The 252,888-nt window shown below is 57.2% G+C and overlaps 3 protein-coding genes across 10 annotated transcripts; 1 reads left to right on the top strand and 2 right to left on the bottom strand.

The window, feature by feature from the left end:
* Positions 1–12,224: 12,224 nt before the first annotated feature.
* Positions 12,225–15,514, top strand: CHRAC1 (chromatin accessibility complex subunit 1). The gene is made up of 3 exons (XM_037166728.2): positions 12,225–12,448; positions 14,023–14,149; positions 14,724–15,514. Exons 1-3 carry the CDS (start codon positions 12,302–12,304, stop codon positions 14,846–14,848), a joined length of 399 nt encoding a protein of 132 aa, XP_037022623.1. The 5' UTR covers positions 12,225–12,301; the 3' UTR covers positions 14,849–15,514.
* A 1,782-nt stretch (positions 15,515–17,296) lies between these two features.
* On the bottom strand, positions 17,297–88,429 carry AGO2 (argonaute RISC catalytic component 2). 3 transcript variants are annotated; one of them, XM_053660839.1, is made up of 19 exons: positions 88,218–88,429; positions 59,130–59,325; positions 50,240–50,360; positions 46,242–46,423; positions 45,481–45,617; positions 44,853–44,987; positions 44,091–44,178; positions 43,102–43,249; positions 42,454–42,573; positions 42,144–42,266; positions 40,689–40,822; positions 38,762–38,946; positions 37,442–37,601; positions 35,138–35,228; positions 33,886–34,080; positions 33,264–33,398; positions 30,111–30,212; positions 28,280–28,479; positions 17,297–28,051 (listed from the first exon to the last, which is right to left on the bottom strand). In XM_053660839.1, the coding sequence occupies exons 1-19, from the start codon at positions 88,237–88,239 to the stop codon at positions 27,943–27,945; spliced, it is 2,583 nt and encodes an 860-aa protein (XP_053516814.1). In that variant the 5' UTR covers positions 88,240–88,429; the 3' UTR covers positions 17,297–27,942. The 3 variants fall into 3 exon arrangements, with proteins under 3 accessions (XP_053516814.1, XP_053516816.1, XP_053516815.1); XM_053660841.1 differs by having other exon boundaries at positions 28,280–28,410; XM_053660840.1 differs by lacking the exon at positions 88,218–88,429 and adding an exon at positions 86,093–86,178.
* A 7,621-nt stretch (positions 88,430–96,050) lies between these two features.
* Positions 96,051–244,602, bottom strand: PTK2 (protein tyrosine kinase 2). Of its 6 annotated transcripts, XM_053661087.1 has the most exons (34): positions 212,328–212,627; positions 197,053–197,279; positions 192,963–193,129; positions 185,220–185,307; positions 177,959–178,038; positions 177,297–177,359; positions 172,072–172,126; positions 169,544–169,684; positions 168,990–169,067; positions 167,796–167,903; positions 166,504–166,621; positions 163,383–163,413; positions 160,255–160,307; positions 156,128–156,208; positions 155,175–155,192; positions 149,522–149,578; positions 148,194–148,214; positions 147,050–147,147; positions 142,635–142,719; positions 141,522–141,622; positions 139,782–139,897; positions 138,760–138,860; positions 135,920–136,009; positions 133,309–133,513; positions 122,380–122,491; positions 116,668–116,754; positions 114,593–114,730; positions 111,472–111,603; positions 104,019–104,081; positions 102,113–102,152; positions 101,640–101,746; positions 98,081–98,236; positions 97,321–97,401; positions 96,051–97,175 (listed from the first exon to the last, which is right to left on the bottom strand). In XM_053661087.1, exons 1-34 carry the CDS (start codon positions 212,422–212,424, stop codon positions 96,963–96,965), a joined length of 3,408 nt encoding a protein of 1,135 aa, XP_053517062.1. In that variant the 5' UTR covers positions 212,425–212,627; the 3' UTR covers positions 96,051–96,962. The 6 variants fall into 6 exon arrangements, with proteins under 6 accessions (XP_053517062.1, XP_053517061.1, XP_053517060.1 ...); XM_053661086.1 differs by lacking the exons at positions 148,194–148,214; positions 155,175–155,192; positions 156,128–156,208; positions 212,328–212,627 and adding exons at positions 221,791–221,887; positions 244,442–244,602; XM_053661085.1 differs by lacking the exons at positions 148,194–148,214; positions 155,175–155,192; positions 156,128–156,208; positions 212,328–212,627 and adding exons at positions 221,791–221,887; positions 221,994–222,177.
* Between the last annotated feature and the right edge of the window lie 8,286 nt (positions 244,603–252,888).

Below are 252,888 nucleotides of genomic sequence, written 5' to 3'. Positions count from 1 at the left end.
ACCCTGCTTTCTGTCTTTATGGATTCGACTGCTTGAAGTCCCCCACCCACCTCTGAAGACCTGTGACTGTACTGGGCAGAACCGATTATGTGGGAGAGGCTCCCTGTGTTCCTGTGAGTCGGTCAGCAGCCCTCACGTAATCCGCAGCCTTGCCTCCCCTTCCCCGAGTGACCTAGCGTATTCACGGGCTCCTGGGACTAGGCCATAGCTCAGCCCATGCCCCGGTGAGAGGTACAACTTGTCTGCACCTAGGAGGCACCTCCAGGTACCTAGGTGATGGGGCATGCGCTCTGGCCCAGCGGAGTGGGCTGCTTCCCCAGCCTGGGGCCAGGTGAACTGACCTCCTTTATTTCACTCCTGAAATAAATCGATTTTAGTCGATGTCTTCGATGCAGATTCAGGAGCAAACACACAAAAAAGGGTATTTCCCTGGAAAATCCATCTCGGAGCCAGAGCCCTTCTGCTCAGTGATAAAGGGGTTCTCGTTCAAAGGCTCGCACTTCGCCTTCCAAGATGGGAGCAGATGGTTTCTGAAGGCAGACTCAGAGAAGAATGTAGTGCGCACTGTGGCCCGGCGTTTTTCACTGACTGGTGACTGGAAAAAATTTTTTCACCCACTGTGAAGCCTTATTTTTCTGATCTCTGCTTCGATCCCTTGAAATGTATTGACTCTGGAGAGAAGCACCTACAAAGGAGTTCCCATCAGACCACCAACTGGTTTCTTAAAAGAGACCTTGCAGGCAGGAGGGGGCTGGAAAGAAGTATTCCAAGTCGTGAAAGGCAAGGATTTACGTCCAAGATGACTCTATCCAGGAAAGCTTTCATTTAGAATGGAAGGGCAAATAAAGTGCTTCCCAGGTAAGGTCAAGTTAATGACCAAGCCCTTAATATATGAAATGTTAAAGGAATTTATCTTAAAAAAAAAAAGATCAAATATATGAACAGTAAAATAATAACAAACTCACAACTATCTACTAAATCTTAAAAAAACAAAAACAAAAACAAACTAAGTCAACAGCTAGAATAGGAACAGAATCACAGAAATGGAGATCACGTGGAGGGTTATCAGCAGGGAGGGGGAGCAAGGAGAGAGGGAGAAAAGGTACAGGGAATAAGCAGCACAGATGGTAGGTACATAGCGGTAGGTACAGACAGAGGGAGGTTAAGAATAGTATGGAAAATGGAGAAGCCAAAGAATTTATATGTGTGGCCCATGGGCATGAACCAAGGGAGGGAATGCTGGTGGGAGGGGGAGGGCAGGGGGAAAGAGGGGGGTGGGTAGAAGCGTACCCCCAACTGGTGTGCACTCAAGGCAAACCCCTCCAACCTGAGACGTGCCGGGACTTGGGAGGGCCCCAGCGGGGGTCCCACGGGGCCAGGTCTGCGGCACCGCCCACGCCTGGCTGTGGGCCCCGGGCTGTGAATCGACCTGAGCGAGCACACTCACCCTCTTCCCTCCTGGGAGAGGAAGGATCGGATAGCAGTGGCTGGTTCCTTGGACAGTGCCACACGTTGTCCAAGCCGGGAGACCTTGGAAAAGGAAAGGGCCTGGCCAGGTGGGTCAGTGGTTGGAGCCTCCACCCACACGCCATAGGGCTGTGGGTTTGATCTCCGGTCAGGGCACAGACAAGGGGCAAGCAGTCGATCTTCCTCTCCCTCTCCCTCAAATCAATAAAAACTGTCTTCAGATGAGGATGAAATGAAAGTGAAGGGGGATCTGGTAATAATCACTGATACAGAAGGTGTGAACCAGGGCTCGTGCAGACCTGAGACGCTTAACCACAGGGAAATGCGAGTGGCTGGATGAACAGATGGACAGATGGTCCCTCACTGTGAGCCCTGGGCCAGGGGCTGGGCAGCATCGCTTCACGGGGGCTGGCTGGTCCTCCTCTGCATCTGGGCCAGAACAGCTGGCCTGATGCCACACAGACCGGCAACCCCCAAAATGCGCAACAGAGACCAAAGGGCTCCAGAGGTCACCGGTGGGGTCAGCAAAGGCAGGGCCAGACAGGTCTGGAGGAGTCCCCGGGGGCCTGGGAGCTGGTCCCTGGGCCGGAGGGTGAGGGCTTTGCAAACACCTCCCACCTGGGCTGAGGCCGGTTCCATGGGCTGGGCAGCTGGGGCCGGCGGTCCTCAGAGGAGGCCGACAGGAGTGGGAACTGGGGGTGCCCACAACCTCTCCTGCAGGGGAGCGTGGGTGTGAGAGTGGCAGCAGCCCTCGGGGCTCCCAGCAGGACGGACCCCAGGTCCCTGCCCTGTGCTGCCCCCCGGGGCCAGCCCACACACCAGGCTGCTCTGGGCGACTAGCCTGCCACTGACCCAGACTCAGGAGGTGCCGGGTTCTGGTTAGGGACACAGTGAGGTCACTGGAACAGCCACCGTCACAGGGAGCGACTGGAGGGCCGTGCATGACACTGCCAGCGGAGGAGTCTGGCCATGTGGGCCACACGCGACTGCCTGGGGACCCGAGGCCCCGCTTATTTCTGCGCCTAATCACCCATGGGCGGAACAAAGAGTTCTGCGTCTGTGACTCAAAAGCTAATTCTGTGTGCCTGAGGGCCGGGTGCGTGGGGTCATCGGTGCCGGTCCTGCATCACAGCTGCATCCTGAAGCCCTTCCCAGCAGGCACTGGGCCCTGGCCATGTCCCCTTCGAGGCCCCCCCACAGCTGTGACTGTGGCCGCCCTTCTCTCCTAGGCCACCGCTAACTCGGAGGGTGCTGGGTGGCAGGGGCCCAGTGCGATCGCCCGCCTGGGGCTCCCAGGGCGGCTCCTTGCGCCCAGAGCGCCCTCCCCTCTGCCCCCGCTGGTCCGCTAGGGCCAAGCGCGGCAGGAGAGTTCGGAGTCCAGGGCTGTGGGTGTGCGCAGGAGGTTTTTTCCTCGTCTGCCTTCTACACATCTGCTTTTTCTCGTTTTTTTTAGATACTCAAAAAGTGTTGCTTTGTAAAAAAGAAAAAATGGTTGCGATGATGATAATGATGTCAAGCTGGGTCCCCGTGAAACACACTCCCCCCGCCCTCACCATCTTGGTCTCTTCCTCTGCGGGGCCTCCAGGCCCCAACAGCAGAACTTTTCCTCCCCTATTGCGTGAATTGCACCTCCCACCCCCGCTGGCTCCGTGCTGGAGACCCAGGACCCTTTCTTCTTCTGTTTTAACCGCCTTCATTATGTAATTTCACACAACGAAAGGCATCCATCGTGAGTGCACAGTTTAACTGGTTTTGACAAACACACACACACCCTGTAACCAACCACGGCCCCAGATCCCGCGGAAATGCTGCCCGCGCTCTGCTGTGTCTGGCTTCTCCCTGGAACGGGCTTTGACATTCATCCCGGGCGCTGTGGGCATCAGCGGCCCCTTTTTTTATTGTGTGGACCGGCCACCCTTTGCTGACCAGGCCCCCTGACCCTGGGCGTTCGGCCAGCCTCTGTCTTCAGCCCCCAGGAGCCAAGTCGGGCTGCAGGTCTGCGGACCAGCGGCCCTGTTTCTCTGGGTCCCGCGCCGGGCGTGCGGCTGCTGGGCTGCTCCGAAGCACAGACCGAAGTTTCTGAGAACTGCCAGCCTATCTTCCAAGTGTCTGCCCCCTGGAACTTGGTCAGCGCAGTTGCTGCACACGCGAAAGCTGGCACCCCTGGCAGGGCCTCTGGCCTGGGCCCCTCCCCAGCCCCTGCCCGGTGCCCTGGTGCCGCCCCCAACGGGCCCAGGCCACCCTGGTGAGTGGGGAGATGAGCACAGGCCTCTTCCACTATGCCGTTATCACGTCCGAATTGGTGCCGTTTCACTTCCCTTCTCTGGGTTTTTTTAAAAGACTCCTCTGTGATGTGGTGTTGGGGAGGGGAGTGGGTGGAGGTGGAGGAGGCTATGGGGGAGTAAATGATAACGGAAAAATACAATAAAACGTTTAAAAAACAAAAGAGAAACGAACGGTGTTGGGAAACCGAATCTCCCCTGCAAAACAATAAACCGGGATTCGCCTTCCACCGTCTACAGAAGTGAACTCAGGGGCCTCAGATGAAGCAGCGAACCTCCCAGCAGGAAACCCGGAAAAGCTCCCTGGTCGTGTGTTTGGCAGCGGTTTCTCGGACATAATCTGGAGCACAGGGGACAGAAAAAGCAGACCTGCAGGGGAAGGAAGGGTTGTCAAGGAACATGTGTAAAGGTCCCATGAACAAAGACAAGGGGGGGAGACAGGACTGAATGTGGGAGGTGGGGTGGGTCGGCTGGAGGAGGGTCATGGGGGGTAATGGGGACACGTGTAACCAAACAACAACAAAGAAGAGAGAAAGCAGACATATCGGACGACCGCAAACCTAAGACCGCGTGTGCACGGAAGGACACGGCGGCAGAGAGAGACAGGCCGGGACGGAGGAAGGACTCCCAGACCACGGGTCTGAGAGTCAGCATCTAGAATAAAGCGCTCCCACAGGTCAGCTACAGAGAAGCAAACAGCTGGTTCAAACCTGTGCAAAGGACTCCAAGAGCATTTCTCTCAAGAAGACCTACAAATGGCCAATGAGCCCGTGAAACTACGTTCGAGTTAGCTGATCATTGCGGAAACCGAATCCAAAACACAAGGAAATGTCCCTTCACACCCATCAGGACAGATGTTAACAAAACCCAGAGAATGAGTGTGGCCCAGGACGGGGAGGAGTCGGAACCCTCTCCCAGTGCGGGCGGGGACACTAAGGAGCTACAGCCGCTGTGGAGAAGTCTGGCAGTTCCCCCCCAAGTGAAACACAATTGTCATATGACCCGACAATATCACTTCTGGGTGTGTGCTCACAAGATGTGAAGGCAGACCCAGATTCACACCAGCATCGTCCACACCCGTCTGAAGGCAGAAGGATGGAGGGACACCTCGCGGCCCGCCCACACACTGAAGTGTTATACAGCCTTAAAAAGTAAATTCCGACGGAGGCTAGAACATGGACGAGCCTGAGGACACTGTGACGAAAAATGAGTCCGGCGCAACAGGACAGGCACCGTCACGATGGCACTCGCAGGGGGGACCTTAAGCGGCCAAACTCGCAGAGGCAGAAGGCAGAGCCGCGGCTGCATGGAGCTGGTGTGAGCGGAGGCAGAGCAAGGAGTCGGTGGTTAGTGGGGCCCGGGCTTCCGTCTGGAAAGACGAAGAAGTGCTGGTGACGGATGGCGGCGACGGGTGCAGGGCAGGGTGAGTGCACTTACTGCCACGGAGCCGTACACTTACGACTGGTGTAAAAGGTACGCTCTATAGTACCTTTTACATTATAAAAACATTTCGAAATCATCCATCAGGCCCTGGCCAGGTAGCTAAGTTGCTCAGAACATCGTCCCGACATACAAGGTAGTGGCTGCGATCCCCGGTCAGGGCACATGCAGAATTAACTGACGAGTGCATCAGTTAGTGGACATCAGACTGATGTTGCTCTCTAGTGCTCTCCCTTCCTCTCTCTAACGTCAATAAATTAAAAGAAAGTCAAACCATCTATCAGCTCTTCTCACTTTCCTGCCGACACCTCTGCAAGGGTGTCCCGCTGCCCTATCCCAGAGCAGAGACTGTACGGCCCACCCCCACTTCTCTGCCCCAGACGCCAGCCGGGGACCCCCAGCAGCACCACCAGCTGCCTGCTGCCTGCAGCCATCGCGAGGGTGGGCTCGGGGTCACCCCTCATTATCCTTGAACTCAGGCCATCGTCTGTAACGACAGCCTGGCGTGACTATGTTTTTACAATTTGTACAATCACGCTCTGTGGAGCTAACTGATCATTATATATTTATTTAGCACTTCCAGCTACGCAAAGCTAACAAGATGCAGCTTCAGCTCTTGAAAGTCTTCCTTCCTCATCCCGTCCCAAACTCATTTCAGCTGAAAGTATTCCTCCTTTGTGGCTGCCCGGGGTTCACTCAGCCGGGCTTCTCGGCGACCGGGGGTCAGGTGTTCGCCTTGTTGGGCAGGCACAGAGACCCAGGAGCGGCCTCGGGAAGCCAGGAGGAAGTCAAGCAATGGCCGCGCTCAGGCCGTTCTCGTGGCCAGGCTGCCTCTCCTCTCAGGCAATAGGGCTTCTCTGATTTTTTTTTAAGATTTGATTTATTTACTTTTAGAGAGAGGGGAAGGGAGGGAGAAAGAGAGAGACAGAAACATCAGTATGTGGTTGCCTCTCGAGTGCCCCCAACTGGAGACCAGCCCGAGACCCCAGAATGTGCCCTGACTGGGAATCAAACCCGCGACCTTTTGGTTTGCAGGCCGGCACTCAGTCTGCTGAGCCACACCAGCCAGGGCTAGCTGCTTCTTCTTTTTTTTTTCTTTTCTTGTTTATACTTTAAGTGCCAAGCACTGTGCTACGTGCTAGTCCAGTGGGAGAAACTTGTGAGCAAGTGGAACGCCATGTCCCAAGTCAAAGGCCCTCAGGGGCCCAGGGGCAGGGGAAATGGACGAACAGACAGGTAGGTGACAAGCTCCAAGGGGCCCTGGCAGGCCCGAGAGCACGGGGCTGCCCTCGAGGGAGCAGACTGAGCCATGAGGCCCTGTGGGGTCCACGATGTCCCCCTGTCCCACTCTGTGAGTCAGATTTAGAAGGGGAATCTCCGCAGTTTCCAATGTGGGGAGCTGTGTTCGTTGCTAGTTATTACCCAACCCCCACCACTCTGCCTAAATCTCCCCTCCTCCCCACTCAGTCACACACTCGGCTGAGATCTCGGGACCTGGCACTGGGTCTCCACCAGCGTCCGGCGGCAAATGTGGGGCTGCAGTTCCAACGGACACTCGTTACTGCAGAAGAAAACAGGTCTTCCCTCCAGACCCCCCGGTGTCTGCACTGTGCCCTGCCAGCACCCCTTACTGGAGCACGGTCGCCCCAGAGAGCCTGCCCTCGATCTGCGGGCCATCTGGTGACGGGGTCAGACCCCCAGGCAGTTCACAGGGTCTCCAACGGTCAGAGGGCCTCCGGTGCGAGGCCCTCCAATCGTCTCCCGGCCGGCTCGGCCGAGCAGACTGGGTCCCAGCCGCTGGAGCTAACACAACTCTACAAGGTCAGCTGTGTTGGTCAAGTCCGCCTGGCCTGGGGATACGCTCCGACAGGAACCGGCTCCCCCAGTCCCTGCCTGCTGATAAGAGGCAGGAATGTTCCACAGTTCTGAGCGGACAGCAGCAGGACAGGACTCTGCAGCTGGGAGATGCGGACCCACTGCTCTTTCGGTGAGCAAACGTCTCCCATGCCGTTTCTGCAGCTGTTCCCAGGGCATGCTGGGGTCTGACTCCACTTAGGACGGACTCTGGAGCCAGTCTTGAGAAGGCTCAGCATCCCCTTCCTGGCCGGGTAAGCTCCTCAAGTGAGTGCAAAACAGGACTTCAAGCAGGTGAGGAGCGATGGCCTTAGGCAGGCACCAGGGCTATTTCCACTGACGGAGGCTCAGATGGGTGGGGCAGGTCAGGTTCTCAACCTGCAGGTATCCCCCCCACTACCCTGTTCTAACCCCAGCTCCTCCCTAGCAAGAGCCTGACTTCACGGAAAAGACCTGAAGGCAGGACTTCAGCTTATCTTGCAATCAGGCATCAGGTAGGATCCAGGTAGGTCTGACCCTGAGCCCTGTCAGCCCTGAGGCTACACAAGATAAAGAGTCACTCAGGCCGGTGCAGGACCTGGTTGACCTGAGATTTTAAAGCCCCAAGCTTTCCATTTTGTCTGAAACCTTTCCGGTGCCACCAGAAGCCAGCCCATCCTGCGGGCTCCATCCCCGCCCTGACAGTCCCTCAGCAGCCTGCCCTTCAGCGAGCACTCAGTCCAGGCCAGGACAGGTGAGGGTCTCGGTGGCCACTCTGCCAGGGTGTGCAGCCAGTGAGGCCGGCTCTGCGTGCCCCACGACGGAGGTCCGCGGTCCCACTTTTCTGGGCCTGTTTCCCAGGACCATGTCTGTATGTTTCTCGGTTCAATCCCCGAAAGCAGAAACTGCTCTAGGTATCTCATGCAGAAAGGGATTTAGTGCCAGGGACCGACTGCAAGGTGTTGGGAGCACCGCAGGAGCAGGAGGGAAAAGGTGTTCTGAAGGAAACAGGTGGGAGATGCTACCTTGAGCTCAGGAGGCCACTCCCACCCCCCAGCTGGGAGCCCAGGAGCCCACACTGGCCACTGAGGGAGAGGCTGCTTCTGAGCAGAAACCTGGGGAGGTGGAGCCGCTCAAACCACCACTGTCCCCGCCCCCAAACCGCACTCCCCAGCCTGCCATCAAAGCCTTCACACAGCACACAGACAAGACCCTTCCTGCCTTCCCAAGGCAGCGTCTCACCACTTCCCCGCGGTCAGGACTGAACCGGAGGTCAGCTGGCAGGGGTCCTGGGAAGTGTGGTTCACTCAAGACACAGACACGGGAGGGAGCAAGGATGAGCCATGCAGAAGCACCAGGAATCACGGGCACACCTTCCGGGGGCCCTGGAGATGACGTGGGCGAACAGGGCACGCTAACAGAAGTGCGCAGGCGTGCACTGTGCCTTTCCAGTGCAGCCAAGCTGCCAGGCGGCATAGATACTCCTCCTGTCTCAGGTCTGAAGCTGGTTTCTTTTTTTTTTAAGGTTAGTTATTCATCTATTTTTAGAGAGAGGAAGAGAGAGAGAGAAGGAGAGAAACATCAGGGTCTGGTTGCCTCTCTTGTGCCCCCAACAGGGGACCTGGCCAGCAACCCAGGCCTGTGGCCTGACTGGGAATCAAGCTGGCGGCCCTTTGGTTCATAGGCCGGCACCTAATCCACTGAGCTACACCAGCCAGGGCTGGTTTCTTTCTTTCTTTTTTTTTTAATGGTGAGGGCCTTCCCTCTTCTCTGAAGATTTCCTTCTTTGCCCCTCTCAGTACTTCCCAAATCAACTGCCAGTCAACACCCCTGCCAAGCCTGGAACCTGAGCTCCTCAGGCTCTCTCACTCCCCAGATGCCTCCTGCCCCCCCCCCCCCGCCTGCCCCCCAGACCTGCTGAAAGAGAAGGGCAGGGTTCACAAAACCCATAACCAGCTAGAGAAACAAAATAGCCAACGGCTTTACCGTATGTCAGCCACACAGCTTGTTTCTCACGGGGACTTAAGGGCCCTCTGCGAACTTGGTTTTGTTGAGCAGCTTCTTGCTCTTGCCTTTAGTGAACGGTAGGACCTTTTCCACGGGGACGAGGCGGGGAACCCGTGAGTCGTCAGCACAGGGCAGCAGGTGGGTTTTTAAGTGGGATCCACTACCTCACTTCAAGACTCCCTGGCTCCCTCCACTGCTCTCAGAACAAAGGCTGAACCTCTCGCCTGCCTGCCCCAGCCGGTCCCACCGACCTTGCTCCCAGCTTCTCCCTGGGCCTCCGCCTCACTGGCCTGTAATTTGCGAAGGCATCTTCCTCTGCAGACGCCCATCTCACAGGCTGTTCCGTTCTGGGCGCTCACCTCGCCCAGGCTTTCTGTGTGGTTGGTGCCTTTCCCATTTCAGATCCGAGCTTAAATATCACTTCTCGGAGAGGCTGCCCCATTGCTCGCAGTGTGGGTTCTTCATAGCATTTACTGTAGGAGAGTTTCTTTTTCTGTCACCCTTGAACTTGAAAGCAAGCTCTGGGAGAACAGGGACCATGGCCATTTTGCTCACGGAGGTATCTTTGTGCCCATCAGTGCCTGACCTGCATCTGGTGCTATTATTTGGGCCAAGACCTGGGGTCACAGTGGTGAGGATGCACTGTCCTTGCGCTCTTGGCCCTTACTTTCCCGTGGTGGAGCACTCAGCAGGTGCTGAGGTTGCTAGGTCCTTATGGCTGCAGGGAGACGTGGGAAGGCTTGTCTACTGCGATCTCGGTGATCTGGAACGTTTGGAACCGGACCTACGGCCCCGCCCCGAGGAAGACTGGAGAGAGCCGTGCTTCTCAGAACCCACTGCACTTGCAGAAGCAGGGGTGTCCGACCTGTGGCCCACGGGCCACATGCAGCCCGACACAAAATTGTAAAATTACTGAAAACATTAAGATTTGTTCTTTGTTCTGTTAGTGTATTCGGCGTGTGGCCCAGGACAACTCTTCTTCTTCCCAGAGACGTGGGGAAGGGTGGATGCCCTGCAGCCCACCAGGCGCGCGGAATGCACTTTGTAGTCCCTGCCCAAGTGACGGACAGAACTGAGATCAGAAGGGTTAAAACAGGGTGAAGTCTGGGTTTTCCAAACTCGCTTCACGTGGACTCTGAGGTCACAGTTGGTTTGGGGTGACAAGACCCTGCAGCGGGAACACTGAGACCTCATGCAGAATTCACGCAGTTGCAGGATGCTCTACAGCTTACAGTGGCTTCCTTTCCCGTTGCCTCTGTGGCCCGGCTCGGAGCCGTGAGGGCGGCTGTGCAGGGTGCAGCGTCACAGACAGGGCGGGCACTGTCGTGTCTCATCACCCAGACGCCCGGCGACTGCCTGTGTCTGCAAAGGAGGGGCAGCGGCGCGGAGAGCACTGGCCTTGCCTTCGGCTGCACTGTGAGTGAAAGGCAGTCTCCTCACTGACCTCTGCAGCGTTCCATCCCATTCATCAGTCCCTCCTTCCAGGAAAACTCTTCTGTTGGCTCGATGGACGCCCGCTGTCCTCTCGGTGGCCACCTCTGCCCAGTCTCCTTCGCTGGATTTCCCTCCTCCATCTTGAGATGCTGGAGGGCCTCAGAACATGGCCCCCGGGTCTTTCTACTCTCTCTACACCCTCCTCCTAGATACACTCACCCAGGTCCACGTTTTGTTGTTGTTTTTAAACATTTTTATTTATTTTTAGAGAGAGAGGAAGGGGAGGGAGAGAAACATTAGTGTGTGGTTGGCTCTCACACAGCCCCTATTGGGAACCTGGCCTGCAACCCAGACATGTGCCCTGACTGGGAATTGAACCAGCAACCCTTTGTTTCACAGTCCAGCACTCAATCCCCTGAGCCACACCAGCCAGGGCCGGGTCCATGGTTTTAACTACCATCTAGACAACGCTGGCTTCTAAATTCACTGCTCCAGCGGAACCCCAGGTGGGAAGAGCCACCTGTCCACTCAACACTGCTGCTCGTGTTTGAGAGGCAGATGGAAGTTAACTTGCTCCAAACCAAAGCTCCGGCCGACGACCTCGAGGCGGGTTCTCCGTCTCAATAAACAGCACCACCATTCACTCGTTTCCATCTTTCTCTCCCAAGAGCCACCCAACTGCTTCAGCAAGAATTCCACAGCCCACCCGGCCCTCCCTGACCTGACCTTGGATAAATCCTACCATTGTCCCCTAGCATTTCACCTTAGGCACACTCGTAATCACCCTCCTGGCCTCTGCACTCCCAAGGTAGACCTCTCTACCTTTACCACTCCCTCCTCGACTCTTCACCATCTGCAGCCAGAGGGTTCCTCTGAAAATTTAAAACAAATGCTATCATCCCTCAGCCTCTTCCTTCAGCCCTCACACACCTGGGCAGGGCCCCTGATTCCACTGTCTGCTCATACTGAGTCTCTCTGGAAAGCTCCTGCCCCAGGGCCTTTGCACCTGCTGTTCCTTCTCCCAGTAAGTGCTTTCTCAGACACTACTGCCAGTCTTCCTCCCTACTCCTGTGTTCTTCCATTGCTTTCTTTTCCTTCATGGTATTTTTGACAAAGATTTTATTTATCTTTAGAGGTAACAAAAGAGAGGAAGGGAGAAAAAGAGGAGGAGAAACATCAATGTGAGAATGATACATGGGGTCAGCTGCCTGTCGCAGGCCCCTAACCGGGGACCTGGCCAGTGACCCAGGCGTTCGACCAGACTGGGAAACGACTCTGCGGCTCTCTGGTTCACAGGCAGCCGTTCAACTCACTGAGTCACGCCAGCCAGGGCTCCTTCATAGTACTTATCAGCACTAATTTGCTCGCCAGTTTCTTCCCTGTCTTCCCTCTGGAATGCGGCTTAGGAAAGCGTTCCTTTGCTCACTACCACGTCCCCAAACCCAGCACAGAGAAGACACCCCATTCTCATTCACTGAAGGGCAAGACCCGCCTCCTGGAAGAACTTTTAACCACCGTTCACCTCCTCCGAAACAGGGCCCGCCCTCCCTCGGGTTCCTGTCACCACCCCTGCCAGGTGACAGCGAACCCCACCCCTACGTTCGGGCCGCCTGCGCCTTCTCCGGATTTTCCCCGGCTCCATCTGCGCAGCCGCGGGGGGCGCGCGGCATTTTGGGTCTTGTAGTCCACCCTCAGAAGGACGGATCCCCGCCTCCGTCGCCGCGCCTCCACGGCACTACAACTCCCACGAGGCAGCGGAACGGCGCTCCCGTACCGACAGTGCCCGGCCGGCCACCCGGCTGCGGATCGAGCTGCCGCAGCGGGGGAGGGACATAAAGATGGCGGACGTGGTCATGGGCAGAGACAAGTGCGGGGAGCAGCGCATCGTGTCGCTGCCCCTGTCCCGCATCCGGGTCATCATGAAGAGCTCCCCCGAGGTGTCCAGCATCAACCAGGAGGCGCTCATGCTCACGGCTAAGGCTACGGTGAGGCGGAAGCAGTGCAGGGAGAAGTGAGCGGGGCGCTAGGGTGGGGACCACCGGCACCAGTCGCGCTGCGCAGTCCCCTTGGGTCCGCGCGCCGCCGGCTCCTCTTCATGGGCTCGCGCCTGCGTGCCCTTGCGCAATTCGCCTCACTTCCCTTCCACGCCACGCGTGCCCTAGCTGCCCAGCTCCCTACTTTATTTAGCCCCACCCTGCCCGCGCCGCTCTCGTCCTTTCTGGCGCACGCCCCGCCCACGCCGCGCTGCTCCCGCGTTCCTCCGCGCGCCGTCCCGTCCTCCCTCGCGCGGGGGTCACCTGGGCAAAAGCACGGACTGGCGCGCGGCTGTTGTGCCTGCTGCCGCGTCACCAGTCTTTGGACCCAGGCCTCCCGACGAGCCAGCCCCCTTTTCTCGCGTTCAGGCTGCTTTGTGGTTTCGGTACTCGACTCCCCTCCCCTCCAGTGAGGGTTTCCTCGGGAGGTCCGGCCCGTGATGCTGTCGGTTCGCCCCACCTCTCCCCGATATCTTAGCGGGGTATCCCGGGCTGGAAGTAATTCCGGGGGCCCAAGCTGTGCAGCTTGCAAGATAATGTGGCTGTTCCGATTTGGGCTCAAAGGTGGCTGAACAGACCCTCCCTGTTCTTGCACCGGGCCGTGGTGAAGCTGCCGCCTCGGCTGCTGGAACCTTTCCCTAGATGTGCTTTCCAGCTCCTCGTTCGGCACACGATGTTCCCACAGCGGTTTGGACTAGAGCAGGGGGAGTGGGCAGCCTCAGATTTTGTGCCAGAGCCGTCCTTTCTGAGTCCAGGAAAGTAACTGCCGTTTAGCACGTGATGCTGGGTCTGTGTGTGTGCCGGTAGTTTTGGCTGCAAGTGTTCGGGAGCTAAGGTTTGTGCCTGGGACACTAGATGGAGTTCAAGAAAGAGGCCCAGCCCAGGTTGCTGTTTTAGGGAAGGTGTTTGGGCAAAATAGGAAATGGGGTACAGTCGACTTCTTGATGTTGACTATTTATTTGTAGGGAACGACCCAAGACAGAGTCTTCAGGAGCCAAACAATTTTTGAATGGTCTCTTGCCTTCACCCCCCTTTTTTTAACTGTACAGACTGGTCATTAAACATTTATGACTCATTGTTCAGTTTTCAATATTTTAAGTTAAAAATAAAAAAATAAACTTTAGGGAAATGCCTGCTTCCTGCCAATTTTGATACTCTTGGTTTCTTTCTGACCTCAGTTTCTCCTTTCTCCAACGATTTCCTGTAATTTGAGACACCAAGATAATCTGCAGTCATCCAAACTTAATGTAGTTTAAAAATTTCAGTTCTGCTCTGGCTGGTGTAGCTCAGTGGATTGAGCATGGGCCTGCGAACCAGAGGATTGCAGTTCGATTCCCAGTCAGGGCACATGCCTGGGTTGCAGGCCAGTTCCCAGCAGCGGGTGCACGAGAGGCAACCATACATTGATATTTCTCTCTCTCCTTCCCTTCCCCTCTGAAGATAGATAAATAAAATCTTTAAAAAAATTCAGTTCTACGATAAGTTTTCTAAGCACACCTTTCACTTCATCTTTTCATTTGTTTTAGGAGCTCTTTGTTCAGTATCTAGCCACCTATTCCTACAGACATGGCCGTGGGAAAGAAGAGAGAGCACTCACTTACAATGATTTGTCAAATACCGCAGAGGAATCAGAAACTTTCCAGTTTCTTGCAGGTACTTAGTTTTTGAAACATTCTGGTTAAAAAATGCTAAGTAATTTCCAGCTTTTCTCCCCTGCTTTCACTGAAATAAACATTTAGCTGCTTTCCCTAGGTGCCAGAGTTAAGCATGACCTGGCACAGTTTTGCCTGCTGAGTACGATAATGTGGCCGACATCCAGCACGAGGGTGTTTGGCTGGCGGGTGGGCCTGGCAGACCCACCCCTCAGACACGTCCTACACTGAAGGGAAACTCTCGGCTGGTGTACTTGTCCCCCAGAAACTACTTGTGGAACGAGCCGTGTGGCCGGGGCTAAACAGCTGCCGCCCCTGGGGCTGGCCGGCCTGTCTCAGTTTGGGCGGGCTGCTCACAGGCCAAGCAGCACATAGAAGCAGCGAACGGTTTGCAGTGACGTGGAAACAGGTCTTCCTCGTCCAGCAGGAGGCCGCCCAGAGGAACGGGAGTCCGACTTGGTGTCGTCCCGGAGCCTGTTCCGGAGGTCAGAGCGGAACTAGGACATCTTTGAACGGTGTTGCTATGTTCGTGGCCTGCCACAGGCAATCGCTAATGCCAGCTTTATGTTTTTAAGATATATTACCAAAGAAGATACTAGCTAGTAAATACCTGAAAATGCTTAAGGAGAAGAGGGAAGCCGACGAGGAGGAGGAGAATGAGACCAGTGATGAAAGTGATGATGAAGATGCAGAGTCCTAACCTCAAATGAAAGCTTTAAAAACTCAGCCTGGTGAGGACCATCCTGGATCAGCACCACGGTTGTTGTTTCTTCATTGATTTTTTAGAGAGAGAGGCAAGGAGCGGGGAGAGAAGGAGAGGGCGAGACGTGGGTTTGTCGTTGCACTCGTTCGCGCGTTCATTGGCTGCTGCCCATCTGTGCCCTGCCCGGACTGGCCCCTGCTTCTTAGCGCCCACAGCACCCACAGCGCTGTGCGGTTGAGCCTTCACTTTTTAGACTCTGAACACACTGTCCTCTTTCCCGGCTGGGACAGAGCGTCTCCTGCACCTGCACCCACACGGCAGGCCAAAGGAAAGTGGTCAGGCCGTGCTGTGGTTGGAGGGCACCCAGGAGGAGCCGCCTGCACCATCGGCCATGCAGCCCACGTGCAGCTGCGCACTGTAGCGGCAGGGACCGCTGGGCTCAGCTTCTCACTCGGGCAGATTTTGAACAGCTTCTGAATGTCAGTTATGTGAAAACAAGTAGGTCCAGTTTTAGCTAAAAATGTAGTGTGTGTTGTATTTTGTTACTTTGTATGTAGTGTCTTACACTTAAAATTTTGTATTTCAAGAAAATTTACTAGGATATTTGTCCAAATACTGCATTTTTAACTGTAAAGACATTCTCATTAAAACTTGTGCAGTGAAGTGCGCTGTAGCTCTAATTTTGTTGTGATCCGTCTGGTGCAATGCCTTGCTTAGTATCTCAGACCTTTGCGAAATTAAAAATAGGCATTTCTAGCACTTTTATTTCCAGAGAACAATTTCAAGTCAGATCATAAATCCGAAAAGAAGTATTACCTCGAATGAGCATATTTTTCTTAAAAAAAAATTTTAGAACATTTTGCATCTCATTTGCTGTTCCTTTCTTCATACCTATAGTAATGGCTTTTACTCTGCACAAGAGAAAACTGTAAATCCTGTATTTTTTCTTTTAAGATTTTCTTATTTATTTATTTATTTATTTATTTTTAGAGAGGGCAAGGGAGGGAGAGAAACATCAGTGTGTGGTTGCCTCTCACACACCCCCACTGGGGACCTGGCCTGCAACCCAGGCAGGTGCCCTGACTGGGAACCCAACCAACAACCCTTTGGTTCACAGGCTGTACTCAGTCCACCGAGCCGCAGTAGCCAGGGTTCCTTTTTTCACATTGGGTGAATTTTCAGGCTGTTGGTCGTGCAAACAGCTCCATTACCCCAAATATCCCCCTGTACCCCTGGGAGTCAGTCCTTTCCCTGTTCTCAGGTACCCACTGACATTTTCTGTCTCTCATTTTAAAAATATTTTAAATAAAAATTTAAAATCCACTTTTTGGCGTACACTGCTGAGTTTTGAGAAATGCAGAGTCATGGAATTGCCACAATTAAGACAGAACAGCCGTATCACCTCCCCCCAGATTTCCCAGCGGTCGGACGCGTTCCCGCCCTGCACCTTGGAAGCCACCCAGCCGTACGGGGGGCCGCAGCAAACACCTTCAGGCCCGTGAGCCTCGCAGTCCGCAGCCACTCGGCCCTGCCCCACGTGGGAGCCCCGCGTGGGAGCCCCGCAGATGCACCGACAGGAGTGAGCGTGGCCATGTGGGGAGAAGGCCCTGGACACCAGACTTTGAATTCTGCGTCTCCATGGGTGTAAAGTACTCTAAGTTTTCAGCCACTCAAGAATTTAATAACCATCCTCATCTCATAGGCCACACAGAAACGGCAGGCCGGCTCTGCGAACCCGTCCCTCCAGTGTCACTGGAGTGGCAGCGGAACAGGCAGCCTGAGGTGGCTTTCCCACTCGGTGTGGGGACTCTGAGCATCCTGCCGCCCAGGGTGTCGCCGCCCGGCCCTTTCCACTGCTGAGCGGGGGTGCATCGCGGGGATGTGCTGGTGTTTACCCAGCCCCCAGGGGAACAGACCGTTCCCAGTGTGGGTGGTTTCTGATTCTGATGGCTACAAGTACAGCCCCGTGAACACGCACCCACAGAAAACAAGACGGCGGCCTGCTTCAGCTGCTGTGTCCACTGGGGGCGTTTCCAGCCCTTTCTTGCTTTTCTTGATCCAACCCGCATTTCCCTTCCCAACAACAGGCCTCGAACCGGGCACCGCAGCTCTGACTCCCACATCACGTAGAGCTCGGGGCTTTGTGCTGCCCCGGGGCTCAGCTGGGCGGTTTTTGGCCTCGTCTGGTCTCACGGCTGCTCCAGCAGGAGCACCCGGCTCACCTGGAGATGTCTGCTCCGCGGTTCTCCCCAAACCCCAGATGCTGCAGGGCGGTGCCTGGCCCTGCTGAGCACATTGTTCAGGGGCGGGCCCAGTGCTTGTAGGGGGGGGGCCCTAGACCTTCGTCGTGGGCAGGGCGCTGCCGCCTGGGAAGCCTGGAGTCAATCTGTGCAGAAGGAGGTGCCCAAACCCACACGTGAGTAACTGAAGACACTGGGGAGAGGCAGCTGTAAATACGAGGAATTTTATTTCATTTTTGCTGACATACTATGAGGCAAAACAAAATTGACACCATACAAAATAACTTTATAAAATATCATTCACATCATATTTTATCAGATTTACAGCATTCTGTGCATGTTAAGGGTTATGTAAGGAGGTGAAAAACACTATGCCAAACTTTTAGTATTAGTTTATGTACACACAGTAAGAAACAAAACAAATAACTGTTAGGGTTTCCATGAATTTATTGCAAAAATAGTGCAAACTACTCAACCTAGTAAGCTGTAAAACAAACTCGAAAGGACCCAGCTAAGCTCAAACACGATAGATGCTCAGTGTCTCAGCCCTCGGCTTTCTGCACCAGTTCACCTTCTGCGGGTAAGACCACTCCCACCTGCTCGTGCGGGCGAGTCCCGGGGAGCAAGAGACTGGACGGCTGGCTCTCAGGGGAGCAGCCCCATCCGCTGCCTGATGCCTGCATTGCCTTTAGGGTCAGGCTACTCACTCGGTGGCAACTGTGTGAGGTGTGTTGAAAACTCAGATGCCACGGTGCTGGAGTTTGACTTTAGAAACGAGCTGCCCAACCTCTTGGCAGCACGGAGAAAGGAGTTGAGAAAGCAGCATGAACAGAAGGACTGGGGACATCTGTCGTCTGCTGATACACACAGTGCCTTGTCCTGGGTGTGTCTGGGCAGAGTGTTCTCCTGGTGGGCACCCTTTGAACCAGATAGCGGAGTGGAAATAGAAAGAAAGGGTATTGTACCCCTACACGGGTAATTTAAAAACTTCTTTCAACAGTCTATTGGGGTCCAAAAAGCATATATCTAAACAAAATAATAAGAGCAAAACAAAATGCCCCATATCAAAGCGAACGAAACAAAATGCAGCATGTTCAGGCTCTTTTTCTTGAGGTACCTACAGAGATTTAATGACCTGCCCCAAAGGACTCTCGTTAGGTAAGAAACCAAATGCTTCTGGGGAGCCGACGGAGGCATTTATTATTACCGAGAAAGTGCGGCAAGGCCGACTTCGGCCGCGGCACACCAAAGGGTGCCGCGCTCTTCACAACGGCCTGAGGACCGACCCGGAGGGGTGTCAAACGGAAAACTGCCACCAGAACCGTCCCATTGCTTTGAGATCCTGCCACTAAAAGCCTCCCCAATCAACTTTCGAAGTTTTGCCACTAAGGAATGTTGGTTCTCTTGTAAAATTCAGAAATCTCTTTAAAATAGTAAAACTATATACTACAGGAAAGATCCTTAAGTTTTATTTCTTATTGGTATAAAATCAAATTCTTAAGACTCCAAAATATTGCGTTACCTCCAAAGAATTGAGATAAAAAAGACCGCCAGAGTAGGAAATGTCTAGAATTGTAAACTGCCAAATAGAAAGGCCCGGAAAACCACCCATCACCTTCCTCCCGCCTCTCCCTGCCTTCTCGCTGCCGGAAGCTCTCCTACCACTCGGGACGAGGCCACTGGGGAGCACGGCCCCGCCCTCTGCCTGTGGTCCTGTGGGCGCCTCCACGGGGGCCAGAGGGGTGGGCCCGCGACTGCCCGCTTGCTGCGTATGAAATAAACTTAACGTGCCAGAGGGAGGGGGGGCCGAATGGCGACAGAAGCAGTGACGAGAGGACACAGTTGTTTCTGGCCACCCCTTCGTTGGCACCGGAAATGAAGCGACGGCTACAAATACATGCATAGAAGAGTTTGGAGTCGGCTCATCAAATGCTGAATTCTCTCTGGAACACAGTGTGTCCCTTTTCACAAGAAGGCAGCTGGGGTTCCAACGCACGGTCGGGGTGGGCTGGGGTACGCTAGCGAATGCCGCGGCCAACTGGGCTTTTCTCCCCGCCTGCAATCTACAATGTTTAATTGTATACTGATTTTTTTTCAATGTGTTAGGATTCAACATAAAAGGCACAAAATAAATAAAAATATTATTAAATAAACAAATTATGAATTCAAGCATCACGTGGAGTTATAGCTCACTGTTTGGTTACTTTTTCAAATTTAATTTGACAGACTTCGTAAATAGCACCCAACTGTTGAACTGAGGTAGATCCACATTGTAAAGAAAGCTGGGTCCCCTCCATTGTGTGTCTAAACTTAAGATGCTTTTACAGAAACAAAAACTCACTCAGTCGTATGCAGAAGGGACGGCAGGAGGCACCGCCTGCAGAAAGCGTAGAACACGAGCGGGTTTGAAAATAAGATTTGCGCCCCAGTCATCCTCGCCATCAGCCATAAACAAATCTCAGACTGGAGGGAAAAAATTCAAACACTTAAAAATAACCCTGAAAAAGTCTCAAGACTTTCAGAACAGGTCCTGTTGACGGACTGGCTGCCACAGAAATGCACAGCGGTCCTCTCCATCACGCGTGGGCGACAGGCAGTGAGGGGGGATGGGTTGCGGGGGAGAGGGAGGGGAGGGGAGAGACAGAGATGTATCACCAAAAGTTTCCCTTTGTAACTCCAGAGAAAAGAGTTCTCGCTGAGAACTCGCCGAGTTAGGGTGCAGCATCCTGACCCGGACAGTTCACACTCACTCTGCCTAACGTTTTTGCATACTCTGAAACTTACAAATTGAACATCTGATTAAGGCTCGGTTGAAAGTGGCATGGCCACCTAGCGTCATGCAAGCGCTGGACAGCCTCCACACACACAGGATGGCAGGAAACCAAGACAAGGACGCGAAGCCTCAGAGTCGAATGTAGCAGGTGCTGTAGTTTTAAAATTCAGTTTACAATTCACGTAGCAAATGAAGAGTTACACAGAGAGGCCAACGGATACAAATGCTAGTTTCTTCAGGAACTGTCAATTTACAGAACAGCACTGCATGGTTTCTAGTGCAAGCACAAGACTCGGAGGCGTGGGCCCACCACCGCCGCGCAGGGAGAAGCTCGCGCCCGAGTCCAGGAGGTGGAGAACCACCCAGGACGGGGCGGGGCCCTCGCAGCTGCTCAGCTTCTTAGAAAAGAGTAAACTTGAAATGGTTTTGATACATTTTGATTCAAAATGTCTTCTAAAATGTTTCATTGTAGGGGGAAATTAACAAGGGGCAAGATCTACCTAGGTAACTTTTGAATTCATTTTTGGTTCTTTTTCAATTATTTTATAAAAATAAAATAAAACTAGAAAAGTTGATAAAACTCAGGGGGCAAACCCCTCAATACATATTAGGTAAGTAATATGAAGTGTACCAGAGGTAAGAAAATTCTGGATTTAGACGCTACATTCTTTTCTTGTATTTGATGAGTAATTAGCCACTTCGTTACACAGAAACTTACAATTATTCTCTTAAAACTTTAAAAAGTAAAAACTCACTTGCCTCTACAGTTATAAAACATGAGTCCACATCTTCAACAACCACATTAAAATCCACTATCAAACTCAGGATTCGAATTTCGATTTAGTGCTAAACTATGTACTTTCAGGGCTTCAGGTGCATGATTGGCTCTGGAAAGGAACCCAGACTGCGAATGCGTTGCGTCCCTGGCAGTGGGCACCTCCAAGGGAGGGCGGGGGACTCTGGGGGGGGGGGGGCTGGAGGAGCCGTCCAGGGGCTTCTCTACACATCTGTAAAATAAATAACACTGGGTCATCTCTCCAACTTCAAGACAATAAAACCATCCCGTGACAGGAAAAGGTGCTTTGGAATGAGCCCCTCGGCCGTGAAAAGCGCTCGCTACCTGGCCTGAAAACCGAAGAGTACAAACTGCATTTCAGAGACTGCAACTGGGGTGCTCTGCACAGCCCGAGGCGCCACCAGGCCCGAGAGTGCCGTTGCCACGTGTCCCACGAGAGCAGCACCGCCGAGAGCTTCCCCACACACGGACAGCAGGGGCGGGCAGCCCCCGACCGCCGAGGGCTTCGCACGCACAAAGACATGATGCCAGCCCCTTCGAAAGACTCCAGTTCCATAACACAAGACACTTGTGTTGCGTGACTCCAGACAAAGCCACCAGGTTCTGCTTATGGTCACGGCCAGTACCTGTCTATGGGGTCGGTCTTCCTGGGCATGGGAGGGGCCCCGTGGCCAGCACCTCGAATTTCTGACATGGGGCAGGCACACGGTCACAGCCCACAGCGTCGGAGGCTGAGGAGCAGAAGCCGAGTCAACGGTGGGAGGTGGGCGACTGCCTCGTGGGACGTGCGGGGTCACTCGCCAGCGAAGAGGCCGCCTGGCGTGGCTCTGAGGGGGCCGAGGACCGGGCCGCAAAGGCACGGAGGCCGAGGCCGGTCTTCCAGAGCAGCTCCGCCTGGCCCCTGGGGCTGTTCCCACAGCCCCTGCCCCACGAGCCGCCCCACAAGCCAAGCACTGCACCCCCTGGCCCGGTGGCAGGGGCTGCTCTTGCGATCAACTCACGGTGTCAGGGCCTTGAAGATTCAGAAGGTGCTGCATGAGGTCGGCCTCAACGCCCAGCTCCCAGGGTCACTTGGGGGAGACTGTGTGTGGTGTTTTAGCTTCAACTCTGAGCTGCCTAAATCCAAGGCGGTTGGAAACAAGCTGATTCAGGCCCCTGGAAAGGGGGTGGGGCGAGATAAGGGCTCACCCTTGGGTCACATCACCCGGGAGCGGTCAAGGATCTCACACGGCTGAGTTTTCACAGCGACCAGTACAAGAGATTCGCTAGGAGAAGCACCAGCAACCTTCAGTTCTGCAGGTCCTCCCCTGCCTCTCACGAGCACAAGCGCGGCGGTGGAGGCCTGCCCTGACCCCAGGAACATGCCACAGAAGGCATCTGAGCTCCTCAGCCCACCACCAAGCCGAGCAGGGGCCACTGTGTGCTGTCCTCGAAACACCCTGGGTGGGACCCTGGCTGAGAACGCAGCCGCGCTCCGTGGGGCAGGCAGCCGAGGGCAGAGGCTCAGCCCTCTGAGAACGGCCACTGAGGACACTGAGCCCTTTCGAAAGCACAGTGCGCAGCGGGGAGGAGAAGCATCCCAGCTTGGACCGCAGGGCTAATGGTGGCGACGCCCACTGGTGTCCGGCAGGGGAGCAGGGCCCCCAGCCAGACGCCTGTCACTGTGAGACCCCCCACCTGCCCCGCTGCAACTTAAGAGCAAACCAAGGGAGGTATCTGCTCTTCTGAGGACGTGAGAACTGAAGGACCCAGAGAAAAGACACAGGGGCTGCAAAGGGGGGCCCGCAACAGCGGTGTGTGGGTGGGGTGCGTTCCTGGTGACCAAGTGGCACGCAGGGCCTTGCCCTGGAGGGCACGTTCTGCTGGTGGGCCCAGGTCAGTGTTACGCAGGAGCGATGGGGACGCAAGGCCTGAGTCAAAGGTCAGCTGTGCCCGCACTGCTGTTTGACCCTGGTGGCTGCTTTAGGTGGATGCTCTGCGGGAGGGTCGGTGTTCAAGCGCCCGGGGGGCGTTCACGGAGGGCACACAGGGAGCCACTTCCAACCCATCAAAAGGACAGCAGAGGACCAGCTGGGCCCCGCCACAGACAGGGCCTGAGAGCCTGGACAGCAGGCTGGCTCCCGCCCGCCTGCCGCGTCCCTGCTGACCGCTGAGGCCCTAAATCGGAGCTGGGCAGCCCCGAGGAGGGGACTGTCTGTGGTCACAGTATGGCACGCAAATTTTCAAGCCAGCACGGAACGGAGAGATGTTCACAATTCGGTTTATTCGGGCAGCATTTTGGCTAGCTTCAGTGTGGACAGCTACATTTGGGAACAAATCTACTGGGAACTCAGAGGTAGCCTCGGTCTGCATCTACTTTTTTGAACTAAAAGGTATTAGAAACCACCTTCTGTAGCGATTTGGCTGAGCCAATACATTCACTGGAGACAGTAACATGGAAAAGCACACCCAGAGAAGCACTGAGGGCCCGGCACGGCATCGGCACGGCATCGGCACAGCACCGCCAGGCACCCAGGTGGCGGAGCAGGTGTCAGAAACCTGCGTGTGGCTGACCCCAGGCATCCTGGCCACAGACAGGACCACGCACTGGGGTGGGGCAGACACTGCTGAGCTAGCGAACGCCGCAGGCATAAGGGAACCACACTGGACCGCATGTCTCTCCACACCGGCGACAGTCGGACACGACAGTGACCTCGTGGCCTCAAAATGACAGCTCTGAGCACGGGCCACACAGGCCCTCGCTCTGCACACGGTCAGGTGCTGGATGGAGCTGAAGGAAATGCTCTTGGAAGTCGCAGCAAGTGATCAGGCATCGAACGCACCAAAGGGAGGCTCCGGGGCTCACGACTAGTCCTCTTAACAGTGCAGACCGCAGGGGGTGCACGCCGTTCCCGGGGCCCCACCGCCTTTCGGAAGAAGGAGTGGAGAGGCTGGTTGGTGCTTCGAGAGCAGGCTGACAGACACAGGCCAAGGTGCAGAGCCACGCCCACGGCACTGCCACGGGGCACTGAGAGACGAGGCAGAGGCCGGAGCGAAGCAGCGGGTGCCCACGTGGCCACTGCCCCTCACCCTGTGTACAGTCACCCAAACAAGTACAGCAGGTGCAAGGTCGGACATGATTTAAAGGGGCCGCCAGAATCAGTGCGAGTATCTGGAGTGGGAAATTTTTGCACACACAGTGTGTCAGGAGCACATGTGACGCCAACAGTTGGTGACAAGGCCACGCCCACGGTGGCTACACTGGCGATCGCCGCAGCAGCTGTGGCAGGTGGAAGGGGTAATCGGGTTACTTTGGGGAAGGCTTTAAAATCGAACTAGAACAGCTGCATTCTGAAAGTGAGGCGTACGAACACCGAGGAAGCTTCTCCATCGTACATTCCTTTTCTCACGAGCAGGTGTGGGGACGAGTCAGGGAGAGGTCCCAGGGGAATGGCTATGGCTTGTCTGGGCCACCGGGATTGTCCACTGTCTGAATCCGGTCAGCCTCCACGGCCCTGCCGATGGAGCCGCCGCCGCAGGGGTGGGAAAATGCCCATGAAAATCCTTTTAACTGCCCCACAGCTCAGAGTCCCACTGAAGAACTGCCCCGGAACCCGAGAGACTGCCCCTAGGCTCCGGAGACAAGCCAAGTGCTTCCGCGCCGGGGGGCAGAGAAGCCGTCCCAGCCCCGCAGGGCTCTTGGGGACTGCCTGGTGTCCCAACTGCTTGACGCGTGGCTGGTCCACCCTTCACATAGTGTATCAAATATAGAATCTGACTGAAAAACTGCCTTGAAAAAATAAAATTTAAGTCACCCCACAATCAATGTAAAATTACATTGCTGCATATATTAAGAAAAACAATTCACCCAGAAAAACTACATTTTGTGGCTTTCAAAAATAAATCATCCGGCAAGCCTGAAGGCAAACGATCGGCGGTTTACAAAAGCTGAGAGAACGGTTTCGAGTGCCCACCGAGCACCACGGGCCCGTCCGCACCGCACCAGAGCAGAAAGGCAGAGACCCGCAGCCGTACCGGCATCGTCCACAGCAGCACCCACGCGGCCCCCCCCCCCGCTGGAGGGACAGACCTCAACCCTATTTTCCAGCCAGCACACAGCAACACAGCAACTGGGGTCAACGCCGGAATGCCGGGTGGGGGGTGTCTCCCGGACTCCGACGGCTCCCTCCGGATGCTACCGTGGTTCTCGAGTGCGCCCACTCGAGGGGGCGAGAGCAACGCCCAGGGGCGCCGACCGCGACGACGGAGGGCCACCCTGCCGTGTGCAAGCGTTTGTGTGAGGACTTCTTGTAACAGAAAACCCGGACCCAAACCAGAACGGCCCCACCCCCTTCTGGAAGTGCAGGTGTGCCCGCGTCACCGGGCCATCTGAACCAAGAACCCGAGCCGGCGGTGCAAGGCCCTCGCGTCACCAAGGGGCTCCCCCACCAAATGGTGACCTGGATGGTCCCCCTGGGACTTGGGGCACGGGAGCTTGTCTAATGCAATAGAGAGTGGGAAGGGATGCAAATACACTGGTTTTTCTCAAAGCGAGTAATTCAAAATATATAACAAAGAGTACCAATGGAAGAATCTAACGGGGAGAGCTCTTTTTTAAGAGATGAGATAAATCCCGGTTTTCCTGTTACATGAACCCCAATTTCTACATTATTTCATGTTCACATTCAGTTTGCTTCAAGGAAGGCACACCTTACTAACTGGGGGCGAGTGGGGTGGGGAGCACAGCCAGCCAGAAGCCAGGGCCCTCTCGGCCTGGGCCTGAGGTCGCCCTGGGTGGAGGACGGCAAGGGACCCCTCCCGGCTTCCACACGCGCGCGGCCAGGACGGCTCTGCCACGTGGGCAGACCGGGGGGTGGGGGGGCCTCACACCATCTCGGAACTCAGAGTTCACCCTCGTAACGGGAGACTGGTAGGAATCTGGGGCAACGGCGAGTCACCTGAGAGCGCACCTGCAGCCTCCGAATTCCGAGTCACCTGATGCGCAGAGGCGTGTGGCCAACCTGCGGAGACGCATGGTCTGTTCGTGCCTTTAGTGTGAAAAGCTTTACAAAACAAGCATAGGGCCACAAAAAGTACCCTTCTCCAAGTAGTTTGGCCCATGGGAAAGAAAACTTAGCCTTCAAAATAATTTTTTAAAAATTTAGGTCTCATTTTCTACCAGCCTGCGACCTTTTCTAGGTTTTAGCTTAGGAAGGGCCTCCCTCGCTGCCGAGGACCGAGGAGCTGCCCCTGGTGGCCCGCCCTGCGCGAGGCAGCCGACTCCAGAGGGCCCCGGATGAGGAGGTGCGCGGCAGGGCCTGGGAACCTGCGTTTCACCAGCCCCGCTCTGCCCCCACCACGATCCTGTCACACGTGCTACAAACACTCGTTTGAGACGGTTTCAGAGGGGCTGACACACCGACCTAATTCATGTGTGTTAGTGACGGGCCCCTCCTCACCTTGAAGGCTTCTAGGGACTGAAGCCGGGAGTGTACTGGTGTCCTTCTGAACGCGGGAGAAAGTGCCACTTGCTAATGAAACCACGGAACTGCGACATTTCTCAGAGCAAAGGCTTCTGTCATTTAAAATAGACAAAAAAAAAAAAAAAAGATACAGCAAGAAGAGACTAATGCCATTACGAAGACGCATACACGACCACTCTGGGCAGAGAGCATCACAAACAACAGCCACCCTCTGTCACCACTGCCAAGCTGGGCCATGTGTCCATGAGTGCCCCCCACCCCTCAGAGCGCAGACAAGGAGACAGGTGGGTGCCCCCCTCTTGCAGAGGCACGCCCGCCAGGACCCTCGTCCACTGCAGCGCCAGAGGTAAGTGTTGGGCCGGTGGGGACAGCAGAAGCAGCAGGGGAAGGTGCAGCCCGTCCTCGAGTCTCCACAATAAACACAGACCAGACTCTTCACGGGACTGCCCGCGAGGACAAAACGCCCGCTTGGTGCAGACGGCGCTGCCTGCTGCGGCCCCGTCATGCGGCCCGCAGCACCTCACTCTTAGTGCAACGGTTCCTCGCCGGCCGGAAGGCAGATCCCAGCGGGGGTTGGGCCCTGACGCTGGCTTCCGCCCGCCATCCTCCGGGCCACCCCCTGCGGCTCTCTCTGTGTCCGGTGCACCGCCCGACGCCCCGCCACGGAGAAGGAAACACGGAGGAGTGCGCTCAGGCGCTCGGCTCGTTCCCAGGGGGAAGAACGCGTACATTCCATTTGTGCTTAATCGGCTGAGCGAGGCGCAGGACTGGGAGGCAAACGGGGCGGCGAGAGGCTGCTGGCGACAGTCCACAGGGGGCGCCGGCCGAGGTCACGGCGAGTCAGCAGCACGTGCCCGCACGAGGCCCTCCGGTCTCCGGACGCTGCTGATGCGCTACACAGACCACGAGAAGCACCCCACAGCCAATAAAACGGACAACAGCGTCTAGCTACCACGTGAATACTGCAAACCAGATAATATATTTCTTCTCTGATGTCACAGACGTAACAGTGAAAAAGGATTGTACTGTATGTGTCACCACAGACCCGTATTCCTCAAAACTTTGGAAAATAAACATCACAGTCCTCAAGGACAAATCTTATGACTAGACTGGCGGCATATTGTCTTTTTTCTCTTTTTTAATAAATTTTTATTAAAATGGCACTTGTCTGCCAATCTCTCTGGACCTAGAAATGTTGTAAACGCACGTGACCGCCGCCACCCCCGTGCTGTCCCTGGAGCCCAGGGAGAGGCGGGCGGGCGGGATGGGACCAGACGCCGCGGCCCCCGCCCTCGGGTCCGGAGGAGCTTGCGTGTGCCACGCTGGGGGCACTAGCGTCCCCGTGAAAGAGGCTTTCGTGACGACATCACACCTGGTCAAGGCTTTAAAACCACAATTGCGTTTGCGCTGCTTTCCCTCTCAGAGAACGTTCACAGCTAGTTTGAGACCATCAATTTCATAGAGAATCGTGTTAAAAACAAGTAAATCGAATGACCAAATAAATTAAAAATGTTTTAAAGCCCTGAGTTCATAGACTGCTTTTAGGAGATTTTTAGGGAACGTGGGGTCCTACGTGAAGGAGCAGCTCACAGATTTTGGCAAACCACACTTCCCACGACAAGGGGCCTCATACAGGTCTGCAGCTCAAATCCAAGTGTGGAGTCCGGGGCAGAAGGCATTCTGGGAGATGGAGGGTCTATGCAAGTCAATGACGTCTCGTGTTGGATGCTGGCTGTCACGGAAGGGCTGGGCGTTGGTTGGTCTGAGTGTAGCTGGTCTCGTGTGAATCCGACTGGGCACACGATCGTAAACACGGCACGTCAGGCAAAGTACATGGTGCGCAGCGTGTCCTGATGGACCTGGACCGCCTTGGCCAGCGCCTGGTGGTCTCGCCCGTTACTCTGCCCAGAGGTATGGCTTCCTTCAGCACTGTGGGGACAGGGACACGGAGAGCACAGCCTCGCGTGCGGCACGAGGCAGCACCCCGGTGACGGGTCAGGGCCGCGCACCAGGCACCTGCTCACAGGCGGCAGCGGAGCTCCGCTGGCCTGCCGGCGTCCGCGGTGCGGCCGGCTCCAGCCGCCATGACCCCACTGCTCCCGCTCTGGAAACGCCGCTGCCGAGACCGCCCGCCGGAGAGGCCTGCTGCCCACTCACCTGTCGTGTTCTTTGTCCACCAGGTGGTACCTGGCCCGGAAGGCCACCAGGTGCGCGTAGTAGGCTGGCGCCGGGATGGACACGGAGCGTGTGCAGCGCACGTAGGTGTGACACAGCTGGTAGGTGAGGATCTGCAGCTCATCGGAAGAGAAACGATTGTCATCCCAAAGCACGTGATAGTGGGAAGGCCTGCTTGTTCCCTAAAAGCAGACGAGAGGGTCAGAGAGGCGTGCGGAACTCACCTGCAGGCAGGCACACCGACGCGCCCGCCCAGCCGCGGCCGCACCCTGGGCACGCGGCCGTGGTCAGTGACAGACAGACATCCACGTCAGGACGTGTTGTTGTCGGAAGGCACTGGACCACGCCTTCCGCCGCCCCACGCGCAAACACAACAGACCACACCCCCATGGATGCAGAGAAGAGCCCCGGGGAGAGCCGCAGCAGGAGAACGCAGCCGCTGGAGGAGAGCGTGGCCGGGGAGAGTCAGGTCCCCCACAGGGCTCTGCTCACAGGAGAGAGAAGCTCTCTTGGTGGAAGTCCCACGCCAACAACTAACACTAACAACACCCGCTAAGGGGAAGCCGGCACACGCGTGCCGTCTTAGGCAGTCCGGGGCCTCTCCGGCCTCTCGCTACCAGTCCCGCTGGGCACCTCTGGCCTGGCTACTGCTGCCCACTCCGTGCCTGTGCTGTGACGGACGCTTCCGTCCTCTGCTTCTCGGGTGCACCATTGGGCGTCCTACTTTGCCACTTCATTGGTGGCTGTCACAGGCAGGTGGGCAGCAGGGAACGCTGTATGAGGGGCTGCTGGGGTCACAGGGCTGATGGCACAACAGGCCCTTCTGAGGCCTGCGCCCCAGCACTTCGCCATGTCTGAAGAGAAGGTCCCCCTGAGAAAGGGCCTGGGCAGAGAACACGGGGCCAGAGGCTCAGCCATTCTCCAAGCCAGAGGGGCCCTGCACGTGAGGGCTGCACCCAAGGAGGGCGGCCAGGGAAGAACCAGCTGCAGGGAGCACAGAACCCAAGCCTCCACCACGAGCCCATCCGGGAGAGGGGCCCGGGCACGGGGGACGGGAGCCTGGGCCGATGGCTGCACCAGAGATGACAGGAAAGCCTCCAGGCTCGGGGGTGTCACCCCAGAGCGGAAGTGCCAAGTTCACAGTGAATGCTCATCTTCTAGGCTCACATGCTCCAAGGAGGCACACGGGAGTCCTTACATGCCCTCTGAGACCAAAGCCCCGTGTGAGGAAGCTCTGGGGCAGGACGGGCACCCAGCACTGAGCTCTCCCGTCCCACGGGCTGTGGCCACGTTGGAGGTCCCTTCGCCGAGAGAGACCGGAAGAGCCCCGAAGAGCTGATGAGCCAGGGCAGCTGTCCCAGGGCACCACGCCCAGCACGGTGCAAACGGGGCAGTGGGAGCTCATGCAGTCGACCCCTCTGCCCCTCACTGCCCCCCGCACGTCTCTGGAGACCTCTGTCACCTGCTACGAGGCTGACTTTCGTCTAGCTCCCTGAGCACCGGGCACACCGGATGCCCCTGCCCCACCCGTACCTGGACTCTGCACCTGCTGCTCCTTCTGCCCAGACCTCATCATGTCCAAAACGTGTTCCCCAGCATCCCTGTGGGGCCTCTGCCCCCCCCACCGGGCCCTTCCAAGCCTCTGGCCCCATTAGCCACCTGCCCACAGGCTGCAAACCCTCGCAGGGGCTCCCCATGGAGACCCAAGCCCCCAGGAGCACCAGGCCCAAGGCTCACGCTCCCTGTGGGTCTGCCATAGGCGCCGTCACAGGGACGCCGAGACACCCGCAGGCCGCCCCCGCCCCCGCCTTACCTGGATGCCAGCGTGACTGCACAGGTAGAAGTCGAACTCGGTCGGGTGGGTGATCTTCGTGTCCACAGTGGTGCCCGCCGGGATGTTCCCGCTCTTCCCGACCTGCAGTAACACGGGAGCCATCAGGAGACAAAGTGAAGGAGCGGCACCCCCCGTACCCGTGCCGCTGGGCCCGAGACCCCAGGCCGCCAGGTCTGAGGCCTGCGGATCCACCGATGCTGAGACAAAGCTTACCCACCACCATCCACCGAAACGACCTAAGTTTACACTGCAGCTGAGGACGCAGCTGCTGTGACGGTGGCGGGCCCGCACTCCAGCCTTGCCCCAACCTGCCGCCACCCCGACTGGGCCGCGCACCCCTGCAAACACACGTGACAGGGGCCGCATGGAGCCCTCTGCGCCTCGCCAGCCTTCGCTACACCTTCAGGTTTTTAAAAGTGAAGCATCCAAAGATACCGGCCCTCACTTCCCTTCCACGTCGCCAAGTTCCAGCCAAGGTTCAGACATCACTCCCACACACACGCCTGCGTCTTTGCTGCACTTGAGCCTCCGTCGGCGACACATCTTTGGCTTCTCCAGAGTGACAAGTGCACCTGGGGGCTGGGCCGGCCGGTCTTTCACGTCCACCAACAGCTTTAAGGATTTGGATGTTCTGAGTATGTCCGCTGTCTCCCGCATGTTATAACAGGAACTGTTCTCAATTAACTTCTCGGCTTGATCCCCGCCACCGCCGAGTACCGTCCAGCGAGGAACCGGAACCTCCCGAGTGAAGCTTCTTCCGCAAGCACCTCTGACACATTTGGTCGGTCACAGCGCCTCCTCCCCACACGGCACGGATCCTGTTCTGCATTTCGGCTGCATTTGTACTTTTCTTGAAATAATGAAGCATAATATGCCAAAAACGTGGTGTATTTTCTTTCATCTTCGATATTAAAATGGCTGCACAAAAATTCACCAATTTTTGTTTTTTAATGCTCACTGGTAGGACGGCTGTCCCCAAACAGTCTAAGAAACTGTCTCGAGTGAAGTCAAAGACAACCAAGTGCTACTAGGAGCCACCTTGTGGGAGAAACCATCGGATTTTCAGCCGGCCCAGTATCGGAGACACTGGGCCTGCGGGTCCCGCTCAGCTGAGGCACCACCGCTCCGAGGGGGAGCCTCGTCCGGACGCAGTCGGTGCGCTTCCACCACCAGACGGAATGCCGACGCGGGGCGCGCCCACCGTTGCAGACCCTCAGAGTGGCCAGGCCTCGGTCCGTGTGACCCTCAGACCACCCGAGCCAGTCACCAGTCTGTACTTCTGTCAAAGGCACGAGGGTCCTCCTTGCAGCCACGCCCTACCCCGTGGCCAAGCACTACGCTCGATGCCCCATGGGGGGGCTCTCTCATGCCCCCACCCCCAGCACCCTCAAGGGGGGTCGCCACGTGGCTGGTAGAACCTGCCTCCAGAACTCTCCAGATTCCCTCCTAACGCAAGCTAAGCCGTCCCCCTGCCCCGCACTCTCCACCACGCTGGGTGAGGCTCTAAGCGCGAGAGTCCGGCGAAGCTTGCCTGTGCAAATCTGGGCCTGATGCCTTTTAGCGCGATGACGGGATCACCCTCCTGTGTGTTCTGGGTAATGGTTATAACCCTGCAAACAACTGTATCCATTCCTTTTAAGTTTTCCAAGGTATGCGTAAAGTTGGTAACATCCCACGATGATTTAAACAACATGTAAAACTCCTTTGGTTATAGTTTTATTTTTGATCCTAACATTGTTATGACGTTTTTCCAGTTGAGCCTTGCTGGGTTTATCTTCGGAGGTGTTTGCCCCATTCCTGCTGTATCACTCCCTGTCCTGTCCCGGGAGGGGGCTGCAGAGGTCGGCTGGGGGAGCTCTCTGGGCTCCTGGCCCCTGGAGGCCTGCGGCGGCGGGGGGTGGTCGGGGGGGGGGATGAAGGGCAGGGCCTGGTGTGCGGCAGCTCCTCTGCTCTGCTCTCCGGGGCCGGGGCAGCATCGTGTCCTTGCATCCTGCCGGTGCCTGCAGGCTTACCCCCCACGCCAGCATCTCTATGCTGATCTGCAGGCGCTGCTTTCTGTACCGCCGAAAGCTTGATCCAAAATCCTCCTTTTTGTTCCGTTCTGACTATTTTGTAATGTTTATTCTTTACATGTTTAATGCGTGCACTACCGAGAGCGTGGGTCAGAACACGCCTCTGGGGCCGGGACCTTCCGGTGCTCCTCAGAAAGCCGTTTCCACCCCCATGCTTGCCCATGCTTGCCCTTCACATGCTTTCAGGTCATGGTGTAGGTCACGCCCACACCCATGGCCGTGGCATCTGCCCGGTGAACCACGCCCGAGACCGTGGCTGAGCCTCTTTCTCACCAGAACCTGCCCCCCACACTGTGTCTTCCACCTGGACGGCCACCCGGCCCCGCGCTGTGCCCCCAGTGTGGTGCCGGCATCTGTCGTGACAGCTGCCTTCAGCACTGTGTGGACGGGAACCCACTGGCGTCTGGCCCTGCGGGGCCGGTCCAAGGGCCGCCTTCTGCCCGTCCACGTGCCTTCCTCTGAGAGCCCCCCTCCCTGAGGCAGACTGCTTGAGGCCCCACGGCGCTGGGTGGCGAGGACTGGTTCGTGTGCACCCCGCTGGGAGCGAGGAAGGCTCTCCCACCTGAGGGTCCCACGTTCCTCACCTGGGAGGCCTCCTGCAGTGTCACGGCCGCTGCCTCGCGTCTGCTCTGTGCCCTTCCCACTCTGCGAGGCCGGACGGCCCACCTCTCGCCCCAGCCTCCCTGAGGTCCCCAGGTTCTCTCCACGCTCTCTTTACGAGCGTGGGCGCCCACTGACTGGTTCTTTCTCACGGCTGCCTCCCCGGTCATATCTTTATCAGACCAGTGACATCTCTGCCTGGTCTTGTCCCCCAGATCCAGACCTCTGGGGTTTCCAGGTCCAGATTCGCACTGGATGGAGGACACCCCTTCCCCAAGGCCCAAGAGGCCAGGTCCCCACACAGCCCTCCAACCACAGGGCTTGGGGTGGAGGAGTCCCCAGCCTGGCAGAGGACACCCCTTCCCCAAGGCCCAAGAAACCAGGTCCCCACACAGCCCTCCCAGGACAGGGCTCCCCAGGGCCCGGGGCAGAGAGGCCCCCACCCCGGCCGCAGACGCACCCGCTCGTTCTTGTCTGTGCAGAAGAGCCGCGTGTGGTGCCGCTTCTGAACCACGATGAACGTGATCCCTGGCTGGTAGTCCTTCTCCAGCTTGATGCACGCCTCGCGGATGGCCAGCAGCTCGTGGTGCAGCACCTGGGGGAGGGGGACACGCTCAGGGCACTGCCACCCTGATGGTGCAAGTCCCTTAAAGACACACGGCACTGGACACAGACATTTGGGCCTCTGCCGTCCCAAGCCCATTGCTTCCCTTGCAGAACGGCGTGAACAGCGCCCAGGCTTCATGCTTAAGAGTTGAAACGAGGTGACGTGTAAGAACACCTTGCGTGGTGCAGAGGGTCCCCACGGCCTCCACACAGCGGTCACAAGGTGCCACAGGGACGTACCCGGGAGCATGTCGCTCCAGCGGGCAGCCCTCCAGGCCTCAGACCGGCCCTGCCTGTGTCCCCCACCACGTCACTGTCCCGCCCCCCCCCCCCCCCCCCACTGGGCCCAGACAGACACTGAGGCCGAACAGAAACCACGCCACCCTCTTCTGCAGAGAACCCGGGAAGCCCTTCTGCCGGGGGAAAGGCGGGTCTCAGACTCTCTGAGGACGGAGAAGGAGCCAGGAGGTGCCCACCTGCTGAAACTGCCCTTCGGACACGCCGTCGCGGTAGAAGATGATACGAGTGGGCTTGAAGCGCGTGGACTTGTAGAACTGGATGAGCAGCTCGCGCACCATGGCGGCCAGGTCCTGGATGATCTCCTGGCGATGCTGCTGCACCCGCACCGTGGCGCAGTAGCGGTTGGGGTGGGCGTCCATGCTGCCCACAACCTGTTGGACAAGGGGCGTGCTCGTAGGGGTCCGGGAGGGCCGGAGCTGGGGGGGGCGGTGTGCGCTTTCTGCTGCCTCTCTAGCAGAAGGGTGCGCAGCCACCCCAACTTCCTCGGGGGAGGGGCGGGGAGGAGGAAACTGGCAGCGTCCTCGCCAGGTTAGGAGCCGATGCGGTGGCGCATGCAGCCCAGGGACTGGCAGAGGAGGTGCTCAGAAAATGCCAGTGTTATTTGATGCATCTGGAGGGAGTGAGGGACAGGACACACAAGCTGCCCTGGGCTAAAAAAGTAAAAAAACAACCCCAAATGTTGGTTTCCGCAAATGACGAATAAATACACAATTCCCCAAACGTCGCACAGGCAGGGAGTGCCCCCCGGGGAAGCCGGGGTCTCCCGCAGTGGGGCTCCGAGGGAGCAGCCGTGCCCTCGGCCCTCCACGGTGGTGCCCACACTGCCCCGCACACACACCCTCCCAGTCCCGCCGCAGCTCCCGGCGCCTTCAGCTCCGAGGGCGGGGTGGACGGCCAGCTGACTGTCACCTGTGAATCAAGGCTGCCCCACCCCCTCCCCAATGACAATCACAAAGGAAGGAGGCAGGAAGGACTTCTGTTCAAGCCCGTGAACACCCCTGTCACAAAGACAGTCAGTCAGTCACCTCAAGGAGTCTGGAAAGGGGCCGGGACAAGAGAGAGGGCCTTGAGCTCCCGCCCGTGTCCTTGTCTCACCCTCAGCCTTTTGTGATGGAGACGGGGGCGGTGAGGCCCCCAGGCCCCCTGGGAGCCTGTCGTAGGGACAGTGTGGTTTGGTCCGGGGTTTTGGGGACAGCGCCAACTCACACATCTCTTACTTCTCTCCGACGCATGTACCACCTGCTGTGTCCCCGAAACACCTATTTTCCAGGGGACTCTGATCCCACCAGCTGCTAGTTCTCAAACCTCACTGCTCTTCGGAAGAGAAAGCTCCAGCCACACAGCTGCAGTGGGCCGTGGCCCCTCCCATGGGCAGCTCAGGGAGGGACGTCACCCACACAGGACCCAGTGGAAGGTGTGGACACTCACAGCAGCGATGGAAGGCTTCTTCCCGTCCCCAGCTGGGGGGTGTGTGACATCGGCCCCCAGAAAGATGACGGGCTGCTGGAACACAGGCGGCCTGCGGGGGGAGCACAGGGGCCCAGGTCAGGATGCTCCCGGAGAGCCCCTCAGGTAACGCCCCCCCCCCCGAGACCCGCTCCAGGGGCACCCGGTGGGGGGGGTGCGGGGGCCGTGGGCCAGGCCCGGGCGCCCGGGCACATGTTTACAAGTTCCCGAAATGGTTACATAAAAGAGGCTGAGTGGCCGCCGTCTGCTCCTCCCTCTTGAACTGGCAGCCTCCCTCCTCCAGGGCAGCGGCCCCTCTGCTCTCCACCCAGAGGCACAGCGACACCCCAAGTCCGGACACCAGAAATGTCAAATGCCCCAGCGGGGAAGCACTGCTGGTCTCCACGCAGCTGACGGTCCCCCGCAGCCGTGGCCTCGTGGAGGCGCCGTGCGTAGCAGCCCGGCCGGGGCTCTCCGGCCAGCTGCAGGGACCCCAGGTGCCCACAGCCCCCCCCGCACCTGGTTCCCTTACCCTCAGGGCCACAGGGGAGCTCTCGGAGGTCAGCTGCATTCGAAAGGCCTGCCCCGCCCCTGCCCTGCGCTGGGAGCCAGAGTCAGTGCCAGGGTTGCTGTCCTCCTGGCCCCAACCAGAAGCACGGGGTGCTTCCAGCCCCCGGGGGAACGTGCCAACAGGAGCCTCATCTCCTCAAGACTCCTGCCGGCAGTGCTCACAAGGAGCCGCCCAACACCCCTGACACACTGTTGGGAACCCCCTGAGCTGAGGCTGTCCCCGTGGCATGGGGGGGAAGGGGTGTCTTAGGCGTGCACCCCGAGTCAGTGCCCACAAACGTGGGCAGGCTCCCCGCTCCCACCCCCAGCGTGGCTCCAGCAACCCTGGCAGCTCTGGGTGTCCCCGGGGGACATCCGAAAGCTGCGTTCTTCCGAAGCGCGAGACTCGCAGCTGTGGGGCACACCCTGAGCCACTGCCGCCCGCCCCACCTGCACAGAGGAGACAGCGGGGCACGGCCCACGGCCGCACTGCCTGCCTGGCCTGCCATGCTGGGGGCTGTGGGGGCCCTCAGAGGCCATGCCACAGCCTCTCTAAGCCGTGAACGTCCACACAGCCCTTGCTCTCCACCAGTGATGGTGGGTACCTGCGGCAGTGAGGGGGGTGCAGGTGCCCGGGGTCCCGCCTCCCACCTGCTGTTCAGCCCCCCCTGCTGCATTACTCTGAGCGGCATCCGCAGCTGCCCTCACTCACACCCTCCCAGGCAAACCTGCAGCAGAGCTCCCGGAGTGGGCGGAGCCACTCACAGCTCCCCCCCCCTCGCTCTGGCACTCGCCCCCTACTGTGCATGCTGCCATGGCAACCAGACTCTGCTCTGCAAGGTCACCACAACCTGTGTGTCCTTGCCCAGCCACTGGTCCAGCCCCAGGACAAACCTGCCTTGGGGTCCAGGCCCCTCCCTCCCTTTCAGCGAGCTCCACTGCCAGCTCCTCACCTCTGTGACCTTTGCCCCCAGCCGTCCCCATCCTTCCTGTCTACACCCTCCCAGGTCCCCCACCCTCTATGCCAGGATGCCTAAACCTGCATCCCTGACACCAGACTGCCTCCCCTCATGCCCACTGTCTCCCCTCGGAGACCAACAGAGACCCCGCAGGCTCACTCCCCCACGAACACTGCTTTCTCTCTCCACAGGCTGGGTGGGGCACAGGACTCACCCCAGTCTCCTCTTTCCCTCATAGCCCACACCCAGCTGGTCTCTCGGCCCTGCCCCCACCCCCAGGGCTCTCCTGGGAGAATTCCTGGTCCCTGCTGGGCCTGGGGCCAGGTCCCTCAGGGAGCAAAGTCGGAGGAGCACATCCTCACCCACCACAGCCAAAGGCCGCATCCTGCCCGAGGGCACCCTCTGGCCCTCTCCCCCCCCACGGGCTCCCCCAGGGGAGACCCTGCTCCCAGTGCCCACAGCACAGGAACTCCGGCCCCACCCCCACCCCCAGCGCAGCTGCTCGCCTGGGTCCCTGTGCTCGCTGCCACGGCTGACACTCAGCCGACACGGAACTGCGGGGGGGTGGGGTGGGGAATGTCCGGCCCACCGCCTGTGTCCCCTGGGGCCTGCTTCACTCCCGGGAACCGTGTGAGCCGGACCACCCCGGTCCCAGAGCCCAGGGTCCTTCTGCTTGACCGCACCACCTCCGAGCACACCCTGTGGCCTCTCCGTGGGCGACAGCGTCACTGGGGGCCTGCACTGTGGGTGCCCACCCGGGGCGGCGGGCCGGCCTCACCTGCCCTGGGGCAGCAGGATGTTGTTCACGCCGCCCAGCTTGACGTTGATCTTCAGGCAGAGGTTGGACAGCGTCTGTGGCGTGGTCCGCTGCACGTTCTTCATCTGCACGCACTGCGTGGCCATGCCCAGCACGGTGTCCCCCACGCGCTTCACCTCGGCTGCGGGCACAGAAGGCACAGGCAACAGCTAGTGCCCCACCTGGCTGCCCGGATGCTGCGGAGGGCTATGTGGTGTACGCCCACCGCCGAGTTTCTGCCCGCCCCTTCCGTGGCTGAGCCTGGGAGCGTAGGGGCCTGGCAGAGGTGGTGGGGTGCTAATAACCTACGGGTTCAAGCTCTGGCCCCAGCACGGCCCGTCTGCCCTGCCTGCGGAAGCCTCACCCCCCTCAGCCAGGGAGGCAAGGTCAGCGTGGCTCACTCCCGGTGTAGGGCTGACAGCCTTCCACCACTGCACCCAGGGGGACAAGGAGGTGCTTGGAGTTAAAACCAAATGCACCAGAAGCCCCCTCACCCTTGGCCTGGGCCAGCCCGACACCAAAGACCAGGCCCGGCCCAGGGCCTCCGCCTCTGGGCTCTTTCTCAAAGCAGCCGGGCTGCTCCTGGGCTGTCCCAGAGACCCACGGGGTGGGGCACGGACAGGGCCCTCTTTCCTGCTTTACTCGGACCGTGACCGGGAGGAGAAGCAGGGCCTCTCAGTGGCCACGCCCTGTGCAGTCGACACGGGGGCTGGCTGGCGGCGCCTCTGCCCCACTGTGCCCACCTGCAGGGCACGGCCCTAATGCCACTCGACTGGGAGCCCACGTTTCCAACGGGCCTCAGTGACCACCGTCCCTCCCTGTCATCGCCTGCCTCCCCTTCTCCTGGGAGCAGCCGAGACGGAGGACCTGGGCTCTCACCCTCACCCAGGCCGGTCAGTTTGGGCTGAATGAGTGCACCCTGCCTTCCTGGTACAAAGCACTCGGGAACTTCCGGAGAAGTCTGAGCAGGGCACGGTGACCGCAAACACAGGACCAGGCCACGGAGCCGGCGCTGACCACAGGGGCCCCCCTTGTGTGCAGGGCGTGACTGTGCCTGCCCAGCCAGCACCCGTATCGGGCGGTGGACGGGACAACCGCACCCTGTCCACCCTGGACATGCTGGTGTTCAGGAGCTGTGGCCTCGGACAAGACTGGCGAGGCGGCCCCCATCTCTCTCAGCACGCAAATGCATCCAAAAGGAGCACCTCCTCCACGTGGCACGGACACGAGGGCTCAGGTGGCCAGGAGTGTCGAGGAGGACACGGCCACCCCCCAGGGCTGGCCGCACGGCCGGAGGCCTACCGTAGACGGGGGTTTTGCCAGGCAGGATGACCACCACCAGCTGCAGGCCGGTGTAGGTGTTCTTCAGGTGCCGGAACATGGGCTCCACACTGTCCGCGCCCTGTGCGTACTTGCAGAAGCACGGCTGGCCCTGGATCGGCATCCCGGCGTCTCTTGAGATCTTTCTGAGCTGCTCCGTGAAGGACCTGAGGAGGAGGTTTGCCGCACTAAGAGCACGCCACGGACCCGAGGCCAGGGCCCCAAGCAAGGCCAGGGCACCACGCTTGTAGACCGAAACCCACTCCGCTTTGACGGCGGAGTGGAATCTCAGTGGAAAAGCCACACCAACACTCCAACTTGTGGAAACCCAGGCTGCAGGCGGAGCCTGTGTGCGGGTTACTGGGAAGGCCCTGTGGCCATTCTGCCACCAGACAACAGGACTTCAGTGTCTGCGCTGCCTCCCAGTGGTGACCTTCCTGGCGCTCGGTGACCACATGCCACCTCCTGCGGGCCTGCCCAGGCTACTCCATCCACACACCCAGCACTCACGCCACCGATGCCGAGCAGCCGGAGGGATGCCATTACTCCCGTGAGTACAACTGGGACACGTGGGTGACACCATCGTGGAGAAAACAGGACAGGAGAGCGGGAGCGGCACCAGCAGCGGCTGCCAGCAGGCCCGCGAAGCCAGGGCAAGTTGGGGGACGGCTCAGCGGCCTCTATTTTAGGCTCCAGAGTAAAAATAACCATCGCCTGCCGCAGTGGTGGTGAGGACACTCCGGCCCAGCCTAGCCAGGTGGTGTTCAGCCTGCTACACGTCAGTGCCTCAAAGAAACGCATGGGTGTGCACCCCCACTCACATCTCCTCGTTTCGTTTCACTGAGGGACGACCACCTGGCTCCAGGCAAAAGCTAATGCAGAGCTGGGGGCAGGTGCAGGAGTTGGGGGGTGGCCCAGGGTCCAGAGGTGGAGCCTGGACGTGGCTTCCTGAGTCCTCTCTGTGCTGCCCGCTGGCCCTGGGCAGCAGGACCAGGGAGTGCCTGCTGGGGACAGCCTCCTGCCCTCGATGTCGGCTCTCAAGAGCGTCCCGGGAGCCGAGGCCCCGCAGAACCACCTCTGCTTAAGTGCTCACGAGCCACGCTTCCTGGGCTTTGCCTTTTCCCTCCTGGCTCCACCCAAGAAAGGTGGGAGCCAAAGCTCCCCTTCCCGCTGGTCTGCCTGGCACAGAAGCACGTGAATCGGCCCTGTGGTTTGTGTGGCGCTGCTTTCCAAGGGCCCTCCACTGGCCAGGCCCCTCCCTGGGCTCCTGGGCTTGGAGGGGACACGCTATTCCAGGAGAGCTGGCCAGGGCCGCGCTCACCGGCTGGTCTCTTGCTGCTTCCCTCGTCCAAGAAGTGAGGTGCCGCTGCCCGCCCCCACCTGTGTCTGAACGTCTTTCCCACTGGGACTCCAACTGCTCCTTCTCACTGACCCACGGGAATATGTGGCTCCAATGGCTCTTTTTTTAAAAAAGATTTTATTTATTTATTTTTAGAGAAAGAGGAAGGGAAGGAGAAAGAGAGGGAGAGAAACATCAGTGTGTGGTTGCTTCTCATGCACCCCCTACTGGGGACCTGACCCGCAACCCAGGCGTGTGCCCTGACTGGGAATCAAACTAGCGACCCTTTGGTTTGCGGGCCAGTGCTCAATCCACTGAGCCAGACCAGCCAGGGCTCCAGTATTTTTAAAAATTAGCTTTGTTCCCTGAACCCGACTTTTCTTTTGTCTTTAATTTTTATTCATTATCATTTGCTGTTTTGTTTCTTTCCTCCCCGACAACAGCTCCAAGGAGAAGTGCCGTGGAGGGGCCCCTGCTGCCTGGCCGCTGCTCCATGCCCGGGAAAGGGGCCCCCCAGCCCAGGCTGCCCCTGCAGCCCACGCACAACCGGCCCGCCCGCGGCGGCCTTACTTCAGGTGCACCTCCGTGCACTGGCGCTGGGGTGCGAAGCAGGCGATGGCCCACACTTTGATCTCGATGCCCGTGTGAAACTGCTTGTTCCTCATGTCCCAGACGCCCTGGACCGGGGTGGCGATCGCTTTGTTCTGCAAACGGCACAGCACGCAGAGTGAGCCGACATGGGGCCAGGCCTCCACCCTTGGACTCTGTCGCTGTCCAAACTGCTCTTGGCCCTGCGACCAGACAGTGGCTCCGCAGCCTAGGACCCGAGTCTTTGTGTTGTCCCCACCCGACTGCCCAGTGCGGCAGGGGGCCCACAGGCAGCTGTAGGGCGGGCAGGTGGGTGGACGGAGAGTGGACGGACGGACGGGTGGCTGTAGGGCGGGCAGGCGGAAGGACGGGCGATGCAGAGGTGCGTGGGGACGGGAGTGGGGTGGGCACAACCCCACCCAGAGACGAGGAGGGAGACGCCCGGACAAAGCAGCACCGCGGTGAGAAGGGGTCGCTCCACACCGCACACTAAACCATCTCCGGGTTTCCGGGGGCTCCAGGAGAAAGTACTAAGTGACAAAGTGAGGCACAGAGCACCCTAAAGATGCTGTCTGCAGAGGAAGAGGGGAAAAATGTGACTCATCCCCGGGGAATTTTACAAAGGAGAAAAATAACACCGATCGCTTCCTGGGGAGCAACTGAGAGCTGAGAAAAAATAAGACTTATTCCTATAATCCCTTTGTACCTTCTGAGCTTTAAAACATTTTTAAAAACCTTACATTTTAAAACATGAAAGGAAACAAGCCCACAGACATGACGAGACCTTGCCAGAGGTCCTGAGGACTGATGCTCCCGAGTGAACGCCCCCCAATAAGAAGGTGCGTGTCAGGGTTCCTCCGTGTTCACAGGGGCGCCAGGCAGTGAGTGGCCTTGGAAGCCGAGGCTGCCCACCCACGATGCTGTGCCCTGCACCTAGGGGATCAGCCAGGAGGCGGCAGGGAGGCCCCTCACAGTGTGCGGGGGCGTGGGGGTCAGGACACCTTTGATTACACATTGAAGAAGGTTCGAGGGTCAATGGGCACAACCACACAGACCCGCAAACGGCTCTGCTCACTTGTCCCCAGACACCTCCAAAGCCAAGCCAGGCCCCAGGAGAGCGGGGCCTCCGGAAAGCAGCGCCTCCCTGGCAGGGTGCCTACCATACAAAGAACAGCATCCTTGACACTCTCACTGGTTAGTAAGAAGGACCTTTGGAGAGATGAAGGCTAATTCTGGAAACCTCCTGAAGGGACCCGGGACATTCGGGAAGGCCCCTGAAGGCTCGGGCTTGGGCAGAAGCAGCTCTCCGCCTGGGACACAGTCCAAAGCTCTGCGGGCAGTTCCGACCTGAAAGGGGTCGCCAGTGCTGCTCTGCAGTCAGCACCCAGACACCCCCCAAATGCCCACAGCACCCTCGCTTGGCCGGCAGGCACGCACCCGGCCCCCGTAGAGGATGGAGGGTGGCTGCAGGACCCGCCCGGTCACGTCTGTCATCTCGTCTTTGACCATGATTCCAAACTCCCGGACGTATGGGTCTGTGTTGAAACTTGCGCTCCTCATCTGCAAAAGGAGAGGGAGGAAGGGCGGGCTCAGAGGCGTCTGGGCGTCCTCGCAGAAGCCAGCACTTTTAGAAATAAGCTCTGTTCCCCGTCCGAGCGTCCGCTGCCCTTGGCCCTGGGCGCCCTGTGCCGATGGGCTCCCCGAGGGAGTCCTGCCCCACGACTGGCCTCAGCGACGCAACACTCACCAGTTTGCTAATCTCTTCTTGCCGGTCGGGCGCCGACCGGGCGGTCGCTCGGATCATGGTTGAGGTCTGATTGTCGGTCAGCTTTTTTATGCATCTCTGTCCGGCCACGATGTTGCAGACCTACAGGGAAGGCCGCCGGCCCGGTGTCAGGGCCAGGGGTGTGGGCGGGGTGCCTGCTCTGTCCGGGGCCCAGGCGGACGCCAGCGGTGCCCGGGACGCTCGCAAACGGCACACCTGCACACGCCGCTCAATGGCCAGGTGGCCGGCAGCAGCACCCCCATGTAACTCATGACCCCACTGGCAGCTGCCCAGGTAGAGAGTGCAGCCTCCAAGACCACCAGTGTGGGCGCTGTGTCCTCAGAAAGTGGGGACACAGAGCTGCCCGCCAGGGGGAAGGAAGTCCACCTGCGGACCACCGCAGGGGGTCCCACCTGGCCCTTGATCAGGAGTGAAAGGCAACCACCAAGGACCTGTGGGCCCTCTTCCTAGGCAAGGAATTTTCTAGTGAGCGAACGAGTTTATTTTCCGAGCACCTTCTATCCTGCGCCAGGGACCCAGCGCACGCCCTGTCTTCACACGCCAGAGGCCCTGACCGAAGAGCCCCCCCCCCACCGTGGCGGGGGCGGGGCCGAGCGGGAGAGGACTTGCCTCCAGGGGAAGGTAGGTGTGTTTCTGCTCCTGTCCGACCTGTAAACACGGGAGGTGGGGGTAGCGCAGCACCAGCTTGTGCCTGTCCTTGAAGTACTGGGCCACCGTGCACTCCACCGTCTGCCCGCTCTCCTGCTGCAGCGGGAACCTGGGGGCAGAGAGGCACTGGCCTGTGGGCAGGTGGCAGGCGGCAGGGCCCCGCCCCCTGCCCGAGCTGCATACCCAGGCCCCAAAGGTGGACCTGCTCTCTCAGGCCGGGGGACAAATGCAACATGCCCTCTGGGTCACCTGGAATATTCCTGAGCCCTCGCCTCCCGTACTCCCTTTACAGCTGGGGCACAAAAGGACACCCCCCTGCCTGTGGTGTGCTACAGGCGACACCCGACAGCTGCCGCGGACACGGGAGTTCAGGGCAAATGGGGGCGTGTCCAGAAAGGGAGGCTGTGGGCTTTCCGGCTGCTCCCACCCTGAGGGCCATGCGATCCCACCCTGTAGGCCCTGCAGCCTCCCAGGATGGGCCCAGGAGAGGGCCGGGCAAGTCTGCCAGGGCACCCACAGCCATGCCCTGTGGGCAGGTGGAGGCATGAGGGGCCATGCTCCCAGGGACAGTCCTTGTGGCCAGGCCAGTTACTACCCAGTTTTGGAGACCAAAGCGGCAAGTGAGGTCAGGGCAGAAGCACAGCCTAGGATGGGTGGGGGTCGTGCCCGGGGACCTCCCCCAGCAGTGTGTGCTGGAGGCTCCGAGCAAGGAAGAGCTTCCCCCTCACCTGCAACAGTTGGCTGGTGGGGGGCCCTCACCCAACCCCATCCTACCCTGGGGGCGCCCAGTGTTCTGTTAGGTGGTTTGGGGTCCCCTGAGCTGAAGGTGTGGCTCTGAAATCACTTTCCTAGAAGAGCCATTGCTCCTGAGCTGGGGCCTCAGGCTGATAGTGAGGGTCAGGGGTCAAGACTGGGGTCAGGGGTCCCGAGCACGTGGGGGAGGCGGTTACGTTTGGTGGCTGGCGGGCCGCCGGGTCACGTTGCAGACGCGGTACTTCCTCTTCATCTGCCCACAGTGCGTGATCTCCACCTTCAGACCTGGTGGCACAGAGCAGCCGGCCGCAGGGTCAGGACCCGCCCGGCCCGCAGAGCCAGTCCCGAGGCCTGCCCCTCTGCTTCCGGTGGGAGCCGCCGCCAGGCCCACGCTGGGCACTCTGGAGCGCCAGGGAAGGGTGACACGGGGCTGGAAGAGGCTTGCTCTCGGGGATGCCCTCTGCCCCGGCAATGCCAAGGCCACAGCTGGGACACTGCTCTGGGGGAGGAGGGGCCGTGTCTGGCTCAGTCTGGAGGCTGAGCTGGCCACCAGGGCTTTCGGCACCTCCTTTCGTGCTATTTTTAGCAACCAGTGCTGCCCCAGGCCTCGGACAGGGACAGGTGCAGGGGGCTGGGGCCAGGCCACTGAGCCCTGGCCTGCACTTGCTTGAGCTGCCACCAGGCAGAACCGGCGTGGCTGCGCCAGGGCCTCGGTGCGGCGAGGCGGGCACGGCGCTGCGCTGCATCCTGTGAGTCGTGAGGCGCTGCCGACACCCACGCTCCGCGCCCTGCAGCCATGCGCTCAGGACGAGGACGTGACTGAGCCCACCCTGCCAGGCCAGTTGGCGGCGCCCTACACTGACCCACCGGATGGCGGCCTCGCCCCTCAGACCCCGCGGCGGCAGAGTCCCCGCCGGGCTGGGAAGGCAGGGCCGCGCGGGCACGGGGCTGACACCTACCTTTGATTTCTTTGGTAAACTTGACCCTTTGGGAATCTGTCAGAGGTTTTTGTTGTTCTTCAATACTTTTAAAATCCAAAACTTCACAAACAAACTCGATTACGGGCTGTGCCTTGTAAAACGCAGTTGCCGAGACTGGAGGCGGGAACAGAGAGACAGGCCGAGGAGCTTGACGGGGCCGGCCCGGCCGCACCCTCCCACAGCTGGCCACCTGGGGGCGCCCACGCTCTGTCCTCCTTACCCGTGGGGGCTTGGCCCCAGCACAGGCTGCCCGATAACCCCCTGGCCCCAAGCAGCCCCAAGGGGCCGCTGGAGTTGAAACGCCCTCTGAGCAGAAAACTAGGTTTTAAACAAACCCCACCTCGCGACGCGACCATGAAGGTCGGACCCCCCCCAACTCCCTTGGTGTTACCCGCCAGACCTGGGGCCACACCAACAACCACACTGGAGAGAGGGGACTGACCAGACAGGGACAGTGGGATGTCCACTTGCCACCCCCACAAAAGAACGATGCCCCCAGGGGACACCAGCCGCAGCGTCTGGGGCCCCATCAGAGACGGGCCCCCAACGAAGACCTCTGTGCCGCAGCAAGCCCTCCACCCCCCAGGGAAGACCAGGCTCTGCTTACCATCAATGTTCAGCATCATTTTCCAAAGAGAAGGGCGGACAGACTGATGGAAGCCGAACCACACTTCTCGGCCCCCGCCCAGGGGGTTGGAGCAGCCCTCAGACGCGGTGAAGAAGGAGCGGCCCACGGGCGTGTACCTGCAATGAGGGACCCCGCTGATGCCCAGGACGCTGCCCCCGAGTCAGTCCTGGCAGTGGTCAGCACGGAGCTGTGGGTCAGCGTAGGAGGTTCTTTCCCCTGGGCACCCATGTGGCCCCCGAGTATCGGCTGTGTGCCAGGCGTGTGCGAGGATCAGGCGTCCTGGGAGAGAGTGCACCCTCGCCCAGCCGCCTGGCGGGCTATGAGCCATTACAGCGATGCTCTGCCCCACCAAGGTCTCGGGTGGCCACTTGTGTGGGAAAGGAATCCCACAGAACGAAGCAAAAGCTGGCAGCAAGCGGTGCTGCCGCTGTCCTGAAAGGCCCTCCCCGTGGGAAGCTCCGCCCCCTGCGGAACCGGGACACCGCCCCACTGGGACTAGCCGGTGTGGCGACTGCAAGACGGGCCGAGCTCCCAGCACGGGGCGCCAACCTTTCTGGGCTGGGCTGCGAATTCTGAGGAATTTTTTTTCCACAAGTAAACCGTTTCCCAGGTTAGCCCTGCTGCTGTTTCCATCCTGGTCACCCACGTGACCATCGCCACCAGACTCGGCCACCTTCTCTTCCTCGTGCCGAGCGCGGGCTCTCCCGGCGCTCTGGTCCCCACTGGAGGACGGTCCTCACCTCATGGACGGCAGGTGCCTCATGACGACGTCGAGGGCCTGGATCGTCTCAAAGGGGACGCTGGGCAGCCGTCCCGAAAGTGCATCGTGCAGCGCCTGCAGGCTCACGCAGGACACCCACTTGATGGACACCTTGAAGATGCGGTCCTTCCCCTCTCCCGGCAGCGTGACCTCCAGCTCCACCTGGGGGGCCCAGAGCACACGGTCAGGCACACTCCCCGCTGCAGAGGCCGTCAGGAGGTCGAAGGTGGTGGGCCGGCTTCCAGAACACTCCTGGGTTAGGGAGACCGGTCCTTCACCCGAGCGGACCCCCGAGGGGCCCGCTCGACCCTCACGCCCCCCCCCCGGCACAGTGATGGCGAACACTGGGACTGCTCCCAACCAGACGAGCTGCGCCGGTCAGGGCGAGGCCCCTGCACCTTCAAACAGGCCCTGAGCCAGCCTCCTCCAGGCCCACAAGAAGGGGGAGAAGCATGGCCAGACCCTGTGACATCCTCTGTCAGCCAGTGTCCCCAGAGACGAGCACCCGGATCTAACAGCTTCAGGACCATGGGCATTCCCACAGGATGTCCACCATGTGGGGCGTGGTGGCACTGGCTGCAGCTGGGACGCAGGCTGAGGACAGTCTGCATGTCCATCTGGGCTGCTGGCCAGTGGTGCTGGTCTGTGAACCAGGACACTTCCATCTCCAGTCTGAGGCTCCAGTGCCAGTAACGCAGCACCAACCATAGGCCCAGGACACAGGGCTCCCAGCCGTCACCCCTGTGGTCTGACCACGGTGGGTGGTGGCATCGGGCTCCCCGTATGCACTTCTGGGACAAGAGAGCGGCCGGCCCACCTCACGGGTCACTCACGCCAGCCGAGCACACCAGCACCCACGAGGAGCCGAGAGCGGTCAGACCCGGCCCGACACCTGCTCCCTTGCTCTGAGAGCTGCCAGGGCAATGGGATCAGAACTGTGACGGCAAGAGCGCAGCTCCGGGATGAAGACAGGTCTCGTGCCGAGCCCCAGGTCCCGGCCCGTTCCGGAAGGGGACACGCAGGCGTTTTAAACGTGCACAGGGGGCTGACCACCTCAGAGGGCGAGTTGCCCCCACCCCAAATAACCCAGGAAGAAGACCCGTCTCACCCAGCACGTCCGGAGGGCATGCTGGGAGTTCAAGGTCACCCCTGGTGAGTAAAGCCGGCAGGTGCAGCATGGGAACTGGCTGAGCGCCTCCATCCTGGGCCAGCCGGGTTCGCAGCACCCTGACAACCGCAACCTCACCAGAGGGACCACGAACCTGAGACGTGGCAGGTCAGGCCCAAAGAAGAGCAGACGGGCTGAGCGTCCCACCTGTGAGCACCCGAGGAGGCTCCCTGCCGCCCCCCACCTCTCCTCAAACCTCCCGAAGCTCTGCTGCCCTGTGCAGAACCCCCACACCCGTCAGCAGTCACCACGGGGCACTTGTGGCCCTGACACGCCCAATGCGTCGAACAGGCAGGAGCACTGAGCAGCGACTTGGTGGGAGTCTGCCTTCCCCCAGTGATGCCTCCTGTGTGGCACTGTCCGTAACTCAAGCTGTGCATGTGGCCCGGCATGCCCCCCCCGACCCACGCAGAGAGGCGGGAGCTCTAGGAAGCTGCAGACCCAGCGCCGGGACACAGGACACCCACTCTGTCTTGCAGGTCATATGGTGTCACTGCTGAAACGGACCCGGCAGTCTGACAGAATGCTAGTGCCCTGCACAACCTTCCAGTGCCGACAGCATGCAGCTCGGCCCGCACAGAGGCCTCGGGCCAGCAGGAGGGAGGGTGAGTAGGTGACGACAGCTGCCACCCTGAGTGCGGGCCACGAGCCCCAGGCCAGGGGCTGCAGCCGCCGGCCCCTCCAGCCACCGGCAGACACTGGTTTAACACAACACGACCCATCTCTCCTTTTCCGCAGAGAGGCCCACACAACAAAGAAAACAGTTTACGGAGAAAAACACACAGAAGAGCAGGATGACAGTCCTTGGCTACAGGAGGCAAAGGCAGCACAGGGGGGCTCTTCTGCACCTCAGGACAAGACAGGACCCGAGTGACGGGCAGGGGGCAGGCAGCAATCGAGCCCCCCCCCCCCACCGCGGCAGGCATGGTAGCTTTGGGCAGCTTCTCTAAAATTGCCCTAAAATAGGGCAAGAATGATTGGGATTAAATTTAAGAGACGCCGAGCGCCCACAGGGCGGGTGCTGGGCGGTGCGCAGGCTCCTGTGGGTGTCGGGGCAGTGACATGAGTGAGGATGACAGACACCGGCCCCACAGCAGCTGCTAGAATCAGTCGAGGGCCTCAGGGCCTTGAACCACCAGCACAATCTGGGGTCTGGACGGGGACGCAGTTCCCCAGAGACCCAGGGCCGTGGGACACTCCAGGGGAAGCTCTTCTTGGGGGACACTCACTTCCGACCCGCACGAGGGCCCGGGCGGCAGCTTCCATACAGCCTCCCCATGTGACAGTGGCGGTGGCTTGCCCAGGGTGCCACCACGAGGAAGGGAGACGCAAGGACTCCCGTCAGACCTTCTTTCCCTGGGGGCTGAGGTGCTGACGTCTGCAGGGACGCGACTCAGACCCCAAGAGCACTTGGCTTCCCTCCCCGTGTGAAGAAAATATGCCCCACCCCACCCTTGTATAGTTATAAATACATACGGACAAAACTGTGAATAAACTCCTCATACTTTCCTTCTCACACAACTTTAAACAAAAACAAATGTGCAAATTAAACACAAGGCTTTGCAGTCAATCAATTTCAAGTGCATAGCACGCTACTCTGCAAGGGGTGCTTCTCCCGCCCCGGCCAGCGCAGGGCCCTGGCACTCCCTCCGGCTGGGCAGCCCATCGCCCCGTGCCAGGCAGGGTGCCAGCACTATCTCCGAGAGTCACCGGGGGACCTCTGGCCCAGGGCCCCCATCCCCGCCCGCCTCCCCTCAGCGGTATCACCCTCTCCTCTCAGCCCCCCCGCTTATCAGGGCCCCACAACCCAGAGTCAGAGCCACCCAGCCTGCCTGCCACCCAGATGGGCGAAAGGAGCTTAGTCCTTCAAGGATAATCATTAAAATGCAAAAGCCAAACAGTGCAATGCCTGAGTGAGCGTGCAGGTTGCTGGACTGCAGGAGAGCCGTTTGGGACCCTCGGAGGCTCGAAGCTGCATTTCTCCCAGAGGCCTGAGTGTTTAAGTAGCTAAGTGTTGCCCTGGCTGGTGTGGTTCAGTGGACTGAGTGCCCACCTGCAAACCAAAGGGTCACAGGTTCAATTCCCAGTCAGGGCACAAGCCTAGGTTGTGGGCCAGGTCCCCAGTAGGGGGCGTGTGAGAGGCAAACACACACTGACGTCTCCCTCCCTCTCTTCCCCCCTCCCTTTGCCCATTCTCTAAAAAAATTAGTTAATTAATAAAATTTTGGAAAAAAAGAAGTCTTCTCTACCGAGGACTGAGACCTCACTTTTAAAAAAGCAGCTGTCGAAGGAGCCGGCTTTCCCCTGCTCACTGGGACCCAGGTTCCTCTCCTTCAAAGTCTGTGCGAGGTGGGTTCTGAGCTGAGCCTCTGCTCTCTCGCTCACGAAAAACACGCCCCCATCCTGAGCAGCCCGCCTGTCGGGCGCTACGCCAACGAGCGACCACTTCTAGGCAGAAACTTGGCTGCTCTCCAACTGGAGCCCCGGCGGGAGACAGACCACAGGAAAGGCGCCTGCGGTGCGAGCAGCACCGGGGCGGGCACCCTGGCTGACGGTTATTTTCAGGCCAGCTGCCAGTTCGGTGCTGCCGCTGCAGTCACACACCCCCACACCAGCAGGGCACCCTGCTCGCCGTCCCACCGCCGCCACTCACTGCTGCCTGCAGTGGCCTGTGGCCCCCGTGTGGCCTCTGGTCCCCATTTAAAAGCCTAGAGGTGTCAAGTTCTCAGTGGCTGCCTCTGGATGCAGACAGCCAGGCACCCGGGGGCAGCCCCCCACCTCCAGGCCGGAGCCGGCCCCCAAGGACCCACCTTCTCCCTCCCGATCGGGAGGGGCATGGCCGTGTAGAGGTTCTTCCTCCCGTCAAACACTGGCTTCCGATCCCCGAAGATCTGCGCTTTAAAGTGCTGGACCATGTGCTCCACGATCTCCCTGCAAGAGACGGAACAGAGTGTGGCGTCGGTGAGGCCCGCGTGGGTGAGGCCCGCGTGCGCGCCCCAGGGCTCACTCTGGTGCCCGGCTGTCCGCGCCCCTCCGTCGAGAGCCAGACGGGAGCGCACCAGGTTCACGCCGCTCGCCGAGTGGCCCGAACACTGGAGAACGTCCTCCCACCGGAGGACACTGGAGAGTCGTCTGGGCCTCAGCTAGAAGGACAGATCACCAAGTAAACTCAAATTTACCTCGAGCAAAACTCAGAGGGCACACGCTCCGACACTTCATGAGGCCGGTGAACCTCAGAACCCAGAAGGCGCTCGCGGGCCAACCTCACCTACAAGCACAGACGTGGAACAAGGCACTAACAGACAGACCCCCGAAGCCCGTAAAAAGCAATTTCCTGTGTCAACTCGGGCGGCTACCGGGACGATGATAAAAGTAACTGATGTGAAATCACAGGCTGAAGCTAAAAGCTGTGGAACTTTTGGAACTGAACGAAAGAGAAAAATCTTCATGATCCCTGGGACAAAAATACCTTCAAACATGAAGGGTACCAACTGTAACAGAAAACAAAAAATTGGAGTTCAGGAAAATTAAACACTTTTACTCTTAAAAGACACCTGAGTGTGAAGTGCTACAACCACCGAGGGGAAGTCTGGCCGTTTGTGGCAATGTCGGTGCCCGTGTGCCGAGCCGCGCGACCCTGAGATACCTGGCCACCACCTGGTCACCGCACCGCCACACCCACACCCGTGTGCAGACATTCCTGACAGCCCCCGGGCCGGGAACAACCCAAACGTCCATCGGCCGCCGCGGTGGTCGCAGGCAGCACTGCGGCGCGGCGGGCCATGGGCACCGACTGCATGGGCTGCCAACGCACCGCACAGAGTGGCTTCAAACAGGCTCGGGGAGAGAGGCCGGGTGTAAAGCGGCGCATTCTGCAGGATGCCATCGGGGTGGCATTTTCTAACGGCCACAGCGGGTCTACGCTGCCCAGAGACACGTCGGCGAGAGCCGTGGGGCGGGGGGCGGGGGGCTGGGGGCGGAGGTTAGCTGCACGGGGGCAGGGGAGAGCTTTGGGGCCTCCAAGTGCCCCAGGCCACCATCATTATCTGAGTGTACACGTTTTTAAAGCTCATATAACTCTACTTGAACATGTCTTGTTGGAGCTAATTATATCTAAATAAAGTTGATTCATATTTTAAAAATCAAATGTAAAAAGTAAAAAAGAATTTTTTAATTTTATTGATTCCAAAGAGAGGGGAAGGGAGGGCGAGAGAAAGGAAGAGAAGCAGGGACGTGAAAGAAAAACATCGGTTGGTTGCCTCCTGCATGCGCCAGGACTGGGGACTGGACCTGCAACCCAGGCATGTGCCCTGGCTGGGAATCAAACCTGTGACTTTTCAGGCTTCAGGACACAACCGAGAACCAGCCAGACAAAATATAAAAAAGTTTTAAAATTATGATGGTCTCAAAGATGTAGAGAAACAGCCTTCCCTAAAATTCACATGCCCTCAGGACTTTTTTGAATGAGCACACTAGGCACGGAAGGAAATGCCTTTAACCAGGCAGAGTGCCCGAGCCGGGCAGTGCTGGGCTGCAGGCGGGGCCGCCGGGGCGGGGTGGGCGAACGGGAGGGGACTGCGGGGAAGGACGAACTGCCATCACTCGTGGACGTCAGGCCTGCGCTTGCTGACAATCCAGACAAACCCACAGAGAGCCCCGGGAGCTCCCAGGAGACAGGCTCCCGCCGTTCTGGCCGTGTGGCTCCGGGGCCAGCCGACACCAGGTCGGCCGAGAACAAGCAAACACACATATTTCCTCCCTGTGCTGAGTCTTCACTCATTCATTCGCTCACACAGTCCTTCTGTGCACTCAGGACCCGGGGGCAGGGATGGGGAAGCAGGAACCAAGGGGTGAAGGGCCAGAGGGCAAAGCCCTCCGTCACAGGAACCCTGTTTGGGAACAAAGACACGGGCGTGTGGACACCTCACTCCTGGCAGGGGCAGCAGGAGGGTGAGCAGAGCCGAGGCAACTGGGGCCCGGCATCTGCAGCGGTGACTGCGTGTCTGAGCGCTGGTCTCTGCCGACGTGCTGTCTACTCACACACCAAGCTGTGCGGGCTCAGGGAGGGACCGTTCGGGGGAGGAGGAGGCTGCGCAGCCGTTACAGCTGGGCAGCTCCCAAAGGGCCCCAGGGCAAGCCCGGCCACGCCCCCCAACCCCCAGGCCCCCTCCACGGGAGGATGGTGCTATCGCCGGCCTCGTGCCCTGAAGCGGGAAGCACACCCCTGCGTTTCATCACAGGATGGCAAACCGCGGGGGCCCTGCCCACCACGGACACTGACCAACTCCGAGACAGACTGCCCTGCCCTCCCTCCCTGCTCCCCTGCTTTCTCCTCCTGTTTTAATTTTGGTGATGACCGGGTAACAGAACAGGCCACTGCAGTCACCCTCACCTGTGCGGTTCCACAGCGTTACGCGCCCTCACACAGCCGCCCCCAGATTTCCAGGAATTCCTCTCACCCCGCAGGGAGGGCTCGGCACCCGACACACACCGACTCCCGCCCACTCTGCCCAGCCCTGGGAATTTTCCTCGACTGCTTGACTGGCTGTTCTGGGAACGTGCTGTTCTAGCACTATGCCGACAATCGCCCACCTTCCTGCACCCGGCACCCTGCAGAGTGGCCAGTGCACACAAGTGCAGAGTGAAGACGGCAGCAGAGGCGGGCCGGCACTTCCCTCGGCAACTCGGCCCGTCCTCAGTCCTCACAACACAGCTGCGGCCCGTACCCTCATCTACGGGGACGGGGACCCAGGTGCGGGCGCAGCTCAGACACACAGCCACACGCTTGCTCCAGGCAGCGACAAGGGGACACTCACCACCTTGCGGTCACCGCACAGGCTGGCTGACCCAGAGGCTCACACGGTGTCTGGTAGCGTGCCTGCCTTTCTGCCATGATGACGGGAAGTTCTCCTCTTAAAAAGGCGTCCTTCTGTTAATTCCTGATCACGCAGGTTCTGCATTAAACACGTTATCACTGCAAATCTCAAAGGCGGACAGTGCTGCCAGTCTGCCTGGGCCCCCTGCTCCTCTGTCCTGTTCTCAGAAGTCACCTGCGCAGCTACAGAAACAGGCCCACCTGGAAAGAGACACGCCGCACTGTCCTTCCCACACCCATGGCCCCAAAGCTGGCCGCGTCCCCCGTGTCACAGTGCCCAGAGCGGCCACCAGGTGCAGAAAGACAGACATCCCCGTGTCACATGCCGTGATAAAGCAGCGGCAGACCACGCGGGGCCCAGCGGCCTGTGTCCCCAGACCTGACGTTCACACTGTGACGCTGTGCTTCTGTCGCACTGGGGACACTTCCCAGCGCCCGTGGCACGGTCACTGCCCCGCCCTTGCTGGGCGGCACATGGGCGACCCCTCTTGCTCGCGGGCCGCTGGTCTGACCCTCCCTTCCCCACCAGGGACAGAACTGGGCCCACCCTGTCCACGCGTGGAGGCGCCTGCATATCGCTGGCTGGTCCCAGGGCTGGACAGTTCTGCCGCCACAAGCCCCGGCTCTGTTTTCCTGCGCCCCTCGCACTGACCGTGAGTTTGACCAGGCCTGCACCAAACATTGTCAGAACAGCGGGGAAAAGAGCAGCAGCTGAGGCCAGCTCCAGACCAGGGGGCAGCAGGACACGTGGGAACATGGGCTGGCCTTGGCCACGGACATGCAGCCCAGCCCCACCTCTGCCGCTTGCTGTTCCACCTGAGCCAATTCCCAAGCCCGGACAACGGAAAATCCTGCCGGCGCAGCTCCAGCAGACTGCAGCCCACCACAGGGCACAGGCTCCACCTGCCTCACCGGCACCCTCTCCCCACCTCTTCCTGTGGCCAGAGAACACCGCCTGAGTCACACTGTTTTCCTAGAAGAAGCTTCGGGCGCACTGTGGCCAGTGGCACAGTAAGAGCCCACTGCCACCAGTGACCAAAAGCCCAGGAAGTGTCTGCGCCTGAAATGCCTTCGCCCCCACTTTCAGGAGACGCCCTGACCCTGGGGTCACACGGGCCCCGCCGTGGGAGACCGGAACAGATGAGCGCCCCGCCCACGGGGACCCGCAGAGCACGAACGGCGCACGGAGACGCTCGGAAGGCCTTCGGGAAAGCCAACTGCTGAAACCGGCTGTGCCCCAGTTCCCCTCCAGAAAACACGTTTCTCAGTTCGCACGAAGTAAGGGATCCCGTGCGGCTGCCGAGTCCGGTTAGCCCTAGACTAATCTTTCACAGATGAACGCTTAGGGGCAGAACAGCGGATCCAAGGGTGCGCGCTCTTTCTATTTTAGCACGCACACCCGTCACCTTCCACAAGCCTGCACTGATGTCTAACTGCTGAGCTCTGCAGACAGAGGTGCTGAACCCCAAACACCCCTCCTCTTGCAAAGCCTGAGGCCGGCACAGACCTCACCGCGGAGGGTGCCTGGTTAGACATCGGTGCAAGCTGGGTGATCCAGTCGGCTGTCAAACCGCGTCTGAGGTTCTGCCTCCGGCCTGGACACAGTGACTAGGTTGGACTCACCCTCCTTTGCTGCCTGAACGCAGGAGAGGAGAGAACGGGAGGACAGGTGCGGGGGCGCAGTGGAACGTGGGCAGCTTACTCACTCCCTCCTGCGGGCAGGAAACAAGGTGGGGGGGGGCATGCTGGAGACCTGGAGTCCCATCCGGATGAGGAGGCGGCCCCGTCTGGGGCCGAGGAAGAGGCAGGGGCCAGAGAAGACAGCGAAAGCCATGAGCCTGTTAATGAGGTTCAGTAACTAGTGTTCCGAGAAGGGGAGCCAGCAACCTCAGGTGACACCTGTCAACAGCAACAGACGGGGAAATGACCCACATGTGCGGTCAGCAGACACAGGTGCTGAGCTGTCACCATAAGCACATTCAAGGTCATCAAGAAAAAGATGGGCACAATGAGTGAGCAGATGGGAATCTCGGCAGACAGAATGTAAACTGTGGAAAAGAACCAAATGAAAATTCTGGAGCAGAAAGAAGAGCATCTGCATTTACAATTTTTATGAGATAGTTACCACAGAAGATGGAATACTATTTAAGAAAAACACTCCCACAACAGGTAAAGCGACCTTCAAGACAGATCAAGAACGATCATCCAAGCTGGAAAAAGAGGTATTTTTGGTTTCGTTTTTGTCTTTAAACCACAGGCTCAACGACATGAAGACAACACCGGTCTATCAGACACCTGATTGCCACCCCAGAAGCAGAGAAGAAAACGGGGCAGAAAAAGTGTTCAAAGGAAATGACAGCCAGGACCGCACCCAAGTCTCTCGAAAGATGCCTGCACACACGTGAGCAACTCAACGACCCCGAGAAGCGAAAATGCGAAGGAAGCCACGTCGCAGTCGAACTGCGGCAAAGCAACGTGAGCGTAACAGTGTCTGGAGATAAAGGCGCACCGCACATAAGGGGGCGGGGCAGGAGCACGAGCTGCCCCTTCCGCACACGCAATGAGGACTCCCCGCCGACGCCACAGCACCTTCTCGGTGCCGGGACAAAGCTGTCAGTTCAGAACTCAGGCCCGACGAGAGCGTCTTCCAAAACCGATGTGGAAGTAGGCACACGGGCAGGTTTAAAAAGCGCTGGGAAGCTGCGTCCGCAGCAGCGTGCTCGAGCAAAGTGGACGCACACCTTTAAGGTCACCTGATGACCGGCTGAGATGGTGGCCGTGTGGGCGGAAGAGCCTGGGAAGTCTGCAAACGACCTCGGCCTGAGGCCCGAGGCCCGCGCTCCACCCTCCCAGCACAGGGACCGGGGGTGCCTGGACTCGCCACCGCCACCACCGTAAAATTAAGTTACAATGTTTAACAAGGTAAGTCGCATGCTTAGCCATAAAATAAGTCCCAATATGTTTCAAAACACTGAAATCTGACAGCGTGTTTTGTAAGCATGAAGAAATTAAATTAGCAACCAACAAAAACAGGGTATTTAAAAATAATCTTGAAAGAGTGAAGAATTGAGCAATATACTTTTAAACACCATAAATTAAAGAACAATTCACAAAGAAAATGAGAAAGTGTTTTAAACTACAGAAAAACTAAAATGTATCAAAACGTGTGGGCTACTGCCTGAGCCAGGTGTGGGAGCAAGCGCGCCCCAAGCGGACTGACTGCGAGAGAAGGAGGAGGGAGGCTGGAGGCGGATGGTCTGAGCGTGTGGCGACCGTGGCGACCGGGAGGAGGAGCAGGACCCCACCGGGGGAGGAAGTGGACAGGGGCGGGCGACAAACAAGATCGAGGTCCGCAAAGGGAAAAGCGTCCGTGAAAAGACGAAGCTGACCGACAGCCCTAGCAAACCGGACGGAGGGAAGAAAAGGAGAGAAAGTACAAATTTAAAACCTCAGGAACGAGTCCAGAGCGTCACTGCGGGCCCCACGGGCACTGAGAGGACCCTGTGGCGGATTTTACACCCCAATAAGTTAAGCAACTTACGTGGAATGGACAGATTCCATAAAAGACACAAACTACCCAAAACTGACCCAGAAAGAAATGGAAAAGTCTGAACAGTGTAACGCCCAGTAAAGAAATTAAATCGTGCGAAGCACCTCCCACTGAGAAAACGCCAGGCCCGAAAGGTCTCGGGACGAACTGCTCAAACATTCAGGCATTGCACCGGCCTCGCACGTCATCCTTCTGGGGAGCAGGGGCCGGGACGCCCCACGTCCACACCAGGGCACCGAGCGACGTCTGCCAGGGACACAGACACAGGAGCCCACGGCCGGCGACGAACGTTAACTCCACAGCAGGTACAAAGAACACGCCGCAGCCGAAGACACGCATGAAATGAAACACAACTGCCAGAAATCCAAGCCGATTTACCACCCGCACCAAAGAAGTCACTCAATCGCACCCCTGGGGGGGGCCCAGCAGATGCAGTAACGGCATCCTGGGGACAGAACTGGGTGCCCTCGGGCAAGGTGGGTTCTCGGCAAACGGGAGGAGCGCTCCCCCCGGCCCGATAAGGGGTCTTCCAAAATCCTAAAAGGAGTATCACAACGTTTTAGAGGTGAAAGGGAGACATCCCCGGGACGTGGAATGCGGCAAGGCGGCTGCTTTCGGCACCCACCTTCAGCGCCCTGTACGCTGATGTCTGAGCCGCCGCGACAGAGCGAGTTGAAGGAATAAAACCCATTAAAAGCGGGAATGAGAGCAGTAAAGCCATCCTCATTCAAAAAGAACGAGAAAAACTTCGCGTCTTTGCCGAGCTCTGTCGATCACACGCCATGAAGCCCTGAAAGTGCGAGAGTCGGGGGTGCACGGCGACGCAGGGCTCTGGGGGCGCCACCGCCGCAGAGAGACCTGTGCGACCCCGCGTCACCCCGAAAGCAACCCCATGCTTGTTAGCAGCCCCTCCCCACCCCCTCTGGAAAATGAAACTGTAAAACACCATCTACAGTAACAACGTAACGGGCGAAATGAGACCCCTGGACCTGAGCATTACGACACCCAGTCCCTGCAGAGAGGAACTGAGTGTGGGCGGTGCCCAGTCTTCTCTGCACAGCCCGCAATGCGGGGAGCGCACACTGCTCACGCCTTGGTAGATGCTGTTGGATTCAACAGTGTCACTTTTCCACCCATTATCGAGAGACTCAGAACAGTCACAATGAAAAAACTCCACGGGGCTCTCTGACAGTTAACGAAAATCGACCGGCTTCCCCCGCAAGGTGCCGAGGCCGACCCCTGCAGACAGGCACGTGTGAGCCGAGCCTCAGCACACGCCACACACAGCAGCCTGCTCACGGGGGTCAGGGCACGGGGCACGGGAGAAAAAAACTGCGATTCTTGTAAAAAAAGGAGCAGACCTTCGTTACCACCAGGTAGGCAAATGTTTCTTAGAGAGAACCCACCGCGTGGTGACCACTGTCAAAATGAGATGCTGGAGTTGACAAAATCGTACCATCCTGCCCGTTAAAGACACCATCCAGGAAGTGAAACTGCAAAACTCAGGCTGAGCACACAGTTTCCATACAGACTTGCCCCCGGGAGACACTGCTGTAAAACCCCCACAGATCGGAGAGAAAACGAGCCCCCTCAACCTCCACACACTGCCAGAGATAAACAGGTGTGACACTCTGTGACACGTGAGCATCGTGTCATCCACGGACACAAGTGCACGGAAGGCGTTCGACTCATTAGTTACCAGGAAGTAAAGATTAAACCACACCGAGAATCGACCTCTGTCCGCAAGAAACAGCAATAGCCAGAAAGACTGGTCACCCTGAGCGCCGACAAGGGCACAGAGCGGGACAGGGACGCCCTGGGCCCCCGGGGAGAGCATCTGCAGGTCCCCGCACCCTCGCTCCTCACCGAGCATCTGTGAGGGCGAGACCACCCTGCGCACAGAAAAGACTCAGGAGGCTCACGGTGGCCCACGCACCTAACAGGGGAGGGACACACCAGCGCTGAAGTGTGCGCACCACAGAAGGTCCCTCTGCCGCAGAAACAGGTGAGTTTCGGCCACACAGGGCGCCCCGCGGGCGGGTCTCTGCCGGGCGGGAAGGGGACCGCGTGGCAGGTCACTGCACTGACACGGGGCAGGGGCCAAAGCTCGTTGAATGGAGCTCGTGATGCGTATTTCACTGCAACTCGATACAAAAACTGTTTCAAAAGGAACTTTGCTGGGACGAAGGTGACTGGAGGGCTGGTCAGAGCCTTGGGCTGCAGGCACGGACCGCCTGCACCAATCGGGGGAGGCAGGTAGAGCGGGACGTGGTACCTGTTAACTCTCCTCGGGCACTTCTCCGGCTTGATGTCCAATTCGTAGTGATAGATGTCGATTTTTGGAATGTCCATTTCGAAGAAGTTCGCCTGCAGCTTGATGGTTCTCCCGGAGGTCCCGAAGTCGGGTCTGGGTGGAGGCTTGAAGGCATATCCTTGGATGGGGGGCGGCGGCGGCGCAGGAGGCGTGAGCACTGGAACAGCAAAGAGGTCACTGTCACTTGGGGAACGGTCACGAGGGCAGGGCACGGCTCCCGGAAGCAGAGAGGAGTGCTGTGGGGGCGGGGGTGGGCACTGGCCCACCTCCCAGGGACCCTGTGCTGTCAGTGCCCCCCACCCTCCCATCCGCTGCTTCCATCCGAGGTGTGTCCACCCCATCACAGAGACCTCAGCTGCCAGGCTCAGGGGGCCCCCAGCCCCCATCCTCCCACACCTGGGGGTCCCGGAGGACTCATCAGCGAGTGCCCGACCCTGTGTGTCCCCAGCTCACAGCACTCACTGCCCAGCATGAGACAGCCACCTGCGCTGCTGTCACAGTGTGGCGACCGGTCTCCCCAGTGGGACCATGAGCGTCCCCCAAGGGTCAGAGAGCGCCTGGCACACAACGAGCCCAGACACACCTGCTCGAGCCCCCCCCCCCCCGTTTAAGGAAGGTGACAGACAGGTGAGGGAAGGTCGCCCAAGTCCCTCAGAGTGTGTCCTCTACAATGGCCACCGAGTCACAGAGGTAGGTGCTCGATCATCCAGAGTTAAGAAAGCCACGGCCTCCCGACCCCATAGCTCACCCACGCAGCCCGCCACCCCCCACCTGAGCACCGCCTCCCACGGGTGGCTTCCAGAGCTTTGGACAGGGGTGCAGGGTCCACATGGGCCCTCAACTCTCCACAATCTCTGGGGTCCCCAGAAACCGCAACTCAGCGCCCCCTTCTCAAGACCAGCGCCGCACACCCACCAAGGCGGTGCCTGTGCAGGGAGCCAGTTCCCACAACTCAGGGGCCGCCTCCTGCTGCCCCGGGGGCCGTTGGGAGCTGGGGCGCCAGGAAGGATCGGGAGGGAGACAAGGCCACGGGCAACGGAGGGGCGGGAGGGCCCCCATCGACCTCGGATTTAATCAGCAAATGCTCCTTTCCCCAGTTCACACAGTATAAAGAAACTTCTCCCAGCTCCCATTCTCCCTAATTCCATCCGTACAAGTAAGCAGTGGCTTTAGGGAAAAAGTATTTTCTCAGTAACAGAATACTTTTAATTTTTGCTCAAAAGTTTCTTTAAAAAAAATCCTCATTAAAAAAAAAAATGCACGCACTTCGACTGCTATTGACCTTCACTGGGGACAGCAGCTGTCCTCACTGCACCCCCGACCCTGGGAGACTCAGCCCTCGAGTGACTCGGTTTTACTCTTTTTCTTTCCGGGAGCAAAGAAACAAGCTTTAAGGGCTGGGCATCTCACTGCGCCGCCCACCTGGGTGCCTGTGGGGGCGGGGCCCGGTGGGGGTGTGGGACCCGTCCAGGCCTGCGGCCAGCTCCGCCTCTGACCTCTTTGGCCACCAATCGGTCGGTCTGGCTGCTCAGGCGCGAACGGCTTCGGAGGGCAGGGTCCCTGGGCCCCAGAGGCGGGCGCTGGCCAGACCGCCGCAGACACCAGCGTGTGCATCTACACCCCCTTTTCAGAGCTGCGTCTCAGTCAGTGACAGGGAAACAGGTGAGCAAGTGACCGACTTCCTGCGGAAGTGGGAAGTGGGTCCTGGCAGCCAGCAGGTTTTGGTGTCGTGAACAGATGCCCGAGAGGCAGACTTGTCCCCACTGGCCCTCCCTACCTCGAGGGGCTGGACAGGGGAGGGGTTTTCAGAGGGGGGGGGATAGGTGCCCCCTCCCCCGAGAAGAGGGCGCCCCCTCCAGAGAGTGACACTCCACCTGAATATGGGGTAGGGACGAGGGACAAGCTGGCACCCGGGACAGGAAAATGAGGGGAAGGAGTAAAGTGAGGGGGGGCCTGGCTGGGGGGGGCAGCAGCAGTCCAGTGCCCTCAGCACACCCTTCACGGTGACACATGCCACCAATGGCCACCCTAACACCGTCCAGGGACTTCTGTCCACACCCAGCTGATGTCCAGTGGGCAAGGGCAGGGGCGGGTCCGAGCGAAACGCTGCACCAACAGGAAAGGTGGCCTGAGAGCCCGGGGCAGCGTCCGGGGGGAGAGGGGGCGTCTCCCCAGCTGGGCCACCCAAGCACACCTAGGAGACCCAGTGACAAGAGCCTAGAGGGGCCTCGGCCTCGGCCTCGCAGCCTGTCAGCGAAGCCACACCTGACAGGTTCAGGGGCCCTGGCGGGGCGGGCGGGGAGAGGCAAGGCCAGGAGGCCTCAGCCAGAGGTCTCACAGGGCACAGCCCCATTTCTGGCCTGAGGGAGTCACGCAGTGCAGGCTGTGGTCCGGGACACACGGACTGCCACTCACAGCCACTCGTAGGAGCACCTGTCCAGCTCCCGCCGACCCGGGAGGGCCGGCGCACAAACCTGCACTGCAGGCCAGCATGGCAGCCGGAGCAGATCTGGGCCCTGTCTCCCAGGGGGCAGGGTGCGCCGGCTGCTCACGCGGGACCCCCCCAGCAGCCAACGGAGAGAAGGGAGTGTGGCTTCACTCAAGAAAACCTTGGGTGCCCAAGGTCCTGCGTGGACAGACAGGACAGCGTGGAGGCCACAGCGTGGCCTCCAGGTGGAAGAGGCTCGTGGGCTGCCAGGGTGCGGACCCTGCTCTGGCTCCCCCAGGGCCCACGCCGCTGGCCTCGCCCGAGCACAGGGGGGCTCCACGGCCCGTCTCCCCCTCAGGAGGAACGCCACGCACACCACGCCCGGCGGGCGGGCGGGCCCAGAGTTGTCCGCGTGGCCATCTGCTCCACGCTGACACCAGGGCAGCTGGGTGAGTCCCCGGGGCACGAGTCCCGTCACTGGGCACCCGGGGACCACCTGCCCAGGCCGAGGGCCCTGGGCCGGCAGCTGCGGCATCAAGGTGCCCAGCCCAAGAGGAGCCCACCCTGGGGTGAGGGTGCCCCATGCGCCCCAGTCTCAGCCTGGGACCCACACAGAGCACGTGCGGCCTGTGACCACGGGCAACACGGGACACTCGTGACACAGGATGGCCACTCAACACCGAGCGCGTCTCAGACTCACTGCCGCGTCCCATTCAGAGTGGCCCAAACTCTGCTGGCCCTGCTTCTTAAGTGCCGTCAGGGGCTTGTTTGTCACTCAGTCACTTGTTCGTTTGGTGTTTTTAAGATTTTATTTATTTTTTACTTTTAGAGAGAGGGGAAGGGAGGAAAAGAGGGTGAGAAACACTGATGTCCAGAGGAACATCAGGTGGTTGCCTCTCACACGCCCCCTACTAGGGACCTGACCTGAAACCCAGGCCTGTGCCCTGACTGGGAATTGAACCAGTGACCTTTTGGTTCACAGGCCAGTGCTCAATCCACTGAGCCACACCAGCCAGGGCTCAATGGTGAAATTTTGATGGTGGTATTTCAACGTGACCAGGCCTCTTTGTCATCCCCTATATTCTGCTTTGTGCCCTGAAAAACACTCTGCAAAGGGCTCCATCCACAGGCGTCACCAGACTGACAGAGTGGCTTCCTCTCTAAGCAGAGAAAATGGGGTCCCAGCTGCCGGTCGCGTTGCCGAACCTCCCTGGTTTCTGTGGCAATGGGGGCGGGGGTCTGGCAGGCCGCAGACAGGGCGCGAGCAGGCCTGGACGCCATCTCCACAGCCGCCTGGGAGCGCAGTTCCCGAAGCGCTGTGAGCCCACCAAGTCCTGGCTGCCATGACAACCGGCCCACCAGGCTCATCCCGCAGTCGGCCCCCACGCGGGCGCAGAGCCGGGATTCAGAGACCAGACACACGTAGCAGGCTGGCGGCACCGCCCGGTGTGCGGGCTGTTTCAGCCGTGCGGGGCCGCGGGCGGCCGGGGCGGGCAGCGAGCTGTCCTGCACCTGTTACTCTCTGTGCAGAAGCCCATGGGGCGAACTGGTTCTCACCAGGTGGGCACAGACGGGGGACCTAACGGGGAGATGGCAGCCCCCCAGCCTCAGCCCCGCCCCCATACGGGCCCAGGCCAGCCTGCGCGCCACAAGAACAGACACCGAAGCCTTGGTGCTGGCTTGGCGCCGTGCGGCCAAGAACGGCAGCCCCGACGGCAGACAACACATACTCGGCGCTAAACCGCAGAACCGGGAGCTGGAAGCCACCCTGGAAACCGGGGGTGGGAGGCAGTGACGCGCCCTTCCCCTGCAGACTGCTCTGACTCATCAGCTGCAAGGCAGGCCGTGGGCGGGCACCGGGGCACAGCGCCCATGGGCTGGGTCGGGAGCTCAGTCCAGGCACCAGGCACTGGGACTTCCTGTCTCTGCCCCCACCCCCGGGCCTCACACAATGACGGCATGACCTTCAGAAACAAAAAGATCGGTATGACTGTTCACTCCCAGATGACTTCAGTGTTCCCTACGAAAAATCCAAACCGCACAGTCATTAAATACACAAACGGCCCGGCTCCCAGGGGCAGCAGCTCCGGCTGCTGGCAACCGAGCCTGAGCTGGGGGCGCCTGCTGCTGGCTGTCCTGCTGGGGCCAGGCTTGTGCCGCAAACTGGCTGTGCCTCTGGAGGGGACACGAGTCCCTCCCATGGGACCGGAGCCACCAGCACCCAGGCCTCAGCTCCTCCCAACCTGGGCCTGGGCGTCAGGACACAGAGCCGCGCATCACCGCCTGCCCTTTAGAAGTGTGTTTACTCTACTGGGCACCAGCCGGAAACTGCGAAGGCAAAGGAGTGACCAAAACAGAGCGGGTCCTGGCCAGGTGCTCGGCTGGCTGGAGTGCCGCCCCGTATACCAAGGGCCGCGGGGTCCACCCCCGTCGGTCAGGGATGGTATGCCACTCGGCCAGTCCAAGTCTCTTTCTCCTGTCCCTCTCGAACACCAGTGAACGTGTTCCCGGGTGAGGACCAGAAAAACCTCTCAGGGCTGGAGACAGTTCCTTGGCGCCTCCGGACGTCCCCCCGAAGAGGAGGAAACAGAGGCTTTGGGTCCCTGGGTCCTGCCTCCCACGCTGCTTGGGCGCAGACCCAGGAGCAGGTGCTGTGTCACCAACCCCCTCGGGCTGAAACCAGGACACGTGGTCGCCACCCCCAGACCAGCTGAGGCCCACACAGGCAGGTCTCGGGACGGCTAGGTCTCCGGATGGCCGCCACACTGACTGGGCCATGTCTGCCCATCACACTCACGGCAGCCTGGCTGGTGACAGGAGTGCCTTCCAGAAGGACACGCGATGAATGCAGAGGGACATGTGGCAGGGCAGGGAGGACAAGGGACTCTGTGCCCCTCGGAGGCCCCCAGCCAGGGCAGAGGCCGCAGGCATGCAATCCCCAACCCTTCAGGAGATTCTGGGATCAGCACATGGTGGCCTCAGGAGAGTCAGTGACACCGCTAGGGGTTCCCATGTGACAACAAACCCAAGGCCATGTCCCCACCCTCAGGAGGGACAGTCATTTCCACTCCCTTGGGTCTGTTCGGTCATGGCCTCCACTGTGGGAAGAAGAGGAAAACGAGAACCGGGGGGCGGGGGGGGGGGGGGGCCCCGGAGGCAACCCTGGGCGGGCTCTGCACTGCGGGGTTGGGGGCCCCGCGGGAAAGCAGCCCACGGTGGGTCACAGCTGTTCTCAGGACATGTGTCACCTCCGCACAGGCCACAGTTCCCGTAAGTCTCCAGTTTCTTTCTCTCAGTAAAAACTCTCTGGGAAATTCCAGTCTGTCTCAGCCGGGCAAACCCAACCCAAGCCGCGAGCCGTCACCCCGGCAACAGCGTGGTCCCGGCCCCTGCCAGTCATGACTCAGATGCTCCGCCCGGCACTTGTGGCTGAGTGAGTAAGAGCCTAAAAATACGCAGGCCTCCTTGCAGCCGCGGCACACGCTCCAGGCGCACGACACAAACCCGGCTCCTTCCCGCTGGCAGCCCACGGGACCCCTCTTCACCTGCCGCGGCCCCCGGAAATCTCTGCAGCAGGTTTCTACGTGGGGTTTTGTGGTCCAGCCGGCAACCCCAACTGTCATTCAAAACACCACCTCCTAGAAAGGGCCCCCAAGCCCCCCTGGGATCTGGAGAGGGAGACTTCTTCACTGTGAAAACGGCTTTCACGAAGCTCCCTTCGTAAATTAGCAATGTCCCTCCCACGTGCCGCCGCCCTCCCTCTGGAAGCAGCACCACGGACGTGGGGGGATCAGGGACGCCCTCGCCTCCACAGACACGGTCCCCGGGGCCTCCCTGCTGCCGGCCTGCCGGAAGCTCGGCCGTGCGGCATCCGCCCGGGTCCAGCTCCGCGAGGACCAGCTCCCACGCGTGCTCTCCCGGCCGCCTCCGCGGCGCTGCCCCTTTCTGGACCCGTGTTTGCCCCGCGCCGGTCTGCCAAGCACATGCTCCCGCTGGAATGGGAGCGGCACCAGGCGTGGAGGGCCTGGTTTTGCGCACCCTCTGGGTGAGCGTGCGAACGAGGGGCCAACGAAGGAGCCAGCGGACGGGAAGGAAAGAGGGGCTCGGTGTCCCGCTCCTTGGCAGAAGCGCCTCCACAGAGCAGAGCCCAGTGCCGGGGCCCATGCACAGACACGGGGCCCCGTGAGGGCGGCCCGTCTTCTGCAGGCAGCCTGCACCGGCCCAGGGCAAGGTGCCGGCGCGTGCCAGGCACGGGAAGGGCACCGGTACCTTCCGGCTACTGACATCCACGCTGTCAGACATGCGGTGTCCTCAGCTCGCAGACGAGGACCCGTGACCGAAGGGAGGGTGACGGCCCCCTGCACCTGCCGCCAGACCGCAGGGCCGGCACTCAGACACACCCGCCCATCAGGAGCAGTCTGCAGCTGAGCCCGGGTCACCGCGGCTCACCGACCGGCCTGACCCCCCACAGACGGGTCCGCACGACGTCTCTCAGGCTTCAGGGTGGCCTTTCTCTCCAGAGACCCCAAATCTTTCTTTAAATCGCCCCAAACACACAAGGCCACCCGCCCTCCTGCCCGCCCCCCCCAAACAGCCCCGGCACCGGCAGAGCGAGCGTCCTTCCCTCTGCAACGGGCACTGCCATTTGAAGCTCCCGCAACGGCGGGAAGACAGACACACCGGTGCGGCAGGCTCAGGGCAGACAGGCTTCCAGTGTGGCAGCGGCTCGTCTGGCTGTCACCGGGATGCAGAATGACATGGATGGGGACCAAGGTGCCCAGAAACCCACGCACAGGCTACACACAGGTCCTCTGAGACTGGGATGGTTGAAACCTGCGAGAGCCGTGGCCTGCAACTCCGTGGGCGCCCGGGTCCACCCAATCCGCAGCGAGGGCACCAGAGCCCCCAACTCCCCCCGCCCACCAAGGCCGCACGCCGCCATCCCGTTCTCAGGGCACTCGCCTTCCACGCAGGGTGGGGCGGGAGGAACCCCAGCGCCAGAGTGGCGAGCGGTCACAGTCCCAGGGGCTCCGGGGCCTTTCCGTCCATGGAACGGACAGAGTCAAGGACAGACTTACAGCAGGCTTCCGAATTTTTGAGGGGGGAGAATTAAGACGAGCTCCCTCATATCTTCCTTACGAAATAACCTCCAAATCAGCACAACAGGGTAAACAGTATCTTTAAACGAAACAAAAACGCCCAAAGAAGTATCTTAAAACGCTATGACCTGTGGCGGTTTTGGGCGGAAAGGCTCTTTCTTGGAGCCAAAAAGCAGAGGCCCACAGAGGTAAGCTCAACCATCTACGGCACTTAAAACCTGTGTCGGAAATTCGTAGACTGCGCGCCCTTTGCCCTGGGGTAACACGACCCCCACGCGTTCACCCCAAAACCCTCGGACACTGGGAGCCTTCACCCGCTTTGTGACGGCGAAGGACAGACGACATGCCGGTGCCACCGCCACCGCCGGAGGGTCGGAGAAATGAGCCGCGGTGGCCACGCCACGCCCACGGCCACTGCCCGGGACAGACTCCTTGTGGCACCAGTGGGAGGAAGTTTCAGACGGTGCGGTCACACCCTGGCTCCCACCCGGGGCACGCACGGGGCCCTGTGGGGACCAGGGCAGAGCACGGACAGCAACTCCGCGCGTGGTCGCTCGCCCGGCTCACTGTTGGGGCCCTCCTGTCGTCACGACAGTAATAACACAGCCCCCCTCACGGCCGACGGAAGCGGCGAGGGACACATTCCGGGCATCTGATGTGAAAATAAAAACTGGGGGCTAAGCTCGGTCATCACCCCACCTCACAGACGTCCAGAGAGATTTCAAAGCCCAGTCGGGGTGGGGGCCCCGGGGCGCGGAGGGTGGGCGGGCAGCTGAACCAGCCAGCACCCGAGTATTCGTGCGGGCACGACTCAGGGCGCCCATGGGCTGGGGCAGGGTGTCAGGTGCTGGCCCTGCCCCTCACCACCGCCAGCAAACATACCCCCGGACTGAAAGATCTGGGCCCCGACTCAGTTCTGTGCCCCCAGTAAAGGGGACACCTCCTGAGCCCCTATAAAAGAACCCCCTGCCCTGGTGTTTCTGCTCCAAGCCCAGGACGCCCCTCCCACGCCTTCTGACTCAGAGGGGATCCCCCTACCCCCCCACAGGCTCCACGGTCCAGTCACTCTGAGGTGCAGGAAACCACCTCATTTGGGTGCCCTTCCTGGCACACCCTCATGGAGGGGGGGCCGCCGCGCCCCCCTTGGGGAACATGGACTGCTGGGTCCCGTGCGCCCTCGCCCAGGGGTCCGCCCCGCCCGCCGCCCGGCCGGGAGGTCTGTGAGGACCAGGACGAGCCAGCGCCCGGTGTCTGCAGCGAACTTCGGGTCGGCTGAAGCCACATTCACGATGCCACCTCTTGTCCTGACCGATTTTAAGGGAAAGGAATTGAGAAACCAGTGATGCCCAGAACAAAAAGCACGCCATTTCAGCCCCGCTCCTCCGTGCGGTGAGCTGGGGGACCTGCAGGGCCCTGCCGCCCCGGCCCGGCGGTCAGCGCCACATGGGGCCGCCGAAAGGCCATTTCTTCAGCGGGGGGCGAGTCCAGCACACCCCTCACCCTGCTTCCGTCTTTCTCCTGGCCTGGAAATCAAGACCCTCTGGGACTTAGGAAAAGAAAACACAAAGGAAGGAGACTGAAGCCCCCAGCCACTGAGGACAGAGGGGTGCCTGTGACCCAACAAGCCACCTGACTAAAGCCCCCCCCAGGTGTCACCCCCACGAAGTGAGGAAGGGCTGCTTCTGAGGTCGGAAGCAGAGGGCGGTGCTTGAAGCCGGTGTGCACGGGCAGGGAAGACATCCTCCAGCCGCGGTTCCATCCTCGGGGAGGGTGTGAATCGGGTTGCGGGCCAGGTCCCCAGTAGGGGGCGTGTGAGAGACAACCAACTGATGTTTCTGTCCCTCTCTTTCTCCCTCCCTCCCTCTCTCTCTAAAGAAATAAAATCTTTAAAGATAAATTAAAAAAGCAAATCTTTGAAAGAGAAAAATGTCAGTCCCACTCTCCTCCAACGACCTGTCCTCGGCTCACCCCTCAACTCTCCCGCCGCTCAGCCGCCCTGCATTTGGCTCTGTCCCCCCCACGCAGACGGGCGCCCCTGCCTCATTGCGGCACAGCCCGGGGACTTGGCCACGCCTCTGCCCACCTCGCGGCCGCTCCCCTGTCCCCAGGCCGGTTCCTCCTGCCTGGTGCCCTCTCTCTACCCACCCACACACCCATCCACCCTCCATCCACCCACCCGCACCCCCACCCACCCATCCATCTTCCCTTCATCCATCCATCCATCCACACACCCACACACCCACCCACAGCTCTCCCTGGTGAGGGCACTGGTTTCCGGAGCTTTTGGGGTCCTGCCTGCCACTGAGTCATCTCCAGTCCACACGTCCCTGTGAACCCCCTGCCGTTCCTGGCACCTCCGCCGTAATGTCCAATAAACACCTCGGACTCCAACGTGTCCCAGTCATCTGCCGCCCCCCAGACCTTCCCCACATACCCCTGCTCTCTTTCTCTTGGTCTCTCATTCCCGCCTGCTGCCTCTCTCGACAGGGTCACAGGGTCGTTGACACCCTCTGGCTCCGAGACCGACCCTCCCAGTCTCTCTGCCCCTCCTTAAATCAGGCAGGCCACCCTGACTCATATGAGCCCACCTGACAGAGCCACCAAGACGCCCCTTGCTATCTAGCCCCCCAGGTGTCCTCCCTGAGGCGTCAGGCCACTGGTCAGGCCACAGTGCCGGGGCGTCCCCACATCTCATGCACGGCCCCGACTACAACTACTGCCTCTACCCCTAAAGCCCTGAGGTTGTACCCAGAGGTCGACACACAGGCCCAGGCGCCCCTGGGTCCCTGCGGCAACTCTGCCGTCTTTGCTGGGGTCCCATGTCCACAGAGAAACCCAAGACCAGAGGCCAAACTGGGGCTGCTCTGCACCGGGCGGAACCCGACTGCCCTCAAGCGCCCCGGCCACGGCCCTGTCCTCTTCTGCATGGAGCTCCCCTCTGGGATACCCGGGGGGCCGGCTCACTAGCCCCCACCCCCTCTCAGGTCTTTGCTTACAAGTGGCCCAGTGGAGACCACTGCTGTCCCCATGAGCACCGGCACGCCTTCCCTCCCCAGCAGGTGACACTGGCCCTCCCGCACGGGGCAAGCCAAGGGCGGCGGTCCCGGGTTCCCGCTCACCTGCAGCCCAGCACTCAATGAGTGGTCTCAGGTGGACAGACTCCCTTCCCCGCCGTCCCCACACAGGGCACTCTCCCAGCCGTAGGCCACGGTCCGGCTGCCTGGACTTCTACAGCAGCCGGGCCCACGAGAGGCGGGAGGCGGAAGGCGGGCTGGGGCCAGGCTGCAGGAACCCCAGTCCCCTGGTGGCTTCCCAAGCCACCTGCCCCCCAGACTCACGTGAAGGGCAACGCACTGCGCTGGGCTCTCTCAGGAGGGCGCTCTGGGCACACTCAGAGCCCCATGCTCCCAGGGAACACACCCTCTGCAGCCGCTGTGGGCACGCAAGGAATCTTTTTAAAAAATAGGGTAGAACTTAAAAAATAGGCTAAAAGTAACTATTACTTTTACTATTATGAAGAAAAAGCTCAAACCTCTGTGAATGACATCTCTTTAGGGAGAACATGGTTTTTGTCACATTCTCCCAGACTCGACCCAGCCGCCCTGCCACACCTGTCTCCTCAGTGGTCGGAGGGCATCAGGGGCTTCAGCGCAGACTCTGGCGTGAGAACACTCCCCTGTTCGTTTTAAATTACAGTCGCTGTAAAAACAAATGGGATTCTAGGCCCTGGACGGGCAGCTCAGTGGGTTAGAGAGTCGTCCCAATGCGCCAAGGTTTCAGGTTCAATTCCCAGTCAGGGCACAACCAAGGAGCGATCTATGGATGCATCAATTAGTGGAACTAATCAATGTCTCTCTCTCTCTCTCAAACCCGTAATTTTTCAAAACGAGAAAAGTGATTTCACTACTAATGAAACAGGTGCACACGGGAAGTACCATGACCAGGAAGTACCAGGAAGTACCACGTCGCTATTGGCAGAAAGCAGAGACAAACCCCGGATGCTCCGGGCTGAGGACAGTGTCTGAGAACACACACTCGTAACGCAGTGTGTGGCCTTGTCCCAGTCTGCTCCAGCACAGCCTCGCCCCGGCCCCATCTGAGCCAGCCGGCGCCAGTCCATGTAACCCGCGGGCTGGGAGCAGGCCCGCCCAGCTTGCACAGAACGACCGGAACTGGGAACTCCCCAGTCTGGACAGCCCGATCTTTGCAACGCCACCTCTCTGAGTGCTGGCGTCCCACGGAGGGACAAGTGTTGTCGAGGCAGAGTTACGCATCAGGGTGCAGCAGATAAGCTCCCTGGGCGGGCCTCCTAATCGATTCTTCCAGAAGGCAGGGGCTCCCCACGGAGCTCACAGCAGTAAGGCTGCGTCCCCATGATACGCGCCTGGATCTGGTCATGGCTGGTGGCAGCCCTGGCGTGGTGGAGCCGTGGTGCTGCCCCAGCCACCAGCTGGACCTCCAGTCGCCTGACGTGGGGAAGGCCAGAGCCCACCGCGGCGTGGGGGATGATGGGACTGGGTCCCCGGGGTCCTGCTGGGGGAGAAGGCAGGCGCCCAGAGGTCATTTTCGGTGGTTCAGGACCCACCTCCCAGCGAAACTGCTGCGCCTTCAAGCTCAGCACGGAGTTCCGGAACTGGTTCGTGAATTTGCATGGAGCAGTCCAGAACCAGTTCTTTAGTATCACATAACATAAAATTTGCCACTCTGACCTTTTTAAAGTGTACAATCTAGTGGCTTTTACTACACTCAGAGTGTTGTGCGACCATTGCCACCACCCAAATTGTGGAATATTGTCATCACCCCCATGGAACACAAGCCTACAAGCGCGCCGCCACCTCCCACTCTGGGCCCCGCCCCTGCTGCACCTGCTGCACCTGCCCCGCCCACATCACGTGGCCCGGCCCCTCTTCTCTGAGCGCTGTGCTTTCGAGATGCCTGCGCGCACCCAGGCCCCTACCCGCTGTGCTCAGCGCGGACCTCACATGCTCTCTCCATGGGGAGCTTGCGCCTGCCACGAGCTCACAGTCACAAAGCCGCAGCCAAGGGGCTGGCTGGTGGCTGGCTGCCCTCTGCCCCGCAACTCGGAATCCCCACACAGGGACCCTGGCGCGCAGCCCGCCCCCCAGCCAGGAGAACGGAGGGCACTTCCCACCACCGCCCGCGGCGTTGAGAGGAGCCGAATCGCTCCCTACTGGCCACAGCGCACCTGCGCCTGGGGCTCCCACCTGCTGCGCCCTCCCCGCAAAGCCAGCAGGCGGCGCTCACGGCACCCTGGGAACCGCTGGCAGAACTGAATGCGCGCACCTGAGCGAGACAAAGCCACGCACGTTCCCTGCTCACGCCATGCTGGGGGGGCCCCGCGGATCACAGGCTTCAGAGTCGAATGCACAGCGGTTAGAAACAACCCAAAGTCCCAGTGATAAGAGTGGACAAGCTGGGTTGTGGCCCGTCCCGAGGACAGAATGCTCTTCTGCCCTGTAAGACAAGGAAAGCGGACCACACGCTGCAACACGCCGGACCTGGAGACTGTTTGGCAAATGGAGCCAGGTGCCAGCGCCCCTGCGCTTGTGCAGGTACCGCGAGGAAGCCCACGTGGGCATGCACCGTGGTGATGGGCTGGGCCCAGGGAGCGCGCTCTGTGCCTCCGAACAGCGTGGGCTGGGCAGTCCCTTCAGCACCAGGCGCGTTTACAGAGGCGCAGCCTCTACAGCCCTTCCCATCAACACGTCTTCTCCACACCCAGCCCCATGGTGATCCTTCGGGAGGGGGAGTGCCGTCTGGGGGCTCTGGGAGGACACCCACCCTCTGAGTTATCAGCACTGATGGACCCCTCGGCCTGAACCACGCACAAAAGAGCACAGGGGTCGCTTGGGGGTCTGTGAGCTGCACCGTGAAGAAAAACGAAGGTGCTGTTTTCGAACACCAGTTGCACAAGAAAGAGAGCACCCAGAACTGACGGTCGCAACCCTCTCCTTGGGTCACACGGGCTCGTGTCCAGCCACAGCACCTGGGACCCCGGATTCTGGGCCCAGCAGCCACGCCAGCCCGATACTCTTCCCCATAAGAGTCAGTGGAGGTCCCCCACTGTGGGGGCCCCCGTGTGGGAGCCCTCAGACCCTGCAGTTCCACCAGCCCCAGGAACACATCCCGGCCTGAGGGAAGGCCACGCCCGAGCACAGAGCGCGCCCCCCGGAGCCTCACCCAATCAGAGCTGCTCAGGCCCGGCCCCTGCACAGAGGGCAGGGCCCAGCACCGCAGGGCTCCTTGGGGCCAGCAGGGCGGGTATGTACCAGTCCCGAGACAGCTGCCAGGATTCTGTCCTTGTCCCTGGGCCAGAGCTGTGACCAGACAACGGATGCACTGGCACAACAAGCCACCAACCGTCAAACTCCCGAAAGTGGCTGCCGGCAGCTGAGCACCAACTAGAACCCTCCCCTCTGCCTGGCCGCACCACGCACAGTTTCCCAAAACAGGTGGGAGAGAGTGTGAAAATCACCCTCGGGCCTGGACACACCCACCAGCGGGCCTCCCTGTGGGCTCTGGCTGTTTCTTTTTTTGGAGGGGCGGGGGGTAGGTCACTTTATCTTTTGCCTCAGGTCCCGGGAGTACTGGTGACCCTGGCAGACACTGCCACTCGGAGAGCAGCCGCTGCAGCCCTGTGCACATCCCGGACCTGGGCTACGCCTGAGGATGAGCGCCCCCCGCCCCCCAGCTGGGGCTCCCCGGGGCGGGGCAGGGCATGCTGTCCAGGCCGGGCGCAGCCCCCACGGGGTCAGCACCAGCCTGAGAGGGGAGGCGGCTCTTCCAGGCTGCTGTCTCTTAGGAAACCACTGCCCAGGGGGTGGAAATGGGATTCTGACAGAGTAACAGAGCTGTTAGTAAACAAGGAGGCCGGCCACACTTGTCCAGGGGGTGCTGACCGGGCGCCACAGACCTGGGTGGGCCCGGTTAATTTGCAAACACCTTTGGACCGGAGGTTGGCGGATCCCTGGGGGGAGGGGCGCAGGCGCCACCCCTGCGCCTTCTTTGGCTTTTTTGATTTTTGGCACATCCTCGCATTCGCTCTGAATTTACCCAGTTACTCAGGTCTAAACAACTCTGTCCCCAGAGCGGGAGGGAGGGGGAGGCCCAGCGGCCGGCGGCGCCGCTCTCTGCGGAGAGCACCTGGCTCCCTCCGCTGGCTCCTGAGCTGGGGGTCGCAGGCCGCCACTGGCCACAGCGGTCCTGGGGCTGGTCAGTTGTGGTCCCGCAGAGGACACAAGGAAACCACCTGAAGACTTTCGGAAATGCCACAATGTGTTCCCCCCACTTTTCAGTTCAACCTTAAAACAAAACCCTGCCCCTGAACACAGGCCCCTCCCTCCTGCTGTAACAAGCCCCCGGCCAGCACACCTACGAGACCAGAGGTGGCACCAGCACACGAGGGACCCCATTTCAACGCGGTGACACGCTGCGGTGACAGGGCTGAGGGTGAAGGTCAGGGCACAGAGCAAGGGGAGAGGCATGTGGCGGACGCCACGGGGCCCAGCGGGCGGTGTCCAGCCCCACCGGGTCGACCCTTTCTGCTCTGCCCTGACGAGGGAGAGTCACAGGGGACCCGGGGCTGTGCTGTGGAGAGTGCCTTCAGCGGACACCCAGCCCTGGTCACCGTCCCCCACAGCAGTGTGTGACCTGGCCTCTCGCTGGCAAGGGGCAGCAGCCTGAGCGGACGCCTGGCATGTGCAGCGAGGGTGGCTCACAGAAGCCCCCCCGTGCTCAGAGTTCTGCAGGACAGGCCCCTCCAAGCACATTGGGTGGAGTTCCAGCCAGAAGTGACTCACATCCAGTCACCAGGGAAAAAAAAGCAAAAGTAAAACTCGAGTCAGCATTCATTAACTCAAAAGAGCGTCCTTTAAACAAATTTCACTGGTGGTTCTTTAATTAAAAGACTGGAAAACTCCAAACCCACTTACTTTCAAGTCAATTTTTTCCCTTCCTTCCTTAATTAAGTTGGTGCTACTCTCAAGAATTCCCCTCGAAGGCCCACACGTTCCCGTGACGCTGGTGGAGTGACGCTGGTCCCTCTCCCTGCCCACTCGGCGACCCGAGTCCCCCCAGGTCTGACCCCGGGTGATGCCCGAGGTGAGGTTCCGGGACCCGCAGGCTGCTGCCCAGGTCCGGGTGTGGGGCCCAGCGCCTCCCCCTGCCTCAGCCTCCTTCCTGCCAGAGCGAGGGCAAGCACCCCCAGGTTGGCACTCACGGGCCACGCCGCCCCCCAACAGCCTTCACTCTGCACTGAAGTGACTCCTGTCACTGTCTCCAGGCAGGCAGCCCCATGCCACCCCCTTTGAGGCACTGCCACTTGCTGCCCACACACCTGCCCGAGTCGCAAGGCCCATTTCTGCCCTGTAAGCAGCACATGATGAGGCTGCAGCTGACTTGCCAAGTGCAAGCATGGAAAACAAACCACTTTCAATAAAACAGGGAAAATGCCCTCAGGTGGACGGTGACAAGGCCCTCTCCAGGCCTGTGGGACTCGGGTCCCGATGGCCCTGAACAGCTGCTGCCTCCTCGACACCTGCTCCCAGCCCTGGGCCGGCCCCACGGGGGCCCCACCGGCCCCAGGGCAGTCACGGCCGTCCGCACAGAGGCCGGCTGCGCCCAGCGCCAGAGCGCTGAGGCTGAACCGGGAGCCGCTCCAACTCCACCAACAGCCAGCACTTCGGGGACGGAGGAGAGAGAGTTGGGTTGGGTCAGAAGCAGTTCTTTCCGCACACTGCCGTGCAGTGGGGCAAAGACAAGAAACAGATTTAACACGTTCCCAGCCTGACAGAGGCCACACCCTCGCATGTGTCCCCTCGGCTCCCTGCAGCCCTCACCTGCGGACGTCCCTCCGGCACACCGTCCCGGCCACACGGAGGTCTGACCTGAGTTCATGCTGAGCTGGGCACTGACGCGCCCGCCCGGCCCCTCTGGGCCCCTGACACTGTCCGTGCAGTGAACAGTCACCGAGACACCTGTTCCCACGCACAGCAGGGTCTTCTACAAGAAGCCCACGCCCCGCCCGTTCGCCACAGCCTGTGATCTCTCCTCTGCAATCTCCCGGTGGAGCCCGCCTGCCCCAGGGCACGAGCATTCCTGGCACAGGACAGAAACCCTGGGCTCAAAACCCTGCGCTCGGTGGGGTGTCAGAGACTGTATGCGGGGTCTCCACTGGGCAGCCCACAGGCTCGCCCGGCACCACGGCCACACAGAGGAGGCTCCTCCAGGAGCCCCTCTGCTGGGGGCCACCCTCGCCAGCCCAGGCCCCAGACCTCCCATTAACTCCAACTCCTTTTTATAAAAAGATTTTATTTACTTGTTTTTAGAGAGAGGGGAAGGGAAAGAGGAAGAGAGAAAGAAAAACATCAAAGTGTGGTTGCCTCTCATGCGCCCCCCACTGGGGACCTGGCGGGCAAGCCAGGCATGTGGCTTGGCTGGGAATCAAACTGGCAACCTTCTGGTTCTCAGGCTGCCTCTCAATCCACTGAGTCACACCAGCCAGAGTGACCCCGACACTCCTCCCACCGAGAGGAACCCTCGTGCTCCAGGGACCTGCTCGGCACACCCAGCGCCCGGGGCACATCCCGCGTGGGGGCCCGTTTTCCCTCGGCAACAGTGACCAGTGCCGCTGTGATGACCACAACGGTTCCCAAACACTCTGTGACCGACAGCCACGAACGGCCGTGGACGTGAGTGGAACCGAAGTCCCGCCACGACTGCACACACAGTGCACAGATAATAGTGACATGCAGCCGCTGTTCTGAAGGCCCAATGACACAAGGGCACGTCAGCGTGGCTGCGAGTTACAACAGCAGACATGGGCTCTGCTGTCTCCCCCACGTCACGGACGACGGGACAAGCACCAAGAGCCAAGGGGCGCACAGAGCCGGGACGTGAACCCCGATGTGCAGCTGACACTGCCAGTCACGCCGGGCGCCCAGGAGTGGAGAAGCGCTAGCTCCTCTCTCCTGTCAGCCTCAGGGTGCAGCACCCCCCCCCCCAGGGTGCACAGCAGGGGCCTCTGTGACCGGCCTCTCAGGAAGCAGCCGTGGCTCAGCACAGTCTGTCTGTGCCCCAGGGCCTGTGCACCTTGCCAGACAGTCCGTCTGTCTGCCCTGCCCCAGGCGCACCTCCACCCAATAGATGGGGCGGTCTGCTCCCCCCGCCCCCACCCCACCCCACCCCAAGCCCAGGGGCCGTCCTGTGATGCTACCGGGTGGAAACACAGGGGGAAGCTGGGATGGGAGCTCTGTGCTACTTTGGCCACTTCTCTATGAATCTAAAATTACTTCAAAACAAATGGTCAAAAGATTATTTACAAATGCAATAACAAGATGCTTCAAGCGATGGAGGTGGGAACGAGGGACAGGGCAGTCAGGGCTGCGGAGACCGCTGGGCGAGTGGCAGTCCCCTGGGGCGATCCTGCATTTCCCTCCACTTCTGTCTGCATTTCAGTTTCCCGCCACTGAAAAAAAAGGCCTTTAAAACTTTTCTCCGAGTCTGCAAACTCACATCCGCTCACTTGCACTGGCTCATTACATCACCAGCCATCCACACCAAAACAACAAGCAAACAAACAAACAAGCCCACCGGCCGGCCGCCTTCCCACCCATCTCCCCACCCTCCGCCCCAGCCTGCCATGTGTACCTGTGAATGGTCCCAGCACTTCCCACCCCGTGGCCACCAGGGTCCAGGGACACTCAGGGCACAGGCACCCCTCCCCCTGCTCCCTCACACAGCTCAGGGGGGACCTCTGCCCCCGCCAGCTTCGAGCTGGGTCACATCTCCTTCAGCTTGGGACCCAGAACCCCTGCCGCCCTCCACAGCGGCCGGGCGGCGCCTGACTCCCCCGTGTGTGTGAGATCCGCACCCTTCACTGTTTCTGGAGCACGGGGCGCCACGCCAGGCCTGACGCCCGGCACACACCGCCGGCTCTAACCGGCACCCAGAGCGGGAACGCCTGTCCCGTCCCGTCTGGGAACGCGCACAGCGCTTTCCTGGGTCTTTCCAGGTACCCAGCCTCCCAGAATGCACAAAACTGATCAATACCTGGGTCGGACATGCTTAAATCTAGCATTTTCCCACTTGGGTAACTTGTAAAGTAACCCAGAAATGGTTTTATTACCTTACAAACGCCTTTCTCTGCCCTGGCTGATATGGCTCAGTGGACTGAGCACCAGCCTGTGAACCAAAGGGTCCCTGGTTCAATTCCCAGTGAGGGCACATGCCTGGGTTGTGGGCCAGGTCCCCAGTGGGGGGTGCTCGAGAGGCGACCACACATGGATGTTTCTCTCCCTCCCTCCCTCCCTCCCTAAAAATAACCAAAATCTTAAAAAAAAAACCCTCCACTTTCCAAGTGGCTGCGAGGATGCGAGGCAGAGGAGACCTGAGACCCCAATGGCGGGAACGTGAACCGGTGTGGCTGCCGCGGGAAAAGGGAAGCAGCTCCTCAGAGTCACATTCGAGTCACACGGAGTGTCCCTCGAGAGAGGCGGGACACTGGTGCGCACCTGCCGGCAGGTGGAATGTCCCCTCAGGGGAGGGGCAGACGGACAGACCGGACAGACCGCGCTCCGATCGCCCGCACGAGGACCTCTCGCCCCGAGGAGCAGCGGCCGGTGCGGCCCCCACGCGTGGGAAAGAGGCCGGCGCAGAAGCCCCTGCGCCTCACGGCTCCACCTGCGGGAAATGCCCGCCGCGGGCCAGTCTGCAGGCACAAACCCAGGGTGGCGGCTGCCAGGGGCTGGGGGCGGGAAGAGGGGCGTGACTGGGGTCCGGGTGTCCCTTGGGGGGGGGACGATGTTTGGAACGAGACAGAGGCGATGGCCGCAGACACCGAACGCGCTCGATGCCACAGAGCCGGGTCGTTTCGCACCCTGTGGACTTCCCGCCAATCAGGTAAAGGCTGTGAGGTTTAGAAAGAGACCTCAAACGAGTGTTTACTGGGACGACGCCCGGCACCCGGAAAGCCGCATCGAGTGTCTCCCACCCTCGAAGTGAGCCACGCAGCGGCGGCCCCCGCCCGCAGCGCACCTGCCTGGCTGCCCCGAGCGGAAGGCCGGGCCCTCGGAGGGCAGAGGCGGGTGACGATGCGGGACCTCTCCGTCACGGGGCCGCTCAGGTGACAGGGTCCCCAGATGGAATGAAATTCTGATCCCTCAAAAAGCCAACCTGCGTCCACCAAAAGAAAAAAAAATGAAGGCCACACAGAGCCCCCCAGCTTCCCGGCCACCTCCTCGCGGTCTGCGCTACCTACTTCACAGCCTTTGCTTTTCAGAGAATTCCCACCTGACACGTGTCTCTTCCTGGGGCTCCCCCTGTGGGACCCCATCACTGAAAGGGGGCGGGGTCCCACGAGAGGTGGACCCGCCCACATCCCACCCCAGCCCCTCGTGGGCCCCCTGTGGGTCCCGCTGCCTGCTGCCTGCCTCACTAGGAGGGGCTGCACTCGCCTGTTTCACAGACAGAATGAGTGACAGCCGGCCCGGGGGCTCTGTCAGGGGGAGGCACCACCTCCAGAGTCCCAGGCACCGCATCTGCCAACAGCCCTTGCTCCCAGGAGGGCGGCGGGGAGGCCTGGGGGAAGGAGGGAGCCCTCCCAGTCGGTCCTCTGCTCCGGGGCATTTACTTCCCGAGGGTGCCCCGCCCACTGAAACAACCTTGAGTGGCCCCGGGGCCACCTCCCTCCGTGCTGCCTAACCAAGAGGGGACCTGTGCCGGGCCCTTGTGCTGCAGGCAGACCTGGGGACCACTTCCGCTGAGACTGCAGAATCAAAAGGGATGGGGTGCGAGGGTCCCCATGAGAAAAGGCACCAGAGCGGGTGGGTGTGAAAATTTCAGAAACAACTACACAAGTACCGAGTCGGGGTATGGAACTCTGAAACGGGAAACAATGTAACACCCGCTCAAGGAGTACAGAGGAGGCACCAGGGCAGTCGGAGCACACAGAGGCAGCTGAGACCACGGGCTGGGCGGGGCGTGGGGGGCGGTGGTATCGAAGGAGCCGGGCGGGCACCCGACACATCACTGGGAGCCACAAACACGAACGCCAACTCCGAGGAGGCTCCTGCACTTCTCGGTCGCCTTCCATTCACTGTATGGAGGAGGGAGCAGCACCCCCTGCCCAGCACCCCTCCCCCCCCCCGCCCCTTCCTCACCCTGGTCTTCAATGAAGCCAGCACCCCCCCCACATTCTCAGATGCGGCCACTCGGGACCAGTCTCTCTTCCCCCAGCGGGTGTCCTGCGCCCACACCCTTCACGGACACTCATTCGGGGGCAGCGGGGAGTCCCAGCGTGGGACAGTCCCCGTGGGCAACCGCAGCGAGGAGACCGATAGACCTGCCTCCTAGGAGCCTGTCTCAGCGGCGAGTACCCCCACCACCCCGACAAAGTGGGGGCTGCCTTAGCTACGCCTTTGGCTCTGACTCCTCCCGCACGAAGCCCACACAGGACAGAGGGACACGCTGGGGACACCAGGAAGACACATCAGGAGACCCAGGCTGGGAAGCGGCTGGCGTTGCAGGCCAGGCGGCAACCAGAACGTCTGGGGAAGTGGGGAGAGGACGGCGGGCTGTGGGCCTGGAGGGCGCCATGGCCGTTCAGGCAGGGGCAGGGGCAGCGGACGGGCACAGGGTTTCCTCGGGGGTGGGACGGCCTGGAATGCTCCAAATTACATGGTGGTGGTGTGAGGCCAGGTCCGTGAACATGATAAAACACCGAGGTTCGCACATTAAGCGCCGCACAAACTCTACCAACAAAACTGTTATTTTAAGGAGCTACTGAGCCCCGGCCAGTGTAGCTCAGTGGGTTGGGTGTCATCCTGCAAAGCGAAAGGTGGCAGGGTCGATCCGTGGTCCGGGCACGAGCCTGGGTTGCCGGCTGGGCCCAGTTGGGGGCGTGTGAGAGGCAGCCGCACAGTGATGCTTCCTTGCACATCAATGCTCTTTCTCCCTCTCTTCCTTCCCCGTCTTTAAAAATAAGTAAACAAAGTCTTTTTAACAAAGATACTGAAGAGACACCTTCCAGTCACAACAGGGCCTGACTTGGACCCTGGTTCAGTCCAGTGTCACGATCTGCCACCGTGAGAAGCAGGCAGAGCCGACCCCGCCTGTGTGGGTGCAGGGGGCTGCTGGCGCCTCAGACCGGCACCCAGGGGCTCCGTGGGCTGGGAGAGGGGAGGGGAGAGGCAGGCAGACACCCTTGCTTTGTAGTTATCTTATGCAATGTTTTGATTCCAGCTCCCACTGGGGGGGTCCACCTAAGACCAACAAGGCCCAGGGGCTGGGCCTCGGGCTCTGACGAAACAGAAGCTCCAGGCTGGGGGCGTAGGGGCCGGGGCAGCACGCTGGCCCTGCTTCCCAGGCTGACCCCGGGCCTCCACCCGCCCTGCTCAGCCCGTTAACAACAACCTCAGGGGTCCTCGTGGAAATTCAAGAGCTGCCTCTCCTCTCCCAAGAGCCTCCTGGGCCCGGAGTCCCTCTCAAGCCCGCCCGAGCTCCCACGCTCAGCACCACGCCTGCCTCCCTTCCTGGAGTTCAGGCGTCGTACTCAGCATCTTGAAGCGCCGAGCAGCCCATTCCTCGGGCCCTGGGCCCAGACACTGCGGGACGGCCTCCCTTGTGACGCCCCCTCGGGTGCTCGCACTATCCCCAGAGCGTCAGGTACCAGAGCTCAAGGTTAAGCTGTAATCGCCAGTCTCAGGTGGGCAGGGCGCCTCCCCTGTCTGACACCTGCTCCTGCATGAGCCGTGTGTCTGGATGGCTAATCAACCGTGCACCTCACCAGGCAGCACGCACAGGGAACAGAGCATCCCGGTGACGTCCCCCACCCACAGCCACAGATGGGGCCGCTCCAGAGTGGCTGGGTGGAGACTACAAACAGAATGTTGGCCTCCACTGGGCTGTGGCTGGGCCCCCTCTGGAGACAGAGCCTGGCACTCCCTGGGCATGGCGGGTCCCCACCTGCCCAAGTCCCGTCTACATGGCTTCCCCGCACAGCACGGCACTTGGGTCTGGAGGCTCTGCCAGGAACAGGTGTGCCAGGTGTCGGGGCTGGTCCCCCCTGCCCTGGACAGAGCACCTGGTGAGCGTTACGTATTGGGGATGCACACCTGACGGCATGTGGCCAGGGACCTCTCCTCGGAGGGGCAGAGCGGCTAAGCCAACACCACCAGGACTCAGGCAAGGTCGGCCAGACCTAGAGAGTGTGCTGGCCTTGTCCCAGTGGGGCGGGGGGGCGGTTAGGGGGGCAGGGGAAGGTGCTGCAGCTCACGGGGGCACCCGACGACTCCCAGAGCTCCCGGCGCCGCACGCCTGGGTTCGTCCACTGCCTACGCCTTCCTTTGCTTTCCTGGCGGCATTAACTCTGGTTCCCATGAAAAGCCAACAAGGCCACCGCCTGCTGGCCGCAGAGCCCGGGGAGACCTCCCTTACCGGCCCTCGCTCCCTTGCCTCCGCTCCACTGGGGCATGGAGCCACGCTCTGACAGAAAGGCACTGAGGACTGGACACAAGCCCCCAGCCACCCGGGACAGGAGCCCTGGTCCTGGTCTGTGACCGAGACTCGAGGCAGCCGGTGGAGGGAATGCCCCCACGCCACCGTGGGGTCTCGAGAGAGCTCAGTGACAGCCGCACTGGCTGACCTGTGGGGGCCTGACAGCTCGGTGAGCGCGCTCCCACGCGGGGGCCTCCCACCGCCCATGCTCACGGAGGCCTGCAGGATGCAAGGCACCAGGCCCCGGCCGGCGTGAACCGGCCTGTGGGGCTCTAGCTTCTCTGCCAACCGACAAGCCTGATGGTGTCAAGATAAATTCCCAGGGAGCCTGACCTCTGAACCTCAGCGTTTCCGCCTCTCTCTGCACCTCTGGGTGCCAGCCACACCCAGAGGTTACCCGGTGAACCACAGTAACGGGGCTCTCCGGCGCATGGCCGGGCCCACGCCTCCCTGGAGTCCTGTCTGTTGCAAGATGGGCACTGAAGGAGTCTCACCGCAGACCCCCGCACACGGGGCAGGGACCTCCAGAAGTCCCCTTCTGCCCCAAGTCCAGTGAAGTTCAGGCAGGCTGTGCCCAAGGCACCCGCGCCACACTGGGGCCGGACCGCAGTGCGGCCGTCCACTGGGCCCTCACGCTTTCTCAGGAAAGGGACCACACGCACTCAACTTCTGTGGTCCCCCGTCACAAAGCCCTCTTCAGGACACCCCGGTCTCACCTTCTAGCACTGTGCTCACCACGCTGGCGATGCTGCTCTCGGGGGTGTGCCCAGCGGTCCCGGGGCGAACGCCTCTCTGCCCCCGTGCTCAGGAGGGTGCTGTCCCCAGGCCACTTCCCCTCCTCCCCCGCCCACCCCGCAGCAGGGCCGAGGCGGGAGAAGCCTCCAGGTGACTCTGTGACCAGCTGCTGAAGGCGGGAACCAGGCTGCAGCCTTCTGGGTGCCCCGTCCCCACCGCTGAGCAGTGCGCAGGCCCTGGACCAGGTCCCTCTGCACTGCCCTCCCAGCCCCTTCTCCGGGGGGGGGCCTCACTCAGCCTCCTGGAGCCCCCCACTCACGTCCACAGGCCACTCATGACTCTGCCTCCAAAGCAGCTGGGCCTTCGTTCTCCTTGTGTGTTAACATGTCACCAGCTGCCAGGAGACCAGCTGGACCCAGGGTGGCCACCCATCAGGGTGGGTCACCCCACCTCACCCTGCACCCCATCAGGGCGCCAGGGCAAACACTCAACTGCCAGGGTCCCCGAGACCAGGAGCAGCCTTCAGCCCATCACGTCCTGGGACCACTTCCTCTGGGGGGGCCCTGGGCTGGGCTCTCCATCCAGGTTTAGGAACCCCCTGGGGGCAGACAGGACAGGCCCCACGCCCGGACCCCCATGACTCACGAGGTTCCAGCCCGCACGGCTCAGCTCAGCCCCCTCATCTTCCCGACCACCAAGGGGCGCAGCCACCCCCATTTTCCAGGTACAAAAGCTGAGGCTTAGGAAAGCTACGCTATTCACCAAAGCCCCAGAACTGGTGGGGGCAGCATGGGGGCCTAGATGTGAGCGGCACCCCTGCTAACAAACCACTGGTCGGTGCAGACCAGAGCCACACCAGAGCCCGAGCCAGGGCACCATGCCTGGGGCGCAAAGGCCCGCGTGCCCCCCCAGACACAGCCCCCTCACCCGCAGGGCCCGCTGTGCTGGCCCCTGCAGCCTGCCAGGATTTCCCCAGGCCCCGAGCGCTGCCAAGGCCCTGCCCCCACCTGCAGTGCAGCCCGACCACCTTCCAGAACCAGACTGCCCACGTGGCACACCGCCTGCCCAGCGCAAAGGCCTCTCACAGGCCGAGGTGCGCCCTTCAGACTTTGGGGTGTAGCACGTGCGAAGACACCAAGGAGCAAGACAGCTCACCGTGTGTCAGCCCTGCCTCTGTCCACCAGCCCAAGGCTCAGAAATGCTCCTGGGCAGGGGGCTGGGCTCCCGACCTGTCCGTTAGCCCCGGGCAGGCCAGGTGGCCCAGGGAAGTGACCGAGAGCGCCCGGTTCACCTGCCAGTCTCTGGGTCAGAAGGTGAAGGGGCGGAGACGGGGTGCAGCTCTCCCAAAAGACAGATGAGAAGAGCGCAGAGGACCAGTGCCAGTTTCAGGATCCTAAACTTCACAGGAAAAGGCGGGGGAAAAACATGTTGTGTGATGATATCTTACCTGGCTGGAGGGCAGGGGATGGGCCCACAGCCAGCACCAGACCTGGTCAGGAGGCTGGGGGGAACCAGGGACAGGGGCTGCTGGGAGGACCCGGAGTTGCCAGTGTGGGTGAGGTACCGGTCCGGGCCTCCTCGGATCCGGGCCACTCGGCAGGAGGTGCATTTGAGAGTAATGCATGTGGATCATCCCGAAACCATCCCCCATCCCCCGCCAGTGGAAAAACTGTCTTCCAAGAAACCAGTCCCTGGTGTGAAAAAGGTTGGGAACCGCTGGGTTGGAGCACCGACCCGATATGCAAGGTTGCAAGTTCAATTCCCAGTCGCGGAATATGCAGTAATCAACCAATGGATGCATAAAAAAGTGGAACAAGAAATCAGCGTTTCTTTTAAATTAATAAGTAAAAGTTTTTTTGAAGTTATTCCCATTTCATGGTGTGGAAAAAAGGCGTAAAGCCAAATTTATGTGAACTTTTTAAAAATCCAGGATCTGAAACAACCAACCCTAGTCATACTTCTGATATGAGAGAAAGTGACTATGGCCTGTTAAGTGTGACGGTAAGCCAGGGTGAAGAGTGCGCCAGGCTTCAAACGCGGCACTGAAGTCCTGCGGGAGGTGGCGAGCCCGGGGACTATCCTTGGAGGGCTCCGAGAAGAGCTCGGGGGACCGAGGCAAGGTGGGGGCGGGAAAGCCGGGCAGTAGCCCAACCTGCCGAGGGATGCAAGGGGGCTGGACTCGGCCCCTGCCTGGCGAGTTTCACATCAGCTTACAGCGGAAACTATTTTTAAAAATCAAGAGTTACATTTTCTAAGGTTCACCAAAGCAATTCAAGAAACAAAAATGTATTTTGTCAGACTGGCAGTCACAGGAGCGCCGCGGCAACTCCTGTTAGAAAGAATAAACGGGGCGTGGCCTGGCTGGCTGGGCGTGGCCCACAGACTGAAAGGTCGAAGGTTCGGTCCCCAGATGGGGCACGTGCAATACGCAGCAGATCCAAGTTTCCTTCTCACAGGGGGTTTCTCTCTCTCTTTTTTCTCCCTCCCTTCCCCCCTCTCTGAAATCAATAAAAGACAAGGGAAAAAAAAAGAATAAACCCCTGGGCATTGAGAAAACTCTTGACACCCAAGGTAGAAATAACAAAAAAATTTTGCTTCTTTAGGTTTTAGGAGCTAAAATTTTCACATCTTTTTCTTATCCTCTTATTTAAATCCTTCTTCAAGATTTGGAACAGATCCAAGGGGCTTTGCACAACCACCCCACCTCATCTGGGGGGCAGTGCACACACACTGTGAGTGGGGGGCTGGGTCACACGCCCACCAAGATAAGGCAGGGTGGGGGACAGTAGGGTGCGGTGGTGCCAGAGCCCACGGCCCCTCCAGACTGCCCTCCGACAAACCTCGGGGGTCCCAGGGGCTGCTCTGCAGCAACCCCGGCAGGGGCCCCGCAGTTAGGCTCAGAAAACGCACCCCGCACAGGAGGAATCTGCTCAGGCAGTTAAGTGGGTTTAAAGCCTAACCTACCGTCCACCTGCGAAGGCTCAGATTCGCCGGAGAATCCAAACCCCACCTCTTTCGAACGGTTCAAAGCACCTGAGCACAGTAACACACTGAGCACCCGAGCCCAGACGTTAACTCACACTCGAGGCAGCGCTTGTGAAGGACACCACACAGGCCTCCTGTGAGATGCTTTCCACAAGTTAACTTACTCGGTGAGTTGCTTAGTTAGCGTACCACAATGAGAAGCAGCGACACCATCTGAAGTTCTGTCCAACGCAGCAGATGACTGTCCCCTCCTTCTCCTGAATTAGGAAATGCATTTAGAAGTTTCAATGAAGAGACTCTTCCAAAAATTCCTCTGAAACAAAATGAGGATTCTCGGCGTGTAGAGTCGGCCTGCCCAGCCTCACGGCGGTGCGATCCGGGTGCACCCACGCGGCCTGAAGGTAGGGTTCGCCCCAGCCCTGCCATCAGCTGAGGGCCGCCCGCCAGACCCACCGATTTTCTCAGCCGGAGCCGTTCCATGCCAGGTGAGCTTGTGCCCACTGTGCCACGACCCAGGGACGCCAACAGGGCAAGGGTCTCCCCAAAGCAGTCAGCAACCAGAGCGAGCCCGCAGACTGGGAGGGCCAACGCAATTTTTAAAAGGAGAAAGAAAGGACACATCAGGGGCAGGGCACCCGGTCAGGTAAGCCCTGCCTCTGGAGCTCAGGTTTCAATGGTGCCTGTGGGTGCCCACACTACTGCTGGGTCTGCAAGTGACAGGTACTTCTCACTGTGGGTCAAGGTCAGAAAGACAGACCGCCCCTTCTGTAAGGAGAGTATACAGAGTCAGCCGGGGAGCAGACAGTTGTCCCCATGCCCACTGGCCCTACGACCTTGGCAAGTTCTCAACCTGTCCGGCTGCTGTTGTCTACCTTTAAAACGAACTCCACTGACTTAGCGAGCTGTCCAATGGATTCGAGGATGTCAATCAAACACAACACAAAAGCTTGACCTTCCTCAAGGTTCTTCACTTTTTCCAGGCCTTCAACTTTTAAACTGAGTTTCTGGAAAAAATGGATGTGTGGAGGCCAACACTTGCTGGGCACTTCACGGGAAGGAGAGGGGAGAGCCTCGTGCAAGGGGGAGGGGCTGCCGACAGAGCATCAGAAGCCAAATCTGCCCCCAAGACTGTGACACCAGAGACCAGGACCCTTGCCCACAAGGCAGGAGTCATCTCCCAGGTGGAGGGTTAAATAAAGCCATTCTGTAATCGCTGATTTCCCTTAAAAGTTGGTCAGGCTGAGCCCCGAAGAAGCTTTCCAAGTGACACCAAAAAAAAAAAAAAGGCACTCAGAAGTCCCAGGAGCAGACAGAGCTGTTTGTGAGCAGAGGCAGCAGCGGGGGACCCGGCCAGGAGCCGGAGTGTGTCAGGAGGGGCTTCCGGGCTCCGGATTTGGAGGTCTGGGGCAGGTGGGGTCCGGACCGGGCAGACGGCGGCGGAGGAGGGTCCGGGGCACGAAAGCACCAGCGCAGGGCCAGGACCACCTAGCGCGGAGCCGGGCGGGGCCCTGCAGGCGGACAAAGGGGACAGGCAGTGCCCTGTGCAGGCGGCAGGGCCAGCGGGAAATTTAGGAGCCACGTGCCTGCCGGGGGGCGGCGAAAACGCTCCCCAACACTAGACCACTTTCTCGGCCCAGCAAGTCGACCGCCCTCCTAACTGTGCATTTAAGGGGGGGGGGGCGCTGCTTTTAGCACTTGAAGTTTTTTAGAACTTTTCCAAAGGCAGAGAGGCTGACTGGCGAGGAGGGGCGCCGCGCGCCGCGCAGCCGACCTCCTCACCTCTCCCCGTCCCTGTGGAAGGCAATTAGCACCGGAACAGGGGGCGGCGGGTCTGGACTGAGAACGGGCCGCAGGCCGTCTCGGGGTTCGGGGCGCCGCCGCCCGGGCCTCCGGGGCGCAGCCCTCGTGCCCCAGGCGCCGGCCAGCACCGGGCCTCCGCAGCCTGACCTTCCGAGAGGGGCCCCGAAGCGCCGGCGCCGAGCAAAACGAAACCGAGCGCGCTCCGGGCCGCGCCGCCGCTCCCGGACCCGGGCCTGCGCCTCCGCGCCCGCGGCCCGCGGCCCCGAGCCCGCCCGCCCGGCGGCGGCGCGGCGGCCCAGACGCGGCCTCGGGCCTACACGCGCGGGGCCCGGCGGCGCGGGAGGCGCAGGCCGCGCGGGGCGCCCCGGAGACTCGGCCGAGGAGGCCCGGCCGCGGCCGCCGCCCCGCCCCGCTCCCCGGCCCCGGCCCCACCGCCCCCGGCCCGCGCCCGCCAACCGCCCCCCGCCCGGCGCCGCAGGGAGGACTCACCGGGGCCGGCTCCCGAGTACATGGTGGCGCCGCCAAGGGGCTCCGGGGCCGAGGGGCGGCCGCGCGCGCGCCACGGGCCCCGACGCCGCGAGCCGCGAGGGAGCCGCCGGCCGCACGATCCGCCCCGGCGCGGCCGCCTGGCCAAACAGGTTTACCCGACGCGGCCCGGGCGGCGGGCGGCGGGCGGCGGGCGGAGGCGGCGGCGGCGGCGGCGGCGGGCGGGGCGAGCGGGCGGGGCGGGGCTTGTAGGGCGGGGCGCGGGGAGAGGGCGGGGCTGCGGAGGAGAGGGCGGGGCTGCGGGGAGAGGGCGGGGCTGCGGGGCCCCAGGGCGGCCGGGCGCGCGCTCGTCTGGGGGCTGCTGTGGGGGCCCGCGGGGTGGGCAGGGATCCAGGGCGGGGCCGGGCTGGGGGGCCGCGGGCGGGGGCGCTCCTCGCAGCCACTAAGATGTGTGACGTGGCCTCCGCGGGGCGGGGCGGGACCAGCACCGCGTCACTGCCGGAGACCCGAGAGGAAGACGAGACAGCCCGACCCCCGTCTCCCCACCGCCTCCCGTGTGCGTGGGAAGCATGGTCTGGCTGCTCCGGGGTGAGGGGGGCACAGGACCCTCCCCACCGTCACCCCGCCTCCGGCTGGTGCGCTCAGTCACGAAGCTGGCCTGGGGCTGGACTCCCTGTTGGCGCCCCAGCATCTCAGCCTGTTTTTTTTTTTTAAGTTATTAACGAAACCTGAAGGTCGGGAAGCTTGCTTCCGATTCAGAATGTGAACTTGAGCGCGTCGGGGCCCTCGCACGCGACCACAACGGCCAATGACCCCCAGGCCAGGCACTCAGGGGCCTCCCAGGGGCCGCCACGCTTTCCGGCCCCGCCTGGGCCGGAAGGGCCTCCGCCTAAGCAAACCCTCCATCCCTCACGCTCCCCACCTTGGTCCAGAGGTTTTCTGGAGCTGGCTCCGGGGCAGCTACCCCGCCAGCAAGGGCCTCCTTTGTCCCTTAATGGGGGGCGATTAGAAGCCGAAGGGGAAACCAGGCCAAGGTGCCCACCACCCTGCAACATCCTCCCCTGCTGGCGCCTCCGCCCCACAAATGTATAATATCTGCGTGTGGGCTGCACGGAGATGCGTGTTCCGGGGCCCAAGCCTGATGCCAGGGTGAACTCCAGTCCTGCCTACAGGGGGCTCCCCACTCAGTAGGTGTGTTGCAACCCTCGGGGGTGTCCCAGAACAAGTGCAGGGAAATCAGCGGTTCCTCCAGGCAGACACTGAAAAGGACCCCCAACTCCACCAAATCACTGCCGGGGGCCCGCATCTGCGGCCCATCCTGCCTCTCAGACCCCCACCCCCGGCCTTGCTCAGGTGGACCAGGTGACCTGGGTGGCCCAGGGAGCCCTTGAAGCCGCTCTCCCAGTTCCTGGCTCTCTGCCTGACAGTCGTCTCCTCTGAACAAAGATCTGACATTGGGCCCGCTTTGCTCAAAGCCCTTCCCTGGGCCCACCTCGCTCTGTGTGGGGTCCAGGTGCCCCACCGAGTGCCCAGTGCCCCTCAGGGGCCGCCGGCTTGTTGTGCCCTGCCAGGGTCTTCCGCTTCACCACCTTCGGGCTCCTTCTCAGTGTCACCATGAGAGCGGGGCTGTGCACATCCATTCTGGGGACCAGTGTTTGGTGGTGGGGTCCTAACAGGACAACGGGCAGCTTCCAGGGAACATTATCCAGGACAGGACTGGGCCCCTGCCCCCCTGCAGAAATAGCTCAGGAGGGCCACCCATGTTCCCAAAGCAGGACCAGCTGGACTCAAGCCCATCAGCTCCGCGTGGCCTAGCAGTGCCGTTGGGTGGGAGAAGCCACCAGCCAACTGCGTGGTTCCATTTATTGACCAAAGCTGGGCTCAGGGCTGCACCATTAACAGCCAAAAGCTAGAGAGAGACAACACATAAGGAGGGCACCATGAGCAGCAGAGTGGTGGGTACTGCTGGGGGGGGGGGGGCGGGTTCTGCTGCAACCAGAGGGGCCCTGGGGCTGGGCCGGGCAGTCAGTCCCACTTCAGCTGTCGAGTCCTTTTCTGTGTCTTCACCGTATTTCACCACTGAGGTATTCTCCTGTCCTAGCCATGCCCGTTGTCACCGCTGTCCACACCAGCCATTTCCAACGCAGCACTGCAAGAACCCCTAAAACATGCAATACCTCTGTTTAGTGACCTCTTTTCCCCTGCACTGGCAAATGAAAAAATCTGATTTTTTCATTTGTGAAAAAATGTTGTTGTAGCCACCTGAGCCACAACACCCAACACAATAGCCATGTGATTGATGTGAATGAATCAAAATCATACCTTTTTTTCATATCAGCAAAAGCTCTATTTCCGGTGTTCTGCAGACTTTTAGGGATCAGCTTATGTGCTGTGACATGAAGAGAGTGAAAGTCGCTGCCCTCCGCCAGGCACGGTGCTGACACCGAAATCCCCAAATGACTCAACTTCGTAACCTGCAGCTACTGCTGGGACCTCCCGCCTCCCACACGCCGCTCGGGTCTTTTCGCAGGGGGCCTACCTCTGAGCACACATGCTGGTTAAGTTTGTAGCCAGGGTTCTTTTGCAGGCCAGTCAATATAGTGTCGCTTCCTGCTGAGGCCGATAGGCAAGTGCGACCCCTGCTGGTGGAGGGGCGCTGGCCCAGGCTCTGGGTGGGGTCCTCCCGCTGCCTGGGCTTGCCCCCTGCCCCACCTCCTCGGGCCGCACCCTCCAAGCCGTGCGGAAGACCCGCCCCCTTCCTCTGGGGCATGACTGCAAACCGACTTCCTCCTCCGGACCTGCTTTTCCTCCCACGCCCCCAGTGGGGCCAACACTTGTTCCCCGAAGACAAGCCCAGACGCCCTGCCTGCCCCTCATCTGCTACCGGTGGTCCACGCAATCCGGCGGCCGCCAGCTCCTCCAGGCTCACGCCCAGTGCTAGGTGCTGATCAAACAGGGCGTACTCAGGGGTCCTCTGGTGCCCGGTCGCACCCCGCCCCCCCACACACACACACACCATTCACTGCTCCGTACCTGGGGGTCTCTGTGCTGATACTGCAGGGTCCTCTGCGCTGGGCAGCCCCAGCCCCAGCCCCAGCCCCAGCAGTGCAGACCAGCAACCACACTCCACAACGCCCTCCTGTGGTCACCACGCCCACACACTCTCCACTCAGAGGCCTGTAGCGCTCTCTGGACCAGAATACGCCACTGCCCTGGCTGGTGTACCTCAATGGATTGAGCGCGGGCCTAGGAACCAAAGGACCGTGGTTTGGTTCCCTTTCAGGGCACGTGCCTGGCCAGTGGCCAGTTCCCAGTGGGGGACACACGAGAAACAACCCTACATTGATATTTCTCTCCTTCTCTCCTCCCCTTCCCATCAATTACTGTTGTTCAAACACCATGTCTTGCACACAGTAAGGAGGGGTGCCGAGGTCACAAACACACTGGTAAGACTGGAGTTAAATGCCACTAGACTGACCGACTACAGGCCTTCTCAGAGCCTTGAACCAAGTGTTAAGAATGGGGTTCCTACAAAGAGGAGGGAGGGGAGCGGAGCCTTGGGAGCCTGCCTGACAACAGAACCCTTTCATTGTCATGGGCCCCTCCGGGTCCCAGGAGCTCTGGGAGACCCCGAGTGGTGGGACTCTTCCACGGCCCTGTCCAACTAGAACACTCAGACCGTATTCAGACAGTGGCTGCCTGTCTCAGCTAAGGACACCAGGGTGTGCAGGACTGGGGAAGATTCTGACGCACACCCGAGCCAGTCTGACCCTCGGACCCAGTACGCCACGGGGGTCACTTTGCCTGAGCGGGCACATCACTGTGCCGTTTCATGCACCCAGCAGAGGCTCCAGAGAGGGTCCCCAGGGTGTCAGCAATCAGTGTCCCCTCCCTGCTCAGCCTGGGGGCATGGGCACCTTGATGCCACAGACCGCGTCGCCCCTGGACACAGGAGTGCACAGGCTTGTCTGAGACACATCCAGGGACACAATGGCCCCTGCGTGAGGACAGAGCAGCCAAGGTGTCCCTCCACAGACACACTGAAAACGGGCAGCAGACTGAGGGGCCAAACTCCAAACAGTAGGGGGAAGTCTTTGGGACCGGGCTGGGCAGGTAGCCCTCGGGCTTGACAGCAGAGGCCAGTGCGTGAGTGAGAAGGGAGATCCCTCGCCTCACCAGCAGGGGCGCTGGTGCTCTGGGAAAAGCCCGCGAGAGGGTCAAAGGGCAGCTCAGCAGGGAGGAGGCATCTGCAGGCCACATGTAGGGCAGAGAACCCTTATCCAGGGCCCCGAAAGAACCCTCGGAGTTCAACAGTGAGAAAGCACACTGCTCCCAGAACCCAGGCAAAAGACCTGGACACACCTGTCGCCAAAGGGGAGATCCAGGACTAAGGGGCCCCTGGAAACCCAGACAGGGAAATGCAAACCCCACACAGACAGCCACAAACCTGCCGGAAGGGCTCACGTGGTCAGGGGTGGTGTGTGCCAAATGCCGGAAGATTGGCTTACATTGCGTTACAAGCTCCAGTGCATATCCCCAAAGGTTTTGAGGGCAAATGTGGACAGTGGGACAGACACCAGGGCTGTGTGGTCCCTTATTGGCCTGATGCAGGCCCGATGCAGCACGGGGGTGGGGTGGGGGGGTGGCCTCCAACCTTGCGTTGGGCCCTCCTTTTGAGAAGAGGGTTGTCAGGCATTGCCTGAGAAAGCAGAGCCAAGCAGGCTCTGGGAGAGCCCGCACTTGCCCGCCTGTGTGAGAACAGCGGACCTTGTGCTCCACGGATGCCGAGCTCCAGCATGGGACTCACTCAGGCCACTGGGATGGGGCACGGTTCCAGCTTGGCCACCTCCCCACAGCCCCCCAAGTCACCGGGAGGAGCCCCGTCCTGCTGCTGCGGAGGTGGCGCTGGAGCCACCTGGCCACTGGCCCGCAGGTGTGCGCAGCAAGACCTGACTGAGCTCAACTGCCAGGGGCTTTTCAAAAAGTCAGAACTGACGACATGACTCTAAAGTGTATACGTAAGTGCTCTAAAAAATGGAGCCCCTCGAACACGGAGCCGGAGCTGATGCCCTGGAGGGACCACCCTGACCACTCACGGCCCAACCCCGGGGCGCTGGAACGGGGGGTTGGAACAACCACGGGCAGCATGGTGCCCCAAAGAGCCGTCTGCAAGGACGAGAGTGCGGGGGTGCCACCCGAGAGTCACACACACAGCGCGGACTTCCCATCCCTGCGCTGCCCTGTCTGCACCATGGTGATGCCGTCTTTCTGTGGACGTCGCTGTCCCTTCCCATCCCATCAACGCCCCTGGCCCCCGTCTCCTCCTCGGAACACTATCTCGGCTTCTGCCTGATTGTTCCTAATAGCTCTTCTTTTTTTTTTAATCTTTTTTTTTTTGAGATTTTATTTGTTTATCTTTAGAGGGCAAGGGAAGGAGAGAGGGAGAGAAACATCAATGTATGGTTGCCTTCATGGGTTCCCTGCTGGGAACTGGCCTGCAGGGAACTGGTCTGCAACCCGGGCATGTGCCCTGACTGGGAATGGAACCGCGGATATCTGGTTTGCAAGCGTGCGCTCAATCCACTGAGCTACACCAGCCAGGGCTAATAGCTCTTCTTTTTAAAAAAACAAAACTCACATAAATGCTAGTTGCCTTTTAATTTACTTTATTTGTGATGCCTTTCTATTTTTAGGTTAACGTTGCGAGTGAGTTAGAAAAGCCAAGAAGAAAGTACCAAGACTCGGCCTGAGGCGGCGGCCACAGAGGCAGCGGAGCTCGGATGCAAAGGCCCTTTCCTGAGACCGACGTCAGACGCCTCTCATTCGGAGCCACCAGGTTGCAGCCAGAGCACATTGGGGACACGGAAATGTCAATTCATCTTCACCTGTGCCGATATGTCGTCACTCTCTACATACGCCCTCGTCAAGCTCTTCCTGCAGCTTACTTAGTTCAGGCAGTTGTGGGGACAGCCAAGGCGTGTGCGCCTGGCAGACCACCTGGGTCGAGGCCCTGGGCCGGCAGACGTGCGTGCTGTGCCGGAAGGCGGCTCTCCATTGTGCCCAAGTGCCCACACGCACTTCCGGGGCTCCTAGGGCACCCGCCCCAAGAACGAGACCCGGGAGCGCCTGTGTGCTATGTGGGAGATTACTGAAAGCAGTTCAGATTAAACTGACAAAGACCCGACATAACGAATGTGTCTACTGTGCAGCTACAAGAGCAAGAGAACAGACCGAGGTGCCGTTCCACAGGCCCCGGGCCCAGCGGCCACACCCGCGGTGCCAGGCAAGCCCGTGGCAAGGGGCGCAGCAGCAGCAGCTTCCGGTGCTGGCTGTCAGGACGACGGATGCTTTTGGCTTTGAGGTTAATTAAATGAGGACCGAACAACTGATGGGTGGAAAATCAAACAATTCCATTCACTTTGTTCCAGAGGACTGGCTTTTCTCGGGGACTGAGAGAAAGGCGCCCCCGCTCCAGTGGCTCACACGTTGCACGCCCCTTTCTGCTGTTGGTGTGGCTCACGCTGGGTACCTGATAAGATGAAACAAGGACTGACAGACATCGAGCATTTCTGGACCTGGTCTGGTAAACCGGGAACGCACTGTCTCACGGAGCCCCATCCAACATGAGAGAGACTGCGGAAGGTCGCGCCTGCTCTCGGCTGGTATTATCTCAGAACGTGGGCTCACCCCAGAGAACACTGCCACTGGGCTTCACCGAAGTGTCACCGAGTGTGCCAGGTGAGTCTGAGAGGTGTCCTCCTCCCACCCAGTGGCACGCCGGCCGGGAGGGGTCCTGGGGTGGCCAGAGTCCAGGGTGCTTGGCAGGTAGGGTCAGTCTCACTTGACAGCTCTCAGTGGCAGGATGAGGTGTGGTCACCCAACAGCACCAATGCCCCAGGCCACCGGCCCACACCCCACACACGGGCAGTGGCCCTTGGCGGCCAGTTTTCCGTCCTCCGGCTCCCGTGCCCAAGCAACGCCACTGGTCCCGCCTCCGCACTCCCACAACGGAGGAGCCCCTTTCTCTGAGACTCACGTGGCACGAGAACCTCATCCGCAGCACCTTGTGCTGAGGAGAGGATCGGGGGTAAGGGCACTGACTTCGGGCGCTGTCCCTGTGGCCACGGGTGGCGCTTGGGCAATGTTGGGGACAGGTTTGGTCTTGACAGCAAGGAGGGAAGAAGACATCCAGCTTCCAGCAGGCAGAGGCCGGGGACGCCGCCCAACACCACATGTGCCCAGGGCAGCCCCACAGCGCGCCCTTGGCACTTTGGGCAAACACTTCTCCGTACCCCGAGAAGGAGGGAGCCAACTCAGACACCGAGAGACTCCAGAGAGAAGAGAAACTCACAAGGGTGACCATCCCTTGACCTCCGTCCGAGGAAGTCAGCATCACGGAACCCCAGCAGGAACGTGTGTGCACAGGAAGCCTCCGCCGCAGCCCTGGTCCTGGCCCGGCCCCTGGCTCTAGCGGCTCTGCTCTGTGGCCAGCGCAGCTCTGGGGGACCCTTGCGGACCACGCCCTTCCCGGGCAGACTCTGGAGGAGTGGGTCCCGAGGCTGGGATGGTGACTGCAGGACTGCCCAGGGAACCCCTCAAGGTGACAGAGCACCTACCTTGACAAATGTCTGCCCTTAGTAAGAAGTCGGAGCAAACAGGGTGACTTGTGAAGGGCTATCTTTCTGTGGTGACAACCTTGACCTATCTGGAGGGCAAAGAAATAGAAGCGGATCAGTATCGAGAGCTTTCCTGTGTTATTTTATCTGCCAAGTCACCTGAAAAAGTTTACATGGCTTGAAGGGAAAGAACCAAAAGAAAGGATATTACACTGAAACCTTTACTGGTAACACCTTTTTAATAGGCCAAAGTAACTGTACAATTCATTATATTCTTCCTGAGAATAACTTATATCCCCCAACAGACCAAAGGGAGGGTGCTGTTCTCAAAAGCAGTGACCGGAGCGGGCGGGGTGGCAGGGCAGCAGAGAATGCCCACCGCTCCAGTGCGCAGACCCCTCCTGGGAAGACAGACACGATGAAGGTTAGTTAACTCCAGTGGCTATAAAATAGTCAACATGGCTTTAATCTTTCTGTATAAATTATATAAAAATGGAGACAGGGTGGGTCGGAGCCTCTTCTCAGTGCAGTTCAGAGGTGCGCTGGTGGAGAGCACCCCACAAAACCGCACGCCGCCCCGGCGCGGGGGGAGGGCTTGCGGTGCCTGCTCCCCAGTGGCTCCCGCGGACGCCTGCAGACCCGCAGGAAGGGGAAAGTGGAGAAGACGGGAGGGCCGTTGTTCTCTGTCTGAAACGCACGGCCTTCCAAACAGAGCTGTCACGCTCTTGCTTCGTCAAGTGGGGTCCGCGAACGGCAAACGGGGCGGGTTCTCATGCGGCAGACTCCAGTCTGCACGCTGCTCCGAGGCGGGTTCTCCCATCGTCCTCTCTGCGCCCACGAGTCCCAGCCGCGTCCGCGAACACAGAGCGTACACACTCCTTCATGACCCTAAAGGCTTCTCACGTACGACTTTCATTCTCAGAAAAACACCACATTTTGGATCCTGGACTCTTCTGAACACCGATTCAAAAACAAAAGGAAAAATGAACCCAAATCAAAATGTAGCTGAACTTGTGTGAGAGACTTTTAACCAGCTGTCAGAGAGTTGGCGTGGCCCTGCTGGTGGCGGACAGGCGCCGCTGGCTGCTGGTGGACACGGAGTGGCGAGGGGAGCGCAGCAGGCCCCTGCAGCTCAGTGGGGTCTCGTCTGGCCCAGCACCTTCAGCCGCGCCTGGTCGATGACGTCCAGCAAGTTCTTGGCGTCCACGGCCAGTGCGTGGGCGGCAGTGAGCATCTGTTTCTTGTACTCCTGCTGCAGGCTGGTCAGCACGTACTGCTGGGCCAGCTTCATCTTGCCGATGAGCTCGCCCAGGTCTGAGTTCAGCAGCTTTTGCGCCATCTCGATCTGCAAGGACGAGAGGGGTCAGCAGGGCCGCCTCCAGCAACCTTCCCGCGAGATTCCCGCGCACCCTCGGCAGCGCAGGGCACAGGGAGGAGCTCCTGCATCGGGTGGGCCCGCCCGGCATCCCCAGGCAGGGGCCGGGCCCTACCTCTCGGTGAGTGCTGGCTGGTAGGCTGGGGATGGTCTCGTCCACGGTGGCCAACAGTGTGCGCAGGGCCAGGCCGACATCCTGAGGGGACAGGACTGCACATGTCAGGTGGCACCGGAGTCACAGGCAGCATTGAGCTGAGTCCCAGGTGTCATTTTCCGTTCCTCTCTACTACTCTAAGGAAAACTTCCGTTTCTTTTCCTAGGTGCTGAGCCTGACCTTTCAAGTCATGAGGCAACTTCCCCCCAAAATTTGGCCCCCTGGGGCCAGGGCCTGACCGCCCTGGGAACAGGGTGGGGAGCACGCTCACGAGAAAAGGCTGCAGGAGCCACACTCTCCTGGCCACCGGAACTTCCACCCACACTATGCTGACCACCTGCCTGCCCTCCCGGGTGCACCTGCCAATGCAGCAAAGGGCGGACGGCACGCCCTGAGCCTGACGCCCTTGTCCTCACGGTGCTCCCTGAACTGGTTCTTCCCCAGGCAGAACCCCTTCTGTGGCCCGGGAGGCTGGCAGGGAGGTGTCGCAGCTGCCACAGTGCAAGCCCACACAGGGCCAGTCTGCAGGCACCGAGCGGCATGCGATGCCCCCACACCGTGCAGCCGTCCTGACCCGACTGCCACGCCAGCACAGCGCCCCAGACCTCGGTCGGGAGCAGCCCTGGGTGTGACGGCGGCTGTGACCCAGCTCAGCCCCACCCAGGGGCCAGGGCCTCTGCAGAGCAAGGGCATCCTGTGGGGATGGGTGTGACAGCCGTACCTTCACCATGGGGACGTACTCCTCGGGCGGGGCGGGCTGGATCTTACTGGACATCTCGATGACGGCCTTCACCAAGCCTGTCACGTTCTCATACACCCTGTCATTGGAGCGGTCCAGGTTGGCAGTGGGCGGGGGGCTGATTTCCTGGGGCTGAAGCTGCCAACAGAGAAGCTGTTATCTTTCTAATGTCCGGCAGGTGACGGCCTATCACCACGACACAGTTAGGGAGGGTCTTTAAAAGAGATCAAAGCAGATCACAGAACCGATTTTTCTCATTCGTGTGGGGTCGAGTTCACTTTGAGGATGACATGGCATGATTCATCCAAGTGACACACACATGAGGCCATCATTTCTCCAACTTTGAGCTCAGTTAAAGGAAATGAGATGGAATCACACGCACACTAACAGCCCCAGATCCTCTGGAAGAACTGATTCAATGAGCCCAGAGCCCTTTGCCCCCAGAGAACGAGTCTGTGTCCCACACCCGGCGGAGCATGTCAAAGAAGCCAGCTACGGGGCCGAGCATTCCGCATGCGGACTCGCAGTGACCACTTGCTTCGGGTCCTGCGGTGTAAACTGGCCGCCCCCAGCCCAGCCTAGCACCACGCTCCAGGGGGAGTGGCCTCAGCTCCTGGGAGGGAGGGACAGAGGTGAAGGAGGCCACCCAGCACCAGGCACAGATGTCGCCAGATGTGGTCCAAGGTAAGCTGGGTGCTGAGCTGCCCAGGGCCTCTGGGAGGCCATCAGTGGTGCTTAAGCACCACACTGGCCCCCCGGCCGCAGCCACAGCTGCAGCCGCACCTTCCCAGAGACCGACTCGGCGCTCAGCCATGTGCCTGCGGGGGGCTGGGGCCTGGGCGCCCACGCCTGAGCCCATGGGCCGCCTCTGCCCCGGGAGCCAAGTTCCACTCGGGAGTCCCCTTCTGGGCACAAGACAGGACGAGAATAGTCCCGTCCTGCGGAGACGGTCCTGTCTCCCTCTCTCACAGACATCACCACGGTTTCTGGTGAAGAACTGAATACTTGCGCCCCTCCAGCCCCCCCCCCCCGCAATTCTGCAGACCAGTTACATGCAGAGCGCTGGGTATGAGACAGAGCTGGACAGACACACAGACACGAAGTGCTTACCCTCCATGGCTATGTCGAACGGAAGGTGAGGAAAGGTTAAAGAAATTATCAGAGAGAGGGAAAAAAGAAAAACAATATTAATAAAGGCAGCAGACAAAACCCCCGTAAAAAAAATGAGCAGAACACATAGGCACGATTGTGCCCGGCTCCCGGCACGTGATGTCGCAGTGGGGTGGGCCGCCGGCGCGCCAGGAGCAGCTCTGCCACGTACCACGCCTGCTTTCGTGGAGTAAATGCAGAAAACAACATGCAAAGCCCAAGAATGACAATCTGGCAGCCATGCGAGAATCGTCAAAGAAGTAGGGGCCTTCCACAGGAAAGGAGAAGACACGCTTGTGGCCACAGAGGAGGTGACCACAGAGGAGGTGGCCACAGAGGAGGCCCCCGGGCCCGGCCCCCTTGGAGACAGGACACCACCACAGTCCGCTCTGAGACTGGGCCGGGCTTAAAGACGCTAGGAGCTCACTTTAAAAACAAAACCAGAAGCTCTTCTTTTGAAGCAATTTTTAAGGTTTGGTTCCTTTACTTTAAACTTACGAGTTTGATTTACTGCTTTTTTCTCTGCAGCTTGAAACAAGACTATGCACTGTGGCGTAAGAGGCAAAGGAACTGGAGGTGTGTCCTGTCCTTTCCTTGGAACTGTCTGAAAGCAGGAGCCCTCAGGTGTGCGGGTGTGCGGGTGTGCGGGTGTGCAGAATCGGGGCCACGGCCTACTCCCACCCTGTGCCGTGCGGGGTCACGAGGCAGGGAGGGTCACTTGGAGCTGTGCCGCCTGCACCGAGTGCCTGGTGCGGGCAGGACATGCCATGTCCCGCTGTGAAGGGGCTCCCACGGGAGCAGCCTTGTGGCTCCAACTCCATGGGGGGTGGGGGGCGCTCCAGTGGATGTGCTTCTGCACCTCCCTTTGGCCCCTCCTGCCACGGCACTGGCGCGGTGCCACCAGGGCCTCTTCGCAGGGATGGTCACTCCCCAGCAAGAACTTGGTCTGGACAGACATCTGTTGTCCGTTTCCTATTTCCTGAGCCCGTGGAGACCCTGGTGGGCGCTAAGGACAAGCCACAGAGATGCAGCCAGTCCTGCCCAGTGAGGTGGGAGGCAGTCACAGCCTCGGATGACTTGCAACCAAGGTGAAAAACAGGGACTGACTGCTGGCCAAAGCCTACTTGAACGAGTTCCTGCCTAGGTGATAGAGCAGTGTTCTCCTAGGCCGATCTGATGACCGAACCAAACGGATGGGTAATGAACGGAGACACATACCTCACGCTTACTGATGATTAAAAAACCTTCGGCGCGCCGCACATTTCGGCAAGCGTCCGACGCCACACCCTGCACTGAGAGGCCTCGCCAGTCCCGTTTGTCCCTGCTAGCCCCGCTGGGAACGTGAGCACTGGTCACACCTCTAGGCTGGTATCAGATCTAGGTCTTGCCTTGGCTTTCCACGCAGTACAAGCCACTCTGAAAGTGTGCTCCTGCGGCTCATGGAACCGAAGGAGACCGTTAACCTAATTCCACCCTGCTTCCTTTGATTTATGTCAAGAACCCACATCGGGGAGGGCCATGTCCTGCTTTGCTCCTCCTGAGACTACCTGGTGTGGGGCCCACCGCACCTTGGCTGCAGAGATGACATTTTCTCTCCCCCAGCACTCTCCGTCCCTGGCATGGCAGGGAGCCTGCTTCTATCCTGTGAGTGTATGAGGGACCTGGGCGGATGCGCACACGTCCGCAGGGCTACAGCTCCTGGCAGGTGGCCACCCGGGAGGGAGCCCAAGTCTGTGAGGACACCGTGGTCATCAGATGAGCGCACAGGGGCCAGCCACCGAGGAAAATGCTGCCACTGAGCCGACGGCCTGCCCCGACCTCAGAGATAATGGACACAAAATGTGCGTCGGGTCCAAGGAGCGGAGCGGACATGGAGCCCGCTGCCATCGGGCTTGCCCAGCACCCTGGGGGGCTCTCGGGGACTGAGGGTCAGAACCCCAGGCGGGCAAGCAGAGGCTTGGAGCCCAGAGAAGCTCCCAGCCATCTGCAGCTGTGCCTTACGGCCCTCATCCGTCTGCAGGTGGCTCTGCACAGCAGGTGCAGCGCTGGCCCTGTGAGGACAGCTAAAGAAGGTTCCCCACGGCCACCCTGACAGCCCGGAGGACCGAGCCTGCAGAAGGTCTCATTTGCCCAGCATCCTGGCTTCATTAACTTCTAAAACCAGAAGCCACCCCAGGACTTCATTCCAAAGGAACACTCTGCCCGACACGGTGAAGAGGGACCTGGATAGTCAGGAGCTGCCTGAAGCCCCAGAATCTGTCACGTGGGGGGAAAATGGGGAAGATTTTCAGGGAAGCTTGCCCCTGGCTCTCAGAGGGGTGTGGAGCCAAACCGAGCAGAGCCTGCTGCCCTCGGCCCCGCCTGAGCGTCACGGACGGGTGCCCCTGCCCACCTTAACGCCCTCGTTGTAGCTGTCCCCAGGGCTGCTGAGGCTGGCGAGGCTGCCCAGGGGGCCGGGGGCTCCAGGGCGTGGTGGCTTTTTTGGAGGAGCTGCAGGATCTAGAAAAGGGAACAAGACTCATTAAGTGACCCAGCTTCCCACAGAGCAAGTGAAACAACCCCCAACCCCCAGACACAAGCACGGTTCCCATGTGCCCGGCAGACCCTTGTGGTGGGGAGGCGGCCGCTGCCAAGGTTGAGCCAACCAAAGGGTCGCCAGTTCGATTCCCAGTCAGAGCACATGCCTGGGTTGCAGGCCAGGTCCCCAGTAGGGGGTGTGCAAGAGGCAACCACCCACTGATGTTTCTCTCCCTTTCTCCCTCCCTTCCTCTCTAAAAACAAAGAAATACAATCTTTAAAAAGTAAAATAAAACCTGCTCCCTCCAAGTCACACAAACTTCTTGATAAAGTCTCCTCTCCGTTTACCTGGTTTTCCCACAGGCTGATAGACGTGCTGGTTTCCAGCCTGTGGGGACAGAAGTTCAGTCAGCACCTGGCTGGCCGGGCAGGGCCCCACCGGCTCCACCCACCCAACCCCCGCACCCCACTCATCCAAGAAGGGAACGGTTAGCCTTGCGCTCCCGCCCCAAGACCAGGGAAGAAGACGGCTCCACCCAGACCACGCCAGCACAGCCAGCTGCCCACGATCGCCCTTCCCTGGAATAGCTCAGTGAAGAGGGTTTCTGGAGCTCATTCTACTTGGGGAAAGAAAGACTTCCCTCCTCACTTTCAAACACTAAGCTGGTTCACGCACGCACGCGCGCGCGCACACACACACACACACACACACACACACACACAGAGGTTTCAAGGAGACACCTGCTCTCAAGGCCCTTTCTTTAAGGTGGCCCACAGCTCAAATGCCCCCACCCGGCATGGCCACCGCCGCTGGTCAGCACTCTTGGCCTCAGTGGCGTGAACCCCCCACACCGGCGCGTGTGCGGAGCACGGAGCGCTCACCAGCCGGCCGTGCTGCAACAGTTTCAGTTCACCTGTGGCCACTGGGCCAGGCTGCTAGTCCCGGCCCCGCCCTGGCACCTCGCGGGCCCACGCCGCTGGCATGCACCAAAGGAGGGGTGTAGTGAGCAGTGAACAATGGTGCGTCATGTGTCTGCAAGCAGGCTGCGCCCAGTGAAGACAGAGAGGGGGCCGACCCAAAAGTGTGATTTCAAGTGGGAAGGTCAGGCCTTTCGGGAAGGTGATCTCTGAGCAGACCCGAGGGGAGGGAGCTAAGAAGGAACCTGGAAGACAAGCCCTGGGAGGGCCAGGCCGAGGGTTGGCGAAGTCCGGGCTGCAGAGCAGGGAGCAAGGGTGGGACGGTGGGGAGCCCGGCCCAGACAGTGAGAGCGGGCGTGGCTGTGCTGAGTTGACTGGCCCAGTGCTCGTGCTCAATGGCTCCAAGCACAGACTTCCTGGCTGGTACTCGGGCAAAAGGAAGGCTCCACTGGCCGGGACGCTGGGGACTCGTTCCGCAGAGTCTGTCCGAGGTGCTGCGCTAGGTGGGCAGCTCCGTAGCTGGGCCCCGGATGGGCACTGCCTCGTGGGTGCAGCCGCCTTGGAGGACCACTCAGCGGTCCGGGCTCCGGTCTGCCCGTGGGTACACTGAGGCTGACAGCGCTCACCTAATCACCTCGAGGGGCTGTGACAACTCGGCCCCTGCCGCCTGCGGAGCACACTGGCCCGTGAGCACGTTTCCCGGGGACCACAATGGCCGCAGGGCATCCCCACTCGGAAGGGAGAGCAGCTGGCGGGGCACCCCCACGGCTCATGGGCCCGGGTGACGACGGGCTCACGCACGCACGAGTGTGCGTCTGCAGGTGAACAGGCGGCCTGCACCCCGGCGGGAGTGAGGCCCTTTCCACCGGGGCCTCTGTCCCTGCTGGGGTCCTCACAGGCTTTCCGTCTATTCAGATTAACCTGAACTAGCTCTTTAAAGAGCACGTTAGGCGTTTCCCCTGACAACACGCAGAAAGAAAAAGTCTGACCGAGAAGATGTGTGTAGCCACATAGCAGGCAGGTTCCAGACGTTCCCACTGTGAGACCTCCGAGGGTAAGTAGGACGCACACTCATTCACGCAGTGAGTATGAGAACGCACAGACTCGCTCCAGTGCACCAGGACTAGATTCACACACACACTTCTCCAGGGCAGAGTCCAGCTCACTCGGAGAGGACGGAGCTGGGGTGGGAACCCGCTGTGTCCATGTGTCCGGCCAGAACTGGGCGGGGACTGAAACAGCACCGCCCCAGGTGGAGGGCGTGTTCGCAACACCACACCCGCACAGTGGACATGAAACATCAGTCTGCGTACGGCGAGAATGCGGCACTGCTCACCGGGCCCTGGAGACTCCCGTCCTCCCGGTCCATGCTGCCTCTCGAGAGCCGCACGTCAGGTTTCTGAAGTGGAAACAGAATCAAAGGGCATCAGAGCTAAAAGAGCCAGTTTCAGAAAAACTCTCAAAACCCAGAGGTCATAACCCCAGCAAAGCCCACGCGCTCCGTGAACGTGATCGGAGCCCCCCCCACCTCTCTGGCCAGCGGCTGGAGAGGCTCCCCCTCACCAAGGAGACCCCCACCCGAGACCGAACAGAGCAGCCGCACCCCTGCCTGCTCCCAGAGGACGGCTGCCTGTGCCCAGCCACCCGGCCGAGGCGGCCACGGCCCAGGTACCAGAACCGCGTCCCCCAAAGCACCCGGAACACAGAAGCCTGCCGGAGAACTCTGGGGGGAACAGAACAAAGAGTGCGTGAGTTCCACTAGCCCCAGAATAAAGAAGGCAGGTTGGTGCTGCCCATCACGGGGACCACACAGTGGCCACCCCTCCTCAGGCCCTACGATCAGGCTCTGACAGCTCCCTGCCTAGGCAGGGGTGTCCTGCTGCCCGACCTGTCTGTGCAGCCCCAGGGGCAGGCTCCAGGACGCGGCCACGGCACCGGGTGGGTGATGGAGAATGGGCCTCTGAGCCTCGCCTCGCTCTTCACTTGAATTTGCGTGTGGGCAGGAGTGAAACCACTCACGGAGCGTCCGGCCCTCCTGGGATGTTGTGCAGTGGAGCTGGGGGGACGGTAGGGGGAGGCTGCTCAGCTCACCGCAGCACAAGGGCGTCCTGACCCACACAGGCTCCGAGCGGGGCAGAGACAGGGCCCACTGCCCCGGCTTGTTCGTGAGGAGTAAGTGGGTCAGCGTGACTGAGTCACCGCCATGTGCAGGGTCACAAGAAGTAAACACGCCCACTGTTCGTTCAGCACCTGGGCCCTGGGTGATGCCTCTGTGCGCCTATCCCACCACACCTCCGGCCATCTCCCCAGGATGGGCGGCGGGTGCTGGGTCAGAGGGCTCCGACATTTGGAAAGCTCTGGGGAGAAGCCTCCCAGTGCCTGCAGACACCCCAAGACCGGTCAGGAGGGCAGGCATTTCCTCTCCCAGCCCCCCGGGCAGCCCCTCGGGCAGTCCCCCGGGCAGTCCCCCGGGCTATCAGGGGGCCGGTCGGTTCAGTGCACAAACTGCCCCGGGCTGTGCTGGGCGCCCCTGCCCCTGCCGCCCCACACCGTAGAATACTTCTGTTTCTTCTCGTGGGGCGCTCAGCTCGAGGACAGAGGCCAAGGCGGCCTGCTTCCCACCAGCTCTCCACAACCACGGCAGCAAGGATGGACAGACGGGGGGGGGGGGAAAGACGCCCCGCAGGACAGGACTACCTGTGCCCTGACCACCCTCACCGCACACCCACCTCCTCCCCCAGGACATGGCCTCCCCAGGGCCTGGCACAGCGCGGCGCGGAAGGAGCACCTCCGTGCGAGAGAGGGCCCCTGGCTCTCATAAAGGCAGACCAGCCATCTGAGGCAACACGCTGTCGCCATGTGTGACCAGCTCACACTGACAATGAGCCGGCACCACCATCTGCCAAAGGCGTTTTCTTTACTTTTTGCTTCAGTGAAAGCAACTCAGGTTCACTGCCTGCTTACAGTAACGATTCACACCAATTACCTATCTCGTTCCCCTGTACATCATGTGAAAGGGTTCACTTTCACTGGCCACCGAGACTCCCTCAGTTACACTTTCCCAAAGGCAGGATGTCAACTGTAAATGAGAAAGGCCTGTCACAGGATGTCCCCTGGTCCCAGGGTGGGGCGCCTGAGCCTCACCCCAGCAGCACAGACAGCTGCCGGAACGGAGGACAGAGTCAGGCAGCCCGTCGGAGAAAGGGGGCTGGGCCGTGACCAGCAAGGTGAGCTGCTGGGTGAAGCTCAAGGGCCCTGACCCCCGTGCAGGCCGCTCTGAGATGAAGCGTGGCCGTCTGGAGCTGCGGACCCACACGGGTGCATCACGGGCGCGTCTGGGGCTCTCCGGCCGCCTCCCCCTCAGGCCTCCTCTACTCTTCACTTAGGTGCAATGCACGCAGCGACGTGTGCGATGGCCAGTGGAAAGCTCAACCTGTTTTCACACACATGTAAACCTGCCTAGCACACAACCCAGGTCAGAACAAGCTTGTGAGTAAACGACCGTGTGAACTCCACGTAAATGGACTCCGACGTGCGCCCTCGTGTGCAGCCCATGTTCCCATGCCAGGTGGCGACCATCTGCTCAAGCGGGGGCTGGGCAGCGTCCCTCTGTCGGGGTGAGTGGACTGTGGCCACAAGGAAGCTGCTGTGGACAAGCCCCCATGAGTGGGCGCGACCACGCCACTCCGCCTCCTCTGAGCACGGCACTGTCTGAGATGCCGGGGCACAGTGACCGGCGGACGGGCTGTCTCCGGGTGCCGGGAGAGGGAAAACGGCCCAAGGACGGCTCATTTCCGCCTCAGACACAAAGCCGGCTTTGTCGAGATAGGCCTCCTTGGCATCTCCAGCCCTGTGTTTGGTACAGCTAATGTCAGAGAGCTGCTGTGTGCACAGTAATAAAAATGAGTGACAGAGTTAACTGTGAGTTGTCCCGAACAGAAAAGAAAGTCCTTGAAATACACTGGGGTTCTGCTCAGGGCCGCCGGCACCCAGCCCAGGGGCTCGAGGTGTCTGGGGAGAGGAGGAGGGAGTGGCCCCCCACCGCGCTCAGGCGCCGTGGGTCCCGGCCGTGTGACCTGGCAGGGCCGCCACTCTAAGGCCGTGTGCTGATCGACAGACGGACACAGGGGCCTGGCTCACCACACGCCTCAGTGAGAGGCAGGGTCACTGTTAGCAACAGCAGCCACACGGCTACTGAGGTCCGAGAAACAGCAGGCTCGATAAACCGCTGCTGAGTCTGATCCATCAGACACAGTCTGGAAAATACGGCTGAAAAAGCCACCTAAGAATTACTGTTCGAGTCGAAACCGATGCCTTTTCCCAGGCTGCGGGACGGATGTCAATGAGGGCAGCACTGCTCCTGCCCCGCCCAGCCCGAGCACCGGGGTAGGGTGGGAACGCCCTGTTACCAGGCCATGATAAGACAGAACAGAAATTTCTGTCTTAGAGCAACGCAAAATACAGCTCCAAGTCTGTTGACGTTCGTAATAAAAGAGCCGGATGGGCACACTGTATGTATTTTTGAGCATGTCCTCTTCCTAGGAAGTGAGGTTTACTCTTGAACCGGAGCAGCAGGTGCACGGTGCTCGGACCGCACCGGAGCCTGCCCCTCCCTGCCAGCTGGAGCAGCGCCCTGCCCCAAAGGTAGCAGGTTCTGCCCCACAGGGAACTCAGGGCATCGGGACACAACACGGCCCGTGGGCTAACCACTAACGGGATTGAAGGAAGGCTTCTTTATAATGAGTTGGCCCAACGGAAGGACCTCGGCTCTTGAGCAGCCCCTCGGGGCTCCTCTACAGCATCCCTGTGGCAGTAGCTGACCTGTCATTCTGTCCGTTCCGTCAGCTTTTGGTCAGGACTGTCTGTGGGGCTTGGTGTCACACGAAGCCGTATGACCGAGGGTCCCAGATCCTCCCCAGTGCGGCTCCCGGCAGCAAGGGAGCTCAGATGCAGGTGCGATGACAGCCCTCCCTGCCCCCAGCCACGGCCCACACGTCGGTCGTGCAGAGGCGCTGTGCTATTTCAGTGCAGGCGCTGCACTTAGTTCCCAGTGAGAGTTTAGAGCGTGCGGGGATAGAACAACTTAGGTAGGGTCTTGACAGTGAGGATTTGAGTTCTCCCAAGTCCAGGCTCTGCCTTGTAATGCATCTTACAAAGAAGAGCTGGAGGGGAGGCTCCCTGCCAGCCAGGTGCAGGCCGCCACCTCCCCCACCTGCTGGGGCCTGTGTGTGGTCTGTCCCCAGCCTGGGCTGTGCTCTGGCCCCTATTGGCTGTCTCACGATCCTTGGATGCACTTGACTCCTCCCCAGCTTACTCCGGGCCCTTGCACTCTGCTGCCCTCTCCCTGGAATGTTCTTCCCCAGGGGCTGAGGAGTCTTCTGGGGCTGGCCCTCTTTCCTTTGGTGGCGCAGCCCTCCCCTCTCATGCCCAGTCTCCCCACCTGCCCCATCACAGTCTGGGGCCAACCAGGGAGCACAGGAAGAAAGGGGGGCTGGGGTGAAGGCTGGACTGGCCCTCCTGTGCAGCCACAGCAGACACCAGGTCGGAGAGCAGCAGGGTCAAACTGGGGTTCTAGAACCCTCCCTGTGGTTGCAACTCACCCCCAGTCCTCACACTGGCAGCGGCTCTCAGCCCTCCACCTGCAACACCCACCTAACGGGGGCCCGAATCAGCGGGGGCAGTGGCCACACGAGCCCTGCCGGGAAACCAGTGCTGTGCTGACCCTGAAGCCCACGAGCAAATCATTCTCACGGATGAACGTCAATTCTAAATCCCAGCGAGACACCACACACAACACCAACCACGGCCTGGAAGGGACGATTACTCAGGACCAAGTGGGGACTCACTGTGGGGATGCAGGACTAGGGTAAACCAAGCAAAACGCTGATGTGAAGCCTTGTAAACTTTTCTTTAAAGAAAGAAAATGCAATATATTTACAACGTACAGGCAAGATTACACAGATCGTACTGACGGAGAAAACTCTTACAGACAACATCTTTGGAAACAAACAGGAAGAGCAGGCGAGGATCTGTTTAGTACAAAAGTCGGCCAGAGCTGCTTCAGGAGAAAAGCCCAAGGTCCTAACTAACACGGAAATAAAGGCAGAAAATGCCAACAGAGCGAAACTGCACGATCGGAAAATCCAAGGAACTCAGGCAGGAAGAGCTCATGTGATAAACACTGAAATGCAAGGTGGCTCCCCCAAAACCGCCGCACACGCACACACAGAAGCACACGGCAAAGAGATCCATGCAAAGGAGACGCGGGTCTGTCCGTGACGGGACACTCTGCACAACTGGGCAGCAGCGTGACAGGGAAGGGGACACATGCTCAGAGACACGGTCATAGTGACTCGGGGGAAACAGGGAGGTTGGGAAAACTCCAAGGGGGCCCTCCTCTGAGCCAGGAGACAGGGGCACCGAGGAGGCCACACTGCTTGGCTCCCAGGGCAGCCTACTGCATGCACGTACAGTCTCAGGGACGGGAAAACCTGGCACACAGAGCAGCCTGCAGGACAGACGCAGCCTGGAGCCGACACCGAGAAGACATGCCATCGCCCTCCCCCAGTGAGCTCTGGTCACACTGGGCAGGGTCTGAGAGCAGTCTGCTGACCCCACCACCACACCCGCTGTGCCCACCGCCCGCTGCCTCTTTCCTGAGCCTGTCTGTCTGGCAAATTCCACTCTGTCTTGAAGCCTTGGCTCCAACGCTATCTGGACTCTCCCCCCTCCTGACCCCCAGGCACTGGCAGACCTTGGTCACGGCCTGGGCATAGTGCCGTCCCACACACTCAGAGGCACCCTTTGTTCAAATGGGACTGCACACAGTTTAAAGAGTTTGGAACACTTACTCTGTAAAACACAAGTCGGTGTGCAAAACCGGCTGTCTGGACAAGAAGGGGAAGACTCAGGGCAGCGGTATTCTTAGAACCGACAGAACACCCAAACGATTCACCCGGTACGTAGTAACCATGTTTTTCCAGCTTGCCTTACCATCCGAGACACGCCGTAATTGAACTGGCTGGTTCAGAACTCTGGCAGAGTGCAGCCTGTGTTCCCGGAGCGAGTCGCTCTGATGCCCATCAATCACAATGACCGTGACTGCGCACAGAGCGGAGAGCACACTGGCAGCGCGGGGAATACCACCTGTGAGTGGCAGCCTCCAGCACACACCAGAGGTGGGCAGCCACGCGGTCAGGGCCACGAACCCTGGGGTGGGCGGCAGGCTGACTCCCAGATCAGCCCCACTGACTGGGGAACCTGCTTCCGCATCTCTAAAGTGAGACAGCAAAGGGACAGGTTTGTGTTCCCTAATGCTGGCTTCCAAACTCCGAGAAGCCCTGAACCATGACTTTTATTTTACTTTTTTACACTTGAAGCAAACCAGTTTCATGGCAGACCTGACCTGAACTTGAAGTGAGACCCACTGCGTGCCTGTTTGTGCACGTGTGCACTCTGCTGTTGGAACACGGGCGCTTCAGCATTGGGACGCCACTGAGATAGGCGCAGCACACGTGCCGTGTGACACCAGCTCTCCGAACTGAGAAGAACGGGGTTCCGAGGCCACAGCACCCAAGGTCCAGACAAAGGGCGCCAGGCGGCTGCGCAGGCCGAATGATCTACGCGTGAGAGGTGCGCAGGCAGTGGTGGGCAGACAGTGGTGCTGCGCGTCCTCCTGGCTGCTGACCGCAACCAGGGCGTGCCCCGCAGAGGTGCGCACCAGACCTGTCTGGCAGTGAGCTGAGCCTGGGGTGTGAGGTCTGCAGGCCTGAAAAACCAAAGGTGAGAACCAGCTCCCGCCTCAGGTGACCCATTTCTAAGCTCACAGGTGTGTGCACACCAGGCCAGCCAGCTGCCGAGGCCAGTCCCAGGTCACCTGCCTTGAGGCCCTGGCCTTTCCTAATGAAACCAGTAGACAAGAGCTTCCGGGGATTCTAAAGCAGAGCATGAAAAACGTAGCCACACGCAGAGAGTGAAATCAGAACCCCCTGCTGGTGACTCCCGCAGAACACAGCTCGAAACCACCGTCGGTGACACTGCGTGCTGCTGGACACCTGGAGGCCTGGAGACGCCAGGCGGCCAGGAGCGGGGCCGTGTCTGCCCACACCGGAATCTGATCCCTCGGCCTGGAGGAGCCCCGACTGAGCCCAAGCACGAGTGACTGCTTGGACCCCCCGGGAAGGCTGCCCACCCCAGGTTTTGTGGAAGCAGGGTGAGACCGGCCTCTGCTCAGCCACGATGCCCCTTTGATGGCAGCTTTAGGAAGACTGAACTGGCCGTGTGGGTGGGGCTCTGAGGCTGAAGCGGAGGGCGCAGAAGTGTGTGGCAGTGGGGCCACGATTCCAAAGGGCTTGGGCCAAGTGACAACAGAGGCTGCTCTGTCTCACCACTTCCTCTCTGTCCCCAGAGGACTTCTGAGGGGCACCAACATAAGTTGCCAAGAAAGGCATATCCCAGCCGCAAGCCCACACATGCAGGCAGGGCCTGCCACTCAGCGTGGGCGAGAGGCCCACTGGAAGGCCAGCCCTGGGTCCCGGCCACGAGTTACACCCTGACGTGGAGGTGACAGTGGTGACACAGAAACCACAAAGACGCTCACACCTCTGAGCCCAAGGGCCCCAGTGACAGCTCAGACGTATGTGACGAGCGAGTTCAAGAGCAGCACACCCCGTACGACTACGAGGTGTCGGAACCAGACGCAGAACTGGCTCTGCCACTGGGGAAAGGGTGACCCTGACAACAGACTGCAGCAGGGCCCGAGGGGCAGCGCGCTTCCCGGCCACCATTACCAGGAACCTCTCCTCCTTCTCCAGCCAGCGCTGGTCTTCCTCCATCTCCTGCTGCTGCCGGATCAGCCGCTCCTCCATCAGGTGTGCCGGCAGCGCCTGCCCGATGCCTCGCAGGTCCCGCGCGGTGGGCTCCTGTGGGAGAAACAGCACGGCTGCTCTGGGGCCTGCTTATGATGCTTCCTTTCCTCCGCGTTTGCAAAAGACGCAGCGACTGGGCACGGAAACGAGGCCCCGCACTGCCTCTGGGAGCCCCTTTGCCAGAAGCGGCGAGGCTGCACGTGCCGGGCACCTTTATGAAGTGCGCCCCCCACTCGCCTCCGCAGGCGGGTCTGACGCACGTGCAAAGGTGCCGCCGGGCCGAGTGACCCATGGACACAGGTGGGGGTGCAGCAGGAGGACCCACACGAGAGACAGACACGGCGGGGCTGACAGCAGGCCCCACTGCCTGTCCCCACTGCCGCCTCGGGCACACACCAGTTCTAGTGCTGCCAGGGTCCTCTTCCCAGTGGGTGGGCCAGTGGTGGCCACGTCTCTGCTCCTTCAGTGTTGCACTGGCCAGAAAGTCCACGTGGTTTTTTCCATGAAAATTAGACATTTTCCTTTTCACCAAGAACAGTATTTTGAGTATGTTGGCTACCTCCCACATGGTTTAACATGGATCGTCCTCAATTAATATCTCGATTCAATCACTATCAACTTCAACTGGTCTACCCGTCAGTGGAGCATCGTCCAATGAGAAATCTCCAGCACGAAAGTCTGCAACCACTTTGACATGTCCGATCAGTCACAGCACCGTCTCCACACATTGCACCAATGTTTTCACATTTCAGTTGCGTTTTTACCTTCCTCGAAATAATAAAGCATGGTGTGCTGAAAATGTTGTGTACTCCCTTCCATCTTCAATATTAAAATGGCTACAAAAAAATTCACTCATTTTTATGTTTTTTTAAATACTCTCTGATATGATGGCTGTCACAATACAATCTAATAAAATTGCTTTAGATAAAGTTAAAGACGCTGTAACTGCTACTAGAGCCATCTTACAAAAAACACAAGTGAACTTTTTGACCAACTCAACAAGAGACTCATAGAACCAGGAAGCATTTGAGTGAATGGAGTATCCTGATGTGAAAATCAGGCCACCAATATCAAGAAGGAGTAGGAGTTAGAAATCCCGGTACCGACTTCCGCCAAGATGGAGGCATAGGTGGATGTGCCGTGCCTTCTCACACAACCAAGTTTAGAGACAACTAAATATTAGCAACAGAAAACACAGCCAAAACACAGAAGATTGAACTTTTCGGAAGTCTGTCAACAACAAATTCTTCAGCCTGACCGGTAAAGGGAGAAACCAGCAGCTGGTGGAGCGGGGTTGCACAGGAAAACTCGGTCAGACGGCTCAGGCGCGCGGAATCCAGGCGCAGGGTTGGACCAAGTGAGCGACTGAGCGAGCGACCTCGGGGAAACAGCGAGGGAGCAGGGCTGCGGGTTGACTGTGGTCGCACATTGGTGCACAGATAGACAAGCGAGGGAGTGGGCGATTGGAGCGGGACCCAACCGGTCCCCGCGGCAAGCGGCCGGGAGGGCACCGCCATTTCCTTGCTCTGACCCCGCCTCCACATACAGCGTCATAACCCAGCGACTCTGAGTGGCCCGGCCCAGGTGAACTACCTAAGCCTCTGCTCCTCACCCAGCGGCACGGAACAGCAGAGGGGGCCGCCATTTCCCAGCTCTAACCACACCCCCACATACAGCATCACAACCCAGTGACCTGGGAGTCCAAGGCTCCGCTACTCACACTTAAAGGGTGCAAACAGACCAAAAATGGCTCAAGAAAATCTCAAAGCCCCAGAGCCTATAAATCTAAGCGATGAAGAAATAGCAAAACTCTCAGACGCACAGTTTAAAACACTGGTGATCAGGATCCTCACAGAACTGGTTGATTATAGCCACAAATTAGACAAATATATGAAGGCGAAACTAATAGAAATGAATGGAATTGCACAGGAAACCAATAGCAATGAAAAGGAAACTGGGACTCAAATCAATGGAGTGGACCAGAAGAAAGCAAATAATGGCCAAACAGAAAAGAGTCAAGAAGCAAGAATTCAAAGAAATGAGGAGAGGCTTAGGAACCTCCAGGACATCTTTAAACGCTCCAACATCCAAATTATAGCGTACCAGAAGGGGTAAAGGAACAGCCACCAGTGGAAAACTTATTTGAACAAATAATAAAGGAGAATTTCCCCAATCTGGCAAAGGAAATAGACTTCCAGGAAATCCAGGAAGCTCAGAGAGTACCAAAGAAGTTGGACCCAAGAAGGAACACACCAAGGCACATCATCATTACATTAGCCAAGATTAAAATGAAGGAGAGAATCCTAGAAGCAGCAAGAGCTAAGGGGACAGACACCTACGAAGGAGTCCCCATCAGACTGTCAGCAGATTTCTCAAAAGAGACCTTACAGGCAAGAAGGGGCTGGAAAGAGGTATTCCAAGTCATGAAATCCAAAGACCTACAACCAAGATTGCTCTATCCAGCAAAACTTGCATTTAGAATGGAAGGACAGATAGAGTGCTTCTCAGATAAGATCAAATTCAAGGAGTTCATCATCACCAAGCCCTTATTATATGAAATGTTAAAGGGACTTATCTAAGAAAAAGAAGTTAAAGAAACACGAACAGTGAAAGGACGACAAACTCACAGTTATTAACAACCACACCTAAAACAAAAGCAAACTAAAAGGACAGCTAGATCAGGAGTGGAAACATAGAAATGAAGATCTCAAGGAGGGTTAGCAACAGGGGAGTGGGAGTAGAAGGGGGGAGAAGGTACAGAAAATAAGTAGCATAGACAGTATATAGAAAATAGATGGGGGGGCAAGAATAGCATGGGAAATACAGAATCTAAAGAACTTGAGACACATGGACATAAACTAAAGGGGGGTAATGGTGGGGACGGGGGGTAGGGTGGAGGGGAATGAAGGGGGGGGAATAGAACAACTGTAACAGCATAATCAATAAAAAAAATTTTTTTAAATGATTAAAAAAAAAGAAAAGAAATCCCGGTACCTTGGGCAAAGCCTGGTCAGCTAACACAGCCTAGGGACGCCCGATTTACCTCCACTCCAGGCTGCCACATCGGCATCTCCTGTGGCCGGTGATTCCACGAGTCCGTCTGGTCCAGCAGAGACACCTGCCCCGGGAACATGCTGCCGGCCATGGGGGGGACGCCGTGTGAGCCAGGGTAGCCAGAGACCTGCAGACGGGTAAGTGTCAGTCACAAGCCGCCACGGTGGGTTCTGCACAGTTCTCCTCTCCCCATGGAGGGGAGGTGACTAAGATGACAGAGATGGAATGGCCCCAATGATGGTCACATGTCCCCAGCACCTGTGACGATGGCACCTGACATGGCAAAGGGACCTCGCAGGTGGAGTCTACGTGGGGAACCCTGAGATGGGAGACAACCCTGAACTACCTGACTGGACCCGATGTGACCACGAGGTCCCTGACAAAGTGCAAGAGGGGAGCAAGAGAGGTGAGGGGGAGACGTGACCACTGAAGCCCCACCCGAGAGGTCCAGCATTGCATGTTGGCTTGAAGGTGGAGGGGCAGGTCGCGAGCCCGGAAATGCGGAGGAGGGCCCACGGGCATTCTCCGTGGGAGCTGCGTCGGACACCTAACACACACATGCCCTGGACAGCGGTCACCCACTTCGGAACCTCACACTTACCACACGCCGGGGGTGAAGGCAGCAGAAGGCCACACATCTGGTGGCACCCCACAATGCTCTGGAACCCCGCCCTGTCCAGCCCACCAGACAACCCCCCAAACATCTGTCCCCCGAGGAGCAAGGGCTGGTGGGGGGAGAGGTCTGTCCCCAAGTGCTGACAGTGACAACCAAGCCGGACAGGAGCCAGGCAGCCGGACGTGGAGGAAAGCGCCACAACAGAGGCAACCGAGAGGCCTTTCTCTAAGCACCCTCCCCTGGGGAGGGAGAGATGGAGCCAGACTCCCGAGCCTGCTCCCAGGATTCACTGGGCAGATACGAGGGCCTGGCTGGCTTTCAGTCTTTAATGAGATGCAGAGCAGCCAGGCGGCAGCCACACCCCCTCGGGCAGAGGCTGTGTAACTGCCAGGTCTGCAGGCACTGATTTATGCCAGAGCTCCGCCCTGATGACACGGAATCAATAAGCTGCCAAGTAAGACACGCAGAGAGTTCTCACAGTTTACTGGAATGGAAACATTTAATAATAAAAAATTCTGCTAAACATAAAATGCTATACCACTACTATATTTGGTCAGAAAAGACATATTACTGCCAAAGAACTTTTAGGAATTTTCACCACAGAGAGATTTCGAGTGACCCAAGGCGGCTTCCTGCCGAGGCCCAGCCCAGGACAGGACCCCAAGTGCAGTTCGGGCTGAAAAGGAACATGGCGTCCCCAGGGGAGCTTCCTGCACTGGGCCCGTTCACAGGACGATCGAAGGAAGCACTGCAACCTGCTCGCTGAGCTCCACTCTCCACCCTGTTCTAGGCACTGCGGACGCCGGGAACAAATCAGCCCCGGAGCCCCAGGGCAAGAAAGGGCCATGGACGGCACCCGCCCTGGGGCGTGGACCTGGGGCTTCTGCCTTCCCTGCCGCCAGGCTCTCTCTCAGCGAGACTGGAGCGCGGCTCCTGCTCTGCACCCGTGGGCTCTGACGTGCTGTGCCCCCAGGGAAGCTGATGCCCACCCTCGGGAACAAGGGCGGACAGTCACTGGCTGGGCTCTGGCCCTGCCCTCTCAGAGACTATCGTTTCCATGGGGCAGGGCCACTGTCTGTCAGGCTGACACCTAGGCTTGTCCCCACAGCAGGTGGCCTGGCTCTGAGGCACTTCTGACCCTTCTTCTCGGCTTCCAGGAGCACTGCCCAGCTGCACGTCCCCGCTGCAGAGCACGTGCCCACTTGATCCTGCGCTGGACCAGAGCGGGAGGGAGGAAGAGGGCAGGCCCGGAGCTGCGGGCCACGGGACACTCTCCTGGCCTCTCCCCTCTGTGTATGGATGCCGGCCCCACACTGCCTTGGACCTGACGAGGCTGACCACTCCCTAGCTTCCTGCTTGCCCAGCCCTGCGCGCGCGCGCGCACACACACACACACGCGCGCGCGCAGTGTGCCTCCCACCCCCAGCTGTGTGGGAGGCCCAGTGTACCTGGTAGTGGTTGGTCTGCACCGCGTGCTGCGGGCTCGGGTAGAAGCCTTCGCTGGACCGTGGGCTTGGGTAGCCAGGCCTGCTGGGCTGCGGACAGATGGACAGGCGTCACCTGAAGAAGCATTCTGATCGTTGTGCTAAATCTACATTTTATTGAAAATAACAGAAAAAGAGCTCTCTCTAAAAGAGCTTAGTTGGAAAGGATGCTGAAGGGTATCATGACATTTCAGTGGGGTTAGAACTCATCTTTTCAACCAATAATGCTAGGACTATCAAATACCCACAGGTGAAAAATGAAGTCGACACCTTCCCCGCAGCACGCACAGAAGTCGGCCCGAAGCACCGCTGCTCTGAGGCTAAGAGCTGAAACTGCGGAACTCTTAACAGAAATCACAGGGCAAACCTCTGGGCCGGAGAGTGGTTTCTTGGTTACAACACCAAGAGCTCAAGCAACAAAAGAGAAAAAAGAAAGATAAACTGTACTTTGCCCTGGCAGGTGTGGCTCAGTGGACCAGCCTGTAGACTAAAGGGTCGCCGGTTCAGTTCCCAGTCAGGGCACGTGCCTGGATTGCAAGCCAGGTCCCCAGTGGGGGGTGCACGAGAGGCAACCACACACTGGTGTTTCTCTCCTTTTGTCCTTTCCTTCCTCTCTCTCTAAAAATAAGTAAAATCTTTTAAAAAAGATAATAAACTGCACTTGATCAAAATTAAAAGCTTTAGTGTTGCAAATGACACCACCAGGCAAGTGAAACAATGAGGCAGAATGAAAGAAAATACTTGCAAACCATCTCTCACAGGACACGTAAGAACTTCTGGAACCTGACAACCAAGTGACAAATGCCCTCCCACAGCAGCGGCAAAGCCTGGATCGGCCCCGAGAGGTTCTGCCAGTGGCTGGGGCTCAGGCGCGGAGAGGCTCTCGACACCGCTGTGCATCGGGGACTCAGACCGGGATGTGTGCGCAGCCGCGTGCTGGCAGGGCGACTGGCCTCCGCTCCCTCGTCTGTACAGCGGGAGTGGTGCTACGGGAACTGGAAGTTACCAGAACTCTGCCTGTGAGTCACCTGAATCTGACGCTCGCAGCGAAGGAGCACTTGGTCTGAAACAGAGGGCAAGCCAACGCACCAAGTGGAAACCCTCAACTCTCCAAACTGGAATCGGGGCGACAGGAGATGGACCGAGGCCCTAGTGACCACACGTGGTCCTGGACGGACCCAGGCATCACTTGAGTTAGGTTCCCCGTCCGTGTGCCGGAAATGGCTCCAGAGTCTGTGGGCCACGACACCCCCCTACTCTCCACGTCCCAGGAAACCACAACGGCGCCGACCAGAGTGGTGAAGTCTGCACATGACACCTAGGGACTCCAATTCTTCAAAGGAGGGCAGGTTCAAGTCAAAAGTTACAGCTGTGGAGGGCACAGATGTGCTGCCAGAACAGTTCTGCTTCGTTCTCCACAAACAGGAGGCCAGTCCACGACTTCCTGCCACCACAGTCTTGGTGACAGAGTGGGCACGGGGCCGTCCCGAGTGTGGAAGAGGTAACACAGGTCAAGGCCTCCTGAGAATGGCTCCCGCAGAGGCATCGAAGTGTCTCGCAGGACCACGGCCCCTCTCCTCAAAGTCAGGGCCGGCACGGACACGCCGGGCACACTGGGCAGTGGACGGGGCTGCTGGTGCCTTCCTGCCACAGCGGGGGAAGGACAGACGGGGGCCGCCCAGGCCTGCGGTCCTCCGTGGATGGCAGTGCTCCCGGTGGCCCTGGGGCATCTGAGAGGAAGGCAGCACACAGTGCCGTGCGCCTCCACGCTGCACGTGGGAGGCACAGCCAGCAAGTGCTGGAGCCAGAACCCAAGGCTTCGTCTGACACGTGACCACAACAGGTTACACAGTGCGTCCGCACTGAACACTCCACAACAGCAACTGCTGTGCATACCAGGGATAATTTTACTGTGTTCTGTCTGAACTTCACCAACATTTTTCCTTATTCTAGAAAACCACATCACGAGACCACCGAGACGACGCTCCACTGTGGCCTTGGGCCCCCCTGCAGCCGTGCACGTGACACGGGTGTGCACGGCGCTGCCCCGGTGACTGCAACCTCTGCTGCAGCGCTGGCAGGCCCCGCAGGAGCTGCGCCGTGAGAGCACCAGGGTGCTGAGGCGCCCCTGCAGGTCAGGCTGGGGATGGGGCATCAGCAACTTCGCTACACAAATGGGGTGCTGGGTCCGAGGCAGCTGCTCTCAGGGCCGCACTACATTCTCAAACGTTACCCAGGACCCCAAAGGCTGTTATCTGGAATATTTCTACCAACACTCAGAGATTAAAATAGACACTGAAAAATAACGAACTAGTCACGTGTTTTAAAAAACACTATCGTTTTCAAAAAGAAAAGAGAAGAGAAGCCGGCGAGGGCCGGCCTTTGCCACCAGCGCGCTCTTGCGCCTGGCTCTGCCCCCCTCCCCCAAGCGGAGCACGACAGTCCAGCCACTCACAGCTGCGCAGGTGGAAAAGGGAGGGCGTTTTAATGGTTCCTTGGTACAACCGTGGACGCTGCTTTTTGATAACGCAGCCACACTCAGCAGTAGTGGTTTCTGAAGGTCACTTGCCACGTGGACTCAGGAGCCGCTCAGTCATCAGTGCCATCGAGCCCCACTCTCTCCTGGACTGTGAATGACCTGTCCCCCATGCAACTGGCTGGCATCTTGCACTCTTCATTTGGAAGTGGTGGATCTTTCCAGCATCCACACATTTCAGTGTAGGGTGTGAAAAACGATCACACCTGCGACTATCACCCTGCGCTCAACAGAAAAGTCCAAGAATCGGAAAACTATCAAGGTGATGGACACCAGCTTTTCAAAATTCAAATTCTTAGTTGAAAACGCATATTTGGTCACTGGCAACAAACACTACCAGCTGTTCTCACTCCTTCATGAGACAGCCTCCTCTTCTCTGTCTTGTCTGAGAAAACGCCTGCCCAACAGGCAGCTGTGAACCACCACAGCACAGCCGCCAGCCCTGCTCTCTAGTGACACTGGTCTCCAGCCTCAGCCCGGCCCCCTGCAGTGCCTTCCCAAGACACCCCACGGGGTCTGGGTGTGGCGAAGGGCCATGCGTGGACTTCCTGCTTCCTTCCTCGAGTTCGCTCAAGCAGACTGGCCTCTTTCCCTCCCTGGGTGAGGATGGAGCTGGAGTGATCAGTAAAGTCTGTGCAGCTGTGTGACCTGTGTCCAGGTGATAGTGTTTCCTCCACTGCCACACCTGCCACGTGGCTGCTAGCATCGGCAGTGCACAAGGCCAAGGGTGTCTTAACATGACTCTGAAACAGGCTTTGACCTCAGGGTGCCCCCTACCCCCCAGCCCCAACAGTCACATGCCAGAAACTGCCCTCCAGCGGTGTTTTTACCCCAAGGTTCTGTGGGGACCTCCAAGACCTCCTGCAGGAGTGAGTGAGCCCTGAATGGGATGCTGCCCGCACTGGGCTCTTCTCAGGCACAGGTCTGCAAGTTACTGTGACGAGCTCCGTAACCTATTTTTAATAATCAGCTTCGAGGTTATAATGTTTTTGCCAATAAGTAAGTGTGACCCCTTAGTGCACAGAACGCACCCACCGAAGCTGGAGACCCGACGTGGACTGCGGGCGTCACAGCAGGACTGTGCTGCCCCGAGACAGCAGAGGCGGATGGTGAGGGGGCCCACCTCACGCAGAGGAGATGCGGGCTGGACGCTTGGCTGCACTTCCACCCTGGCGCGTGGCGGCCAGGAAGACAAAGGGCCGGGAGAAGCGGCCACGGCCTGGGCCCCGAGGGCGAGGAGCTCGCAGCGACCTGCCTGTCATGCCCCAGCGTCTGCACACGGACCCCACGATGCTATAGCTGCTACAACTTCATCCAGCTCTGCTAAGCTTTGTCTCTGAGGGTCAGGGAACGAACATTTTCCTCCTTTGGGGTTCACAGTCACTGGATTCTCAACTGTCTGCGCAGGTGACACCGGCCGAGGCCCTCACAAACGAAGGGGCATCCGTTCCCTTTGAACTGTAATGGCAGGAGGCTGGTCTGGCTGACACCGTTTTAAGAGGCAGAACAATCTCTGATTATAGAAAAGAATCTAAAACACGTGCTTTGAAAACATCTCAAAAAAACCCAGGATATTTACAAATGTAAGCAGAACTCTTCTCTGGACTCTGAAACAAAGTAAGAACAGTCTAACCACCTCCCCACAAAGCTAATGCTGTAGCTTTCAGAATTCAGTCAATTGGAAATCATAAAAAGCCTACAGCCTGACACACAAAGGAGCACGGAGATGGAAAAGGTCCTGCACTGCTTTGAGTTTGGGGGTCCACAGGAGTAGGAGCCCACCTGCCGTGACTGAACAAAGGGCGAGGGTACCCCCTCGGGGAAAGCGGCACCCCCATTTCACAGAGGAGGAGAGCGAGGCTGGTCGGGGCAGACCCCGAGAGGAACTAGGAACCCCCCGCCCTGCCCCAGTGCAGCTGCTCAAACCGGCACACGTGTGTGCACGAGGGTTGGGCCTCCGGCACTGGGGCGGGGGCTCACAGCCGTTCTGCAGGTAAGAGGGGCTTTTTGTGACACTGGCTCCATCCTAACTTACTCCCAGGGACACCCACTGGACAGGTGACGTGGCCTGGGGTTCTCCCCTCTGCTGAGGCTGGACTGTGGAGCCCCTCCCCCTGAAACTCTGAAAAACGGTGCCAGGCCCCTGTCCTCACGTCACCAGGGGGACAGTCTCACTGTCGCACAGGTTAGAACACCGACCAAGAAAGGAGAAGCTCTCAGGCACCGTGGAGAAAAATGCAGGTGTAATGTCCAAAGGGTACTGACAGATTTTTGGAACATTTTCAAAAGGAAAGTGAAATAAAGGACTGTCAGAGAGTCTTAATGTGTTTTAGGCAATCATATATCAAAAATAGCAAAAAATTATTAACTGCAGAAAAGCCTATTGTCTCTTTGCTTCCCAGAAAATGATCTGAACTGCATCACTCACAGCAACTAAGCCCATGCGAGAAAACGCCCACCTGTCAGAAGTGACAGATGCGTGAAGAGTTCTCGTCTGAGGAGAGGGTCGAGGGCCGGCTTGGCACAAACCCCGGCACAGCAAGGGGGGCAGCGGGCACGGGCTGAGTGGAGGCAGGTGTGAAGGGAGCAGGCGAGCAAGGCCTGAGGATGCTGCCCGGGCCCCACACCAATGCCCCAGCCAGCAGCTGCAGGCAAGTAGAGACTCTATCAAAAACCAAAGCAAACCCAAAATAACAGGGTCAGGTGGAATCGACTCATTTGACACAAAGCAAAATGGAAAGCACTCACAACCTAGTTTTAGCCCCTCTCTTGTTTTAACCTTGACTTGACCTTGGGCAGATCCCTGATGACCAACAAAGGAAAAGCCGCCCCATGCAGGCCAGAGGCTCAGTCCCCCTGGCCCCAGCCTGCTGCTGTGGGGGAGGGGAGGGAAGGAGACAGGAGACCGGGAAGAGCACTTCGTGATCACATCTAACAAGGCCAGTCCTCTGGGTTTGCAACGGTCTACAGCTGAGATGCAGATCAGCAAATGATGGGAAGTGCTGCACGCCAGCAGGGAGCAAACAGGAACCCCGAGCTGGGGTTAACCCACCATGCCAAGGACCACCCCCTCAGACAGCAGCTGCCAGCACCAGAAGCCCCAGGGGGAGGGGTGCCGGCCGGGGCGGGGCCTCCACTACCTTGGGCGGCGCTTCGTCGGACCCGCCAGAGTCCCAGGACACCGCGACCTGCCGTCTGGACTCCATCCGCAGGCGCTCCTCGTGCTGCAGCTTCTCCTCCTCCAGGACCGCGCTAGAGAGACAACACATGGTTTCAGGGGCCACCGCCGGGGCAGCAGTACATGCCAGGCCCCCCAACCTCCGAGGGTGACAAAGGGACTCTTCATAAAAGGACAGGAGAGGAGCTGGGTCCAGGCAGCAGGCTGCAGCTCAGCCGCAGGGCAGAGGACAGCTGTGAGGCCCTCGGAAGTCCTGGGAGATCAGAAACATGCCCGGGCAGGTGTGTGCCCACGTGTGCTGGGAGCGGAGCCGCCCACGGCGCCCCACCCGGCACAGACGCATCCCGGGATAGACTCCTCCAGACTGAGCACTCAGAGGGGCGGGTCAGCCCTCTGGCTAACCACCTCCCTAAATCGCGTCTTTCTCCTTGCATCCTCCCTAGCACTCTTCACTCAAGACACAAGGAAATGCACAGCAAGCAGTACCCACTCTGTTTCTGGAAACCCCGGCTGCTCTTAGCAGCAGCGCCCTACTTACCGCCTCTCGACTACTCAGGGCTGCTGCACCCCACACTCCTCCGAGCCAGCTGGGCGGCGTCCTGGGCCTGGCTGTCGGCCGCCCAGAAACTGCCCCGAAGGCCGCCCAGCCAGCCTCTGCTCACTGCCCACAGCGCCCGGACCCCTGGGCTCAGCAGCGGCGGGGCCCAGACACTCGTCCCACCAGGGCAGCCTGCTCCTCCCCGCACGCCTGCAGTCTGAGCTCTGAGGAGGAAGCCTGTCCAGTGCCGAGCCTCCTGGCGGAACGCAGTGAATAACCACCCAGAATTACTCATGGGAGTGAGGTCAGCGGCAGCACCCGCTCTAATCTGGGAAATGTGCTCGGCTGTTTCTAGTAGACGTGCCTGCCTGAGCAGAGGCCAGCACGAGCGCCCCCACAGCCCAGCTCACACAGCCCCTGACCGGCCGGGCTGGGAGATGCAGGCACACTCACTTGGCGGCTGCCCTGAGCAGGCAAACCGGCACTGGAGATGGGGGCCTCTTTTTCTTTCAAAGGAAAGGGAACGTTTCTCATCTCAGTGAAAGATTCCACCTCTCCACAAAATAGGATTTTGATTTTCCTCGTGCTCCAGAGAGACAAGCGTGATGAGAGGCAACGCAGGACTTTTAATGACACGTAAGAATGCAGTGTGTCCCCCCACCTGCGGAGGGCAAGGCGCATGTGCTGCCAGCGGTCCCTGGGCCCGGGCCAACCGTGGCTCTTGTTGGGGTGCTTGGCAACGTCTGTTTGCTGGACGCCAGGCTGAGGCGGCAACTTGCCAGCCACCCTCACAGGCGGGGACAGCACAGCCCCCGGGCCCGAGTCTGCGCAACTTGCGATGGTGAGCTGAGGAGCACGCCACCATCGGCACGCAGGTCCCCTGCCCACAGCGCCAGCCTGTCCCCTCCAGAAGGACTGGGCCCCAATCAGGACTTCTGGGGCCCTCTCTCAATACCTGACCCCCAAAATAAATAACGGATCCTGAATCTGGATTTCCAGACAGCGCAGTTTAAAACAACTGAAAAGCCCACAAAAATCAAGGGGAAAAAATCAAGTGAAAAGCCCTCTTGTTCCCCTGCAAACGGTGAGCATGCCACATGTGGCACACTCAGGTGGCAGGGCCTCCTCTGTGAACAGGCTGCCTGGGGCCGACGGGGCCCTCCTGGGTTGTTCTGCGAAGGGGCCCACCCTGGCCTCGAGGTCACCGTGCCCCACAAAACCCTCCACAGAGGGCACGTGAGGGGCCGGGCCGCTGCTGGGCTTTCCCCTGGGCCCCAGTCCTGCACTGCTGCCCACCCCCCTCACCCATCCCCACCTGCGCAGACACTCGGCTTCCCTGCGACCCACCCTTGGCCCCACTGCTCGTCAGCCATGTGGCATCTGCTTGACAGTCACCTCAACATTTCCTCTACTGAACAGGCCAGTTGTGTGCCCCAAAAACGCAGTGATAACCAGGAAGCGAGTTCCTTCCATCTCAGCATACCATTATACCAAATATAACACAGCAAGATGCTTCCAGGAAACCGTAATTCATTGCTCAGAGTGACTGGGACTGTAAGGAACCCAGAGCCTGTGTGTTTTCACAACGGGAAGCCCACTGCACCGACGGAGTGAGGATGCACAGAGACCTTTCTGAACCGTTCTCTTTCCGCTGCTGAAGATCTCAGGGCAATGAGCTAGAATGTGCAGTGTCAAGGAGGTCAAATTTAAACATATTTTCCCAAACTACAATATTTTTAGCAGCAATGCATTCCATTCAAAGTGCTGGGTTGCCTAATGTGACCTGGCAAGGAGCCCTCCTGCTCTGCTTCTGAGTCTCAGACTCGCAAGCAGATGGAACAGCCAGCGCTAAGGGTCCTCACGAGCAAACACCAGAAGGCATGACAACCACGTCCTCGTGGACGCACGGGGCCTGTCCAGGGCGGGAATTGTGACGAGGAGAAGGGAGCACTCCATTTGCCGTTTCACGTCCCTAGCTTCCACAGAAGTCACCCGAGAAGTCAACTCAGAGTAAAAGGACACACAAAGCCCTAAGGCTGCTCTGACGTCCTCTCTCAGCCTGCGTGCAGTGCCCCCTGGGAACCCTGGCTCATGGCCTTGGCGTGTGTTCGGAGCTGCAGTGTTGAATTTCCGCTCCGGAGCAATGCAGTGCTATCCCACTTGTAAGGTGTTTTCACGGACAGCAAGACACTGGTCCCACAGGTCTCTCGTTCCCAGGACTGAGCTCGGACAGGAAAACGAGCCTCCAGCACAGGCGGAGGTCAGTGGGGAGGAGGGCCAGGAGGCTGAGGGAGGGTAGCGGCTGTGTGGTCCCAGGGGCAGGGCTGGGCGAGGGGCGTGGCCGCAGCAGTCTGGCCTGGCTCGCCTCGTGCCCCCACTGGCAGGGAGGATGCCGTCGTCCGGTGCTGGTTCGGATGGAGGAACAAAGCGTGTGAGGGGACGGAACACTGGAGCAAACGCAAGTGAGCGCTGTGCTCTCAACTGCCTTCCAGACGGCTAGAAAAATGAGGCTTCCTCCTGTCTCACTTCTGTAGCGATTTTCCCGAGAGTAACTATACTGCTATTCTTTTCTTTGAAACTAAAACACACTTCTTCTTTTAAATAGAACTTGCTTGGAAAAGTTTTTTGTAGAGATTGGACTCTGATACCTTCACCATAATTTTATGGTGACATCACAACATTTGCTTTGGACCTAAAGCTCAGTCTGGTCCATAGCTACTTGGGCTCATCTGGAAAACACCCAGAGAAACGCAGCAAGGAACTGGAAGGGCAAAAAGCCAAGAGGGAAAGAGCTTGTTTTGGCAAGTGCACGGGAATCTCGGTTTTGAAATGCGATCTCCCAGTCACCCAGCACTGCCTCACCACAAAGGAATGCAAGTGACCTTTCCGCAACAGCACAGACTGGGGTCTCTGCAGAGAATAGGGTGGCGGGGGCTTGAGTGAGGGGGCTTGGGGTATTTGGAACTGGTTGTCCAGTTTTCAGGGCCACAGCCACGCAACGGGGTGCACCCTGCCTCCTCCTGCGACCATCTGGCACAGCGGGCTGAGCCCTTAGTGTCACAAACCCGCCAAAACCACTTTCCCCTTTGCTTATGACTCATCTGAGACTGTAGAAAATAATGCACTTTATTAAAATTTTTTAGAAAGTGATTTCTAATAAACTCTTACTTCCAGATGGTGACTTCTTTGTATTTCTGAGAACTTCAAGTAGCTCCAGCATGACCACCTCCTGCACGCAGCAACCATGGGCCTAAGAAACAGTTCTGCGAGGGCCGGAGAGCCACCCACAGAAGCCCGAGTCTGGGGGTGCCGAGGCTAGAAGAAGGCAATAGCATAGGGAGGGGGCACGTCCTGACGGCCACCAGGCGGCAGCAGGCCCCAGTCTTGCTGGTTTGAAGAACCAGCACCTGCGTTTGAGTCACCACAAGTAGTGGGAAGTGACGGGGGACACTCAGGAACAAGAGAGCTGAGGACAGGATTCCTCCAATCCAAGTACAAATTCTGCCCAAATGACCAGATGACCCGCAGGCAGACACATAGAAGGCAGGTTCCAAGAAGCCCAGCTCAGGCAAACACAGCTGATTTGAGTTGTGATACTGCCCACCGCATGGAGAGAGAGTCTTCCGTATGAGGTCAGCCAAGGGCACTACCCGCTAAAATCAACCAGCCGGCCACCCGCTCTTCAGTGGAATATAACTGAATCCAGGCTCACAATGTTCAGGACGATCTAAAATTACTCAATTAAAAAAAATAATAAAAAGGCAGCATGTGACTCACACTCAAGAGGGAAAAAGTCTAAAGGAGGTGACTCCAAAGGTGACTCAGGAGTTGGAATTAGCAGGCGAGGACTTTAAAGAGTTGTTATACTTAAGAACATAAAGAAAAAATGGTTTGTAATTAATGAGAAGATAGAAAATGTCAGCAGCAAAACGGAAACTGTAAAGAGGAGACAAACACAAACTGCCACATCTGAGACTGAATGTCCACAGCGCAGGTGCAGACACAAGGCCCCCCACACTGTTCTATCGGCCCGGCACCTCGTTGCTACCCGGCGGCAGCACTGAGCGCTCACTCAACTGTCGAGGAAGAGTTACATCTACACGGTCCTGAAGTCACACTTGGCCCTCTGAAGGCAACCTCGAGGCTGCTGTGGTCGCCAGTGAAAATGAGTTGGACACCCCTGCTCTACGGGACTGAATGGCCGGCAGGGTGGAGATGACAGAAAAGCCAGGAAACTTGAAGATAATCCTTAAGGGCTCGCTCAAAAGGTTTAACATACAAGGAACTGAAATTTTAGAAAAGAGAAAATCGAGCAGGAAAAAATACCTGAACATACATATAGTGATCAAAACATGTCTACAGATTCAAGAGGTTCAGTAAACCTGCCCTGGTTGGTGTGGCTCAGTGGACTGAGCGCGGGCCTGAGAACCAAAGGGTCACTGGCTCAATTCCCAGTCAGGGCACAAGCCTGGGTTGCGGGCCAGGTCCCCAGTAGGGGGCGTGTGAGAGGCAATCACACATTGTGTCTCTCCCTCTCTTCCTCCCTCCCTTCCCCTCTCTATAAAAATAAATAAAAATATTTTCTTAAAAGAATTTAAAAAAACTAAAAAAGAGGTTCCGTGAACCTCAAGTTTGATCAGTATAAATGAAACCACACCTAAGCACATCTTAAACCGCAGAAACCCAAAGTAAAGAGAGAACCATGGCGGCCAGAGGCAAGCACAGGCTGCACACAGAGGGACAGGGTGTGACAGGCCAGTGACTTTTCCTGAGAAGTAGCAGAGGTCAGAAGACAGTGCAGGGACCGCATTTAAGTTCGGAAAAAAGCCCCCCGCCGTCACCTTGGAATTCTAGATCCACCAAGTCGGTGCGGTTCCTTTCTGACTGAGAACCCCAGGTGGACTCACCACAGCAGGCCCAGCCCGCAGGCGGAGCCGAGGACGGCCTCTGGAGCCAGGAAGGTAGACAGAGACCAGCCTCTGGGAAGCACTGGAGTGCTGCCTGGGGTCAGCTACGGAAGGTCCCCTACTGTCCCTACAACACTGCTGGAAACAACACGCGTCACTAACACACAGGCATGCAGCCCACACCATCGAGGGCACGGAGGGCTTGGGGTGCAGGGTCCCCTAAGCCAAGTAGACGGAACAGCTACACGGCTATGAGCCGAGGCCAACCACAAAAGTGCAGGGCAAGTGCAGGATGCGTGACGCTGCCCTGACAGGAGGCTGCGTCACTGGGCCGAGGCCATGGAGCCTTCGAAACGAGAACCCACTTAACATGCACGACGCACAGAACCCTGTACGCCGGCGCGGACTCTTCCGCATACAGGTGTGCTTCACACTTGCACTGGTGCAGGGACACACACACACACACACACATCCACGTCCTCTGAGGGTGCGGCAGGCCCGTGGAAGAGCAGGTGTGCCCTGGGGGCTGTGCGACTTCACTGGGGCACCGCCAGAGACAGGTATGAGAACACTGGGTCTGCCGTGGGCACAGCAGCTCCACGTGACAGCCTGGACCAAACAGACCTCTCCGAGGCCAGCTCTGTGTGACACAATAAAGAAGCAAATGTGACAACGTGACAAAGTTAAAATGACACCCCCAAACTATGGACAATGCTATGCGTCATGTACACAGGGTTTGCCCATGGCAGACAAGGCACGTGACGACTTTCAGCCTTGTCTCCACCGCGGGGCAGAGTGAGAGCCGACAGCTCGGGCCCTGAGCTCAGGTCTGCAGCCAACCCACCCAGCCTCAGCAAACTGGCACCCATCGCAGGGCCTCCATCCCACAGACAATCCACGCTGAGAGAAAGCCACGTGGGAAGACACACGGCGCTGTACCTGGCCACGGAGCCGCTCCACAAACGCTGGTGTCGAGTGTCATAACCAGTCAGCTCAGCGGAGCAGATGGCACCAGCACCGTTGGAGAGCATGGTGCTTGTGTCAAAGGTCTTCCTGAGGGCTCAGTGACAGAGACCCACTCAGAACCACGGACTGCCCTCCAGGGTGGCACTTCATGAGGCCAGTGTTCTCCAGCACAGAGAAGTTTGGGTAACTTGTGCACACTCCACTTACACCCTCTGATCCCAACCGTCCTCCGTGAAGCCAGCGGGCTGAGAATCCGGGGGGTAACAAACCAAAGGCTGGACCGAGCCCTGGCTGGGGAGTGAGAGCACTGCCCCCCCGCGTGGAGCCCCCAGGCACCAACACCGGTGCGGCTGTGGAAGCAGGACGGGCGCACCACCAACTCGTGGACGTGTACCTGCCGGACACTCTCACTACTGTGCTCACGCACGAGTCCTGACAGCCCCAGACTGGAAAGCATCCCAGTCCCCATCAGCCATGGAAGGCGTGAACTGCGCTCCATTCAGATGGGACACTGCACAGCAACAGGAACACAGCTCAGCCACAAGTGGGCAGGGGTTGTCCCCAAGGACACGCTGAGCAGTGGCACCCCCAGCAGGGACACTGGTGCTGAAGGACACCACTGACGGGGAGGGCAGAGACGGCGGAGCCACGCTAGGGCTGAGCCTGGACCCTGGGGAGTGATGGGGGGTATCTGGGCCCTGGCAGCACCGTTTGCTCGTTCTGGATGCTGGTGACATGGGTGCGCCCAGGTTGTGACGATCTGATGAGCTGTTTAATCCTTCACACATTTGTATGTTCACATCTTCAATAATAAAAAGTTGAAAAATACAAAACTCCTGGCATAAAACTTTTATGCTGATCATTTGTCGACTGCCCTCATTTGCTGGAGAAGGATTTAAGCAGCGACACAGGAATGTCACGCATCTCCCGACACTGATGCGCACCCGCTGCGTTTCCACAGAGGCGCAGGTCCCCCGCCAGCCCACACCCTGGCGATGCCACTACTGAGCTCAAGTGCCCAGAGGGCGAGTGCCAGGCCACACACCGTAGCAACCTTGGCAGGGTAGCTACCAAAACTTCACTGACTCTGTCGGTGACTAAACAGCCTTTCCACTCCAAAGACGGCCAGTGCACCCGCGGCTGCCGGTCACAGGGCAGCAGGGCAACGCCAGAGCGCACAGGCACAGAGCATTTGCTGTCCACCACTGCTGGGCCTCCTGCTAAGGAAGCTCGCACGGCTGAAACCAGGCCGCCCGCAGCCCCATCCCCTCCTGCGTCTCCACGCACTCCTACCTGTGAGTGAGAAGGCGGAAGGAGGACAGACGCTGAGTCACAGAGCCCCTCCCACGGGAGTGTGACCAAGGACCTGGGGAGCTTGCCCAACAAGATTCATCCTGAGCCACTTTCTCAACTGAGAGTAAAAAGCACACGTGGACCCAAAGGCAGGTGGGTCCTTCAGAAACCTGAGCCCAGGTGCAGTGCTTTCATTTAAGGTGGAACGTACAGCGTTTTCATTTAAGGTGGACAGGGAGGAAGGAATTTGGGAAACACTTTTAACTGCCTTGAGGTGAGGACTCTCCAGAACTTGCTACTTTGTTAGTATCTTGGATATAATAAAACGTATGAAAAACTCAGTGAAAGAGCCTATCCAATTACTGTGACACACTATTACATATAAGTAACCAAGCAAGCTATGTTACAAATTTCATTGGCCTATTTGGTTAGTCATACCATACATGTTCAAATGCAGTTACACCTCATTTCTGACTCAAACAACACAGAACATATTAATTCTCGATGGCCTGTGCTATTTTGCACAAGTAGATGTCCATAAATACAGTGTAAGCACGGCACATTTATATTTATGTGTGTGTATGTGAAAAGAACCACACTGAGTTCTGAATACTCGTAGTTTTTGGAGCTCGTGTACTGGAATGGGCCAGTCCTTAAGTTAACGCTGACATCAGCCTGCACGCGCTGAGCAGTGAGCTCAGGGCCGTCCCAGCTGTCCCTAGCCCAGGCTCCTGACCGGGGCGTGGGTGGCACCGAGGAGAGTAGGACGATCCCTGTCCTCAAGGAGCCTCAGTCTAGTAGGGGCTGAGACATACTAGACTGTGAGCTCCTCGAGGGCAGGAAAGGTGTTCTCGCCATCCTGCCCCGTGACCAGCACCTGGCTCAGCCATCTCGGCACTCAGCCTTCATGGAGCTGGGCACGGATGCGGCCAGTGTGGCAGCGTGGGGTGACGTGACAAAAAGGCCGGTGCTCTGCAGACCCCGAGGGCAGAGGCGAGTGAGTGGGAAGTCACGGGTGCCAGCACGGGGAGGGTCCTGGAGGACGGGCAGGGTCTCGCTGGGTGTGGAGGAGGTAGGCCGGGCCAGAAGAAGCCCTGAATGCCACTACGGGAGCCCAGGCACCCCCGGAGGCTGCTCTGAGCAGGGGTCGTGCCCCACAGCGGTGGTATCAGAAGACAGAGGACCAAGCTCTGCCTGGCAGACAGGAGTCCCAAGCAGGCGGGCGGGCAGGAAAGGGCTAGATACACTGTGGAGAGGGGCTCCAGTAGTGAGCTGGTGAGGCAGGCGAGGAAGCACCGTGACCCCAGGATGGACACGAACACAAGGCAGCACCATGCCCTTCAGAGGGGGGCCCAAGAGGAGAAGGGAACAGCTTGTTCCAAGACAGACGCAATGGCCAGTGGCGGTTTCAACGGCAGACAGAGTGGCCTTGAGAAAGGCAGCACAGCACGGGAGCTGAAGGCAGTCGGAGGGGGAAGCAAAGCCCAGGGGCACTTCTGGGAACCCAGGAGGGGACAAGAGGAAGAGGGCACTGAGAGATCAGGTCACTCCCAGGAGGTGGGGGTGGGGACGGAAGGTCCGGAGACCAGGCGTCAGGGAGGTGGGCAGATGGACTGGGGTTGGGCGTGAGGTGGGGGACTGGAAGGACAGACTCTGTCGCATGGTGAGGAGGGTCAGGAGGAAGAGAAACGTGTTTGAGCAGAGGGAGAAAGGCATCGAGCTCAACCCCAGTGCTGACCACAAGCGCACGGGGCCAAGGGGCAGGGTAGGAGGAAGTGAGTGTGGACTTGGCGCGGCTGCCTGTGGACGCTGAAGACCCCACACGAAGCCAAGGTGGCGGTGGGCACTGAGCCCTGGAGGGAACCGCCGCTCAGGAGAGCCAGCAGCTCGAACCGGAAGCCTTGTGGGCTGAACAGCAGGACTGCCTGCCTCACTCTTGGGGCGGGACTGTGCTGTGTTCTCCATTGAGGCCACGGAACCTCACTTAGAAAAGCAGGTGCTCAGAAAACGGACGAGTGTCCCGTCCCCACCCGTCGGCCATCATCACGCCTTCAAACAGTCCCCTCTGAGGGGGCCTGTCCCACGGGCTGAGTTGCCCAACAGGAAGTGAGACGAGGGGGAGCTGAGAGGGTGCGCGCCCTGGTGACAGGCAGGGCCGTGTGAGCTCGGGTCTTTGGACCCTGAGAGTTGGTAAACTTCGTGGAAGAAGTCTAAGCTATAATAAAACTATCTCCCGTAACATCAGGGAAGCCTCCCACGTGAACGCGGGCAACGAGGCGCCCGTAACCCTGGCACTGGCTGGTTTGTGACGAGCCTCCCCATGCACACGCATTTTGTGAAAACACCTGGTTTTAATCTCCACTCTCACTCAGCTCAATGAGACAACTGTTTACAGAGCACTCATTACGTGCCTGGCCCTAAGCCCCAGGGCTACCAAAACGAGGGAGCCAGGGTGGGGCCCATCATGAGCTCAAGTCTGGCTGGGGACACAGACAAGCAAAGGGAAACTGTCCAGGCCGGGGCAGGGCGGGCTCTTGTGAGGAAGAGGGAGGGATGCATCTCACTGAGAAGTCCCTGTGTGTGTCCCCCAGGGCACAGAGCTGCCCGGCCTGGCGCAGGAGACTCTCAGTGGCAGCTGAGCAGCGGTGTGGATGTTGTGCTAGAACGATAGAAGTTCTGAAAAGGCACCACGGGAGTGGCTGTCTCCCTGGAGGCAGGGTACAGAGGGGATGCTTCCCGAGGGAGGTGACACCCGACCTGTGTTCTAAAGATGGGACAGGGTTTATCAGGGGCCACAGGTGGGAAAAGCCTGTCTGGGAGAGGAGACAGCAAGAGGGGAGGTGGGGCACTGCACGGGGTGGGGCCGAGCGCCAGGGACGGAGGGGCTGTTTGAGACGAGAGGGGACGGGCGCAGGGGCTGTGGGATGGCGGGTGCTGTGTCTGTGCTAAGTCAGTTAGAAGTTAGGGGAGAGAGATAGCATCTTAATTTGAAATTTGCTAAGATTTGAGGATGTAATCTACTTAAGACTCCTGCAAGGTGATAAACAAGTGCAGATCAAGTTAAAAGCGATATATGCCAAGAAATGGGTCAGCCCCAGGCACACTGGCAAAACGGCCTTGGGGGCTGCGACTCGGAGGGAAGCAGCAGGAGCCTGCCCAGCCCGGCCCTCTCTCCCCCCACTCCTACCTGAGCTGAGCTTTGAGCTCAGTGAACCGGGGCCGCCTGCTGGGATCATAGGCCCAGCATTTCGTCATAAGGCTGTAGAGGGTGGGAGGGCAATTTGGAGGCATTGGCAATCTCTCCCCATTCTCAATTCGCCCGATCACATCATTGTTCTTCACTCCTTGAAAAGGCTTCACACCATGCATCAGTATCTCCCACATACATACACCTGCGAAACAGGATGAAAACAAACAGTGAACTCACAGGCATCACTTCTGCATCGGGTAAGGACAGCGGTGCCTACATAGCACTGTGGGAGTAACGAAGCAGTAACACAAAGGAGAAACCGTTATTTTCTAAGAGGTTTTTCTCTCTAAAAATCCTAGTTTAGAAAGTGGCCTGGCAGCTGCAGGGACACTTCCTGGCAATGAGAACAGTTCAGAAGCAGGGGGGTGAGTCTCAGCCCTGCCCCCACATCAGCCCAAACCCCCCACATCAGTCTGAGGGCAGCAGCTGGCCCAGGGCCTGTGGACAAAAGCCCTGAGTGGAAGCCCTACGCCCCCGGGACACGCGGGGTCCCTGGAAAGCTGTCTTTCTCACTTGGGCCTGCCCGTCCTGGCCGAGGGGCACAAAGGCGCTGTCCCTGGTTCACCCACTCACTAGTCACTGTGTCAGGGACTTCTCGTCCACAAACTCCACGAGCAATCTCAGAAAGTCTCCTCCACGCCGCCCTTGCAGGCGTCATCCGCCCAAAAGTGCTTGGATGCTCCTCTCTCCACCAGCTGGCAAGCCGGACCCGGCTCTGAGGGTGTCAACCCCTACGGGGTGGTCAGGGAGCCCCAGCATGGGGGGGGCGGGGCTTCTCTCCTGGCAGCATGGCCACCCTGGCCCCTGAGACCCCCAACCACGCCACAAAGATGACAGGCGCCTTTGCTCGTGCTGACCTCTCCAACCCCACGCCCCACACTCCTTCCTTCTTCACAGACTCTCCCACTTGGTCCCTGTGCCAGTTCCTCTGAAATGCTTTCCCGGTTCTCCCCCTCCCCGAATCCTGAAAGTGCTCGGGCAGGTCTGCGCCCTCGGGCGACGGCTGTGCCTTTCCTTCTGCATCTTCCGCCAGCCTATCCTCCCGGTGGTGCCAATTAGGTCTGGAAGTCACCACAGCCCAGTCGTTTCCCCATAAAAAGTGCAGGACCAAAACAACGCCTCGGTTCTGTTCCCCAGCCCAGAAACGGCGGCATCGTCAGAAACCCTGAGGACAGGAGCCTCGAGGTGAGGCCCTGCCACACTGTGGGCACCCGCTTTGCGCAGGCACGGCGTTCTTGGCCCGCACACCCTACGTCCCTTTACCACGCCCCGTCCCACCTCAGATGCCACTGACTGCGACTTCCGCCGTCATTCCCTGGGACTGAAAAGGGGGGAGACGCTGCTGACTACATCTGCTGGGACTCGCTCTTACTGAAAAGCTCTTTTAACTCAACCAGACAAGAGAACGGCAGAAACGGGGACAAAGCAAGGCCCCCAGGAAGCACGCCCCCAGCCAGCCCAGGTGCGAGCGGAGGCTGCCTGCAGCCCAGCCCGGTCTCCGAGCCCCGAACTGCGAGTGCAGGCCCTCAGACTCTCTGAAGCGGGGATTCCCTGGGGAGGCTGCGCGGCCGACAGGCAAGGCCTTGTGTGGGAGCTGCCTGGCTGGGCTCCGGGGCGTCCCCGATGGGGTCCAGCTGCAGCCCGTCCGCTGCAGAGCCCTGCCGGCCCTCGTCCCGTGAGGGGCCTAAGTGGCTGTGCTGATCAGCAGCATGTAAACAGGAAGAAGCAAGCCCGCCGATGCGGAGGGAGTCACTTCCACTCAGAGGAAGGCTGCAGAGCTGCACAGCTACGGGGAAGCGGCTCCAAGGCAGCACAGCAAAGACACACGCAGGACCGTCCATGAGACCTGCGTCAGCAAAGGGCAGGAAGCACAGAGACGGGGGTAGGGACGCCGCCCCTGCTGCGCACAACTTCCAGGGAGAGGGACGTTTCAGGGCAACCGGCACCACACAGAACTCCCACTGGGGGAGGGGTGCAGGAAGAGGCGCTCCCCGTCCCCCATGTGGAGAAGGGTGGGGAGCTGAACGCCTAGGCCCTGGGCTGAAGCAGGCAGTGTGGGTGCAGAGCCCCCCACACTAGCTGGGAGAGGTTGCAGTGACCACGGTGGGAGGAGGGTGGTGACATCAAGGAACAGTCACAGAGGATGAACGTTGAATTTCGGAGCCTTGAGATAGGCTGTGAAGGAGGTCAGACTCCAGAACAGAGTGAAGGCGAATCTCGGACCCGCGGATGCAAGGGCTCTGGAGGAGCCGCATGGGCGGGCCACTGTCTGAAGGCCATCAGTCCAGGAGAGCAGGGAGTGGGGCAGCAGAGAGGGGCAGAGAAGGGCCCAAGGAGGCGCGCTCCAGCTTCGGCGAGGGAAGTGAGAGAAGAGCGCACGAGGGGACTCAGTGGTGGGATGCCCCAGACTGCACACTAGTGCCACAAGACCCAGACAGGAGGTCTAAGGATGGGGGCGGCCACCCCCCGGTGCTCTGCAGAGGCTCGGCGCATTCCACAGACTGCAGGAAATGTCATCGGGAAAGCACGAAGCTTTCCAAATACTCACCAAACATCCACACGTCACTGGCTGAGGTAAAGCGTCGGAAATTGATCGACTCTGGAGCCATCCATTTAATAGGCAATTTTCCTTTGGAAGCTAGAAGATTAATTTCACAAAGTGAATTTTCCTTGTTACCTACTGAAAAATTCAACAGTTACAGCTAGCTGAGACTTTTAGTATCAAAATAAAAACCTTAAATAGGAAACCCTTGGACTCCTGTCTCTTTGGGAGAACTACTTTTCCTTTCGCTGATGTTCCAAGGTCACCAGCAGGGTGAGAGATCACACTGGGTGGGGACTCAAACCCTGGTGTGCTCTCTAGGGAGCGGCTGGAGCAGAAGTGAGAGGGAGCCTGTGAACTGGAGCCATTGCTGGCCACGCGGCCGTGCAGGCCTTACACCTGCCCATGAAGGCCCCCTCCCCCCCAAGGGAGCCCTTGCTCTAGGGCGCCCCGCTCAAGACCACCAGCCAATTCCCAGTCATGAGGTCGCCTCCAACTCTGAGTCCTGGCGCCCAGGGGAAAAAGTGGCCACGGTGCTTATCTCACACCGAATGTGACCGTCAACCCTGCAGACAACAAAGCCGGGCAGGGTCTGTCTTCAGACTGGGAGGGCCAGGCATCTTTGGTCAACAGCCTCAGTCGGGACCTCTGCCCAGACAGCAAGCCTCTGACGACGGTCCTGGGTGCCCACTACACTGGGTGCGTTCACATTTGTCCGAGAACTTCAAGCACCACCACGACAGCTGAGCTCAAGCCCAGCCTGGCTCCTTCCAAGCGAACCGTCTGCACCTGTGCTCGGAGCCAACCAAGCCCGAACCTTCAGTGGACCCCGCGGCCCTGGCCTTCCCGAGACTGCGCTTGCGTGTGGCTGCCTGCCCGAGCAGAGGCTCAGGGCACTCAGCCTCCGCCACCCAACTGCTTGGAGTTCAGCACTTCACCTGGATTCTGGGTCTTTGGTTGGTTAGGGATTGGGCTGCACAGGAAATGTATTTTAAAGCAGTAGAAAGCTGACTTGGTTGTTTCACAGTGAAATGACTATGGAACCAAAATGAGTACACAACCAAAGAGCTTTCTTTTCACACAGCAAAAAACCGCTGTTAAGACTGTGTCAGGCTACAGCGCACAAAAAGCACATGGAGAGAAAAAGCCAGGAGCCACAGCACAGGTGAGAAAGTCAGACAGCCGGGTGAGAAGCCGGCCTTTGTAAGACGGTTGTGATGATCAGAGCACACACCAACAGCACAACATGGACTTACACGTCAGACCTTGGCTGAAATACCAGGAACATGAACATTTATTATGAAGAAACTTTGTTCAGCCCTGGCTGGTGTGGCTCAGTGGACTGAGTACTGGCCTGCGAACCAAAGGGTTGCTGGTTCAACTCCCAGTCAGGGCACAGGCCTGGGTTGTGGGCCAGGTCCCCAGCAGGGGGCGTGCAGTAGGCAACCACACACTGGTGTCTCTCTCCCGTCCCTTCTCTCTTAAAATAAATAAATAAAATCTTTTAAAAAGTTTGCTCAACAATAATCTGAAGAACCAGATCAATCTGATTCTAGGTTCCTAAACTAAACACAAACCACAGGAGCTAGATTTCAGTTCCCAAACGAAGGGAGCAAATTCCTAGGCCACCGGCAGCACACGCAAGGCCACAGCCAAGTCCAACCTGCCACCTGGTTTCTACCCGGCGACAGCGCCAGACTCCTTGCCCCCAGTTAAGGAGTAGTTACATTTACACAGTCCTAAAGTCACGTTCAGCCCTTTGAAGGCCACCTGGAGGCTGCTGTGGCCCCCGGTGAAAGTGACAGCCCTGTCCTAGAGTGAGCCGACGAGCGCCGCAACCTAGACGGCTCAATGCGGGGTCTAGAGCAAGTCAGACCCCGCACTGAGCGGAGGCACCCGCCCCGCCACTGCCAGCCTGCACCTGCACCTGCACCCGCCCGCCAACACACCCTGGCGAGGTCTACCGTCCGCTGCCGGAAACAAACCACAGCAAGCGTTCCAATGCAGGTCTTGTGTGACCAGAAGTCCGTGTCTCCCAGAGAGCTGCCCAGGGGTGTCACTGATGGGTTCTATGTAGCAGCACGCATGGTTTTTTAAGAGTCCTCGAACTCTCTTCCAGAGTGGCCATACCACTTCACTCTCTCACAGGCAACTTGTGAGCAACCTAGCCCGTGAGTCTCCGCCGGCATTTGCGTGAGTGCTCCTTGCAAGCTTGCCATCGAGACAGGTGTACAATGACACCCCTCTGTGGCCTTGCTGCGCATTTCCCCACCGAATAGTGTGCTTATTTCTCACCTGCACACCCTCTGCACTCAAGTCTTCCTTCATAGCTTTTGCCCTTTTGCTTTCTTCTTTGTGTCTTCTTATTACTCTTGAGTTTCAAGAGTTCTTTCTATACTCTAGATACGTATAGTTCTTGTTGGATACCTATATAGTTGGTAAATACCTTCTTTCACTTCGTAGTTTGTCTTCTCGTTCCATTAACATGTCTTTTGCAGAACAAAGATCTTTAATTTTGAAGAGGGTCCAACCTATTCATTTTCCCCTTCTTTGGATGTTTCTGGTTTCAAGTCTCAGGACTCTCTGCCCTTGATCCCTACGTTTTTTCCTAGAAGTTGTACATTCTGTAACTGGCTCTGACTCACCCTGAGTTCATGGGGTGAGGGTCTGGCCGAGGCCCAAGGGCACTCCGGCACCACACCACAATGACAGGCTGTCCTCCCCTGCGAACTGACCTCACACCTATCAACGATTAGCTGAGCATGTTCCTTAAAAACATAGCTGGTGAAGAAGTGAAAATCACTGAAGCTCCTGAGCCTATTTCTTATGTGTCGCTCCGACCTTACCTTTGTAGTAAGTACTGTCTTCCATGTATCGGGACAGTCCAAAGTCACCCAGTTTCACACAGTCATTTGAGGACACCAGGACATTCCGAGCAGCGATGTCTCTGATGAGGAAGAAGCCAGGACAACAAAGTTTAACACAAGGAAGACAAACCGCAAAGCCACCTGTATTACATAAAGATGTACCAGCACTTTAAAAGAGAGCTCAGGTACTGTACATGCAGACAGGGGTTAATCACACACTGAAGAAAGGGACACTTCATTATTTTACTTCACACAGATTCCTTCTGGCAGATTTACTTGTTAGCATGTTGATCGGTACTTTGAACGATAACAAAGCAAGGGTCTGGCAGAAGTACGGCCTGCCTGAGTGTGCCTGGGAGGGTAATAATATGGGCATAATAATTTATAGTTTTAACTTGAACATTTCACCTAAAACGTGACATGGCATGCTTGACTGCGATATTGTTATGTTATAGAATGACATGCTTATGATTTTGTAATAAAAAGGGGCGTTATTTGTGCCAGATCCTACACATTCTCAGTAATGAAACCACTCAGTACTTTTCCAACAACCTACTTCCAGCTGCACTGCTGAAGGACCAGGACAAACAGCCACGGTCTGTGCCTACTGCCCTGGGGACGCGATAAAACTCATCATCTCGATCACCTCTAGGTGATGAGTTTGTGTCACTGCCATGACGAGGCCTGAGCACGGTGCTGAGCTGTCACCGCACTCAGTCTGGACCCAGGACCGCGCGCTCAGGGCTTGAGCGCCACAGGCAGGCCCTGCACAGTATCTGCGGAAGCAACGGCTGATCCGAACGTGCCAGGAGGTGTTTCAAACTCCATGTTGGGGGAGAGCCCTTCACCCGGGGGGGGGGGGGGACAAGCTGCAGTGCCTCACTCAGCCAGGACTGGCACAGCACCAGCGTGACCGAGTCGCGAAGCACAAAGGGCCTCTCCCCGGCCTCTTCCCCGTTTCTCCCACCCCCTTCCTCGCCCGGGTCCCACCCGGACCTTACCTGTGCACAAATCTCTTGCTCTCCAGGTACGCGAGAGCTGTGCTGAGCTGGTAGGCGTACAGGATCAGAGATGCTAGGTCCAAGTTGTACTTCCGGACTTGCAGGAAAGATCTCAGCTTTGGAGCAGTGACCAGGATACAAGATTAGTGACAGGATAGAGACCCACAGCAAAACAGCTGCAGCCAACAACAAACGCCCACCTCTGAATGCAGTTTTATGAAGGTGGCTTCACTGCTTCCCAAATGAAAGAGAGTAACAAATGAAACACTAGCTCAGAAATTGTGGCTAACCACTCTTTCTTTGAAATGCTGTTGTCAAACTAGAATCTTCATGACTAGACATATTTCTGAAAAAAAAATCAGAAAGACGCTTGCAGGGAACGAATAAAAGCAAGTACAAAATACTGCTAAATAGTAATAGTTGGAAAACAAAAAGATCTAGTCACCACTCCACAAAGCCCAGTACACAGACAGGATCAGCCCAGCCCACTCCAAACCTCACCGCACCCGGCAGGGCTGAGGATAAGGCGACGAGGAGGGAGGGGGGGCAAGGAGAGCCCCGCGGGCGTGTGGGTACAGGATGGAAGCAGGTGACGTGTGGGGCGCTTCTCCCTCTGGCCTTCCCAGTGCCCCTGCCCCTGCCATGACTGCCTCAGGCAGATGTGAACCCGGCAGAGGAGGCAGAGGAGGGGCACTCTAACTCTACAAGTGCAACCTGTGAAGAAGGGACCTTTAGCAATAGTTTTTTAACCCCAAAGAATTAGCAAAGTCTTCAAAAGCAAAAGCAGAAAAATACTGCACCAGAACAGGAGAGTGCCCCGTTTATCTGGAAAGGCCCAGCAGTGGCGGAGAGACAATGCAGGGGCCGTGAAGGCCCCACCAGCACCCTCGGTTACACTGCGGGAGAAGGGCCCTCTCCAAGAAGTTGGGGGTTGTGCTGCCGCAAAGCGGAGGGGAGACCAGACCGCACTGGGGAGCCCGGTCACGGTCACGTCCAAGAACACTCTTCAGAAGCATATCTGTGTCTGGCTGCCTCTAAAAACTGGGGGATGTGTGTAACGTATTTGAAGGTGCTCGTTCCAGTTCCAGAAGGTCAAGTGCGGGCACGTGGAAAACCTGCCTGTGGCTATGCCCAGCCTGGCCTGCGGGTGAGAGGGTGGGGGCGGGGTGCAGCCCACTGCCCACGCCGCCCGAGCGTCTGAGTCAGCAGGCCTGGGGTGGGGCACAGGAACTGGCACTCTGAGTGAGTTTCCAGCTGATGGTGGCACCGTGACTAAAGAGTTTCTTTGTTCTGGAAAAAGTCAAATGGGGAGAGAGAGCCGCTCACATTTTAAAGAAACTGACTGACGTCATTTGGTCTAAAAGACTCTGCAAGGTGAGTTCTCAGAAAGATTAAGGAACCGTCCATGATGACCAAAACCAGCATTAATGCACCACTGCTTCTTCCATCCTCGAGTCACCGGTTCCTTAGCCAACAGCACCAGGGAACGGGGACCACCCACTGGGTCACCGGTTGCCCCTGGTCCTGACAAAACCGTGGGTCAGGGAAGGCGCTACAGCCCGCGGCGGCGTTAGGGGCGCTTGGGGGATTTAACAGGGAAGACACTGCCCCGCGCTCTCTGCACCCAGGCCACAGGACATGTCACACACCCGCTTCCTTAAACAAAGGGCACCACACAACGGTGTGAAGTGAGTGAGCACTACGCTGAGCCAGCACAAGACGGCCAGACGCACACGATACCTCGCCGAGCGTGCAGAGCTCCATGATGATCCAGACGGGGTTCTCCGTGATGACGCCGATCAGCTTCACGATGTGAGGGTGGTCGAACTGCCGCATGGTCACTAGGGGAGGAGAGCGCCTGCCTTACTGTCTCGACAGGGCCTTCAGCAATGAGGACGGCGCACCCCGTGTGTTCTGGGCCCAGACACCTGACTGAACTTGGTTGTACTTGGGTCAGAGACACAGGAGCAGGATGAAAGACACGCTCAGACACAACTAATGAAGTTACTCATTAAGGCACTGGCTGCCCTGCAGTCAGCGTTCCCAGAAGGGAGAGTAGAAGGCAGGCGGGGCGGTCGGGGTGCATGGGACAAAGGGCACGAGGTCCCTCTGCACACCGATGTCCACCGAGGGCCTTCCGTGAGCCAAACAGATGGGGTGCTGGTCCCCCACGGAGTGTGAAGTCTAGGCCTGGGGGGCAGGGAGGGAAGCACTCACTGGGGCGCAACACACTGTGAACTACTGCACTATGGACACTTAGGAAGGAGCGAACGTGGCCCCGAGACAACGTGTCCAGGGAGACGACCACGTCAGGTGAGAAGGGACAAGCCAGGAGGAAGGGAGGACCCCAGCTTAGGGGCGGGCGGGAAGGCGCTGGATGGGCACCAGCCAACAAGCAGGCCGCCGCCTCTCTGAGAGTCCGTGTTTGCAGAGTGACCCTCCCAGGCGGCTGCGTCGCGGGAGGCGGGAGCCTCGAGCAGAGGCGGGGACTCCACAGCAGGACCAGGGGACGGTCTGTCCCACTTACCTCCCAATTTCAGGGCCCGCAACATGTCTGGGAGGACCATTTCTGTGGCTGCCCAACTTCAGGGCCAAGGTGTTAATGGCACGAGGCACCAAAGGACAAAGGGACAGGAGATAACCCTACCTTCACACCCTGGACATCATGTCTCACCCAGGAAAATCTGCAGAGAGGGCCCCTCAGTACAGATGTCAGTTTGAAAAGCAGGACAATAAACACATAAATAGAGTGGTCTCACGAAAGTCAAAACAGTACTTTTCATCTTCAGAGAGAGAGTCTGGATTTCCCAGATAAAGTCCAATGTACTTGCACAGAAATTTCTAGAAACTTACAGGCTTCTTGAAGGAACTTCTCTCTCACGCTATCAGAAGTGCAGTTTTTACACGTTTTAATGGCAACCGCCAAAGCCGGGTTCTCCTGTTGGGAGAGACAGAGTCACACGCGTGCCACCGAGGCTCCCGGCAAGCCCCAGGGGCACGCTCAGGCCGGGCTGCTGCTCTGCAGCTCCGTGGACGCCGGGCCAGACAGAACCAGAGCTGTGAACCCTCAGGGTGGGAGGAACACGGAAAACACGAGGCCTGTCCAGAAGGTATCCAGCCACGTACTATGAAGAAAAGAGACATCTATCAGAGAAGATAGAAGATACAAGAAACACCGTACACAGGACAATGACACCTCGGTCCCCTTCAAAGTAGGCACCTTGGGACCTCACACAGTTCTCCCAGTCGCCATCAGCTGCCCTGCCATATTTTCCTGAATCTCATTGATGGTCGGAAATCTCTTTTCTTTCAAAGGTGATTTCAGTTTTGGGAAAAGCCAAAGGTCACAGGGCGCCACATCTGGTTGATTGGTAGAGGTTTGAATCAAGTCATTAGCAACTGCAGCTCGATGTTCCTTCCGCTCTGAGTGCGGAAGCCTTGGAACACATTTTGCCACGACGTATTTTGTGCCAAGGTCCTGTGTCAAAGTCTCCGACACGGTAGTTTTTGGACCCCCCAGATCAGCTCCTATGTCTCACTGGCTGTGTCTGATCTTTGTCGACTGCAGCCCGTGCACGTTCGACTCTCGGGGTCCTGCTTGTCACAGGCCTTCCAGAGCGTGGATCCCTTTCAACAGACTCTCGACCGTCTTTGAAGCGTCTGTGCCACACTTTTATTTGCACCAGACTCATTGAATTGTCCCCGAAAGCCTTCGGGGTCATCTGAATAGTTCCCGTGGAGGAATGTTCAAGCTTAACTCAAAATCCGATGCAGATTCGTTGCTCTACTTTGCAGGTGAGTCAACAGAGGCTGGACGATGAAGTGGCCCGCCCAAAGTCACCTGCTGGTGAGTGGCAGGCCCCTCTGTGCCAGGGCACACACCACCACGGTGTCTGTGGGCAGTGTACAGCGGGGCCAAGCAGCTTGGGGGGGGGGGGCCCACAGCTTGGTTCCACAGCAACCTCAGCTCCCCGCAGGGGTGGGGCTCTGAAAGGGGGCCCAGGTGAGTTTCTCAAGTGACACCAGAACATGCCAAGGTTTTCCGGAAAGTCCTGCTATGGAACTATGGGCAGCTGTCCACCAAAGACTCCCGCCTTAGATGGCAGAGGGGACGTGGGAGGACAAGTTTTCCCTCTGTCCCTCTGTGTCACAGTGCCCCAGGGTTCCATCCCGGGGTCACCTCCTGCAGTGCCAACAGCCTCGAGTCCCATCTCCGTTCTGACTTCCAGACTTCCCCTCTGGTCCCCACCTCTCCTTTCAGCCCGCACTCGCACGCCCAGCCTGCCCCTGCCCTGTCTTGACTAGGATGCAGCAGAAGCATTTTAAACTTGATGTGACCACAAGCCCCTGATGGCCCGCCATGATGACAAACACCCTGTGTGAGCTTGCCCGGGGCACGGGCCGCACTGCTGGCAGCCAGCATTCTTCTAGATGAACGCGACGTGTCTGTGGACGGACTGAGTGGACCTAAGTCCTCCCAGCGGGCTGGGCCTCGTCCACCCAGCTGAAGCCCTGACCTCCTGGAACAAGAGGGCAATCCTCTGGTCTGCCTGCCTTTGGGCCGGGACGCTGCTTCGTTCCAGCCTGTGGATTCCAATGACACCAAAGGCTACGCTGGTCCTCGGACCCTCGACTCAGACTGGAAGTGACAACAGCGCCAGCTCTCTGGGGTCTCGGGACTGCCAGCCTCCGCAACCCTGCGAGCCAGTCCCCAGTGACGCCTTGAGTGTCCCGGCGGCACCCTCTCTCTGGGGAGCACTGACGAACACCCCCTGTAACACCTGTTTCTCCCCCCGTCTCCACCGCAGCAAGCACACAGCCTGGCATGGCCACTCCAGGGGGACAAGCTGGAAATGCCCCTGCCTGTCCCCTGCCGTCATCTCCTGCGCACCCGGCCATACCTTGGGTGCCTCCCCAGCACAGGCGCCCAGGATCGGCCCGGCCCACCTCACTGCAATGCCCCCCTTCCCCGTTGGCACCACCCCAGGTGCCACAGGGCTCTCAGGACTCTGCTTCAGCCCTCCGACAGCTGCTGTTCCCATCACACTTAGAACGAGAGCCCACCCGCCACCAGGGCCCGCACACTGGAGAGGTTGGCTTGAAGGGGCTGCCCCTAAAAACCTGCAGAGAGGCAACCGTGTCTGTGTGGCTTCTCAAGAAAGAGTTTTTAGAAAAACCTCCTTAAAATGCAGGTGACATGTTGCAGGAGACAGAAGTTTCGATGCCACTAGGACTCTGGCAAGCGTGACTCGGTGGGTTGAGTGTCGTCCCACAGAACAAAAGGTCACTGGTTTGATTCCCAGTCGGCGTGTGTACGAGAGGCGGCCGATCGCGGTTGCTCTCCCTCTCGCTCCCCCTCCTTTACCCTCCCCCTACAGATAAACAAACAAAAGCTGTTAAAAAAGGAAGGGACACGCCGCTCTGGCGTCTACCCTGCCCAGGTGAAGACCAAGCTCGGGCACGCACTGCAGCAGCCGGCAGGCTTTGAAAGGCGCCAACAACACGTCCAGAGAGGCCCAGTCAGGGTGGGTTGTACGGAAACACACTTAAGAGCCCGATTTTCAAGGCCAGGGTCCAGATGGTGGAAGAGCGTGGGAGTGCCCTCAGCGGACAGCCAAGTGACAGACATCTGACGCCCAACAAAGGCAGAAGGCGCGCTGGCTGATGCCCTGCAGCCCGCCCTCACTGATGCGGAGGGAACTGAGTCCTGACCCCAGGGCCCACAGGCCTCCGCTCCTTGCCAGCCCACTGCCTCCCTGAGGCTTCCTGTCCCACACTTGTCCCCAAGGGGAGCTCTTTTGCTCCCTCCTCACTCCAGGTCTCCGCTCCGCCATCACGTTCCACAACCTTTCTGCCAGGCTCCTGGGCGGAGCGCTGTCCCTGTGTCCCTAAGTCAGGTGAAGCCAGGCCTGGGTTCTTTCTACCACATTCTGCCTCTGGGGGTACAGCCAAGAGAATCAGGAAGATGAGCGATGCAGCAAAAAACAACTGGAAAGAGTAAACAGCTAAAAATGTAAGAGTATAGGCTTTTAAAACTGAACTTTAAAACGAAACCTCTAACTTGTTTAGCGACAGGGTGGCAACTATCTGTTGCCCCCGAGCAAAACCCTTTGCAGCTCCTTGGCTATGAGAGGAGTGACCAGCCACCCCTGAAGCACAGGGCATGGATATGGCAAATGGACAGTGGCCGTTCCAGGAAGCACCCTGCAGTCCCCACAGCAGGGCACCGCCAAAAGGCTCCCGCCTGTGCTGCCACTGCTGCGTGAGTCACCTCCTCCGTCCCAGGTCTCTGGGGCAAGTGTGTGCTATGACTTTTAAATGTCGTTTAAAAGCCACTGACCCAACCACTGAACCCACAACCCAGGGGCGTGCCCTGGCCGGGGACGGAACCTGCAAACGTTTGGTGCACAGGACACTGCTGCAGCCCAGGAAGCCAGTGCTGCAGCGGCCCAGCAGAAGCCCTCACGGCCACGAGCAGGACCGGCCAGCCTGCTCCTGGACCTGAGCCCCAGGGAGCTGGAGACTGCGGACCGGAAACCGCGTGTGGATGCCCACAGCAGCATGGTCTGTGACAGCGCCCAAGTAGCGGTGACCGCAGGACCGCCGACAGGTGCGCCCACGCGCAGGCTGTCACTTGCAGACAAAGAGCAGAGGAGCTCCGCTGCTCGACACCACATGGGCGGAGCCCGCACTCCCAAAAGAGACAGCCGCCACAGGCCACACCTGCTGTGACCCCACCTGTGGGGGCTGTCCAGAGCAGGCCAGTTCCCAGGAGCAGGAAGCAGAGGAGTGGTCGCCGAGGGCCAGGGTCCCCCAGGGGTGCGTACTGCGCTAGGATGGGCTGCCGCCATCCACTGAGCCCACTGAGCCGCATGCGTGGCAGTCATGTGGTGACATGCCAGTCGCGTCAGCACAGCTGTCCTCAGCAAGTCCCTGTGAAGTGCACTTGTTGCTTCTGGAAGGCGACTGGGGGCAACTGATACCCTTTTCTTGTAGACGCAGGCTGGTGCAACAGTGGCTGCCTGCTGCCCACCCCGGCCGCCCATCAGGCAGCGCCACCCAGCGGGACGGTCCCCAGTGGGGTCTGTCTCCGGGACGAGGCAGACCTGCCCTCCAGGAGCAACTCTGCCGTCTCTTCATTTTGGAATGTATCACGGGAGGAGCTTAAAAGCGCCTTCTGCAGATCCCTTGGAGGATGAAGGACTTGACCAAGAGAAGCCAGAGGCACCCTGGCCGCTGACAGCCAACGGCACTGACCGGGGACTTACCGGGCCCACGTACACGCCTTGATGCACATCTCCGAACTGGCCTTCCCCGATGCAGCGCCCGAGCTCGATTCGCTCCCTCTGGATCTCATAGTCCCTGGCTGCAAGACAGGGTCCACACGTCAGGGAACCCGGCACCACCCCAGGTGTCGACGGGACACGTGGCACATTGCACCCGCTAACAAACCCCCACTAGTGGAAACTCCATCAGTGGCACAGCTGTCCACGGAACGCCTTAAGTGCAGTGGAACCTTCTCAGACAGCGCTTCACAGGGCACTTCCCCTACAGTGGGTGCCCAGACCTGAGTTCTGTTATGGGTCAGTCTTAAACGCTTCATGGGCTGATTTGGTTTATATTTCGATATGTGATACTTGTCTAAATAATTTCCCTAAGTACTAAGTTTTATGCTTAATTAATAAGTGATATTAGTTAAGGTATTAATATATAAAGGCTTAAAAAGTTATTTAAAGCAGTTATTTTACAAACAACTAAAGTTTATAAATATGGAGACAAAAAATGGGGACATGAGTAACTGTACGTTTTAAAAGTTTAAGGGTGTTCCACTTTATTTTAACCCTATGTTGATATTATTCATTGAGCTAAAAGAGTTTAAAGAGGTAGCTTCTAAAAATTAATTTCAAAACCAGACAATTTGGAATCAGGTTGTACGCATCACATGAATTATGAGCATTGTATATTTTTAGAGCGTGTGCCTGAAGTCAATGTACTAGATTGTCGGCGTCCACAGACCAAGGATTTATAGGCTGTTAAGGCACACGGAGAGAAATGCCCCCTAGGGACCTAGGGGGTCAGTTCCAGTCAACGCGCTCCCGGGTTTGGGCCCTTACAGCCCTCACTGCGCACGCTGGTGGTGTCATCACCAATGGGCTACGGCAGCAGCCAAGGAATTGCAAACGCTCACCCCGGTTTATCAAATTATAAGTCATGCAGACGATTCAACCCAGATTTTAGATAGCTGTTTCCCTCTTTAAAATCATTTTAGCTAGTAGTTCCACTGATTTAACAGCATGAATAAACCGATGAAAATAGTTTTAAAATAAAATTAACTGAAAACCGAAACACCCCGTATCATTCCACAGGTTGCAATTGCAAGCAAATGCAGTTATTTCAAAGGAGTCCTGTTACCTTCGTCTATTCCATAGCTTTCTGTGTTGCAATTAAAAGAGAAAAAACATCGAAGACTTTGCTTAGAATAACTAATAGCAGTTAGGTTAGCAACAATAAACTTGAAGAGTACATTTCAATAACATGCGCTCTGTCAAACGTTCTGGCCGGTACGTGAGGACTGAGAGAGGACGAGACACAAGCACAGGCCACGCTGCCTGTGGCCCGCCAGCTCTGTATTGGGGACAGAGCTCTCCCGCTGCCACAGGCCTCCCTGGGGGCTCGTCTCTGTGGGTCCGGGGAGAGTGGGCAGTGCTGCCCAGCTCTGAACCATGAACACACAACTGAAAGTCGGGCTTTTCTGCAGGTACAAAGGACTCAAAGGCGAACCAAAACAGAGCCTCTCCCCAAACTGCCACTGCAAGTCAGACTACACACGGAAGCTGGGGCTCGGGCCTCCGTCTGGAGTCCCCTCTGATAAGGCAGGAGCTCTGGAGGGGCGGGGCCGTGCAGTGCCCAACTCGGCAGGCGGGCGGTTTCCCTCCACTTTCTAACAGCTCCTCCAGGTACACAGCACACCTAAATGCAGGCCCCTCTCAAGATCTCCACACAGCAGAGGAGCGCCCCAGACACTTGCATCACACACGTCCCTCTGCGGGAGGCAGGACTTCAACTGCCAGATTACTAGGGCTGCTGAGGCTACAAGGTGGGGTCACAATGGGGCCTCTTTAAGGGGTAGGTCTGCAGTTGTTTAAAAGTGAATGACATTTCAAGGGCCTCTCCAATTCAAGATCTGGGACCACACACGGCAACGGAAGGTCCTGGGCCTCCCGCTTCTCCTCTGTCAACAAGCAGCAGAGAGATGCAGGGCACCGACCTCTCCAGGGCAGGAAGGTCAGTAGGAAGGTCAGCGCCCACGCCTCCCACCCGCCGGCTGCTCTGCTGGATTAGGGAAGCTCTTTATAATTGGTGAGTCAAAGGCAATAGAGAAGAACCTTTCAAAGAGGAAGCACACCAGTATACACATGCAAAGAATAAATAAAGATGAGCACGTATTTAACTTTATATAACACTCGTTTTCCACAAAGAGGAAATAGATCAGTAAAGGTTACACTATCACAGAACCAGAAAGCAAGATGAGAAAGGGCCCGCAACTAAACTGACGGGCAGACAGGTGCGGTTTGGGGCACACAAAATGCAGAATTCTGAAAGGTGGGATGAGTACGTGTTAAGCACTCCGTGAGGTTTCAAGGACAGCTCTACAAGGACGAGCGTCTGAAGCTCTCAACGCAAACTGCTCACAGGTCCCCGCAGCCAGGCTCGAGCCAGAGCAGCCTGCGCGTACTCACTGGAGGGCATGGTGTACGCCTCATCCTCGTCCACGATCTCCGCGTAGTCGTCCGTCTCTGCAGGAGAGGGAGCAGGTGTGTTGAAGAGGTTAAACATTTGACCTCCCGGCCAGTAATACAACTTGAAAAGGCAAAGCGGCCTGCCTAAATCCCCTACCATGCTGTCCTGTTCCTCGGTTTTTGCTCACATGAGTTGCTCACGGAGCTAAAAGTGACATCATGGCCCCCTGTGTTAAAGACACAGGGCTGTGTCTCAGCTGCAGTCAGAGCTGAGACAGGGAGCCCTTGTAAAAGACAGAAAGGCATGACTCTACAGTGCCCGTGACCCCCACCCGCCCTGTCCTGCCCACGGCCCCGCAGCCGCAGCTGACAAAGTGAAAACCACACTGCTGTCTCCCGCGTCTGCGCCCCGGCCGGGGCGCGCGCACAGCACCTGATGCTGCTCGTGGACTCTGCAGCGCCGTCCGAACGCTTTCCTTGGGGGAAACAGAAATGACAGCCGATTTCCGGGGAGACTGACTGGGCTCACTGAGCCACCTTCTCAGGCTGAAGGCCACCCCAAGCTTTACCTCTAACGCCTCCTCTCCCAGACGTCTGAAGGGCACACACCAACACTGAAGGGCACCAGCCCCGCTGGAAAGGATGCAGTGACAGCAGACAGAGCTCAGAGACCAGCTCTTCTGAGATGTGCACCAGGGGCCCTGGAGCCCCACAGACTCCTTCCCAGGACACAGAGACTTGAAAGCCCACCCCCAGTTACAGGGGGGACCACACGAAGAAAACCAGTGCACGCTGGTAGCAGTCACGCTGGAGGCTCTGGAAAGAGAAGAGCCTCTGGCTGCTTCACATGTGAGGGTTCCAGCTGCCGCTGGGCCAGGAGAAGAAGGGGCGGTCCTTCCGGAAGGGCTGCCTGAAGGAGCTCTAGTTTGCAGATTCGACCTGCCGTCGCCAGAAACCCCACAGACACAAGCTGAAAGTTCTTTCTTTTGCGATGCTATTATTACTTTGTTGAGATATTAAAATTATAGGAACCAAAGAAAATCAAGACCCTATACAGTTTACACTCTCTAGGGCAGGGGTGTCCAACCTGGGGCTCAACACGGAACTGTAAATTTACTTAAAGTGTGAGATTTTTTGTGATTACATGTCTCAGTGCATTTGATGTGTGGCCCAAGGCAAGCCGTCTTCTTCCGTGTGGCCCAGCAACACCGTGGGGCTGGGCACCCCAGCAGGGGGTCAGTCACCCCGGATGTTTGGTGCAGATGAGGCTATGGTAACGGCCGAGCACAAACCTGAGAGTTCCAGGAGAGTGCGTGTCTTGCTTTGCACCCATCATTACAAGTTATTAAAGTAAAACAAGAAAAGTTTAACCAGCAGAATGCACAGCTGATAAACCAATTCTCTTTAGGCCATTCAGCAAATATAAGCTATTCGGAAGTCCTGTATACGGGTAGATAATCCGTATTATTCTTACACGTCCAACCCCAATCCTAACACTACAGATGGGACTGAAGAAAAAATTAATGTACCCAAACCTCACATCCTTCCTCTCCTCTGCTCCTCCCTCTTGCCTGTGCTCAGTGAGCACTCGGACCAGCAAACTGCCGTGGGCCAGGCCTGCACACTTGCTTTTGCACGAGAAGGCTGAATGCGAGACCCCATGAGACGGATGCGGGACAGAAGGGAGCCAGCCACTCAGGACATGGTGCGGGAAACCCACTCTCAGGGCTAAGATGAGGGAGAGGCAGCACAAGGCTCCTAGAGAGCAGAGGCCCACCTGCCAGTCCCTCCTCTTACCCTGGCACTCCGCAGGCCCGGCTCCAGGCCACTCCTGGCAGAAGGCTGCTGCGGCCCAGCTGCCCTTCCTGCCTGCTCTGCCCCAGAGTACGGGCCTTCCCCCAGAAAAAGGCCCCGGCTGACCCGAGGGGCAACTCGCTGGCCTGAGAGCTGCTCAGACGCCCGCCTCTGCTGCCCACACCCAGCTGCCGCTGCCCGAGCCTCTTTTGGAGACAGCCTCTGCGCTCAGCCCTGCGCTGCGTGAAGAGGTCACAGCTCAGTCCTACGCTCAGCCACCCCCCTCCCAACCACCCTGGGGGCACAGACGTCCACCTGAGCCCGACAGGAGAAGCGTGCTCCTGCACCTGAGAGCTCTGCAGGCCCCTGCTCACGCTGGCTGGGAGCAGAGCCTGCCCTGGGCCAGGCCCCTCTTCCGCCCACCCCGTCACCCTTCACCACGCCGCCTACTTCATCTCCTCGGTGCCCATGACTACCAACCACCTCACTGTCCTTTGCTCCTTGTCAACAGCTGGCCCCTCCAGAACAAAGTTCCCCGGGGAAGTGGAGCCTCACGTCTTGCTGACCCTAAGTTCTCAGCCCCTAAACAGCGCCCTGCACAGAGAAGACACTCGGGAAATGCCTGCACAACATCAAGAACCGATGTATTGTCGTGTGTGACCCTGAACCTGGGACAGAAGAGCCAGGCAGCCTGCGTGGGGCCACGTGGAGGGTGCCGGGCAGCGCGGCACCACTGGGGGGACAAGGCACACACCACACAGCTGGGGTCCCCAGCCCGACCTTCATCTGTCTCTGCCTCGGTTGCACCCTCAGAGGTACCTACCGAGAGAAACCCGCCCCGAGGGCTGCTCCAGGATGGCCAGAGAGGCTGAGGTGAGAGCGGCCCTGCTGAACGTGTCCAGGCTCGGCCGCCTCAGCTCCTGGAGGGCACCGCAGCCAGGGGCGCGGCCGCCTCTTTACATAAATCCCTCCGTGGGGACACCAGCACCAAAGGAGCGGGACTCCTAACAGCTACTCGCTGTCAGGCCGCACACAGGCCTGGGCACCACCGGACCCATCTGCAGTGACTGGGAAGAGCCAGCTTGGCCTCCAGGCTGCCTGTGTATGAGCTCCATGACCCCAGGGGCGGGCCAGGCTCTCCAGGAACTGTCCTGTGATGTCTGCGCTGTGCGGGCTGTGCTGAGGTCCTCCGTGGGCGTCCCAGCTGCTGCAGGTACATGGTGACTTGGACCTGACCATCACCTTTTTCGCGGGTGTCTTTGCGCGGCCTTTGTGACACTGACCTGCTCCCACTGCTGGCGTCCTTCCTGGCTGTGTGGCTCTGACCAGAGAGCCAAGTTTGAAGGCTCGGGGCCCTGAGACACAGCAGCCCTGCCTGAGACTGCCTGGCCTCCCAAGCAGGGGCCAGATGACAGACCCAAACGAGGGGCATGTGTGCAAGACCCCCTGGTGACAGCCATGACATGCCTGAGAGCTTCCAGATGCCACCATGGAGACACATGGTGACAGACACTGTCCTCTGATCCTCAGAAAGGCTGCTCTCATTACCCTGTCACAGGCAGGCCACCGAGGCACCGAGGACATGGAAGTGTCTTGGGTCCCCAAGAGGGTCAGCAGCAGGCTGGAAACAGAGCGGCACGCTGACGCACAGCCGCCGGGACATTTCCCTGCTGAGGGCACTGCCACTTCCAAGACGGGACTGTCCTCGGGGATGTCCAGCACCTCCCGCTCACGGGCACAGCGCCACTCGGGGTGGCTCACAGGGAGGCGCGCTGGGGCCCATGGGCCGTGAGCTGGCCAGGAGGCTTCCGAAACCCAACAACCTTAGAACCTGAAAGGCCCGGTACCAGCACACGTGGTAAAGGGAAAGTGACACAAAGACGTGTGAAAAGGACAGAAGCCGAGAGCTGGGCGACCCTCAGAGAGAGCACTCGGGTCTCCTTCTGAAGCAGAGCGGGGGAGCCGCGGGGAGGCCAGCACTCCCCACAGCGACCCACAGAACGAGACTGACGCCCTGGGCCCCCCCCCCCCCCGGTGCGGCGGCCTGCCGCTCCTCCCACGGGAGAGGCGATTCTGTCACCATGCCCCTCTGTTTGCCTGGCAGGAACGGTGGCCTTTACCCCTGGTGGCACTTGTGTTGGCTTGGACACCCGCAATTCTGATGACCTGCTTCCCAATGGGCCTCCTTGCTGCCCTCAGGAAGTGTGGCTGAGTCCTCAGCGCCACGTGGCGACACCTGCAGTGACCGCACCATGTGGGCTGTTCAGGGGCGCAGACCGGCTCCACAGCGCCCGGGCCGTCTTGGGGCCCAGAAGTGCCCCACCCCCGTCTGCCAGCTCCACGGCCCAGGCCCGGGGCAGTGAGCGCCTGCAAAGGTGGACAGTGAGTGCCGGAGCCAGAGCCGGAGCCACTCACTCAGTCTCCGCCCACACGCTCACCTCCACGGTGCGCAGGCGCGCGCGAGCACACACACACACACACACACACACACACACACACACACACGGTGGGGAAGAACCATGGCCAGGGAGTGGCCAGAGGGGTGGCCGTGCTCCAATGAAACTGGACTTGGGGTCACTGACAATCGACATTCGTGTAGTTTTGATGACAAGTACTATTCTACTTCCGTCTCTCCCTCTAATGGTTAGAAAAACCTAAGAATCACTCTTCGCTCAAGGGGCAATGTAAGAAGAGCCGTGGGCTGTGCCTGGCCCACAGGTCCCCGACCGGGACTAAGGGGGCGAAGGCTGGGGGCCTGGTGTGGCTGTCCATGGGATGCGGGGTGGGCGGGGTGGGGGTCAGACGTGGGGCGAGTACGGGGAAGCACCCCTCCACACGGTGGGTGGCACTTTCACTGGAACCCTCCCGGTGACCGGGGAGATCTGCACAGGGGAAGCCACAGGGGACAAGCACTCGCTCCAGGCCACCCTGTGTCTGCTGATGACAGGACAGGCAGAGGGAAAGGTGGGCAGCCTAAGGCCCGGCTGGCCGCTCGTCCCCTGGCGGCCGAGGACACTACTCGCAACACGGTGAATCTCTGCGCACGAGGAACTGGCCGTGAACAGGAGCAGCCGGTGCGGTCCTCGAGAGGAGTCAGTCCATGGGAAGTGAGCCTAGCTCTCAGGCCGTGTGTCCCGTGGAGGCGACACACTTTCCGAAGCCGCAGAGGGAAGAACTTTCACAGCAGGTGCTAGGTTTGTCACGCCCCAGCCCCCACCCCATTGCCAACGAGCCGTCTCCCACTGCAGCAGGAGGGAGGGCGCACCCCCTCAGTCTCAGTTCACGAGCTCCAACTCCTTCGGTAGAAAAGAGGACCACGCCGCCGGTAGGCTGTGCCCAAAGCCGGCGAGGGACACGAGGCGCTCACTGCGGCTTCTCCATTTCCAGGTTGTTGAGTGCTGTCCTCAAGGGCTGGAAACCACCATGCCCTCCAGAGCTGACACTCCCGGTTCCTTGGTCTGAGTGACTCTCAAGAGCCACTTCCCCCAGGGCCTCCCCCCAAGCCAGACTCTCCCAGACATGTGCTGGGGGCAAGGGCCCCGGTCACCCTTGGTCACTGCTCCCACTCCCGGGACCAAGCTGTTGCTCTCTCGCAGCTCTGGTTTGAGCAATGAAACCCAGAAAGTCCACACCTGTGTGGCACTTCCCAGCACCACGGAGCCACGAGGAAGAGACCCAGTCACCCCTCCCATGTCTGAGCCCCAAACAGCTTCCACGAGACCACGTGTCCAGGCCGTCATTTCCCACATGGTTCTGTGGCACCAGGACCACGCTCTGCCTTTCACCCAGGGCTGAACGACATTTACATCAATCAGTAACTATCGCACATTAGTAACAGGAATGTGAAAATGAATATTACCGTCCCCACTAATTTCATCTGCAGATCCGGGTGGCATGCAAAGAAAGGGGGAGGAGAGGCAGGGGGAGGGGGAGGGAAGGCGGGGAGAGAGGGAAAACACTATTAAAATGACAAGTAAATCAAAGTGTAAGGAAAACAAAAAAACTACCCCCCAGGTCCACTCCCAGAGACGACAGACGGGCAGTAAGTGTGTCTCCCCGGCTGACGGCGCGCGCGCACCTCGTGCTAAGCTGCCAGCACACGTACTACACAAAGTCACACAGAAGTGCCAGAGAATCTGTCGGTTCCCACCACACTCAACAAAGTGCACCGCTCTGCCTCTCACAATTCAGTGTTAAATGGCTTCCACCCCTCCGAGGGCATTTGGCCCCTTCCAGACAGAAACGAGAACATGCAGGCACCAGTGTGACCACTGACTGCTGAGCGGGGCCCGGCCCGGCGGGCTCCTCGGTGAGGAGGCCGGCACTCGAAGCTGCGTTCACAAGTCGAGTTTCCGTTCACACTCATACGGGGCTTGGAGAAATTCCAGGTCCGTTACTGCAAATCTGCTTTCCTGGAAATCGCTCCAAGGGGCCAGGCTGCCCCTGAGCGGCTGCTCCCGGCGACGCCCTTTCGTCTGGCGGCACGCTCCATCAGAAAACCCGCAGTGCAGACGCGGGCGCCCGCCGGCCCTGCGCCACACCACTGACCCCGAGGATGGAACCAGAAGCCCCTTCTCGCCCTGCCATGCAAGTGCACGTCAGCCAGCAGGCAAACGAAGACCCTTCTGTCAACGGAGCAGCCCAAAGACCCTCGCACGGACCCTCGCCCCCAGGGTGCCGCTGGTGCAGGCAGCACAGACACGGGTGCCCGTGCGGGTGTGCTCTCTGCCCAGGGCCGTCTACAAGCATTGGGTCAGACCCAGGGCCCGGGCGCTGCGTTAGTCAGACCCTGCGCCAATGTGAGTGCAGTACCCGTAGCAGGTTCGTGGGAACAGAAGACCAAAGGGAGAAAGCGTCTAGCTTTCTTAACCTTATGCTGGCAGTGACCGACTCCTTTATAAAGAGGCGGGAGGAAAGAGAAAAACAGAAACATTATTTCAATACAAAGGAAACGTAAAGTACATTTTAAGGCATAGCTATTAAAACACAAAATTACAATACTTTGACTATTAACACATAATTTCTTACTACGATTGACTTGGGTTTTAAAAACCATTAGTATTTTAAAGTGTGACTTCCTCTTTTAGCAAAGATTAGCATTAGACACAGAAACTTCAGCAAGGCCTAAGCAGAGTCTCGCAGCTCTGCGGAGCTAGCCAAGCGAGGGGACAGATGGCTTTACAAACAATGAAACAAACAAAATGAAACAAGACAAAACAAAATAACCACCAGTAATAACTCCAGATTCTCACGGCCATTAACCTTCGGCCGCAGGAACCCACTGCAGAGGACGGCCATGGCGACGGCTGCCATGGCGACGGCTGCTTCGAGAGTGAACATCAGGAGCCGCCTCCCCGAGCCGCCAGCGGAGACGGCCCTGCAGACCGTGGGTACGCACCGTGGGCGGGTCACTCTACACAGGGCACTGACTGCTCACACGGCCGTCTGAGTGCACGGGCCACAAAGCCCAGTGTCCACGGTGTCGCTTTGCCCCTGCTCCCTCATTTGCACACCCAGAGCTCACCTGCCAGTCAACCATCTCCACGGCGAGTGCCCGGGCCAACGAGACACGCCTGGGCCCTCCAGGGGCTCGGAGCACAGCGAGACCCACAGACGGGAAACAACCAAATGTGGCAGGCACCAGTGACATGGCACAGCGAAGTGAGACACGTGACGTGAGAGACACAGGGGGCGTGAAGGTTGAACTGCAGACCCACGGGGACCCATCGAGAACAACAGGGATGTGGGGTGCGGGCCCAGGGACATCGTCCACACACCGGCAGAAACGAGGAGGGGACTGTCTGTGGCAGCATCAGGGCACGAGGGGTGGGCCCAAGTGCGTTGTCCCTAGTGGGCTGGCGCTCGTCCTGTGATCTCAGTCACTCACGCCAGGAGGCACGGTCTCTGGGGCCAGGCCCCTCGGTCTGGTCCCTCCCTCAGATGTTAGGGCTTAGTGCTGCAGATGGTCAACTTGGTCTGAGCCCCGAGTTCTCCGTCAACACTCCTTCTGGCAAATCATCCAACCTGGGGTGCTCCTGGGAATCCCCCGCCCTCAACAGTGCTAAAAATCCATGAATTCCTAAGGAGGCTCAAAAGCGAAAACCCCACAGAACGACATCATCTGGGGAGGAAGGCAACCGCCGTTTCAGAGACCGGTGAGGGACGGAGAGAGCACAAGGCCCTCTTCCAGCAGGGCCCCCTCAGGGCAGTGAGCAGCTGAGGAGGGCCGCTTTCTTTGGAAGGGCCGCAGCTGAACAACCGCCACAGGAACCGCACGGCCCAGGCTGCAGGCCCAGGCTGCAGGCCCAGGGAGATGGAGGCCGCAGACCACCACACCCACTGCTTGGCCTGAGGGTCACAGGGAGTGACCGGCAGGGGCAGGCCCGTCAGCACTTAGGGTGCTGTCTTGCAGAGAGAGCCACTGGGCCCGGCTGGCCTGCTCTTCCTGTGGGCCTGACCCCAGCTCAGAGGAGACGCAGGAGGGAGGGTCCCGAGAGGCACGCATCCCACTGGACATCACAGGGCCAGCGCCCGCCAGACCCGGAGCTGGGGCAGACCAGCGGGACATCATTCCTTCAACAGGAAATGTGCAATCAGGAAACAAAAAAAGGAGGCCTAGTGGGCAGGGCCGGGAGGACAGGAGGGCTGCCAGCCAGGCTCCAGCACTGCCGCTGGTCTGATGCCGGGGCCAGAGCCCGTGCGAGAGAGTCTGTGTTCTAGAAACCTCTATAGATGAAATATGCCTTGGATGCTTTACACACCCACTGGGGACTCCGTAAGTGGGTGCAGGCAGAGAAGAGACATACTGGCCACAGTTTTTAGCACCTGAATCTGGGCAAGGAGCACTGGGGGGATCATCCTACAATTCTAACCTCTCTGCCTCTGAGTATGTCTGAAATTTCCCATGGGGAAAAAAAGCTTAAAAAATTAAACATTCCAAAGCATAACAATATGCACATGTTCACACGGTTTCCTGCTTGTAGAAACATCAGCTGTGGTTTTTGCCTTAGCTCCTGAAAGCTGACCTCACTGAACCCCGTGGCTGTTGTGCGGCCGCAGCTGCGGACCAGGGCGGAGGAACCTGCATCCGAAGTCCAGAGTCTGTGTCTTAAAAGTCTCCAGCCTGCCTTTAAAACCTGTCTCTGAAGAAGACAAACAGTGGGGCCTTCTGACGTGAGCAGTGTTTGTTTCTGTGCTTACGAGATGACACTTAGCTGCTCACAGCTTAGTAACTAAGTTTCAAAGGACCATTCGAGTTTACTCAAGCGGTGTCCTGACCCGAGCCACAGCCCTCCTGTGACCGTGCCAACATGCCCCGTGTCACACACGCTGGCCTCTCAGTGCCCAGTTCTCCCCGAGCTCTGCAGCAAGCACCAGTTTCCCGAAGCAACACTTACTAACTGGGCTCACAGACCCTAGTCCTGGCCTTGGAATAACGTGCTCAGGGGAGCACACTGCTCTGTTACCCGTTTTTATAAAGCTGTCCGCCTTACTCCTCTTTATCGAGAAGCTCCCTCAGTCTCCAAGGTAACCCCCATGTGTTCAGCATCGGCCGTGCCCGTCTCACGGAGGAAGAGCGAAGGACACCTTTCCCTGCAGTGAGATGCGCGTGGGCCTGCTGCCTTGTCTCCTGCACACAAGGACGGTGCGTTACATCCCAGCCGGGGCCCGCCAACAGCTGGGTCCACCGAGAGCCTCCACACCCTGGCCTGCAACCACCTGGAAGATGTCCGGAGCGATGTGCAGTAACTGGCCCCTGGGGACCGGTCTGGGGGACAAGCGAGTCCCAGTGCCGCTGCCAGTTCTGCATGTCCCGGCCTTTCTGCCGTGCCCTCCGCCTGGAGGCTTCCCTCTCAGCCCCTGCAAAGACAGCAGGGTGCACTGGCCGCCCTGCGGACCGCCTGGCCCACGGCACCATCCACCAGTACCAGCTCCGCCCTGTCAGGCAGTGCTCAGAGACTCCCGAAGCCACAGGACTCGACACGTCTGTCACATGCACCACTGTTCCCGAGAATGTCTTCACCAAGCGTGTCAACAGGAGCACAAATATTTCTGAGAAGAGTGCAAGGGTTTGTGAGTGATAAAATAAGAGTGAGCAACGCACCATTTGTACGCTGGAAAACAAAGAGAGCCCAGTCAGCACGCAGGCAAAGGCACAGACCTGAACTTTGGGAAAAATTAACTCTGGAACCAAACTAGCAGGAATTCGGCTTCTTCCAAGTCAGACCATCAGATGCCAGGCTACGAGGAAGCTATCTCTTACTTCAGAAATGTAACACATACCTAAGAACAGGTCACACGTGTGTGCACACAAATACATGTGTATATCCGTGTATGTATACGTATGTTACATATATTTTCAGACATCAAACTTGGGTCCATGGAAGATGCTTCCCTTTTTATCCTCCTTCCTCTTTTCACATTTTTCATGGAAAAAGACACATATTTCAAAAACACACCAGGAAAAGTACACCACACTCATCATGCCAACAAGTAGTTAAGATAATGCTTATGCCAAAATCTTAACTATATTTTTAAAAATATTCAAACATCATTTTATGTTAATTGTGAAAGACAAAAGCCATTTAAAATGTTCCACATATCCTGAACTTCAAAAAACAACGAACAAAGTATATTCTGTTAAATTCTGCTGAATTGCGAAGATAAATTATAGTGGGAATTCCAAAAGCAAAAGGACCACTAACCGAGGACCTACGACCACTAACGTGAGGGTGAGGCCTGAAAGACAGCCTGGAACTCCACGTGAGGGTGGGAGGGACCTGGGACGGCACCAGTGCGCCCCAGCGACAGTCCCTGAGCCGCACTGACCCCGTGACCGCTGTGACAGTCTGCGGCTGCGCACTCAGAACGCCTGCCTTCTCTAAGCTGTCGAGAAAGCCGTCGCAAGGAGCCGGCCAACGGCCGCCCCACACCCTTACCTGACACGGAGACCGCGTGTGTCCGCACGCCCTGCTTCTCGCTGTTGGCCAGCCTGCAACAGAGAGGGCATCGCGTGAACGCCGCGCTCAGGGCCGAGCCACCTCCATTTCCAGTGGGGGCTCACATTCCACAGGGCAGAGCTTTTCAAAAACTGGATTCTACTACCCGAACCCTTAGAACCGCCAGCCTGCGCTCACGTGAAGAGCGGAGATTCAGACAGACGACTGCGGGAGCGCTGCACCGCTTCTGGAAAGCGACTGGTGACAGCGCCTTTCCACACTGCAGTGGAAGTGCACCCCGGGACTCGACCCGGGACACTGCTGCAGGACGGCCGCCCAGACTCGGGGCACCAGACAGCACTGCCACCGGGCCGCTGCGCGCATCTGGCCACTCGTCACGTGAGATGGCTCGGCAACATGCATGTTGTAAGTTTTATACACATAAAATAAAAGTTTGGCCAAAGGTTTTAGCAACATTTATAAAAGGATGTTTCGATTCAAAATTTTTGGAAAACACATAGAATAAAGAAGTCCTATAGTCTTTAGATATCAAAGTTATGTCTACCTTTTTATAAAAGAAAACTTTTAACAGACACGTAAGCATTTACTATCTAAGTGCTAAGTAAAATTCTTCCTAGTACATAGAATTTAAACTAGGAAATACTGAAACATAAGACACTGTATCATTTTTGAGAAGTAGAAATAGTTCACATGCAACTGTAAAACCTTTATGATTAGAGCATAAAGCCATAGAATTGGGTTCCTTTAACTGAATTCTCCATCGAAATTACCTTTTAATAAAAGTTTAACCAAAGCTGTCCCTGACCAACCGCGTACCGCACGGTCGCACCGCACCTCTGAATGGGAACCACACTCACTGTGAAGATGCTGGGTGCCCAGCCCGAAGGCCTCGCCCTCCTCCCCCACGTTCTGGCACCCAAACCCAGAGCCCCACGCCCCCAGCACCTCTGTCTGCCGTGGGTGTCAGCTCCCTCACACCTGCCTGGGCCGCCCCAGGCTCCTGGTCAGTGGCGGTGGCCGGGGCTGCCGCTGTACAGTGTAAAATTTGCTTTATTAAATCACTCAGGTTTTCCAGTACCTGTGACTGCGTCTAGCCTACTGCCCTCTTCACTCCCGTCTCTATCTGTGATTCCTGTATGTCTCACTCCTCAAAGTCACCCCTTAAAGACTTCTCACAGTTGTCGACATCCCTCACGCTAGTCCCTGGCTGGACGAGGGACGTTAATAAGTATCTATTAGAAGTACTGTGGAGTGTCTGAAGCACACAGCCTAGAGCTATGAGGGAGCCAGCACCCCCCAGCCCTCTGCTCACCCACACACCTACTGTGTGCCTGCTGTGCACCAGATGCTGCCTGGCGTTCTCCAGGTGGAGAACACCAACGAGCCTGGCCTTCTGCAGGGCTGGGGGGGGGCGCGGACAAGCAAAGAGGTCACTGGCAAAGTGTGAGAAGCACTCTGGTGAAGTGGAGTATGTCACGGGAACACACACAGGGATGCTCCCAGGACGGGCAGAGGATGGTCACGGGAGGTTTGCAGAGGAAGTGCTGTAGGGTGAGACCCACAGGGCAGTCAGGGTGGCCGAGGGTGGGGCTGAAGGGAGCAAGAGGACGGTGGACTCCAGGGACCGAAAGTCCAGTGCAGCTGAAGGACAGAGCACGGGCAGCGGTGACACAAGGACAGAGGCGCCAGAAGGAAGAGGACCACACAGGCCCTCCAGCAGGCACCTGGACTCTGGCACTGACCCCTGCACAGCGGTCGTGCGGAGGGTTCAGTGAGGGGCGCCACTCTTGCTGCAGATCTGAGGGTGGGCAGGGCGAGGGCACGGCTGGGCAGCAATGGGCAGGAGGGCGGAGGACAGGTGACCCTGCAGGCCTGAGCCTGCTGACCCTGGAGGCGGCTCCTGGTGGGGCCAGGGCCCTGGGTCTGAGGAGGGCTTGCAGCACCGCCCGCCCCCCCCCCCCGTAAGGGGAGGGCACAACTGCTGCGCCCAGGCCATCTGCACAGACCGCTTGGTCCAGACGGAGCTCCTGTCTTCCCTCTGGGAGTCTGACCCGGGACAGGCAGAGAGAGAGCTTGTGTCGGGGCCCGTGAAATAAGCGTCCTGGGTGGACAGCCCCACACTGGTTCTCACAACTCAGCACCAAGGAAGGGGCGGTCCTGCCCGAGGCAGCGGAGAGGGCTCTCGGGGCCTCCCTGCCTCCTCTGGACGCCTCCCCCTTGCCGGCCACATAGCACAGCCGTGGGTGTGACCACATCACGAGTCCTTTCTCAGAGAGTCAGTCATGAAACCTGGAGCGGTCTTGGGGACCCCTATGCAGGAGTCCACCAGTGCAGCCCAGACAGAAGACAGACAGCAGCTAAAGTCAGGAGGGACCATGGGAAAGGGGAGCAGTGGACGGATCTGATGGATCTGAGGAGCCGGCTGGAGGAACTGGTGAGGGACTGGCATGCCGACATCGGGGGTGGAGGGAAGACGATGCCTGGGTCTCCCTCCCCTCCTCATCCCAGCACCTCCCAGGTGAAGGGCACCACCGCAGCTGCCCAGGACTCTGCCCAAGCCTCCCTCTGAGCCCTCAGCCCACAGGGAACCGCCTGCTGACCCACATGCTGAATCTGTCCTCTGGTCCGCAGCTCCCAGCATGCTGGCTGAGAGACACGTTGTTACATGAGTGCTTTTGGCATGACTATCGCTCTCAAAATTTTACAGATCAACCCACAGGCCGTGAAATTAATGACATGGACAAGTAGAAGAGTTAATACGAACTACTTTCAGAATTCCTAACTGTCTCACTGCAGAGCAGCCAGAAGGGCGCTCAAGTTCAGGCCGGTGTGCAGCGGGCAATGGATGAGAGGTGAGAGCAGCCGCCCCCGGCACCTCCCCACGCCTGCGCCCCAGGCTCCTGCTGAACGGAAACGGAAGGGGTAGTGCCGTTTGGGGTTCGTGATTGAACCCAACCCTGTGGCGTGATTTCTTTCTGGAAGCACGTGCTCTAGCTCCCTACCGGGCGTGCGGCACCCGGCTGCTCAGGCAAAGGGCCACGCACGTGGCCACGGCTTCCGCAGCTTCTGGCACAAGTGAGTGACAACAGGCGCGGAGCGGCACTTACTTCGGTATGGACGGCAGAGCCCGTTCGCCTTCTGGGGAGAGAAAGAAGAGAGTGGTGAGGCTCCACTTGCCCTGGTGGAGGATGCTGTGCGGGGCGGGCCCCTCCCCCAGCTCAGCGTGGCCCGGCTGAGGGAGTCAGCACACCGGCCACCCTCCGCGCCAGCTGTACTCCTAGGACCCGTAACAGGCAGACACTGGCTGCCGGTGAGTGAGGTGTGAAAGGTGCTGCCCAATCAGAGCAAAGTGTGGAGGTGGCACAACGATGAAAGGTGACTTCCCAGGAGGCGCCTTTCAGTCGAAGGCCTGAAGCCCCTCTGTGCCCGGGGACCAGTGGGCCTGCAGAGCAGAGACCGGAAGGGGCCCTGGTGGAGTAGCCCTCTCCCCACGGCCGCCTCCCTCCATCGACGGTGAAGCTCAGAGCCTGGTCTCTGGTTGGGAAGACTCTCCCCTTCTCTGTGCAGCAGGAAGCCTGGGGCCCGGCTCCATCTCTTTTGTCCTGAGCAGTGGGTGCAGACCCTACCTGACCTTGTCCCCTACGCCATCCCTGAGCCACATCACTACCAGAACAATCCCCCCAGAACCAATTCATCAACCTATTTCCCTGCTTACGATTGCGCTTTCAACAGTGTGTTGCGTAAGATAAGCACCTCAGTTTACCCCCAAAACAATGCTCTGTCCACCCTCTTTAGGGTGTGTGTGGGCGGGGGTCGGGGGTACAGACAGGCAGGTGCCCATCTACTAGGGGTCTCTGATCCCTTCCCAGGCAGCTCCTGGGCAGCACCCTGGGCGACTGTCACTCAAGCTGTCTGCCCACAGCTCCTCTCTTTGCATTTGCCCTTGAACTTGGGGCCATCAATTCTCTACTCTCCAGACCACAGGCCCATTCTCCGCATTCCCCAACTCTATGGATGCTCACCATCAAAATGCTCACGTTTCTAACAGCATGCCAACAACCCAGTAAAGGACATTTGGTAAATGAGAATGAAATTTAAAAAAACTATTTATTTACTGAAGCCCTGGCTGGTGTGGCTCAGTGGACTGACAACAGGCTGCAAACCAAAGGGTCACCGGTTCAATTCCCAGTCAGCGCACAAGCCTGGGTTATGGGCCAGGTCCCCAGTAGGGGGTGTGTGAGAGGCAACCACATATTGATGTTTCTCTCCCTCTCTTTCTCTTTCCCTTCCCCTCCCTCTAAAAGTAAATAAATACAATCTTTAAAAAAATTATTTACTAACAAGGTAGACAATATGTCACGTTAAACATTTTTCACAAAATGCTAACTTTATGTGAAGGAATTCTCCCCAAACATTTAAGTATTTGCAAGGCACCGACCCATTTAAAATACAAAGTGAAAAATCAAGAGCTCACACCTGCAAACGCTGTACTCAGAAGCCTGGACAGTCTACGAGCAGCCCCTGCGCTGCGCTTCCTGCAGGGAAAGCCACTGCCGGGAGAGACGCCGCACTTCCGCAGAGAGTGCATGACTGGGCTCCGGGGCTCCAACGGGGGAGGGGGCCTGCCTTGGGACCCACACAGTCACTCACTGGCCCGAGGCCATGGCTTTAGCTATTGTGTCCAGAGCACATCCTGACACTAACTTGTAAACAAAGGTCCCAGCCCTGAGCAGTGTGGCTCCGTGGACTGGGCGTGTCCCAAAAAGTGAAAGGTCACTGGTTTGGTTCCTGGTCAGGGCACATGTCTGGGTTGCAGGTTTGATCCCCAGTCGGGGCACCTGAGAGAAGCAACTGATTAATGCTTCTCTCATACTGATGTTTCTCTCCCTCTCTCTCTCCCCCTCCCTTCCCCTCTCTAAAGATAAACAAATACATCTAAAAAATAAAAAGGTTCTAATGACTCCTCACTTCACAAGTGCACACACACACGCACACACACACTCTCTCACTCTTCCTCGACCTGTTCTGACAACACAGTGCCCAGCCTCAGGGCGGGCTGGGTGTCCTGCTGGGCACGGCAGGAGCTCGGCCCACACCTCGCAGGCCCCCTTCCTCGTGCTTTCCTGCCTCCTCTTCACGACGAAACTACTCAGCTCACACGGACACACGCCACTCAGCCCTCCCAAACTCCCTGCTCTGGGGGGGCCCGCGTCCACTCGAGATGACACGGCGCTGGGGGCGGCAGTGGAAGCAAGCGCACTGCACCTGTGAACCCTGCGTGTGCCAGGCTCCATCCTGAACCCTCGCCTGCGTGACGGTGTCCGAGCCCCCGAGCCCCACGGAGGACGGGCAGGGCCTTTAGGTTCCATTGACAAGGGAACCAGGGCACGGAGTAGGGAAGGTGCCCAGCGGACAGCACGGAGGACACGGGCTGGAACCCACAGCCAACACACTTCCACAGGCCAGGCTTCCTGCTGCCACTCACTGCACAGTCTTGCTGCTGGGAATGCTCTCGTTGGCTTACGTCAGAAGTCCACGTCCTCTGCGGCGCCCTTCCCACGGCCCTGCACACCCACGTGCTACTTCCCACGCGGCACGGCCTTCCTCCAAGGGCGGGGGCTCGCTCCAACCACAGATTGTGCCTCGTGACTCAGCACTGATTTTATTTTGGACTGCTCTAAGCTTTTGAGATGTGCTAAGAAAACACAGGGCCCTGGCCAGGAGGCTCAGTAGGTTGGAGCATCACCCCATACACCGAAAGGTTGCAGGTTTGATTCCTGGTCAGGGCAGGTGCCTAGGCCATGGGTCTGACCCCCAGTCAGGGACCATACAGGAAGCAACCGATTGATATTTCTCTCTCACATCTATCTACCTATCTCTCCCCACCCCCATATCTCTCTCTCTCTAAAATCAACAAACTCATGCTTGGGTGATGATTTTACAAAAAAAGTAAAGAGAAAAAAACTGGGAAAAGGCTATTTTTGTGAGCTAGAAGAGACTCTGAAAGAAGAAAAGCACGCAAGGACACAATCCCCAGAGTTCACTGAAAACACTAATGGCCACCTAAGACGCGCCCGACAGCACAGCTGCAGACACGCCAGCTCTGGGGCTGCAAGCCGGACCCTCCCTAGGACGCCGGACACAGCCTCTGGGGCCGAGCCACCCATCCAGGCCCCGGTCTGCAGTCACCGGAGACAAGGACTGCGGGCTGTGTGGGCACAAGCTCACCTTTCTGGGGCCGGACGATGAAAGACTGCGAGGCTCCACTCACCAGCCGGCAGTAGCCATCGATCAGGTCGGCCATGTTCTCGGCGATGGTCAGGGACGGGGCCGTCACTGTCAGAGGCTGGGAGGGGAGCGGAGCAAGAAAGAGCCGTCATTGTTCTCCCAACAATCAAAGGGACAGCTGCGCATGACATCAGACCTCTAGACACCCGATGAAGCAGGAGGGTGGCAGTGAAACGAGATTTGTCATAAGGTTTGAGAAGAAAAGGAAGTTTGGTATTTAAGGTGGCTATTCCTGGAATATGTGACAGAAGGCAACCCAGACAAAACTGGGAAAGCCACTGAAACTGACACTCGCGTTCTAGAACAAGGGAGGTGGAAACAATATTTTCCTTTGGAATGCCGGGCCCCTCTGGGCACAGGCTAACTAAGTGAAGAATTGAGATAACCAGCCACTTAAGTACAGGCTACTTTAGAAAGGAGACTAACATGGGGTAAATTTTTACCCACCGTCCTTCATAACTTTTCTAACATGAAGGGAAACTAGGAAAGTTTCATTCTTTTTAGCATGGATCACACATGCTGAGGTGACTCTTTCCAACATAAAACGGGAACTTCCGAGGCCCTTCCTACCAACCTATCATCCAGGCTGATCCAGGACAGTCAGTAGGTTTCAGTAGTTCACGGTGTCATTTTACACCAAGAAAGAATCCAGTGTGCTTCCCTAGGCCTCAGAAATGCCCCAACCCCAGGGCAGACCCAGCCCAGGGTGGGGGTGGAGCCCTGCAGGGGAGCTGCCCCTAGCCATCTGTACCACCGGGGGAGGAGCACCTACACCGCACTTGCACACCAGCACGGTGATGCTGGCCACAGGGGGCCAGGTTCCTTCACCCGTGCATGCTTGCCGTCCGCCCTGAGCAAGGGTCGTTCGTCTTGGGCAACACCTGTCTTCAGCGCACCACGCACGTGCGGAGGACACAGGCTCTGCGGCCTAACGTGGTCAGGGGACAACACAGCGTACAGGATGTACGTATTTTCACCCTTGGACACTTTTAAGCAGTTGTTTTCCATGGTAATTCACAATGGCCTTCAATCACCCTCACAATACTTTCGATTGGTCTTTAAATGTTTCCTGTTCTATTCTTGGGGGCATGTGATCGTTAGTGTTTGTAATGTAACACTTCCTACGGAAGGGAAAGTTGGGCTGCTGGCGACCCGTGACACCACCCTCACCCAGGAAGCGGCCTGGCTCTGTGTGCTCGCCCCAGCCCCTGCAGAAGGCCGGGCGTCCTTACCTCGGGCGCGCCCGCTACCCTCAGCTGCAGCACGCCTTTTCTGTCCTTGTCTTCGCCGTTTGAGTACTGAATGGTCTGCACTTGGTTGAAGTCAGCCAGATGCGTGGGCTTTGGAGAGAAAAGGCACAAACTGGACCACAGATAAAAGTCGGCCTTCACCTATTCTGTGAGATACCCACAGTCCCACCCCCACCCTGTCCTCCTGAAGACGCCGCCCCAGGGACTGGTGTCCCCAGGGGGGTTCTCCTTCTGAGGGGCACATCTGCTCACGCCAGGGCTGGGGGTATGCCTGCTCTACGTGCTCCTGACGGCCAGGGGCTCCGTCCTGGGGCTCCTGAAAGGGTCCCGGTGGGTCCCAGACGGAAAGGAAGCGGAAGGCTTCCCTGACTCGCTCAGCTCCCTACCAGCGGGGAGGGGCAGTGCTTTGTGAAATTCCACACTCATCCCTGGGGATGAGTGTGTGCAGCTCTCCTTCCCTGGGGAGGGGCTGCTCCCCCCAGGGCCCCTCCCAGCACACCCTGTGCCGGAACAAGCTCCTGAGGCCTCCTGAAGCTCCAGAGCGGAACGGAGCCGGGGAGGCCGCAGGTGTCCCGGGACCCTTCCACATGGACAGGCCAAGAGAAACTGCTCAGTTTCCTGAGCAGAACAAACTCTTCTCAGGAAGACAGAAATGCCCGCCTGCTTTCCAGCCCCCTAGGGTCATTTCATGACTCCCCCAAAGCCCCCTCACTTAGCAAGCAATGGATTTCTGCACGTTTATTCAGAACGAGCCTGGTTAAGGCCTCAAGACTCCCAGTGGCACCAGCCCCGGCTGCCGAGCAGCCCACTCAGCACAGGCCACATTGCTGGCACTGAGCTGGTGGATGCACCCCAGCTTCCCTCCCCAGCAAAACGCCTTCCGGCTTGCTTTCGGGCAGCCCTCCGTGCCCCCTGCCCCAGGCCCCGCCACAGCAGGCCCCAGGCCCACTCTCAGCATCAGGGACAGCTGGCCTGGAGTTTCTGGCCACCACCCCCGGCTGTTTCCCACCTCCTGGCTTGTACCCTACTCAGACTACAAGTGTTCAAGTGCCACGGCCCCTGTGAATCCCCATCCCCTTGGCCTGACCTTCCATCCCCAGCCAGCCCACCCGGAAGGGGCGGGTGGGGCAGTGGGCCACGCTCAGCAGGCCCAGGACCCCCCCAGAGCAGACTCACGCTGCAGCCCTTGTCTGTGAGGTAGCTGATGCCTTCCTCGGGGCCGATCGCCAACTCCACTGAAATAACCCAGCTTGACTTGTGAGGGTGAAACAGGGGTAGACAGAGGTACCAAAAGGAAAAAGAACTGTTTTAGATAAAGAGCCCAGGATACATTAGAGGACCAGTGGGGGATGGGTTAGCCAGCCAGCCATTAATCTCTCTAACCAAGCAATACAAAATATTTAGCCCTTCATTAACCCTGTTCTGTGCTGAGCCCAGACAGAGACGCTGCATGCATCCCCGAGGTCTGAAGCCAGCGGTCTCTTCAGGAAGGTTGTCTGAGCCCGATAAACTAGCCCTCCCAAACAGTTCACCAACACTGGTGGCCCTCTCATTATGGACACAGACGTGCCACTTAAAAAAGATGGTTTTATTCTCACACTGACACATTTTTTGCATTTTCCGCACATGCTTGTGTTGTTAAAAATGTGACCAATTTGATCCCAACTGGAAATGCAGATACACACAGGAAGACACCCAGCGTTGCCCACCCACCCCGGCCTCACACTCACACCAAGAGCGCACTTGAAGCATTCCTTGTCGAATCTGTACACTGGGGAGAGGATCTCGAAGAATTTCAGAATGCTTTCTTCCCTGTTCAGGTTGGCGAACTGTCTAAACGTCTGCTGGATCAGCTTCCTCAGCGTCTTGGCCTGCACGAAAACGGCAAAGCCTCCTCGGAGCAGGGAAGGGGCAAGAGCACAGCGACGCCGGCTGCCCTCTGCTGCCCAGGGAACGCCACTCGGGTCCACGTTACTACACAATGCCATGCTTACCAGGCCTGTATACCTTCTTTTAAACAACCCATAAAGTACACAGAACAGAAAACACACCATCTTAATCATGGTAAGTGTGCGGTTCAGAGGTTGTGAGCTTTATGTCTCAAGTAGACGTCTGAGGCAGCAGCCGGTCCGTTAGAACGTGTAAAGAGTGGGGCATTAAGAGCAGGCCCTTGCCTGTGACAGGGGCCTGGCCCCCACAGGGGACGGGTCAGGCACCCCCATGCCCACTGATCCGAGGGGCGGCCTGTGCAGAGCCTTTTGAAGGGCAACTTGGACATGGGTCAGAAACCTGAGAAAACAAGAGCACAGCTCTTGCCCCAGCAATGCAAACGCCAGGACATTACACTCTAGCAGCTGCGATCACAGAACTACTTGAAGATTCAGCAACAAGGGGGTTCTGCAGAACCTTTCCAGTAACACCTGGCCAGGCCACCTGTATGGTGGTGCGTCTGCCCACCAGCCAGGCTGCACAGCCCAGCACCGCTGTGTGGCGCTCACCGACAGACACTCTGGCCCGTACTGTGAAGTTCTGTGAAGAAACCAGAGCGAGCCATCTGCGTGTGCTGGGGCTGTGGAAGGGCACCGCCGGGTGGGCAACATGCACAAGGCCCATGCACTGAGCGCAGGCCCCACCGCCCAAGGCGGCGGGGAAGCCAAGGCCCTGCCTCCACGTGCCACCCAATCTCACACCGGCTCACACACAGAGAGCCACTCAGAGTGAGGTCAGACGGTCCAGACCACAGCTACCCAGCCACCTGGAGCACAGAAAGTATTTCATAGTAGTCGCCCAAGTATTTGTCAGATGCTGCTAGCAAAGTAGACCCCTAGGGCTTCTCAGATGAAAACACTGAGATGCAATGCTAAAGAAAACTTCCAGTAAGAGAATAGTAAGCTGAGGAATTCATACCTACCCACTTACCAAATGCTAAACACAGATACGTTAACAGTACATGCAAAGTGTGTTTTTTAAAAATGAGACATAACTAACATAACGTTACGTCAGATTTAGGGACACGACATAACGATTCAGTGCTCGTGCACATTGCAGAACGATCACCTCGATGTCCAGTCAACATTCCTCACCTCACAGAGCTGTAATTTTTTTCTTGTGACGTGAACTTTAAGGCCTACTCTCTTCGTAACTTTCGAATACGCGACGCAGCATCAACAACCCCGTGAGGCTCATTTGGTACCTGGAAGTTTGTATCTTTTGACTCCCCTCACCTGTTCTGCCTGCCCCCAAGCCCCCAAGTCTGGCAACCTCCAATCTACGAGCTTAGGTCTGTTTTGTTTTAGAGTTCCACGCACCAGCGAAGTCACACAGTAGTCGTCTCTGACCTATTCCACTTAGCACAGTGACCTCGGGTCCGTCCGCACTGTCACAGACAGCAAGGTCTGCTTCTTGTTCATGGCCAGGGAACACGGTGTGGTATGCGCGCACATCTTTACACACCCACCAGGGAAAGACACCGCGGCCGCCGCCCCCACCGGCAGCTGCCGTAACTGATGCTTCATGAGACGGGGGCTTCTTCTTCATCCCGCTGTCGGGCCTGTGTCGGATGGGTGCCGCCCACGGAGACACCCAGTTTCTCTCCCCCAGCACCCCACTCACATGCTGGTGGACAGCAGCTGCCAGGAATGGCGAGCTGAGTGACTACTGAGCCAGGTGCTCCTGTGCCAAACTACTCATCACCTGCTGATCAGACACGAGGACGATGACCACAACCTCTAAGAAGAGAACTACACATGCCCTGTGGTCCTCTGGGAAGCACTTTCATCCAGTAACTCCTGAGCTCTTACTGTTTCTAGTTCTGAAACTGGATTGCCGTTGTGACTGATACTCAAACACACTGAAACGGGGCGCTTCGGGGTCTGCTACCGAAGTCCAGCCTGACAGAAGAGCTGCAGAGGCAGCAGGCGAGTCCCGCAGGGTGGGCGCCTTCACAGCCCCAGCCTGCGCTCGGTACCCGTCCCCTCACCACGCACCTTACCTGCATTTCGCTCTCTGTCCACCAGGAGCACTGGCCACTATTAACCTGAGACTGTCCGGGTTCTCACTGCACTTCCTGCGTCTCCTCGCACTGTTAACAGTAATGGTCGGAAGCTGTACCTCTAGCGCCCTACTCGTCACTAACATAACCGGAGCACTGTCGCCTTTTTGCAGCTCAGCTCTCACACAGAGGGAGGGAACCACGCACCACAGGGGAGGTTTCTGCTCGGCCTGGCCCTTGGATGGTGACAAGGTGAGTTCGAATTACCTTGACCGAGTCCAGTAAACTCCTAGGGAAGAACCGCTTCAAGCCAACATCTTTCCTGAAATATAAAAAGAAGTGCAACAATAACCACACCGAGTCAATTACACAATGCCACTGTTGCAAAAGCACAAAAGTGATTTGAATAATTTATCCTTGCACATGTGATTCAGGAAGGAAGCAGGACGAAACTTCACCAGCAAAGTCACAGAGCCGGCGGCTACCAGTGCTCCAGGGGCGTGCAGACAACGGCACTGCCGCCGGGCCTAGGAGGGGCCCACGTGGGATGCCACCTCCCTGCAGAGCGCACCGTAGGGAGGCCCGCCCCCACGACCCCCCACGACGCCCCCGAAGGCCAGTCTCACAACATGGGTTTGCAGCGGGCGGTGCCACCTCAGCCGACAGGCCCAATTAGGGTGACGTGTGGGATGTGCTATGGGAGTTTAAGAAACAAACCCTAAATTCAATCTAAAGGGGCTGACACTTTTCCAACATCAACTTTCTGAGTAGGGGACACATTCCCCTCGTCAAGAGCCACCATCTCAGCTTCACACAGGAGACGAGAGAAGACATTAAGGGAGTTGCCTAAGGTCAAAAATACTGAAAAGCCCGGCGACTTTCTTTCAATGAAGCTATGCAATCAGTCATTCCTACCAAGACCCTCAAAGCGATCTGGCCCAGCAATCAGGCCCTCAGCAGCGCCTGTCCTCCGTTGCCCTTTGGTGCCACAGCCCAGGTTCCCAGCCCCTAGGTGGCAGTCCTGAGCTGGCGACGAACCGAGCCTGGACAGCCAGGAGTGTCAGGGGACACTCAGCACGTGCAAAGGATCAGGGAGAGAGGGAGAGACAGGTGCCTGCTCAGGCACCCGCACAGAAACAACTACCCAAACGGACACAGAAAGGGCCCCTTCGTCCGTAACGCTCAGCAAGCCGGCACCCACAGAAACCGGGCGGGCCTCCAGGCAAACGTTCAGTCCCCTGCCTGAACTCTGACCGGTCGGGACCAAAACCAGAGGACTCCTTGCTGAATCCCACACTGGTCTCTCTTTGCGCCTTTTTATCTGTTTCTATCAGCACACTCACCACATCTTTAGAAAAAGTTCTCCTGGCTTCCATGACATACTGCTTTTCTGGTTTTGCTTACCGGCTACTTCATGAAGCCCCTGGCTTGCCGCTGACTTCCTAACCGTGTGCATTTCCCTCTCGCCCTTCCTGTCCCCCCGACTTGCAGAGCTCAAGATGACCCTGAACGTGAGCAGAACCATGTGCCCCAGGCCCTTCCCGCTCCGTCTGCCTCCTGAGAGCACAGAGGCTTTGCACTCCAGCAGTTCGGTGCTGGGCACCATGGGAAGGAGCAAAGCAGCACATGGAAGAGAGACAAACACCCTGGAGTCTTTGAGGCACATTCCTGATTGCACCCTTCCGGCTCTCCTTCAGCAACCAGCAACCAGTCCATGGTGAGAAACACTTCTCATTTAGAGAGTTGGGAACTAAAATTGAGGCCATGCCATGGGGCAGACATGGGTGTCACCTCACACCTGGAAACCTCAGGCTCTCTCTCCTCTCAGATGGAGAGGCTGCCTGTCCCACTGCACGCCGTGGTGCTGAGGGTAAGACAAGAGTCAGGTCCTGGAACCGATGCCAAGGGGCGCTCTCCTATCCCTGGAACATCACAGGCCCCTCCCGTCTGGTGAGTTGAGCCGGCAGGCCTGCCTACCAACTGTCGGGAACAGAGGGAGGTGTGATCCATGATACACTCACGCCACTGCCTGACCGTACCATGGCAGAGTGGAGAGGGCGGGGAGGCTCTGGCAGAGGCCTGGGGAGAGGGGTGAGAAGGAGGAGATGCAGAGCTGTTTGGGAGAGACAGAGAGCCAGCAGAACTACTTGACGGACACATGAGGCAGGGGGAGGGAAAGGTGACCTCAGAGATGCGGACATCGTGCCCTGGGAAGGGGAAGGCTGGGGACACCATGAGGTCTGCCTCAGACCTGGGGGGTTCGCCCTCCCGGGGGGCGGGGCTTCAGCAAGACAGGTAATTGAGGGAAAGACCAGGGCAGGGGACGCCTCTCCCCACTGTGACACCGCCCATGCCATCGGTCAAGCCGGTTACATCTCTGTGTTTCTCAGAATCAGGTGGAAAGAATTTGTTGTACTCGTTTCTGCCGCAAATAGGAAATTTAAAGGTGGACCAAGACAGTGGTATGGTTTCAGGAAAGATGAGAGAGCGTATTTCTTTGTGGAACTAAAGCGACTGCTGGGCATCACCTTAACTTCCCAGGTGCAGACATCTCCACCGGAAAAGAGCTGAGGCCAACTAACGCCCGGTAAGTCCACAGGTCAGCTTTTTCCAACAACCTTTGGGGAACAAGGAATCTGAAGCATTTGTCCGTGCGTTAGAGATCTTTTAAATGGGAAGCTTGGCAGGTAAGAAAATGGAAATGAGACTGAAGCACACAAAACCATTGGAAAAACTCAACACCCCCCTTAACACATTCCCGTCAATTTAATCAAGAAGCTGGTCTACGTCAGGCTCCGCGCTGACCTCTCTCAAGGCAGCGGGGGCCACAGGCCGCCCCACCGCACACCGGCCCGGACCACACTGGTGCTCGCCTCGGAGCCGCGTGGCTTCGACTTCGGTGGCAGAGCCTCACCTCAGCCCGAACGCCAGGCCTGCGAGACAACGTGACCGGAACACTGAGCGGCACTTACAAACAGGAGGCGGCTCCTGGCCGCCCCTGTGACGTCATCGCTCGTCAGGAGGCAGATGGCTGTTGAGGGGCAGGCCCTCGATACACACGCTCCCTGGACAAGTGCGCTCCCGGGGGCTCTGAGAACACTGCTCGCCTCCGGGTCCGAACCCCGCTCTGTGCTGTTGACACACTAGAGTTCCAGGGGACTTTTTAAACCCAGGCACAGGAGACTCGGCACTAACACTGTGGGGGCTGCCCCAGGGTTCTAGCACCCAGTCCCTGAGACCCCCATCATTCGGAGTTGGGGCTTCGAGGACAGGGAGCCTGTGCGCACTCACTGCCTCTCACCGGCCCCTGCAGCGCGGCCCCGCCTCTCCAGGGAGACACCCACAGAAATGACTAGCGGCTGAGTGTGAGCTGGACGCTCATTACGTCTGTGGTCAACTCTAAACCAGAACTTCCTCTGTTGAGTGTTGAACTCCGCTGCCCAGCCTTCAGACGAAGCATCCATGCACCCCGCCAGTGGACGCGGCCTCCCCCCTCCCAGGCACCCTCCGAGCTGCCCACAGCCCCACCCGCTGCCCGTGACTTCCTCATGTTCCCCCTTCACACCACACCTGCCATTCAGGTCACTCAAGGCTGGGGGGACCCTCCACCTGCTGCCTCTAACAGGAGGGCCTGGGCGCCACCCGACAGGTGCCACCACGAGCTCCTGGGCTCGGGTGCCAGCCCGGAGCCCTGCCCTGCACATGTGCTCGTGACCACAGTGGGCTGTGGGAGGCCAGAGAAAGGAGCAGGCTTTACTTACGTATTAAAAAGTAATTCAGCTTCTTATGGGTGAGGTTTGGTTTTTTAAGATTTTGTTTATTTCTAAAGAGGGGAATGGAGGGAAAAGGAGGAGAGAAACATTGACGAGTGAGAGAAACACTCATTGTCTGCCTCATGTACGTGCCCCAACCAGGGATTGAACCCACAACCTAGGCACGTGCCCTGATCAGGAATTGAGTGGCCACCTTTCGCTTTGCTGGACAACGCCCAACCAACAGAGCCACAGTGGCCAGGGCCTGAGTTCTTGCATCAAAGATACATTTGTTTGCTGGCTTCCATCCCTCAAAGCTTTAAAGCCCAGGCAAAAAAGTAACCGAAACCGACTTTAAATACACTGAAAACTAGTATGTACATATTCATGTAGTATTCCTATCTTATCCTCACCCCAAAACGCTCAGAATTGAGTATCTTTAATTTAAAAATACCACTTAGGTACTCAAACTCTAAAATGATTCTTTATGTTTCTTAAAAACTGATGAATGTAAAATTCTCCAACTGCCACAGAGGCTGACACTTGCTTCTGAGTGGCACGGTCTTCTTCATCCTGAGTACAGCTGTCTTGCAGACAGGCGTGGCAGTGCACAGCTCTGGTGGCTGGGGTGGCCCGCGACTGTGTTTGGCCAACATCCTCCCCTCAAAGGGATGGTGCTACACACTCCTTCATGCCAGGCTGGACCTCGCATGGGATGGGTGAGGCCCAGCAGCCAACCCAGGCCACAAGGTGGCCCGGGACAGACGAGGAAGGACAAGATCAAAGGGGCCTGGCACCTGGCAACGAGGCACATTGACCACCTACGACTTTTCCGTACAGAAATGAGAACCTGTGCGAACCCGCCGGCCCCCTTCCTCTGTGTGCGTTAGAGGTACCTGGAGGAAGCACCGGAAGCCGGCGGACAGTGTCACATCCGGAACCAGCACATCAGCACCACACTGGTGACTTGCTTGGTTTAATCTGACATTGGCAGCTGCGCACTTTCTCAGCTTGGTAAGAAAACATCCACTCCGACCTGCGGCCAGTGCCTTCTTTTCTACCCATCACCTCTAACTCACAAACGATATCAACGGAAGTCGCTCCGTCCGCACCCCAGTCTGTCCCCCAGCAGCAGGGGCCCTCGGGCCGTGAAGATGCAGGGAAGGGGCTGGGGGACCCTCTGCCTCGTGCCTCCCCTTTGCCTATAGGAAAGGCCCTTGGTGCTACCAAGGCTAAAAACACAGAGAAAGACTGGTGACCTCTTTAGCTGGCTTTAAAAAACACGCACACCCTCACGTATGTAAACTTCTGGAAAGTGTTTTTACCGCTGTCTAAAGCTGCCCGATGACTTCTAGGGAAACTTGACGGTGACCCAACCGCACCCGCATGAGCAAGGCGTGCGACAGGAAGGAAACGCAGGGGTAGTGTTGTGGCCGGCACCCCACTATCCACACTTCTGTGCCTTCGCAGAAGCCGTTCTCTCTTCCTGGTCAGCTCGGGGCCTGCCCAACACCCGCCCCCAGTGCCCACACTCCTCCCCCTAAACTCAGAAGTGGACCAGTGCCTCAGACATCCAGTACTGCCCCCCAACACCCTCCGGCACTTCTACATTCGCTCCTGATGTGTTATTTTATGATACTTTAAAGTAAAGATAAACTAGTGAAAAAGTACAGTTTGAAGAACGATTCTGTTGTGAATATTTGCTTTTAGAAGGCTCATTTTCTGATGTGTAATACTTACTCCAATACTTCATAGTTCGACTTCTTTTCTAGAGCATTGCCCCGCATCTCCCAGTATGACCGCCTAAAATCAGGAAAGATACAGGTTTCATATATACGCATGCAGAACATCTGGGCTGTGCAATAATAAAAACTGCCGGGGGGAGGGGTGCTGAACTGCCGTGGCTCAGCCGCAGGTGCCCTGATCAAGTCAGTCTGAGCACAGAGTGCGTCTGTCCGCAGCACGAGCGCACACCCTAGGGGGCAGCCGGTTAACCCAGGCCTGCGTCTCTGGGCCGGCCCTCCTGCCTTTGGGAGGGGCAGGTCTGGCGCTCGGGAGAGGTGAGACGTGGACAGTGGCTGTGCAAGACCAGCTGTATTTGCCACTCCTGCACTTGACCTTTCATCTGAGGACAGCACCTGCTAGCTCAACAACCACGGGCACACCAGAGGGCTGCTGTGGCGGGTGTGTGTACCTCCCGCAGAGGCCGGGCCACAAGTGTGACTGTACCAGACACGTCACAGAATGGCCAATCTCATTCAGAACCTTCTCAAATGTGCAATCACGTTTTACTTAATATTTTACTGATAGTCTTCATGAAGAAATTAAAATACCCAGTTAGTTTTCAAGCATAATGAAAACCATTCCTGAATAAAGACCTCAACACACAGTTACCACCTTACCGTATTTCTAGACAACCCAACTTCAAAGCAATGTCCTGGTCCACTTGGTCAGCTATCTCTGACATATAATCGCTCTTCACCTACGATGAAAAGGGGGAAACAATGCTGTTTTGAAAGAACACACTTTAGACGTACTCGCTCACTAAATGTTTGCATGTTTTACACATCCTGTGTCGATAATGATGCTTGATGCTGGACACAGAGATGAGTTGCACCACAAACCAACGAAAGAAACACACAGGCCCTCCTCTCGGGAGCCTGCATAGCCCGTGAGCTCCGTGAGGCAGGGCCCAACCCCAGGTGGAGGGTGGGCGAGCGAACAAAGCTCACCTGAGTTCCTTCCCACCTCCTGTGCGTGTCCCCGCCCCCAAATGTCTCCCAGGAAACCAGTCCTTGGTGCCAAAAAGGTTGGGGACCACTGGTGTAAGGGACAACGGACAGCATCTGAACCACAGCCACGCGGGTCACCTGCCCTCTCCTGCTCCCCTCCCGTGCAGTCCAGAGGGAACCAGAGGAGAACCGCCACGCCCACCCAGATCCCGAGACCGTCTTCTTAACTCGACTTTCAGTCCCGACAGCATTTTTGGACCTTAGTGCCAGACCAGGAAAATTTACATATTCCAAAATCCATCTAACTCTACAACTGAGGTGCTCCCACCCACCCACCCACTGTGATTGATCTGCAAAGTAATAAAGTGTGCCTCAAGTCTAACACAAAGAGAAGAATCTAACGGAATAGCACAAATGCTTCTCAACACCGGGTACACTCAGCTGACAAAGCCGATGGACGATCCACTGGCACCGGAGGACCTCCCGGGACGAGGCCATCCGCCCCTTCCAGCGGAGCTCGTCTTCCCGTCAGCAGACCTGCCCCACCGAACACTGCCCTCTGCTGCTGGACTGCGAGCTGTACCAAGCAAAACCATGGACCCGCGGCTCGGCGCCCGGGCTCTGGTTGTGCAGTATTTCAGAGTGCCCAGTCTGCCTCTTGGTTCTCAGCTTGATGACATTTACTCTTGGGCCCTTTACAGAAAAAAGTGCATTGACCCAGCCATAGAAAACTCCAAACCATCTCCTCTTCGTCTGCCAGTTCGAGAGGTCTCGACTCCCCTGTGAGTCGGTCTGCCCCCCCTTCTGCTGGCTGCCCCTCGAGATCTTCCCTTGCAGAGACCCCCACCCGCCCCGTGACCCACCCTGCCCCAGTGCCCTCACTGACTGGCAAACACCACAGGGGGACAAACCTCCCTGGCTCTCCAGGGTGACTGCCGGGCCACTGGAGAAGCTGCAGAATGAGAGACGCCTTAAGCCCCTAAGGTAAACTCAGACGGTCGGCTGAGACTGTGGAGAAACTCAGCCACCCGTGCCAAGAATTGTGCCTGTGCCCTGCCTCAGACTTGCTCCACCAACTGCCGCACCAGTTTCTCACAGAGGAAACAAAGCCCCCAGTGGGAGCGACCGCTCCGACAGACCCAGAGTGAGTATGCACCCCGACACGCACGTCTGCCCACCCCATCAGTCCTCCTCCAGCAGAGGACGCCGGAAGCACTCACCCAGCAGGGCACAGCCACCTGCTGTCGCTGACCTGAGCACCACCTCCTCTCAAAACCTGCTTCAGTTTCTGCATCAGCACCTTGACCGTGGTGGTCAGTAAACATTTACTGGCTAAACAAGTGAGCGGATGAATGAATGAGTGAACAGTGATTGAACAGGAGCTCTGACGCCACTTCATGTGAATGTTATTTTGCACGTGAGACATACAAGCATTAGCAATTTCTATTCTGATTCAATGGAACTGAATTACTCAATTCACTACACCAAGTACAAAGCTTTAATTCTAAAACCATTTTATTTACACTTATTCGTCTCTTGCTCCTATACAGCAAGAAGCAAATCTGAATTTAAGAACTAAGTCCTCACGTCATTGGTAGGTTTACTGTTGAGCAAAAATAAAGCCACAAGAAACAAATCAAGACCTGTATACACACACGTGCGTCAGTGAGATGCTTGCTGTTCTGACCGGAACCCCCAGCGACTCCGGAGCATCCACAGCGCAGCAGCAGTCACACGTGGAGACAAGGCCCCACCGCAAAACTGTCCTGGAGATTAACTACGTAATTTTTAAACACTATTTACAGGTGGGAAAATGTAATCACTTTATTTCATTCATTAAAACCAGTCCTATTAGTTGCAAAAACGAAAAAGGGGAAATTATAATTAAACAATTCTAATGGGAAATCCCACTTTTACAAATGTGACTAAGGGTTCTGAGCCCCGGTGGTGTGGCTCAGTGGACTGAGCGCACGCCTGTGAACCAAAGGGTCGCTGTTCCACTGCCAGTTGGGGCACAGGCCAGGGTTGTGGGCCAGGTTCCCAGGTGGGGGCGCGTGAGAGGCAACCACATATTGATGTTTCTCTCTCTCCCTCCCTCTCTCTATAAAAATAAATAAAATCTTTAAAAGAAAAAGTTCTGAGAGTTTTTCTTTTTTTAATAAAGATTTCATTTATTTCTTAGAAAAGGGAAAGGAAGGAGAGAGAGAGAGAGAGAGAGAGAGACACCGATCCACTGCGTCCCACACACGCTTGGGCAGGGACTGAACCCACAACCAAGGCGTGCGCCCGACTGGGAATCGAACCGGGGACCCCTCACTTTGCGGAACTACTTCGAACCACTGCGCCACACCGGTCAGTGCCTAAGTGCTGTTTCCCCGCAGCGACATCTACTACCCCCAGACCCCTGCGCTGCACGGCCGCGGCCTGCAGTCCACCTGTGGTCGGAGGCGGCCAATGTGCTCTGTGAAGTGCGCCGGCCCAGCATGCAACGGGCCTCCCTGCCCACACTGTGCCCTGTGCGATGGGCCGAGGCCCCAGGCCAAGTGCTCTGTGCACAAGCGCCCCTGGTGGGGCTGAGGACTTGGGGTCCTGTGCACCCGGGGTCAGTTGCCTCCATAGAACGTGTCGTGACTGCCTTTCCCTCCAACTCCCAGCAAGAAGGTGCTGCTCTTGTTCGTGACATGGATGCGACTCACTGAGTGTCAAAGCGTGAGCCTGTGTGTGTGTGACTGCTTCAAGCACGCCCACTTCCCCCCACCACGCTGGGGGCCAGACACCACCCCCGCCCAGCTTGTGGGCAAAAGCCTGCAGAGAGGGGAGATGACAGCCACGGCACGGCGGCGACGGCGGGGTGTCTCCCAAGGCCAGGCCCTGGGCTGTGCGCTTGCACATGTCGTCTGCAATCCTGGCCACTCCCACTTTACACGGCAAGCTCAGAAGGTGCGAGTGCCCAGGGTCAGGGAGCTGATGCCCACCCCAGCACCTCGGGCCTCGGCGTGGGCACACACTCCCGCGGAAGGAAGACAGGCACAGAGTGGGGCCTGGCTCACCACCCTGGGGCCCCGGGTCTGAGACAGCCACACTGGTGTCCTCTGAGTCCTGTCACCACTGTCACTGTGCCGTGTGCTCCCTCAAGGCTGTGGTCACTACTGTGGATTAGCTGCATGTCTGGCAAATTGGCAGGAGTCTTTCGAGAGAAGACCTCAGAAAGCTGTTCTGTTGTTTTAAATCACTATAGTTTGCCATGTATAACACACTAACCTATGTAATGTGCACCCATGTGTAACACACTTCCATGTGTAATGTGTGCCCGTGTGTTACACACTACCATGTGTAATGTGCACCCATGTGTTACACACTACCCTGTGTAATGTGCACCCGTGTGAAATGCACTACCCTGTATAATGTGCACCCATGTGTTACACACTACGTGTAATGTGCACCCATGTTTTTTGGCTTTCAGGGAAAAAAGCCTTTTGTTTTAACTTAATTCAATTTTGAATTTATTTATATTTACAAATAAAACCAATTAGCATATTTTAAGGGCATAATTTTGCATACAGATATCATTACTGCTTTCTAGAGTTACACTCTTACTATGTAAGCATAAATTAAAGAATTAAAAACATTTATATACATGGAATTAGTACTACCCATGTATAATGCACATCCTTATTTTCCCCTTAAAAATGTGGACAAAAATATTCACATTGTACACAGCAAAATACAGTAATCTGTTCTGGTGTCGATGTCCCTTTCCTCCTTAAAAACACAGGATGCACTTGAACTTGCTGTTGAGAGCAGGTATTGTGTTGATGAGTTTCACCTTAGTCTGCAACAAAATTAAACATGGGGGAAACTGCTCACATCTGGTAAGAAGTATCAATCCTCAAGCACTCCACAACTTATTCCATATGTCACCTCAAATACTCTAGCTACCAAGTCAGATTTTGTTTTGTTTCGCTCTCATCTGAATACATCGCCAGCTAACAAACTTATCAACTAGACCCGAGAGCCACAGGGAGACAAGCCAACAAGAAGTAAGTGTGCCTGGCACCTTGCACGTCTCCACAGGCAAGTTCACAGCCTGGGCCACAGAGTTCAGTCACAGTGTGACATTCAGTGTTGGGAGCTGATGAGCACACACACTCACTTAAATCTCAAAGTATTTGTGCTTGGCACAAAACAACAACAACTTCACGCAAGACCAAGCATCCTAAGAGCTGACAATTTCAAGTGTCAAGTGGTTTGTGTACAAGATCAGTTACTATGACAACTTCTTAATCAAACATCGACATAGCCCTTCAAATAAAGCAAAAGGTTGTCGATCACATACTCACATTTTTCACAAATGCAAGTTCAGAGAGATAAGGAGGAATAAAATGCTATGCGGAGAAAGAACAGTCCGACCTCAGAGTAATAAAATAGAGTGTTCTTTACTGAGCTACTACTTTTAGCATCAAAGCTTATTTTTACAGGCTCCTGCTCCGCAGTGAAAAGGGCTATAGCAAGAGTCTTGTTTATTTTTGGAGTGTGATTATAATCTTTCAGAACATTCTAAAGTGGGTCAGAAGCACTGCGTGAATCACTTACACTACCTCCCACTTGGGACAGCTTCAAATGAGACTGCGCCTCCGGAACAACATCCCCCACCAGCCGGTCGGTCACCTGCACCAGCGCATGTACAGACACCTGCTCGCCCTCGTGACGCCGCCCAAAGCGCGGGGATGAGATTTCAAAGTGAATGGTAACATGAAGACAGGTTATTATATGCGCTCTCTCTGTCTGGAAATGGTGGTAGAGAGAATCTAAACATAATTCTTTTATTTCTACCTGATACAAGAATCAAAGCAACAGAAATACCGACTCTTCTGAAACAGAAAGAGTGACAGATGACACTCAGGGACGTTCACTATTCCCAGGCCTAGACCCTCAATATTCCCACAGGTGACTCCCAGAGATGGCAACGCACTACTGAACAGGGGTCAGAGCCCACAGGCTTCAGGTGCCGCGGCTCAGATTCAGAATAGAGACATTAACTCTTAACAAAATGACAAAGAAATAAAAGACAGAAAATCAGTAAGTAATAAGGGCCATAAAAGATGGCCTGGGAGATTTTTAAAAGTATGTGGGGCAGGGGGGAATAAAACTTTAGAAAATAAAAAAATAATAAACACAAAGGTACTACACATCAACCTGGTCACAGCCGAGGGGGGCTGGCGGCCGGGCTCGATGCCTGAGTCACAGATCCCAGATAGACAAGGAGCGGAAACCAGGCGCGAGGAGTTGACACAGACTGAGAAGCTCGAATGTGGATCTGCCCTGAAACCCGGAAGGAATAACAAACAATGAAGAAAAGGCAGTATCCTAATCAGCAGCGTCTAAGACATTCCTAGAATTGAGGAGCAAGATGTGCACCGGGGTACGAGCCGCACGGACGGGTAAAGCAGGAACAGATACGTGGAAAGAAAGAGAAGACTGATCACCGACAAAGACAGAAAGAGTGAGAGCCAACTTCTCAAGAGCGCCAATAAAAATTAGGCAGAGAAAATACTGTCCAAGTTCTGGGGCACACGGGACACACCCTCCACCTGGGCAGAGGTATCCACTGTCACAGAGAGTGCACGCCCCTGCCACTCCCCTAGCCCTCCCTGCCGTGGGACTTCCTCCTCACAGACCAGTGAGCCGGCCTCGGGGGCAGGACACGCTCCTTGCTCCCAGTGTCACACAGGGAGGAAGTGCGCCTTCCCCTTTCCTGACCCCAGCCCTGTTCATCCTCATCTTCATGCTCCATCCTGGCTCACCACCTTGGTCCAGCCTGATCCGCTCACTAATCTGCTGCCTCGCAGTCTGACCTCCCATCTTCCTCATTTCATGCCCAAAGGGCCGGCTTGCCTCCTAACTTGCTGGAAGCCCTTTCAGGACCCCCTCTACCCCCGGTACTGTCACCACATGGGGGTTCGTATTTAAAAGGAAGTTCTGACCAAGGCACCTTAGGGAGTGTTCCCTGAAGAACTTCTCCTCACCAGCCCCAGTGAGCTGCAGGAGAGACCTACCATCCCCTGTACACACTGCAGTCCCCCTCCCTCGCCCCTTCATCCCAAACCACGCAGCGCTCACACACACCGTATCGCCTAAAGCACTCTCTTCCTCATCTACAAAGTGGGAGACTCCTCAGATGACAGCTCTCGGGGGTCCCTTGAGGCCCACCTCCACCGGGCGGAGTCCCCCTGAGGCCGTCACACCACCACCCCAGCAGCGGACTGACCGTTCTGCCAGACTGAGGACTGGATGGTGCCGACCCGCTCGTCTGCCCTCAGACCCGCACCAGACATTCAATCCCCATTTTCACTCACTCAGAAACCACCAAGTGCATCATCTAGGCACAGAAACGTGCGCACGATGGCTCTGGTCTCACCGGATGGTCTCCAGGGGCACTGCTCACAAACACTAATGAGCAGCACCTATCGGGTTGGAAGACTGCGTTGGTTCATTTGCATCACATGTATTTATTGCCCAACTAATGTCTTAGGGGCAAAAAACAGGCTATTCTTACTATAAAAAGGTCCATTTTGGCTTTTTTGTGTAAATTGCTATTGAGACTGTATGGGTGCAGCTGGCTCTGACCATGAACTCCACATGGGACACGCTGCCGATGCTCGGCCAGGTCGACTGCACTGAATCACGGCGTGGAAAACGGACGTGACGCAGAGGACCCCCCAGCACACGCAGTGTCTGGTCGGAGCTGCCCAAGCAGAGAAACCTCCGCCGGTGTCAGGAGTTCGTACCTCTCACCAGTCTCACCAGTGCCGCACAGGGAAAAATTCACATTCTCCCAGACTTAGGTTCAAGCGAATACTCAAGTGAAACTATGTAACAAACAGGATGCAAAGAAACAAAGAAAAAAGTATAGTAAATCACCCTCCTATACCTGTTGATAGAAGAAATTCAAAGTCGGCTTGTCTTCAGTAAACTGGTTGAGAAATCCTTTCGGCAAATAACGAATTCTCAATTCGTATCTAAAAAATAATTCACAAAAATAGAACAATCAGAAATCAGTCAACTTCTCAGTTCTTCGTCTACAGTCACAATATGATGGTGAGTGTGGCACTGCCAATTCTCTGAAATGTTCCCTAAAAATGAGGTGAAAATAATCCACCAGTCAGTCAGCGCAAGGAGAGAGCGTGACGCACAGCCCGGACGCCCCCAGCCCCTCCGTCGCTCTGCCGGGCAGGGCCCGCACACCTCCCCCCAAGACGGCCGGCACTGCCTGCTCGGAGCTGCAGCGCAGGCCCGGCACCGACCGGGGCGCTGCATGCTTCGCCCCGAGAGCAGCTATGGTCTGCTCAGAGCTGGGAAGGCGGGCAGCCGCGTGCTGCGGGTGACCATTCAACTCGTCTCCACTTTCTGACGATTAGGAAGAATGCTGCTATGAACACTTTTTTCTTCTTACTCTAAGCACAAAAAAGTAAGTTATTTGCTCCGGAAGCCAAGTTTCAAGGATGGCTGAAACAACGAAGTTCCCCCGAATGCTCTCCAACCCCCCGCTTGTCTACCCCGATGCAGACTCCGACGCCTGTCTCCTGGTGGACACACCCACAGCTCTCCAGGCACCCCCAGGATGCTGACTCACTGGGTGATGCCGAGCACACGCTTTAGCGTTAGCTGGTGTGACCCACCGGTGAGTCACAGCAGCTCACACTCCCACAGGCAGCAGGGACAGGTTCTCGTGCACCTGCGTCCTCGCCTCTGCTTGTACAGTGTTCCTAACCTTTCCATTTTAGTCACGCCGATACCAGTTTGCTGCAATAGCACACAGTGATCATGACCGGCACTGCCCTGATGAACAGGGAAGCTGGGTTAATGAGCTGGGTTAATAACCGTCAGCTGTCTAGCCACAGCTGACTAGAAACTTACTTGTCTTTGTACTGTCTGTGTCTGGTGCAGAAGTATCCAGCACCTGTTCAAGGGTCAGCAAGTTCAGAAGCCCATCCTGTTTTTTAAAGATGCCACCCCCAAACCTGCCAGGGTACCCCACTATTTGCTGTCTTGCGGCTGTAAACCTTTTTGAGATCCCTTGTTGAATTCAGTGTTATAACAGCATGCTAGCCTTTCAAATTAAGGCATACACGTACGGAATGCCATTTCAAGATAACATATAAAGCTGTATCAAAATCCAATCCAGAACTTCCTAAACTATGATTTTTGTCTTCTTTTGTCATCTTTGAAAAAGAACACCTTTCCTCCACATAAAAGACTCTTCTCCTATAAAGATCCGAGGAAAAAACCCTCCTTTGCAGAGCGAGGAGCTGTGAACAGCAGCAAGCAGAGGCACGCTGAGTGGGAGAACAGGACACACGTCTTGAGAACAACGAAAAGGACTGTCTTTTTCAGCTTCTCTGCAAGGGCCCGGCGGCCCTCTCAAATGCCCAGGGAGGCTTCTCTGGAGCCTGGCCCTCCAAGCCCCAGTGCACTGACCAGCCACTTCCCCAAAGCGCCTACCCTCTTTTTGTGGCTGATCAACTTACTCAGAAGCCAAACTGGCCACTCCTGGTAGGTGATTCCAAATAACTGAAATAGTTATCAAAATCCACTTAACTAGAATTATCAAAGTACAAACCTTTTAAGTTTAAATCTGTTTGATGGAAATCTCTCAAAACTGCAAAACACCTTTTGCTGTATTGCAGCTGGTCCCGCTTTGGCCGACTCGGGTCCTATCAAACACCACCTGCCCACCAGTCTCCCGGGAGCTCTGTGGCAGGCAGGCTCCCTGCAGACCACCTGGGAAGGAAGCAGGGCCACAGCGGGCGGGGCAGGCTGCGCGCAGCAGCTCTGGCCCTCCTCCTCCTGCCTCCTTCCCTCCGCCCCCTCAGTTTTATGAGCCACGTTGCCCTGCCCAACCCATGTTTCCCACCATTGTTCTGGTTTATTTTGCTTTTTACTTTATAAAAGCATACCACGCTATAGGTCATCTTCTGGAGCTTACATTTTTTTTAAGATGGAGGTACAATTCACGTGACAAAACACAACCCATTTGAAAGTGTCCAGTTGGGAGGTACACAGCCCTGGGATCTGTGTTTGTCACTCGGTGTCACGTGGCCAAGGTGCACCCACACCGCTGCACGTCCCTAGAGCTCCCTGCTCCATCTAGGAACACTCCGCACCTCCGGTACCATGTACACATGCACATCTCTCAAGGACAGAGCGTGGAGTGAGGCCACAGGGCCGTAGCACATTTAATCCCTTGGTTTCCAAAGGGATGCTAAGCTGTTTTCCCCAATGGCTTTTACCAATTTTTACCTTCTCCCCAGTATGCAGACAAGACGTTGCTGGGTCCACAACCTCTCCAGCTACTGAGCCTGCCAAACGACTCACTTCCTGCCAACCCCATAACGTGAGCCAGAATCTCGCTGTGGTCCCAACGGGCGTCTCCCTAACCGCTACCCTGCATGCCCCTAATTCAATCATGAAGGCACTAAGGAAGGGACAGGGTCCTGCTGGGGGTACTGGCCCCACCTCTGTTCTTTCACGAAACACCTTCCTTTCTCTTGCTCATGCCTGGAGCAGTCTGCAAACTCCACATTGTCCAGCACTCCGCTCGTCAGTCACACGTGTCGCCAGTGCCTTCTCCCAGCTGCAGCTCCATGCAGACGGCATAAAAAGTCTACGTTCATACCTCACAGGACCGGAAACTGGTACCAACCATTCCACAAGTCCAGGCCCTTTCATTGGAATATTAAGACCTCACTTCTTTCTGCACTTTTAAAAATGTCTTTCCATAAACAGACCATCTCAGCCTCTGAAAAGTCACGGTGCTGCCCTCCCCCCACAGAGAGCACTGCAGGGGCGCTGAGAAAACCTTCCCAGTGCAGGGCAGCACGTGTCGCTCGGCTGCATCTCCCGCCGGACTCCCTGCTTTCCCACGCTGATCCGGGCCGCGAGGACGTCTGTGTTTTTAAGGTGGGATCTAACTTTGCTGTTCCTCTTCTAACAGAACAACTGTCCATCAAACCAGCCCATCCTTCCCCACTGACGCGTCCTGGAGGCTCGGGCAGGTGGTCCTGCTGAAGACAGTTCCCACCAAGTCCATGTGCTGCAGGCCAGCTCACTGAGGTGTCTGAAGAAAGGAAGGCTGAGTGAGGAAGTGCCCCCGTCGGGCTTACTTACACGAGGACACCCGACTGCAGGTGGCACAGCAGAGCTACGGCCCTGCCATTTGTCACTCCACGAGCCCAGCACTGCCATTGAGCGCTAAGCCCTTACTTCTCAGAAGTAAAGCTGGAGCTCGCAGTCCTCACATGCCCACTGTGACTAAGAGGAACTGTCAGCCAGGCAGAGAAAACGACAGCCACTGGTTCTGCGTCTGCTAGGGACACAGCTCTCCCAGGAGGGGAGAAGAGACAGCCGAGTGACGGGACTCATCTTCTTCCACTGGACCACCACAGCAGCTGCAGGACCCCAGGGCTGCCAAGCCTCTCTGAACCACAGCTTCCTCCTGAGTAACCTGGCCAGCAGAGAGCCCTCCTTGATAGGGCCACCGTCACACGCATGGACGCTGACGTCTGTGCTGGCCCATGTCTGCAGCCTCGGAAGCAAGTGTCCCTGTGGGGTCCAGTGTGGTTCCCTGCTGAATACGAGCCACTACGCCATGCCGGAATTCTGTCTCTTGGTTTGCCTTCCAATTTCATTACTGCTGATTCCATTTGCACTGGAAATCTCTTACAGGGCGCCTGCTACATACCAGGCGGGACCGGAAACCAGGAACAGGGATGCAGTGACTCCGGTAAGGCCCTGAGTGGGAAAGAAGCTATCAGCAGGCAGAAAGGTCCAGGACTGCCACAGGGCAGAGGTGACAGAGAAGCACTCACCCCAAATGAAGGGAGAGCCAGGTCGCACCGGAAACGTCCAAAGTGCCAAGGCCCCAAGGAGCGATGCGCGTGGCTTGCCAGGGAACGGGCCGCGTGGCTAGCGGGGAAGTGAAAAGCTCCCACAGAGGGCGAAGGAGCTCCTGGGAGCTGCCGAGCAGCACTGACTCACGTTTCATTGGTTCTTTGCATTTTAAAAGATCCACTAGCAAATTCCGTGAGCTCCGCCTTCAAAATCTATCCTTGCATGACTGCTCCCCGCCCCTCCCATTAAGACTGCCCTAGTCCACCTTCCTTCGGCACCTCTGCCTGGGTCACTGCTGTGGCTTGGTTATGGTTTCCTGGGTCCATATGACTAGACTGTGACTGTATTGCCACAGGCAGAGAGAGAGAGGAAAAAAGGTTCCTTGCACAGCCCCTAACCATAAATGCTAAGCAGCAGAAGAGAGGGGATGGTCAGGGCAGCCCGGTGCCCAGGAGGCTGCATGAAGACAGTACTGAGAAAGCGGGAAGGGCCTGCACCTGCTCCTGCCCACCAGTGGACAGAGGGACCAAGAGGACTCCACCGGGGACCCCCAGCAAGTTGGGTGTTGTATTCTGAACCAAGAATTATTTAGAAATGTGGTTTTAAACTGGTTAATATACTGCTATGTACCAAATTCTATATTTCTACATCAGAAAGAATAAACATATAATTTTTAAACTGCTCACTACTGTTTGTGTTTCTTCTACTTTTATTATTAGGAGGTAAGTTTTATTCTTTTATTAACATTGTTGCTTTATACACTTTTAGGAACGTCTTTAGGAATTTACAAATTCAAGGCTATACCTATTTCTATCCTCACTAAATCCTTGGTGAAATGAGTGTTTTATTATCGTGAGGTTATCTTCTACATCCCTAATAATGCTTTTCTGACTTAGAACTTCTTCCATAGGCTATTAATAGAGCAACGGCAGCTGCCCGGCCTCCCTGGCTGGTGGGCAGTGAAAGCCTTTCGTCCGCCTGCTTCAAAGAGGGAGAGCCGCACACGATGGCCCGGAGAGAAAAGCCCGCACTCGGGTGCGGACGTTCACGAATGACACGTGCAGAGCCACTCTGCAGAGCTGACTTGGAGACGCACACACGTGCGAGGTGCCGGGTCTCAAGGGGCGGCCCAGCGCTTCCTGCAGGTCCGAGGCAGAGGTTCGGGCACACAGCTTCGGAAGCCGTCACAAAGAGCAGAGAGCGCAGACGCCTTGCTCAGTCGCCAGGTGACACCCTGACCGTGTGCTGTCAGCGACCGTGCTAGTGGACGCGCGTTTCTGTCTAGTGTCGTGTGGGCAGCTTTAACTCTGACCTCCTCTGCTCCGCCACGCATCCAGCACTTTTCTACATTCTTACTAGAAAAAAAACCAGTGCCGTCACTTTGTTTTTACAGACAGTGACTATTTAGACCTGCCCAGCTTTGGGGCTGGTATTCCTTCCTGCGTGTGAGACCCCAGTCGGAAACCGCCCCTTTCCATGAAGGGTGCCAGAAGGAGGTGGCCTGTCTGGGGAGAGCAGCGAGGTCGCCCAGCTCAGGGGGGCCCGGGGCTGGGGACAGACATGGCTGCCAGGTCCTCTTCCTCGCCGTTCCAAAGCCTCACTCGCTGTTTCCTCGGCACCAACTACCACTGTGGAGAAGTCTGACTTTTTCTCTGGTTCCTTCCAACATCATCTCTTTTTCTTTTATACAACGCTATTTTACTACAATCTGCCAAAGTGTCCATCTAGTTTCACTAATCCTATTTGGGATTCTGTCTTTATCCTCCACTTGAGGACTCCTGTCGTGCACGGATTCTGGACAACTCTCAGCCACGGTCTCTGGTCCGTGTCCTCTTGCCCCCTCTCCAAGCTCTTCTCTGGAGTCCCTGTCAGAGACGGCAGACCTCCCCGTTCTCCCTGTCACAGGAGCTTTCCCATCTCCCACCTGCTCACCTCTCCGTGCTGTGCTTTGGGCTAATTTTCTCAGATCCAAGTTCCTGGCGCCTGACTTTTCAGCCGTATCTGAGCTGCTGTCCCATCACCCGCTGACTTCTAGACCTGCTGCCTGGTCACTGGTTAAGAGTCCCCTCTTCATCAGGGACACTTGACACGCCCTCTCCTTTCAAACGCACACAAGCACCCGTGTCAGGCTTCTCATGCCCGAAAACCCGCACGGGAACCAGCTCTATCTCTGACCGCCCACCAGACCCCGCGCCACCCTCGAGAGCCTGCCACGCCTGGTGACATTCTTAGCATTCTCAGGGAACCTCACTGCTGCTGGGGTGGGCACTAGCAGCCAGACAGCGGGTGCTGGTCGGCGCCGCCCCGTGAACCCCGAGAGTGCACCTGGATGGACTCGCACCTGTCTTCACGTGTAGAACAGTCTCTGCCTCAGAAGGTTTGGGGAGAACTATGTGACGTGCACATTTCACGAATTACAAACACAGATGTAAATAGCATGGAGCTGCACAGCCCCTGGCTCTTCACAGCCACTGGGTGGGACGTCACCTCCACCTTCCTCAGGGTCACTGCCAGCAGCAGCCTCTTCGCCCTTCACCGAGCGGGGCCGGCCGAGTGAAGCCCCACCTGACCCAGCGGGCAGTCCTTCCTTCCGAGGGCTCAGGCTCCACGGAGTCAGGCGGTGCCCCCTGAGCCCAACCCGAACTGAGGTCAGGTGAACTGGCTTCAAAGAACAAAAACAAAACTCACCCGCCGAACACTTCATGGAGCACTGAGGATGTCATTAGGCTAAGTGTGCCCGGGATGCGTCTATGTGAACGAAGAGGACACCAGAGTGTGTCACACAAGAGCACCCACAGATCTGGGTGACTAATTTTCAAATAGTCAAATAGTCTTAGTTTGAAACACTTATTTGACTAACTGACTAAATAGCTGGAGGTAAAATCTTCACTAGCCATTGATGTAAACCAACCACAGCACGCTGTCCCGGAATATTCTGTCCGCACAGCTCCCGACGTCAGGCACATCTGAAAACACAGTCTGTTTCTTCCGTAAGCTCGGACTGGAGCTTTATGAACCTAAAAGGTGACTTTCCTCTGCAAGGGCCTGACGAGCCCAGCCGCTCCGGGGGAACGGGCTGACGACCCCGACACCCTCCCCAGGCCCGACCCTCCACCCCTGCGGCGTCACCCACCAGCACAAGAACCCCAAGCTCACCAGTCATGCTTCCTGCCAGGACAGCTTTAGACGTGCTTTTTCCTATAAGCAGGTCAGGTCACCTCCCAGTGACAAGAACCACTGGGGGAGAACCAGGGCGAGGACAGGCAGGGAGTCCTGTAACGCCCCTGCAGTCCCTGGCTGCGTCACCGCAGCCTGAGTCCCCGGAGTCCCTTCCCGCTGCGATGTCCTCTGGGAGCATCAGACACCCAGCCTGGTCCCACAAAGCCAGCAATGCTGCCCAGGAATGAGGCCAGTGGCCTGGCCTCCTCACGGGCATCGGGTCTGCCGCACAGAGGGATGCAGTAAGATGGACGGACAGACAGACAGGCCGGAGCTGTGAGAGCAGGGTTGCAACAAAGCAGCAGAGGCAAAGGAGGTGTGGCCAGCAATCGGCCATCCCAGCAGGAGGCAACCAGCAGGCAGCGGCCAGAAGTCAGCAGTGCCCCAAAGACAGACTCCACAGAAGTGGAGGGCAGACCCCAGGTGGATGGTCACCAGCCAACTTCACGCAGCAGTCATGAGGACAGTCAGCTCAGAAGGTCAGCATAGGCGCCCCCCTCGGGGGTGTGATGAGCACAGAAAACAGAGCACGTGAGAATGACAGGAAGTAGGTGTGAGTTCTTACTTCCACTCCTCTGATGGGTGTGCGAGCTCATACTTCTCTCGCACGCTGGAGACGCCCATGTCCAAGTGCAGCCAGTGGACCTCCTCTGACCGCAGGTGGCTGAGCCGGAATCCATAGCAGGCCACGTGCTTTACCTTGTGACTGTCCACTATCTTCTGAATGATGCCCTAGAAACACCCCCCCCCCAGAAACAACCATTAGAGACAAAACACTGTACGCTTGCACTTGACACAATGGGCACTTCTTTGCGTTAGTGCCCAGACACCTTGGGCAAGGAGTTTCAAGTTAATAAACTACTTAATACACCTGGGAATCTTTCTTCTCAGACAGTACTGTTGTGAACAAGGAAAAGTCAAAACAAACAGACGCTCTTTCCTTTTCTGTACCAATAAGCAAGACATGGAAAAGCGGGCCAGGTCTGCGGCCTGCCCTGCGCACTGTCCCCACGCCTGCCAGAGCACACCAGCCACCCTCGGGGATCACTTTGCTGAGGGCTGGACCCAAAGAGGGGGTCACACTTTCTGAACCCAGGACGGCCCACTCTTGGAGACCAGGCTGTAACTGAGACCACTGTTTAAACACGTGCACTCAGGGACACACAAGTAAGACCAGGTGTCCAGCAGAATCGACGCTGTAGGAAAAGTTCCCTGAAGCTGGGCCCGACCACTCCGTCTGTACTCCAAAGACTGACGGGCAGCAATCTAAACCCGCCCCCAAACTTGGCACCTGGTTCTGCAGCCCATGGCTCCAGAGGAGAGGAGGGGAGGTGACCTCTGAAGGGAGTCACTGACAGGGCTTCCCGGAGGAAGTGAAGCCTCCGCTGGGGCTGGAGGGAGGGGAGCAGGAGGCCTGGCCCCGCCTCATGGCAGGGGCGGGGCGCTCCAGAGCCTGTGTGTGTGTGTGTGTGTGTGTGTGTGTGTGTGTGTGTGTGAAGAGGCCCACAGGACAGCTTGCTCACACACCTGATGAAGCCACCTGCTGCCCCCTGTGTGAGGCTGTGTTACCCACAGTCCCCGAAATCTCCTCAGTCCTTTAGGCCATTAACAGGGGTTTTTAGATGATGCTGATACTAGCATGAAATATTAAGGAAAATCACCACTGGTTTATAGAAATTCGCAGGTAACTGAATCTAGCACATAACTCAACATGTAAGACACACGTTAGCATGCTGGTGTTTCTTTACCACCAAATTGGTGTCGACCATTCAGCTGGGGGCACTCCCAGCCTGCCCCTCAGGAAGGATAGACACCCATGCCACACACAGAAACTGGCGGGGACCGGAGGTGTCCACAGCCAGGGCCACTCCTGTGCAGTGCTCCTGGTGCCTGCACGTGGTCCACCTCCCATGCAGACTGCTCAGTCCAGGACAAGCTTTGTGTCAAGCACAGGAGAGGGTGGGAGGGAAGGGCAGAGGACAAAGGCACGAACGGAGGACCAGCCGGAAGAGGCAGAGAGAGCTTTACGAAGAAGAGTTCCCACAGGGACAGGAAGGATGGAAAGAACTGAGCTAAGCATAAAATGTCCTTCTAGCTTTGTATTCAAGGCCAGGAACTTGTGACAGGGCCACCGCGGATGACGGTGCAGGCTGTGCCCTGCTGGAGGGCACCCAGCCAAGGGAGCAGGGTTGGGCGGGGGCTGAAACCCAGCCCGAGCCCCAGGGGGGGGATTTGCCCAGAGGAAGGGACATCTTTTCTAGTGACCCGCTCCAAGGCGACTCCTGCAGCTTTTCCCCACCAACACACAGACCCCTGAGCTGCACAAGATGGGGGCTGGCGCACCTTCCACACCCCCACGAAGGCACCTCTGTCCACAGCCTCAGCTGTGCCCATGCACCGCCAAGCGTGTCCCAACGCCAGCGCCGTTGCCCCGGCAAAGCCCTCTACTCCACAGTGCCTGCCACTGTGGCCTGCCTTCCTCCTGGTCAAAGCTGCCATTCACACCTGTGTGTCAGCTGTCTGTCCCCACTACCTGTCTACTCTTCCACACCCGAACACAGAGCCAGTGCAGGGCACGAACCACTCCTTGGATTTGTATTTGCCATCAGCGCCCCAGAAGCAATCCCACCTTCCCTGGCTACTCTCCTTCATGCCCCCACAAGGCTACCTACACCTCCAAGTGCCCTGAGCTCATGGAGCACACGCTGGAGCCCCTGCAGATCAGGGGGCTCAGCTGCGACTGCAGTGCTTCTCAGGGAGAAGCAGGTTCCGGGGGTGGGAGTCTGACAGGATGGACAGGACTTCAGCCATCCCGCTCCGTCGCGCTGCCCGAAGACACCCGGAAAGACTTCAAGAGCGGGTCTGCGCAACGAGGCATCACTGCAACTTTGACTCTCCACTGAAAACTGAAAGTGGTAACACAGAGACTCACCTTGTTTTTTAATCCTCACTCGAGGATATGTTTATTGATTTGAGAGAGAGAGAGACGGGGAGAAGGGGAGAGACAGACAGACAGACATGTTGATGAGAAAGAAACATCTATCAGTTGCCTCCCACACACAACCTGACCAAAACTCAGGCCCACAACATAGGCATGTGCTGTGACTGGGAATCGAACCCCACAACCTTCTGGTGCACAGGACAACGCTCCAACCAACCGAGCTGCCAGGGCGGGGCAGGAGCGGAATTAAATTTTAAAGTTGAACTTCCTAGGACTTCTGTATCATTTGTGGCACCAAAACCCTTTGGATCCAGACTAACCAGCCCTCTCTCAGAGAGAACAGCATACACAGTAACACAGAGAGCAGCAGAGGCGCCACCTAACAGCCAACACCTGAGAGGGACCCAGGACAGACGCAGACACAGGCACTGTCAGGGGCTGGACACAGAAACTGCTAGGAGATCATTCTGGGCACAGGACAGCTCTGCTGACCACATGCATCACTTCCACAGACACACAGAGCCCCAAATGTTTGAGCATTTTCCCGCTCCAATCAGAAAGGTGATTGTAAACGGATCAGAAAGGCACTTTCCACTGCGGTTCTACACCCATGCCCAGCTTGGCAGTGATGATTAGTGCCGATCCGAACAAGTGTGTTCCCCTCCAGCAAACTATGGGGACTGCGTGTGCTGTGTCCTTTCCTCCCACAGGTTCGGGTAATAATGCCCACCTTCCTCTAGTGGTTCAGGCAACACCAACAGCTTTCAGTGTGTGACAGATGGGGTGGGCAAAAGGAGGGTGGGGTGACAGTGGTTCATATGAAGACAGACACTTGTCCACCTAAAGACAAGTCCCCTTAATGGACTAAGTAGGGGGCAGTAAGGAGGAAGTTAAACACTTCCTGGAATTTTACACACTGAACTCGGTCTTCCAAAGCCCTGGGGCTTCCTCCCATTCCTGTCTCGGGAGCCTCTGTCTGGGGTGTGCAGCTCCCAAAATTCTCTGTCCAACTCTCACTCACCCCCACAGGAAACCCTCCCTTCCTGGCTGACTCCCACACCTGGGGCTTCTTGGGCTTCCGGGTCACCAGGACCCCCCAGAAAGCACCTTCTGTGCTGCCCGGCAGTGAAGGCCACAGCTGCCTCTCCCCGAAGGTGTCCACTGTGCAAGCGGGGACCTCCTCGACCTCCAGAGCCTCGCCAAGGGGCAGAGGTAGACAGGACATTCAACAACTTCAAAGAAACTATCCTATTTGGTGTTCTGAAAACACCTTCAAAGTCACACTTTCCAGAAAACAACTTACTTATCTCACAAGTATTAGAGGTTGTTTTAATTACTTTGTTTTTTGTATCCTTTGAAGAACTGAAAAGAAAACCAGGGTACTGTAAAAAGTGCAATAAAAATAAATACATGCTTACACTTACATAAAAAAAGAAAAGAAAAAATAAAGTAAAAAATAAATTTAAAAAAATTAAAAACCAGGAGAGAAAAATCAGTCAATGGTGTTACACAAATAACATATAATTCAGTTATTATCCTCCGAAGACATTTTACAACAATCTAAACTCTGGACAGTCACGCATTAGTGAAGTGAGTGTTATAAAGAAGTTAACCTCTCTGCCACATGGTATTAGAAATTACTGCTTCACTTCTTGTAGGCACCGCCAACGCCCGCCTGCACCCGCCGGCCGCGCCCCCAGGACGCTGCCCTCACCCTGACGTCGGTGGCATCTCCGTGCCTGATGATACTGGCCCACGTGGTCGGCTCACTGTTGCTTTCAAAATAGTGGAAGACTTTCAGCACTCGCTCCATGGCTCCCAGGGAACGCTCCGCACCGGTCCCCAGGTGCGTCTTGGTACTAGAATTTGGTGTGTGATTCAAGTTTGGGTCCAGGTAAGCAGCTGCCATTATCTTGCTAGATGCTAGGTACCTGTCATATTCTGAAAGAAAAAAAATAATTTCCACTGGGTAATATTTGAAATCTACTGACTGAAATGTGATACACTAATTATTACATTAACCTGTTAACGGCACTGTTTCATGTTCTCTCTTCATGCTGGAGGAGAATGAAGACCACTCAATACAACAAGATATGAATCACTGTATCCCCAACTCCTGCACGTGGGGCGGAACCGGAATCACAGTAGCACAATATTATTACAAAAAATAATGAAAGGCCAGGAGCCCTATTTCAGCTGTCAAAAATCCACTCTACTGCCCTGGCTGGTGTGGCTCACTGGATGAAGCACCAGCCTGCGAACCAAAAGGTCATTGGTTCAATTCCCAGCCAGGGCACACGCCTGGGTTGCAGGCCCCCAGTAGGGGGCGCACGAGAGGCAACCACACACTGAAGTTTCTCGCCCTCTCTCCCTCCTTTCCTCACTCTCTAAAAAGTAAACAAGTCTTTTTAAAAATCTGCTGTATTACCTATAAACAATGTGGCTAAGCCCCTTTTAAACACAGCCTCTGAATCTGCAGAAACGACTCACAGGAAAACCAAAGGTTAGTTTTGTTGCCAGTTTCCAGAACGCATCGGAGACCCAAGCTCCGCCCCCGAGACCCAAGCTCCGCCCCCACAGTGACATTCCGGTGAAAGGTCCTCTCACCCACCGGGTTTCGGGACCAAAACCAAAGACGAAGCATGGACCTCCAGCTCGGTGATCGCCCCGCAGCGGGTCAGAAACATCGCGACAGCTCAAAACCAAACCCACAGACTGAAACAAGGGAATTTCTTTAGCGCAACAGGACTTCCCTGTGAGGGAAACGCTCAGACAAGACACAAACTCCGCGGGGAGCCCCCGCCCAGCCAGGCGGAAACAGTCCCTCTGGAGTCTCAGCCATTGTGGGGCCCTCACGACAATAGGTGACAGAGGTGGCTGCCTTGTCCCAAAGGGCACTGGCCACTCTATGTCTTCAAGGGCCTTAAGATCCGAGAAAAAGCCTCTCATGAAAGAGAAACCAAGCCGACGTGCCACACGAACCTAACCGTGAGCTCACCGGGCGCTGGATGCCGGTGAGAAAGCTGGGCGGAGCGCGAGGCCCCGCCCTGGCCCCGCCCCAGGCCCTGCCCTGGCCCCGCCCCAGGCCCCCCTCCGGGCCCCGCCCCGAGGCAGCCCAGCTCGAGAAGCCGGCAGGGAAGGGAGGAGGCGCCCAGCTGACTGTACCAGCATCTGGCACCTGCAGGAGGGTCCGAACCGAAGAGCGACAGCCTTGATCCAATCACGCTACACCCGGTAGCAAGTCACCCTTGCGAGGGAAATCTTTACTCAATAAGCGTGTGAAACACCAAAATTGACCACATGTTGGGTGAAAGATTCAATACAAGTCAAAGACTAAAATTACTCACAGTATGTTCTGTGTCTAGAATTGAGCTGGAAAACAACAAAAAGATAACCAGAAAACCCCCAATTGTCTGGGAATTACCCAAAAAGGAGCTCAAAGTATTCTGAACTGAATGATACAATGAAAAGAAATATCAAAACTGGGTGCCGCCCTGGCTGGCGTGGCTCAGTGGATAGAGCACCAGCCTGTGGGCCAAAAGGTCTCTGGTTCGATTCCCAGTCAGGGCACATGCTGGGTTGTGGGCAGGGTGTCCAGTAATGGGTGTGTGAGGGGCAACCACACATTGAGGTTTCTCTCGCTCTTTCTCCCTTCCTTCTCCTCTCTCTCAAAACAATAAAACAAATCTTAAAAAAAATGATGTGGACAGGATTGTTCTTAAATTAAAATATATACTATTAAATGCGTATTTCAGGAATGGAGATTGGAAAGCAATTACCTTAAGTAATCAATACCTAACAGTACCAGTTAGAAGCTGAACAAAACGAAGTGACTGGAGGAGTACGACCGACACCAGCTGGGAGGCCCCTGGCTGGTCGAGTGAAAAGGGGCAGAACTAGCAATGTCAGGGGTGAAAGAGGACAGGTAAGAAGACATCAATGGTTAGTGAGAGGTAATAATAGGACATTAAAACAGTAGTAAGAGATTATGAACTTTATGCCATTTCAAAATTTAGATGCATACACAGTTCCTGGCAAAGTGTACCTTACCAAAACTGAAACAAGAAATATAAACTCTAAACAGACCTACTCTACTAAAAATAATTTAGAATTAAAATTCTTCCCACAAAGAAATATTCAAACACTTCCAACACTGTAAGGAAGAAACAATAGTAACCTCACAGAAATCCCCCCAGAGAACAGGGAACGCTTCCCAAGTCATTTCGAGGCCAGCAAACCGGCACAGACCCAGCGAGGATGGGGGACGCGGGGCCAACCAATCTGTCTTATACATGCCAGTGCAGAAGGCTCTGCAAGACACTAGCAAATGTGATTCACAACATTTAAAAAGAAAAATATATTATGACCGAGAAGCTTATTCAAGAAATGCAGAATTGGTTAAACATTCAAAAAGCAATCAACATTCACAGCAGCCGCATTCAGAATCACCACCTCACGGAAGTGGCCAAGACGTCCTTCCGTAGGCGACGGGCAAACAAACCGTGGTCCAGCCGGACCGTGGGCTGTTACTCAGCGCTGCAAAGGGATGAGCTGCCCAGCCACAAAGAGACACAAAAGAACCCTAACTGCATGTTACTACGTAAAAGGAACCAACCTGAAAAGCCACACCATGTGAGTGCAACTGCATGATATTCCAGAAAAGGCAGAACCAGAGGGACAGTGACACTGTCAGTGGAGGCAGAGGCTGGTGGCAGGGGTGCAGAGGGGTGAACGGGTGGAGCGCACCGTTTTTAGGGCAGTGAAGATGCTCCGTGTGACACTGTAATGTAATGAGTTTGCATTGCGCAGCTGTGCAAACTCACTGCATGGGTGGACCTAACGTCAACTATGGACCCTGGGCAGCCACACTGTGTCCGTGTAGGTCCATCAGTTCTAACCAAGGTCCAGCTCGGGCGGGGGACAGAGGGAGGCTGTGCATGGGGGCGGGGGCACAGGGTTCGTGGGAAACCTCTGTACCTTTTCCATAAATCTTTCTGTGAATCTGAAACTGCTTTTTAAAAAGTTTCAATTTTTTTTAAAAGCAATCAGTGTAGCCCAGCCAGGTGGCTCATCTGGTTGGGGCATCATCCAGTACCCAAAAGGCTGAGGGCTCAGTCCCAGGTCAGACGGGAGGCAACCTGTCAGTGCTTCTCTCGGCACTGATGCGTCCCCGTCTCTCCCTCCCGCTCTCTTCCCTTCCCTTCCCCCCACCGCCCCACACATAGGAGGCAACCAACTCATGTTTCTCTCTCCTTTTTGCTCTCTCTAAAATCAGTAAACATATCCATAATTGAGGACTTTTAAAAAATTGAAAAAGCAATTAATGTAATTCACCATATTTTTAGAAAGGAAAAGAACCCCAGTTATCTCAACATATGTAGAAAAAGAACCTGATAAAGTTTATCAACCACTCATGATAAGGAAAAAATTCTTAGCAAAGTAAAAGCAGGAATAAATTGTTATATTGACACAAATTAAATACAGTGGAAAGCCCACCCCCACATGCCCGGACACACCCCCACCCCAAGCCTGGGAAGAAGTCATGGTTAACCACGGGCACTGCCACCACCCACAATGGCATGTTCGGGAAGTCTGGGCAGAGGCCACAAGCAGAACAGAAAGTCGCACAGGGTCGGGAAGGAAGAGCCCAAGCTGCCGCTCTTCACGGGCCCCACGACTACGGGTCAGAGGTGGACTGTTACAACTGCTCCACGAGCTGAGCGCCGCTGCTGGGCCACCCAGCAGAACCAAGCACACCTGGGACGGCTTCCACAGGCTCTTCCCCTCCCCAAACCACCTCCCCCAGCCAACAGTGAAACCAAGTGGGGTCTCGGCACCTGCGGAGAGAAGCGTGCGTCTCCAGAACAGCCAGAGCCAACCTTCACCGGCTGTGAGGTTCGTTACTCCAGACACTAAGCATGGCCACGGAGAAGGAAGCCCAAAATGCAACACCATCTGGATGTGCCTCCGAACCCCCAGACCAGTGGAGAAAGCCCCTGTGCCCTCAGAAGCAGGCCGCGGCCATGCAAAGGCAAATCAGCACATGAGGCCCTAGAGACGAACCGCGGCCCGGTGCCTGCAGAGGAAGCCCCTTCCCCGACAGGTGCGACTGTAGTTTGGTGCTCTCGTCTGCCTGTCAAAACCCTATCTGGTCTCCGCATCCCCCCGCTGGCCGCGCTTCCACCATCCAGCCTTCCCTGACCCTTCTCGATAGTTCTGTGTGCGACCCTGTTCACGCCCGCCACCTTCGGCCTTCACAACGCCTTGGCGCAGCGCACTGGAGGGTGGTCTCCGCGCGGGCACAGCTGCCCGCTGCTGTGCTGACTGTCCCACCCCCCAAGGCTTCTGCGGTCCTGTGTCCGTTTCTGGCCCATGGCCAGGGTGTCGCCACTGGGGAGGCTGGCTCCGCCCCTCCCACCCACAGGGCTTTGACACTGTAACCCTTCTACACACAACCTGCGGCCAGCTGTGTCCTTTATAACTTCTCCCCACCAACTAGACACAGAAACCTGCCGCCTCTGCACAGCTCAGGGCATCTTTTCCAAGCACGTGTCAGCAAGAGGAAGCTGAGAAACTTGAAGGACTGAGACACCTGGTCTCTCCCGGCTCAGACCTCCCACTCCTAAACGTCTGTGAACAGCCAGTTTGCTTCATTTCCAGCCTGTCCCAGACTAATATGTACTTCTACAAAGTACAGTGCAAGGGAGTTTCTAAGAAAACAAAATTTAAAAATAAAAGACATACAAAAGTCAAGCACAAAACTTCTACCACCAGTCAACAAACACAGAGTTCCCGTCAAAACCGCCCTGTCCTGGGCGGTGCCAGCCCCCGCACCCCAGCCACCGCACCTGCAAGGGTCCCACACACAGAGCGCCACGCCGCAGCAGTGACAGCTGCTGGGCCGTCCAGAGCCTCGGGGCTCCCTTCAGTGAGCAGTGGATGCATCTCGAGGCTTCGTGGCACCAGACTTCTCCCCCCACAGCCTGTCCTCAGCTATGAAGCGGGCCCAGGCAGCTCTCCCGTGGCCCAGAAGCACGGGGCCTTGAAGTGACCTGCCTGGAGGGACTGGTACAGCACTCACCATCTCCCTCGCCTCCCCGTGAGACCAGAAGTACAGGTGAGCACCACCCCAAGGCCTCGCCAAACTGTCAGGCCCCCTCACAGGTCTGGGTTGACTTCCCACACCCCACCTTTGTGCTTTTAAGGTTGTGAAATGCCTCTGAGAGACCCTCCAGTGTGAACTTGTTGGCTGCGTCACTTCCTCGGAGACGCCATCTTTTTGTCACAGCTGTTTTCTTCGTGTGTATCAGTAAGAGCACCCTCCCTGAGCTCCTCGGGCTGCGCGTGCAGAGCGTCCATTCAGCAGCAGGAGCCGCCCCGCCCCACGGCCAGCTGTGTTCTTCTGCTCCTCTGCGCTCACGCAGTCCTGCAGTCTCGTGCGCAGCTGCTGCTCTCGTCACTCCCGGCCTGATGCCTGAGCGGTTCATCGGCACGGTCTCGGCAGCAGCGCCGACAGTCTGACCCGCGTCCGTCTGCGGGCTCTGAGGGGCTGCTGGCTGCAGCAGTGAAACTGTTTGCTGCTTTTTGCCGCTTCTCCGGGCAAACCCAGGCCTTGCCCCAGTCTGGTCGCACGGTCACCCCGTTCGGACCTCCCCGCCACAGCCAATCTCACCCCAGGGTCTGCGCTTCCATCTCCAGTGCACGTCTCCTCTGGGTGCCACTCTGGCAACACGCCAGTGGGCCTGTCACTGGCCAACAAGGGACGGCGCAGATGCACACGCTGCCATCCGTGTGCACGAGGGGCAGACTCGGCAAGAAGTGCTGTGCCCGTCACAGGTCACAGCTCACACCGGGGCCTGACGCAGCCGCGAGTGGCCTGCGCCTGTGCTCTGTGCACACACTCGGGCACCAAGTGTGGTGACCGAGCGCGACCATCCTGCTGAGGTACTCGGACCCTTTAACTGAACCATGGAAACTGCAAGTTCTGCATGTTGGAGCCATGCACCCCCGTCCCAATTCAACTAATGTCTTTATAAAAATACCGTTATTTTAAATTCCAGGTAAGGTGACAAGTTATGTAAAGCTACATTGATTCCAAGGATCACTGTACAAATTTTAACACTTTCTGATAATACCCAACATGTCTTTAACATCAACTTTAAACTAATCTCTAAGATCTAATTAATAGAGGTCTTAAAAGTAACTGGTGAACAATTTTTGGAGACTTAAAAAAATCCTAATGAAATCAGGAATGGCAACATATAAAGAACACAATGCATAAAGTTCTAGTCTTTCTTATGTCCTTACCTACTTACACATATTTATTCTTTATAAAACCAAACTCATAAAGTGCCAGTAAGAAACATGTTTGAAATCAAGAGTTAAAGATGTTCAGCATCATAACCTACTCACGTACGCTTAAGCGCAGACACACAGAGATGTATTAACTTACTAATAAAAAGGCAAACAGGAGAGGTTATCAAAGAAGACCACTCCCACGAGCTGCCGCACCCGGCCAGCTCCGTCAGTACACCGGACGACACTATGACTCGCTCCCGTCCCTTGTGACGGACGGAGGGGGGCCTAAAACAAATGTTCAGGAAACCCCCTCTTGGGATCCGAGGGAGAACCGCTCCTTCTACTTCTTAATAAAATATTACGGCAACTTTCTACTTTGGGTATTCCAACACTGCTAGATCCTTCGCATGTTTTGGACGCAAAAAACACGATGTCGTACCTGAAGTATTACAACAAAGCCACATCACTGACCTACGACCCAATCAAAAACACAGCAACGAGAAACTGTAACTGAGGAAGAGGGGCTACTGGGGCTTGCAGACGAGTCACGGCCCAGAGGTGGCCTCGCGGAAGGGCAAGGGCCTCCAGGACGGCACTGGCCAAGAGCAGGCAGCAGACGAGCGCCCCTGGCCCACGAACGAGGAGGCCAAAGGCTGCAGCGTCCCTGGGACCGACAAGGGCCAACTGTCAAGAAAGCAGGGAGAAGGTGCGAGGAAGCCTGCGCCCTCACCATCCTGGTGTCACACGAACACAGCAGCTGACATGGCGGGCGAGAGCCCACGACGTGGCTGGATTGACCAGGTGCTCGGACAGCTGGGTGGGAGGCCGGCTAGGTGAGTCTGTGTCACATGACACAACCCCCAGTTTTCCTGGAAAACTCAGCACTAAGAACTGCATTCCTGAAGCCAGGCAGGAAGTCTGTGCCCAACTCCTAAGCACTGCTAAACACAGGGATCATAACATGCTTTCCCGAACACGCATGACTACCTGCAAACCTCCCAGATGAAAGAAGCACAGTTAAAAGTTTTCCTAAGTGTTACTTTATAATTGAGTTGACTACTGAAAGATGTAAAGCTCAACAGAATTTAAAAGCAGAAGTTCAAAATCAATACAGAAAACCTACATTAAGTGATTTCTTCAGCACTTACATGCTTCTCAGCTTACACCCAACGCCCCGACACAAAGCCTTCCTAAGAAGAAATGGCCCAGGGAGGCTCCTTCCCGCAGCAGGCCACTCAGGGCCTCAGCTCGGGCGGCGCTCCCCCGCCCGTCGGGAGAGACCAAAGAGGACTAGCGGAGGAAGTTCCGATGCAGTGCCAGCAGGTGGGGGGGCGACCAAGACTGGTGGCTGGGAACAAAGCCGAGAACCTGCCTCCAGGAGAAAGAGGTGGAGCCCACCCCATCACCAGAAGCACCTCCACACTCAGCCACTAGGAGACACTGCTGTCCCTGGAAGGCTGGTTGCAGTGCAGGGACTGGGAGGCCAGGTTCCAGTGGATGTGGAAGAGACAGGACACGGAAGGGATGCCTGGCACTGGGAGCTGATACCGGGACACCTGAGGACGACGGAGGGTCTCCCTGCTGGCCCTGCCACCCCACACAGGGGCCACACGGAGAACAGGCTGATGGGAAACCAGGCCAGGGGCCTCCACCGACATTGACCAGATGCGTAGCTACAATCCTGTTTCATTAGAGACAGCGTACGTCTGACCTCTATTTAAAAAGACCCAAGTCGAGCACAATGAGAGCAAAAAAGCAGAGCAGGAACAAAAACCTCTGACTGGGTGCTGACAGTGGTCAGGGCCCAGGCAGGCGGGTCATCCTTGCTATCATCTCATTTAACCTGAGCCCAATGCAAACCCTCAGAAGTCGACACTGACCCCGATACGCCAGCGAGAAAACGAGTACCAGAGTCTGCACTGCCCCCGCCTCCAAAAATAACTAGGAAACTGCCAGGAACGGGGAGGAGGGAAGGCAGCAGCCATTTCTGCAGCTTGGGCAACTGAGTGGAAAGGATCCCACTGGCCAAGACAAGGCACACAGAGGGGATACACTGTTTGCTGAGCCGGGAAGACAGGAAGCAAGGGGACCGATTCAGTTTGGTGAACACCAAGGCCTAAAAGTCGCAGCTCCCGCCACAGTGAAGCAAGCACTGCACGCCTGGACTTAAGGAGGGCGGGAAGCTGGGAGCCTTGGCGTCCGGAAGTGCACTGTGGAAACACAAGCAAACTTCTGTCCACCCCCTTCTGTTCTCAGGCTGGGGGACACATGACTGACATTTGGATTTCGGCTCTTTGAGACCTTTGAACAAGGAAAACTATAATCTCATAGATAAACCAAGTCTTTGTACTCCAAAGCAGAGGTGGGGTCACTTTCCGGAAATGTGTCCACGCCTGTCCTCTGCAGGCCAGGGCTGTGCCCCCCGCACCCCCACATTTGTTAATCCTGAAGGTGTTCCTGGAGCTGATGTGTGGGTGTGGGTGGAAAACGGTGCACGTGTATGAGGTCCTACCCCGAAGAGCTTGCAGCCTGCTTAGCAGACTCATACACTCACATACACGCACATGCACACCTGATTATTCCGGGACATTTCCTGGTAGTAAACTACCAGGTCGTGAACTAGCAGGAAATGGCAGCGGTACTAAGAACTGTGAAGAAGTCCTGCATCCTGGCTGCACCTCATGGTCTAAGCCAAGGGCAGGCCGTTCCAGAGCAGCAGGAGCAGTAGGTGGCCTGGCAGCTGGGAACTCTCCACACCCAGAGACCCCCATCCTCTGCTTCCAGGAAGCGTCCTTGTGCCATGGCCCGAGCCGTCCCCCACTCTCTCTGCGGCCCTCGCTGTCCCCGCGCTGGGCCTCCTGCACTCACCAGCCCCAGGTCTTTCTCTCCGCCTCCGCTCATCTTTCTCCCGCATATTCTGAGAGATTCTTCGGCCGCCACCTGCCAATGCTGCCCAAACTGACTTTATTCCTGTTCTGCTACTTTTAATTTCCCTGTCTTGAATGTACTTTTTAAAAAATTGATTTTAGAGAGATAAAGGAAGGGGTAGAGAGATCTAATTTTGTTGTTCTGCTTACTGATGTGTTCATGGGTTGATTCTTGTTTGTGCCTTCACCAGGAATCGAACCAGCCACCTTGGCATTTCTAGACAACGCTCTAAACAACTGAGCCACACGGCCAGGCCCAGGTCTTGAATCTGCTTTTAAAGAATTCTGCTCCCTGGAGACCTTACACAGAGGTGTGAATGCTTTGTCTTGTTCTCTCGGCTTCCTTCTGCCTGAGGTGTCACCTCAGCTGCCATGTTTTCTCTGTTTGTCTCTCCCTCCTGGGTCGTGTTGTGAAAGCAGAGGTGGTCTGTCCAGAAGCCCCATGGTGAGGGTGACCTGACCACAGCATGCTGATCACAGAGGCAGAGCCCCCAGGCAGGAGAGCCACAGTTTCTCCCGGACCAGCCTCCTGCCAGGGCCGGGCCCCAGGCTGCCCACAGCTCCGCACGGCCAGGGAGAGGAGGAGGCTCGCTGTGCTCCGCCCCCAGGGATGAGGCCCAGGGTCCCCTTCTAGTATTCGAGCCCTATGTTTCCCCGGAAATTCCCACAGTGAAGTTTTTTAAACAATATATGCAGAAAATGCACAATAGGGAATATAAGTTATTACAACAGCATTTCAACTGTTCGGCCTTTGAAGGCTTTCACTGGTTAGGTGCGTCCCTCAGAACATTGATACTAAATTATATCTGCCTTGAGCCATTTAGTTACTTTCTATGGGCAAGACACCCTAGGGTCGCAGAACAGCTAAAACTTCACAGAAGTCACAAAATCGACCTCACGAGAATGAGTCCAGTGTGATCCCAAAGCCTACATAGGAGCGAGGCCGGAAACCGCACGGCAGAGGCGTGTCTCGGAGAGGCCCCCAGGCAGCAACGCTGGAGCAAGACCTGGTGGAAAGCGGAGCCTGCATAGCTAACCACGCTGGGAGCTGCGTCTGGCTCCTACTCACGCAATGGGCCTCTGAGGTCGCTGCAGGCCCCACACCTGTGCTTGGCAGCAGCAGGAACTACCACGAGAGCTGAGATGGTGAGTGCAGAGTGCTCAGCAAGATGCAGGGGACAAAGGGGGCATCCAACAGGTGACGACGGTGGCTGAACAAGGGCGACTGGACTTCTCCCGGCCAAGGAAAGGGGAGCACGTACTCCATGAACGAAAAGGGCTCCCTGAACGCTGACCTGCCACTGCTGGTCCCACAAAGGTCCCTCAAATGTGTCAGAAGTGCGTCCCACCCGCAGCGGCCACGCCCCTGCGCCTCGACTGCCGCTCTGACTCGCACAGCTGTGTGTCTGACATGTGTCACCGAACGCAAAAGCCAAGCCCTGCACAAGTGCTCCTTTACCTTGAACTTCCCCCTGAACCTTGCCCTCTTTAAAAACATGGGTTTTCCAAAACTGAAAGCGCGCCACCAGCACCCCAGCAGCACCTCACGCGGGCGTGCAAACAGAAACATTCAACTGTCTGGGGTTCTCCTCGATGAGTCCGTCCACTTCACAAGACAGTGAGACTTCCACGGTAAAAACATCAACGTGCGACACTCTGGCAGCACTTTCTTCCTTACAGAAGGAGGGCGACACAGCTGCCAGCACCCCTCTGGTCAGCAGGTCCCAGCCTGTCCTTGGGGTTTCTACTGAAGTGGACAACACACCTTTCTATGCAACATTTTCTGGCCAATGTAAACATAAGAAAATGCGTATTTACACATACAATCTGAAACAAGAGCATGTATGAAAAGTGTCAACTTAAAATCCAAATAAAATTTGCAGGGCCTCAAAATCACCTACAGACTTGGAAAAGCCAAGCGTCAGCGACCTGGGGGACACTACCCTGAAAGTGGCCACTACAGAAAGTCTCCCCTGTAAACCCCGGGGGGGGGGGAAACAGTGCTCGGTCCGCACTGCTGCCCTGGACCCCAACCGCCGCTGCCCACCTCCTGCTGCCGAGCCCCCCGAAATGACAGCATCTCTGGAACTTCTTCCCCGAACTGAGTGGCCCCTTCTTCCCCAAACCCCGTCCTTCGACCTCCCTCGGCTGCCTCCTCAACCGCCCTCCCTTCCGCTGTGAGCTCGTGTCTGCCTTTTTCTGAGCTCCTCTGTAATCCTTCCCTGTGTTTCGAAAGCTGAGACGAACAATGCAGACACTGACATGCTATGACCAGAGAAATCGTCACACAGGGCTTTCTGCATTCAGTCCTGGTGACCAAACACAACCAGTGGCCATCCCATTCACTTCAAGCCCCGAAATGAGAACCGTCTGTGAGCCTAGGAAATTGTCGCATGGATGAACACGTTGTAGCCAAGTCCTTTTGACACGTGAAAATCCGATCTTCCATGGGTGGGATCTAAGGTGGATTCTTCACACCACAGCAACACACAGTAAATTTCATTACCAGGGACCCCACAGGGTTTCGGTTCCCAACACACAAATATAGGTCTGCTCCATTATTTTTAGCTGTTCTAATAAGCACTTTATACATCCTCCTGAACTGGGACACTGCTGGGTTTTGAGGTTAATGTGACTGATAAAATCAAAGGCGAGGTTTAGAATGTCTAACTGCAAACAGAGATCAGTATTTCCTTCAAATCTGAGCTTTTTCATTCTGTCTTTATCTCCGAGCAGTAACCTCTCCGCTGGAAAATAATTCAGCCTATCCCTACACCCCAACACCCTTGCCTTTGTCACCCCGCAGAACTCAACCAGGACAAAAGCCAAGGGCCCCAGCCTCCCCGTGCTGGTGCAGGAGAGCAGAGAGAGGCCGAGAGGAGGGGTACCCGGAGGCCTGCGCAAGCTCACTGGGGAAGATGCCTGCTCAGCCCCCAGAAAGGGACGAAGGGCAAGCTCCCCAGTCACGCCAGAACCCCCTCCTGAGAGACCCGCACACATGACCACTCCTCTGAGACGGCCCGTGCCAGCCCCGCAACAGGGCTGACCCCGACCTGCGGCTGGCCCTCCCTTTCCCATCTTCTGCACGTGTGAGCTCTGTCTCTCTTGCTCAACCCCAACCTGACCAGTGTGGCTCAGTGGACTGGACGTCATCCCACAAGCTGAAAGGTCAGGGGTTCGATTCCAAGGGGGGCCACTGGGTTGCAGGCCACATCCCCAGATGAAGCGGGTGCAACGGGATATTTTCCTTACACATCAATGTTACTCCCCCTCCTCCTCACTCCCTTCTCCTCTCTCTAAAGATAAATAAAATCCTCCTTTTCCCACAAAGACCAGCACCTCTGGAGGCCCCCACAGCGACCTGAAGGCGCGCAGACCCCGGAGGACCCACAGGACTCAGGAAGGCCTTTGCTCTCGCGGCCGTGGTCCATGACGAGGACGGAGACAGATGGGAATCGGCCAAGGAATGGGGGTGCAGGGCAGCGCCCGGGAGGGGGCGGGTGTGAGCCCCAGGTGTCCTCTCCCATGGAGTGGTGCGCCCTGCACTCAGCCACCATGTGGGGGACATGCGCAGGGTGCTGCCAGCCAGGAGGCGCCCCTGAGCCTGCAGACCCAAGATATTTACTGGGGGTCGGTCACACAGGTGCCACCAGCATGGCCAACCTCATTCCCTGTCCCTTCAGCGATCGAGCAGGTCTGGTGTGTCCCCAGGCACCTCCCAGAGTCACAGTGTGGTGAAGGCCATCTGGGGAGCCCCGTGGCACCAGCTGAGGACACAGCCTGAGCAGTCAGAGACACCAGGGCTATGAGGTGACTTCCCAGGGGCTGGGTGAGGGCCAAACCTTTCTTTTTTCTTTAAAGATTTTATTTATGTATTTACTTTTAGAGAGAGGGGGAGAAAGAGAGGAAGAGAAACACTGGTCAGCTGCCTCTCACACGCCCCTAACCAGGGCCCTGGCCAGCAACCCAGGCAGGCGCCCTGACCGGGCACCCGGCACACCCACTTTCAGTTTGCAGGACAACGCTCAACCCACTGACCCACAGCGGTCGGGGCTATATATATATACAATCTTTTAAGAAGTTATTTTGGTAAAAATGCCTCTACTCATCCACTCTTTAACAAACATAATGTAAAAAACTAATATAATTTTTTCATTACATTAACAAATACAATGAAAAAATGAGTTGCTTCGTTGCTTTGAGATGTGCACAAACACTACAATCTCTCTTCCAAAGTTCCTCTTTCTAAAGTCACTGTCAAGTTTGTATGGAACCAAACAGCTGATCACCCCCACATGCCACTGCGGCTGGACTCGCAGGGCTCGGACCGGGCCCAGACTTGGGGAGCAAGCCATGGGCCTGGGCCTTCTAGGGAAGGGTCGGTGCAGACAGACACCAGCACCCTCCCCGCAAGCCCAGGGGGAGACCCAGATGTCCCACAAGTACAGAACCCTGCACTGAGCACTCACTGCTGTCCACGCCCGGTCACACACCTCAGACAGCCTCGAGGCTCCCAAACCCAGGCTCAGCAAAACGCAAGAGTTTGGGTCACCTCGGCAAGCAGAGTCTTCGCTCTGAGCACCTACTTGTTCCACACAAGGGCAGGTGCTTTGTCCAGACAGCATCACACTAACACAGTTCTACACCATGTGGTTTAGAAATGCTTAAAAGCCCAGGGAAGAATAAATTAAAGGACAACACAGTAAACGCCAACGGAGCCACCGGTCCCCTGGGGGCGCTGCTCTGCCACCTGGCACTCTGCCCGCACAGCAGCCTCCTTTAAAAACAAACCAGCGAGCAAAATATAACCAGAAACACTGACGTTAAGAACAAACGGACAGTAACCAGAGGGGAGATGGGAGGGGATGATGGAGGGAAAAGGGGGAAGGATTTCCAGGAACAACCATAAAGGCACAAGGACAACACCAAGGGTGTGCAACCAGGGGAGGGAGGGGGGGACGGCTGGGGTGTGAGGAAAGGCAGGAAACTGTACTTGAATAATAGTAAAATTTTAAAAAATTTCCAGAGTGGAGGAGCACGACGCTTAAATAGCCTATTTTAAAAACAGTAATAATACTTTCACTAAATTCTTCACTGAGGACTCACCTTGCAGGTTAAATACTCACTACTACTTTAGGCAAAGCAGCTAAAGGTTTTGCTCCTATATCTGCATGAATTTTATGGCATTTTTAACTTCTAATCATGTTCCCCAAATATTATCTTAAATACTATAATACAAGTGCTATACTTTCTACGTACATTTTTACAGACACAGACCCTCAGCAATGAGCCCACCTCACAATAACAAGGAGCTTAACATAAATTTACATTTATGTTAAATAAGTGTACAGTCTTCGCAGGGAGTAAAGGAAACCGATTCACTCTTTTTCCTCCAATGAAATGCTATTTAAGTTAAAATCAGTTCTTTACTCTCTGCAAACTTCCACATCACAGAACAGATATGGACACCTTGCTTAAAACACAAAATAAAACTTCGAGAGACACAGGCCAAGGCATATGAAGAAGATGCCTTATGCACTTAACATGCATTTCCAGAAGATCGTTTCACCGACTGAAAAGCTATCTGAGGGGTTCTGTGCAGCAAGGGCTGCAAACCCGTGCCACGCCAACAGTCGCTTCCCCTTGAGTTTAACTGTGAATCTACTTGAAGTACGTTCTGAAAAACCCTTCCCCGCCTTTCCAGTGCAGAGGCGAGTGCAGACAGTCGCAAGCTCCCCCCTCGGTGCCCACGGTGTGTTCATACCTTCAGCCCAGCACACTGGGAATGGGCTGCAGCCGCTCCGCTCCATACAGACGGCTGCCGGTGTCCGGGCTGCGCGGCCCGCCCGGTCCAGCAACATCAACAGGGCGCTACAGGGACCCGGCCCGGAGTCCACACACCGCGTCCCGGGCCTCGCTCCCACAGGGGCCGCCCCCTTCCATCCAGGCGCACGACGCAGCTGCCCCTGCACCCCTCTGTCGGAGCGTGAGGCAACTCTGGGAGGTGCTCCTCTGCGTCTGCAGCAACTTTAGAGTGCCCTCCGTCACCGGATCTCCTCCCGCTTCCGCAATCCGAAACACAGACCTTCCCAGGCAGATTAAGCCGCTGAACAGGACGGAGCCGGCTGGTAACGTGACCCTGCGGCTCTGCGTTCCTGGACTCACTGCGGGGAGGCGGGAGGGGGCGGGAGGAGAGGGGGAGGGCAGGCAGCCAGGCCCTCGTTAACTCGCTAATCTCACCCTCCTGTGCTTCACCCTCCTGTGCCTCACCCTCCTGTGCGGTCCTTCTCGGCCCGTTTACAAGACTGCCGGGCACTCCAGCACGGGGCCCAAAAGACCCTGTCTGCCTGCGTGCGCCACCTGGGACCCTTCTGTCGCACAGGCACTTCCCAGCCACATTCTGCCCTTACGCTTAAAATGATGACCTTGATGAAATAAGAATCATTTGGAGAAAAATTTCAAAGCCCTCACCAACATCAAAAACAAGTCTGCACAGACTTGTCCACAGGAACTCGACCGTCTCTGACGTAAAGCGCTCCCAGACCAACACTGTCCCAGGGAGCGTGTGGTGTGTGCTAAAAGCACCCAGACAGAGAACGCGCAGAGTGAGAGGCTGAGGCGCCAACTGTTCCCAAATCCGCTCTGAGGGGTGCTGGGGATCCGAGTGCGTGGCCTGCTTTCTTAGGGGCAAAGTACAAGAAACTCGTATTGAAGGAGCAGGAGCGAAAACATTCTGTACCAGAAACATTTCTGAAAGGCAAAACTCCTCACACTTCCCTTCAAACTGAGAGATGGCCACTGCGGCAGAAGGACCCTGATCCTTAGTGCTGAGGCCCCTGGAGCCCCTGGAGCCCCCGGAGCCCCCACCATCTGAGCGTCGGCCTCCAAATTAGGGGCCACTGTGCTGGCAGCCAACGCCACACACTAACAAACTTCTAGTGCTTTCCCTAACTGTGACCCAACAGAGACCTGACGGACTCACGGGCCACTGACAGCGAGGGGCCTGTCTGCATCCAGTGGCGCCACTCTTGACAAGGCTTTGTCTCCAGGCTGTACATGCAGGCTGCCAACAGCGGCTGGGCTCGAGTGACCTTGTATGTGCCCCAGTGAGAACACATCCTTCACCAGGGTGAACTCTGACCTGGGCAACACCGGGAAGAACAGGGGCTCCAGAAAAACGCAGGCAAGCAAGCTAGAAAAAGCACAGAGGAAACAAGTGGACAGACCCATCTGAATACATGGACGTTGCCCCTTCCGCCACTACCAAGGACAGCCAGGACGCCAAGGCCTACCGCCGCCGGCCAAACACCGGCACAAGTCTCATGTCGGACTCAGAGCCTGAGGAGGGCTTGGGGCCGCATCTGAGCCATCGACTAAGATCGTGCAGGCAACCCAAGCCAACTGGGAGGCGCTCTTGGAATGCAGGACTTGCACAAGATAAAAGGAAAAGCTGCCTCTATTAGCCCGCTCGGCGTTCTGCACGATGAACACTGCTGACGCCTCTCTGAGACACGTGCCGGCAGGGCTGTCCAGCCAGGAAGAAGTCACTGAGCCTGTCTGTACCCAGAAGCCAGGGATCTCCACACACACCCCACAAAAGGGACATGGACCAGACTGAATGGATGCAACATGCTGTGAATCCGAATTACATCTTTTTTTTTTTTAAATCAGATCAACAGAAAGCGTATTTTTCGGTGTTCCACAGAGTTTGGGCAATCAGTTTCCGTGTGCCGAGAGAGGACGGACAAAAACCACTGCATGGGCCCTTCCACTGACACTGAGGGCCGTTTCCCACGGCTTCGCCATACAGGGGATGAGAGGTGAAGTCCAAGTTTAGAATCTGTCGGGAGGTTACTGTTCATCCAGCTTACAGTGAAAAAGTCCCTGAAATGTATAAGCAGATGCCACTTTACTTTTTCAAATACACTAGCAGAGGCCTGATAACAACAAAGACAGGCCAAGGAACTCCACAAAGTCTCAACCTGACTGCACACGTTACAAAATTCAAGGGTTTCCTGTTGGTAGGAATCAAAGTAACACAAACATCAAAAGACAATCAGGCAGTTAGCTACTTCAATGTTGACACTGCTCACGTCAACTCTGGAACTTTTTTACTGGACGTGCATCTACACACCCACCTCACTTCAGCGTTTCGTCAGCGTTCCCTTCCTTTTAACCTGTGAGTGCAGTTCGGCAGGGGCCGCTGCGGACACACAGCAACGGTCCCAGCAGGCCGCAGCGGAGGACCCCGCAGCAGCAAGGCCTGCCGGTGTGAGGAGGCCCCCTGGTGGTGGACTCGAGTGCCGCCTACACCCACACTTCCCGGCTCCAGAGAGTGAACGCCCAACACTGTGCACTTCGAACCATCCCTCCTTCTGCCTCAAAGAAGCAGACCGCTCCTGCAGCCTGACCTGGATCTCGTTCTCGAGGAGCGGCAGTGGCACCCAGCGTGGATCCGCTCCTCACACTAGTCACTCCCTGAGTGGGGGACACGGACAGCTTTGCTTGCAAACACAGCCACGTGGTGGCTGGTTTCCTTTGTCAAGTTCTCTCCCTGACGCTGTGGTTCTGTCACGCTGGTCCTGACAGACACCATTCCAGCTCGGCAAGAGACTCACACACTGTTCCAATTCCACCCCAAGTTTTTCACCACATTCAAACCAGCCTCGCACCTGTTTGGGTGGTCGCTACTTCAAAACAAAACAGATGTAACAAGTGTCAACAAGGATACACACACACTGTGACCTCGTGCACAGCCAGTAGGTCCTCAAAAACCACAAGAGAATTACCACGTGACCCAGCGATGCCACGTCTGGGGAGAGGCCAGCAGGAGGGCGAGCAGGGTCCTGAGGAGTTGTGTGCACGTCCCAGTTCACAGCAACATGGTTCTCAACAGTGGAGAGCAGCGGGCGAGCCGGAGCCCCCCAGCGGAGGAGCAAATGTACACCATGCAGTCCACTCGCTCAGCGGGGCGCCACTCAGCCCTTGAAAGGAAGGGGTCCATGACACATGCTATGGCACGAGTGAGGCTCCAGGACGTCATGTTGAGTGAACGAGGCCAGTGTCCAAACTGCAAATACAGTGTGAGGAGCTGAAAGTAGCCCAGCCCACAGGGTCAGAGAGAAGAGAGCCCGGCGGGGACCGCGGAGAGGGGATGGGCGCGGCTGGGTAATGGGCGTGGAGTTTCAGACCTGCGAGAGGTGACATTCTGGGTGTGGGTACAGTCACACTCCGAACTGTCCTTTACTGCCTTAATGTAAAACAGTTCAGGCTGTAAATTCTGTGTTATGTGCTTTTTATCAGAATAAAAAACAGGAACTTCCACCAAGATGGAGGCGTAGGTGGGAACACTTTGCATCCTCGCACAACCAAATCTAAAAACAACAAGTTTTAACAACAATAAATGCAACCAAACCACACAGAAAATCGAATACAGAGTCCAAAAACAACGAACCACTCAGCTAAACTGGTGAGAGGGGTGAAGGCAGCAGCAGAGCGGTCCGGCAAAAAAGATCCCCCAACCCGGGCGGTGCACAGGCAGCCGAGGGCGCGGATCCCAGGTGCGGGCCAGCTACGGGCGGAACCCAGGGAAGAGGCGCAGCTGGCTGTCTGCAGTCGGTCGTGCATTCTCACACAGATAAACTAGTGAAGAGGTGAGCTTTAAGACGGATCCCGCAGGGCGGCGGGCTCGCACACTTGCGCTCTGATAAGCAGGCGGGGGGGGGGGGGGGGGGAGCTGTGACACAGACTGGGCGAGTGGAGAGGACCGCCATTGCTCTCTCTCTGACCCCGCCCCCACATAGAGCGTCACAGACCAGCGACCTGGGTGGCCCCGCCCTGGTGAATACCTAAGGCCCTGCTCCTCGACATAACAGTCGCAGACAGAACAAAACATATGGCTCAAGAAGAACTCAAAGCCCCAGAGCCCATAACTCTAAGTGACGAAGAAATAGCCAAACTTTCAGATGCACAGTTCAAAACACTGGTGATCAGGATGCTCACTAACCTGGTTTATTTTAGTCACAAATTAGAGGAACATATGAAGGCTAAACTAACTGAAATGAAGGGAAATGCACAGGAAACCAATAGTAATGGAAAGGAAACTGGGACTCAAATCAAGGGAGCAGACGAAGGAAAAAATGACCAAACAGAAAAATATGAAGAAACAAGAATTCAAAAAAATGAGGAGAGGCTTAGGAACCTCCAGGACATCTTTAAACACTCCAACATCCGAATTATAGGGGTACCAGAAGGGGAAGAGTCACGAGTGGAAACCTTATTTGAACAAATAATAAAGGAGAACTTCCCCAATCTGGCAAAGGAAATAGACTTCCAGGAAATCCAGGAAGCTCAGAGAATCCCAAAGAAGTTGGACCCAAGAAGAAGCACATCAAGGCACATCATAATTACATTAGCCAAGATTCAAATGAAGGAGAGAATCCTAGAAGCAGCAAGAGATAGGGGACAGTCACCTACAAAGGAGTTGCCATCAGACTGTCAGCTGATTTCTCAAAAGAGACCTTACAGGCAAGAAGGGGCTGGAAAGAGGTATTCCAAGTCATGAAATCCAAAGACCTACATTCAAGATTGATCTATCCAGCAAAACTTTCATTTACAATAAAAGGACAGATAAAGTGCTTCTCAGATAAGATCAAATTCAAGGAGTTCATCATCACCAAGCCCTTATTATATGAAATGTTAAAGGGACTTACCTAAGAAAAAGAAGATAAAAAAAGATGAACAGTGAAAGGACAGCAAACTCACAGTTATTAACAACCACACCTAAAACAAAAGCAAATTAAGAGGACAGCTAGATCAGGAGTGAACCATAGAAATGAAGATCACATGGAGGGTTAGCAACAGGGGAGTGGGAGAAGGAGAAGGGGGGAGAAAGTACAGAAAATAAGTAGCATAGACAGTAGGTAGAAAATAGATAGGGGGAGGGTAAGAATAGTAGGGGAAATATAGAATCTGAAGAATTTGAGACACATGGTCATAAACTAAAGGGGGGAATGGGGGGAGGGGTGTGCAGGGTGGAGGGGAACGGAGGGGGGAATAGAACAAATGTAACGGCATAATCAATAAAATAAAATAAAGAGTAAAAAACTTAAAAATGTTAAAGCCAGTTTTAAAAGAGTGAATCTCATATTCTTCACAACAAACCTGCAAATATGATATAATTATGATGTCTATTTGTGTGGTTCAGGAAAAAAGCCCTGAAACATTCAGAACACGCCCCACATGCAGGCAGGGGGAGGACGAAGCCAACAGCCAGCCCGGGCCTCACACCAGCCCACATGCACACGGGGCCTCTCAACAGCTTTCAAACAAAGCCCATTCCACACTGGACTCCGAGGCAGTGACTAATATGCCCATTCTCAGGCAGGAGGACACGAGGCTCAGACCGTGAAGGGACCTGGGCACGACCAGACTCACAGCCAGACTCTGATCAAGTCAGAGCCACCTGTGGCTCCAAAGCACCGGGCCGCGGCCGCCTCTCTCACCGTCACCCCGAGAGCCCAGGGCCGCCCATGGGCTTCGGTCCCACTGTCCCGACTCCTGCCTTGGCTACCATGGGTGCTTCTTTTAAAGAAAGATTCTATGTACTCACTTTTAGAGAGAGGAGAAGGGAGAGAGAAAAAGAGAGAGGGAAACACGGATGTGAGAGAGATCCACGGATCAGCCGCCTGCCGCACGCCCCTAACCGGAGCCCCAGCCCACAACCCGGCCATGGCCCGAACTGGGAATCCAACCGACAACCTTTCGGTTCGCAGGCCTGCGCTCAGTCCACTGAGCCACACTGGCCAGGACATGGGCACTTTTTTTTAACCTCGCACCTTAACGTGGTTTTCTCCTCAGTTAAATAAAGTTAAAAATAGCATTCATGCCCTGGCTGGTGTAGCTCAGTGGAATGAGCACCAGCCTATGAAGCAAAAAGTCATTGGTTCGATTCCCAGTCAGGGCGCATGCCTGGGTTTCGGGCCAGTTCCCAGCAGGGGAAGCACGAGAGGCAACCATACATTGATATTTCTCTCCTTCCCTTCCCCTCTAAAGATAAATAAATAAAATCTTTTAAAATAGGTGAATAAAATAAAAAAAATAACACATGGGTCAGGTAACATGTCCAAGGAAATTTAGAAAATGTTTACAACAAACAACAATGAAGATAGAGAACAGCTAAGTCATCGGGGTGTGGCTGAGAGGACCTGGAGGGAAGTTCACGACTCCGGGTGCGAACACTGGAACAGCAGACGTGACAGTCTCACCCCAAGAAACAAGGAGCCCACAGGCGGCAGAAGCGGGGCCCAACCCAAGCAGCAGCACCGTGCGGGCGAGCAGGTGCGTGACACTGACCCCATCTGCCTTTACTTTTCGTATCATGTTTACCGTGGATTTTTAGCATTTTCTTATTTTCAAAAATACTGCAGTAAACGATTACCTATCTCAATAAGTGAGTGTCTCGGAGCCCCCCAGAGTCCTGGCTCTGTCCCTACATACCCACTCCCACACCCCACTCTCCCCCACTGGCCCATCACCCCCCAAGCCGGCTGCCCACACCAGGGCATATCAGCTAGGGGGCTTGTGAAACCAGAAACATTTCTATCCAAAGCATGCTAATAAATACAACCACTCAATGCTTCTTTTTCAGAGACCAGAACCCCAGTGACCAAACTGTCGACGCGTCACCCATGTCACCGGAAAGAGCTGCGGTGCGTTTTTCACACTGGACCAGCAAACTCCTACATTCGTCAGTGTCTGAACTTCAATGAAGGAGGCAAACCCTAAAACAATACCATCTCTCACCTCACCCACCCGGCTGGCTTGTCAGCACCTTGGAATACCCGAGTGAGTACCCAGACGACGGAAAAGGGTGAAGATGACGATCACACGCTGGGACCCACGTCACCTAGAGCAGTCTTTGTCTCACTACTTCCTTCCAACTTCACCCCCTGCCGTGCAATGGGGGGGGGGGCCCTTCTGGTGGCACTCCCAGCACTACTCAGGACGCCACCAGAGGCGTCCCCACGTAGCTAAACCAAAGGGTCAGCATGCGCACCATACGCTTCCAGCCCTGGGGGGCAGAATCGACCTCACCCTCCTCCAAGAAACATTCTCTCCCCCATTTCCCCGGGGCCAGCACCTCGGGCTTTCCGCCCCCCTGCCTGTGCCTACGCTGCTGGCTCTGCTCCCCGACCACTTAGTGACAGGGCGACCAAGGGCTCGGGCACGTGGGGGCACGTGGGGACTCGTGGACACAGGCTCACCCCTGCAGCAACCACAGCAGCCCTCCGTCTTCCTCTCCACTTCCAGCTCTGACTTCTCCTCCAGCCTCCAGACCCCTCTTTCTCACAGCCTCGGGGGCCCTGCTAGACATCTCCAACCTAAAAATGCCTAAAAGTAGTCTCTGGGCTGCCCCTAAACCACGTCCACCCACAGCCTCCATCCCTCTTGCTGCCCTGCCCAGCCTTGGAGACACCCCTTCTCCTCCCTTTCTCTCCACACCCCATCTTCAGCACCTCCCATCGGCTTGACCTAGAGACGCCCCCCTCTGTCACTGCCCTCGTCCAAGCCTCCACAGCGGCTCAGCCAGAGACTCGATGGGCAAGGCCTCCCTCTGCTGCACGGCGACATCATGAGAAATTCTCTCGCCTGTCAAGGCTGCCTTTGCATCCAACTCCTGTGCGCCACCAAGACCAACCACCTCCTGCGGCTAAAGCTACTACTGTTCTAAGTTACACCACAGAGTCCCCCACCTGCTTGGACCCACTAAGAAAAGTAAGAAAAGAGAACGCAGTCTGTGGTGGGCGTCAAACAGAGCTTCTCTTAGCACTTAACGGAGACTACCTGCTCTCAAGCAGCCGAGGTGCAGGGTGAAGCGGCGTCTTTGCCCTCAAAGGCTCACAGACACGGGCCTGCCCGAAGCACACAGATGCACTGTCGTGGAAAGAAACACACACTGCGGACTCGGGGGGTTAAACACCACAGCAGGCAGTGGGGCACAGACCGCCCCCCAAGCTGCAACACAGCACGCGCACGCCGCAGGCCCTCCTGCAGCCAGTGAAGATCAGGAGAATGAGGAAAACAGCAGCCACACTTTCAGACCTTGCTAGGACATTGAAACGGCATGACATAATTTCCTTTCCCTAATACCTAACCTCTGTAGAAACAGGAGTGGGTTTGGGGGAGAGAGGAGAACAAAAGAGGAAAGTAAACTGACCCTCAGAAGGAAATGATATAACCGTATAACAGTCCAAGGCCCTGGCCCTTGGACATCTAAGACAAAGGTACTGCCAAAGTCAAGTTCAACATAATTATAAACAATCATGAATTCTGAGTCCATGAAGTCCACGTTCATAAGGATTTTGCCGTAATGACATACCAGTAAACCAAAATGTTTACCAATGCCAACACCCCCGGAGAGATTTATGGATCTTCCATCAACCACCTGTCCTCAGCTTACCATTAACCTACCAGAAAGTCTAGAAATCAGACACACCAGGACGGTACCTCCATTCCATAACTTCCCAACTGTGAGCACAAAACAAGTTTCAGAGTCACGAGTTAACAAATTACAAATAACTTCCTCTCTCTGGAGCTCAGGTTTCCTCTCCTTAAAATGGGAAAGACACCGCGGAACAGTCACTGCTAGTGGCTGTGAGCACTGAGCACGGGACACCTGTCTCCGAGCATCTCTTCCACGGCTTCCCAGAATGACACCCTCTGCCCAAGAAAGCCAGGTCGGGGCATCAGCAGAGAGTCTGTAAGCGAAGCTGAGACCACGAGAACAAGCCATCGGCACAGGGCGCACACACTGAAGTCACAAGGAGCCTGAACCAGAGCTCGCCCCTCAGCACCGGAGCAATAACCTCGAACCTGTGGGACTTGGGTTACGCTAACGTGAAACAGGGAGAAGAGTGACCTGACCCCTGGGTTACTGTGGCAGCTCCACCGGTGCTCCGGGCACTGTTCAAAGCATGCGTTGTTATAGGCTGTGGCAGTACTGTCACCCTTATTATAATGCTGCCTACCTCGGAAAAAAATACATGAGAAGGATCTACACTTTTATAAAAGGAACTAAACAACTTATATCTCTTCCCTCACCTACTTGGCAAAATCAGTCCTTTGTTTGTTTCTACTGTGTGTCAAAGTAACCGCAGAGCAGGGGAAAGAAGAATCATACAGAACAAAAGACCAAGCGCCAAGCGCAGCAGGAGAACCGCACTCACAGTTGGGAATGGAGGCTGCAGCAACTTGTGGCAGACGCCGAAGGAAGATGGGGGGGACGCCAGTTTCTCTTTCCTCTTCCCCCTGCAGCTGAAGAGCCTGGCGGGAAAGACAGCGCGCACGTGAGAGGCCACCCTCCCTTGCTGCACTTTCATGGGCTGGGGGCTCGCCCAGCACGGCCCGTGTTGCTCCTGACTGTGCTCACCATGCGGGGGAAGGGGGAAGGCGATGGCAGTTCCTGCCTCCAAACCCATGTCCGAGTCAGGAAAACGCAGTGAGACGGCTGAGAACTGCTGGAGCACACCGACAGTCCCGAGTGAGCACAGCCTCGGACACACACCTCTCGCTCACCCTCCCCGCTGACGTCAGACCTCAGAGGCACTTCCACAACATTTTAAACAGCACAGGAATGAACTAAAAGGGAAAAAGAAAATTTTGGAAGGTGTGAAAAAAGCTTAGTTCTAACACTGAAGATCAAGAAGAAAACAAGGGGATGAAAAACAGGGGGAAACCTGGAGGAAACACAAACTCTAAAACGACTGGAAGCATCCTGAACGACTTCCCGGGTCAAGGAAGCAGGGGTCTGCGCCAGCCTGACCACAAGGACCGGGCTGCAGGGACTTGGCAGGGCCCTAGGGGGCGCCTGGGCGGCACCGTGCAGGCCTCGGCGGAGGTGGCAGCTGAGTGAGGCACAGCTAGAACTCAACACCGTCCCTCCACGGGACTCCCCCCACGTGGACAGAAGACTGAGGGTCATCCCCTGGAAGCAGCGGGTCTGGGCTGAAGGCACCCTGCCCAGCTGTGCGGCACAGAGGTGGGTTTAACCTCTGCACACACACTGTACAGAGAACCCTTCGGCTCCCCTCCCACCCCCACACTCAATTCCCAGAATTCTGTGGCCAGCAGTCTGCAGAGAAGAAACAGGAACAATATTCTCGGGGAATCTGATCACCCAAGAAGAAAAGCCTGAAGATACCAACACTGGGGTTCCCCAACAAATGGCCCACCCGGAATATCCTGATACAGAGTCAAAAGGCCCCACCAGAGTCCGAGTGGGGCAGGAAGAGGAGGGAGAGGAGGGAAGAAAGGAGTTGACACAGGAATTATACAAACTATCAGTGACCTAGAGGTACGAAGACACAGCATCAATAAAAAAATAGGAGGCTCATTTAAAAGAACAACAAAAGAGCTCTTGGAAATTAAAGACCCTGAAAACAGAAATTAAAAAACTAAAGAACTTCAAGTCAAATTGAAGGCATCTCCTGAAAACTGCATTAAAAAAAAAGAAGGAAGGCAAAAAGAGAACTGTATTGGAGGAAAAGTATGAGAAAATTACAGAAGCTGTCCAGGAGAGCCGCGTCTGGTTAACAGGACTTCCCAGAAGACAGAACGAGAAAAGAAAGGGGTGAAAACCTCCAACACAGTAAGTCCCAAAGTGCCCTCAGGACGGCAGCGCACAGGCCGGCAGAACGAAGTGACTGGCGAACCAGCCCGTGAACGCAAGCAGACCGCAGCACGCCCACCAGCATGGCAGTCCAAGTCTCGGACACGTTCAAAAACTTCTACAGGCCTCTACAGATGGGAAGGAAAATACATCAGATACAAAGAATAAAAAACCAGAACTTCTGAACTCAGAACCATGGAAACCAGATGGCGATGCAGTGAACCTTCGATGTCAGGGAGGGACTTGAGTGTCAACCTGGAACTCTATACCCAGCCAAACCGTCGACCACGTTTCCAGTCCTGCAGGTCTCAGATGCAGTGCCTGCTAGGCGGCCTGTCTCAGAAAGCCGCTGGACAAAGTCTCCACCGCGACGTGAGCACAAGCAAGACACAGGGAAGACACGGGTACAGGAAACCTGAGCACCACAGAGAAGAGACGAGGGAGGTTCTGGGATGGCGGCTGTGCACCGGGAGAGGGTGAGGCCTGGCCGGAGCGGCCCCCCAGAGGTGGGTGGTGAGGCTGTCCCCACCGCGCACAAAAGCACTGCACCCTCTTTTCACAGGGGTGAGCCTCCGGAGGACACGTTCTACCGAAACAAGTCCACCAAGAAAGACAAGATGAGATAGCAGAAACACCAAGCCCAGCTCTGGAGAAAAACCGAACAGTGAGAGCAAAGGAATGTCTGAGAACCACAGCTGAAAAGGCACGCAGAGAGACCAGCTTGGGAAAGGAGAGAGCAGCGACCTCCAGGAGCCTGTCTCACAGCAGCAACACCTGAAGGACAGGCGCATCTGCGTGACTGCGTTCACAGGGAACTTAACCGACAGGCTATCGAAAAGCACGAGGAAATAAGCAACAGGTACAAAAAGAACCAAGAAATGGAACTACCCGTCCCACTGCCCCGTGCGTGTTGACCCCAGGACTGGCCTGGCCGGCCGTGCTGTGACCGTCTCTCCGCGAGACCTGTGGGGAGGGCCACGTGTCGCCGCTCAACACCTGCTCTTCAGATCGCAGCGCTCTTCGTACGCCTGCTCCAACGCCTGCTACAGCGCCTGCTACAGCGCCTGCAGGAGAGCGAAGGCTTCCCTGCCACCCCTCACACTCCGGGGGCTGCTGTGCCTGCCTGGCCTCCTCCCAGGGAACCAGAAAACACTCCCAGGCCTTGCTTGCTCTTAAGGAATTTTGAGCTATTTTTTTCACTCCTGAGAAAGCAAATATTTATTACATATCCTTGCTGCCCCCAAAAGATAAAAGCGTGCCAATGGCCTACGGAACTTTAATAGTCCCGCTGCCGCCAGGGGACGTGGACCCGAAGACCTGAGGACGCCGTTCTGCTGGCGTGTGCGTTGTGCTGCATGAAGAGCACTCGCCTGGGCACTGAGAAACTTGGCTTCCAGGACTTGGACCTCACTGGCTGAGCGTGGTCCCACTCGCCAGCCCAGCTCCTCTTGCCACTGTCCCCGTGGGCACTAGCTCCAGCAAAGTTAAGCTGCCGGTTTACGGAACAACTTCTGCCGTCGCACCCCTGCACCTGCAGGGCGGAGCCCAAGCGCCGTGTCCCTCCTTCCAGGTTCCACGCCTCTCCCCTGCGTTCCCGCAGCACTCCTGCCCGCAGCACACCTAACGACAGAGGGGCTGGCGCGTGCCGTGCACGCTCCTGGGACGGGAACACATAGCAGCAGACAGCACCGACACGGCCCCGCTCCGAATGACTTGGGCAGTGCCACTTCCCGTCTGACACGTGCCACAGGGGTGTCAGCGCTAGCCGACCCACACAGCAGGCTTCCGGGGACAATGAGAGCCTCTTTTAGCTCTGCCACCTCAGGACCTGCCAGATAAATAATTTAGGCAAAATTAAATACAACTAAAGTGAAATGAATGCAATAGAACTAAAAGCTCCCGCTGGCTGCGGTCGGTAGGTAACACTTGCTGCTCAGAGGCCCTCTGACTTTTTTTGCCTCTTTTCTGTTGGAAATGTAAATCTGAAAATGTCACTCACTAAGATCTCGCCAGCCTCTTGCACCTGGCTTCCCCTTCCTGCTAAGTGCAAGGCCAAAGGTCCCAGACCCTCCCAGATCCGGCCCCATCGGCCACTGCGCCCCTCCACACACACTGTCAAACCCCTGCTGCCGGTCAGTAAACGTGCACTCGGTGCTGAACGAGGAGCGAGGACAAAGGGGTGGACGGACACACCGAGTCTGGGTGCCTCTCCTCGAGTCTCAGGGTGAGTTCGATCAAGCGGCACTCCCACCAGTCAGCACTGGGCCCGCCGCTTGCTGGCCGCTTCAGTGGCAGCCAGTAGACGCTGCCTTCGAGCCTACTGACCCCACGATTTATTCTGTCATTTTTAAGAATACGAATCTACATATTTTAACTATGGAATTAATCAAATTCAAGTACAAACATCTGAACTAGTTCAAATAAGGCAGAAAACTGGATATTTCCCAAAATGTATAATTAAAATGCTTAAAATACCTTGTTCCAAATGGATGGAGAGAAACTAAACTTGGCCCATCCTACAACGAAACGCGTCCCTGTCAGCTCCCTGGTGCTGTCTGCCAGGCGGGCTCTCAGCCCCTGGGTGGGGGTGGGCGTTCTTAGGGTGGCGGGTCCAAGGAGATGCCGGAGCCGCCCGAGCCCCTCCCCCTCCCTAACGGGCAAACCAGAGCCCCCACCCCCCCCACTGCGAGTCTGCACATCACTGGGGTGAACTGGTCCACGCATCTCCTCACCTGCCTGCAGTGTTCCCATCTCGATGCACAACGCAGCTTGGCCTGCTTCCTACCACCCACCTCCAAGTCCAAACGCCAACCCTGGGCGCACGGGCGCCTCACACTGGTGCGGCGTCTCGTGTGGCGTGGCACTCCCCTAAGGCCTCACGAGCACCAGCTCCTTTACTGGTTACGATTACAATTCCCATGTTCCATACGAGGAAACAGAACTCTAAAGAAACTCGGAAATGTCCCAAGGTCACAGCAGACAAGGGGCCATCAGGGCGCAGACGCCGGATCGTCAGCACTCTCGAAACCAGGACGCCTAACCGGGGAGCGTCGCCAACACCACGAGCACGCCGGGGCCTTCCGATGCCAGCACGCCAGAGGAACCCTCCCCAGCGTGGAGTAACACCCCACAGGGCAAACTGACTCATTACAAGACACCGGCTGGGATTCAGCAGGTCGACTGAGTCCCTGAGAAAGCAGCAGTCAGTTGGACACTGCTGGTAAGGCCCAAAGCCACCACTCCTTAAGCCCTGACACCCTAACAACTTGTTTGTGAGCACCTCCAACGCCCACACGCGTGGCCACTGCACATGGGCTCCCCTTCCCGCGAGCTGAGGCTGCAGCCTGCATTCTGCAAGAGCGCGGTCAGAAGTGACTTTCTGAAAAACCAAAGCTATATGAAGGCCGTAAATAGGATTATGAAAATCATCTGGACCAACGAAAGCTTCTTTATGTTTCAACATAATCTTCTAACCCTAAACATTCTAACCAGAGGCTGTGGAGCCGCTCCCGGACAGGGGAGCCGATCCTGGCCCTCACCCCCGCACAGGGTCTGCCACCCACCGGCATCAAACAGCTGACTGCATGAATATGTAAAGAGAAAAGAGGTAAAATTATTCAATTCTAAAAAGCCAGTATTACCAATAATAAATCTCCTGACCTGCTCTCCAGTTCTCAGACAACCCAATCACACCTCATCAGGGAATGATTAAAGTGAGCCCTTACCCTCCCACAGTTGAAATAACTACGTTGTCAGGAACTTACTTGCTGAAATCAAGTGACTCTTCCCTAAAAAGATTTTCGTTGCCCACATGACTAGCCACGCACTAAGAACCATACCACATTTATAGGAGAGTTAGAATAACCTCGACTTAACAGACGAATAAACAGACTCAGAGCGTAAGTAACCTAGTTGACACCACACAGGGCAAGGATCAGATCTGAGTGTCAGAGTCTGTTCTGTTCTGCACGACAAATAATGGCCCCAGAAAAGTCCACTCTGCAAAAATCTTCAAGACGTTAAAGAAACACTCTTCTAAAAGCATTTAACAGACGCAGTCGGCAGTCCAGACTGGGCAAGGCTTTGATCACATTCAAAACAGCTAGTGGCACCTGTGGCCCATCACAGGGCCATTCTGTGTCCCTGAGACGGATGCCGAAAGAAGGACCTAGGAAGCAAATTCAAGAATGAGAAGGAGCATCGCCCACAGGGACTGGGCGAGACAACTGATCCAGGGATACGAAGGCAGCGAGGCGCCTGTCACCTGTGCTGGGAAGCGCCCCACTGCAGGCGGGGTGGGGGGGTGGAGAGGAGGAACACCTTCCCTCCTCCAGCCCCTGCAGGACAGCCACCCTCCCCAGACACACGAACGCTCCGCAGGGGCCAGTGCAACCTGTGGTCTGGGACCCCTAAATGACACCTGTGAGCCCCACTCAGGCTCCAGAACCCCAAACACCATGACCCGCTGCTGACTGTACCGCGGCCCTGCGTGTGCCGACCCGAAGGCTCCCGGTGAGGCGCTGGGTTACAACTCACTAGCCACACGTCCCTACTCAACAGAGAAAGCACACGCACTGTCCGTGCCGGCACCTCCCACACTCAGCACCGACACCTGCCCGTCTCTCACCACCACGGAGCTGCGAAGACGAGCCTAACAGTGTAGCCCTGTATGTGGCTTTGTCTCATGTGCCACGCCATGACGGAAACATGTCATGCTGACGGAAGTCCCGGACACCTGGCTGGCTTCTATGCACCCAAACACATCCTGTTTGACTTTTGGAAGCTGGGGGAGGCTGGGGGGAAACGTGTTAACAGCTAGTTGGTAGGGTTCGACTTAGAAGACAGCTGCATGTGTCTGTGCTGGACCCGGCACTTCGGGACGTGTTCCTACGTTCACAGTAGGCTCCCTGTGATCTGCAACATCAGCCTTTCCTTACCGCTGCAAGCCTGCCACGCTCCAGGAGCCCGCCCTCTCACAACGAGGAGTGACCCCTCTGGAGGCTGAGCTCCTTTTGATAACCTGATGGTGGCCCCAGCATCTCCGCCCAGGGACACAGCTCACAGGTACACACTGGAACCGAGGAGAGAACGTTTCCTCCTCAAAGCAATCACTCAGTCACTGCCACCCACTTACAAGCAAAAGAACATCGTGAACCCACCACCGGAGCAGAAGCCTGGGAGCCACGCTGGACTTGCCCTGGACCAGCCCTCGGCGCTGCCCTTGCAGCCACCAGCGCGGAGCCTGGGTAGGAGCTCAGAAAAGGCTTCCCATCAAGCCCCGGCTGGGGTGGCTCAGTGGACTGAGCGCCGGACTGAGAACCAAAATGTCGCTGGTTCGACCCCCAGGCAGGACAAGGCCTAGGCTGCGGGCCAGAACCCCGGCAGGGGGAAAGTGAGAGGCAACCGAACATTGATATTTCTCTCCCTCTTTTCCCTCCCTTCCCTGCTTTCTAAAAAAAAAAAAAAAAAAAAAACCTAAAAATAAAGTTATTTAGAAGAGGCTTCACCCCCTCTCCTCAGCTGCACCCCTAACTAAGGCTTTCTTCATTTACTTGAATGACATAATTATACAACTGAAAGAACACAGGCCGTTGCCTCCAACCACCTGAACTTCGCCCGTCACTTGAGTCACTTGACTAGCAGGGTGACACTGAGCGCCACTTCCGCAAAGATGAAGGCTTGCCCCCCCTCTCCGTGCGTTACTCTAGCCCCGCCTTCATCGTCCAACCTGTCCTTTCAGTCTCGCTCCTCCCCCACCCGATGCCGCACCCTGCACTCCAAACTGGGCACACACGCTCAGAGGCACAGACGCCAGCCTCCCACCCCTCTGCGCTTCGGCACAGCTGTGTTCCTGCCTGGAAGGTGTGTCTGCCTCCCACCGCCGCTGGCCCTCGCCAGGTCCTTCCCCACTGCCAGAATCGGCAGATGTCGCCCCACCGGGCCCCCACCCGTTTCTGTATACTTCCTGGTTAAAGAATGAACCCCACCTTTCTAAAGGGCTTACAAACACCCTAAGTGACAGGTCCCATGTGGCCACAAAGCCTGCAGAGTTTATTGTCGGGAGATCCCTGAACCTGACCAGCCCTGGGGCCGCACCCCAGCCCCAGGTCCTCACATCACACTGTACACCCCGAAATGTTACCAGGCCGGGTGCCCTCGGCCAGTAACCATCACGAGACAGGCACTTAATAAATGCCGAACCAAGGTGCTGGCTGAACAGACCAGCAGCTCACGTGTGTATCTGCTCCACACGGTGACCACACACAGCGCCTCAAAGGCCGAGCCCACGCACAGGGACCCCACAGGGAGGACCCTGGGAACTACAGAACCTGACAACCTGTCAAAAGCAGCAGGACCACAGACAGGCCTTCTGCGAACTCGATGAGACGCCCGTTCTGTCGGGAAGACCTGCCCTGCCACGCGGGCCCCTCAGTCACTGACACCTGAGGCTTCAGGGGAGGGGCAGCATTTCATTTCTGACTTGCTATTTAATTTTTTAAATTTTCAACTTACTGTTGCTTTTTGTAAACAAACTAAACGAAAATGAAAAGGACACCCAAAACAAACACTAGGTGAAGTGGCCTCGTGTAACCACAAACTAAAAATTATCTTTCTCCCCTTTGTTTTACACATACACACACACATTTTTTAAAGGTTATTTTAAAGATTTTATTTATTTATTTTTAGAGAGAAGGGAAGGAGAAAGAGAGGGAGAGAAACATCAATGCCTGGTTGCCTCTCACGTAACCCTCACTGGGGATCTGGCCTGCAACCCAGGCATGCGCCCTGACTGGGAATCAAACCACAATCCTCTGGTTTGCAGGCCCATGCTCAATCCACTGAGCTACACCAGCCAGGGCTTCCTTTGTCTCTAATCAGTCCCCGAGAAAGTAAAATTGAACAGCTTAATTAGCAAAAGCCCAAAGGCCGCTGAGGGGTGGCAGCCTCGCCCTGGCGTGAGCCAAGAGCGGGCAGCTGAGCTCACAGTGGCCTGGGGCCACGCTCACCATTGTTCAGTCTGTGAGAAGCTGACCCCAGGTGGCAGCGCCTCATCTGGAGCCAGAGAGCAGCACATGCCTTTCCAGAGGCTGAGAGTCAAGGCCAGAAACCTGACCCAACCCCTGCGGCTCCGTGGGTCAGACGTCACTGGCAAAGTGAGAGGTCCCCAGGCAGATGCCCAGTCAGGGCACGGGCCCAGGTTGGGGGCATGTGAGAGGCAAACCAGTCCATGTTCCTCACCTTCTCTTTCTCCCTCCATTCCCCTCTCTCTACTAATAAATAAACTCTTTTTAAAGATAATAAAATACAATGTTAAAAATTCCATTAACTAAAAACTTAGGCTAATCTATTACTCAAATCTACCTGGCATAACCGAGGCATAAATCACACAGAGGCGGAATTTATGTGACTCAGAGCTCGGAAGGTTCTAAGTCAGACCAAGGTCTCAGCCAAGGTGAACCGTGGTACAAGTCTACTTAAGGTAACACTTCAAACAACTAGTTTCATACACAATGAATTTTGGGACTACAATCCAATTTTAGAAATGTCACAATGAGGTACATCAAAAAAATTCACTCATTTGGAATTTATCAAACATTTTAGAGGAATCCTTAATAGAAATTAGATAATGTACCTAAATATTAAACATAGTTATTAAATGGAACAATAAATGCCTTATGAACTAAATAAAAATACCTCACATCAAAATTTAGCCCTCTGGTAAAGAAAGCTTCCCTAAATGAGCCAAAATAATTCTAATCATAAAAGAAAATATTGATAAAGATAACATTAAAATTAAGAACTTTGGCTCCAATACACCAAAAGTACTTTTTACCAAAAGTAAAAAGACAAACCACCAGCTGGAAGAAGTGACAGAGGACTACTGTAATCCACACATAGAAAGAACAGCTACAAATCGGTAAGAAAAACATATAAAGCCCTGGCTGGTGTAGCTCCACGGATTGAGCACCAGCCTGCGAACCAAACAACCGTGGTTCAATTCCCAGTCAGGGCACATGCCTGGGTTGCAGGCCAGTTCCCAGCAGGGGATGCATGAGAGGCAACCATTTATTGGTATTTCTCTCCCTCTCTCCTTCCCTTCCCTTCCAAAGATAAATAAATAAAATCTTAAAAAAAAGAAAGAAAAGCATAAAAAGATCAAGAAAATTAGGCCAATGACTTCACAAGTTTGGAGATACGGCCACCAGACTAAAAGCTCAATGGCTTTAGTGATGAGGGAAATTCAATTTAAAGCCGCAGACAGACACTATTACACACTCGACAGCGTGGAAAACCAAAAGCAGCCAGACGAAGCAAACTACTGTGGGGCTGCGCGGCGGGAGCCAGTCTTCTCCTGTGAGTGGGGGCAGACCTGAACCAGCACTTCTAAAGCAATCTGGCAGCAGCCAGGTGCGTAGGACTGGCCAGCCCCAGCGCCCAGCCACTGGCGCTCCTGGGAGGACTGGCTGGACGTCTGCATGCTCAGGGCCAGCAAGAGCCGTGGACAGCAGCGTCTGCAACAGGGAAAGGCTGGAGACCACCCAAATGCCCACCAACTCTCGGCCCGATTACACGGCAGGGGAAATGAACGACACACACCCCTCGGCTGAAGCTCAGAATCAGCGGAGTGCAAAAAGAAGCCACGTGACAGGGAGTGACAGCCTTCGCATAAAGTTCAAAGACAGAAATAATGAACACAATATTCAGTCAACAGCCACTGTGTTAAGCGCTAGGGCTGTGGCACTGCTGCCCACAGAGGAAGAAAGCAAAAACGCGTACCACAAACAGTCTCAGACAACAGTATCAGATGGTGAAAAGGGCTTGGAAGAGGGGCAGCTAAGGGGGCTGGGGTGTGGGGACTCAGTGGGGAGCTCCAGGGGCCTGCGCAAGGGCCAGTGGGGGCAGGTGTGGTCCCTGGGGAGCCTGAGCCACAGATGCCCAGGGTGTACACCCTTCTCCTTTGGGCTGCAGGGCCCACGTGGCCTAGCCAGTCTGGCCCCATCACTTGTTTTTGTGCACCCATGAGCTAACAATGGTCTTCACATCGTATATGATTAAAGAAACAATTCAGCCCTGGCTGGTGTGGCTCAGTGGATTGAGCACGGGCCTGTGAAGCAAAGGATCACCAGTTCAATTCCCAGTCAGGGCACATGCCTGGGTTGCAGGCCAGGTCCCCAGTAGGGGACACATGAGAGGCAACCACACAATGATGTTTCTCTCTCACTCTTTCTCCTCCCCTTCCCTTCTCTCTAAAAATAAATAAATAATTATTTTTTAAAGAAAGAAACAATTCAAAGAATAATAACACTTCACTGCACGTGGAATTGTATCAAATTCGAGGGACCAGAAATAAAACTAAAACCCCCAGATAACTCCTTCCTGCCCACACCGTCCCTGGCTGCTTTTGCACAGCCAGGGCAGGACTGCGCAATGGTGACAGAGGCCACGTGTGGCCCATGACGCCTGAAGCAGGCACCAGCAGGCCCTCGCACAAGAACACCCGTGCGGCCCGGCCCGTCCTCCGCACTGCCGGCACGCACTGGCCCTCTACGAGTAGCTCTCGCACACCTTATTCCGTACCTCAAGGTCTCACAGAACCATTTCATGAAACAAGACTAACACATTGAGTGTATTTCTCCCACCAACGTTGCTCTGTTAAAGCTACCTGCTCCGCCTCCGCCCTAACGACCAAGTTGAAACAACAGACCCACCTGTCCTGGGGGCATGAGACCCCTCCAGCAGAGCACGCCTTCCGATGACGCTGACTCCAGCACAAGGCAGGCGGCAGGGGGAAGCTTGCTCTCTGCTCCAGGCTCCACGTTTGCCGAGAGACCTCACGGCCCTGCTCCCCACCCCAGTCACGAGGAGTTCCAGACACCTCACCACACCAGCGACCCTGCGCAGCTCGGCCTTGGCCAGGCCCCAGAGTGGAGCACCGGACTCCTTCTCCAGGTTCTTAAAGAAATGCCGGAGATCATCTCCCCACAGGCTAACAGGGGCCACAGTCAGTCCGATGTCAGCGTGTCCGCCAGCAAGTACCTTCCCATCTGAAATACCAACTGGCACCTCTGAATACAATGAACAATATTAACAAAACAGTAATTGTTGGAGGGGAGGGTATAAGGGGACTGAGTGGTAATAGGAAAAATACAATAAAGACTGAATCAGAAATGAGAGCTGTGGAAGGTGGTGAGGAGCACACAGGGGCTAGTTCACCACGACACTGCTCTGTGTGCCTGAAACCTACACAGTCTCACGATAAAATTGAAGATTCGTATTTTAACTTTAATCACAATTAGAGCGCAACACCCAAGCAGTAGAACCTGTCACACAGTTCCCATTTACGCATCCTTCAAAATCCTTGGCACAAAATCGTTTTCACGTCGTTTTACGGCTGGCAACTAGAAACAAGACGCTGATTTCAAGTCCGTGTGGAGACACGTGCGGGGTGCCCTGTGACCCCAACATAAGGGAGGACGCTGCCTTCAGCGCCAGGGAAGGTGCGGGCCTTCCCAGGAGGGGACCGGCTGTTCCACCTCCAAACCCTTGGAGCCCTCACCAGGCCCCAGCACAGACACCTGCTTCTTTCCCATTGATGAGAGACAGCGGCCTGTGTTCAGCTCCTTTCTAGGCACGAGGGACGCCGGTGAGCCCGCGCCTCCATTCTCTCTGTGCTGAGTAGGAACTTGGTGGCCTGCCGAAGATGCGAGGAGGACTGAGAACTCCGAAAGCGTCACACTTTGACGTCAGTGCTTGCTGTTAACGACTGCCACCTTCTGCGGAGCATTTTGCAAGACCAGGCCCCGGCAAACACCAGACTTTGCAGGCTACGGGCCATTTAGTGCTCCCATCAGTCCACAGTGCCACTTGGGTGAGGGCCGTGACAAGACACGGAGATCAGGGACGCTGGCAGGCAGCCCCACAGCACAGTGGGCCCCCCACAGTGCCCTCCGAACCACTGTGCCCGACTGGGCAAGACCAGCCAGCTCAGGGCCGTGTTTTGGAAAGCTGCGCCTGGCTACTCAAGGTGTGGACCACAGACCGCCGGCCCTGGCATCACCAGGCAGCCTGCTAGAAATGCAGGGCCGGGGGACCTACTCCAGACACAAGGGCTTTGAACGCAAAACTGAATGAGATTCCCCGGGTGATGTCCGCACATCGTGCTGAGGCCCTGACACGGCACACGCCCTCTGTTTTGAGGGAGAGTGGTGGGTTTGGACACGTGGGCTACTCCAGCAGCTCGACTGACTTCCATCTCTGCTGCTCGCTCTCCAACCACCAAACCAAGGTAGGCCAGTGCGGGTGGGCCACCCCCCCAGGACCAGGGTAAAAACACCCAGCCAGGTCTGCAGGCCTGACCTCTCCCCTCCACCCCCCTCAGTCCCTCTTCACTGCCACCTCTCTGGCAGACCCTAGGCAGCCACAGCCCCACTTATAGCCAGGGCGACCCTTCCTCCTAGAGTAACAGATGGCAGTCCCCATGCACGGAAGAGGCTGGACACGTGACCAGGGAGGCCAGGGCCCATCCACAGCGTGGCACGCTGGCCGACAGGGATGGTGGGGGCGGTGGCAGCATGCCTCTGGCCCTTACTGCGGACACACTCTCCGAAGCTTAGAGCTCAGTGAGGTGCCAAGAGGCCCCAGCGTGTCCCTAGAGAGAACACCACTCTCACCAACGAGCAGAGATGACTGAGTGAACAGGCAGAGCACCTTTTCTGTGCTCCTCTCATGACACTTTCTTCGATCTCGGTTTCCACCACCTCTCTGGCTATGAGACAGACTCTCACTTAGGTGCAGGAAACCACTCTCGGCCTCCCTCCCCTCCCCTTCCCTCCCCTCCCCTCCCCTCCCCTTCCATGAGCTGCTGCCTCCAGACCCCTGGAGGGGACACGCCTCCCAAGCCGGGCCATGCCCTGCAGCTCTGCGTCACACCCTGAGCCTCGCACTGCAGCCACAAGTCTTCACTAGGCTCAGACACCCCAGGGCAGGCCCTCAAACAGGGGCTTGAGCAGCGCTTTCAGTAAGTCCCGGGCAGGTCAGCAGGTATCGGCAAGCTGGCTGCCAGCCTCTGGTCAGCGCACCTGCTACACAGGCGAGGCGCCCCCGCCACCGCAGGCTGGGGGGCGGCTGTGTGAGCAGCCACACCAGTGAAGGGCTCATCGCCTGCTTTCAGCTGCAGGCTGATTTCGGGAGAGGGCCGACCTGCCGCAGGAAGGACCCCTGCGCTGGTGGTCCTCTGAGGCAGGAGAGCGTGCTGCGGCAAGGCCCCGGGGAGGCACCCAGTGCAGCCAGTGCTGCCCTGCAGGCCCACACATGACAATGCGTGTTCCGTCTCAGAGCAGAAGCCACTGGCCTCATGGGGGAACTGAGCACTCAACCTGAGGTCAGTGTGCCTGGGCCAGAGGACCTGCCATTGAACTTCATTTTTTTTTTTTTTAAGATTTATTTATTTATTTATCTTTAGAGGGGAAGGGAAGGAGAGAGGGAGAGAAACATCAATGTATGGTTGCCTTTCGTGTGTCCCCTGCTGGGAACTGGCCTGCAGGGAACTGGTCTGCAACCCAGGTATGTGCCCTGACTGGGAATCGAACTGCGATTGCCTGGTTCGCAGGCCCGCGCTCAATCCACTGAGCTACACCAGCCAGGGCTGAACTTCATTTTGACAGCCACAGGCGGCCAGTGACTACAACAGCAGATGGCAGGTCCACGGCTAGACACCAGACCTGCAGTGGAAGTGGAAAAAGCGTCCCTGGTTCCTTAACTGCAGGCTGTGCTTCAGCCTAGCCCGCCTTCCTGAAGCATCCTCCAGATACTTCAACTTCAAGGGTGATCGGAAACTGACAAGACAACAAGGAAACACTCAGAGAAAATTAAACTGAAACCAGAAACCCAAAGAGATAAGTAGGCCCAGAAACCACCTTTGCCCTGAAGCCCTGTGCCGATCCGGAGGCGTCCCGCCATCCTCCTCCCGACAGCAGAGGGCAGAGAGACAGACACCACAGGCCAGGTGGCCCGAAGTGTCTGCCTCGACCTCGGAAAGGGGCCCCGGGAGTCTGCGCAGTTCACAGGAGCCACGGGAGGCGACCGGCTCCCTCTGGGAGCACAGCAGTGCTGGGGGGTCCGGCGCCTCCAGTCTGGGCCTGGATCAGGGCAATCACGGGCTCGACAGAGCAAAAGCAAACGCTCTCTGAAGGCAGCTTCCTTCATTCTAGGTCTCAAAAGTTTTACAGGTAACTTGGATCCAAATGCCACACCATAGACAAAAATTACCTCAAAATTAATCCTCAACCTCAATGTAAAATCCAAAACTACAAAACTTCCAGAGGGGGAACAAAATGAGAAAAATCTCTGTGACCTAAAATCAGGCAAAGATTTCTTATGTGACTGCAAAACCACAATCCACAGAACAAACTGATAAATGAGGCACCATCAAAATGTGTCACTCTGCCCTCGGATGCCGTTAAGAGAATGAAAAAACATGGAAGCCACGGCACGGGACAAAAGCCCAGCTCGTCTCTGATAAAGGACTTGTACCAGAATGCACCAAGAACCCACCAGCTTAAAAAAAGGTTTAATGGGCAAAATATCTGGACACCAAAGATATAGGGATGACAAATAAGCATATGAAAAGATACTCAACATTATTAGGTACTTGGGAAATGTAAATTAAAGTCACAATAAAGTAGCATGAGTCACCTAGTACAAAGGCTAAACCGTAAAGGCCAGGCCTTCCAAGTGCCGCCCCAGGGGAACACCTGCCCTGCTGGGGGGAGGCGGAGCAGCACAGCCCCTCCAGGACAGTCTGGCGCTGTCTTCAGAAGCTGCACCTATACCTGCCACGTGACCCTGGGCCCCCCATGCCCACGAAGACACACACAAAAGCATCCCTAGACTTTATCTGCAGACCCCGAAGCCAGGAACATTCTCCCACAGTGCTCTACACAGTCAGTGTCGGCCCACACATACCCGAAGAATTTCTGAGCAAGCGGACAAGTGATTCTCACATACGTATTGATGCTCAAAGGTCAAGGGCAGCCAAGGCACACTCCAGGGGAGAGCCGGGCAGGAGGAGGAGGGCAGCAGCGCTCCAAGACCCAGTGTAAAGCTACGTAACTCAGGCAGCTTAGCGCCTGAGAGGCGGAAGGGAGTCCACAGCCAGATGCGCAGGCGTGAGGGCCTCTCACTCACGACACAGGCGGTGCTGCGGGAACGTGCTCTTCCCAGGAAATGCTGTTGGGACAGCCGGCTCGCCACGTGTCAATGAAAAGGGGTCCTTCTTCACGCCACATACTCAAACCGAGTCATAGTCACGCGGTTAAAGGAGAAAGGCAAAACTACGAAGCATTTAGAAAATAGCAAAGGAGCCCTGACTGGTGTAGCTCAGTGGATTGAGTGCGGGACTGCGAACCAGAGTATCACGGTTCGATTCCCAGTCAGGGCGCATGCCTGGGTTGCAGGCCAGTTCCCAGCGGGGGACATGCAGGAGGCAGCCATGCATTGATGTTTCTCTCCCTCTCTCCTTCTCTTCCCCTCTGAAGATAAATAAATAAAATCTTTTTTAAAAAAAAGAAAGAAAGAAAATAGCAAAGGAATTCATTCGTGACCTCAGGGCAGGGAAAGACATGAGAAGTTCCAACTATAAAGGAAAAGACTAATAAACTACATTAAACCTAAGAAGTTCTGCCCTGGCTGGTGCGGCTCAGTGGATTGAGCCCTGGCCTTCGAACCAAAGGGTCGCTGGTTCGATCCCCAGTCTAAGGCACATGCCTGGGTTGTGGGCCAGGTCACCAGTAGGGGATGTGCAAGAGGCAACCATCACATGGATGTTTCTTTCTATTTCCCCCTCCCCCTCTCTCTAAAAAGTAAATAAATAAAATCATAAAAAAAGTAAACTTAAGAACCTCCATTCATCATCAACAACGAGAACTCACCAGCAGGCTGGTGAGGCTGTGCACGACCAAGCAGGAGAGACGGTGGCCACGCACACAGCCCCCGGGGCCGGGGAACACACACAGGCCTGCCATGGGTGCCTGGACAGGAGCACGCGGGCACCTGGTGCCATCGTGAGGGGCCTGAAGGCCAGTGAACAGAAGAACGGTGTGCAGCCTCACTCTAACCAGGAAAGGGCTGTTTAAAACCACAAAGCAGCAACACCAGAGAAACCACCAGAAGGGGTGGGGAGGTCAGGCACCGGAGGTCGGGGACAGGGCTGCAGACACGGGCGGGGAGGGCTGTCCGTGGTGGGACGACCAGGAGGACCATGGCCTGGCCTCTCCTGAGCAGCTGCTCCGGGAGCACACCTCGGAAGCACAGCTCATGGGGGTCGCAGCCTGCAGCTCCCCCAGCTCCCCCAGCTCACCGCTCTGCGTCTGCCTTCACAGAGCTGTCCAGGTGACCGACAGCTCAATCACGAGAAAACACAAGTTTCGAGATCACACTTGACTCCGCCTGCTGCCCCAGTTCCTCTCTAGCTCCGTAACAACTCTCCCATAAGACCCCTTCCCACCAAGCCCAGTGACCCCGCTTCAGGTCCTCAGCAGCAGGAGAGACTGACTGCTCCCGCCCCACTCGAGTGATATGGGGAAGCCAGGGGCCCCGCGAGCTCGAAAAGGGCAGTAGAAAACCCTGTCCCTGGACAGGTGCACCTCGTCCTGAGTACGACACAACAGGTAGGAGACACACCGCCAATCGGCGAGGTGCCCCGTGAGACTTTTATCTGCTTTTCTCTTAGGAAAACAGAGAGAGGACAAAAGGCAAAACATATCCAGGTTAGACAGGACTTCGACGCTAGAAGGAGAATCGGTGCCCACCACCCCGCCCTTAGTCAGCCCAGACCTGGCCACCACCCCGCCTCCCGCACCCGCTCCTCTGCCGCCTGCCGAACACCGCAAACCCAGGTGCCGCGCCGCCTGCCGCTGCAGCGTGTAACTGTTTGTTAGAACTGCTCATTGGACATCGGGATTCAGAAGAACTAAGGGGCCTCAGCATAAAACATTCAAAACCACTCCACGGAAGCAGTTGGCAGGGTCTTCCCCAAACTCTGAAAAGGCTGTGGCACAGCTGTGTCCCTGCCGAGAATCCTGAAGTGAAGGTATCTCACCAGCAAACCTAAGTGACCAGAAGAGACGGAGAGCAGCCCTCTGCCCGCCAACGCCCCCCAGGGTCTGACTGGGGTCTGAGGTGGGGCCTGAGCAGTTCAGTTCTGGGGCAGTGACACTGCTGTCCTGTGACGACACTTTGCAACCACAGCAAACAACCTGGGACGTACTGACCACGTGTGCGTGTGTGCTCACACACCACAAAGCCAGCATAAGAGGGAACTGCTGAGCATGAGCAAACCGCCTTTACCCACGTGCCGACCCCCCTCCCTGGAGTGAAGGTAAGTGACCCATCCCTCCCAGAGGGTTTGTCTGAACGACGGCATGACGGTGAAAGCCTTGCCCAGCAGGTCACGCAGGCACACAGTGTGGCGGGCACCACGGCAGCAGAAAGACGGGCTTTTACGGGCAGTTTAGGGCTGCGGTGAACCTGCGCAGAGCGCCCAACACGTCCAGCCGACCGGTGAAGACCCACGAGGGTGCCCGTGACAAACCCCGCTCACCCAGTGTCTCCTAAAGCCACTTCCTGCCCTTGGAACTTCGGAGGAGTCCTAAATGAACACGAGAGCAGTTCCTACAAGATCCATTTCTGGGGAAAAAAGAACATTTCCGAGTTGTCAAGGGGCAGAGAGGTGTTGTTTCCTGGCCCGGTGACCTGAGGTAAAGCCAGCAGGGGCGACAGACAGTCCTGGTCCCCCCAGTGCCAGGTCCCGCGTGGGCTCCAGATGAGGCCCCCACCAAGGCAGCCCGAGTGGCCAGCAGCTGCGCGGCAGGGACAACTCTCAGGTATTCGAAGGGTGCCATGCTCCTCCGTCAGTGCGTGGTCGCAGCGTCACACGCGGGCGTACAACAGTACGCGCAGCTAAGTTCCTGCCCTCGTGATGCTTCCACTCTCAGGACAAGACACACAACCCACTCAAAACGTGTAATGCATGAAACCATTCGAGCCTCCCCCACCCAGCGAAGACAGAGGCACAGCGCTCTCCGGTCACACGTGGACGCGGAGAACGCAAAGAGGTCGCCAAACCCAAACCACCGACTGCGGGCTTTTCAGACAGAAGGTGGGGGCAGGGCCGGGCAGCTGGGCACAGCGGCCACCAATGGGACCTTCAGGTTCTCCGAAGTCTTGGTGTCGGTCCCCCAGCCCCAAATGAAAAAACAGAGTGTGCCAGCCGGAAAAAGCAGGACAAAAAAACTCTAAAGTGATGACAGTGAGCAGAGTCATTTCAGAAACTTTTAGAGCAGCAGTGTGCTACAGACGATACACACTGGGCACGCCACGGGGGCTCACCAGACCTGTGAGACACGCACACTCCGCTCTCCCTGCTCCCCACAAAACCGCACTCACACACAACACTGAGCCTGAAAACTCACCAGTGCCAAGACTGGGAATGCAGAGGTCACTAAAAGTACGTCCTCTGACAAACAAGAAGCATCTTATTAGTGTGCTAATCGTTTTCGTTTAACTAGTTCTAAATTAACATAATTAAAGAATTCTGGTATTTCATTAAAGTGTTTGCTTACACCATGTTGGCCAGATTGGAACTTCAAGTTCTGAAAATATCAGATTCGAATACAAAATACAGTGACTTCGACTTCCCCAGACACAGTAACCAGTCTCACACACCACCTACCCCTACTCGGGAGACCCGGGTAGAGTGGTCAGGACGGCCCCTTCCCCAGTGAGGAGCTGGCCCCGGTAGGTCCCTCAGGCCTGGCCAACCAGGACCCGCCACTGGGGCTCTGAGCTACCCCAACTCCACACCGGCCGGCCAGCCGTGCTTCGGCCACAAGCGAGGACGGAGAAGCACTGAAGCTCTCTGGTTCTGGCAGGAGCGCCGGGGGCGTGGGAGCAGCAGCCCAGGCCCAGCCCCAGGGCCGCTCCCGAGTTAACTCCCCTGTGAAAGGTCCTGGCAACTGCCACCAACACGCACAGCCACACAGACACCCCAATGCACAACTTCAGTCGTTTTTCTTGTCTTGAAGTTGGTAAGTAAACGGCAATGTACATAAAATTTAGAAAGGATTATTTTAATTAAACACAAAGTATGTTTAGAAATAACTTCGCATCCTTAAAACAGGTAAACTTGTCGTGACTCTGCCAGCATGTCTGTCTCAAGGCTCCAACCATTAACGAGTGGCCCGGCCCTTCTGGCCTCAGCTCAGCGCTGGGCTCCATCCTGAGGACCAGAAGGTGGCAGGGCCCAGGCCAGGATTGCAAGCCGGGTCCCCAGCTGGGGGCTTTCAAGAAGCAACTGATCAATGTTCTCTCCCACCCTCTCTCCCTCCCTCGCCCCACTCTAAAAATAAATAAATAAAATATTTTTAAAAAATGGTGGGAATGGTGCCACTTGGGCAAAAACATCTATCTCTTATTTCTGTCTATAAACCATGTCATTAGTGCTTATGCAAATGAGACTATAATTGACAGCATTTGCTAAAAACTCCACTTAAACTGAACAGTGATTTATATATACTTATCTAAATTTATTTTCGTCATAGAGCCTAGTAAGAAAAAGCAATACAATTGTTATAGATAGGAACAGAGGGTTCCCCTGCTGCTTTATAATCAGAAACAAATGCTGGTGGAGAGGGAGAGAGCAACGAAGGGCTCCGACTACCTGCTGCTGAACAGAGACTGAGAAACCCCTCTCACCTCGGCACCAGGTGCAGAGCGGGGCACAGGTGTGCCCAGAGCTCGCTGGAAGGCCCCCCCCCCGCCCCCCCCCCTCCCTGCTGGGGCACCTCCTGAGCATGGACCAGCAGCCTGGCATTTGAGTGCTCATTTGCATTCAGAAACTTCCTGAACCTTATTACCATTGATTCAAATGGTAATAAAAGGTCATTTATTTTGCCCAAACTTTTTAAATTCACATGTCACGGAATTTATATAGGCATCAGTAAAAAGTCTTGAAGACTTTCACGGAATTGTTTGCTAATTATTCAGGGAATTTTTGAGGGGAAACAGGAATGAGAATGTGCTCTTCAATGAGCTTAAAGATAAAGAACTAGAGAAACTAAACTTCTGATTGTTCAGCAAAAAAACCTCATTTCACAAATAAGATAGCAATAACAACTTTTAATGCCCCTGAAATCTTTAACTGAATTTCTGGAGTGACCTGGTCGACAGGATCCTGTAGGTTTCACATATCCATTTCTGTGACACATGAGCTGTCCCCACCATCCGAAGTCAAATCCTCCTCCATCACCATATACTGGGCCTTGCCACTGAAATTTAAAATGAAGCTTATTCTACCTGAATGCCTTAACTGAAAATGTTTAATTCAAAAGTTAAAGGTTTACACATTGTTTTAACACTTTGAATGGACTCTTTTGTTGCCCTCAGACAGTTTTTAATTATTGTCTCAAAATCAAGTCTGAAACAGGCGTAAGTCACATCTCCTCTAGGACCCCCTTATCTGCCCAAATGCGACCGTCCAGTTTCGGAGTCGGGTCTTACCACCTTGGACCTCTCTCTGACGCACTGTCTACCCACTCGTCGCCCGCGCTGAAGCCTGAGTGAGGGCAGCCTCCTTTAAAAGGGGACGTGGGCTTCACGCAGGCTTTTCCAGCGCTCGCCGTTACACTGGGTACTTGAAAACGACTAGAAATTCCTAAGAGAATTCATCACACTTGGTCTTGGCCTGTCTGCAGCATTGAGAACACAGAAGTGTTCAGAAGAGAGGAACAAGGGGCTCAGCTGCACCTGCCCGAAAGGAGAGCCACAAACATACCACGAAGTGCTGCTCATAAAGATACCGAAACACAAACTTCCCGTACAAGTTTTTAAACACAATGGGGCTTAAAACTGAATTCAGGGGCACAATGGGACGGAGATGTTATCTGGGTCACACCTCAACAAGAGTGAGCTGAAGGCCAATTTACGTCTCTCCAGTCGCTCCATCCACTCTCCTCCCCGGTTTTCAAAGGCGGGACTGCCCAGGGTGCAACTGTGTCCTTTGCAAAAGGGGACCCTTTTCACAGCTCGTACGGGTGAGGCTCCATCCGTCATTCCAAACAGCAGTGGCCCGTCTCTTCTTCCATCCCTGAATATATCTACCCTCTGAGTGAAACTCCCAACGACGGCCGTCTGAAATGCAGACCCCCAAACTCTCACGCGGCCTCCGGTTCCCACAGTCGCTACAATATTACGATTATCTTAGTCGCACGGCCCAAAGCCCAGCTGCGGGCTAACGATGCAAGAATGGGACACTGTTGAGATGGCTCAAAAAAAAGTACGCTTAGTGCATTAAGCGGCAAGATCCTGCAATCCAATAAAACCGAGTAACACCCCCCTCCTGCTGATGAAACAGAGGGGCCAGGGCAGGAACCGAGAGAGGAACAGCGAGTGATCCGTGGAATCCCCCCAAGGCGGCGCGCGGGGGGCTGGGGCCGAGGCGGAGGCCGCTTGGAGGCACAATGGCTCGGATGGGGGCTCGGAGCCATCGCCCCGGGAACCGCTGGGCCACGGAAAACTGGAGCCAGCAGCCGGTAGGGCGCCCACCGCGGGCCCGGGGTCGAGGCTCGCCGGCCCGCAGCACTCGGTCCCACCCCTCCCTGCCCGCAGGCCGGTGGCCTCCGCTCCCGGTGCCCCGCGTCCCCGCGGATATCCCTCTTCCTCCTCCTCCTCTCCCCTTTTGTTTTTGAGGCGTTTGGCCGGCTCCGGCGGAGGCCGGCCCTTCTCCCATGTCCCCCGGCCTCCCCGCGCCCCTGGCTTCCAAGCGTCCCCGGCTCCCCACAGCCCCGGCCTCCCTGAGCCCCCGGCCTCCCCACGTCCCTCGGCCTCCACATACCCTCGGCCTCCCCCGAGCCCTCTGCGTCCCCGAACCCCCGACTTCCAAATGCCCCCCGGCCTTCCCACGTCCTCGGCCTCCCCGAGCCCCTAGCCGCCCTATATCCCCGGCCTCCCCTTGTCCCCCGGCCTCCCCACGTCCCCCGGCCTCCGCGAACCGCGGCCGGCGCGCGGGCGACGCGGGGGGAACCGGTCTGGTCCCCTCCGTCTCGGCGACTGGCCCGTCCTGCCCCGCTCGGCCCTCCGCCCTCAGGCCGCGGCCCTGCCAGCCTCTAGCTCCCGAACTCCGCCGCCCGCCCGCGCCCCGGGCCCGCACTCACTCGGACCGCGCCTGGCGCGGGCTGGCGGACACAGACGAGGACTGGGCGGCGCCGCGGACGGACGGGCCGCGCTCCCTCCCACGCCTCACGCCGCGGGCGCACAGCGGTCCCGGCCGGCGGCAGCGGCGGCGGCGGCGGGCTCGCGCCCTCGGAGTCGTGCTGCGCGTGCGCGGCGGCCGGCTGAGGCGCGCGCCCCCTGCCGTTGCGCGCCCCCGCCGCGTCCCCGTCCCAAGCTTCCGCCTCCCGGAGGACCGAGTCTGCGCTCCACGGTCCGCGCATGCCCAGAACGCCTCCGGGCGCTGCTCCTGGGATCGCTCTGGGGGCGCTGGTCAGAGGTTTCTGGACGGCCCGAGGCGGTGCTACCCGCGTGGGGAGCCCTGGCAGGGGAAGGAGGACGCGCCCGGCCGCGCGGTCTTTGGGGGGGCCGGGGCGTGCCACAGTGGGCCGGCGGGTGGGACACTTCGGAGAAGTCCTCCCACCCTTTCCCTGTCCCGAAACTTCAGACGCGGCCCCTGGGACGCCCTGGTGGCCGGCCCAACAGTCCTGCCCCAGTGTCGGAACCACGGCTGTGGGACGCCGCTGTGGGCCCGGGCCTGGTCCAGGACTTCTCCAGGCTTCACGCCCAACCTAAGGAGTTAGGTGTCCTGGGCCGCTTTGCAGATGGGGAAACTGAGGCTCGGGGACTGGTTTTAGTGGCATCATAGCTAATGCTGGGTTCGACTAAGATTCGATCCTAGAAGATGGTCTGGAAGGAGCTTTGAGTATAGACTGCAGGTGGACAGATTATGACACCGAGCTGGGGCCATAACCCCAAGACTGCACCGGTGCTCTGGGAGTCTTGTGTCTGAGTAAGGATGGGAGGGTCCGCGGAACCTGGAGGTCACCAGGCAGAGGGGTGTGAGTAAGAGCCAGTTTTGGAGAGGAGCTAATGGGTTACCACGACCCGACTTCGCTGGCTGGGCGGCAGGGCAGATGACAGGGGTCTGGTAGTCTGGCGCTAGGCTGCAGGAACCTTCAGAAGGGTTTGTGCAGAAAGTGATGATGGTTGATTTGTGTTCTTAAAAAAAAAAAATCACTGGCAACCTTGTGGTAGGAAGTGAAACCAGAGCAGAGCAACTTTCGCTTTTATGGTGTCACTTTAATCCTCCCCACAAACCAGGAAGCCAGATAGGCTCACCCTCCTTTTGAAAGGTGAGCTCCCTGAAGCTCCCAGAGTCGACTAGCGCCCCTCTTTCAGAAGCAGCCCTTTGGTTCTCATTATAACAGACAGGATCAGGTAAAAAGAAATGCTTTTGTTTATCAAGAATTTTTCTATAGTTAGTGTTTTCTTTATATTGTTTTTTCATGACATATCTTATGGTTGGGTTTTTTTAAAACTACATTTAAGATGAGGTGTCACCTCATTGGATGTCAGCTGACCACTCTGCACAGACAGGGACCACCATCCTCTCACACACACTCCCCCCACCCTCACTCTGCTCCGTGGATCTCCAAAGCACCATTGCTCACAGCCTCCCAATAGGTGCTTGTGGATTTCCTGGTTGTCTGCTCCTGCCACCAGAATTACAAGATTCACGGGCGCAGCAACTTTGTTTTGTCCCCTTGTGGGTCCCTGGCATGTAATGGAATGCTTGTCGAATGACTAAATGAAGCTTTGGGTGATTCGAAGTGAGAAAGTATTGGAAACAGTACGAGAACAGGGTGGGGTGGGGAGGGCAGCAAAGGGACAAAGGGACTGTAGTGAAGGGGATCTTGGGGGGAGGGGGCTGGCTTAGTGTGGGAGACCAAACACAGCCACCGAGTCTTCGACACCCCTCCCAATAAGAGATGGAATCTAGCTATTCATCTCTTGAATTTGGACAGATGTCACTTGCTTTGACCAGTACAATGTGTCCCAGTGACATCGTCTGACTTCTGAGCCAAGGCCTGGAGGGGCTGTGTGTGTTTTCTTGTCTCCCTGTTACACAGGCCCCGGTGAGCCTAGGGAGGCCCCGTGGAAGAGAGCCAAAGCGTTTTGGCCCACAAGCTGCCAACTGCCAGACGTGTGAGCAAGGCTGCCCGAGACCACCCAGCTCCAGACAAGCGTTCAGCCAGCTGCAGGCACGTGAGACCCAGAGAGACCAGCAGAACTATCCCCCTGCACCCAGCCCAACTGCCAAACCAGAGAATAGTGAGCAAATAAAAGAAACACCTGTAGCTGTAAGCATCTGTGTTTTGGGGTAGTTTGTTACACAGCCACACATTAACTGACACATTCGGTTACCTCAACTCTACCATGATGTGCTTGAATTTGATATTCTTGAAAGGCAGCTTTGATTATTCTGCTTAATGAAGAAAATAGGGGCAGGGCTAAAATAGGGGGAAGAAGTGATACAAATGAGAAGGGCAGACGAGAGAAAAGGCAGATGAGCCAGGAAACAGTGAACAGCTGGTTGTCTAACAGACCCTCCTGCGCCCTTGAACATCCTTGCAGCGCCTGAGAGCTGAGGCCGAGGAGTCGGATGAACAATGGAGCAGCCCAGGTTCAGCCCTTCAGCAGCATCTGGTGCTAGGCAGGTTGCACATCCTCACCTCATTCCGCATCTGTGAGCTGGGGCTTGAAAACTGGGACCTCCAAGAAGTCAGGCCGCTGGAGGCTGCAAAGAACCACGGCCGTAAAACACTCAGCAGTGTGCCCAGCATAGTGTGCGCGTCATGGACCAGCTGCGGCATCACTGTATGGACGGCTGTTAACCCCGAGACCCGGAACCACCCAGAGCATAGTGTTAACAATGGCCCGTTTCCCTCGGGCTCTCTGGGCTGCGTTCTGTAAATGCCGTCTCCACGCCTCCCAGCAACCCTGCAGCATGGACACTGTTGTCCCCGTCCCGTCTCATTGAGGTGAAAACCGTGGCTCAGAAAGACAGAGCGGTGAGTCGGAGAGCAGGGCTGGGGTTCCAAGCCACAACCCGACCGGCTGCACGCCTGTGCTCCCCCACTCCTGGCCGCAGCACTCAACCCCACCCAGAAAAACAAAACAGAACACCATTTGGCTGTCTCCTTCCTGCACTGCGCCAGATGGGCCGAGCGCTGACCTTGTGTGGGAAGCTTTCAGGAAGGGCTTCCTGCTTGTTGGCAAAGCAGCTGTGCACCCTGGGAGCAGTTCTCCCTCAGAAAGGCCCCCGCCTCCCTGGGCCAGCAGGCAGGAGCCTCTCGCTGGGGGAAGCAAAAACACACATTTAAGGCCAGGGGGTGGGTCCCAGTAAGGAGGGCTGATGTCACCGAGGAGACATGAGGCCCAGGTTACTGTCCCTGTTATGGCACTGATCTGTCTAGAGAAAGAGAAACCCAGGAGACACTGCAAGGCCCAGTAAGATGTGCCCTAGGAGCCACCCACCTGTCACAGCCCCTGGGATGCTGGCCCTCAAGTGTCAAGATCAGAGACTGGTCAGGGTGGAGGGAGGTGGGAACACCCGGGGTCAAACACCAGTTCCACAGTGTCATAGCCCAGTGGCCCTAAGCAGACCATCCAGCCTCAGAGCCTCAATTTCTTCATCTGTAAAATGGGGAGATTTTGCAAGAGCAGAAGGGAAGGGGATGGGGGGGGCCCTGGGGAAGAATGCCCAATGAGGGAGCAGGACAAAGGCGGGACAGGATGAGGGACCAGAGGCCAGAGTCCCTCCTTCAAATTCTGTCCAGCGTAAAGACAAGCCAGGCCGCAATCGCTAAGGGCTTCTGACCCCTCGGGAAGGGGACATGCTGGGCTCACAGGCCAGCTGGGCTGCCTGTGCGGGTTTTATTACCCATCCGAAATTTCAGCCACAAACGCCGAGGGGGGCATGTTCAGCCCAGAGGGCAGCTTGCTGCCATTGTTTCCGAACATAAGCAAACTGCCATTTCGAAGACTTCCCATTTCTTTCCTCTTCTCCGCTTTGTCTTTTCCAAGCTCCAAGTTCATATTTTCGATTCCATCATGCTCTTCACTTGGCCTGACTCCCAGGGATCCAGAGCTGTGCTCCCCAAACCACCTGCGGGGAGCAGCCAGCTCCTCTTTCTTCAAACGGGCGTAGACTGATACTTTGGTTAAGAGCCATAAAAATAAATTAGTAGAAAGAATAACATCTTTAAAAACCAAGTCACACCCTGGCTGTTGTGGCTCAGCAGATTGCGTGCCAGCGCCGGCCTGTGAACCAAAGGGTCAGTGGTTCAATTCCCGGTCAGGACACATGCCCGGGTTGTGGGCAGGATCCCCAGTAGGGGGCGCGCAAGAGGCAAACACAGTTGATGTTTCCTCCTTCCCTTTCCTTCTCTCTAAAAATAAATAAATAATATTTTTTAAAACTCTAAAAAAGTAGTACAAAATATAAGCCCTGCTTTTTTATTATCAGATCCCAAGGAGATAAAACACCTCTGTCAAGTTACTGTGGAAGTTTCTACAGCTGCTTGTTTCCGTACTTGTCTCCCCCAGTGGGTGACAGTGTAGGAGGCACTCACAAGGAGAAGGGACTGTCCCCACCCCGGGGAAGCTCACACCACAGAAGGCCTCTCGGCATTCTCACTTGTCATCCTTGCTGACAGGCGGCCGGCGTGGTGACCCTGAAGGGAAACCGAGGCCGGCCAAGTCATGGACTCACCCGGGGCGTCAGCAAGTTAGCACAAGCGGCATGTGAGCAACGGGCTCTCGGCACAGCCCAGCCGACAGTGGGCATCGCTGTGTGCTGACCCCAGTGTTTGTGGAAGGACTGAATGAAGGCCTCCAAACTACCAGCTTCTCCCCGTGGTTGTGTGGAGTATGTTACCTTGGACCCTTGATTTTCTTTTCTGTTTCCTGACTTGCCTAAACTATAAACTCCCCGGAATAAGAAACCAAGTGATTTGACTCCCGGAGTTGAGTCACTCTGTCCTGGCCATGGAGATCATCGTCCCACGAGCCCCACAGCGTGGTCGTGAGGGTCAAACAATACTTGTGCAGGAAAGAGTGGGCACCTTGCTCATAGCACACCTCCCCAGCAAAGACACTCGTCTGAGAGGATGCACCCGAAACCTCCGTGGGTGGGAGGGCGCCACGCTCACTTCAATGCTCGGCCGTAGTTTGTGACGCATCTGGAGGGCCCAGGTCTCTGTACCTCCAGCAGACGGCCTTTGGGGATGCGAGAGCTGTGATTCTACACAGGCAGCCCAGACCCGCCTCCACAAGGGATTAGGGAACTCCAGGCTCACCTGGCTGGCAATTACCATCCCTACCTGGAAAAATCCCCAGTGACTCAGCAGGGTGGAAATGCCACCTGTGCCTTGGGGACAGGAAAAATGCTGGGACCTTGGCCAGCCCCGACAGGCAAGCAGCTCTCTGGCTCCTGGTGGAAAGTCAACACGGGTTCTCACCTGCCGCACAGGAGAGGGGCACTGGGGTACAGAGCTGCCTCGGTCTCACCTCCCTCCACAGCCAGGTGCTCCAGGGCTGTCAAAGGCCTGGAGACTTAGAGGAGCAACCGGGTGTCCCCTCTAGTTCCGAAATCTGAACTCACAAAAGGGTGACATTTAGTCTGCCACAGGCTATTCACAGTCCCCACCAGGAGCTCTCCAAGGGCACGGATGAAGTCTGGCTCTCACACAAATTACAAAGCCGGCAGTGAGTTCCCAATAAATAACCCATTTCCCCGCTTTGAGACAGCGCTTTGGGAACCCCACACCTCCAACAGACTGGCTGTGGCAGCAGGCGGGTTTCGAGGACAAACAAATGGCACTGCACTTGGCGTTGGGACCAGCTGAGCTTTCTTTCAGATTAGCCAGAGCCCCAAAGCTGTCTCCACAAAGCAGGCCCCAAAAGGCAGCTGTGATTGGGCATCCGTGACAGAGGACACTGAGTTAGGGGCGTGGTGGGGGGAGGCGTCTGCCAAAGGAGGACTGTGGGGAAGGACTGTGTGCAATTTAAACCGAGCGAGCAGCGTGCACCTGCCACCCCAAGCCCGCCCCTGTGGTGTGGGTGCAGACCTGGATTTAAACGCTCGCATTTGCTCGTGTTTCTCAGGAGAACCCGAGTTTGGGAGCTGGAGAGACGTGGCGTCCTGGACGGCCTGTTTGCCGACATGCCAAGCCAAGGGTTGTCGTTCAGATACACATGGCCATTGGCCTCCAAGGTTCGGGAAGGAGGAACGGTCTCTCGGGGTGACCTGGTGCCCCTCTGGGGGTGCCAACTTCTACGTCACCCTTGAGGACGTGTGAGGCCTGGCGTGCCGGGAGCGCCTCCTGCACCCAGCTGTCTCCTTCCCATTGGCGAATCCAGCCGCAGGCACTCACTGAGCGCCTGCTGCATGTGAGACACTGGCCCAGGTGCTGTGGAAGGACCGAGGAGCAGAAGTCGCTCGGGCTCGGCTGCCTGCTGTATTAACAGGGGTCAGCGGTGGTCAAGGCCTGCCTGTGGGCAGGGGAAGTGCCCGCTGGGGAGAGGAAGGGCCTTTGGGGTGGGGGGGCACTCCTGGGACACGGCTCCAGGCCCCGATCCTCCCCCTCCACTCCCCGGTTCCCGTTGTCCCTGAGAATTGTCACTCATTCTTTCTCCACTGCCACCCTGCAACCGTGACCCCCAAAGCTGGGCCTCAGGCCGGGCCTCTGCCCGGAGTTCCAGATGGAGGTCCCACAGGCACACGAAGCTCAATGAACCCCGAACGGATGCCATCCCACCAGGCTGCCCACTGGTGGTCCTTGGGGGGTAGGAATGTTCCCCACTGACCCCCGCCCTCCACCTCCTTCCGAGAGTTTGAAAGTCGGAGCTGGACTGGAGCTGCGGCCTCTGGACCCGTCTGAGCAGGAAGCAAGCGACGGACAGTCGCCGCTGAGCAGGCTGTGTTCCTCCCTCTCGCCTGTCCCGGCCGCCCTGCCTGCTGGTCACAGCCCAGGTGGAGGGTGAGGGGTGGACGCAGGTAGACTGTGGGACAGGCCCTGGCGTGCCTGGGGTGGGAGCAAGTTGCGTTCTTGCTGGGATACCTGAAGGCGGCTGTGGGCGTGCCTCTGCTCACCACGCTCAGCCTTGCCCACAGTGACGCCGCTATTCGGGTCTGCAGAGACTTTCTTGTTTGGTCTAGAACTCAGGAGGGAAGTGTCATTTATTCAGCAAATGCCAGTAGAGCCCATATAACTGCCAAACCCCAGTCTAAGCATGTGCCAGTCTTAACCTATTTGAACCCCTTCGCAGCCTGAAGAGGGAGTGGCTGCCTTTCCCCCGACTTGGACTTGGAAGGCTGGGATGCTGGAGACTGGGCAAGTGCCCACGGCCAGTGAGTGGCCGAGCCAGGGTTTGAGCTCGGGGGGGCCCATCTCCTGGGCCCTGCTCTTGACCATCGCCACAGGATTCCTAGCCCCCATCAACGTGTGCTGTGACATTCATTCGCTCCACAGAGCGTCTTGACCGGTAAGTGTAGGAGTGTCGTATTCCTATTTTCAGACCAAGCCGAGGCCGGGAGGAAATAGATAAGGAATGTGCGTTTCCCGAGCCCAAGGCTTGGCAGACCCTCCCATCAGGGTGGGTCAAGGGAACTGAGCAGCAGATGGGTGAGGCCTAGAAAGCGTGCAGGGGGAGGGCTCCCCGCTGGACTGTAGGCCTGCAGGCGGAAACCACTAACTGGACATCACAATACACAGGCCACCGCAAACAAATTTAATCAACACGTGGAAACATACCAAGAGAGGGCAAGGGAAATGGAGCAGCAAACCAAAGGCAGGCGGGCCTGGGGCCACCGCTTGCCCTGAAGGGAGAAGGGGGAGGGCGCGTGGGAACACAAGGAGCAGCCGCGGCTCACGGGCGATTCCTCCTCCACGACTGATGCGAACGCAGGGAGCTTGTAACGGTGGGGACGGTGGGCAACTGGAACCCGCCCTGCCGATCATCTGACATTGTTTCCGCGAGTGCTGACACTGACGAATACGCAACTTACAGATACACAGCACGTTTGTGTAAGAATCCTAGGAACTGACTTGGGAAGATACAGACTCCAACCTGCAGGCTTCCCAGATCTGGGAGGTCTGCTGACCTTCGACCGTGGGGGCCAGGAGGGTGTGAAGTCGGTCGGGATGACGTGAGTCGAGGATGGCTAACCCAGGGACCACCTCTTGCCTTATTGGAATGGAGCCCCCCTTGATCTCTCTGTCCTGTTTCCCTCTCCCTCCTGGCAATAGCCTCTGCCTCCCCTGAGAGGAGGAGACAGGGTTTGAGACGGGAGTCCCCATCTTCCAGGTTGCCGGACCTGAAAATAAGCCCTTTCCTGTACACCAGCATCTGCCTGTTGAGCACTGGCTTTCATGGTGGCAAGCAGCCTGCCCTGTGTTCCTCCGGTTATCACACAACGGCGGGGAATAGCAGAGGGGAAGGGAGTGGGGCTGTAGCCTTGAAAACTAGAGAGGGGAAGGCCCAGGGGCCCAGAGGCTGCTAGGAGGGGCGCGGTCTTGCAGATCTGACAGCTTTGCGGAGGCCC

Source organism: Artibeus jamaicensis, unplaced genomic scaffold, assembly GCF_021234435.1.
Source record: "Artibeus jamaicensis isolate MK-2021 breed Jamaican fruit bat unplaced genomic scaffold, CSHL_Jam_final scaffold_916, whole genome shotgun sequence".
Taxonomy (NCBI): Eukaryota; Metazoa; Chordata; class Mammalia; order Chiroptera; family Phyllostomidae; genus Artibeus; species Artibeus jamaicensis.
The sequence above is the reverse complement of the archived record's forward strand: the minus strand, read 5'-3'. Positions and strand labels throughout refer to the sequence as shown.

Coding starts and splice junctions, on each gene's coding strand:
- CHRAC1 (XM_037166728.2), top strand. CDS start 12,302: ATGGCGGACGTGGTCATGGGCAGAGACAAGTGCGGGGAGCAGCGCATC. Junction 12,449..14,022: donor TGCTCACGGCTAAGGCTACG/GTGAGGCGGAAG, acceptor CATTTGTTTTAG/GAGCTCTTTGTTCAGTATCT. Junction 14,150..14,723: donor AACTTTCCAGTTTCTTGCAG/GTACTTAGTTTT, acceptor TATGTTTTTAAG/ATATATTACCAAAGAAGATA.
- AGO2 (XM_053660839.1), bottom strand. CDS start 88,239: ATGTACTCGGGAGCCGGCCCCG. Junction 42,574..43,101: donor ACACCTACCTTCCCCTGGAG/GCAAGTCCTCTC, acceptor CCTTCCCTGTAG/GTCTGCAACATCGTGGCCGG. Junction 30,213..33,263: donor GCACAGACAAGAACGAGCGG/GTGCGTCTGCGG, acceptor GTGTTACTGCAG/GTCGGGAAGAGCGGGAACAT.
- PTK2 (XM_053661087.1), bottom strand. CDS start 212,424: ATGTTGCTGGACCGGGCGGGCCGCGCAGCCCGGACACCGGCAGCCGTC. Junction 142,720..147,049: donor AAGGCGTGTACGTGGGCCCG/GTAAGTCCCCGG, acceptor CTCTCCCAACAG/GAGAACCCGGCTTTGGCGGT. Junction 104,082..111,471: donor AGAAGGAGGAGAGGTTCCTG/GTAATGGTGGCC, acceptor TTTCCACTTCAG/AAACCTGACGTGCGGCTCTC.